The sequence below is a fragment of the Sapajus apella genome, unplaced genomic scaffold (genome assembly GCF_009761245.1).
Source record: "Sapajus apella isolate SASKATOON/1434 unplaced genomic scaffold, GSC_monkey_1.0 scaffold21, whole genome shotgun sequence".
In the NCBI taxonomy this organism is placed as follows: Eukaryota; Metazoa; Chordata; class Mammalia; order Primates; family Cebidae; genus Sapajus; species Sapajus apella.
This window is the reverse complement of record NW_022436961.1, coordinates 19,885,154-20,173,511: the sequence shown is the minus strand read 5'-3', so window position 1 is coordinate 20,173,511 and position 288,358 is coordinate 19,885,154. Positions and strand designations below refer to the sequence as shown.

The window sequence follows — 288,358 nt, the reverse complement described above, 5'->3', positions numbered from 1 at the left end:
TGTCAGTGGTCTCTGACATAGGCAATAACATTTCTACTGCCAGGACACTAAAAATTAATACATGGGATATTTCATTAAGGATTGAATTTCTTTTCTGAAATTGTAAAAATTCCCCATTCTGTCTCAGGTAGAGTCTGAACATTTTGCTCTTCTTTCTGATGTGGTTTGTGCCCCCTACTAAGCAAAATTAACAAATGTAAACACACACACACACAGGAATTAATTTTCTTGTGCAACCATAGTTTCGTTTTTTTCTAGGGGATGGGCCACTGTCAACACTTCCTCCTGTGCCCTTTTAACAGGCAGTAGAGTGGGGCCTACTTATAGTTGCAACGACAGTGATGTTTATTGTTGCAGATGCCTCTCACATTACATGTCTTAGGTGAACAAGTACTTTCCTCAAATGACAGAGGGACACACACTTCCTATGTATACACACATGTTTTGAACCACACTCTGTGCCATCTTTCACTTCACCATTATCAGGTATGGTCATTCCAAAATGGTAGTCAGTACTCCAACAATGGACACCATTGAAGTGAGTCCAGTGCACAGTAGAATGATCTCTCAAAATGGGAATTTCTGTCACGTTCTCACATTGAACTGTCCCACAGAGGCTATCTGAAATATAACATCTTACATATTTAGTGTTATTGAAACCACAGTGACGAAAACGGTCAACTTGGGTGTTCATTTTCCTGTAGCAACTCTGATTTACACTCTTGGCTACCTTGCCAAAAATTTGTCTACACTGTTCATCACGGTTCCCACATAGCTTTTGATAGCAGTAGCCACCATCCATGCAGCTGAGGCCATCCTGCACATACACATCTTCTGGACAACTGTGCAAAGTTCCATTGCACCACTCTGGAGGATCACATTCATTGTTCTCTTCTCTACACAAGTGGCCTGATGGAAGGAACTAGCAGTCTTTGCAACAAAGCCCAAAAGCACAAGCAGCCCCAAGCTTCAGAGTACAGTTTGCCAAACAACACGGATCTTTTGTACACAGGATAAGGACCCACAGTCACACTCCTCCCCTTCTTCAACCACACTATTTCCACAGTACTTGTGTGTGAAGATGTTCTCTGGATTTGGCGAATCACTCAAACAGGTCATTTTCACAGTGATTGTGAACAACACCTCATAGCTGCAGTTGCCGAATCTATATGTGATGTTTACTGTTGGAGACATTATGTATCTTTTCTCTCCACATGTACATGGGCTTCTATCATGTGGCATACCCAAAGTATGGCCAACCCCATGTGCCATAATGAATGTAAATCTAAGCATTTGGTCATGCAGGAAACTAATAACTCCACAATTACCACCAAGAGTACAAACTGTTCAAAGATAGGATAAGCCAGCAAATTTACCATATCCTTTCCTTACAATAAGATGTACAGCATCATGTTTTATGCAGGAATTTAAGCTGATCTTCCATTTGCAAAATTCTGGCAGGAGTGCATGTAGGTCATTTACTGCCATGAGGTTTCTTTCAGTCCAAATCTCAATTCCAAGTAAAACCACATCAACTACTGAAGAATAAAAGGCATCTCTACTTCATTGAAAATAAGGCTTACATCCTTCTGCACATTTGAAATATTCCTTTTCTGATAAAGGAATCTTGTGTGGTCTACCACCACTACCAGTTCAAGAAACCATCTGTGCATCCACCAGCCTTCATAGGTGCTTTGCATCAGAGTGGAGTTATCACTCTCTTGAATTGCCATGTTATTTCTTCTTCTGTTAATCCACATCTTACGGGTGGGAATTGCATCTCCTTGCTGACTCTCTTATATAACAGATGTTCAAATGTGGCAGAAAACCTTTTGGGCTTGCTTTCATAAACAACATCATTTACTTGTTGTATTCCTTAAAAGCCCCCAAAACAGGTACTAAGAGCAACCAGAGACTCTGAGTTCCCTTTCCTATAACCATGGTAGTAGCAATCACTTTGGACAAAAGGTTGGTCCTCGAGAAGAGCACCCCAATCCATGTAGGTGAACACAGAGAGATATCTGGATACCAGAATCTTCTTGGTCTTCATGTGGACAGTGCGTCTCTGTCCCCCAAAGCACAGGCTATACAAGAGCCAGCCTGGGGCCTTCATGATTCTACCAATTCCAGTTACCCTGACAGGTATCACCACTTCTGGGGGCTGTGGTATTGACAGTGCATAATCTGGGGCCATCTAGAAAGGAACAGAAACACTCCCAGCCACAGCAGCAAGAGACTGATCCTCACCTGCCCCAGAGGATTGCCCACAGCTATTATGGAGCCACCGTGATGGAGCTATGTGGATGAGATCAAAGGAGGGCAGGGCAGGAGGCCCTGTTCGTGTCTCTCTCTCTCTTTGAGTCCTTTGTATGCAGCACTGACCTTCGCAGTCTGTCTTCTGGCACACTCAACCCATCAGAGCAGTAGAAACAAATGAAAAAACAAGAAGGACAGGGACAAGGGCTGATGTTACGAGCAGGCTGTGGTGGAGGACAACAGCCGGGTATGGGTGAAAATGGATTAATGTTTAGCTTAAGTCATGACTCGATATACTGTCTTGGATTTGCTTTTACATTTTGGGGAGGAAGAGTCAGACATTGTGTACAAAAGAATAACAATTGGCCATAGTTTGATGATTTCTGAACCTAGATGAAGGGTTCATGGATTCATTAGGTTGTTCTCTAAATCTGTTTCTCTCTCTCTCTCTCTCTCTCTCTCTCTGTGTGTGTGTGTGTGTACATTTCCATGATAAATATTTAAAGTAAAAGGGTCTTAATGAGAAGAGAAACATATATCTTGTTTTGAATCTTGATTTATGGATTTATATATATTGAGTTGGAATAAATAGCAATAGTTCTTCCTTTTGATGACAAATCACGTAGTTACATTATGCAGAAGATATATATTATAAAAAATCTTTTAACCTCATGGTCCCTAATGTATACTCCCATGCAACAAATCGCTCATTACTTGTTCCATCTTCATCTAATCTTGTCAAACTGCAAAGTGTCAAAGTATCAGCTGTCCTTCAAAAATAGGATCACCGGGAGCAGGGGCTCATGCCTGGAATTCCAGCACTTTGGAGGCTGAGGTGCACAGATCACTTGAGCCAGGAGTTGGAGACTGGCCTGGGCAACATGGCAAAACCTGGTCTCTCCAAAAAATAAAAAACAAATTAGGCCAGGCATGGTGGCTCACGCCTGTAATCCCAGCACTTTGGGAGGCTGAGGCGGCCCGATTACGAGGTCAGGAGTTCAAGACCGGCCTGGTCAATATGGTAAAACCCTGTCTCTACTAAAAATACAAAAATTAGCTGGGTGTGGTGGCAGGTACCTCTAATCCCAGCCACTTGGGAGGCTGAGGCAGGAGAATTGTTTGAACCTGGGAGGTGGAGGTTGCAGTGAACTGAAATTGCAGCATTGCACTCCAGTGAGACTCCGTCTCAAAAACAAAACAAAACAAAAGAAAAAACAAAAATTTTCCAGACATGGTGGTGTGTGCCTGTGGTCCCAACCAATCAGGAGGCTGAGGTGGGAAGATCTCTTGAGCCTGGGAGGCAGAGATTGCAATAAGCTGAGATCATGCCACTGCACTCCAGTCTGGGTGACAAGTGAGACTCTGTCTCTAAAAAACAAAAAAGAAAAAAAAAGAAAAAGTAGTATCTACTATAATGGATACCCTCATTCAATTCGATAAAACAATAAACAATGGTGGAACTGGAGGGGAGAGTACCTTGGGTTAATTATACTCTTATGAAAAATAAGGAAAGGCCTCTGGCCATAGAAAATGGCAAGACTTTGTCTGCTAAAAAAAAAAAAAAAAAAAAAGGAAATGGCAACCAAGTCAAACTAGGTAGGAACTTAATAGTTGGAGGGGACAATATTGAAGGCAAAACAAAGTGTCTTCAGAAATGAAAAGGAGCTTATTTTACTCCCAATGGAGGGAAGAAAGCTTTGGGGAAGCTAATATTGTTGTACCTGGGCAAAGGCATCAAAATTTCTGGCACTTTTAGAATTATAAGGTAACCAGCTCCTGGGATCCACCCTGAAATATATTTATATCATAAATAAAATATATATATATATATATATATATATATATATATATATATACACATACAGCCAGGGCAACATGGTGGAACTCTGTCTCTACAAGAAATACAAAAATTAGCCAGGTGTGGTGGTACATGCCCATAGTCCGGCTACTCGGGAGGCTGAAGTGAGAGGATCACCTGAACCTGGGAGGTTGTGGCTGCAGTTAGTCATGATAGCACTACTGCACTCCAGCCTGGGTGACAGAGCAAGACCCTGTTTCAGAAAAAAAAAGGAAAATATATATACACATACGACATATAAAAAATTACCAAATTATCTCAATAATACAAAAGTATTGTTACATATTTGTGAAAATGAGAAACCTGGTTCTAGCATAGTGCCTGGCTAGCAATACTGTTTTGTTGCTTTGTTCTTGAATAAAATGTTAGTAAAACCACATAATATGCAGATACCGTGCTGCATATTTGGCAGACATAAATGAATGCTACAGACCTCAATAAGTTAATGGTCTGGAACATAGGTTTAGGCAGAGTGTTAGGGTGGAGATACACTTAGGAATCTGTAAAGTTGCCTTCAATATTTAAAATATAAAATGCCTATTTTCATTTATCTAGTGAGAGTATTTACAGTCTTCATCAGATCACTAAAGTAATAAAATTATTAAAGTAATGAGATTTAAAACTCTAGCCTAGTTGGGGGAAATAAAAAACAGAGGAAAGTGAAATCTGCTATTAAATAAAAATCTGCTATGAAATAAAGTACACTGATCAATCAAATATTCCCCGTAATTGGTTACACAAAAATGAAAAGTGCCAGATTTAGCACCTGTCATCTCCTGGACCAGGACCCATTTCTCCTTAAGTTTACTTTTATCTCCTTTGATCACTTCTGTTTAGAATCATTTTCCTGTCACTTTATGGAATCTTCCTTTCATGAAAAGCAACTACGATCTCTCTTGTATTCCTGCTTCTTTACAGAGAGCTCATGATTCCTACTTAATTTTACAGGAACTTATAGCTCAACAATGTGAAACGCAGCAGAATGGAATTTTTCCGTTCACAGTATCCCCCTATGCCCTATAGGCCAGATGTTTGGTTGTAATTTGCTTTGATTATGAAAGCTACTTCCAAATCACCAAACTGGCAACTATCTCATTATACCATTATTTACCTTTCTTCCTTATTATACTAACCTCCCAGATCAATCATGCACCAACCTCAAATAAATTCATGCCTCATTCACTATTTCCTTCTCCACTGGTAATCTCGTTCACACCTCACTGTGTTGAACAAGAATGTGGACATCCCATATAGCTTCCTGTTTTGTTTTTTTTTTGCCTTTACAACTCATCTTCAGTGATCTTTAGCCATCAACCTATAGCCATGACCTGTATTGTATTATCACCCGCAATTATCCTGACTCTTATATATTAAACAGGGAACCACAATTTTTATTATGCATCAAGTTTATAAAGAACTCAAATAATTTTTTCTTTTCATTTTTCAATTTTTCAAATACCCATTCTTATTTCTTCTTTTCTATAGCCTGGTTTTGGACTCCATCAGTTTAACCACTGTTGACCAAAATCCTCAACCCAATCTAGATTAATCCTTTGTATCAGCCTTTCCCAATCCTATAACGCAGTGACAATAGTGTCGAGAAAAAAAATCACAGGTTTTATATTTAGAGGGATGCTTAAAAGGTAGAAGTACACAAAATTAGAATAAGATAGCCTGACACTTCAGCTTAAAAGATGAAGTCATGAACAGATATTTATTTCAAACTCTCCTGTACTTCTAATAATCTGCACTTTGTTGTCCACATTATTTCACTATTTTTTTTCACTATTATTTCACTATTTCACAGATTCTCCAAATTTCCTCATCAACACATAGGACTCTCAGCTGAAATTGATATTGTCTCGGTTTTTACAAGTTGCTACTATTATCAAATTTCAATAATGGTAGTTTGAATTGGAAAGCCAAGAATTCTTCTTTTAATGCTTAATACAGTGTGAGATTTTTTTCTTAGTCTTTACTCCAGGACTGATTGTGTTCCATCACAAAAGAAGTCATAAATATTTTAAGAAGATTGAAATTATATCAGGTATCTTTTCTGACCAAAATGGAAAGAAATAACAAAAGGAAAACTGGAAAAATTCACAAATGTGTGGAAATTATACAATATACTCTTAAACAAACACTGGGTCAAAGAAGAGATCAAAGGAAAATTAGAAAATATATTGAGCTAAACAAAAATGGAAATAGAACGTTTTCTAACTTAGGGGATGCAGCAAAACAGTATTAGGAGGAAAGTTTATAGTAATAAACATAGACAATTAAAATGAGGGAAGGTCTCAGAGAAGCAACTTAAATTTATACCTCAAGGAACAAGAAAAATGGGAAGAAACTCAATCCAAAATTAGCAGAAGGAAGGAAATAAACATTAGAACAAGAAAAAATAGAAAATAGGAAAATAATAGGAGAAAAAAATCAACGAAACTAAGAGTTCGATTTTTAAAAAGATAAACAAAATTAACAAACCCTTAGCTAACCTAGGAAAAAGAAGTGAGAAGACTCAGATAAATAAAATCAGAAATGAAAGAGAAGGCATTACAACAGATGCTTCGGAAATAAAACGTTACAAGGGACTATTTAAACAGTTAAACACTAATGATTTAGATAACCTAGAAAAAATGAATAAATTGCAAGATACAAACAACCAATTAAATGTGAATGAAGAATAACTGGAAATTTGGAACATATCAATAACAAATAAGGAGATTAAATGAGTAATCAAAAACCTTATGTAACAAAGAAATGCCTAGGACTAGATGACTTCACTCATAAATTCCATGAACATTTAAAAAACTAACACCAGTTATTCTCAAACTCTTCCAAACATGGAAAAAGAGGGAACATTTTCAAACTCAGTTTCTGAGGCCAGCATCACCCTGATACTAAAGACACACAAAGCCACCACATGAAAAGAAAACACTACAAGCTAGTATCCCTAAGAAACTTATGTGTAAAAATCCTCAATAAAATACCACCAATTCTAATTCATCACCATAAAAGGATCATACACCGTGACCAAGTGCAATTGGTTCCTGAGATGCAAGAATAGCTCAGCATATGCAAATCAATCAATGTGATACATCACATTAACAGAGTAAATAAAAATCACATGATCATCTCAATAGATACAGAAAAAACATTTGACAAAATTCAATGCCCTTTCATGATAAAAGCGCCCAACACATTATATGTAGAAGGAATTTACCTCAACAATTTAATGTTAGTTCTGAGCTTTACATATATGGCCTTTATTATTTTGAGGCCATATATGTAACATTACACTTAATGATGAAAGACAGTAGCTTGTTTTCTAAAATCAGAAACAAGAAAAGGATGTTCACACTCTTCATTGTTATTCAATACAGTACTAGAAGTTCCAGCCAATGCAATTAGGCAAGAAAAAGAAATAAAAGCCTTCTGAATTGGAAAAGAATTAAAATGATCTCTCTTTGCAGGTAACATGATCATGTGGTCATATATGTAGAAAACCCTAAAGACCCCACAAAAAACCTACTAGAACTAAAAAATTCAGTAAGTTGCAGGATACAATATCAACATACAAAATTCAGTTATATTTCTATACACTAACAAGTAAATTCTTAAAATGAAATTAAAACAAACCCAATTACAATAGCAACAAAAAGAATAGAATTCACAGAATTAAACTTAACCAAAAGGGTGAAAGAATTTTAAATAGAAAATTATAAAGCACTCAAGAAGGACATTAAAGAAGACTCAGATAAGTGGAGAGACATATCGTGTTAATGGATTAAAAGATTTAATACTGTTAAAATGTCCATGCTTCCCAAAGTAGTCTACAGATTCAATATGAACTCCATTAACAATCTCAATGTCACTTCTTATGCAAATTGAAAAAAAGCCTAAAATTTGTAGGTAGCCACAAAAGACTCGAAACAGTCAAAGTATTCTTGAACAAGAAGAGCAAACCTGGAGGCATCACACTTCCTAATTTTAAAATATATTACAAAGTTGCAGTAATCAAAAGGTACTATATAAGCACACAAACAGATATATAGAGCAATGGAACAGAATAGAGAGCCCAGAAATAAATCCATGCATTTATGATCAACTGATCTTAGATAGAGGTACCAAGAATATACTATAGGAAAACATAATCTCTTCAATAAATGGTTTTGGGGAAATCTGGATATTCACATGCTAAATATTGAAACTGGATCCTTATCTCACACCACATACAGAAAAGTCAATTCAAAGTTGACTAAAGACTTAAATGTAAAACCAGAAACTGTGAAATTACTAGAAGAAAACATAGAGAAAAACTTCTTGACATTGGTCTTGGCAATGATTTTTGGTTATGACACCAAATACACAGGCACAAAAGCAAAAATAGAGAAGTGACATTGCATCAAACTTAAAAGCTTCTGCACAGCAAAGGAAACAATCAATAGATGAAAATGAAACGTAGATTTCTTAGTCACTTTGAGCTGCTATTACAAAGTACCACAGCCTGGATGGTTAAAAGCTGCAGAGATTTATTTCTCACTGTCTGGTTACTGGAAGTCAGAGATCAGGATGTCAGCATGCTTGGGTTCTAGTGAGAATCCTCTTCCAGATTGCAGACTTCTGTTTTTTCCTTTATCCTCACATAGTAGAAAGAGGGCTACAGAGCTCTCTGGGGTCTCTTTTGTGTGGTTCTAATCCCATTGGGTGGGCTTCACCATCACAACCTAAATTATCCTTCAAAGGCGGTACCTCCTAATAACATCACATCAAGGATTAGGATTTCAAAACATAAATTCTGAGAAGACACAAATATTAGTACATTGCAGTAGGAAATGGGTGAAAATATTTGCAAACAATTTACCTGGTAAGAGGTTAATATCCAAAAGATAGAAAGAACTCACACAACTCAATAGCAGAAAACCAAATAACTCAATTAAAAAATGGGCAAAATCCCTGAATAGATATTTCTCCAAAGAAGATATATAAATGGCCCATGGGTATATGAAAAAGTGCTCAACATCACTAATCATCAGGGAATTTTAAATCAAAACCACAATAAGATATCACCTCATATCTGTTAGGATGGCTGTTACCAAAAAATTGGAGTTAAGTGTTGGCAGAGGATGTAGAGAAAAGGGACACTTGTACACTGTTGACGGGAGTATAAATTGGTGCAGCCATTATGGAAAAACAGGATGGATTTTTCTAAAAAAAAATTAAAAGTAGAAATACCATATGATCCAGCAACCTCTTGTCTGCGTATATATATCCAAAGGAAAGAAATCACTGTTCCAAGGATCTGTCTGCACTCCCTTGTTCACTGCACCATTATTCACAAAAGCCAAGACATAGAAACAACCTAAATGTCTGTCAACAAATGAATAAAAGAAAATGTGAACACACACACACACACACACACACACACATAAACACACACTATTATTCAGCCCTAAGAAGGAAATTCTAACACAAGCAATAAAGATGAACCCAGAGGACATTATACTAAGTGAAGTATACCAGACAAAGACAGACATACTGTATCACCTCCGTTTTTTTTTTTTTTTTTTTTTTTTTGCAAGAGAGAATCTTGCTTCATCGCCCAGGCTGGAGTACAGTGGTGTGATATTGGCTGACTGCAACCCCCACTTCCTGGGTTCAAGTGATTCTCAAGCCTCATCCTCCGATAGCGTGCACCACCACACCAGGCTAATTTTTGTATTTTTTTAGTAGAGATGGGGTTTCACCATGTTGGCCAGGCTGGTCTTGAACTCCTGACCTCAGATGATTCACTCGCCTTGGCCTGCCAAACTGCTGGGATTACAGGCATGAGTCACTGTGCCCAGCCTCATCTCACTTTTATGTGAAGTCTGTAACAATTAAACTCATAGAAGAAGGAATAAAATGCAAGTAGCCAAGAGCTGAGGTGATGATGATCAAAGGTTACAAAGTGTCAGTGATACAAGAGGAATAAGTTCTGGAGATCTAAGATACAGCAATATGATTATAGTAAACTCTATTGTATTGTATACTTGGAATTTGCTAAGAGGGTAGGACTTAGGCAATCATTTTAAAAATAAAGAAAGTCATAACTCTATGGGGTGATGCATATGTTAATTTGCCTAATTGTGGTGATCATTTCACAGTATGTATGTATATCAAAACATCAAGATGTACACCTTAAATGTATATACTTTTTTGTTAATTATATCTCAATTAAGCTATTAGAAATACAAACGACAAAGCTCATTTTAGAAGAAATAACCGTAACTTCCTTCTATCAATTACAGCAACTGATTCATAGTTTAAAACTTTGACACAAAACAAACTTCAGAACCAGACCCAAGTGGCTTTACTTGTAAATTCTATCAAACATTTAAGATGTCAGTGATTCTAATTCTACACAAATTCTTCCAGAAACTCATGAGAAAGAGGAGAAAACACGGCCCAGTTCTCTTTATCAGGTCTACACTAACTCGTACAGAAAAGAAAAGGAAAGCATAAAAACAAACCAACAAATAACCTCCTGACCAATGTCTTTCCTGGACACTGACCTAAAGCTCTTTAACAAAACATTAGCTAATCAAATCCAGCAATGTATAAAAAGAAAAATACGTTGTGACCAAGTATAATTAATCCCAGGAATAAAAGGAGCTGTAAGTTTGAAAATCAATCATTGTAATTCACCATGTGGATAGACTAAGAAAGGAAAGCCATATGATAGAAAGCAATTGAGAAAATGTAAGTTCTTTCAATGATCAGGAAACGAGAAACAGGAAAAGTCTTCAAACAAATGTGACATCTACAAAAACAAACAATGTCATGCTTAAAGTTGAAAGACTAAATACTTTAGTCCTATTATCAAATACAAAACAAAGATGTCCACTCTTGTCACTTCTACCAAACACTAGACGAAGTCAAGAAAAACAAAAGGAACACAAATTGAAAAAAAGTAAAATTATCCAAATATTAATATTGCAATGATAAGAAATGCATGATTAATATACTTTTACTATCTTAACTTCATTATATGATTTCTCATGAAAATTTACCTCCAATTTTATTCAACTCAAACAACTAATCTGAACATGATGAGGGATACAGTGAATAACCTAACTCTGCATTCCCACTCAGGCTTCTTTCATAATAGTTCAAAGGTAAGTAGGGCTGGGCGTGGTGACTCATACCTGCAATCTCAGCACTTTTGTAGGCCGAGGCGGGTAAATCACTTGAGGTCAGGAGTTTGAGACCAGCCTGGACAACATGGCAAAACTCCATCTGTCCTAAAAATACAAAAACTGAAAAATTAGCCAAGCGTGGTGGCAGGTGCCTGTAGTCCCAGCTACTTGGGAAGCTGAGGCAGGAGAATCACTTGAACCCAGGGGGCAGAGGTTGCAATGAGCCAAGATCATGCCACTTAACTCTAGCCTGAGCAAAAGGGCAAAACTCCATCTCAAAACACAAAAGTAAAGTAAGTCCATCACCCTAAACTAGGACTACCTAAAACCAGTTAATCGTGACTAGCAGCCCTATCTAGTGCTTTAATGATTGGTACTTTCTCGTGTGTGGTTGTGTTTTATGACTAGCCAAGAAGCAAGTCAATATTGAATTACTTTCCAAATGTATTATCTGTGGGGAAAATGTTCCTTGAGGAATATTCAAAGTACAAAATAATCATGTCAATAAGCAAAATATACTGATATTTGTGATACTCCTTTCATTTTGTAGTAACACAATGTACCAATGAACTGTAACTCCTATTTTTTTGCAGCCTAAATTTAATTTTCACTTAATCTTTTTCCTAAATACTGTATTTTAGCTATAAGCACCTCCAAAATGACTATCTGTAGAACACTGGGGTTTTATATACTATTGTTTTAAGCAGACTAATTGTGAAAGTTAAGTTTCCTAGTACCTTTAACAAACAGAATATTAAAATAAAAAGTATACAGTCTGACCTCGTAGCAGATGCTGAAGTGTGAGTATAAGATACTGACTTTGGGTAACACCTCAAGAGCCAAAGAGAGCATGGAAGAAACAGTCAACCCTGCTCTGTTCTTAAGCAGCTTGCCAAATCTTGTAATGTGTAGTTCTTAATGGACTTCTAGGCACCTTCTCCTCCCATCTTTCTCAGAATCCTTTTATAGGGTTGATGACTAACATTTTAGAAGTTTTACAGGAAAACTACAGTTCCAAAATGAGGTCACACACAATTAGCTGGCAAAGTACTTTTTTTTTCTTTTTCCCAATCCAGAGTTCTGATTTGTGATCATGTGACCTCAATGGCAGGTTAGTGTGAACATGTAGGCATTCTCTAAGGCACTACATTTAAAACTCTCTTGCTCTTTTCTCTAGTTTTGAAGGCTGCATTCTCTTTGGACTCTGCAATGCATAAAATCATGTTTTCCTCTTAGTTGATTTGCAGAACACAGATTTGCTCATGTTCTTAAGTCTGTGGCTTAATAAATTTTTCCTAGCTACATATCAGCCTTCCTCACTTGCTCAGTGATAGACACATCCCTAGTTAAGTCAAAGGGAACAATATCCAGGAAATTTTATAATGCCTGAATGTCTTAAACATATAAAGAAATCATACATGGTTCTTTCCAAAGAAAGAGGACAGATGACATTGCAATGTCACTCAGTCTGTTCTCACACTTTGCGTTTTCTTCCCTTTAGTAAGAGATTACATAGGTAAAACTCTTAATATTATTTTGTACATAGTCTTCATTTGTTATAAAGTGCATGCAAATAATACTAGCACTAACTCTGGAGTTAGGAGATTAAGATTGTATATCCAGCAAAGATGGCAGAATAAGAATCCTTCAGCTTCACTCCCTCTGTAGAAATCCAGCTAGTAACTCTCTACAGACAAGAATGCCCCCATGAGTATTGCAGAATGCAGAAATGAGGCTGAGACACCCCCTTGAACGAGAGAACTGAGAACAGCGGCCCACAAAGGGTAAGAGGAGTAGCTTCACTTTGACTTCATTCCCCCACCCTACCCTAAGCTGGCACAGTGCCACACACAGTGGATTTCCCAGGACCCACAGTTTTTACTGAGGGAGCAGAGTTGGAAGTGAATGTTCAGCTCCCTGACCATTCTGGGATGCCTCACAGAAGGCATTCTCTTGTCTTTCCCTACAGGAAATATTGGGGGTATCAACAGATCTAGACCACCTGGGGTCAGATAGAAAGAAAGAACAGGGTTCTTTATTTCACAGCTGCCAGTTCAAGGATCTTGGCAATTGCTCTGCATTCTAGCCAGTGTAGATGCACCTCCAGAAAACCTAGCCAACAGCAGTACTCTACAGTAAGCATGGTGGACAGGTCACCCAGGCTTGAATCCTTGGCCAGCTTCCATACCCAGCCCCTGTGCTCTCCTTGAAACTTTCCCAGACTGTGAGATAGGAGCAGGTTGGCAATTACCTGCAAAGGGAATATCTGGCCCTGCCTAGTGGCCCTGCCTGGTCCCAGCTGCTGAGGTTTGACCCTGCCAAGCCGTTGATATGCTCATTAACCTTTCCCCAAACTGAAAATCAGGGGCAGGGTGGTGATTAACTGCAGAGGGTGCATTTGGCCCGCCCAGGCCCAGTGGCCAAGTGGCTGTTGCTCCAAGTCTTGGTGATCTGCTTAAGGCTACCCTAGGAAGGCAGGCAAGTCCATGTCTATGCATATCTGTGGAACTTAGCCTCTGGCCCTACCTACTCTGAGCTGTTCAGTAGCAATCCTGGAGACCTTGCCCAACCTCAGAGACCAGCATGTGGCCCTGTCCAACTACAGATACCAAACTGCATTCTGGCCACTCAGGAAAGACAACATACAACACTGCCCAATCAGAGGCAAGCACAGAGCCCAGTCAGCATATCTGCCTTACTGCTGAGTTCAGCCAGTGGTCTCACCAGACCACAGAGCTCAGCTGATCATATCTCAGTGTACCCCAGAACAGTTCCACTGAACCCCAGAGCATAATTAACATCCTAGCCCAACTTGAGCACATAGTAGTAAAGTCTACCTGTCTGAGGTTGCCACCAACTGGCCCAGCCAGAATCTCAGGCTGGATTAAATAGTGAAGGTCTTGCACCACCAGAGAACACCAGCAAAAGCTGTAAGGGATGACCATTTCCACAAATGCACAGGCACCAATGCAAGACATAAAAACTATGAAAAATCAGAGTGAAATGACTGCACCAAAAGAAACTAATACAGTTCCAATAGTAGACCCTGAGAAAGCAGAAATCTATGAAGTGACAGATAAAGAATTCACAACAATCCTCTTAAGTTCAGGGAACTATAAGAAAGTAGATAGAAAATTAAATAAAATTTGGAAAATAACTTATTGACAAAATGAGAAGTATGATAAAGGAGAAAAAAAGAATAAATCCTAGAGACAAATAATAAAGTAACTAAAATTTTTCAATAACAAGCTTCAACAGCAGGCTAAATCAAGAAGAAGAAAGAATCAGTGAACTCAAAGACAGGACATTTGAAATTTTCTAGTTTGAGGGATGAAAAGAAAAAAGAGTGAACAAAAAAATGGAGAAGGCCTATGGGATTATGGGACACTATCAAGAAAACTAACCTATGCACAATCGGAATACCTGAAGGAGAGGAGAGAGGGAAAAGCCCAGAATGCATATTTAAGAGAATAATGGCTTAAAAGTTTCCAAATATGGGGAAAGATGACAACATTCAGGTACAGGAAACTCAGAGGTCACCCTTTAAATTCAACCCAAACAGGAATTCACCAAGAAATATCATAATCAAATTATCAAAAATCAAAGATGAGGAAAGAATAATGAGAACAGCAAGACAAAAGAAACATAATACATTCAAGGGAGTCCCTTGACTACATCACTACTCTCATAATGAAGGTGGCAGATGTCCTGTGGGTCAAGACTGAAGCAGTTGGCAGGAGATTAGTACCTGCCTTAAATATGCTTCCCTCTGGATAAATACACTATTTCAGTACTTAGGACAACGTGTCCTTAACTTTGTGTTAGTGGAAACGTAGGTGGAAATACAGCAAGATAATGATTAGGCATTTGTCAAAACCATCTGTCAATGAGATGAAATGTGTTACAAGCCTGTTAAAGTACAGAAGGTAAAAATACTTGGGGTACTTAATTTAAAATACAAATTTTCATTTAATTTTTAAAATAAAGTAGATATTTTAAAAGACAAATTTTCTAACTTTGCTCTGTTTCTAACATGCTGCCCAATTTTTCTCCTAAGGGATTACAAAAACCTCCTTATGGTTAGTTTAAAAGAGAATATTATACAAAGGGGGCAAAGATTCAAACAAAATTTAAGAAAAAATAAAGTAAATCTGAACTGTGTGTCCCATCTGGCAGCCCTGTGATTAGTGATACCAAGGGGCGTGTGGAGGGGTGTGTGGAGGGGTGTGACTGGTGAATTGCAATCATTGCTTTCTATCTGGTGTTGACGCAGGTGTCAAAAACCAGTTGACAAGTGATGTGTGTTGGGCAATTCTTATGATAACTTAGTTCAAATTTCTGCTCTTAGGCAAACACCTCAGTGAAAAAACAGACTGTAAATGTCCACTAGCTGGAATGCCCGAAGGCGAATCAGTTTTTCCTCCATGTCCTATATACACTGCATCCCAGCAGATGGCCGGGATGAAGTAGTGCAGCATGGTATATACTCTCCTATTCAGAGACCCACCAGTGACAAATTCTCTGCTTTAGACAGTTAAGAGTAGTTTGATGCCATCCTGCAAATAAATGTCGGGCTAATAATAAATCATGTCTCTAGGAAAATCTTTAAAACTTAAACAACTTTCCTTAAAATAAATCTTAATGGCAGTAACTTGATTTTGTGAGAGTGAAATAAATGATATGAGATTCTGAAAGAAGCTGACACATGGCTAGTGCTTAAAAATTAAACTTTGTAATGAAGCAATGATGAATACTTGGGGTTTTGAGGTTTTAAAAAAAATAAATGTGAGACTTAAAATGCTTAGCAAATTCTCTTAATGTGAACTGCATTGGTCATTACCCAATTCATACAGAATGTTGGGCTTTCTAAACACCATACCAACAGATAAAACTTACACAGTCTCTGCTCTCCAAAAGCTTTCAGTTGAAAATTTTGATCAATTAAATCAACATGCAGGAAAAAGTTTGGATATGAAACTCTAGAGCAAACAGAAAAATATGGTAAGATCCACACTCTTGAACCTCCTTGTTTCAAACACAGTAGTTGATTTTATATAAATAAAATGTTTTATTCCCACCATCCACTTACCCCTAATAAAAGCAAGTGTATTCAACCTCATTTCTGTTTAAATTAATAAATCTGAACACAGAATTTTTAAGTCTCAGGTATTCAATAGAAATTAATAAGCAATGCAATAGTCACCCATAAAGTGCCCATTTTAAAGTAAGGGATATTCTCAACTGAAGCTTTAAAATAGGGCAAAGTAAAATTCAATACTGTGCCAAGTTATTACTGGAATCCACTAGGAAACAAATGAAAATAATTTCACTGGATTTGGTTGAGAGAAACACCGTATCAGGCTTTTCCCAGAATATGTTTTGACAATCACAGTTCCATTTGATTTTTAAGCTCATATGTATTGCAAAGAAAATGAAATCCATATGTTTCTGATTCACTTACACTCAACTCATCACACGTGTGCTGTAGGAGCACTGGAAGTTAAGCAGCTTCTAAACCATATTTCATCCTTGCTAAATAGAGCTCAAAGATGGAATTGGCTTATGTTTAACTCTATAATTTTTATGCTATCAGAGGAATGTCACTGAACTCATGTGTTTTTATATGTATTATTATGCTATCTCTTGGAAATAGGCAAACAGTAGAAAATGTTTGGTTAAATAAATGCTCACTGTCCTTTCTGCCTTTTTGTTTCCATTGCTTTTCAAGAGAAACAAAAGGAATTAGACTTGCAAAGAAAAATTTGTTCTGTCCTCAGGGAACATAAGGTATGTGATTACTTTCCTCTCTTAGTCTTTATATAAGCAATAATGCTAGTCAGCAATGGAGTGAAGTTATCCCTGTTTCCAGTTCTTGGCCAGACTTTTTTTTTTTTTTTTTTTGAGACGGAGTTTCGCTCTTGTTACCCAGGCTGGAATGCAATGACGCGATCTCGGCTCACCGCAACCTCCGCCTCCTGGGTTCAGGCAATTCTCCTGCCTCAACCTCCTGAGTAGCTGGGATTACAGGCACGCGCCACCATGCCCAGCTAATGTTTTTTGTATTTTTAGTAGAGACGGGGTTTCACCATGTTGTCCAAGATGGTCTCGATCTCTTGACCTCGTGATCCACCTGCCTCGGCCTCCCAAAGTGCTGGGATTACAGGCTTGAGCCACCGTGCCCGGCCTGGTCAGACTTTTATTCGAGAGATTTGGTCAGAGTTGTTTACTGTCAGTAATTACTTAGCTGCAATGTTAGCTGCATGAAGACAGTGACTACGTTCTTCGGTTTTGCATTCTCACATCTGGCACGACACCTGGCTGGTCCTTTCAAGGTGACAGGCACTCTGCCCATTGTTCCTTGTTCTTTGGTGGAATGCAAGTGGGCTTTGCCATCAATTTGTTTTAAGCAAGCATGTTTGGGGATAAAATAGAGATGTAACACTAAATCAGACACTGGGTTTTGTAGAAGATTGAAAACATTTTAACTACTCCAGTCATTATAGCATAAAAGCTCTTCAGTTTTTCAAAGCTTCTTTATTATAACCCAAATGGGATTCAGGGGAGTTAGCAAATGAAAAATCCACTGGACATCTTTATTGTGGCATTAGTAACATTCTACACTGTCCCCTGAAATAAGTTTCTTTCTCAAAGACAGTGTTTCCGAGAACAGGGTTTTCTCTGTTCTTTCTTCAATCACTCAGTGGTAGTTGGACTTCAGCCCCAATACAGTCAACTTTCTCCTAGTATGTGAATCTTTGAAGTATGGTTAATATATATTTACCACATTGGGCTCTTTTCTCCATTATACTTATTCCACAAATGACCACACAATTATTCTCTAGTCCCTTCTAAAGAATATTTTGTTATTAATTTTCTTCTAGCAGGGCTTAAGTTGGCAGTAAGATATAAGTACTTGTGCGGTTTTTTTGTTTTTTAAATATCTTTTAAAAATATTTTGTATTTTATATCTCAGTTTGCTGAGAATGATGGTTTCCAGGTTCATCCAAGTCCCTGCAAAGGACATGAACTCATCCTTTTTTTATGACTGCATAGTATTCCATGGTATATATGTACACATTTTCTTTATCCAATCTATCATTGATGGCCATTTGGGTTGGTTCCAGGTCTCTGCTATTGTGAACAGTGCTGCAATAAACATACATGTGCATGTGTCTTTATAATAGAATGACTTAAAATCCTTTGGGTATAAATCCAGTAATGGGATTGCTGGATCAAATGGTATTTCTAGTTCTAGATCCTTGAGGAATCGCCACACCGTCTTCCACAATGGTTGAAATAATCTATACTCCCACCAACAGTATAAAAGCATTCCTATTTCTCCACATCCTCTCCAGCATCCATTGTCTCCTGATTTTTTAATGACTACCATTCTAACTGGCATGAGATGGTATCTCAATATGGTTTTGATTTGCATTTCTCTAATGACCAGACGCTGTTAAATTATTAATAGGTTCACATCTAGAAAGCTGTATGATGCATCTGTTTGCACTAGGGATATCCTGTGCACAAGATTTTTATTGTCAATAGAAAGCAGATAGTAGCCATCATATTTTGCTGCCCAGGAAAGATAGTGGTCTTGTCAATTTTGTGGACAATTATGTAGAATTCAGAAACAATGTCGTGAGTGGTGATCAGGGACCCAAACCAGCTCACATGACATAGAGTTTCCATCACATAGCGGAATCATGAGTGTAAATAATGTGCTAAGCTGGGTTCTGGGTCTTGTGAAATAGAAAGTAGAAGGCAGAGAATACCTACCCTTTCTCCAATATAGGGTTGATAACAGAACAGATTAAAAAACAGGTAAGAATGATCTGTGTATTTTTCAGCTTTCCCTCTGTGTCTTATCCCCAAGTACCCAGAGCCATGGTATTATCTAAAACTATACATCTGAGCCTGCTCAAAGTGATAAATGTTCTAAGGCAGGAGAAAGAGGATTTTATTTTATTTATGCTTATAAAAATGAAATTATATTTTAAAAATATAGAAAATGCAGAAGAGAAAAAAGTCCAAGATTTTCATTATACCAACATACGAATGACATCATTCTTATATATTTCCTTTTCCCTCTTCCCATATTACATAAAGGTAATACATACTGTTTGGTCTCCTGATTTTGTCCCATTTTACTAACTCAGGCATTTATCCTCTTGCTATTTTGTATTTTTCAACATCACATTTAATGACAGCTGGCATTTCACTGGCTACATGTGCATCTTGATGCCATTAATCCTTCCACTTGTGCTGGGAAATTAGATTGCATCCAGTTATTTTTTGTTACTACAAATAACACCATAAAAATTCTTCTTGCATGTAGCTTTTTTTTTCTTATTTAGGATAATATCCTTAGAGGTCCCAAAAGGGAGACTTCCAGGGGAAAAGTTTGGGAAAAAAAATTATGCCACATTGTTTTCCAAAAATTATGACTCTTTCAACTGACTTCAGAAAGATTTGAGAGCACCAGCTATGCTTCTTTCTTTCTCGTCTTGCTATAACCTTGTTATTTTATTGTATTAGCTTTCTACTTTGAAATAGTCATAGATTCACAAGAAGTTGCAAAGAAATGGACAGGAAGATCTCTCTCAACCTTCATCTAGCCTCCCCAGATGTTGACATTGCATAACTATAGCAAATTTTGGTATAAGTATAGTAATAAAACCGGGAAACTGACATTGGTACAATCCACAGAGCTTTAGATTTCACCAAACATGTAACCCTGCATGTGTGCACATGTGTGTGCTTGTGTGTGTACCCGCATCTCTATGCAAATTTATAACATGTGTAGCTTCATGTAGCCAACACCGCTATCAAGATGCTTTACTGTCACCACGGCTCCTTCCTATTACCTCTTAGTAGCCACATCACACCTCCGTTCTCATCCCTAGTCCCTGGCAACTGTTAATCTGTTTTCCATCTCCATAATTATGTCATTTCAGAAATGTTGAGAATGGCAGGAGGCAGCCAAATGCCAAGGCAGATAGTGTAGGTTCCCAGTGAAACACCCCTTCCAAACTGAAGACAGTTTAAAGCCTGAAAGCCAAGCTACAAGCTAAATCCTGGGACCAGATTGAGAACTTGTCTCCCTATTTGGCACCCTTTCCTGATTGATCCCTACCCTTCATCTATTTTACATATACCTACCCTTTCCTAATTGGTTTTCTACTCTGTTGAGCCCACCTTTGAATGGTGTCTTCGCTTTAACCTTTTTTCTATACTCACAAACCAATCAGCACACACTCCCCATTCAGATTCAACAAAGGGCCCTGGACCCAGCCACACAGGGAACTTTCCCGCCATTAGACAAGGGAATCCCCCTCACTCCCTGTGTCCTCTATTTGCTGAGAGTTTTCCTTTTACTTAATAAATTCTACTCTACTCACACTCCTCTGGTGTCTGCACATCTAATTCTTTCTGGTCACGAGACAAGAACTTGGACCTAGCTGAGCTAAAAAGCAGAAAGAACACAACAATGCTACATAATTGAATATAACAACATATTATTCTTTGAGTTGGCCTTTTTTTTCACTCAACATAATCTCCTGGAAGTTCACCCAAATGGTTGTATGAAACAATAGTTTGTACCTTTTATTGATGCAAAGTGTTCCATGGCATGCATTTACCACAGTTTGTTTAGTCATTCACCCTGTAAAGGACATTTGGTTAATTTTCAGTTTCAGGCTATAATGAATAAATCCTCTGTAAACATTTATTTACAAGTTTCTTCATGAAAATAAATTTTCATTTCTGTGGGATAAATGCTGAAGGATGCAATTGCTGGGTAATAGGGTATATTGTGTGCTTTGTTTTACAAAGCGCTGCTGAACTGATTTCCAAAGTGGTTGTGGCATTAAAATTTCTACCACCAACCTATGAGTGATCCAGTTTTTCTGCAGCCTTGCCAGCAGTTTGTGTTATCATTATTTTTTATTTTAGCCATGCTAATAATTATATAGTAATATCTCATTATGATTCCAATTTCCATTTCTCTAATGACTAACGATGTTGAACATCTTTTCATGTGCTTATTTGCCATCTATCTATCCTCCCTATGAAATATCTATTCATGCCTTTTCTCCATTTAAAAATGGATATTTTTGATTTCAGGTCAAGATCCAAGATGGCCAAATAGGAACAGCTCTGGAGTGCAGTTCCCAGAGAGAACGCAGAGGGTGAGTGATCACCGCATTTCCAAACGAGTTTTTGCTGCCCATAGACCAGGAGATTCCCTGGGCAGAAAAGCACCATGAGTCTCCAGCACAACTGTTTCAGCTGGCACAGTGTGTCTTCGCACAAAAACTCACACAAATCAGGGTGCTGTTTCAACTGGCGCCTGGAATGTCTGAGAGACAGAGTCACAGATTCAACTGAAAAAAAAAAAAAGGAGCTGAAACAGGGAGCCAGTTGATCTGGCTCAGTGCGTCCCACCTCCACAGAGACCAGCAATCTGAAATGCTCTGGATTGAGAGTTTCACAGCAAGCACAGCTGGACCCAGGATGGTTCAGCTCTGTGGGGGGAAGGGCATTTGCCATTACCGAGGCAGTCTACCATTATAGAGACAGTCCACCATTACTGAGGCAGACCATCATTACCGAGGCAGTTCTAACTATACTTCAATAAACAAAACCACAAGGAAGTTCAGCAGCTGGGCAGAGCCCATGGCAGCTCAGCAATGCCTCTGCTGGCAAACTGTGATGAGGCTACCTCCTTGCTGGGCAGGGCATCTCTGAAAAAAGGCAGCAGCACATCAGGAACTTATAAATAAAGCCCCACCTTCCCAGGACAGAGCGCGGGGAGAAAAGGGTGGTTATGAGTTCTGCTGCAGCAGACTTAAACGTACCTGCCCAGCAGCTCTGAACGGAACAATGGAGATCACAGCTCAGCACTTGAGCTCTTATAAGGGACAGGCTGTCTCCTCAAGCAGCTCCCCGACCCCTATCTATCCAAAGAGACACCTTATAAAGGAGCGCACAAGCTGACATTTGATGGGTATCCTTCTGTGACAAAGATAACAGAAGAAGAAACTGGCAGCAACCCTTACTATCCTGCAGCTGCCGCAGGTGGTCCCCAGACAAGCAGGGTCTGGAATTGACCTCCAACAGTCCTATAGCAGAGGAGCCTGACTGTTAGAAGTAAAACTAAAAAACACAAAGAAATAACTTCATCATCAACAAAAAGGATGTCCACTCAGAGATCCCATCCAAAAGTCACCAACTACAAAGACCACAGGTAGATAAATCCACAACTATGGGAAGAAACCAGTGCAAAAAGGATGAAAACACCCAAAACCAGAATGCCTCTCCTCCTCCAAGGGATCACAACTCCTAACCAGCAAGGAAACAAGGCTGGATGGAGAATGAGTCTGATGAATTGACTAAAACAGGCTTCAGAAAGTGTTTAATAACAAACTTCTCTGAGCCAAAAGAACATGTTCTAATCCAATGCAAAGAAACTGAGAACCTTGAAAAAAGGTTTGATGAAATGCTAATGAGAATAAACAGCTTAGAGAAGAATATAAATGAATTGATGGAGCTGAAAAACACAACACAAGAACTTCGCAAAGCATACACAAGTTTAGATACCTGAATTGACCAAGCAGAAGAAAGGATATTAGAGATTGAAGGTCAACTCAATGAAATAAAAGGAGAAGGCAGGATTATAGAAAAAAAGAGTCAAAAGAAATGAACAAAGCCTCCAAGAAATATGGGATTATGTGAAAAGACTTAATCTACGTTTGATAGGTGTACTGAACGTGATGGAGGGAATGAATCCAAGACGGAAAACACTCTTCAGGATATTATCCAGGAAAACTTCCCCAACTTAGCAAGGCAGGCCAATATTCAAGCCCAGGAAATACGGAGAACACCACAAAGATATTCCTCAAAAAGAGCAACCCCAAGGCACACAATTGTCAGATTTACCAGGGTTGAAATGAAGGAAAAAATGCTAAGGGCAGCCAGGGAGAAAGGTCATGTTATCCACAAAGGGAAGCCCATCAGACTCACAGTTCATCAGAAATTACTACAAACAACTCTATGCACACAAACCAGTAAACCTGGAAGAAATGGATAAATTCCTGGACACTTCCACCCTCTCAAGCCTAAACCAGGAAGAAGATGAAACTCTGAATAGACTAATAACAAGGGCTGAAGTTGAGGCAGCAATTAATAGCCTACCAACCAAAAAAAGCCCAGGTCCAGACGGGTTCACAGCTGAATTCTACCAGACATACAAAGAGGAGCTGGTACCACTCCTGAAATGATTCCAAACAATCCAAAAAGAGGGAATCCTTCCCAAATCATTTTATGAGAACAACATCATATTAAAACCCAGCAGAGACTCAACAAGAAAAGAAAACTTCAGGCCAATATCCATGATGAACATAGATGCCAAAATATTTAATAAAATACTGGCAAACCATTTGCAACAGCACATCAACAAGCTTCTCCATCATGATCAAATAGTCATACCAGAGATGCAAGGCTGGTTCAACATATGCAAGTCTATAACGTAATTCACCACATAAATAGAGTCAAAGACAAAAACCACATGATTATCTCAACATATGCAGAGAAGGCCTTCAACAGAATTCAACAGCCCTTTATACTAAAAACTCTCAATAAACTAGGTATCGACAGGATGTATCTCAAAATAATAAAAACTATTTATGACAAACCCACAGCCAATATTATACTGAATGGGAAAAAACTGGAAGCATTCCCTTTGAAATCTGACACTAGACAAGGTTCCCCTCTCTCACCATTCCTATTCAACATGGTATTGGAAGTTCTAGCCAGAGCAATCAGGCAAGAAAAAGAAATAAAGAGTATTCAATTAGGAAAGAAGGAAGTCAAAATGTATCTATTTGCAGATGACATGATTGAATATTTAGAAGACCCCATCGTCTCATCCCCAAATCTCCTTAAGATAATAAGCAACTTCAGCAAAGTCTCAGGATACAAAATCAATATGAAAAAATCACAAGCATTCCTATACACCAATAACAGACAAACAGAGAACCAAATCATGAGTGAACTCCCATTCACAATTGCTCCAAAGAGGATAAATCCCTAGAAATACAAATAACAAGGGATGTGAAGGAACTCTTCAAGGAAAACTACAAACCACTGCTCAAGGAAATAAGACAGGACACAAACAGATGGAAAAACATTCCATGCTTATGGTTAGGAAGAATCAATATTGTGAAAATGGCTATACTGCCCAAAGTAATTTATAGATTCAATGCTATCCCCAGCAAACTACCTATGACCCTCTTCAGAGAACTGGAGAAAACCACCTTAAGCTTCATATGGAACCAAAAGAGAGCCCACATAGCCAAGTCAATTCTAAGCAAAAACAACAAAGCTGGAGGCATCATGCTACCTGACTTTGAACTATACTACAAGGCTATAGTAATCAAAACAGCATGGTACTGGTACCAAAACAGAGATATAGACCAATGGAACAAAACAGAGCCGTCAGAGGCAATGCCACACATCTGCAACCATCTGATCTTTGACAAACCTCACAAAAACAAGCAATGGGGAAAGGATTCCCTGTAGGTAGGAAAACTGGCTAGCCATGTGCAGAAAGCAGAAACTGGACCCCTTCCTGACACCTTACACTAAAATTAACTCCAGATGGTTTAAATACTTAAACATAAGACCTCACCATAAAAACTCTAGAAGAAAACCTAGGCAAAACCGTTCAGGACATAGGCATAGGCAAGGACTTCATGACTAAAACACCAAAAGCATTGGCAACAAAATCCAAAATAGAAAAATTGGATCTAATTAAACTAGAGCTTCCACACAGCAAAAGAAACAATCATTAGAGTGAATTGGCAACCAACAGAATGGGAAAAATTTTTTGCAATCTACCCATCTGACAAAGGGCTAATATCCAGAATCTACAAAGAACTACAACAGATTTACAAGAAAGAAACCAAACACACCCATTCAAAAGGGGGCAAAGGATATGAACAGACACTTTTCAAAAGGAGACATAGATGAGGCCAACAAACATATGAAAAAAGTCTAATCATCACTGGTCATTAGAGAAATGCAAATCAAAACCATATTGAGATACCATCTTATGCCAGTTAGATTGTGATCATTAAAAAATCTGGAGACAACAGATACTGGAGAGGGTGTGGAGAAACGGAATACTTTTATACTGTTGGTGGGAGTGTAAATTATTTCAACTATTGGGGAAGACAGTGTGGCACTTCCTCAAGGACCTAGAAATAGAAATACCATTTGACCCAGCAATCCCATTACTGGGTATATACCCAAAGGATTATAAATTGTTCTATTATAAAGACATATGCACAAATGTGTTCATTGAGGCACTGTTTATAATAGCAAAGACCTGGAACCAACCCAAATGCCCATCAATGATAGTCTGGACAAGGAAAATGTGGCACATATACACCATGGAATACTATGCAGCAGCCACAGAAAACAATGAGTTTGTGTCCTTTGCAGGGACATAGATGAATCTGGAAACCATCATTCTCAGCAAACTGACACAAGAACAGAAAATCAAACACTGCATGTTCTCACTCATAGGCGGGTGTTGAACAATGAGAACATATGGACACAGGGAGGGGAGCATCGCACACTGGGGTCTGTTGCGGGGGACTAGGGGAGGGCCAGCAGGAGGTAGGGAGTTAGGGAGTTAGGGAGGGATAACATGGGGAGAAATGCCAGATATAGGTGACGGTAGCAAACCACATTGCCATGTATGTACCTATGCAACAATCCTACATGTTCTGCATATGTACCCCAGAACCTAAAGTGCAATAAAATATATTTAAAAATAAATAAATAAAAATAGATATTTTTAAATGTTTGGTTTTGAGAGTTCTTTATATATTATAGATACAAGTTGGACATGTAATTTGCAAATATTTTCTCCCAGTTTTTATAATTTTTTTTTCTTCTTTTTAACAGGGTCTTTCCCAGAAGAAAAGTTTTTAATTTTAGTAGACTTCAATTTCCATTTTTAAATTAATGAATTACATTTTTATTGTCAAGCCTAAAAATCTTGTGTAGTCCTAGGTCTTAAAGACTGTCTCCTATTTTTTCTAGAAGTTTTATACCTTTTTTTTCTTTCCCAAGATGGAGTCTTGCTCTGTTGCCCAGGGTTGAGTGCAGTGGTGCAATCTCAGTTCACTGCAACCTCCGCCTCCTGGGTTCAAGTGATTCTCCTGCCTCAGCCTCCCAAGTAGCTGGGACTAAAGGTACACACCACCACATCCAACTAATTTTTGTATTTTTAGTAGAGATGAGGTTTTCCCATCTTGTTCAGGCTGTTCGCAAACTCCTGACCCCACGTGATCCACCCACCTTGGCCTCCCAAAGTGCTGGGATTATAGACACGAGCCACCATGTGTGGCCGAGAGGTGTTTTTTCAAAATCATGAATTATTGTTGAATGTTTTCAAATGCTATTATTGTATTAATTGATATAATCACATCATTTTTCTTCTTTAGCCTGTTGATATGGTAGTTTACATTGATGAATTTTTGAATATTGAGCCAATTTGTGTGTCTGGTATAAATTCTCCTTGTTCATGGTATGGTATTCTTATTATACATTGCTGAATTGCTAAAATTTTGTTGATGAATTTTGCATTTAAGTTCGTGAGAGTTATTGGTCTATAGTTTTCTTTTCTGTGTTATCTTAGTCTGGTTTTGTTATCAGGGTAATGATGGTCTTGTAAAAGGATTTAGGAAACATTCCTTCCTCATTCTGGAAGAGATTGTGTAACATTTATGTTAATTATTTAAACGATAAAATTCTGGAGTGAAAATATTTTAAAATACAAATTCAATTTCTTTAATAGTTATGACTATTCATATTATCTATTTCATCTTTTTTGAGTATTGGTAGTTTTTGGAGTGTGGGAAAGTGGGGAAGGAAAAGTCCTTGGGTAAAGGTAATACTACTAGTGGTAGACAAGCTATACTTAGAAGTCAGCCCCAAGTTAAACACTCAAGACCAGATCTCACTTGTTACTTTTTTCACCAACAGAGTTTCCAAACTCACCGACTTTCTGAAGGATCTATTTTTATTCCTGTGTTTCTTTTTCAACAGTACACGTGACTACAGACCCAGTTGAGAGTGGGTAACTGTGGCAGTAACTATCTGTCTGTATGTGTAGTTTGGAAGTCAGTATCTGTTTTTATAATTTTAATGTGTGCTGACACAGGCGCTCCACCAATGGGAATCTGATGCACTGCCAAGCTCCCAGTTTTATTGCACTATCCCCTCCAAGGTACACATAAACTGAGTCACGTACAGATCCAGACAGTGACAGAGTACCAAGCATCTGCCACACAATGGACTAAGGAGGAAAAATTCAACATCCCTTAAAACCCAATAAGCGCTTTAAAAGACAACTCTAGGAAACTTGCTCTTCGTTTTAAGAATACTGATTACAGGCTGGATACGGCGTCTCACACCTCTAATCCCAGCACTTTAGGAGACCGAGGCAGGAAGATCACTTGAGCCCAGGAGTTTGAGACCAGTCTGGGAAACATAGTGAGATCCCGTTTCTATAAAAAATAAACAAAATTAACTGGGTGTGGTGGTACGCGCCTGTAATCTCAGCTACTCGGGAGGCTGAGGTGGGAGGATTGCTTGAACCTGGGAAGTCAAGGCTACAGTGAGCTGTCATCACACCACTACACTTCAGCCTGGGTGACAAAAGAAGACCCTGCTTCAAAAAAAGAAAAATTACTGATTACAAAAAGAAAAAAAAAAGCTGAAATTTATTTCTCTGGAAACTGATTTAAATGTTGAGAAAACTGTTGCTGGTTTTTGGGAGAAGCAGGTTCTTGTTCCATGTCCTTCTTTCAGCAGTATCAGAGCATTTTGGCCAAGAGTTTCTCAGTGCTACACCCTTGGAACCATAGTAAGAGGCTTTTCCAATGTTTCCAGCCTCTGTGGTACCCATATTCCAGAAACAGAGTTTAGTTGCTCAAACCTTTGGCTTTTTAATCAGACAGTTGGCAAGTTGCTATTTGCTTCTCACAAAGAAATCTGTCTTTGTGAAAAGCACACCTGTTGATTTAGAAAGGTCTTTTCCCTTTGGGGTTGCATGTTTCACGTTTCTTAGCAAATATTCACAGCATGGGTACCACCCTCCAGAAGTACATATGGCCATCTACATCCATGAGCAATCAATCATGTTAAGCCTGCTGGAAGAACACAGGTCCTAAGGATGTCAACCATGCTCAGGCCTGGTTGTGAGTGGTCATTAGACCATCAAGTAATCAAGGACCCTAGCTGGTCACAAATACCAGCCAGGAGTATCCAAAGTTATCCTGTCTCATATTATAAACACTTACACATTACTAAGCCAGTTCTTGGCCAGAATATCTTTAAAAATAGAATCCAGCTTTTATAGGTCACCATATTGGAGATTTTATTTTTAGTTTTAGAAGAATAAGACACTGGTGATTATTGTGATTGCAAACATCACACATTGTAGGGGTTTGATCCTATAATGTTACACATTATAGAAATTTGATTACCATAATGCCAGATAATTACCAGACTCCAAAGCTTGTATTTTATTCACGTTTTTGCTGTTGTGTTTAAGACAGTTACAAAATAAGAATATTTAAATCAGGGATCCACTTCTAACATTTTTTTTTTGAGGCAGGGTCTCATTCTGTCGCCCAGGCTGGAGTGCAGTGGCTTGATCTTGGCTCACTGCAACTTTCACTTCCTGGGTTCAAGCAATCCTCCCACCTAGCCTCCCAGCAGCTGGGACTACAAGCACACATCACCATGTCTGGCTAATTTTTGTATTTTTTGGTAGAGACGGAGTTTTACCATGTTGGCCAGGCTGGTCTCAAACTCCTGACCTCAGGTTATCTATCTACCTTGGCCTCCTAAAGTGTTGGGATTATAGGCGTGAGCCACTGTGCCAGGCCCTCTAACATTTTTATTCAGACTTACTTTTGCTCTTTCCTGGGCAGAATTTTTTGGTATTTTTTTATAAAATGAAAGGCAAACAGTGAGACACCTATTCTCTAATTTTATAAATAAGTTTATTAACACATAAGTTTACAGCAACTGACAGTGTTCAACATATGCAGGTATGATGACATGAAACAGTTTGAATTTACTCCATCTACCAGCTTGCACAGTATGGCAAGTGGAAAGACGCACTGTAGGTGCAAACCCAGCAATTACAGCTGCTTAAGCCTAAAACTAAAAGAAAATATTCCCAATTTCCTCTTCCATGAACACATGTAGCTTATTTTGGATTATATTTTTCCACTGCATTTTGACCTTCATAAATATTTTTCAAGTCTGGTCTTTCTGTCCTTATTATTATGTCGTTCTATTCCATTCTGGGAAGCAATGACATCTGAAGTAGAAAGATGCCTCTAATTTCCTTAGGCAGAGAGAACACACCAGGGAAAAAGACTGCAGGGCCTCTCAAACGACTCCGAGGGCAAGAATGACTGAGGCATTTGTTAGAAATACTAATTCCCAATTTGGGCCATTGAAGAGTCGGATTTGATAGGTTTAAGGTGGTACCCAGAATCTTCCTTTCTTCCTTCCTTCCTTCCTCCCTCCCTCCTTCCTTCCTTCCTTCCTTCCTTCCTTCCTTCCTTCCTTCCTTCCCTCCCTCCCTCCCTCCCTCCCTCCTTCCTTCCTTCCCTCCCTCCCTCTCTCTCTCTTTCTTTCTCTCTCTCTCCTCTCTCTTCTCTCTCTCTCTCTCCTCTCTCTCTCTCTCTTTCTCTCTCTCTCTCTCCTCTCTCTTCTCTCTCTCTCTCTCTCTCTCTCTCTCTGAGATGGAGTTGAGCTCTATCACCCAGGCTGGAGTGTGGTGGCACAATCATAATGCACTGCAGCCTTGGCCTCACTGGCTCAAGCAATCTTCCCGCCTCAGCTTTCTGAGTAGCTGGGACTGGAGGTGTTTGTCACTAAACCTGGCTAAATTTTTTATTTTTTATTTTTATTTTTAGAGATGTAGTCTTGCTATGTTGCCCAAGCTGGTCTTGAACGCCCGGCCTCAAGCAACCCTCCCACCTCGGCTCCCCAAAGTACTGAAATTGCATGTGTAAGCCACTGCGTCCAGCCAGATCTCTCATGTATTAGGCTACTGAGACATTGTTTATCATCAGGGCAGTTTAGGATGAATTAAAGTAGGTTCAAGGAACACCTTTACAGCATCAGGACCACCCAGGGAGGCTGTGCAGGTTGCACTCTGCCCAGCCAAGTAGGGACGAGAGGGGCTGAAATTTTACCAGCCCCGATGGTCAAAACATGCTCACTGGCAAGAGCGTGGGGGAACCTGAGAAATAAGGGCTTTTAAATTGGTGCACGCACTGGAGGTACCTTTTTCTTATTGGGACCACGCTGCATGTGTGTCAGCTGCTGGTACAATCAGAACGGCCTACAATTCTAGTTATGTGCACGGATTCCTGGGTTCTTACCCCAGATCTGTTGAAACAGCATCTCTAGATTGGTTCTATTTTAAACCACTCCTGCCACTCCCAGCACTGTGACTCTCATACATATAAAAGTTGGAGGACCACCAAGTGCTTAGATCCAAAGCCTTTATTTATTTATTTAGAGATGGAGTCTCACTCCATCACCCAGGCTGCAGCGCAACAGCAAATCTAGGCTCGCTGCAACATACACCTCCCGAATTCAAGCAACTGTTCTGCCTCAGCCTCCCGAGTAGCTGGGATTACAGGCACCCACCACCACACCCAGCTAATTTTTTTGTATTTTTGGTAGAGACAGGGTTTCACCATGTTGACCAGGCTGGTCTCAAACTTCTGACCTCAGGTGATCCGCCCACCTCTGCCTCCCAAAGTCCTGGGATTACAGGCGTGAGCCACCACAAGATCCAAAGTCTTTAAATAGCAATCTCTTTGACAGACATGACTTCACATTCTTTTCATCCCGAATCTTTGTGGATTTTTCAACCCTCATTAGAAGTTGCAGGCTTGAACCCGGAGGCAGAGGTTGCAGTGAGTTGAGATCATGCCATTGCACTCCAGCTTGGGCAACAAATGAGACTCCATCTCAAAAAAAAATTGCAGGTGGCACTGAACAGAAATTAGCAAGGACCTGGGACTCTAGTGATCTAATAGTGCAACCTAAAAAAGCAAAGTCCATAGGTCCTCAGTCCCTTGGGCCAAAAGGCATTCTACCAATTCCTAATACCTTTGGACCTGGAGTCTACTTATAATAAACACACAGACCCCAACTGTGGCTGTCACTACTGGAGGTCAATGACCACTGCTCCTACCTGCACTGCTATGTCAATACAGAACCTATGGCTCCCTCAGTTTCCTCTTAGTTTCCACACTTCCCTGGATTCTGTTCCTTATGCTCCAGTCCTACTGCAGCTCATTTCAAAGTATGACTCTATAGATTTTACAAGGTCCCTGAACCTAATCTCCTTTGATATTTTGTCTTATACCTGCTGCATTTCTTTCCAACCATTGATCTCTTTGCAGCTTTTCCTCCCCACCTCCCGGACTTCTCACCACCTGCTAAACATTTATCCACAGACAGTGTTCAGTTTTGTCCAACCTAAGTGCCAGGGACATGTCCTCAGGACACACGGGCTTCCTCCCTGTGGGACAGAACAAACACCTCTGGATACCTACAGTCAATGAGGCTCCATAGGGGCTACTCAGGTTCAGATCTCCAGGAACAGATTTTATTGAATTGTTTTCAATTTTAGTGACTTGGATGTTGTTGTGTCTGAGTCAAACACATTTCACAATTTTGAGACCCAAACACATTTGAGTCCAACACATTTCACAAAATTGAGACCCAAAGCAAAACTAAACGAGCATCACTTCAGGTTTGCCTGTAGGCCTTCCATTGGGATTTAAACACTGCTGCCCCATTTCTTAGAATATTTTGTTAGAATGTCCTTTTGAATCTACATGCATTTTCCCCCTCAATCCCTGCCTTCTGAAACAGGGAATGCCTAGAAGCGCTTGTAGTTTTACCCACTTTGAGATGCAGGGAGAGATTTCTTTCCTATTTTCCTATTTTCCAGACTCATTTTTCATATTATTTCAGATTGCTGCTGATTCTTCTACTGGTAACCAGGTTTCTCCCACTCCAGAGTTTAGATGGTTTTATTAGACGTGTCTAGAAAGTAAGATACTTCACTTATGGAATAAACTGGTATCTAATGTGTTTTTGCATGGCTTCATGTAACCAGAACCATAATATAGGAGGAGATCCAAAATAATTCCTTAATTTTTTTGTTTCTTTGTTTTTTGAGATGGAGTCTCACTCTGTTGCCATGCTGGAGTGCAGAGGTGCGATCTTGGCTCACTGCAAGCTCCACCTCCCGAGTTCAAGAGATTCTCCTGTCTCAGCCTCGGTCGTAGCTGGGATTACAGGTGTGCACCCCTATCCCTGGCTAATTTTTGTATTTTTAGTAGAGATGGGGTTTCACCATGTTGGCCAGGATGGTCTTGATCACTTGACCTTGTGATCCGCCCACCTTGGCCTCCCAAGGTGCTGGGATTACAGGCATGAGCCACCGCACCCAGCTCCTTAATGTTTTTAAATAGTTTTCTAGAGGAAAACAAACAAACAAACAAACAAACAAAAAAACAAAAAGCAAAAAAACTTCTAGATTTTGGGGAAATCACTGGATCATTGGTTAGGGGAAAAAAACACCACTGTAATCTACTGATTCTTCCTAGAAATAACTATCTCGTCACCAAGACTGACTGGATAGAGGACTTATTATTAGCACAGGATAATCAGAAAATGACCATTTCTGAACATGAAATGCTATATTTTATCTATTCAATGTTACTAATGAAGTGCAGTATTTTCTTCTATAATACAAGTTTTCATCTTATTAAGCAATTATTTTCCCTTAAGACATCCCCCAGAAAACTGAGTAATGGATAAATAACCGTACTGATTTTCTATGTAACTGGACTCAAGTAATCATTGCCGACTCTCCTTAACAGAGTTAAACATCCTGTGAACACAAATTTCCTGAAAAGCTCTGCTACGTGATGCACTTTCAGTGGCCCTGTGTACGGAGATCAGTGAATGAAAATAAACCCTTAGACTGAATGTGAAGCTCATCCTGTAACAGAACCACTGCCACCAGACTAGTTTCTATATGTGGTTAAGGGACCAACTCCAGTAATGGGGATGACACACTAGTGCAGGGGGTAACATTTCAAAGGAAGAGAAGGCTCAGGTCACATCCAGTCACCATGCGTCGCCAGCCTCTGAGGAAGGGGAATGGCGTATGCAAATTATCAAATGCGGTTCAATTTCCCAGCATTGTTTTCCTCACCTGCGACTGTTTGTCTTTCATTGTAGAACCACACACCACATGTTCTCACTTACAAGTAGGAGCTAAATGATGAGAATTCATGGACACATAGAAGGGAACAACAGACACTGGGGCCTTCTTGAGGATGAAGGGTGGGAGGAGGGAAAGGAACAAAAAAATGTAACTATTAGGGTCTATGCTTAGTACCTGGGTGCCAAAATAATCTGTACGGCAAACCCCCATGACATGAGTTACATATATAGAAACCTGCACATGTTGCCCTCAACCTAAAATAAAAGTTTAAAAAAATGCACCAGAGAATATGTCATGGAACGGGAATTTCTCTTTTATTTGCAATACAGAAGAAAAGAAAAGACTTTCTCTTACCTGGATAATGTGGAAAATATTTCATTGTTGTGCACACTGTGATAGGTTGGGTTGAGGGAGGGGAGAGGCTGGAGGCTGGGAAGCCAGGGGGACTCCACAGAGCATGGCTCCTTCTCCTGGGGTGTCCCCGTCTCGTGTTCTGTCCTGGGGAGAAAGTACATCAATGCGTGAATATTAACAACCATTCCCCAAAGAATGGGCTTCTGAGCAGAATAAGACTTGAAAACTAGAATTTATATTTCGAAAGCTTTGGAAAAGTGATCTCTTTTACCTCTCTTTGCTGGTTGAGGGAGAAACCTAGGAAACTGTTGGGAGTGTTTTGATTAAAAGTTTTGCCAGAGTAATGGATGGGCTTAGGTTTTTCTTTTCTTCTTTCAGTCTCTGGTATAAAGTCTCAGCAAGTCAAATCTGGGGGGATGTGAGGAATGAAGCAAAGGGGAAACAGTTCTTTAGTGTCAGGGTTCTGCTTCAGATAACAATTCAAAATGTATAACAAGCCTAGAAACATCTGGAATCCATTCAACTGGCCTGGCAGGGTTGCAAGAAAGATTCTCAAGAGATTTGTCCGTTATTTCCTGCCCTAATCAGGACATGCATGTGTGAATATCTTTTCCCAGTATGTCTCTCATTTCCAGGGGAAATGGCATATGTAGGTATGACTGGAATGTGGAATTAGACAATACATTTTGCACATTATTATTAGATGATTATTTCCATAGACCTACAGTGGTCAATAAAATCTGTCTGGTAATTTACATAAAATGTAATTTTAATAGAGCTCTATTTTTTCACGTTTGTACGTATATGTGTGTGTATATGTATATATATTAAACACATATGTAATATATATGTATGTTTATATGTGTGTTTAATATATATGTATTATATATTATTTATAATATATACATATGTATTTTAAAAAATAAGGAAGCCAGGCATGGTGGCTCATGCCTGTAATCTTAGCACTTCGGGAGGCTGAGGCGGGCGGATTACCCAAGGTCAGGAGTTTGAGACCAGCCTGGCTAACATGATGAAGCTCCATCTCTACTAAAAATACAAAAATTAGCTGGGCATGGTGGCACGCGCCTGTAATCCCAGATACTCAGGTGGCTGAGGGAGGAGAATTGCCTGAACCTGGGAGGTGGAGGTTGCAGTGAGCTGAGACTGTGCTACTGTACTCCAGCCTGGGCAACACAGTGAGACTCTATCTCCAAAAAAAAGAAAGAGAGCAAAACATTCTTGTGTGCAGAGATACAGATATAGAAATGTTAGAATCTTTTTGTGTTTCAGGAAAAAGAATATGGTAGCACCATATATGAAGAGACATGATTTTAACTCTAGACAAAGTCTTATAGGAAAGCATAATGTAAAATTTTAAGACTTCTTTTCTGTATATCTAAAAATCAGTTACAGCAACTGGCTTAATGAAAAAAAAGTAGATAAGAATAACAGTTAGAATTTCTGTACTTTTCTCCAGGGAGCAACTGCTTAGTACTATAAAGAATTGTAAATATTAATATTTTCTGTTTACAGGGAAAGATTGAACATTATATTAGAAGTTTCAAAGACTAACTTCTAAGCCCTGAGCCTTTGCCAATATACTACATTTATTTTTGGCTCTGTGCATGCTTACAGTTTGCTAATACCCAAATTCTATGCAGGCTTTGATTTTTTTTTTTTTCAAAAGATCTGTCCAACACTCATAAGGAATTCCCCTCTCTGACAGGTTAGTGACTTTTCCATAGGGGTTAAATGCACCAGTTTGGCTCATTTGAAAGAAACATACAAAACCAGCGATGGCAATGGAGAGAACACCCAGGAACCCAGTGCTGGGGCTTCATGTCACATCAGAAATGATTCGTCAGCAATATGGTCAGAGTTCCCAGGGCAAACAACTTCCATTTCACCACTGGACTGGAAAATAATAATAGAGATGATTTTTTTAAAGTTAAGTTTTAAATTTTTGACATCTTGTACTCAGTAGTACCTTTGATGTGTGTGTGTGCGTGTGTGTGTGTGTGTGTTTACAATCTTAGACTCTATCCTTCCTAGTTCCTGAAATACTTGATGGGAGATTTTACAAGTGAAGGAGTACTCCTCCAGGCCAAACATGTGGATAAGAGAATTACAAAAAGCAATTTAAAGAGACCCAAATCAAGAACGAACTGCCATTCACAATTGCTACAAACAGAATAAAATACCTAGGAATACAACTAACAAGGAACGTAAAGGACCTCTTCAAGGAGAACTACAAACCACTGCTCAAAGAAATGAGAGGACACAAACAGATGGAGAAACATTCCATGCTTATGGTTAGGAAGAATCAATATCGTGAAAATGGTCATACTGGCCAAAGTAATTTATAGATTCAATGCTATCCCCATCAAGCTACCAATGACCTTCTTCACAGAACTGGAAAAAATCACCTTAAACTTCATATGGAACCAAAAGAGAGCCTGCATAGCCAAGTCAATTCTAAGCAAAAAGAACAAAGCAGGACACATCACACTACCGGACTTCAAACTATACTACAAGGCTACAATAATCAAAACAGCATGGCACTGGTACCAAAACAGAGATATAGACCAATGGAACAGAACAGAGGCCTTGGAGGCAATACAACATATCTACAACCATCCGATCTTTGACAAACCTGACAAAAACCAGCAATGGGGAAAGGATTCCCTGTTTAATAAATGGTGTTGGGAAAACTGGCTAGCCATGTGCAGAAAGCAGAAACTGGACCCCTTCCTGTCACCTTACACCAAAATTAACTCCCGATGGATTAAAGACTTAAACATAAGACCTAACACCATAAAAACCCTAGAAGAAAATCTAGGCAAAACCATTCAGGGCATGGGCATAGGCAAGGACTTCGTGACTAAAACACCGAAAGCATTGGCAACAAAAGCCAAAATAGACAAATGGAACCTAATCAAACTTCACAGCTTCTGCACGGAAAAAGAAACAGTCATTAGGGTGAATCAGCAACCAACGGAATGGGAAAAAATTTTTGCAGTCTACCCATCTGACAAAGGACTGATATCCAGAATCTACAAAGAACTACAACAGATTTACAAGAAAAAAACCAACAAGCCCATTCAAAAGTGGGCAAAGGATATGAACAGACACTTTACAAAAGAAGACATACATGAGGCCAACAAACATATGAAAAAATGTTCATCATCACTGGTCATTCATTACAGAAATGCAAATCAAAACTACATTGAGATAACATCTCACGCCACTTAGAATGGTGATCATTAAAAAATCTGGAGACATGAGATGCTGCAGAGGATGTGGAGAAATAGGAACATGTTTACACTGTTGGTGGGAGTGTAAATTAGTTCAACCATTGTGGAAGACAGTGTGGTGATTCCTCAAGGACCTAAAAATAGAAATTCCATTTGACCCAGCAATCCCATTACTGGGTATATATCCAAAGGATTATAAATCGTTCTACTATAAGGACACATGTACACAAATGTTCACTGCAGCATTGTTTACAATAGCAAAGACCTGGAACCAACCCAAATGCCCATCAATAATAGACTGGATAGGGAAAATGTGGTACATATACACCATGGAATATTACACAGCCATCAAAAACGATGAGTTTGTGTCCTTTGTAGAGACATGGATGAACCTAGAAACCATCATTCTCAGCAAACTGACACAAGAATAGAAAATCAAACACCGCATGTTCTCACTCATAGGCGACTGTTGAACAATGAGAACACATGGACACAGGGAGGGGAGCATCACACACTAGGGTCTGTTGTGAGGAAATAGGGGAGGGACAGCAGGGGGTGGGGAGTTGGGGAGAGATATCATGGGGAGAAATGCCAGATACAGGTGAAGGGGAGGAAGGCAGCAAATCACACTGTCATGTGTGTATCTATGCAACAATCTTGCATGTTCTTCACATGTACCCCAAAACCTAAAATGCAATTAAAAGAAAACAAACAAAAAGCAATATCCCTATTATGAAGCCTAATTATATCTAGTTAATAAAGAACAAACAAACTTCTTACAAAAAGGTGAAAGTAATTAAACTCTAATTTTATTTTATTTTAAATGTGCTGAGTCTGAGACCAGTGATTAAATTTTTCAAAGGTGAAGTCTGAATGGCCCTATATGCCTTGATTTAATGAATAGTAGGTTGCAGTGAATAATTTATTCAACAAACATATTAAAGAAGCTTGGAAATGAGAAACCATGCTAATATTTAGTTTATTTTTCAGCAGATGTGAGGCTCGAATGATTTTTCAGGTAATGATTTTCATTTAGATAAGAAAAAAATTTGAGAATATGTAACCAATCTATTGGAGGCCAGGAGGAGCTACAGGCAAGTTCTGGCCAGTCATTCAATCATCAGTTATTAATTATCTATTTACGTGGCAAGTACTGTGCTAGGCAATGGCTATATACAAATAAAGAACTGAAACACTCATGAGCTAGTGAATAGCCATGGAACAGATTATTATAATGCACCATGCCAAGTGCCATGCTAGAAATGGCAACTACGTACTCTATGGGAATGCAGAGTCACAAGATACTAGCTAGGAAAGCTTTTTTTTTTTTTTTTTCTAGATAGAGTTTTGCTCCTGTCACCCAGGCTGGAGTGCAATGACTCAATCTCGGCTCACTGCAACCTCCACCTCCTGGGTTCAAGCGATTCTCCTGCCTCAGCCTCCTGAGTAGCTGGGATTACAGGCACCCACTACCATGCCCAGCTTATTTTGTATTTTTTTTTTTCAGTAGAGACAGAGTTTTGCCATGTTGGCCAGGCTGGTCTCAAACTCTTGACCTCAGGTGATCCACCCACCTCAGCCTCCCAAAGTGTTGGAATTACAGGCGTGAGCCACCATGCCTGGCTGCATTTTTTTTTTTTAATGGAATACTGCTCTGTTGCCCAGGTTGGAATGCAGTGGCCCCATCACTGCAGCTTCAAACTCCTAGGCTCAAGTGATCCTCCTATGTTTGCCTCCCCAAAACTCTGGGATTACAGGCGTGAACCATTGCACCTGGCCAGATGAGGTGATCTTTGGGGTCTTGAAGGAAGAGCAGGCATGTTCCTGATGACAGAAGAGCCAGTCCTTCTGGGCAAGAGGAACTGCTAGTGCCAAGACATGGAGTCCTAAAATCACCAGATCTTTTAGAGAAGCTTAATGCTGATGGAGTGTGGTTTGCTTGTAGGCAAGTACGGAGTAAGAGTCAAGAACTCTGGATAGATTTTCCCACTGTTTTCCCGCATTGTCCTTGTCTGCTTACTTAGCTTATAAAGTTAGACAAAAAGATCTGTAAGTTTCAAAATTTTACAAGCCTATGAAATTTGGGGAAAAATCTATGTGTAGTTGGATGAAAAGAACTCTTTGGGGTGAACAAGGGTGTGGGATTATTTCCACAAAAGTGAAGGTTTACAGCTGCCTCACACAGATATATTAAACGAAAAAGAACAACAAGACTTTAAAAAAAATTCTTAGCACATCTTCTTGACATGTGCTTCTAGCACTATTTAGAAGGAAAATCATTTTTCCTCCAATAATAGATAACTTTCTTTTTCATTTCTTTAATTAGGCTCCCTCAGCAATGGAAAGTTTTTGTCCTGGTGTTATCAGATGGAAACGTGTGTGTTTTAAAAATAGGCAACCTATTTCTAAGAACAAGATGAATACAATTTGTTGTCATTTAACTACAGATATGTACAAGTGTAGGAAAATGAGGGTCCAAGTTCTGGGTGGAAATGTCTGATCACAAGTTCTTTGATGACTTCAGAAACCAAAGTGGACCTCAAGTTACTGGGATGAAAGGAATGACCTGAAAAATTGATATGCTGCTAATTAATGAAAGAGAAATAAACAGAAAACAACTATCCCCCACATAACATAATCTGAATTAAAAACCTAAAAGTTGAAAAAATAAGGCGGGCTTATAAAAGACAGATATTTGGGACTTTCTTTCAATACACAATATTGAAAATTATTATGACTTGATATATTTAAGTAATTTCACTTTAACTCATAAATACAGAGACTGTAGCTAAACTTTAAATTTTAACTCATAAACTCCAGGAAAAGATAATTGCTAGTTTTATAAAGTCTTTTTCATTTGTTTTATTTTTGTTCTTTTATTTATTTTTTTTTTTTTGAGGCAGGGTCTTACTCTGTTACTCAAGCTGGAGTGCAGTGGTGCGATCTTGGCTTACTGCAACCTCTGCCTCCTTCAAGTGATCCTCGTGCCTCAGCCTCCCAAGTAGCTGAGACTACAGGCATGTACCACCATGCCTGGCCAATTTTTGTATTTTTAGTAGAGATGGAGTTTTGACATGTTGCCCAGGCTGGTCTCAAACTAATGGGTTCAAGTGATCTGCCTGCCTTGGCCTCCCAAAGTACTAGGATTACAGACATGAGCCACTGCACCTGGCCATGATTTGTTTTATTTTCATCTCCAAAGTTTTAAAGAGTATTTGAGACATTTTGCTTCTTTGAGATCTGTGATTGAAGACCACTGATTGCTCTGACATAAGCAATTCACCCCAAACACATTTTTACACTCTCTGTAATGGAAAAACAGTATGTCAGATAGGAAACCTTTGTGTTTCCCTGTTCTGATGCTCTCATAGCAACTGGCCCACCTGTCCAAAGCATATCCACCCTTTAACACCAGAGTCGAACTGTCTCCCCTATAAAACATCTATAACTGCTTTCTGCTCAGAAATTCTTCATTACCTTTTCTCTGTCATTTAACTTGTAATTAGCCCCATGTTGGCTTTTTAATAAATATCTTGAGCTCTTTCATTGGTGACTCTAAGCAGGTTCTGCTGTTAATGTTTCATCTACTCAATAAAGTCATTGCTGCTTGAGGACACAGACCTTTTCTTCTTGGCACCTTCACAGGGTTTAACTGAGTAAATATTTGTTGATTTTGAATAATTGGCTAATTCAACAAACATTTACCATGCAGCTACCATGTGAAACTAACATAGGCCCTGTATCTTTTTCCAGATTTGTCATTAAAGGCTGCCAGCAAACTCAAAGTAATTTAAATGTAAAAATCTTTATCCCTTATAGATTAGTTATTTATGGAAGTTAATTATTTGAAATTTTTTATTTGGCAAAAAAAGAGAAAGGAGGGGAAGAAGGAAGAAAATGAGGAGGAGGAGAAAAAGGAGAAGAGAAGGAGAAGAAAGGGAAATGTTTATGAGGCTTTTACAAATCTAAATGTTCATTTTTCATATGTTTATTTAACAGCATTACTATTTTTATCATAGGTTTATTGCTAATGATGTGATGACAAAAGGAATATATGCTGTCTCTCAGAACTCAGGACCTCCCATGGCTCTCTTGAAACAGATGTCAGAGATAAAAATGCTTGGTGCTGCAAAGTGGAACTAACATTCAGGCAAAAGTTTTCTCAGCAAGGCAATTTACTTGCATAGAAGCACGTCTCTTGCATGCAAGGCAGAGGCAAGGGAGAGCACACAGAACAAAGGAGAGCAACAGTTTCTATCTGTTAAGGCAGACTTTGTTCTTGTGTCTTCCCCTTGTGGGCTGGGATTGGACTGCACAATCTAGGCTAATTCTGATTGGCTACAGTTGACAGCATCAAGGGAGCAAGGGTGGGATTTTGACAGGAAGGGCAGTTGCATAGGTGATGGGAAATGCTTGGGCCTGTTTGGGCAAAACAGAGATAGAGGGGGCTGATAGACAAATGGGTAAGATTACTTTTTAGAACAGGACAAAGAACTAGAAACTGAAAGGCTTTGAAGAAGAACTATTTGTTCTTAACAATTTCCTCTTCTTGAATTCATACATCTTCTTCTTCAAACTTACCTAACATGCTCAGCTTTGTTGTTCTTCCAGGAGAAAGTACTTATTAGTATAGGACTGGGAGAAACTAGGGAAGGTTTTGGTAATAGCTGTTTCTATAAGTCTTTGAACTAGTTTACGAATGCAGTGTATGATGCAGCATCTGACAAGAATGAGTACACCTAGTACTACTGCAAAAGAAGTAAGAATTGAGGCTACGATTCCTTTCTATTTACTGAACTACTTTTCTAGCTATCCTGTAAAACGGTTATCAACTTCAGAATTTTTAGCTAGTTCATTGGATAAAGCGGTAAGTCCTTGCAAAGCCTTGGTTATGCTCTTATTGGGGGCAGTATTTTTTGGGACGAAGGTACGACATTGAGTTTTAAGCATAACACAAACTCTACCTTTTTCAGCTAATATCATGTCTAGGGCTATTCTGTTTTCTTAAGCCATTTGGCGAGTAGGCCTTAGTTGGTCGGCTATTTTTTTTTTATAGCATCTTGGGTGTAATTAATAAACTGCTGCTGATTATAACAGATGTAATTTATCTAGCCTATATTTTTATTAATAGTTATTTATGGAAATAATGACTTAAATTCTGCAGCTATTTAATCTCAGGCTTTGAATCTATCAGTTTCTCTCTGTGTGACTGTAACTGCATCTAAATAAACTTGGGAGTCAAAAGACTCATAAGGGGCTTCTCTTACATTATGGTGTTGTGGTTTTTCTTTCCTTGGTTGATGAAATGCCAGTGCGAAAGGGATAGCCAATTGGACAAGAGCACAAGTGCTGCTCCAGTTACTTGACAGAGTGTCTACTAAGGGTCTGTCACAATACCACCATACATCTGCTCAAGGATGGCTAAGAGTGGACTGATGGGTAATCTCTTGGAAGGGCTTAAGCTCACTGCCTCTCATGAAGCTTTTAAGGAATGCCTACTTAGAGTCACTAATAAAAGAGCTCAGGATAATTATTAAAAAGCCAGCATGTCTATAGTTTAAACAGTACTATTCCTTAGTTTTGTCAAATGTACTATGGTCATGTAAGATGTTAACATTAGGAGAAACTAGGTGAAGAGTATGGATATTATATTGTGTAATAACACAATAAAAAGTTTATCTAAAAATTGCTTTTGGCAATAAAAAATGAGGTACTGATACATGCTACAATTTGGGTGAACCTTGAAACATTATGTCAAGTGAAAAAAGCCAGTCACAAAACAACTCTATGTTACATTTGTCTGGAACAGGCAAATCTCCAGAGACAGAAAATAGATTAGTGGTTGCCTAGGGTTGGAGGGAGAAGAGGAAGAGGAGTCACCACTAATGGGTACAGGTTTTTCAGAGAGTGATGAAAATGTTCTAAAATTGATGGTCGTAATGGTTAACTATGAATATTCTAAAAATTCATAAGTGGGAGTTGAACAATGAGAACACATGGGCACAGGGAGGGGAACGTCACACACCGGGGACTGTGGCGGGGGGGGGTCTAGGGGAGGGTTAGCTTTAGGAGAAATATCTAATGTAGATGACAGAGTGATGGATGCAGCCAACCACCATGGCATGTGTATATTTATGTAACAAACCTGCATATTCTGCACATGTATCCCAGAGCTTAAAATACAATTAAAAAAATTTTCATACCGGTGGAAAGCAACAACAACAACAAAACAAGAATTGTAAAGTTTAAATAGGTGAATGATATGATGTGTGAAGTATATCTCAAGAAAGCTGTTTTTAGAACAAATTATCCAATAGAGGTTTTTTTCTGTGACTGGATGTTGGAGTTCAAACATCATCATGAGACTTAAACTTGGTTTTTCTGCATTATTTGGTTCTTATGTTGGTGACCCCTCAACTTCACATGGCCCCTCCAGGCTCAAATTGTATTCATTTCCCAGAAGTCTGGTGGCATGGCTACAGTCCCTACAAAAATCTCGTTTCACTTTATTTTTTATTTTTATTTTTTGAGATGGGGGGATCTTGCTATGTTGCTATGGCTGGTCTCAAACTCCTGGACTCAAGCAATCCTCCCACCTCAGCCTCCAGAGTTGCTGGACTACAGGTGCAAGTTCTGACTGGATGATGAGAAAGTTTCTAAACCAAACTCCCCCTACGTTTATGTGATAGGACAGGGAAGTAGGGGTGAATAGGTTTCTGTGGCATTGATAGTTACTCAGACCACAAACAAAGAAACAAGCAAAACCCATTGTTCTGTTAACAGGAAAAATGTGAGTGAATGCTGAGTAGCAAAATAACATATCTACCCTTTCTTGCTCGGTATGTAGAACTTGAAAGAAAGGAATCTTTAACTTAATGAAATCAATGGGTTTCCTTAAAAAAAAAAAAAAAAGCAAACCCATATTTATGCTGTATTTCTAAATTTTTCTCTTTGTATTCAGCAGAAAAAAAGAAAAACCAACAGGAATAGAAAAAAATAATTGTACCGGTTTTGAGATACTCTCAAATACAGTATACAAAAGTTTTGGTGCTTTTGTTTGCAGCAATTAATTGGTTTCTAACTTTCACTCAGTTGGGGAAACATTATATACCACCAACTAAAAGGCCGACTGTTTCACGGCAGGAAAAAACTGTTCGCTATTGTAGCCGTTGGCCACAAGTCACTATTCAAATATAAGTTGAAATTGGTTACAGTTAAATGCAATTTAAAATTCAGTAACTTAGTTGTGTTAATCACTTTTGTAAGTGTTCAGTGGTGATATGTAACTAGTGGCTAATGTGTTACAAAGAATATTTCCATCACGGAAAAGAAATCCATCATTGTACAGCAACAGTTTAAACTATTTTAATTTTTATTCATTCATTCATTCATTTTTTTTTAAGAGACAGGGGTGGAGTGCAGTGGCACAATAATAGTTCACTGCAGCCTCAAACTCCTGAGCTCAAGCCATCCTCCTTTCTCAGCCCCCCAAGTAGCTGGGACTATGAGTGCAAGCCACTAAACTCAGCTAATGTATTTTATTTTATTTTTTTTAGAGACAGGGTCTCACTTTGTTGTCCAGGCTGGTCTCAAACTCCTGGCTTCAAGCAATCCTCCCACCTCAGCCTGGTCTGGGATTACAGGTGTGAACTACCATGCCTGGCCTTGTTATATTTATTTCTAGAATTTTATCAGACATCAGTTTCTTCAAAGCATCTTACATAAGACAATTAAGCAGATTAAAAACAAATTCTGGGTGGATTACAAAAAAAGACTCACACTTAGTTACCTTTCTTTACTGAGTGTTAAGATGACTCACTCTTATGACGCTACCTGGATGCCCTGAATTCAGTGGTTATTGTTAACTGCCCATCCCAATGTGGCATTAGAGTCCTTGGCAGCTAGACCCCAGAGTGTCTCTGTCTAGCAAGCAGTGAGTATTGTTAGTTTCCTTTCCTACCTCATGGGATGTCTCCTGGCAAGTTCATTTGCAAGAACGTTGCTCACTCTAGGCAGAGCCCCAGTGTGCTCCCTAATGGGAAGCCAAAGACATTTGCTCCTGGTCACAGCTGCAGTTGCCACAGATGCATAGTGGCCCTTTCCATGCCAACATTGCCAGTACAACCATCTCATTGAATCTTTTATTGAAATGGGCAGGAACACAAAAATCAGTCCCAGAATACACATTTGGATCACGTTGATCCCTTTTGCTTTTCTCAGTTTCTCAGGGGGACAGAGGACACCAGGGGTCTCTGTGTTGTGGTCTTTTTATTCTCTAGCACAGGGCTTTGTGGCTGCCTTCCCACAAGTTAGAAGAACCAAACATGCACTTGGTAAGAGAGTGCCCTTTGCTCTGTGCAAGTGGGTAGGGTGAGGAGTGTCATCAACTCCAAAAAGACTTGGAGCAAATACTGCAGAGGCACTATTTTCATTCCCATATTCAAAGCTACCAGCACCATGTTCTCCTGTCTGAGCTTTTCCTTAAGATCCCATCCTCGCTGGAATGTATAAATCTCCGGAACCCCTAGAGACAAAGCCTTTGCACATTTCACCCACAGAACTCTACATAGCACAAGGTTATACTGAATGATAGCAGATATTTGTTGACACAGATTTGCCATTTAGAGACCTGACTGTACAGTTTTACTACTTTAGTTAGACCACTAAAATGCATAAATGTTCCTCACGCCTGTAATCCTAGCACTTTGGGAGGCCAAGGCAGGTGGATTGCCTGAGCTCAGGAGTTCGAGGCCAGCCTGGGCAACACAGTGAAACCCCGTCTCTATTAAAATACAAAAGAAATTAGCTGGATATGGCAGTGAGCACCTATAATCCCAGCTACTCAGGAGGCTGAGGCACGAGAATCACTTGAACCTGAAAGGGAGAGGTTGCAGTGAGCCGAGATAGCGTCACTGCACTCCAGCCTGGGTGACAGAGCGAGAATTCTGTCTCTACAAATATAAATAAACAAATAAATAATGTATAAACATTCTTATAAAATTGCTGCTTAAAGCACTTCAAAAAATAACTCAATTTTGGATTTTAAAATACAGGATATAGAAATAGGCTAGGTGTGGTGGCTCACGCCTATAATCCTAGCACTTTGGGAGGTCAAGGCTCTTGGATTACCTGAGGTCAGGAGTTCGAGACCAGCCTGACCAACACAGTGAAACCCCATCTTTATAAAAATACAAAATAATAATAATAATAATAATAATAATAATAAGCTGGGCGTGGTGTTGGGCGCCTGTAGTTTCAGCTACTCAGGAGGCTGAGGCATGAGAATTGCTTGAACCTGGGAGGCAGAGCTCACAGTGAGCCGAGATCGCAACACTGCACTCCAGCCTGGCAGACAGAGTGAGACTTAAAAAAAAAAAAAAAAAAAAGAAAAAAGAAAAATAAGAAGAAAAAAGAAAGAATCCAGATCTTTCTCAATTGAATAAATTAAAATCAAAAAAGATTTTTGCATAAGACCTTTACTGAAGTATAATTGACATACACTACTGCCATTTTCAAAGTATGAATTTGATATGTTTTGACATACAGGAAACCTTTGCCACAGTCAAGGTAATGAATCACCAGGCTGGAGTGCAGTGGTGCAGTCACAGCTCACTGCAGCCTCAAACTTCTGGGCTCAAGTGATCCTCCCACCTCAGCCTCCCATGTAAGTAGAATTACAGGCATGTGCCACCATGCCTAGCATTTTTTTTTTTCATTTTTAGTAGAGATGGGGACTCACTATGTTGCCCAGGCTGGTCTTGAAATCCTGGGCTATGGTGATCCTCCCACCTCAGCTTGCCAAAATGCTGCGATAACAGGCATGAGCCACTGCACTTGGCTTTTAAGTATTTTTTGGTGACGTTTCTGTTCAGATATTTTGCCATCTTTAAAACTGGGTGTTTGTTTTCATATTATTGAGTTTTGAGAGTACTTTATATACAAGTTCTGGACATGCATCTTTTAACAGGTGTGTGATTTGTAAATATTTTCTTCCAGTCAGTGGCTTGTCTTTTTAATCTCTTAAGATGTTTTTTAAAGCAGAATTTCTTGACTTTGATGAAGCCCAATGTATGATGTTTTACTGCATTGTGCTTTTGGTGTTACAGATAAGGAAATTTCATTTAGCCCAAGGTCACATAGATTTTCTCCTATGTTTACTTCTAGGAGCTTTATAGTTTTAGGTTTCACATTTATATCTATAATCTATTTTGAGTTAATTTTTCAATGGTGTGAGATACAGATTACAGCTTTTTTTCGCATTCAAAAATTAACTTTTCCAGCACTGTAGTTGAAATGACTCTTCTTTTATCACTTCTCTTGTATCTTTGTTGAAAACCAGTTGACCATATATGTGCAGGTCTGTTTCTGGATTCTGTTTTATTTAGTTACCCTCAAATAACTGGTCTCAAGTCAAAAATACATTGTCTAGATTACTGCACTTATTATAAAGTGGTTCTTATTTTTCAAAATTATTGTGGCTGTTCTAGGTTCTTTGTGTTTCCACGTTGTCAAATCAATTTGACAGTTCTAGAAAACAGCCTCCTAGAATTTTTACTAGGATTGCACTGTATCTCCTATATGTGGAGTACATCATAATGATATTGAATTCTTCAATCCACGAAGATAGTACAACTCTCTATTTATTTTGGTTTTCTTTAATTTCTCTCAGCAATGTTTATAGTTTGCAGTGTACAAGGGTTGTACTTTTTTGTTAGATTTATACCTATTTCATATTTGTGACGTTGTCATAAATGGTATTTTTTAAATGTTCAATTTCCAGCTATTGTTTGCTAGCACAAAGAAACATAACTTATTTTTTTATGTTGATCTTGTATCTTACACCCTTGCTAAAATTACTTGTTAGTTCTAATAGCTTTTGTAGAGTCCATCAGATTTTCTGGGTATAGAGTCATGTCTGCTGCAAATAAAGGTAGATTTACTCGTTTCTTTTCAATTTGGACATCTTTAAATTCTTATACTTGCTACTGAATTGGCTAGAGACTCCAGTACAATGTCAAATAGGAGTATTGGCATTGGACATCTTTGACTTGTTTCTGACCTTGGGAAAGCTTTCGGTCTTTTATCATTGAGTATGTTAACTAAATAAAACAGAATCCAGAAACAGACCTGCACCTGTTCTTTATCAGGTAGAGGAAATTCCCTTCTATTTCTAGTTAGCTCATAGTTCTTTTTTTTTTAAATCAGGAATGAATGCTGAATGTTGTCAAATAATTTTTCTGGATTTATTTAAATGACCATATGGAGGTTTCATCAGTCTGATAAGATGATGAATTACACTGATTTATTATTTTTAAACAAACCTGCATTTCTGTGTTAAACAAAATGTTTTTTAAAACACAGAAATTTATCAGGTTGAATTTAAGTTAAATGATTCTGAGTGCTTGGTTATTGCAGCACAATTTATTAAATCATGGAAGAGGAGATATTTTTCTAGGTATGACTGTTCTCAATAAATCTCAAAAATTTCTTACCTTTACAGTGAAACTATATTAAAATTTGTGAAATTTGTAGTGATCATTACTTTACCAAGGTAAAATGCAATATATTCTTCTCTTCAGTCTATTTAGAAATTAGAAAATATCTGGTGTTTACTTTTCCTGAGCTCTTAGGCATTTCCAAATACATAATTTTTTAGTCTAGGGCAAAGTATTTTGTGTGGTTCTATTTCTTTACACAACTCTCTCTTTTCCCTCTATTTTATGAGACTATTAGTTGACAGCTAGTCTAAACTTCCTCTTGGGGGCATTTTCTCAAAGGAGGTTGCAGGATCACTACCTTGGGTGATCCTGGTAGCCCATGGAGCAGGGTGAACATAAATGCTTAATCACTAATACTGCCAAATTAGCTACTGCTCCTAGAGTGATGTACAGGAAATATTCATGATCAAATTTCACTTTAAACTCAGGGCAGGAAGTGACTATCTTCATCAAAAGGGAATTAAAAGATTCCCTTGGGCCTCAGAAGACAGGGAGGCTGTTTGTACTACTGAGAAAGTTGCCAAAGTGAGAAGGCAGATAATGAGCCCTTCAGATGGGGAGACAGAGTCAAGCAGACATCAATCAGCCCTTTCATTAACCAGTAAATCAGGTGAAGCAGATTGGAAGGAATTCAAGCCTTTAGAAGAAGTAAGATGATCAAGACTTAATCCTCAAGGTTGTTAAGCAAGTCCATAAGCAAAGGCTAGGAAATTTTTGCCATACAGTGGCTGGTGGTGACGGACTTGGGGACAGAGAGACCAGGGCTGAGAAGGGACTGTGCAATTTCTTACCTATGTCTCCTTCAATTTTCTGTCTGGGCCACTACTAGTTTTCTTATTTGTGTTATTGTGAGATGAAGTAAGTAAACCATCTAGCATATTACTGGTACTTCACTGTAATAGAAGAAAGATGCCATTCATAACCCTGACTGGTTTCTGAAAAGGATTCTGTTCACTGGAAGGCCGCTTTATGCCACTGGAGGGTTTGTGTGTGCTGAGAGCAGGATCTGGGACACATTGACTTGTTCTGCACTTTAAAGAAGCAGAATGTGGAGTTCCCAAGGCAGTCTTGGTAGGAAAGGAGCAGAGAAGCGAACATGAGTAGAGAAAGCCAGTAAGGCAAGGCACAGTGGCTCACACCCATAATCCCAGCACTTTGGGAGGGCAAGGAGGATGGATCACCTGAGGTCAGGAGTTTGAGACCAGTTTGGCCAACATAGTGAAACCCCATCTCTACTTGAAATACAGAAAATTAGCCAGGTGTGGTAGTGTGTGCCTGTAATCCTAGCTACTTGGGAGGCTGAGGCAGGAGAATCGCATGAACCTGGGAGTCAGAGGTTGCAGTAAGCTGAGATTGCGCCATTGTACTCCAGCCTGGGTGGCAATGCAAGACTCCATTTCAAAAAAAGGAGGAAAGAGAAAGCCAGCGAGAGGGAAGGCCCAGTGAGGCAGTGAGGGCCAGTGAGACACCCCTGAGGGTGAGTGGAAGAGCACCTCCAATAGCTGAATGCCAGATGTCATAGACTTTCCCCATATGTTGCAGAGGCATGCAAATTGGAAACTCTTCATTTCTCTGTAATTGAACTAGATTTTGAGTGCCCCTTTTTGCTTGGTAGTGACAAAAGTAATCTGATTCAAGGTTGGCTCAGACACTTAGGATTTAAAACTCACAGCAAATAATTGCTATCTGCTCAATCAAGTCCACACTCTTCCTCAGCAATTTTCTCCCTTCTGCCAAGGAGGTGATATAAGTTCCAGAAGGAAGGGACACTTTTTTTTAAGATGGAGTCTTGCTCTGTCCCCCAGGCTGGGACTGGAGTGCAGTGACTCGATCTCAACTCACTACAACCTCCGCCTCCCAGGTTCAAGTGATTGTCCTGCCTCAGCCTCCCAAATAGCTGGGATTACAGGCACCCACCACCACGCCTGGCTAGTTTTTGTATTTTTAGTAGAGATGGGGTTTCACCATGTTGGCCAGGCTCGTCTCAAACTCCTGACCTCAGGCAATCCACCTGCCTTGGCCTCCCAAAGTGCTGTGATTGCAGGCACGAGCCACCATGCCTGGCCAGGAACGGATTTTAGCTGTCATTCAAGTCAGGGAAGAGGATGCTTTATCCCCAGTCATCCTTTATCTTTCTCTAGCTGCCACTGAGCTGAAACATCCCCTCCAGGCCTCTAGGTGCATGACCCACTGCTTATGCCAAAATTACCACAGTTCTCACAAGGACTCTGATTGCTTGTTCAATGCAAACCACCTGTGTCCTCCTCACTGAGGCACAGAGATCAGATTCCTTCACATCTGTATTAGTCTGTTTTGCATTGCTATAAAAGAATCCAGAGCCTGGGCAATTTATAAAGAAAAGAGGTTTATTTGGCTCATGGTTCTGCATGCTGTACAGGAAGCAGGGCACTGGCATTTGCTCACTTGGTGAGGCCTCAGGAAGCTTCTACTCAGGGTGCAAGGTGAAGGGGTAAGGAAGGAGACCCCCTTCCCTTGGCCTGTGCTTAGGGGAAAAAGAGGAAATGACAGTTAAAAGCCAGCCTGATAAGGTCAGTGGAAGAACCAGTTGGGCACAGCTGAGGTCTGGAGGTTCAAAATTAAACCCCCTACTCCTAATCACAATCCTATCTATAGATTATGGGCATGGTATGGAGGAACCTTATCCCAGAAGGCATCGTTCTTACTCAGCCACTCAAGACCCCTATCCAGTCACGTCCCCCATGCTTGCTAAATCAATCACAGCCCTCTGATATGTGTACCTCTTAGATGTCTTAGATTGTGAGCCTTTAAAAAGGCCAGGATTTTCTTTGTTAGGGAGCTCGAGTGTTGAGGCATCTATGCCTGCTGCAGCTTCCGACCAAATAAAATTACCACTTCCTTCCCTATTCGGTGTTTGAGAGGGTTGTTTGCAGCCGCTCCTGCTTCATTTTGGTCCCTGACCAGGAAACGAGTTTCCGTTGGTGGACAGCCAGGACAGCCTCCCAGGTGGTTTTGCCTTGCCCTGCAGAGCATCCCTGCAGGGGACTGCAGCCTGCTTGGGCGACGCAAGTCATGAGAGCACTCCTGGGTGGGCATTGGCCCTAATGGAAAGCCTCGCTGGAGCAAGGCAGGGTAAGCCCCCATACTGCGGATCCACTCAGTGGCTGAACACCGAGAAGGAACAGGTGCCTGAAGTGTTCAGATGTCAGAAACACTGTAGGACTTGTCTTGGGAAACTTGCCCACCCCACTGGGTGGAAGTGTGCCCTGATCACCCATGACGTGCCAATCTGTTTCGGCACTTTGAGCTTGATTTTTGTTTCTCTGTAACTGGCCTCAGTAATCTTGTGTTCTCAGAATTTGGGTGGTGGGAGGTGTGTGAGTGTCTGTGAGTGTGGAGGGGCCCTATTGGGCTCATCAGCCACAAAGTGTGGGGGATGCAGGTCTGTTAGAGTGGGCAGTTCATCCTGAGTGCATTGTGGGGCCAGCTGGGACCAGGGGTGATCAGCATAGGGCTAAAGGAGGTGCCCTCACAATGTAGGTATTGTGGGGGGAGTAACAATCTCTCCAATGCCAAGCAGCATCTGAAACACTCCCGCGAGGGGGACGGTCTACCTGTCTGAAGTGAAAGTGGAGAGAGAGAGAGTGTTGTGCTGAAATGGGCCAGAGACTGAGGCTGGAGTACAGAGTCCCAAGTAGTAACATTGGGCAAAGTCCATGAGAAACCCTCTTACCTTTTGGTAGTGCTGTTCTTAAGGAGATGGGTAAAACACAGAGCAACCTCCCCCAACAAAAAAGAAAATTTCAAATGCCATTTAATGGAGATTATGAAGCCACAAAGACACTGGGAAGACTTAGAACTTTGTGTGAAGTGGCCTGGCCAGCAATGGAGGTGGATTGGCCCTCAGAAGGGTGCCTAGATAAGTCTCTTGTCTCCAAAGGAGGGGCACAAGGTTACAGGCAAGCCAGGACACCCTGACCAATTCCCATATATAGACTGTTGGTTACAGTTGGTTTTGAAGCCCCCACAGTGGTTAAGGGACCAGGCAGCTGCAGTTCTAGTGGCCCAGGGACAGACAGGTAGGGAAAGATCTTGCTCCACCTGCCAGAGGACACAGGCTCTTAAGGTCTTGGCCAACTCAGCACCAGAAGACTCTTTGCCAGTAGCACCCCTGTGATGGTACCCCCTCCTTACTCTAAGGAGAGGTCCCCCACTCCAGAGCCAGAGACCTCTGCACCTCCACAAGATCCAAATACTCCTAAACCACCCAGAGTGAAAGGAAAAGGAAGCACAGCTTCAGGAGGCACTCCTCCCTAGTAGCCACCTTCCCAGAAAAACCACCCGCATTGGCAGCCTGGTTATGACTCAAGGTGGTAGTGCAAATGCCTCTAAGAGAACAGAGGTACACTGGAGTAGATGAGGATGACCACATGGTAGAAAGGGATGTCTTCACATATACGTATACCATTCACTTCGGCTGACTTTATAAACTGGAAAAATAGCAACCCATCTTACACTGACAAGCCACAACCTTTAATTGACCTGCTTCAGACTGTCATCCAAACTCATAATCCCACTTGGGCTGATTGTCACCAGCTGCTCATGTACCTTTTTAACACTGATGAGAGTGCTCCAGCCAGCATCTAAATGGCTGGAAGAGCATGTTCCAGCTGATCACCAGAACCCCCAGGAGTATGTAAGGACCCAGTTGCCAGGAACTGACCCTCAGTGGGACCCAAATACCTCAGAGGGCATGCTGAGGCTAACTCGATACGGAGAGGTTTTGCTGGAGGGAATAAGAAAAGGAGCACAAAAAGCCATAAATATACACAAAGTATCTCAACTTAAGCAAGGGCAAGATGAAAGTCCAGCACAGTTTTATGAAAGACCATGTGAGGCCTTCCACATATAGACTCGGTTTGATCCTTAGGACCCTGAGAATCAGCGCATGGTGAACTTTAGTCAGAGCATAGATGATATCAGGAAAAAGTTACAAAAACAGAATGGGTTTGCAGCCATGAGCACTGCACACTTGTTGGAAATAGCCCATCAGGTGTTTGTGAATAGAGATGCCGTAAGCCACAGAGAGAAGGAGTGACAAAACCGGCAAAACATCAACAGCTATCAGAGGAACTCCTTCAAGGGAGCAAGGCAAGGGGGGCCCTAGGAAAAACACCCAGTCAGGTCGACCACATCTACAGCATAACCAGTGTGCCTACTGTAAAGAAATGGGACACTGGAAAAATAAGTGTCCTCAGTTGGCAGGCGAATAAGCAAGGAAGCCTCAGAAAAAATGAGGTTACCCTGTTTAGCTTGGCAGGGAGGCCATTAGACTGAAGGAGACCAGGTTCGAATGCCCCCAAAGAGCCCATGGTCAGGATAAAAGTATGGGGAAAGGACATTAATTTATTGGTCAACACCAGGGCAGAACACTTGGTGGTAACGTAACCAGTGGCCCCTTTGCCCAGCAAGACAATAAACATAATTGGGGCAACTGGAGTATTGGAAAAGCAGGCTTTCTGCCTACCATGAACCTGTTAGGTGGGAGGCCATGAAATTATACATCAGTTCTTATACATGCCAGACTCCCCTCTACCCCTTTTAGGGAGAGACTTGCTAAGCAAGCTAAGAGCTGATAAGGGCTCCCTGCAGTTAAAACTGCCTCAGGTAGGGATTATCATGGCCCTCATAGTCCCTTGGGAGGAGGAGTGGAGACTCTTCCTAACTGAACCAGGATGAGAATTAACCCCTGCTCTAGCCAAGCGATGGCCATGAGTCGGGGCAGAGGACAACCCCCCAGGGTTGGCAGTAAACCAAGCCCTGGTGGTTATCAAGGTAAAGCCAGGAGTATTATCCGTCAGACAGAGACAGTACCCAGTCCCAAGGGAAGCTCTTGAAGGCATCCAAGTCCATCTCAGATGCTTGACAATTTAGGGTATTATATTCCTTGCCAGTCTCCTTGGAACATGCCTCTCCTGCCTTTCCCCAAGCTGGGAACTAAGGACTACCCACCAGTGCAGGACCTGCACTTGGTCAATCAAGCAACCATGACCCCGCACCCCGCAATGCCTAACCCGTACATGTTGTCGGGGTTATTGCCGGCTGAGGACAGCTGGTTTACTTGTTTGGTCTTAAAACACGCTTTTTTCAGTATCAGGCTAGCTCCTGAAAGCCAAAAGCTGTTTGCCTTTTGGTGGGAAAATCCAGAAACAGGCGTCACTATCCAGGACACCTGGACCCGGCTTCCCTACGGGTTAAAAAATTCCCCCACCATCTTCGGGGAGGCACTAGCTAGGAACCTCCAGAAGTTTTGTGCCAAGAGCCTAGGCTGTGTGCTGCCCCAGTATGTTGATGATCTTTTATTGGGACATCCCACAGCAATCAGGTGTGCTAAGGGAACAGATGCTTTACTTTGGCACCTGGAAGACTGTGGTATAAAGTGTCCAAGAAAAAGGCTCAGATCTGCAGGCAGCAAGTGCAGTATCTGGGATTCACTACTCAACAAGTTGAGTGTAACCTAGGGGCAGAAAGGAAACAGGGCATCTGCAAACTGCCAGAACCCAAAACCACAAGGCAGGTAAAAGAATTCTGGAAGCCATGGGCTTCTGAATACTGTGGATCCTGTACTTTGCAGTGCTGGCCAAACCCCTGTATGAAGTCACAAAGAGGGGAGACAAGGAACCCCTTGAATGGGGAACCCAGCAGCAGCAGGCTTTCCATACCCTGAAGGGAAAACTTATGTCTGCTTCAGCCCTGGGATTACCTGACCTGACAAAGCCCTTTACATTATATGTACCAGAAAAGGAAAAAATGGCTGTTGGGGTGCTAACCCAAAATGTGAAATCTTGGCCAAGGCTGGTAGCCTACCTCTTTAAACAGCTGGATGGAGTTTCAAAGGGCTGGCCTCCATGCCTAAGGGCCCTAGCATGAACTGCCTGTTAGCCCAAGAAGCAGATAAGCTAACTCTGGGGCAGAATCTAAACATAAAGGCCCCTCATGCAGTGGTGACTCTAATGAATACCAAGGGACATCACTGGCTGTCAAATGCCAGGCTAAGTACCAGAGCTTGCTTTGTGAAAACCCCCACATCACCATTGAGGTCTGTAACACCTTAAATCCTGCTACCTTGCTCCAAACGTCAGAGAGCCCAGTGAAACACGATTGCATTGAGGTGTTGGACTTAGTCAATTATAGCAGGCCTGAGATCCAATACCAGCCTTGGACAACTGCTAACTGGGAGCTGTACTTGGACGGAAGCAGTTTCATTAACACCCTTGGAGAGAGGTGTGAGGGGTATGCAGCAGTAACCTTGGATACAGTTGTTGAAGCTAAATCACTGCCACAGGAACCTCAGCCTAGAAAGCTGAACTCACTACCTTAACGCACGCCTTGGAGCTGAGTGAAGGTAAGACTGTGAATATCTATACCGACTCTTGGTATGCCTTTCTAACTCTCCAGATCCATGGGGCATTATACAAGGAAAAAGGACTCTTAAACTCAGGGGGAAAAGAAAGTATTAGCAGGAAATTCTACAGCTATTAGAGGCAGTTTGGAAGCCCCAACAGGTGACAGTCATGCACTGTTGGAGGCATCAATGGGCTTCCACCTCTGTTGACCTGGGAAACTGCTGACTCAGAAGCTCAAAAAGCAGCATCCACTCCCTACCGAGCAGCAGTAACAGCTCCCCTAACACCCCAGATGCCTGATTTGGTGCCTACCTATTCTAAGGAGGAAAGAGACTTTTTTCAAAATGAAGGGGGACAGACAATAAAGGAAGGGTGGATCCAGTTACCAGATGGAACAACAGCAGTGCTGCAGCTGTTGAATACTGCTGTTGTATAAGCTGTACCTGAGACTACCCATCTGGGCCAAGAACCTCTCGAAAAGTTGATGGGCTGGTATTTCTACATTTCACATTTTTCGGCTTTAGCAAAGGCAGTGCCACAATGATGCATCACCTGCCAACACCACAATGCAAATCAGGGTCCAACGATCCTGCCTAGCATACAGTCTTATGGAGCAGCTCCCTTTGAGGATCTCCACGTGGACTTCACTGAGATGACCAAGTGTGGAAGTCATAAGTATCTGCTAGTTCTGGCATGTACATACTCTGGGTGGGTAGAAGCATTCCCAGCTTGAACTGAGAAAGCTTGTGAAGTAACTTGTATGCTTCTCCAAGATCTCATTCCTAGGTTTGGACTACCCTTGTACATCAGCTCAGACAACAGGCCAACTTTCGTGGCTGACTTGGTTCATAAGACAGCAACAGTGTTGGGAATCACTTGGAAACTGCATGCTGCTTATCAACCACAGAGTTTTGGGAAGGTGGAGCAAATGAATCAGACAATCAAAAATAGTTTAGGGAAAGTGTGCCAGGAGACAGGGTTAAAGTGGGTACAGGCAATTTCCATGGTGTTGTTTAAAATTAGATGCACCCCTTCTAAAAAGACAGGGTACCCCCCTTATAAAATACTCTACCATATAAAAATGACCCCGTCTGTCACCTCCTATACTATGGGGGCTCTCAGGAACTCCTCAAGAGTTAGGTGAAATTGAATTGCAGAGACAGCTACAGGCCTTAGGAAAAGTTACCCGAACCATCTCAGCCTAGGTAAATAAAAGGTGCCCAGTGAGCTTATTCTCCACAGTTCACCCTTTTTCATCAGGTGATTGAGTGTGGATAAAGGATTGGAATATCACCCCTTTGAAGCCCTGGTGGAAAGGGCCCCTAACCATAATCCTGACCACTCTCACAGCTGTGAAGGTGGAAGGAATACCAGCTTGGATTCATCACAGCCGAGTAAAACCTGCAGCAGCTCAAACTTGGTGGGTACAACCAGACCCAGACAACAGCTGCAAACTCACCTTGAGAAAGATGACAAGCCTTGCCCCTGCCACATCCCAGAAGCTGGCCGGTCCACGCATGGCCAAAGCATGAGGAAACTCATCATGATGCTCATTCTCCTTGGAATTTGGAGTCGTGTGGTAAGAACTTTACCTGACTTTGGAGACTGTTCTCAGTGTATATATAAGGTCACTAAGGCAGGACAAGAAATCACTACCATCCTTTTTTTCCACACTATTATGAATGTACAGGAACTCAGAAGGAAACTTGGGTATAATGGCACCCAAAATAAAGTGTGCAGCCCAGTGGATGGGCAGCCAATTGTCTGCTATGACCCATCAGAGCCTCCCATGTGCACAATTTTTGAGGTAAAACACTTAACAACTGAGGCATGGAAAACCTCAAGTACATTAGTTGCTAGAACAGAGGAAAAAGGAATTCTCAAGCAAGTTGTCATAAAATTTGATGCTTGTGCAGTTATGGATAAAGGGCGTGGCTCTCTTGGTTGGGAGCAGGGTTATGCAGTAGAGCATAAGTATATGTGCCAGACAACATATTGGCATAGTGAATATACTTACTGGTCATGTGTTATCTGGGCCACTTGGTAAAATGATAAAAATGAACCCGTCCATCTGAAAAAGGGAAAAAGTAATATTCCCTGGAGTAATGTTCTCTGTACCCCTGGACATTGCAATCCATAAAGGTAATAATTACAAATCCACAGGATGCCCACTGGAGAAAAGGAGAATATGTAAAGCTAGGAAATGATGGGAAAGGACTGGACCCCATGACGAATATCTTAATTCAAGGGGAGGTCCAAAGACATACCTCCAATACGCTGGTATATCAGACTTCTTATCATGAGTTAAACGAACCAGCCCCAGAACTCCCAAAGAAGACCAAAAGCTTGTTCCTCCAGTTAGCTGAAAACGTAGCCCACTCTCTTAATGTTACTTCTTGTTATGTGTGCAGGGGGGCTACAATGGGAGATCGGTGGCCATGGGAAGCCCGAGAGTTAGTGCCCTCTGATCCTGTCCCAGACCTAACCTCAGTCCAAAGAATTCAAACCAACAGCTTCTGGGTCTTAAAAGTCTCAATTATTGAACAGTATTGCCTAGCAAAGAGGGAAAAGGCTTTACTGTCCTGGTAGGAAGACTGAGTTGCCTGGGATAGCAATTGTATAATGAAACAGCAAATACAGTCACTTGGTGGAGTTTAAACTACACAGAGAAAAACCCTCTCCTTAAATTCCCTAAATTGTAGGATGCCTGGAATCTTCCCAGACTTTGTCAAGACTGGACAGCCCCAGCTGGGTTGTATTGGATATGTGGGCACAGAGCGTATGTGCTGCTGGCTGAAAAATGGACCGGCAGCTATGTCATAGGCACTATCAAACACTCTTTCTTCTTATTGCCCGTCAAGACAGGTGAATTGTTAGGCCACCCCATTTATACATCTCCTCGAGAACCAAGAAGCCTGTCTATAGGAGATTGGAGAGATGATGAATGGCCTCCTAAAAGGATCATACAATATCATGGGCCTGCTACATGAGCACAGGATGGCTCATGGGGATACCAGACCCCAATTTATATGATCAACCACTTATCTGGTTACAAGCTGTCTTAGAAATAATCACCAATGAAACTGGTAAAGCTTTAACCCTTTTGGCCTGGCAAGAAACTCAAATGAGAAATGCTATTTACCAAAACAGATTGGCACTAGACTACTTGCTGGCGGCCAAAGGAGTCTGTGGAAAATTCAGTTTCCCAATTGTTGCCTGCATATAGATGATCAAGGCCAGGCAGTTGAAAATATTGTAAGAGATATGACAAAACTAGCCCAAGTGCCGGTGCATGTTTGGTACGGGTTTGACCTTGCATCTATGTTTAGGAGATGGTTCTCAGCTTTAGGAAGATTTAAAACCCTCATAATAGGTGTGGTGCTGGGTAATAGGTACATGCTTGTTGCTCCCCTGTTTATTTCCTATAATTCCTACAGATGATTAGATGTTTAGTCACTATTGTAGTTCACCAAAAGACTTCAGCTCAAGCATATGAGATGAATCATTATCAATCAGTATCATTAAATGACTGGGATAGTGAAGAAGAGACTGAGAACCCTCACTAATAAATAAGTGAAGTTCTCAAAGCGGGGAAATGAGGAAGGAGATCCCCTTCCCTCGGCCTGTGCTTAGGGGGGAAAGAGGAAATGAAAGTTAAAAACCAGCCAGATAAGGTCAGTGGAAGAACCAGTTCGGCACAGTTGACCAGGTCTGGAGGTTAAAAACTAAACCCCCTACTCCTAACCGCAATCCTATCTATAGAATTATGGGCATGGTATGGAGGAACCTTATCCTGGAAGGCATTGTTCTTACTCAGCCACTCAAGACCCCTATCCAGTCACGTCCCCCACGCTTGCTAAATCAATCACGATCCTCTGATACATACACCTCTTAGATCTCTTAGATTGTGAGCCTTTAAAAAGGCCGGGATTTTTTTTGTTAGGGAGCTCGGTTGTTGAGGCATCTATACCAGCTGCAGCTCCTGACTGAATAAAATTACTGCTTCCTTCCCTGTTCATTGTTCGTTGTTGGAGAGGTTTGTTTGTGACCGCTGCTACTTTGGGGAGCTGGCATGTCATACAGCAAGAGAGGGAGCAATAGAGAGAGCAGGAGGTTCCAGGCTCCTTTAAACAACCAGCTCTTAGATGAACTAACAAAGCAAGAGCTCATTCCTGACCATGGGGAGGGCACCAAGCCATTCTTGAGGGATCCACGTTGGAGATCACATTTCAACATGAGACTTGGAGGGAACACACATCTAAACACTATCAATGTCCACTTGTCTAAGTGTCATCCCCACCCTCCTCTCAGGGACCACAAGCAACTTTTTGCCACTGTCCCTTATCACCCTGGAGGTCCATGAGGCCAGCTGTCAGGGTGTTTTGCTCAGAATTTGCTGGCTGGGATGGATGCTGAGTTTCTCCATGAAACTCAGTCTTCCCAAGCTTATCCCCTGAGAAGCAAGGCCAAGTCCTTTCTTGTCTTGGCTCCCATAAACCCGTATTAGATTTGCAGTTTTCCTCCCTAGCTCGACATGGCCTGCGGGGAAGTGGAGCCAGGGGCCAGACACAGGCAAGCTCACTCTTTTGTTCTCCTCTCCTCTTTGAAGTTCTTTCCCCAATTCAAGCAAAATCTTTTATCTTCTTCTTGTGTGGCTGGAAATGGGCTCTTCATCTTTCTCCTCCACAGGGATTGTTTATGGGTAAACATTGTCTCTTCTGCCTTTAGGCATTGGCTCCTGATAATAAAAGCTATGTTTCTGGAATTCAGAAAACATTTTCCTCTTCCGGTGCTGTGGCTCTCAGCTCAAGTCTCTGCTACTCCAAGGCTTTTTGCCTGTAGCTTCTCTCTGACTTCTTCTGCAGTATAGATAAAAGAAGTTACAGGTGCTGAACCAGTGAGAAGAAATGGGAGGATCAAAGGAAATGTAAAGAAAGGAAACTTCAACTGCCATTTCAAACATTATCCACTATACTAATACATGTTTTAGGTTGGCAGTACTGTGTGGGATGAAGTGATTCTTCTATGGAACCTAAACATCTTCAGTATAGTTTATATTTTTGCAAATATTTGGTTTGGATTGTTTTTCATTGGAAATCTAGAAAAAAGCTTAGGTGTAAGTCTGAGATGACACAGTACAGAGGAGCAGCAATGGAAACCTGGAGCTTACATCGACTTTGAGCATATAGGCTCCCCTACACCCATCTAAAAATCTGTAGACATGTGGACTTTCATGTGATATGGACTGTGGACTCAAGCTCATTATGTCTCAGAGTGAAGATCTCCTCGTTGACATCTGGGTTAAATAAGAAATGGCCAAAAAATGTTAGGTAATTATAGTAGTCATAACAGAAGTAGGAATTGTGGTGGTAGGAATGCTCTTGAAGAATCAGATATTCCACTGTGGACTGGCTGGAGAAAGAACAACGTGAAACAAGACCAGCACAGGAGGCGTCTTTTCAGAGATGGTGGCGTAGGGTCCTAGGGGAGAGAAATGGAAACTGATATCCTAACTTACCTAATACTACCTATAACTCATTATCTACAACATAAATTAGTGCTCTCAAGGGCCTCAACTGGTCATCAATCAATGTCTGGTTTGCCGACCTTCCAAGCAGGCGATAACACTGGGCATCTGTTTAGATGCGTTCCTATGATTGAATACTTTGGGTTTGTCTGAAAGGGGATAGGATAAGTGTATTATACAGGGTTCTCCAGAGAAACAGAACCAATAGGATATATTAGTTTCATATATAGATATGTATGTATATACATCATATATATATACATGAAATTTATTTTAAGTAATTGGCACACACGATTGTAGGAGCTGGCAAGTGCGAAATCCATAAGGCAGGCTTGCTGCAATTTTGGCAAAAGTTAATGTTGCATTCTTGACTCCTAAGGCAGTTTTGAGGCAGAATTCTTTCCTCTTTGGGGGTCCTCAATCTTTTCTCTGAAGCCTTTCAACTGATTGAAAGAGGCCCACGCATTTTCTAGAGGGTAATCTGATTTTCTCAGTGATTTAAATGTTAAACACGTCTGTAAAAATACCTTCACAGCAACATCTAGACTGATGTTTGATCCAAAAACAGCACCACAGCCTACCAAGTTGACACGTAAAATTAACCACCACAATAAAGGTTTTTATTTTCCTTAGAGTAGAAACAGCTGAGTAGGGCACACTGGGAAGACAAGGTCAGGGCTAATGACCTAGTGTTTGCCTCTCTCTCCTTACTCAGGCTTCAGCGGCAATGGAAACATGGGTGGGCCCCAAACTAGAAGAGCTTTCTGAGAAATTTTGTGGACTCTGGGCTCAGGTAGAGTTGCACTGAGGCTGAGAAATTAAGATGTGACCCAAAGGTGGGAGGAGAGGCGTCCTCCCCACTTCTGTAGGAAACCCAGCATGGCACTGGCCCTTCAAAATGGTCAGTCTGAAAGTTCTAGAAAACAACACTCTTGGCATGGATGTTACTATTCTCACTGAAGGGCCCAGTGGCACTGGCAAGGATGAGGTATCCCCCAGTTGGAGTTTTCATAGGGCAGAATCTGGAGTGTGAGGATAACAGGTGTTCCCGGGCCTGTCTGAGCAAGCCTCTAGGAGTGCCTAGACATGCCTGAGAGGAGCTTTTCTGGAAACAAGAATTTGCGTGTCTTTGTTTTGTTTTTTTTTTTTTAGACAGGGTTTCGCTCTGTCACCTGGGCTGGAGTGCAGTGCCGCCATCTTGGCTCACTGCAATCTCCGTGTCCTGGGCTCAAGTGATCCTCCCACTTCAGCCTTCCTGAGTAGCTGGAACTACAGGCACGTGACACTGTGCCCAGCTAATTTTTTGTATTTTTGGTAGAGATGGGGTTTCACCATTTTTTCCCAGGCTGGTCTTGAACTCCTGAGCTCAAGCGATCTGCCCTCCTTTGCCTCCCAAAGTGCTGGGATTACAGGCTGAGACACTGCATCTGGCTGGAGACAGGAATTTTTGAATAAGCAAGTGGAAATAATGGGTCAGTGGAAGCCATATCCACAGGCTGGAAAGACCTGAAGACTTTTGGTTTATACTCTCTTTTACAGACTTTGAATTCAATTGGTCTCAATAAAATTTTTGTGGATTTCGTAAGAATTCTCACGAATATTGTTATCTGTATCCATAAGATATGGTTTGGTTCTGCCTTCGAACCCACATCTCATCTCCAATTGTAATACCCACCTGTTAAGGGAGGGACCTGTAATCCCCACATATCAAGGGAGGGAGGTGATTGGATCGTGGGGGTGGTTTCCCCCATGCTGTTCTTATGATAGTGAATGAGTTTTCATGAGATCTGATGGTTTTATAAGCATCTGGCATTTCCCTTGCTCGCACTTCTCTCTCCTGCTGCCATATGTGAAGAAGATCCTTGCTTCCCCTTCGTCCTTGGCCATGATTGTAAGTTTCCCCAACTATGTGGAACTGTGAGTCAATTAAACCTCTTTTCTTATAAATTGCCCAGTCTTGGGTAGTATCTTTATAGCTGTGTAAGAACAGACTAATACACCATCTACAGATTGAACTCCACCTAATAATTAAAGTCAATAGTTCAGGATACAGGGTGAACAAAAGCAGGTCTGTTCAGGTATACTGCATAATTGTATAGATGAGTATATTAACTTTATACTTGCACAAAATCTGGTCTTCTGTCAAACTGATAGAGCTGTCTTAGTTTAATTGACACAGTAAGTGATTTAGTTTTTATGAATAAGAGCATGTGATCTGGAGTAAGATAACCATGAATGTGAATTATTGTACCACCTTGACACCTTTGTGACCTCGATTAATTACTTTTTTCATCTCAGTTTCTTTCTCTCCTTATGAGTCTATTATGAACCGTGGACTATAGTGAGGACTCAATAAATAGCAGTTGTTAATGTTATTGCTTACTTCATCCACCACCATTTCCACTATTTTCCCTTAAACTTTATTTGACATCAATGAAAATGAGAGTTAAATATCTGCTGTGGCTCTTAACCTGGGTGGGCATTTGGAACCAAGGGACAGGGCAGGGGATAGGATGCTGTTTTTGGCTGTCAAAATGATTGGGCATTTCTGCTGGCAATAAAATAATAATAGTGCCCAGATATCAGGGATGAGAAACAGTCTGCAATTTGTGGGTCAGCCTTGCATGATAAATTAACTGTCTCATCCAAACTATCACGAGGGTCCATTAATGAGAAATGCTGTGTTTTCATTTCTGCCTATTTTGAGCTAGAAAAGAGAAATGAAATGGAAGAGGAGCTGAGCCCAGCAAGAAGGGTTTGTGAGAGCTTGAATGTGACAGGCACTCTTCTATCTGCTTAGATTCCATTACTCTTTGATTCCTCACAACTCAGTTATTAATTTCCATTTAACAAGTGAGAAAAGTGGGGCACAGAGGTTAAGCACATTCCAGGCCTGTAAGCTGAAATGGGAGAGCTAGTATTCAAGCCCAGGCAGTTTGGCTTGTGAGCCTCTATTGTATTACAATACCTCTCAAGAAGGTGAAATAAAGCAATACAAAAGCAAAAACAATTAAATGATATAAAATACCCACTGCCAGGTATAAATGGTTTTAGAATTTTGAATGATAAATGAAAATTCTTCATATTATTTAAGCCCAAAAAGATTAAAATAAAATGATTTGCCTTGGTAGTGCCTCCCATTTCTGGGTTTTTTTTTTTTTTTTTTTGGTATAAATTTAAGGGTTACAAGTGCAATTTTATTTCATGGATATTTTGTGTAGTGGTGAAGTCTGGACTTTTATGGTGTATACTGCACCCATTAATTTCTCATCATCCACTCACCTCCTGCCTTTCCCACCCTCCTGAGTCTCCAATGTCTATCATTTCACATGCTGTATTGTGTGCACACCTAATTTAGCTCCTACTTATAAGTGAGAACATATGATATTTGTCTTTCTGAGTTGTTTCATTTAAGATAATGGCCTCCATTCCATCCATTTTGTTGCAAAAGACATTATTTCCTTCTTTCTATGGCTGAATAGTATTCCACTGTGTATACATATCACATATTCTTTATTCATGCATGCATTAATGGACACTTAGGTTGATTCCGTATTTTTCCTATTGTGAATAGTTTTGTGATAAACATAGAAGTGATTATTTTTCAAATAGTTTTGTGATAAACATGCAGGTGTCTTTTTGTATTGTGGGTAACCCCCCATATAGGCACCGAGGAATGAGAGCTAAGCAGAACCCTGGCACAGTTAGGGCTTGAGGAATATCTCACTTTATAGTGTTACTACTCAGCTATTTCCTTTTATATAATCTTTTACATAATCATATATTAGTTTATAGAAATAGGGCTTGAAGTCTCCCTTTATATAATCTTCTATATATAATCATATAATAGTTGATAGTATGAGTGCCTAAAGAATATTTCCCTACATATATACCTATAATTATATCTTAGTTCATAATCAGAGGAATGCCTAGAGTGGACAGAGTACAGAGCATGAATTGAGGGATAAACAGCTTATAATCGGAGGAATGCCTAGAGCAGGCACAGTGCAGAGCATGATTTAAGGGAAAACAGTTATACCAGGACAAGAATCCATGGCCCAGGCGGCAGCGTTCAGTATCGTAAAGATACCCGCTGTATGGCAGGCTTGAGGTGAGAGCCACTCCTCCTGATAAAGGAGTTGTAGGGCCTTGCTCCAGTTCTTGTGGAAGGCTGCCCTCAGAACGGCAATCCACCTTGGTGACTGTGAACTTTATCAGCTCTTGCTACTGTGCTGCTTGAAAAGCATCTTCCCATAGAACCCATTGGAAGCTGCCAGAAGGTGGCGGTAACCTTGACAGCTCTGTCACTGCTATGTGACTTAAAGCATCCTCCTATAAATCTTCTTAGAAGTAGTTTGCCCATAGATAGAAGTATTGCACACTGCACCCTCTTCACTGCACACAGCCCACCTTCAAGCCTCAGTGACCTAATGGGGGTGGACTCCTTACTGCACACGGCCCTTGCCTTCCTGGGAACGGGTCCTTTGCTGTGCACTGTCCACTTCCTGGCCTAGGTGACCTAATGGGGGTGGACCCTATGTTTTATTGCTCACGACCCTATCACTATCCTTAAAGATGATTTCACTCACTGCCCTGCCCCCTAACCTATACACAATAAATACTCATGCTTCTGGACATTCGGGGCCTCGCCTGACTCTGCTTATAGGTGGTGTGGCCCCCTGAGCCCAGTTGCATTTTCTTTGCACTTCTGTGTCCTGTCTCTTTATTTCTCGGATCCTGCTCCTCAGCACAGCATAAGGGTCACCCCATGACCCTGTGGGGCACTCAGCCTTACATCTGGCTCCTAATGTGCCCTACATTGTAAAATGATTTTTTTTTTTTTGCTTTGAACTGTTACAGAGAAACCAGTTTGAGGAAGTTATTAGTAATCTCAGTGGTGCCATGTGCACTTTGCTACAATTTGCAAGAGATGTCTCCTCCATGCAGTGCAGTGAACATATACTCTCTCTCTCTGTGTATATGTGGGTGAACATGTATTTTTATATACTCTATTTATAAAGATAAATTTATATTGAAGGAATATTCATTCTGCATAGCATTCTAATGAAAGTTTGATATTACATTTTTTTAAGAACATAAAAGTATGTTGATTGAAGGGTAAGACAAAAGAGTAAAGGTAATAATGGACTTGAAGCAATCTGCACTTCTATTACATTCTATGATGACCTCAATTTACAGACTTTGAACTTTTACTTATCAACTGATGAACACACATTTAGAATTGTCCCATGGTGATCTTGCTGGCCAACTGACATATTACTTTAAACTATATTGCTTTCTTGGTTTGTTTAGAAGTGTTCATGCAGTTACGTGAATATTGAACATATTCTTGCATTTTGCAATTATTTTTAATAATTGGTAGTAGAAAAACGAGACGAGTTGTATTAGTCTATTTTCATGATGCTGATAGGGCAATTTACAAAAGAAAGAGGTTTAATGACTGATATGGTTTGGCTCTGTGTCCCCACCCAAATCTCATCTTGTAGCTCTCATAATTCCCACGTGTTGTGAGAGGGACCTGGTGAGAGATTATTGAATCATGGGGGTGGCTCTTTCCTGTGCTGTTCTCATGATAGTGAATGGGTCTTACAAGATCTGATGGTTTCAAAAACAAGAGTTTCCCTGCACAAGTTCTCTTTGCCTGCTGCCATCCATGTAAGACATCACTTGTTCCTCCTTACCTTCTGCCATGATTGTGAGGCCTCCCCAGTCATGTGGAACTGTAAGCCTCTTTCTTTCTTTTGTAAGACCCTCCTTCTTTTGTAAATTGCCCAGTCTTAGGTATGTCTTCATCAGCAGTGTGAAAATGGACTAATACAATGACTTATAGTTTCACATGGCTCGGGAGGCCTCACAATCATGGCAGAAGGCAAGAAGGAGCATGTCACGTCCTACATGGATGGCAGCAGGCAAAGAGAGAGATTGGTCAGGGAAACTCCCCCTTATGATATTGTCACATCTCATGAGACTTATTTGCTATCAGGAGAACATCATGGGAAAGACCTGCCTCCATGATTCAATTACCTCCCACTAGGTCCCTCCCATAACATGTGGGTATTCAAGATAAGATTTGGGTGGGGACACAGCCAAACCATTTCACTAGTGATATGACAATTGTAGCATATATAAATAGTTAAATATGATAAGGCATTTAGCTGTAGTTTCAATCATGTACTTTTTGAACTTTCATTTTTCAAATGTGTATTAAATTGTGAGGAAAAAGAAAATTAACAAAATGTGTACAATTCTAAACATAGATTGTTGAAATTTACAAATCATAGTTGAGGTGTGCTAATGATGGAAATGGAAAAATATTTAAAATTAAGGATTGGGAATTAGCACTGAAGACACTCCAGAAATCGAAAGCTATAACGAAGCTCACAGAGCCACTGCCAATGAGATGGCTAGCAGAAACTTCCGCCTTCAAAGCCCAAAGTAGTAAGATGTTTGATGTCATTGATAAATATCTCAATAGAGTCATCGAGCATTGTCACTGTCTTCTGTTCGAACCTAGGCATTTTCTTCCCTAGAAAGCTTCTCTTCCTAATATTAAAACAAATTTGCTTTTGTTTCATGTCCATGTCATCTCTAGTAACCCAAGTGAATGAGAATCAAGGCAGGAAATTACTTTAGAAAAATATTTTTCTTTATGCATTTAACCTACTTTCTTGGGATTTATAGGCATTACGCATCCTGCAAAGAGACAAATAGTATTCGTTCATACCATTAAGGATATTGTAATTTTAAAACTTTTCTAGTAATGGAAGTTCTATTGTCCAGTTTATTGTTCATTCTATTGTCCTACTTTAGTTTTCAGAGCTTCTTGACATACAAAGGTGAGTCACTAAATATAAGGTCATGGGGAATTCATTGTTGAGTGAGTCCCTTCTCATTTATCTTTTCTTTTATTCTTTAATTAAATTTTAACATTTAAAACAATGATTTCAAAAGTGGACAAGAATACTATCAGTTAAACTAGAGTAAGATCCATTTTTCTCAATATTCTAAAAAAGTTAATGTAATTATCTCTATTTAATGTTTTGCTCTTGTAAATTTTCTTAAAATCTTTTGTGTTCACTGTTTCCAAGATCAAAATGAATGAAAAAATGATAACAAACATGACTATGAAATTCACGAGGAGTAAGCTAAGAAAATGGATACTTCATTGACACATTGTTGTGTTGAGATGATTATATTCTATATATGACTATAAAAACAGTCAGAAATATATATATATATAGGGTTACATATATATGCATAGGAACTGGCTTGACCTTGTATTTTAGGAACAGACCTCCTCCTTCTACCTTAGAAATAAAAGGAAGCACTCCTTATATATACAAGAGGGTCTCAGGAGATCTGATCTATATATAAGAAGTGCCTCCTTTTCTTTCAAAGGTAGAAGGAGAAGGTCTGTTCCTAGGGTTACATATACATATGTAACTCTATATCCTGGTAGCATACTGTTTCACAGTCTTCACAGACCATGAAATCTAAAGAACTTTATGACTCTTTTAGCCTAACAATGTAAAGAAAAAGAGTTGTTATTGGTCTTCAAGAGAAGCATCTCTGATGGCACCCCTCCCGCTTGAGAGCTGCCCAGGTTACCACTGCTCTGGAGTTTGTAGAAGTGCCTCCTCTTGTTTTTAAGGTAGAGGGAGGAGGTCTGTTTCTAAAATGCAAAGTCAAGCCAGTTCCTACGCATTTCGCTGTAGACATACTATAAATGGGAGTTAGCTACAGTGTAAGTAGCAGCAGGATTAGTATCATTGTGGGATGGCCCAGAAACAGCCATCATTTGTGAAGTTGGAGCAGTGAACAAGCTTTTAACAACATGACTTTTGCAATAGAATTCATTTATAAGTTGATTCTTTCTCCTTCTTATTTTAAGTCCATTTTGTGCTGCTATAATAGAATGCCACAGACTGGGTAATTCATAAAGAACAGAAATTTATTCTCTCACAGTTCTAGAGGCTGGGAAGTCCAAGATCAAGGTGCCAGTAGGTTGAGACTTACTCTCTCTGTTTCTAAGATATTGCCTTGGATGCCGTGTCCTCCATAGGGGAGGAATGATGCATCCTCACATGGCAGAAGAGCAGGAGAGACAGAGTACCCACTCCCACAAGCCCTTTTTATAGCAGCATTGATTCATTCATAAGAGGGGAGCCCTCATGACCTAAACATCTTCATTAGGCCCAATCTCTCAACACCGTTGCACAGAAGATTATGTTTCTAACACCTCAATTTTAGGGACACATTCAATCCACAGTATTGATTATCCTTGCAAAATGGCTGAATGTTTAGGAACAAGGCACTGAAAATAAACTTGATCTGCTCCACCGGAAATTAATGGGCTTTGTGCCATATTAAGTGCTTTAAGAATGTCTTTGCAGTGGCAACACAGTCAATTGCAAACATAGGTGGTTCTCAGCAAGTTAGATCCAGATCAAATCCTTATGTTATTTCACCACTTTGAACAAATATTCTTCACTGCTTTTGTTTACAAAAATATTCTCTCTGCCAAAGAAGAGAAGAAAGAATTTTCTTGCAGAGCCAGCATTTGAAATTACTCATTATCTCCAAAAGAAAACCCTAATATAATCCAAGAATAACTTTTAACATCTGTTTATAAAGAATCTGAGATTGTCCTGGTGACAAGATCCATATTTATATACATTTTCCCAATATTTAGCATCTATATCAAAATTAAAAAGATGTGTGGGGTTAAGGTAAGGATTTATTAATTATGTAAATTCTATTTTCTCAAATATCAAAGATACATTTGTTACCCAAATACCAAAGATGCATTTCAGATTTATTACTAAAAATTAAAGCTAAATTGAGTAATTGTAACAGACCATTGTCTTTAAAGCACCATAGAACATTCCTTTAAAGCCAACTAGACTCCTAGAAAAATCTTTGGATTTTTTTTTGTTGTTGTTATAAAAACAGCCTTGCCAAGGACTTGACAGCTCAGGAGGAAACGCCCTCCTCTTTTCTCTTTCCAGCTATTGTTATACATTTGGGATATTTGCTTTTATTGTTTCCTCATGGCAAATATGCCTGATTTTGTTCTTGAAAAATAATAACTGGGCTCAGAAAGATTATTTTTGAATTGAAATTTTAGGGGGGTCTCTCAACTGTTTAGTGTCTAATTCATGATTTGCTAAAAAAAAGTATTCTCTACAAAAATTTTTGCTTTGATTCATGACACTATGATGTAATTATTGATTATGATTGGTTTTTATTTTAAATGCCTTTTTTTTTTTGAGATGTAGCCTCACCTCACTCTGACACCCAGGCCGGAATGCAGTGTAACCTCTGCCTCCTGTGTTCAAGTGATTCTCCTGCCTCAGCCTCCCTAGTAGCTGGGATTACAGGTGCCTGCCACCACACCCAGCTAATTTTTGTGTTTTTTAGTGGAGCCAGGATTTCATCATGTTGCCTGGGATCATCTTGAACTCCTGACCTCAAATGATCTGCCCAGTTCAGCCTCCCAAAATGCTGGGATTACAGTCCTGAGCCACTGTGCCCAGCTTAAAATGACTTTTTAAAAATACATGTTCTTTATTAAAATATGCAATATGAATATTTATAAAATATTTTTTAAGATAAAATTGAAATCAATCACAAACCCACCACCCAGATGTAATTGTTGTATCTGTTTAAGACTTTTTCTATTTTCTCTCTTTATACACACACACACACACACACACACACACACACACGTTTTGAAACAAAACTTAGGTCATACTGTATATACACTTTTGTATCCAGGTTTTTGCTTAAAATATTGCCATGAGCATTTTTCTACGTCATTAAGTATCCTTTGAAAAAATTTTAAAGGCCATATCATATTGTAAATGTGGCCACACCACACTTTATTTAATAATTCTATTTATTTTTGCTATTGTTTCTAATCTTTCACTATTCAGAATGTGAAGAGAAGTCCTAACTGGACTAGAGCTGGGACTCAGATGCTTCCAGATTGTTGGGTTAGCAAACATCCTGCCTCCCACACTGCCCCACCACTTGTCTATTGAAATACAATTATTTTCACAGGAGCCGAAGAACTTTCTGAATTTATAAAAACTTGAACCCAGAACAGATATTTGCAATTATCTGAAGAATTAGCTAGTCTGTAATGCAGGCTGCTTACCATCTGCTCCACAAAGGTCCTAACTCCACCCAATGAATGAAATCAATTCATCACAACTGCAAATGGGATAACCATGAAGAACAAATTCTAGCATCAGGATATGATGTCAGAGGGAGAATGGAAGAGGCGCTGGGTGCAATGGGCTCACTAATCTTAGAATGCATCCCATTCATGCACCTTGTGGGGAACGGCAACGTGCATGAATAGAAGCACTATGGACTCTGACACTTTGGTGACCCAGAAACTCTGCTGTGGGGCAAATCCTAAATTAAGAATGTCCTGACTTTCATTTCTCAAGACTATCTGCAGTGGGCAGGTCTCTGGCACTGGCATACAGAGGCAGCTTTCTGACTTCACAAGCATTGAAGAGAGCATGTTTTCAGCACTGTTGGTGACTATAACCACAGCGAAAGTCACAATATTGGCAATGGCAGTGACTAACCACAATGGAAGCTAAGTCCCAGTCAAGAGTTGGCACAGAAAAACTGTCATGGTGGGCCCAGCTTGGATCACCAGGATGGGAAAAGAAAAAAACTCTTATACTCTAGGAAGTGAACATCATTAGAGTAGGAATTCTCCAAAATGAGTGTGAGTTTGATTCCTGAGTCATGACCTGACATAGCCTTTTAGCTTCCCTGACATCACATGCTGCAAATTCCCCACAGCTACAGTGGCAGTAGAGAGGAGCAGCTTAGGTCCCCCTGCCAAGGAATCCTGAGCCAGGTGACTAGACAGCAGGGACCCACCAGGATTGGCTTGTATATACATGTTGGAAATATTTATTAGGAAATATTAGGAAGAAGATGACTCTATCATGAAGATGGAGGCTTCAGGCTGGTGAGATTTTAGGTATTAATATTCATGTGACTGTACTTATAAATTCATGAAACTTAAAGTATTTAGATTTCATAAAAGCCACATTATGATATGTATCTGCCAGGCCAGAATCAGTATGAGGAAGAAAAACTACTGTAAGTATTTGTATTAGTCAGCTAGAGCTGCCATAACAAAATGCCACAGACTGAGTGACTTAAACAACAGAAATTTCTTTCTCACACTTTTGGAAGCTAGGAAATCCAAGATCAAGGTCCAGCAGGGTTCAGTTTCTGGCAAGGGCTCTCTTCCTGGTTTGCAGAAAGCCACCTTCTTGCTATCTGCTCACCTGACTGAAAGAGAGAGAGCTGTGTTGTCTCTTCCTCATCTTATAAGGGCACCAATCCTATTGGATTAGGGCCTGACCCTTATGACCTTAACCTCTATCACCTCCTATCAGGCCCGATCTCCCAATACAGTCATACTGGAGGTTAGTTTCAAAAGACAAATTCTGTGGGAACACAAACATTCCATCCATAACAATATTTTAAACCAACAGAATTTAATGCAAGAGATTACAAAATTGAGAGAGGAAGAAGGAGGAGGAGGAGGAAAAGGAGGAGGAGGAGAAGAAAGCTTAATAATAAGAGGTACCATAAAAAGGACCATCCTGTTTGTATAGTTACTGAGAATGTTACTATGTCACTGAAGCGATGCCCTATGGTGAGTATTTACATGGGACACATGTATTTTAATACTCTGGGCTCTTTTGAAAGATCCATCCCTAAATATTTTCCTTATTTCTCATTGCTGATCTCAAATTTTGCTCCTTCCCAGTTCTGGGCATTAAACAAAATGCTGGTCACCCACCTCTACTTGGCATCAATCTGCATATGTGGCCACCTAACCTTCAAGGAATTGAAATTTCCAGAAAAACTGCACAGTTCTGCCCACGTGGAGAAGTGCCCTCCCTTCCATCTTTGTTGGTCACTCCTGAGCAGAGCTGTAATGCTGCAGCATTCAACTTCTGGCTGCTTTATTTTGCAGAAACATCTATAAATCAGGCTGGAACCTTTTCTTTTTTATAAACTAGGTACATTAAATGCCCTATAACACTGTATGTATGAATTGAGGGAGAGGTGGCATTGAGCGACACTGGGGGAAGACATGGGAATCTGAATCAGCTTCTCATGCAACTCAGTTGGATCTTTAGCATTCGCTTTAGAGGGAAGTCCCTTTTTTTCTCATTGTTTTTGAGACAGGGTTGCCTCGGTCACCCAGGCTGAAGTGCAGTGGTATGATCATGGCTCACTGAAGCCTCGACTTTCCAGGAGGATCTCTTATGCCCTACTTCCTCCTTTTGTTTGAGTGGTTCTAGGCTGTGCTAAGTTTGTGGCATGGTGGATTAGACACTATTCAATCCACCAGTTCACAGGTATCCTCTGCATCTTTTTATCATGAGCACAATGGACCACCTCACACCCACTAAGACGGCTGCTGTCAAAAAAAGCTAAAACCAAAACTTCTCCAGAAAATAACATGTATTGGTGATGACACAGGAAAATTGGAACCTTTCTGCACTGTTAGTGGGAATGTAAAATGCTGCAACTACCATGAAAAACAGTATGACATTTCCTCAAAAAATTAAAAATGGAATTACCATATGACCCAGCAATTCCATGTCAGGGTGCATATGTGAAAGAATTGAAAGCAGGTGTCAAGGAGATTTTTGCACACCCATGTTCATAGCTGCATTATTCACAACAGCCAAAATGTACAAGCAGCCTAACTGCCTACAATGAATGGATAAACAAAACGTGGTCTATACATACAATGGAATATTATTCACCCTTCAAGAGGCAAAAAATTCTGATATATGCTACAATATAGATGCACCTTAAGAATATTACGACACATGAAATAAGCCATTCGCAAAAGGACAAATACTATATGATCATATGGTATTTATGTGAGGTACCTAGAATTGTCACATTCATAGCAATAGAAAGTAGAATGGTGATCGCCAGAGGACAGTGGTAGGGAAAAATCAAGAGTTATTGTTTTGTGGGTACAGAGTTTCAGTTTTGCAAGATGAAAAGTGTTTTGGAGATGGATAGTGATGACGATTGCACAACAATGTAAATACGCTTAACACAACTACACACTTAAAATGAAAAATTGTATGTATATTTTACCATATTTTAAAATATCTTAAAAGTTAACACAAGGGCACTGTATGGCTGGTGGTGGGCCATGCAGTAACCAACTATGTGTCTTCAGTTGGAGCTTGTCAGAGGCTCCATACCAACCTCTATCTGCTGCAGTCACCTTGAGTATATCTGGATCTGCTGAGATCAAAAGGCCACTGGGGCAGATCTGTATCCACTATAAGCCAAACCAGCTGGAGAGCCTTTTCGTGCTCTGTGCCCTATACAGAGCTGGTAGCCTTTCTGGATAGCTCAGGAATAGGTTACATCATGTATTAGTAGGGGTGCAAAGTGAAGCAACTTGCCTTTCACATTGGAGAGGCTATTTTAACATGCCCCAGACTACTGCAGATCTCTAGAAATTCACTGAGATGTCAGGGCCATGAATTTTCCCAGAGTGCATTTCCCACCCTCTGATATGTGTGTGCCTTACTTGGACATCTGCCACTTTCTGTTCAACAGGTCTAATCAGCATGTTATTATCAATGTAGTGGACCGCGAGGTATCCTTAGCATAATGTACTGATCAAGGTCCTTGTAAATAAGTTGTGACAGATGAAAATAAACTGCTTATCATGATCTCTCCTCATTGAAATGAACAGACAAGAGTTACTTTGGAAGAAATGCATCTGGTGGGAATGTTCAAATAAATTTTTACATGAACCTCAAATCATTCGATAGAGGTAGAACAGCATGAGCAAAGACATACAAATAATTTGCAAGTGCAGGATATAGAAAGGGACTGGCTGACTAACTGACAACATTTAAAAATATGTATCAAGCACCTGCTAAATGCCAGTGACTTACTTGGCTGAGTTTGTAAAAGACAGCAGTCTAGGTCTCAAATGACAGAATAAGGATATAATTCAGAAGGCAATTTTAAACCACTTGAAGGTTTTTAAGCTGGGGAATGATATGATGAGGGTTGCTTTCCATGAAGATTAATCTGGCAGCAGAGGCTAATATTCTAGCCAGGAGGAAGCAATGAGGATCTGAACTAGAGTCATAACAGTGAAAAAGGAAGAGAAGGATGGGATGGAGAAATGTAGTAGAGGAAACTACACCTGTCCTGATATGGGAGCCAGTAGGAGAGATGAGCCAAAAATAACTCCAAGGTTTTCACCTGGAGTAATTGAGATCAATAAAAGAAATAATGAAGTCAAGAGGAGGAGTTCGTAGTAGGCAGGAGACAATAATAAGGCTGATATTATTAAACTGAAGCACCTTGAGGGCAGGAACTGTGATTGTTTTGTTCAATACTTTTGTCCCCAGTGCTTGGCATAAGTTGAACACTCAATAAATATTTGTCATGTAATATGTCATATGCTCAATTTCAGTAAATTGACACATCCATCCATAACAAGGAAGTATAATGATCCCTCATTTTTGCTATTAATTCTATTTTTATTTTTGCCTACCTAAGGCATGAATAAAAATATAGGAAATACTACGACAAATACCCATATATATGCCAACTACTCAATCTGAGGAATAGATTTTTTTTTAACAGATATTTTCTGTCTTAGTCCATTCAGTCTGCTATAACAAAATACCATGAACAGAATGGCTTATAAAAAATAGGAATATATTTCTCATGTTTCTTGAGGCTGGAAAGTCCAAAATCAAGGCACTGGCCAATTCAGTGTCTGGTGAGAGCTTGGTTCTGGATTCATAGATGGCTGTCTTTTCACTGCAGCTTCACGTGGTGGATGGTGTAAGAGGTTTTTCTCAGGTCACTTTTTAGAAGGGTACTAATCCCATTCATGAGGGTAGTTTAGTAAATCCCCAAGACCCCCACCTCCCAAAGGTCTCATCTCTTAACACCATTGCCTTGGCACTTAACATTTTCACATTTGCATTTTGGGGAAACATAAACATTCAGACCACAGCATTTTTTTGTCCCCGTTCCCACTTCTCAAAAGTCCCATCTCCTGATACCATCCTCTTGGTTGTTAGGATTTCAACATATGCATTTTGGGGAGACACAAACATAGCATTATCATTACTCCATCTTATAGGTAAGAAGCCTAAAACTGAGAGTGGTTAAATAACTTGGTTCAGGTCATACAGCTCATACATGCCGGAGTTGTGATTTGAATATAGCTCTTTCTGCTTTCAGAACCCATGTTCTTCACTATATCTGGTTTGTGACATGAGGGTTATTGATGGGACATCCAAGTAGAGGTACTCAGCAGGTAGATGGAAATATAATATGGCATGTAGGAAAAGAATCCAGGACTGGAAATACTAATATGGGAATTAACTGCATCCAAGTGATGGTTGAAAGGGTGGGGCTGGGTAGTGTGGCTCAGCCTGTAATCCCAGCACCTTGGGAGGCTGAGGTGGGCAGATCACGAGGTCAAGAGATGGAGACCAGCATGGAGAAACCTCACCTCTACTAAAAATGCAAAAATTAGCTGGGTGTGCTGGCGTACACCTGTAGTCCCAGACACTCGGGAGGCTGAGGCAGGAGAATCACTTGAACCTGGGAGGCGGAGATTGCAGTGAACTGAGATTGTGCCACTGCACTCCAGCCTGGATGACAGACCAGGACTCTATCCCCCCCACCAAAAAAAGAAAAGAAAGGATAGAAGTTGGAAGGGAATAAGAAAAATAAGTGTTTTGGCTGGGTGCAGTGGCTCATGCCTGTAATCCCAGCACTTGGGAGGCCAAGGCAGGTGGATCATTTGAGGTCAGCAGTTCAAGACCAGCCTGGCCAACATGGCAGAAACCTGTCTCTACTAAAAAATACAAAAATTAGCCAGGAATGGTGGCAGGTGCATGTAACCCAACTATGTGGGAGGCTGAGGCACAAGAATTGCTTGAAGCCAGGAGGCGGAGGTTGCAGTGAGCTGAGATGGTGCCACTGCACTCCAGCCTGGGTAACAGTGAGACTCCATCTCAAAAAAAAAAAAAAATCAGTGGCCTGATGACACAGACTTGAACTTGGGCGGTGTGCGCTCCTAGAGCGAGAACAAAATACAGTAGACTATTTTATTGTTACTTTAATTATTTTTAAATGTTAAAATATTTTATTTTAAAAGGTTTTAGTCTTATATTTAATCAACATATAATTGCAAATATTTATGGGATACGGTGTGATACTTTGATACATGTATACACTGTGCGATGATCAAATCAGGGTAATTAGCATATCCATCACTTCAAACATTGATCATTTCTTTGTTGTGAGAACATTCAAAGTCCTCTCTTTTGGTTATTTTAAGATATACAATGCAATATTGTTAACGACAGTCACTATACTATGGAATAAAAGACCAGAACTTATTCCATCCATCTAACTGTAATTTTGTACTCGCTGACCAATCCCTTCACATATCCACCTCTCCCCTATTTTCCCAGCTTCTGGTAGCCAGTATTCTACTCTGGATATCTATGAGATCAGCTTTTTAAGATTCCACAAATGAGTGAGATCACACAGTATATATCTTTCTGTGCCCTGCTTATTTCACTTATCATAATGTCCTAAAGGTTCATCCATATTGTCACAATGACAGGGTTTCATTCTTTATGGCTGGATAGTATTTCACTATGTATCTCTACAACATTTTCTTTATTCATCCATTGATGGACACTTAGGATGATTCCATATTTGGCTATTGTGACTAGTGCTGCAACAAACATGGGAGGGCAGATATCTCTTCAACAAAGTGATTTCATTTCCTTTGGATAAATACCCACTAGTGAGATTGCTGGAACATATGGTAGTTCTACTTTTAATTTTTGAGGAAGCTCTATACTGTTTTCTATAATAGCTGTACTAATTTATATTCTTGCCAGTGGTGCATAAGGGCTCGCATTTCTCTGCATCCTTGCCATCATTAGTTATTATGACTATTATCTTTTTGATAATAGTCATTCTGATTAGAGTGAAGTGATATTTCGCTGTGGTTTTGGTTTGCATTTTCCTCATGATTAACGATATTGAGTACTTTTTCAGAGACCTGTTGGTCATTTGTATGTCTCATTTTGAGAAATCTCTGTTCAGGATTTTTGCCCATTTTTAAATTAGACTATTTGGTTTTTCTGCTGTTGAGTTGTTTGAATTCCTTATATATTCTGGATATTAACCCCTTGGCAAATGCACATAGTTAGCAAATATTTTCTCACCTTCTGTAGGTTGTCTCTTCACTCTGTTATTTCCTTTATTGCATAAAAGCATTTAAATTTAATGTAATCCCATTTGTCTCTTTCTGCGTTTGTTGCCTGTGCTTTTGAGTTCTTACCCAAAAAATTCTCGCCCAGACCAATGTCCTGAAGAGTTTCCCCTATGTTTTACCCCAGCAGTTTCATAGCTTTGGGAGGAGGCTATTTTAAAGCCTTGACTGTTGAGTAAATACTCTTTTCTTGCTGCCCTAGAATTTCCTTTTGGCTCCTAGAAAAAGGGCAGAGCTGACTGCAATCCACTGAGGGCTTTTCCTCCCCATCTTTCTCACAGGGCAAGGCCAGCAAGACATTGATACATTGTATCATCAGTTTATACAAATCCTGAAGGAAGAGATGCTTTTATTTTTTTGCCAGGCAGAACCCCAAATGCAGCTCTGAGCCTATCATACTGAGTGACTCCAGATGAGGCTGAGCTTGTTCAGAGATATGTTCCCTCCTCCACTCATAATATGGCCACTTGGGTTTAATTACGCAGAATAGGATCATATTGAGTTTGTAATCATTAGCAATACCATCTCCAAAGAAACACGTTTTGGTTTCACTGCCAAATCAGAAGTTTGAGTTGCCTCAGGAGAAATCTAAGTATTCTGGAAAAAGTCTTGCAAGTGTTTTTGTTAAGTACTCAAATCTCCTCAGGCTATTGAAGATAATAGGATTCTGGGAAAGTGCCCAGTTAATATCAAGTTTTTATTTTAAAATTCTTTTAGCAATAGTATTTGCAACTGAATTATCTATGTGATAAAAGTTGCATAAGAAGATATTCTCTAGAAGATCTCTGGTAACTTACAATCAAGTAGTTTAGGTCTCTAACATGGGTAAGTGTCCCTAGAGATCTTTAAAGACATTATCAACTCCCTCTTTAAAAAAAATCATAAAGACAAAGGTAGAGACAGTGTATTATTTTCACTCTCTCTCAAATTCTCTTTCCACTTCAATATAGTATAGGCTATATTGGCAAATACTGGAAGGGAGTTCCAGATAAGAAGGATGCTAAATCTGGTAATTGTGATATAGCCAACACCAAGGAAATAAAAGGCAGACCAGCTAAGGTAGTGACAGAGCATGTGGAAATACTAAAGAAAGCCTCAAGAAGAATAGCCTACTTACTGCCTTTTTCCTATTACTTTGAGAAAAATCAATGGATAGACTTAGGATCATGTACTTCTTGAAGTTTGATATTTGGTGTGTCTGGAATGAACCATAGTCCAGAAGGTGGGCGAGGCTAAATTAAGCTTTAAAGCTCAGTGGCTTTATGTGACAACAAAAATAAAAAAGTGTTCTTTTCACTCACAAAAGAATCAGCTGTGGCTTTCCACAGTAGTTCTTGTAACAATGTAAGGTAATCTTGTCTCATTTCATTCTAATACTGAATAGTTTAGGGCCACAGTTACTTCAAACATGAATAAAAAATTCATTATCATTATTTTCTCTCTCTCTCTCTGTCTCTCTTTTTAACAGAGTTTCACTCTGTTGCCCAGGCCTGAGTGCAGTGGCATAATCACAGCTCACTACATCTGCTGTCTCCCGGGTTCAAGCAATTCTCCTGCCTCAGCCTCCTGAGTAGCTGGGATTACAGGTGCACTCCACCATGACCAGCTAATTTTCACATTTTTAGTAGAGATGGGGTTTTACCACTTTGGCTAGGCTGGTCTCAAACTCACGAGCTCAGGTGATCTGCCCTCCTTGGTCTCCCAAAGTGCTAGGATTACAGGCGTAGGCCACCACACCCAGCCTTTTCACTTTAATCTCAACATGTGACCTCCATATCATCAAGACAGGGGAAGAGAGAAGTGAAGGGCCATACAGGGGCTTTGTTGGGGTTTGGCCCAGAATTGACAAAAGCCACTTCCACAGTCCATTGGCCACAACCAGTCACATGGCCCCATTCAATAGCAAGGGGGTTGGGTAGTCCCTGTGTTCCCAGGTAGGATAGAAGGGTTAAATATTGATGTATACAGTAATACCTACCATTTCCCGAGGCAAAAATCCCAGACACTGATGATAAAATGAGGGCAACTACAATGTGTCCTGACAAGGGAAGAAGCAGTTTGGTGGACATGCAGGTAACTAGATCTTAATTCTATTGTCTGATATTTTGCTTGATGGAAAAAATAGCTTTGCTGAAATGCACTTATTTTCTATCCAAGAGTCACAAAGAGTAGAGAAAAAAAATAGCCATTTTCCAATTCTGTGTACATAGGCTGATTTGGTATAAATCTGAGCGTGGCTCCATCTGCAAATTACATAGAGTTGGAAGGATAAGCTTTTTTTTCTCTCCCCTTCTCATTTCTTGGTCTGGGGCCAGATGGAGATATTTCTGCTTTGTGAAGACTCAGAGATGCAATATTCATCCTTCTGGACTACGGTTCATTTTAGACACAACAAATATCAAACTTCAAGAAGTACATGATCCTAAGTCTATCCATTGATTTTTCTCGAAAGTAATAGGAGAAAGGCAGAAAGTAGACCATTCTTCTTGAGGCTTTCTTTAGCATTTCTCCACGCTCTGTCACCATCTTAATTGGTCTGCCTTTTACTTCCGTGGTGTTGGCCATATCACAATTGCAGGGCTTAATGTCCTTCTTATCTGGGACTCCCTTCAATCTTCCAGGATTTGCCATCATACCTTGAGTAGTATTTTCTAAGTAATTGAATGGTCAGTTTTCCTTTTCTCTCTACTTAGGATGAATATAGCCAACCATTTCAACAATATACTCTCCATTCTCTCACCTTACTGCCCTCCAACTCTTGCTACTTTTTCAATCTCTTCTGCCCTATTAGGCGGTGTTGGAACAGCAAGGAAGTTTAGGGGGCTATATAACACCATAAGTACCAGAAAGCTCTTTGTGGTTGTTAGGGATCAACACAGTTTGTGATGTAATATCTTAACATTAGGCTAAATTGTTCAGACTTACCTCTCTTCATCTACCAATTAGTGTTTTTTTAAAAAACCTATTATAATAACAGGCCAGAGACACTTTCATGCAAAAATTACTCACCAAGTAGACTTTTAATCAACTCACCAGTAGAAGAACAGAACCCTGAAAGCACAAAATTTCAATGTTATTTGCCTGTTTAGAATGTTCCCCTCCACAAAAGTACTTAAGATTCTTTGTATTGAAAGAATTTGGAGATGATAGGTAACTTTGAGATTATCTGGGCAGGCGATTTTAGTTTTATAAACGAGGAGACCGAGGCCGGTGTGTGAGTTGGCACCAGAGCACTCTTGACTCTATTCCTGCTGTTCCTCGGCAAAGGAGAAACTACGACCTGGGTCAATCACAACATATGCAAATGGTGGTTTATAGTGCTAGTCCTAATTGCCTCCCAAAGTAGTAGGAGGATTAAATGGCAGAAGATGTGTGAAAGAGGGCTCTGGAATTTTTAAAATAAATTCAATACCATATTATTTGTCGTAACACTGCAATGTGTCCAGGCATTAAACAAAAAGAGATAAGCAGAGTCTCTACGGGGAAAAAAAAAAAAATCACAATCTGGCCTGAAAGATAAGAGGAAGAAAAAATTGAACATATATTCCAAGAACTATGTAATGTTCTATAAAATTTTAGTTATGGTGGAACATTGTACTCTTAGGGGTGCAAGAAAAAAAAAGTAGAGGACGTTTCTCTGTTTGGCTCTTCCCAAGGGTCTTAACAGTAACTATGGCACTAACTGCTGTTAATATCATTAAGTAGGGAAATGGTACCGCATAATGGATGCTTTGTATCTCTATCTCCCAGTTGAGTTGGAGCTAAATAAAGAGAGCAAATTAACACCCAACTGCGTGCCAAGGGAAAAGTTCGCCTGCAACAGTGAAGTCGCAGGTGGATGTGAGATGCCTGACTTAGCGCACTTAGCAGGGCGCTAACACTGCTGCTATTATTTCCACCCGCACCCCCAGTGCTATGCCGGCCGCGCCTGGGCTGACAAACACCTCGAGTCCACGAGACCGTCCTGGTTCTAGAGTGTCTGTGGCAGCCTTCTTTTCCGCCCCACCCTGAAATCCCACCTTCTTGGGACGCCCTGGAAGGAAGCCCAGGGGCGGTGTGGAGCAGCGTGTACTTCCCCATCTCTCTTCCAAGAGACCACACCCAACACAAGGCCCTCTTTGTGTCTTGGGGAACAGTGGCCGTACAGTGCTGCGCCGGCTGCCCCTCTTAGGAGGGAGCGAGAGGCCCTGGCCCGTGCGACTCGGGCAGAGGAGCGGCGCGGCGGCGGCGCAGGTGGGCGCAGGCGCAGAGATGCTGTCTCTAGGGCCGCGCGGGAGCCCAGGGTCCGCAAGCCGCGCGAGGCGCACCTGGGGGCGGAGCCAAGCCCGCGCTCCGCCCACTCCCGGGCGCGAAGCCCCCTCCTCGCTCCCCTCCCGTTGCGTCGCAGACGCACGCAGGTGCGTGAGGCCGCGCCCGTCGCGGACCTTGCAGCCGTGGGCCAGCCATGGAGCACATCCGCACGCCCAAGGTTGGTGGCTCCAGGACGGGAGGAGGAGGGACGGGAGGAGATGGAAGAGGAGGAGGGATGCTGAGCGCGCGGAGGCCGACCGCTCTGCCAGGCGCCGGCAGAGCCTGGACCGCGGGCGAGGGAGGAGCTGGGAGCGCCTGAGCATCTCAGGGTCCCGCGAGCCTGACCGTTTTCTTGCTGCCTCCCAGGCCTATCCTTAGCTGCTGCTGGGTCCGACCTCTTGGTTTGGGGGCGCACAGTAGACACAGGGGTGGAAGGGAGGGAACCTCAGTTGTCTGCTAGCAACTGGCTGTTGATCAACGCTTCTTTCTCCTGGCGCGAGGCTTTTTCCTTTAGCTGTTGGCTGCTCAGAGCAGTTGAAAGGGAAACAAGCCTTTCGGTGACAGGTGGAAGGAAAACGAGCTGCAGGCAGATGGGCTCCTGCGCCTGGAAGCTTGTTAAATCTAGGGGATCAGGCCCACTCGACTCGGCCTTTTCAGTCACCATCCTTATCCTCACTGTAGCAGCTGCAAGGAGCCTTACACAGAAGGGATGATCAATATTCACTGTAGGTTGAATGATGGTTGTTGCCCTTTCCAGCGTTTTGTTCGTTAGAGAAAAAGATGCAGCTTATGGATTCGTCACGCACTGGTGTGTTTTAAACAACACCAGCTTTTGCTAATCAACAGAAGCGAATGGTCCCTGATCAGTCCAGTAAATTAACATTGGAAACGTTAACTGATGTATCAGTAGTTGTACTGATAATCTAATTTAGAATGAAAATGATGATCGACTTTGCTGCCTAATAAAAACCCTAAAGGACTGAAAATATATTTTGAAATCCTATTTGCTATCTGTTGTTACTACCACCACAGCTCCTTGCCTTTTCCTGGAAGAACTTCCATTTGAAATGTAGGTCCGTAACAGATCAAACTTAGGTCAGCCCACTCATTTGAGAGGGGTAGGGGCAGTTGCTTTATATCCAGCAAGAGTTCATTCCTAAATTTTGGAATAGTTCCTGAGTACTTTTTTGTAAAAGCAGTTTAAAATTATCTCATGTCATTGGAAGAAGAAGTCTTTTAGTTTGCTGGAGAATGTCAGTTCCAACAGTAAATTTAAATTGTATTGATTTTGCACTAGGGGATTAAATTGTCCTTTCACAATCAGGAAATTGTAAACTTAGAAGACAGTGCTATAAACCACAGGATAGGTGGCTCAAAGCTTTCAGAGTTTAAGTGGTACTAAATAATTTATTTCAGAAGGACAAATTTAACTCATGGACTCTGCCCTTGCCAAGGGCATTCTTTGTTCTTTTATGATGAGGCAGGTCCTTTGTAAAAGTGATATCTGATGTGGATGTCAATAGCAAGAATGATAGGGTGACATGGCAGTGGATGCCACTTTCGGAATATGAATTTGGGGAGACAAGGCCTTTTCTGTATACAAAGACGGTGGCACAAAGTCACATGTAAACCTGAGTCGCAAGAAATGTTTTCACTTACTCTTAAAATTGGTGTTTATCGATACTCTCTAAGCAGTGCAGTACTTCAAGTCAGAAATCCCCATTTATCTGGAAATGGGAAGAAATTGGGGGGAAATAGAAAATTGTCTGAAGTGTTATTGAATTGGATGGGTCGTTAACATTTGGGATAATGCCAGTGAAAAAAATTAGAAATTACAGAGGTTGGATGGATCTGATTCATTTATTCATTTATTTTATTCCACAAGCATTTAGAATCTTTCATGTGCCAGGCTCTGTGTTGAGTGCTGGGAACATCCAGAAATTCACAGTCTGAAGGGGAGGCAGTTGTAAATATGTCAGTGTATGATAGAGACATGTGCAAGGTGCGATGGGTAGAGGGGGAGACTGGCTAGAGGATCAGCTCTGCCCTCAAGGGCAAGGGAAGCCGTCTTAACATGGAAGGACTTAAGAAGGACTAGGAGCATTTTCGAAGGTGGTCATGTAGTTGTATAAATATATATTGTAATAAATAATTACAACTCTAAAGAAGCTGAAAAGAATAACAAAGATAAATGATTCCTGGATGTTAAATAACTTCCTCCTTTTGTTTTACATTTTTAAGAGCAAAGTTAATTTTAACAGTCTAAATGAAAAAGAGAACAAGATTACTTAAGGAGCATGCAGAGTTAAATATGTAGTTGTTACTAGTCATATTCATCTTATTATTTGCTTCCATTATACTCTGGGGAAACTATAGGTAAATTTCCCTCGATTTCATGGTTTCATGTCTTGGGTTTGCAAGGAGTATATACAAAGTGTGTTTATTTGGCCCATTGTGTGTTTAAAGCAATATTTACCATGTGGGTAGTAAGAGTTTTATTTTAAGAGGAAAATAATTGTATGCATGTATAACGTACAGTTGCTTTTCTGTAACAATGGAAGTCATTCATTCACTGACTGTAGACTGTGTAATATCCATGGCAGCCTCTGTGTTCTGCTTTAGTCTCTGGAGTGCAATTTAAGGAGACAGATGCACATGCATAATCTGGAATGCTTTGCACATATTTCTTTCTGAGGGTGTGTGTGTGTTTAACTGAAGCCGTTAACAGAGCATATGCTAAGCAGAGTGTTTCTCTTCCAGAGTGGTTCCTCTAGAGAGGAAAAAAGTTCTAAGGACAAGCTGGCTTGCCGTTGAGTTAAAGCAGGGACACCAAGTATTACCTGTACTCATCCCAGTTAACTTCTAGGTTTCTACTTCACTGTCTGGCTTCCTTTACCACTCTGAAAACTCTGGCTTCCTTTACCACTCTGAAAACTTCCTTTACCACTCTGAAAAAAAACTCTGGCTTCCTTTACCACTCTAAGCTGGAAGCTTAGGCATAATTTGGGTTCAAGTACTGCTTAATTAAAAGACTTCAGGACTCCTGGAAGTAGTGTGAAGTGTTTGTAGGATTTAGTTTGGTACTGGATTCAGGTGAATGTGTCCAGGATCCTGGTAAGTGATCTCTACTTTGTATACTTTGGTCTTTCTGGAAGGCATTTTTCCCACATGTGTAAATTTGAGTTATGAAATAGAATACGTGATAACCTCCAAGACAGATGTTGTAAATGTCTTCTCTTCCTTTCTACACCTACGCTCTAGTCTGACCCTGACTGGTCTCCTCATTTACTTTTTTGCTTTTCTTGAATCCCTTTTTCACAGAGGAGCCTGGGTGGTGCTTTTATGTCTCAAATGTATCATGCTACTTCCCTGCTAAAATTCCTAGGTAGCTTTCCTTTGTACTCAGGATATGAAGTGAGAATCCCCAGAATGGCTTGTAAGGCCCTGTGTAGACTGAGCCCTTCCTATTTCTCCAGCCTTGTTTTGTGACAGTCTTCTTATTCACTACCCTCTGATACAACTTGCCTTCACAGAGTTCTCCCACAGGACCAGTTGTTTTCTGCCTCAGGACTTTTGCACTGTTGTTCAATCTCAGGGAACATTAATTCCCACTCTTCACCTGGCTAAATACTTCATCCTACTAGTTTGAAATTGTGATTTCACAGGCTGTTGTTCAACTCCTCCATCTAAATCAGATCTGCCTGTTGTGTTTCATCATAAGACCTTGTGTTTTCCTCTTAGGTTCCTCATTACAGTTGTTATATTTATTCGAGTTATGTTCATTTAATGTCAAGCTCCCCTGCTTGATGGAAGTCCTATGATGGTAGAGATTATATCTTGTTCACCCTTTGCATCTATTGCACCTAACACAGTGCTTGGGGCCAACTAAGCATGCAGTAAATTAGTGAGGAATGAATGATTAATCCATTGCTTTTTGTTTGTTTTTGTCACGGAGTTTCACTCTGTCACCCACGCTGAAGTGTAATGCGTGATCTCGGCTTACTGAAACCTCCACCTCCTGGGTTCAAGTGATTGTCTTGCCTCAGCCTCCTGAGTAGCTGGAAGTACAGGCATGTGCCACCACACCCAGCTAATTTTTATATTTTTAGTAGAGATGGGGTTTCACCATGTTGGCCAGGCTGGTCTTGAACTCTTGACCTCAGGTGATCTACTCACCTTCGCCTCCCAAAGTGCTGGGATTACAGGAGTGAGCTACTGTGCCCAGCCTCGTTACTTTATTTTTAACAATTTGCTTTATTAATCCAGGCCTCTGGTGTATTGTACAATTGTACACGATACTACTTGACAGTATTGCCAATCTTCTTATAGTATTAGTGTTAAATATTTGTGGATGTTAATGTGTCTGACATAATATATGATATATAAAACATTTTGAAATTATATTTTAATTAGATAAAATTCAAATAATGTAAAAGTCACCATTTTTATTAAAAGGTACCGTTCAGTGGTTTTAGTGTATTTACTTATTGTGCAACCATCACCACTGTCTACTTCCAGAACACTTTCATGACCCCAAAAAGAAATCCATTAGTAGTTGGCCCATTAGTAGCTAAACTTGATGATACCCATCGAATTACCCATTAATGGTTAGACTTGATGATAATATCTTATACTTATCTGTGTTGAATATTATCTCATTGAATTTAGACTTTTGCGTATTTCTTACTCTGTTTTGGATAAGAAATACACATCTGCCATTTCTGTCAGTTTGGTACCATTTAATCACCTTGCTTTCTATTACCTCATTCATTATCTTATCCAAGAAGCAGAAGTGACTTCTTAAGCCACTTGCCCCCATCTCTCAGGATCTTGATCCTGTTACTAGATTCACTAGTTCTCTCAGTTTGATGTCATCTAGCAGTTGACAAGTTAGTTCTCCATCGCCTTGCCAAAGAGCTCATCCAAAAAGGAAGTTGTCTGAAATGATGACAGTGACTCCATGGTGTTCTTGCTGATTGGTGATTTCCCTTTTTAGGTTCATACAAAGTTCCATTAAATAACTCATTTTAGAACGCCGCCAGAATTAATGTTGAACTCACCAACTTATAATTACAAAATTCTATATTCAGCATCAGAAAATAGTGATCTCTGCAGCCGGGTGTGATGACTCACCCCTGTAATCCCAGCACTTTGGGAGGTGAGGTGGGTGGATCAGCTCAGGTCAGGAGTTCGAAACCAGCCTAGCTAATATGGTGAAACCCTGTTTCTACTAAAAATACAAAAAAATAGCTGGGCATGGTGGTGCATGCTGTAATCCCAGCTACTCTGGAGGCTGAGGCAGGAGAATTGCTTGAACGCAGGAGTCAGAGGTTGCAGTGAGCCGAGATCGCTCCATTGCACTCCGGCTTGGGCAACAAGAGCGAAACTTGTGTCTCAAAAAATAAAAATAAAAAAAAAATAAATAAAATAGTGATCTCATTTTCTGTCTGTGATGGAGGGACATCAGTAGATCCATGAGATTTGCTCTCTCTTGATCATTTACTGTCAGTATACCATCAACTCCAAGGGTTGTCTCTTCTTTCATCTTCCTTTAGCAAATAATAATTTTCTGGTTATAAAAGTAATATGGACTGCATGTAGAAATTAACCACTGATAATATTTGGGTACATTTTCTTCTGCTGTTTTTTTCTTTGCATATACTAAACATTGTTTGCTTAGAAATTTAGGATCATCCAATTCAATTTTGTAGTTTGCTTCTTTAAATTGGAGTGTTCAAAACATACTTTTAGAAGATTATGTGGGGCTTTAAAAAAAATCCTAAGGAAATATCATTATATTTACCATTTCCCCATTTTAGGGCTATTATAATAATGATGAACACCTCATTATTATCTGCATGTGATTTCTTCCCTATAATAGAATCCTAGATGGAATTACTGTGTCAAAGAAGATGAATAGTTTTATAGTTGATATATATTATCAAATGACTTTCCAAAAATGTCATTTCATTTAACACTTTCAGTAATAGGATATAGACTATTGTTTTTACTGTACCATTGTTTTATTATTTAAGGTTTTTTTTTTTTTTTTTTGCTAATTTAAAGGGGGAATAGCACTTCATCCTTTTAGTGTATTTTTTTTTTATTAGTGAGGTTGTTTCTAAAAATATGTATAGTGGGCCGGGCGCGGTGGCTCAAGCCTGTAATCCCAGCACTTTGGGAGGCCGAGGCGGGTGGATCACAAGGTCAAGAGATCGAGACCATCCTGGTCAACATGGTGAAACCCCGTCTCTACTAAAAATACAAAAAATTAGCTGGGCATGGTGGTGCGTGCCTGTAATCCCAGCTACTCAGGAGGCTGAGGCAGGAGAATTGCCTGAACCCAGGAGGCGGAGGTTGCAGTGAGCCGAGATCGCGCCATTGCACTCCAGCCTGGGTAACATGAGTGAAACTCCATCTCAAAAAAAAAAAAAAAATATATATATATATATGTATAGTGACCAATTTGTTACTTTTTGAATCGTTTATATTTTCCCCATTTTATAATGGGTGATTTAGTGTGTGTGGCTAGTGTATGTATTTATGATAGCTTTATTAAAGTATGATATAATTTACATAGCATAACGTTTATCTTTATAAAGTATGCAATTCTGTGATTTTGTTGTATAGTCACAAAGTTGTACCACCATCATCATTATCTAATTTCAGAACATTTTCATTACTCCAAAAAGAAACCCTATACTCATTATCGATCAATCTCCATGTCTCCCTCTCCCCACCCAAGGTAACCGTAAATATACTTTCTGTCTCTATATATGTTTGTTTTTCTGGGCATTTAATATAAATTTAATCACAAAATGTGTGGCCTTTTGTGACCTTTTCTTTTAATGTTTTTAAGATTTGTCTAAGTTGTAGCATATATCAGTACTTCATTTTGTTTTATGTGTTCTGTGGCTAATATTGCATTTTGTTTATACATTTATCAGTTGAGGGACGTTTGTGTAGCCATTTTGGCAATTATTATGAACTTTGTTGATAAGTTTTTGTGTGGACGTATGTTTTTATTTCTCTTGGATAGAATTTCATTTCTCTAAGAATGGAATTGCTGAATCATATAGCAACTTTGTGCTTATCATTTTAAGGCACTGCCGAAGTATTTTCTGAAGTGGCTGCACTATTTCAAAACCCCTACAGCAATGTGTAAGGGTTCCAATTTTTCCACATCATCACTGACACTTGTTATTTTAGCCATTCAAGTGAGTGTGAAGTGGTATCTCATTGTGGTTTTGATTTGTGTTTTTCTAATGACTAATGATGCTGAGCATGTTTTCATGTGCTTATCAACCATTTTCCTGTTTTTTTGGAGAAATACTTATTCAGTTCCTTTGTTCCTTTCCTAATTCAGTTATTTGTCTTAAATTATTGGATTGCAAAATTAAGTAACCTGGATGTAAATCCCTAATCACTTATATGACTTGTAAATGTTTCCTCCCCTTCTGTAGGTTTTCTTTTCACTGTTTTGATGATGTCCTTTGAAGCACAAAAAGTTTTTAATTTTGATGACATCCAACTTTTTTTTTTGTCACTTGTGCTTTTGGTGTCATATCTATATATATTTTGTAGAAAGCCTTTTACTTATTATAAAAGCCATACATTACAGAAAATTTAGTACAAAGGAGCAGAAAGAAAGTAGCAATTCTGGTCTTTAAAAAAAAAAAAAAAAGAAAAAGAAAGGGGGCTGGGCACGGTGGCTCACGCCTGTAATCCAGGCACTTTGGAGGCCAAGGCAGGTGGATCACCTGAGGTTGGGAGTTCAAGACCAGCCTGACCAATATGGTGAAACCCTGTCTTTAAAAAAATAAAAGAAAATAGCAATTCTGCATAATCTCAAAATCCAGAAAAACTACTGCTGCGTGTATATTAGCCTTTTTCTTTACATATATAAAGCAATACAATTTAAAAGAAAATCGTGTCCATTTTCTCTCTCATTCTCTCTGTGGGGCGTGTGTGTGCGTGTGTGTGTGTGTGTGTGTGTGTGTGTGTGTGTGTGTGTAGTTTTGGGGAGTCAGAACCTGTTTTTTAATATGTCAAAATATTTTTTTCATTAAAAATCTTTCTGAAAAGTAATTTTTTTATAGCCACATAATCCACATTGTGACCATACGTTATGTAGTATCTGGAGGCAATTCCTCATGGCCTTTTGCAGTTTTGCATTTTTGTTCTGAACCACCATTTCAAGGATGATTTTATAGTGAAGAGCCTTGAAAGAGAGGAATGGCTTCTTCGTTAGTAGCAAAGGGCAGATTTATTTGCTGTCCGGGGTAATAAAGATGAGGTTATCCTCAGGGACAAAGGATTATTGGCATCGGTTTATGTGATAGGCATTTCTTTTTTTTTTTTGGAGACGGAGTTTCACTCATGTTACCCAGGCTGGAATGCAATGGTGCGATCTCGGCTCACCGCAACCTCCGCCTCCTGGGTTCAGGCAATTCTCCTGCCTCAACCTCCTGAGTAGCTGGGATTACAGGCACGCGCCACCATGCCCAGCTAATATTTTTGTATTTTTAGTAGAGACGGGGCATTTCTTAAATCCTGAGTCTCCAAGGTTCCTGATTGAGGATGCAGAACCCTGCTGTGTGCAGCATCCATAAGGACTCTTCCATATTGCCCCTTATACTTGGGAGGGGGAGCATGGAGAGTTAATATGAAGATAAAGCTTATACCTCCTGGTGTGCAGAGAATACTAATGTCCTTTGTCTCTGACCCAGAAATCTTGTGTCTTCTGCCAGCAGATGAAACTGTGGGAAGATACTTGTTAGTTGTAAGCAGGTTAAAATTTCAAACACTTCCTAGTTCTTGATAATTAACTTCCTAGTGGTTAATATTTAATTTATCCCTGTATTGTTGCTATAATAAATAACTGATAGGCTGGGTGCAGTGGCCCACGCCTGTAATCCCAATGCTTTGGGAGGCCGAGGCGGGCGGATTATTTGAGGTCAGAAGTTTGAGACCAGTCTGGCCAACATGGTGAAACCCTGTCTCTACTAAAAATACAAAAATTATCTGGGCATAGTGACGGGTGCCTTTAATCCCAGCTACTCGGAGGCTGAGGCAGGAGAATCACTTGAACCTGGGAGATGGAGGTTGCAGTGAGCCAGGATTGCACCACTACACTCCAGCCTGGCTGCAGAGTGACACTCTGGCTGAAAAAAACAAACAAACAAAAAACCTGATAAACCTCAATGTATTTAAATTGTTGTGTAAATCTGTTACCTCAGATTAAATTTGTACAGTATATTTTCTGGTTCCATTTCTGTATATATTTTAAAGATTTTTGATGCTGACTGCTATGTTTTTCACTAGGATTGTGTCTGCTAGTATAGCAGAGGAATCCCCTTTGAAACAATTCTTGAGAATTAGATATGAAGTATGGTTTCCATCAGTTTATGTTTATTTGTTTACTGGTGAGATTGAATTTATTTTTTGCAATTATTGATAACAAAAGCAATACAACAATAGTAGTGATAGAACTGATAAAAGAAAATTCTTAACACTATAGCTATTGTGATAGGCACCATTCTATAGATTTACATTTAATAAGACACTTAGACCTCACAACCACCCTAAGAGGTGAGTGCTGTTGTTATCCCCATTTCACAGAAGAGGAAACTGAAGTTAAATAAGTTAGTGAGCTGTAAGAGGCACAGTGAGGACTCAGAACCAGGCAGTGTGGCCCCAGAGTGTGTGTTCTTAACAACTCTACCATTTTGCGTTTTGAAGTTGAGAACAGGAAAGAAAATGCAGTTTGGGTTCTCAGCAGCTTTATAATGCTGGTTCCAGGCCTTCTGGAGTCCTGCTTGCATCCTTGCCTCTAGGGTAATGGGCTGCTTTTATATTATCAAGTGTTCCTCTTGCTTTTTCTTGTCATTGCAATTTGAGTTTATCAAAAGAACCAACCTCAGTATTGTGCTTTGATTTCAACCTGTTTGTATATGTATTGCTATCCAATTGTCAGACTTTTATTGCCCAGTATTTAACAGCTGTTGAGAAGGAAGTCTGTTTAATCAAATATGCTTACTCCAAAGACAAGGCTGGTAAGTTTGTTGGAAAGAAGCAATCGACTTAAAAGTGTAGCCGTGGTAGTATTTTTTTTAAATGGCAAGCAGGTATATGAAAAGGTGCTCAACATCAGGAATCATCAGCGAAGTGCAAATCAAAACTACAATGAGATACTATTTCACCCCAGTGAAAATGGCTTTTATCCAAAAGACAGGCAATAATAAATGCTGGCAAGGATAAGAAGAAGAGGGAACTCTGATACACTGTTGGTGGGAATGTAAATGAGTACAATCACTATGGAGAACAGTTTGGAGGTTCCTCAAAAAACTAAAAATAGAGCTAGTATACAATCCAGCAAGCCTACTGCTTATATACTCAAAGGAAAGGAAGTTAGTATGTCCAAGAGATAACTGCACTCCCATGGTTATGGGAGCATTATTCACAGTAGTTGAGATTTGGAAGCAAACTCAGTAGCTGTCAACAGATCAATGTACAAAGAAAATGTGCTATGTATATACAATGGAGTACTATTCAGCTATAAAAAAGAATGAGATCCTGTCATTTGCAACAACATGGATGAGACTGAAGGTCATTATGCTAAGTGAAATAAGCCAGCTAAGAAAGACAAACTTTTCATATTCTTACTTCTTTGTGGGAGCTGAGAAAACAATTGCACTCATGGAGACAGGGTAGAAGGATGGTTACCAGAGGCTGGGGAAGGTAGTGGGATCTGGTAGGAGGTGGGGAGTGGCAATTGTTAATGGGTTCAAAAAGTAGTTAGAAAGAATGAGTAAGACCTAGTATGTGTTAGCACAACAGGGTGAATAATAATTTAATAAATAATAATAATTTAAACATTTTAAAGTAACTAAAAGAGTATAACTGGATTGTTTGTAACACAAAGGATAAATGTTTGAGAAGCTAAATACTCCATTTTCCATGATTTGATTATTATACAATGCATGCCTGTATCAAAGCATCTCATGTACTCCATAAATATATAGACCTATGTGTTCACAAAAGTTTAAAAAATTTTTTAAAAGAAGAATTTCCAGAGTTTTATTGACTGAATTTATTTACATCAGACTACTTTCAATAGAATTTGAGACCTTTGTAAAGTATACGTGATTTAAAAAAATAAATCTTTAAAAATATGTCACTTTTATATTGTTAGTCCGTAGTTCCTTAAGATAAGGAACTTATCCGTAAGATCCATAATATCCATAAGAGTCATAGTACCTGGATCTTATTAAGAAAATAATCCATGTATTTAATAAGTACCTCAATTTCACTGTGTCCAAAACTGAGCTGATTCCCTCTCGCCTCACACCCAATTTTCTCCTCTTGTACTCTTTCCAATCTCGGCAATCCACCCTTCCAGTGCTGGAGCCAGTAACTTTGGAGTTACCTTTGAGTCCTCTTTTTCTCTCCTCCCATATGTATACCAACAGTAAATCCTTACCACTCTACTTTTAAAATATATCCAGGTTATCCCACCTCCATTCTTACCACCCTGTTCTGAAATACTATCACCTCTTGCCTGATCCCCTTTCCATCTTTGCCATTCCCCCACCAGTTTAATTTTGCCAGAGTTACTGTTAAATATAATTTGGAGCTTGGACTTCTTTTGTGGGCCTCCTCAAACCTAGAGGGAAATTCTATATATTATCTGCCCCTTCTCCCTCTCAAATCTCATTTCCCACAACTACCTCACTCCCTGCTCTTGGAAAGGGGTGTGCTTGGAATATCCAGGGAGTAGTGGTCACGCAGTGACCAAGCACACCCCTTTTTCAAGACCTTTGCACTAGATGTTTCATGTGCCTGGAACTTGCATTCCTTAGATATGGAGATGATTTGCTCCCACACCTTTTTATGTCTTTGCTCAAATGTTATTTTATCAAGAAAGCCAAGTTATCACATATAAAATAACAATTCTAACTCACCCCAACCAACATACTTTACTTCTTTATATTTTTCTCTGTAGCATTTTCCCTGTAACATACACACACACCTACACACATGCACATACCACGCACATGCATATGGTCTGTATACCCTGAGTTAGAAAGGTACCTGGCAGCTAACTGCATTTATATATAACACTGAATGAATGAATATGGATTATTAAGTGGATTAAGTTCTGTAGCAGACTGTGTGTTCTGTATACCCAGGCCTCCATGCAAGACAACCAGTCTTCAACTTTTGCTAGACCTATTAGAAGTGAGGATTTCATGAAGTGTGGGTGACTTTTGAGGAGCATTTAATCACAACTTCTGTGATTGCTTGGCTTAGACAATCATGTCTTCCTTTGAGAAATGTCTGTTCAGAAATTTTGTCCATTTTAAAATTGGATTATTAGATTTTTTCCTATAGAGTTGTTTGAGTTTCTTACACATTCTGGTTATCACTCCCTTGTGAGATGGATAATTTATAAATATTTTCTCCCATTCTGTTGATTGTCTCTTTGCTTTGTTGGTTGTTTCCTTTGCTGTGAAGAAGCGTTTTAACTTGATATGATTCCATGTGTCCATTTTTGCTTTGGTTGCCTGTGCTTGTGGGGTATTACTGAAGAAATCTTTGCCCACACCAGTGTCCTGGAGACTGTCCCCGATGTTTTCCGTAATAGTTTCATAGTTTGAGGTCTTAGATTTAAGTCTTTAATCCACTTTGATTTGATTTTTGTGTAGGGCAAGAGATATGGGTCTAGTTTCATTTTTCTGCATATGGATATCCAGTTTTCCCAGCAACATTTATTGAAGAGAATGTCTTTTTCCCAATATATGTCCTTGGCACCTTTTTCAAAAATGAGTTCTCTGTAGATGTATGGATTTGTTTCTTGGTTTTCATTCTGTTCTAGTGATCTGTTTGTCTGTTTATTCCAATACGATACTGTTTTGGTGACTATAGCTCTGTAGTATAATTTGAAGAATTAATTAATGTGATTCCTCCAGTTTTGTTCTTTTTGCTCAAATACATTTGGCTATTCTGGGTCTTTTGTGATTCTCTATAACCATTTTTTTTCTATTTTTGTCAAGAATGGCATTGATGTTTTGATAGAGATTGTGTTGGATCTATAGATTGCTTTGGGTGGTATGGGCATTTTAACAATATTATTGCAATCCATGAACATGGAATATCTTTCCATTTTTTTGTGTGTCCTCTTCAATTTCTTTCATCAGTGTTTTATAGTTTTCCTCGTATAGATCTTTCACTCCATAGGCTAAATTGTTTCCTAGGTATTGTATATTCTTTGTAGCTATTATAAATGGGATTGCTTTCTTGATGTCCTTTTACACTGTTCACTGTTGGCATACATAAATGCTACTCTTTTTTGTATTTTGATTTTGTATCTTGCAACTTTGCTGAATTGTTAGTTCTGATAGTTTTTTGGGGGAGTCTTTAGGTTTTTCCAAATATAAGATCATATCATTTGCAAACAAGGATAATTTGACTTTTTCCTTTCCAGTTTGGATGCTCTTTATTTTTTTCTCTTGTCTGATTGCTCTAGCTATGACTTCTAGTACTGTGTTGAATGACAGTAGTGACAGTGGGCATGCTTGCCATGTTCTAGATCTTAGAAAAAGATTTTCACTTTTTCTTTATTCAGTAGGATGCTAGCTGTGGGTTTGTTGTATATGCCTTCTATTATGTTGAGGTACATTTCTTCTGTCCTCAACCCTTGAAAATTACCATGAAGCTTGCAAATACTATAATTCATTATTTTAAACTTATGACACCTTAGCACTGATTGCATGTATAAACAAATGTGCGTAAAGAAAACTAATAAAAATTCTACAATTTAACTTCATACTCTCCCCTTTTAACTTTTTGTTGTATCTCTTTATGTCTTATTGTACTATGTCTTGAAAAGTTATAGTTATTATTTTTGATTGGTTCATCATTTAGTCTTTCTGCTTAAGAGTAGCCCATACACCACAGTTCTCTAGGTTGGGACGTTCTCTGTTGTTATCCCTTTGAATAAACTTTATATTCCTATTTCTTTCTCCACCTTCTCTTTGAGGCCAATAACTCTGAGATTTACCCTTCTGAGGCTTTCTAGATCTTGTAGGCATGCTTCATCGTTTTTTACTCCTTTTTCTTTTGTCCCCTCTGATTGTTTATTTTGAAGCAGCCTGTCTTCAGGCTTACTATTTTTTTCTTCTGCTTGATCAATTATGCTATTAAGAGATTCTGATACATTCTTCAATACAGCAATTACGTTTTTCAACTCCAGAATTTCTGCTTGATGCTTTTTAATTATTTCAATCTGTTTGTTAAATTTATCTGGTAGAATTTTGAATTCCTTCCCTGTGTTAACTTGAATTTCTTTGAGTTTCCTCAACACTGCAATTTCGATTTCTCTATCTGAAAGGTCACATACCTCTGTTTCTCCATGATTGGTTCCTGGTGCCCCAGTTTATTTGGTGAGGTCATGTTTTCTTGGATGGTCTTGATGCTTGTGGATGTTTGTTGGTATCTGGGCATTGAAGAGTTAGGTATTTATTGTAGTCTTCACAGTCTGGACTAGTTTGTGGTCATATTTCTTGGAACTTTCTAGGTATTCAGAGGGACTTGGTACCAAAGCCAAATAATGCTGTGGTTTTTGCACACTGATAGAGGTACTGCCTTGGTGGTTTTAGATAAGATCCTGAAGAATTATCCAGATTACCAGAGAGAGACTCTTTTCTTCTTCCTTTATTTTCTCCCAAACAAGTAGAGTCTCTCTGTGCTGAACTCTCTGGAGCTGTGAATGGGGTAACACACATGCCCCTGTGGCCACCACCAGTGGGACTGCACTGGGTCAGACCTGAAGCCAGCTCAGCACTGGGTCTTGCACAGGGCCCACTGTAACCACTATGTGGCTACTTTCAATGTTCATTCAAGGCCCTAGGGCTTCACCATCAGCAGGTGGGGAAGCCACCTAGGCTTGTGTCCTTCCCTTCGGGGTAGTGAGTTCCCCCATGCCCTGGGCAGGTCCAGAGATGTTGTCTGGGAGCCAGAGATTGGAGTCAGAAACCTTAAAAACCTACCTCATGTTATAATCTACTGCAGGAAAGCTGGCCCTCAAAACACAAGACAAAGTCTTTCTTGCTCTTCCCTCTCCTTTCTGTAGGCAGAGGAGCCTCTTCCAGTAGCCACCACTAACCACTGGTCCAAGAGATTTGTTTCTGCAGGCCACCACTGATGTTCACTTAAAACCCAAGGGCTCTTGAGTCAGCTTGTGGTGAATGCTGTCAGGCTTCAAACCCACTATTCAGTGCAATGGGCACCCCTCTGGCCCAGGGCAGGTCCAGAAGTGATGTGAAGAGCCTTGGCCTGGAATGAGGGACCTGAAGGGCCTACATGGTGCTCTATTCTGCTATGGCTGAGCTGGTACCTAAGGTGCAATACAAAGTCCCCTTTACTTTTCCCTCTGTTTTTTTTTTTTTTTTTTCCAAGCGCAAGGAGTCTCTCACCATAGCCCCCACAGCTACAAATGTGCTGGGTCTCACCTGAAGCCACAGTGTCTCAGTCTCACCCAAGGCCCACTGTGTACTACCTGAGTATCGCTGCTCATTAATCGGGGCCCAAGATCTCTTTTGTCAGCAGATGGTGAATCCTGGGACTGGGTCCTTCTCTTCCAGTCAGCAGGTTTCCTTCTGTCCCAGGTGTGTCTAGAAATGTCATCTGGGAGCTAAGGCCTGGAATGGGGGCCCTGCAACAAACTCTGCCTAGTGTCTGATCCTACTGTAGCTGAGTTGGTTATCCAAAATGGAAGACAAAGCCCTTTTTACTCTTTGCTTTCCTCTCCTGAAGCAGAAGGAAGGAGTCACTTCCAGGAGGCACTGCCTGTGATTGTGAGAGGGGTGGCCCAAGCACTCACTTAGCCACCCTGGCTGTGTCTCCCTAGGTCATATGCTACCCTAGTCCCCTGGCTCTAAAGCTAGCCCAGCACTAGCGCTTGCCTAGGAGTTACAGTCCTTGTGTCCTAGATTGCCTTTCAAGTTTACCTAGGACCTGGGAGCACTTTAGACTGCAGTAGTGAGGCTTGCCAGAACTTGAGTTCTGACCACTGGGATAGGTGACTTCCGTCTAGCTAAGGCTGGTCCACATACTCCCTGAGCCATACCTTTGCTCTGCTGTGATAGGGAAGCACTGAGTTGAATAATGCCAAGTCTCCAAGAAGGTGTGCTCTCCCTCCCGCAAGTGCACAGATTCTTTTTGTGCATAGGAGAAAGAATCTGTGCACTTGGTCACTGCCAGGGGATGGGGGACAGGTTGCATCAGCAGTTCAAGACTGTCTTTCTTACTCTTGTCAGTGCCTGTTTCAGCAATGCAAAGTTAAAACCAGGTACTTAAATAGCTCACCTGATTTTTGGTTCTTATAATCGTGCTTTTTTGTGCGTATTTGTTTAAACTTGATGTTCTTGCGGGCAGGATGATCTGAGGAGGCTTCTATTTGGCCATTTCTCCCTTCATCCCCACAGTTTCTCTGGAAATTTTTTAAATAAACCGTATGTTGGTATGATCAGCCATATCTCCCAATGGATATTATTTTTTTTTATAACTGTTTAACGTTGACTATTTTATTCTATATTATGTACGTAAATACACTTATTTCCAGTAGTTTAATCTTTGTTCTTTGTCACCTTCCCCTATCACCTATTAAAATTGAAGTTCATAGACTGTAAATATATTTCCCAGTATGAGAAGAATGTTGTATTTTAAAGCATACTGGATAGCTCCTTTGTAATGTGAAAGATTCTGCTTTGCTTTTTCTGGTTTCTATGTTTAGGTGTTTGCGTCTGTTTTAAAAAAGCAAACAAATATATATTTGTATACTTATATATAACACTATAACCAACCCAGTTTAAATGATGGGCAAAGACTTGAGTAGACATTTCTCCAAAGGAGATATACAAATGGCCATAAGTACATGAAAAGATACCCAACATCACTGGTTGTTAGGTAAATACAGGTCAGAACCACAATAAGATACCACTTCATATCCATCAGGATGACTGTTATTAAAAAAAAAAAAAAAAAGGAAAACAAAACAAGTGTTGGCAAATGATGTGGAGAAATTGGAACCCTTGTGCACTGTTGGTGGTAATGTAAAATGGTACTGCTGCTGTGGAAAACCCTTTGGTAGTTTCTCAAAAAGTTAAGTGTAGAATTACTGTATGACTCAGCAGTTCCACTCCTGGGTATATACCCCAAAGAATTAAAAACAGGAACAAACAGATACTGGTATGCACAGGTTCATAGCCGCATTTTTCACAGTAGACAAATGGTGGAAACAATCTAAGAGTCCATCAGCAGATGAATAGGTAAAGATAATGTGATATGTACATGCAATAGAATATTATTCAGCCTTGAAAAGGAATGACGTTCTGATACATGCCACAATATGGATGAACCTTGAAGACATTATGCTAAATGAAATAAGCCAGATAAAAGAGGACAGATAATGTATAATTCCACTTATATGAGGTATCTAGAATTGTTAGAAATGAAAAGTAAAAGGCTATGAGTAACTGAGGATAGGGGAAAATAAGGGTTTTTGCTTAATAGTTACAGAGTTTTTGTTTTAGGTGATGAAGTTTTGGAAATTGAAAGTGGTGATGGTTACACAACAGTGAATGTACTTAATACCACTGAATTATACATTTAAAAATGGTTTAAAGGATACATTTTATGTGTATTTTGTGACATTTAAAGAGATAAAGAAGTATATTTCCTGGCACATAATCAGTGCTCAGTACATGCTTATTGAGTAAATGAATTTGTTGAATGAACTAATACTTAGTTTGGCAAATGTATATTAACTGTTAGCATGATAGTGGGTAGCAGGGTGGATCTGAAGTCAGATGCTCAGTTAAAATACTTACTCTGCCACTTATATATATTTTTTATTTTGGCATAATTAAAAAACTAAGATATTGGCCAGGTGTGGTGGCACATGACTTTAATCCCAGTGCTTAGGGAGGCCAAGGTGGGTCGATCACAAGGTCAAGAGATCGAAACCATCCTCGCCAACGTGATGAAACCCTGTCTCTGCTAAAAATACAAAAATTAGCCAGGTGTGATGGCACACGCCTGTAGTCATAGCTACTTGGGAGGCTGAGGCAGGAGAATCACTTGAACCCAGGAGGTGGAGGTTGCAATGAGCCAAGATTGTGCCACTACGCACTCCAGCCTGGCAACAGAACTAGACCCTGTCTCAAAAACAACACAAAAGACAAAGACATTTACATACTATAAAATTTATCCTTTAAAAGTATATAGTTCAGTAGTTTTTGATATATTCACAACATTGTGTAACCATCACTACTATCTACGTAATTTCTGAATATTTTCACCACCTCATAAGGAAACCTGGTATTTACTAGCAGTCATCCCTCCTTTCTCTCTCCCTACACCCTGGAAAATCTAGAGAGTCATCTATCTGGGACATTTTATTTTATTATTATCATTGTTATTTTCGAGACAGAGTTTTGTTTTTGTTGCCCAGGCTGGAGTGCAATGGCGCGATCTCAGCTCACTGCAACGTGCGCCTCCCAGTTCAAGCAATTCTCCTGCCTCAGCCTCCCGAGTAGCTGGGATTATAGGCATGTGCCACTACAACAGCTAATTTTGTATTTTTAGCAGAGACAGCGTTCTCCATGTTAGTCAGGCTGGCCTCAAACTCCTGACCTGCTCGCCTCGGCCTCCCAAAGGGCTGGGATTACAGATGTCAGCCACTGTACCTGGCCCCAGGACATTTTATATAAATGGAATCATACAATTTATGGTCCATTATGATTGGCTTCTTTCAGTTAGGCATAACTTAACTGAAAGTTTTCAAGTTTCATCCATGTTGTAGCGTATATCAGTACTTCATTACTTTTTATTGCTGGATAATCCATTGCATGGATACACCCCACATTTGTTTATGCATTCATCAGTTGATGGATATTTGAGTTGTTTATGCTTTTTATTAGGAATAGTGTGGCTATGAACATTTATGTATATAAAGTTTTTTTATGTGTGAAAATGTGTTTTCAGTTCTCTTGAATATATACTCAGGAGTGGAATTGTTACATCATATATTAATCCATGCTTAACCTTTCGAGAGGCTAACAGTTTTCCAAAGAGGCTGCACCATTTTATATTCCCAACAGTGATATTTGAGGGTTCCAGTATCTCCATATCCTCACCAACACTTGTTATTATCTGTCTTTTTTAATTATAGCTATCCTAATGGGTGTGAAGTGGTATCTCATGATGGTTTGATTTGTGTGTCCCTGGTGGCTAATTATGTTGAGCATATTTTATGTGCTTATTAGCTATTTGTATATCTTCTTTGGGAAATATCTATTAAGATCCTTTGTTCATTTTTTATTTTTTATTTTGTTATCTTCAACTTTTAAGTTCCAGTTTACATGTGCAAAATGTGCAGTTTGTTACATTGGTAAACATGTGCCAGAGTGGTTTGTTGTACAGATCATCTCATCACCTAGGTATTAAGCCCGGCATCTATTAGCTTTTATTCCTGATGCTCTCTCTCTCCTCGCCACCCCCTTGACTGGTCCCAGTGTGTTTTGCTCCCCGTGAAGTGTCCATGTGTTCTCGTTGCTCAGCTCCCACTTAAAAGTGAGAACATGCAATGTTTGGCTTTCTGTTCCTGCGTTAGTTTGCTGAGGATGATGACTTCCAACTCTTGTTCGTTTTTAAAAGTGGGTTGTCTTTCTTCTTAATGTTTAGTTGTAAATGTTCTTTGTAGATTGTGGCTGCTAGATAATTAGATATGTGACTTGCAAATATTTTCTTTCATTCTGTAGGGTGTCTTTCTCCTTGTTATCTTTGAAATACAGTCTTTTAATCCTAATGAAGTACAATTTATTTTTCTTTGGTTGCTCATACTTTAGGTGCCATATTTAAGAAATTACCTAATCGAACGTCACAAAGATTTGTACTGTTTAGGTCTTTGATCTATTTTGAGTTAATTTTTATATATGGTGTGAGATAGAGGTCCAAGTGCATTCGTTTGCACGTAGAATTCGAGTTGTTGTAACAGTATTTATTGAAAATACTTTTCCTACTCCATTTAATTGTCTTAGTCCCCTTGCTGAAAATTGATTCTCTATAGATGTATGGATTTATTTCTGGACTCCCAGTTCTATTCCTTTAATCTCTATGTCCATCCTTAGCCAATACCATACAATCTTGATTATTATAGATAGGTATATGGTCTTGAAAGCTTTGGCTTTCTCATGTATACCTTGTTAGAGACTAAACAAAATGCATTTAAATAGCACTAAAGGATATGGCACATAGTACATTTTAGCTGTTTTTAAATTATTTTTATTATCACCGTCATTGTAAAAGGATGTGGCCTCAAGTTTGTATGCTGAAAGAACTTCGATGAAATTTGAGATTAAAAAGAATTTTCTAAATGCAAACATTTCATTTGACTTACTCAATTTATCTCCCTGCTGCACGATGAGTTTCAATATTTTTTCCTCTGGAGGCACTCTGCAAAGAATGCCTCCCTGTAACCCAACTCCAGTTTACACCTAGACTTTGGAGTATATTGTTCTTTAATAAAAACATTGATCTCATCAAACACATGGATTTTAGCAAAGGTGTCAACTTTCGCTTAGGAACCCTCTGCAGTGGCCTATGAGGCAAAGCCTTAATGACCTTCCCCCTGTATTCCTAAAGGAGACTGAGACACACACTTTGACTTTTTAGTGGCAGAAAGTATGAGGGTAACATTTGTGCTGCCATGAAAGCTTTCAAACGGGATGCTATTAAGGCACTATGCACCTTGAAACATCTATATGCTTGTAAGGAATGATAAAGACATGAAACTGTAACCTATGTAAGTCTACTTGAGCCATTATTTATTAGTAAGTTTCAATATTTCCCTATTGAACTCACATTATTAACTGATTAGGTTTGGTTATCACTTCTGTCTTATCTCTGCAGGCAAAATAGCATCTGGAATGCTTATTTTCACAGATGTACATATATTTTCTCATCCTTATTTAAAGCTTATTTTTATTGCTTTTTTTTTTTCCATTCTGAACAGGACAAGCTGTGAAGTATGCTTGAAATTAAACCTCTTGACCAGACACCCAAGATTCCGTGACTTTGTCCGTGCGATGGTTCAGTTTTATATTCTTATATTGCACTCAGAGGGAGTCCAAGAAGCTCATTTTGTACCATATTTCTTAGGCCAGGAAAAGTCTAAACTATTTTTCCAAGTGCCCTTTCCCCTGGTGGACAGCTAGTTGAAGCCTCTGGGAGTAAAAGTACTTCCCAGGACATAAACCCAACCCTTCCTCCCACAACCATTTAAAATGGTTTAAAAATAACCCCCACTTAATGTTTCATGGCAGGCTATGACAACTTTATAAAAATTGTATGTTTACTTTTCTCCTCTTTTTCATTTATTAAAACACTGCTTATCATAGATTCCCGGAGAAATAAATTTATTGCCAAGCTGTGAAAGAAAGTTTTATTCCTTAGGGCATGTAGCAAAGCACACATTGTTTAGAACATTCAAGGTACAGTTGAACTGTGCAAGTTGCAGTGAACTGTTCAGCCAGTTTGAGTAGTGGTAGTTTAAGGAAGGGATTCTGCCTTTTAAGCTAAACAGATAAATTTAAAGGCACTATTAATGCATATATTCATTCAGTTGTACATTCAACAAATATTCCTTGAGTTCTTTCTGTCTGCCAGAGAGAAATGGTAATCTGAATTGTAATCCCCATGTGTTGGGGGAGGGACCTCATGGGAGGTGATTGGATCATAGAGGTGGTTTTAGGCCCTGGAGATCCAGTGGTGAACAAGATAGACAGGGACCCTAGTTTCATGGAACTTACAATATTGCAGCTCTTCGAAACAATATATATATCATCACTGTAAGCCAAGATCTTGGAAAATCTCCCATTTTTAGAAGATTTTCCCCAGATTCTGCCACTCTCCCTCTATAAACTTTCCAGTTGCTTCCCACCCTACTGGGAGTGAAAGTCAAAGTTGTAACATTGTCCCAGGAGACCCTACAAGATTTGCCCATCTACTGGGGCACCTCATCTCCTACTCTTCTTCCCTCACAGATGCTGATTCAGAAGTCCTCACCTCCTCATAGACCCTTGACCATATCTACCTGTTTTCTGCCCCGGGTCTTGTCATTTTTTGTTCCCTCTGCCTGGAATGCTCTCCCCAGATACCCCCATGGCTGGCTCTCTCACTCACTCTGATTCTGTACTGAAATATCTAATCATGTTATTAGAGAAGACTTCCCTGGGCACCTGATGTGGTCTGGCTCTGTGTTCCCACCCAAATCCCATCTTGAATGGTAATCTGAATTGTAATCCCCATGTGTTTGGGGAGGGACCTCTTGGGAGGTGATTGGATCATAGAGGTGGTTTCCGCTTGGTATTCTCATGAGAGTGAGTGAGTTTTCATGAGAGTTGATGGTTTTATAAGGGGCTCTTCTCCTTTCATTGGGTACTTCTCTGTCCTGCTGCCTTGTAAAGAAGGATGTGTTTGCGTCTCCTTCTTGTCATGATTGTAAGTTTCCTGAGGCCTTCCGAGCCATGCGGAACTGTGAGTCAATTAAACCTCTTTCCTTTATAACTTACTGTGAGTCAATTAAATCTCTTTCCTTTATAAATTACCCATTCTTTATATCAGTGTGAGAGGGGACTAATACAGCATCCTACTGGCCCTCCTCACCCAACTGTTTATCCTGCTTCTTTAATTTCCTTCCTAGGAATCTTGTGGCACACATACATGGTGATATGATTCCTCCATATCTCATGCCAAATTGTAGTCCCCAGTGTTAGAAGTCGGGCCTGGTGGGAGATGGTTGCATTATGGGGATAGATTTCATATGAATGGTTTAACACCATCCCTTTGGTGCTATTCTTGTGGTAGTGAGTTCTTTTGAGATCTCATTGTTTAAAAGAGTGTGGCACCTCCCACCTGACACTTTCTTGTTCCTGCTTCCACAATGTGAGAAGCTGTACTCCCGCTTTGCTTTCTACCATGATTAGAAGCTTCCCAAGGCCTCCCCAGAAGCAAAAGCCACTATGCTTCCTTTATGGCTTGCAAAACCATGAGTCAATTAAACCTCTTCTCTTTATAAATTACCCAGTCTCAGGAATTTCTTTATAGCAACATAAGAATGGAATGATACATGTTTTTTTTTAAACATATTTATTCCCTGTTTTCCTGCCTTCTCACCTCTAAGCAGAATACAAACTCCATGTGAGCAGTGACTTTATCTTCCCAACTCATGTGCCCCAGCACTCAGAACAGTCTATGGTACGGAGTAAAGGTGCACAATAAATGTTTGTTGTATGAATGAATAAAGGAAATGGTTCAGTGTGACTTAGTGTCTTAAACTTCAGTATCTTTCAACAGCTATGTTTCTTCTTCTCCAGTATTCTCTGTTATAGTTATATGGCACTACCTTTTCACATTTGCAGATGATGTTCTGTTTTATTTTTCCTTGTCCCTGCTCTTTGTTTCCTGTATGTGCAATATCTTCCACAACTGAATCTTTCTTACCTTCCTGTATGAAAATTCAAATTCAATAATAAAGCATTCCAGATTAATTATACTTAATTCTACCTACAAGCCATTACATAATTAAAATTTTTTTTTTACCATAATACTGTTAATTTCCATTCATTGGACAAATATTTAGCACCTGTGCTTGGCATCACGCTACAAAGATAGAAAAAAACTGTAGTGTCAGTCTTTAAGGATCATCGAAGGTTGCCATCGAAGGTTGCCATCGAAGGTTGCCATCGAAGGTTGCTGTGATGTCCTGAAATCTGTTGTTTCTGGAAGCCAGTGAGCTGAGGACCGTGTGGCCCTTTCCTTTCTTCCCAGCATTCTAGTGTGAGTGTGTGCCTAGAATTGTACATTGTGCTATGGGGAATATTAGTAATAAAATAACCTGGCTTCCTATGGGAATATAATTTTGGTAATGAAAGCCTGTAAAACAAAGATAGAATGTAATGAGTTAGTGTAGGATAAGTAGAAACCAAGTAGACATGCTCAGAGAGGTCACAGCAATTCAGAGGACAGTGAATGATTGCAGTAGTTGGGGTAGTTGAGGAAAAGTGTTATTAAGGAGGTGGCTCGTGGGCATCAGGCTGGAGGGGAGCATGTTGTGGTGGGTGAGTGGTGGTATCCTTTTCTTACTGTTTTTGGTGACCTGTGAGCACACTGTGACAGGCAGTCATGCAGCTTAACTTATTGGGCCTCAGAAGAGGCCTCCACATCATTGTGTCTGCAAAGACATTCTGCCTTATACTCATTTCCCAGAGTGGGAATGATGGACACTTTAGGGCCAGACTGTAAGAGAAGAAAGAAAAATGTGGTGCCATTTATGCAGTCTGCTCTTGGGGGCTTCGGAGCCCAGGAGTGAGGGATGGGAATGTGTAAATGAGCTGGAATCTGGCCTTGGCCTGGGTGGACAGAGTGTACCCCTTTGTCCTCTGGCACTGGCACTTGCCAGGGGTTGCTGGGAGGGAGAGCATAAGACTTGGGTGTCTCTGTGCCCGAGCTGTCTCCTCCCTTTGGACCAGTAGTTAGTAAGTTCTATTTGGCACAACTTGCCCTTGGAAACATGTTTCCCCTTAGTTCCCAAAGAGCTATATAAGTAGATGGTTTCATCCTTTGCTATTAGTGCCTTTGTCAAAAATATATCAAATTCAGAATCATTTTAGAATTTTAGAAACATTTTTAAAGGAAAATCATAATCAAATAAGCCCTTGGCTTCCTGTATTGCTTCAAAGCAAGGTCTTATTCTTCCAATACTACTATATTTTAAAAAATGACTTTATTGTTTTGAACCCAACTGTCTTTAGTAGGTCATTCCATGCATCTTTCCTTTGAGATACAAAGCATCATTTATTCATTGAGTTACAAAGACCTAGCATCTGTTCTGAATTCATTTTCCTTTTAACCTCTTTTTCTTCTTTTTCTCTTCTTTGTGCTTGTTGAAAATGGTATTTTTGGTTGGGGTTATTTTAAGGTGGTGTTGAAATAAATCCTGGGACTGTCCTCTTGTTCAACAGTGCATGTTCTTTTAAGCCTACATATCCAGGGTCATCCTACCAAAATAAATTACATGGGCCCTTTGCAAAATTCTCAAGTGTCTAACTTTTTATTTGTGAGTGTTGGCTGCTGACATAACATTTATAGTTTCCCCTGAGCAAAAATGGACTCTTTTTTCCTTCGTTCTGCCTTTTCTAAGAATTTCTGTCACTCTTATTTCTTAAGTAGTTATGGCTGTGTCACTATTTTAGCTTAATTATTCCCCTAGGAGAATTTTAAACATTTCCTTAAATGTTAGTCAAGACTATCTACTGTTTTAACAATTATATAGATAGATGGAACTCAACAACCTGCCCATTCATAGCCACTCAGGGTTATCCAAAATCATCAATCTATGTTCTTTACCTTGACCTAAACTAGATGAAATAATCCTTATTTGTAAAGGATGTTTGGGTGATTTATTCTTCTCCTTTTAAATGCAAATTTCTCAAAGCCCATATTTTTCACCAGTGAGTATAATTTTACATATAGGAATTATTTAGAGATTTGTAGGTGGCTCAAAAATCTATGGAAATGTGTGTATCAAGTATGCTATTTCCCATGTGGAGGAAGTACTTAAATTTTTTGGGAAATTAGAAACATGTAGATTTCTCACTTTGGACACTGATATACTAACGATCCTTCTAACATGCATACAATTACAATATTTTTATTCATTTTTAATGTCTTTTTGTACAACCAGCATAACAAAACAGTCTGGATATATTTATTTATCCTTTCTTCCTTACTTTTGAAAGTTGTATCAAGATTACTGGGGTGAGCTTTTCTACCAGTGGCTACCCCTGGGTCTGTCTAAACTTCTTGGATTGTGAGCCTTTTTCAAACTGGGTCTTAGTCTTCAAATCTGTACCTTTGTACTTCACTTAACCTGGCTGAAACTGGCTCTGTCCAGAGATTGAAGTATGAAGATATGGGCTCTCCAGGCTAATTAGATGTTGGTAGAGGAGGAAACAGAGTGCTTATCTTCATATGCACGGATGCTGGTATATCAGAATACCTGGGAAGAATGATCAGTGACATCTATCATGTGAGACTGGTGATTGCTTTGGGAATGAAAGGAAGAACTTTCTCAGCAGGTAAGGTGGGGTCAGATTGTGGAAGGCCCCGTCAGCAGCAGGGGGGAGACACTGTAGCTCTGAATAGAGAGTGACATGATCAGGGTGTGTGTAGGGTGACTGTTTGAGTGGCATCCTGGGGACTAGACTGTTTGTTTGCTTGTGCTGGGCTTTGGCTGCCCATCATCCACTGTCCCTGGCTCCCTCTGAGAGGCTGTGCCTGCCCTGTGCTCAGTCTGTATGTTTTTGGTGTGTGGTGTACCACAGTCCAGCTACCCAAATCGTGTCATTTCATGACTACACTGAATGGTTTAGGGATAAGTGTGTGACCTAGTGAGACACAGTGAGACTTGGCTTGGGCTTCTAGAAGGGCAGCTTGTGCTTTTCTTCATGGCCATGGTTGTGACAGGAGTTGGGGCAGGGGTTGCTGGAGCCATCATGAGCCGAGCCCTCTGAGAGCCAGCATTGAAGGTCTAGCCAGGAGTTCGAGTTGAGGAGCTGGGTGTTTTCAGCCCCCCTGTCCTTCTGAAGCCAGCCCTATCACTGACCTTTATAGACATATGATCCAATGAAATCCTTTTTGGCTCAAGCCATATGAGGTTGAGATTTCTGTCTCTTGCTCCTAGAAGAGTCCTTGGAGATAGAGGTGGAGTCAGATCATCTGTGGGCAGTATTATCAGTTAGGAGCTTTTTTTTTTTTTTTTTTTTTTTTGTCTTCTTTTGTGAGACAAGGTCTCGTTCTCCTATCCAGGCTGCAATGCAGTGGCACAGTCATGGCCTGCTGCAGCCTTGACCTCCCAGCTCAAGTGATCTGTCCACCTTACCCCTCTGAGTAGCTGGGACTGCCGGCATGTGCCACCATGCTTGGCTAATTTTTAAATATTTTTGGTAGAGACAGAGTTTCACTGTGTGGTCTGGGCTGGCCTTTACCTCCTGGGCTCAAGTAATCCTCCTGCCTCAGGCTTCCAAAGTGCTGGGATTACAGGTGTGAGCCACTGCTCCTGGCTAGGAGAGTTTGATAAATAGTCTGGGTGCCTGGCACAGAGCAGACACTCAACAATTTAGCAGATTTAATTAATTAAATTAAAAGGGCTTAAACTGATAGGCAACAGCTATCTAGTTTTCACAAGATTCTTTTACAAGTAGCTTGCTTTGTATTGTATTTGATTATTAGGCTGTTCTTGCATTGGTATTAGGAAATATCTGACACTGCGCAATTTATAAAGAAAAGAGGTTTAATTGGCTCATAGTTCCACAGTTTGTACAGAAGGCATGGTGGCATCTGCTGCTGGGAGGCCCCAGGAAACAAAATCATGGCGGAAGGCTAAAGGGAAGTAGATACTTCTTACATGGCAAGAGTAGGAGCAAGACAGAGGAATGGAGGTCCTGTACACTTTTAAACGACCAGATCTCATGAGAACGAACTTGCTATCATGAGGACAGAACTATATTAGTGTGTTCTCATGCTCCTAATTAAGACATACCTGAGACTGGGTAATTTATAAAGGGAAGAGGCTTAATGGACTCATAGTTCTTCATGGCTAGGAAGGCCTCACAATCATGTCGGAAGATGAAGGAAGAGCAAAGAGACTTCTTACATGGTAGTGGGCAAGAGAGAGGTCTTGTACAGGGAAACTCCCCTTTATAAAACTATCAGCATCTTGTGAAACGTATTGACTATCACGAGTACAGCACGGGAAAGACCTGCCCCCATGATTCAGTTACCTCCTGCAGGGTCCCTTCCATGACATGTGGGAATTGTGAGAGCTACAGTTCAAGATGAGACTTGGGGTAGGGACACAGCCAAACTATATCAAATACCAAGAGGGGTGGTGCTGAGCCATTCAGGAGAAACTGCCACCATAATCCAGTCACCTCCCAGCAGGCCCCACCTCCAACATTGGGAATTACAATTTGACATGAGATTTGAATGGGGGACACAGATCCCCCAATCTATATCAACTATATTAACTGTGTTTTTGACATAACTTCATTTCACAGCAGAATGCATTTTTTAAAGAGCGAATTGTTTTAGGCAGCTTGAAAATAGGATTCTTTGCATGCATCCCAGATACATCCCTGTGTGCATCCCACCAGCGTTTTTCTTCATTATATGAGAGGTATCTAAGGGATTTCGTGAAGGGCAGAGTCTCTGTTTCTTCTGTTTATGTGTCATATATTTTCTTGGATTATGCTCAATTCTTCTCTAATCTCTGACCTCTCAATAAATTAGTCCTGGGAAAAGACTTTCATTGGTTTTATAGTTTTAGACAGATTAAATCCTCCTTTTGGAAAAACAATTGATGTTCTTTATTTCTCTACCACAAGGCTTAATTTAAAAACTCCTGAAGCTTCATGGTTACCTCATTTTATTTAAGTAACTTTATGTAAATAGGAAAAAAAGCACTTTCTTTTTAAATTGGAAAAACAAAATGCTTTTTTTTTTCTGTAATTGTAAGAGATTGTGGCAATTCTACATTGTTTGAAAAATTTGCTATAGCCTCAGTTTTCTACTTGTGTGTGAGAGTACTTTGCCAGCTATCATTGGGCAGTTTATCTCTTTTGCATGCCCTAGTGTTACTATGACTTTAACATAGGGTAAATGAAGTCATGGACGCGAGGTGGGAGCAAGAAGTAAAACTTTGAAGTCTGTGTTATGAATATGTTTGTCAATAATTAGTTTTTTTTTTAATTTTTAAATTTTTATTTTTTAGAGGTAGCATCTCTGTCATCCAGGCTGGAGTGCAGTAGCACAATCATGTCTGACTATAACCCCAAACCCCTGGGCTCAAGACGTCTGCCCACTTCAGCCTCCTAAGTAGCTGAGACTACAGGTGCATGCCACTGTGGCTAGGTAATTTTTTATTTTTTTGTAGAGATGAGGATCTCATTATGTTCCCCAGGCTGGTCTCGAACTGCCGGCCTCAAGTGATCTTCCTGCCTCAACCTCCTAAAGTCTGGGATTATGGGTATGAGCCACTGCACCCAGCCAATAATTATTATGTTTTAATTAATAGATGTATGCTTTTTTTCCCCCTCTCTCACATGTACAGTTACTTATAGATGGGATGATTTGTCCAGGAGCTCCGAAGTCAAATTCGAAACATCTTTTTTAGCAACCGCTATACAGACAGTGACACTTGCCATAAATAAAAATCACTTGAGAATTTCTGTATGGTAGATGTTTCTATAATTAATGCATGGCTGGTTAGAAATGGGACTTGGTTCCTGAATGGTTACTTCAAAACTGTAGGAGGCCATTGCACCTTATAATGTGAAACATCCTGGTACACACCTCAGGGCTTTGCCCAGAGAATCCCTGGACCGCCGGGAGAACCATGCCCTTCAGGCTGAACATGGGGGTTTGCCCCTCCAGACAAGAGAAATGAACAGGTAGGGAGCTTCAATGGCCAGACAAACTGCTTTATACAAAATGACCAAATCGTTGAGCTGTAGCCAGAGCATTTAACTTGTTAAACATATTACTCTGTAAATAAATCTCAGAGACGATGGAGGAGAGACTTTTGAGCCAGGATACCTTTCCTTAATTTGCAATATTAGACCCAGACTGAAGAGGTCAGGTATGGGAGAGATCCAGGGAAATGGACACTTCTGGTTTGAAATCTGGCTCTGCCGCTTTCTAGCTGCGAGGCTTGGGCAACTGATTGACTTTTCATGCACTTACATTTTAGCATCTGTGAAATGGAGTAATCATGCCTTTGCCTCAGCTAAGGCTAGAAATAGCTTATGAGCAGTACCTAGCACAATATCTGATGCCCAGTTGTGTGGTCAATGGTAAAAGTATTGTCATTGTTGTTATTACCCTTCATCCTCTTGCTCCCTCTGCTTGAGGGAAAGGTTAAAAGGAACATAATACAGTTCTGCTGCCTCCTTTGCCATCAGCTTTTCTGAAAAAGTAGTCCTGGATTGCCCAGATTTGGAACCAGCACTTTGTTAAGTAGGGACTGAGGGGATGGGCACAGTTTAAAGATAAAACAACCTCCATGCCCAGAACCATCCTCCCAACCAGATCCTTGGTATCTAAGAGTGCCTCCCCTCCCTGGGAGCTTTCACACCCCCAGGCTGTGATGTCTCTCACCTGAGCTGCCACCAGGCCCTGGATCCCAGTCTCTATACCTCGGAGCAACACCAGCCATTCTCATGTTGTTCTGTCCTGACAGTTTGCCCTGTGAGTGTTCCTTACAGCCACTGCCCTGCGCCCTCACCACATTCTACTAATCACTGTGCTAATTACTGTATAGTGTAACAGAACTACATTAACTGCTGTGTATTTTAAAGTGCAATATTAATGTACGTTTTTTGTGCTTTACACCTGCACATTTTGTGGCTCATATAACATGTTCTGCTCACAATGGAAGAACATTGAGAAAAAAAGGAGTCTGCCTGCATTTTTAGCTTCTCATTACTATAGTGGTCTCAAATTTTGTTTCTGCACAAGCTGTCCTTATCACTCAGGCACTTTCTGACCAGAGGGTGGGCATTTGATGTGAGGCACTAAGATTGTTCTGTGTGCCACGTAACTTGAATGTCAACATTAAAGATTGGGGGAAAAAGAAGATGGATGGATGGATGGATGGCTAAATAGATAGATTTTAGAATAAAGTCAACTGTGAGCCTTTATTTTTAAGGGTACTTCATCAATTCCGTCTTAAATCCAAGTGATACTTAATTATGAGAGATTAAGTATTAACTCAGAGAGATAGAAATGACTCAGGAAATCTTACCAAGTGCTCTAGGGTTTCTAGCCAGTGACTTCCTGACTATCCAAGAAAAGCAAAAAGAAAAAAAAAAAGAAGAACTCAAGATGAGGAAGGAATTTGGGAATTGAAAAAGAGTCACTGTGACCGGGCAGCTTGTTCCTCCAGGCTGGTGGGCTGGGTGTCCTTGGGCTTGGGATGCTCATCGTGGTCCCTTGGGACGAGAACACTGGATATCAGTGCAGCCTCTAGACCAGCTTCAGAAGCTGTTACAGCATCATTGCTGCTGTGGCTGATACTTCCTTTCCGCAGTAAATCACAAAAGCCGTGTTGGGCCAACCAGGTTTTTAAGTGGCTTAGTTTCCAGAGAATTTAATATTGAGTCATTACTGTATACATTTTCACCATTGCCATTTTGTGTCCTTGTAGGTGGTCTGTAAAGGACCGTTGCCATTTTGTGTCCTTGTAGGGGTCAGAACTGCAGTCTGCTAGAATGCAGAGAGTCATTAAAGGCCCTTTAGATCCCTTATAGAAGTAAAAATGCAGAGATAATATCTAAACTGCCTACTCCCAGCAGTTCAATTTCAGAACCAGAACCAGAGCCCAGGCCTCTTGACTCACATACTTTTCTTGTTGGTAGAGTTAGAAAATGTCACGATACCAAATTTAGCACAACAAACTATTTATCTAGCTGCTTTTCTTAGATTAGAACATAAACTTGTCTTCAGTTTTGGCTGCTGCAGAGATTTTGATTTCTCTCCATTAAACAGTTGCTGGATCTCTTCCCCCAGATGATTGACAGTGATCTGGAGCCCGGTTTATATGGCTTTGAGGACTCGGTCTTTGGCCTGAGAAAAGCCAGTAGCCAGTGCCACTGCTTTCTGTCCTTTTCGATCACTGGCACTCCTGCCCTGCACTTTGGATTCCTTGTCCTACAGAGCAACTGTATCTATCTACCCAAATAGTTTGAGATGATTCTGGAACCCTGAATGTTCAGCAGTTCAATATTTGATCTGCAGGGTAGAAAGACCCACCTTCTATTAAGATTGAAATTAGAAGGTGGCACAATAGAGGATCACCGAAGAAAGGCTCTGTCTCTTAGTGATTTTTGAGGTCTTTCTGATGCCCAGGAAGCAAAGGGAAGACCAAGAAGGACCTATGTTGGGCCACCCGGGGGACCTCTTCAGACCTGGCAGTGCGGTGGTGGGGCCCAGGGTTTTGACTGAAGCTTTTCAGCCTTGGCCTAGAAAAAAATGATGAAACCCTTTTTTCCCCACAATCTAACCGCAAGAGAGGAGGGACGGGAATTCAAAAAAGCCATTAAACTGGGGCACAGTCTTTTCCATTGAATCTGTAAGATTTTTGAAGATGGACAAAGACTCTATCTTATTCACCGTTTTGCTTCTGTTTGTGGAACCTGACACAGTGCTACACATAGGCATCTTGTTGAATGGAATTAGATGTTTAGTGTTCTCTCTCTTTTATTAGTTCTGAGAATCCCCAAAGTCTGCTAGTGCCAGTGTTTGGGTTCTTGTGTCTATTGCCAAGCTTTTTGTCTTTGGATTTATCTCAAAGAACAATATTGTGATAGTAGTTTGTGAGTACAGTATAATTTTGTCATAAAGCATTCTATTTTCAAATACTAATTTCATATATAAGACTTCTTACAATAATTGTTAACTGACTATGCTAAACATATTAATTTTGAATAGCAATTCTAGAATGACCTCAAAGGCATTTACAAGTGCCCACAGCCCTGGTGAAGGATGAATGTGGCTTTGAATTTAGACCTTAGCTCTAGCATGGATGTCCTGCCCTTTGAATGTGAGAATATTTTTGCCTATCTGTTGTGGTGGATATCATGAAAATTATACATGGACCTCTTTTTTTTTTTTTTTTCCTCTTCAGCTGTTAGTATATTTTATGTGTGGCCCAAGACAATTTGTCGTCTTCCAGTGTGGCCCAGGGAAGCCAAAAGATTGGACACCCATGTGGGCTGTGCCATGCCACTTCTTCCCTGCAGGACCTGGGGAAGTTTGTCAAGTCTCAAGTTCAATGGAACTATGAAATGGGGATTATGCAAGAACCTATAAGTCGGGGGATACTGTGGGAATTAACTTGAGCTCAGGTATATGAAGTGATAGCACACTGCATGGCATAGAGTAAGTACTCTAAAAATATTTGTTACTGTTTTTGTTATTTGGTGATTTTTCATAAACAAACTGACATCTGGGGTTGGCCTGATTCATGATATTGATAGAGTTCTTTGGAATGCCCCAATTCTCTTTTCTTCAGAAGTCCAAAGCTTTCCCCAGAATTTCTGCCTGTTCCCATGGAGGTTTGCATTTTCACAGTGCCCTCTGGCGTAATCATTAGTTCAGGTTGCATATCGACTCACCATCCATTTGTGTATCTCTGGCCTGTAGCACAGGTCTTCCTTAATTACCTACCTCTTCCTTAATTAACTCTCCCCTCCTCCAGACCCTCAGTGCATTATGGTATATAGGCAACTGTTCTGAAGATTTGGCAAAGGAAGGGTTGATACTGCAGTGAAACAGTGACTTCAGATAATTTAGATTAGATTCGTTCACTCCATCCCTGGGGATTATTTCCTTTGGTGCTTCACTATCAAATTTAAAAAACAAAAACACTTAAAATGAAATACAGACATTTACCCAAAAGACTAACAGTGCTTGTGTTGAATTATGGTCTTAGGGGTGATTTTCTCTTCTTCCTGTTATATTTCCAAATCTTTAAACATTAAATAAATAAATAAATAAATACATGTTTCTTAATTTTTAAAGAAGGCAAGTTCTAAAAACTGGGGGTGAAAGTTTCTTAGGATTGGAGAGAAAACATAAGCAGGATAAACAAATCTCTGCTCAACGATCCCCATCTCCTTCTAACACTTTAACATGTATTTCTCAATCCTGCCTAATGCCGTCCTTTTATTTCCCGTGTGTATCACAAGTGCAGATGCGCTGGTTGGTAGCACTAATAGGCATCTTTCCTTAAAATGTCTTAACATACCAATTGCTTCTGAAAAGCTGACATGCTGTGGCTCTTGCTGCTCCAGGGTGGAGTTCGAGTGGTCAGACTACCTGCTTCTGACTCTGCCCACTCAAACCCCGCTTTGGCAAACAGTGGTATCTACTTTCTCAGAGCCTGGGAGTTCACACCTCAAGCTGCTTTTTCATGGCTTCTGATCCTCGTGCTTCCAGGACCAATCCAATGGGCAACTTACAGTTCTTGCCTTACTCCATCTCTCAGCAGAGTTTGACATAGACACTCCCTCTCTCTTAAAACATTCCCTCTGCTATCCTCTTGACAACAAAATCTCCTGGTTTTCCTCCTATCTGTCCGTTTCTTTGTTTCTGTCCTTTTCTGATTCCTCCTGTTTGTTTAGACCTTTAAACATTGGGTTTTCCTCAGATCTCTTTTCACTCTGCCTGGTCGCCCTAGGTAAACTCTTTTAGTCCCATGGCCTCAATTATTATCTTTTATGTGCTAAAGACTAAATTTATCATATTTCAACAAATCTAAGACAGCAGTGATGCTGAGAGGCAGCAAGATTTTACGTACCACAAAAGAACAAAGCACTGCCAATGAAATGACACAATAGCTTCTTACACATCAGTCATCAGATGTGTCACCTTTTTAGAAATACTAGAATATAAAAAATTTACATCCAAGAATTAATAATACATTGTAATAACTTTTGCATAGATTAGCATAGCCTTTTTCAGAGTATGAATAGCTCGTATGTCTTAAGCATAGTGCTTCTGGGAGCAGGCAAATGAGTTGCAACAATTTTGAGAAGCTGGTTGTTTCCTTAGTCTTATCTCTTCCTAAGTATAAAACTGGCCTTATTACTTTGTACTATACAGTGTATTATATATATAGATGAGATAGAAATAAGTTAGCGCAACAGTAAGGCTGAGTAATTGAGTCAGTGGGTCTTCAAAATGGTGCCCAAACCCTGAAATTTATTTCATTTTAGATTGCTTTCAATATCTTAGTATAAACTGTGAGGTAGTCCCTTAACAGTGCCTTCTGACTTCATAGCATTTCTAAGACAACTGATTTTAATTTTTATAACTCATTTTTAAAATCATTAGTATCTCTGGGAAATCATACTGTTGGTTTTTCCCTCATTTTTTTTTCCATTTCTTTTTCCCCCTCTGTATCTTTAAAATTGCTTTTGACAGCTCTGGGACCTGTAGGAGCTATTGCCAAATTTTGGAATGTAACTTTCCTGCAGCAGCATCCAAAGTTAACAAAAAGACATGGAAAAATCCCATCTCAATGGTAGTATTCTAATCTACCAACATCTGCATACCTTATTCTGTTCCACTGAGGTTTTCTAAAAATAATTTAAGTGATATAGCTTCCTTACTTCTGTAGGGAGAATAATCCATATCAAATATTTTTGCCTCAAAGCATTATCTTACGCTCAATATGATTATCTCAATAAAGGTTCGTTATTCTTAAGTTCAAGGAAAATTATTTTCATTCTATTTGTAGACATTTGTAGCTATTGTTAGAGGGTATATTACCGAACTTCTGTTTAATTTAGCTAGGCACATTTAAGCCTGAAAATGAGTTTTTTCCCAAAGAAATATTCCAAAATAAATATATCCCCTTATTTTTCTCTTTGTCTCCTCTAACTCTATCTAAAGAGTCAGAGTTTTTCTAACTCTTTCATAATATCTTTGTTGTAGTTAGTTCAAAATAGAATGTTTAATGATAAAAGTTTAAGTAAAATATCCCAACCATATGGGATTTGGAAAATGCTCCCTTAAAAACTTTTGGGTCAAAGGAGAAATAAAACTGCAATTAAAGAATATCTACAAAGTAAGAAGAATGAGAACACTATGAATAAAATTCACAGGATGCAACCAGAGATATATTTGGAGGAAAATGACTGAATTTAAAAACTTTTGTTATTAAACAATAAAAGTGACATTTAACAAACTGACTGTGAAATCTGAAAATCTGGAAAAAAAGAAATAAACAAAAACTATATGGCATGCCCAAGCAAAGCAAATTAAAACATTTATTAAGGAACCAGAAATTAACAAAGTAGAGAAGAGAAATATTATAAAGTTGGTATGTCCAACACCTGTTAAAGAAAAACCTTTGCCTGTCTAATCACAAACAAGTAAAAAGAAAATAATTCACAGTATTAGGAATGAAGGAAGGGATAAGAAGAGAGGGATAAGAATGAAAAGATTGTAAAAATTTGAAAATACAGTAAGATAATTTGTAAAGGTATAATGATATTAAAATGAGATTTGGTAAAAATTGGAAACATTAAACAGATCTGTAAACACATAAGAAATTGAAAGCATTACTAAATAACTATTCCTGTATAAAGAAGTACAATACTTGTTTCAACTAATAAATAGTTTATATGTTGAAAGCTTCTTGATTAATTGATGTAATCATAATTAATTCACTTGATAAATGTACCATGAGTAGGCTAGGGCATGCAGGTTCTCTCTTAAAAGTATAGATGTAAAACAAAAAACAAAAGAAATAACTATGGCAAGGAAAACGCAAGGAATATTAAAATATCAATACACAGTGACTATATATGAATTACATAGTTGTCATTCCAAGTTGGCCATATACCAGGAACACAGGACTCCTTTAAAGATTGAGAAAACTATTATCGTTATTGGTAATTTAGGACTAGAGCATATCAGAAAGACGTTCATTTCTGATTTTTAAAAATCAAAACTCTTAGTAAACTAGGATTAGGTCACTTTCACAATGTGATAATAAATATCAGCATCAAACTCAATGGTGAAAGATTATAAGTGTTCCTATTAAAAATGGGTACACATAAAGAAATGCTCAGTGTTGTTAGCTATCAGGGAAATGCAAATCAAAACCACAATGAGATACCATCTTGCATACTAGGATGACTATAATCAAAAAGAAAGATTATAACAGGTGTTAGCAAGGATGCAGAGAAATTGGAACCCATGTATATTGGTGGTGGAAATATTAAATGGTACAGCTGCTTTGGAAAATAGTCTAGAAGCTCTTCTAAAGCCGCACCATAAGAGTTACCAAATGACCCAGCAATTCCATTCCTAAGTATATAGCCAAGATAAATTGAAAACGTACTTATACACAAAAACTTATGCTCAGAAGTACAAAGCAGCATTATTATTGGTAGTCAAAAGGTAGATACAACCAAAATGTCTATCAGCTGATGAATGGATAAATGAAATATGATATATACTCATAATGATAGATCATTGGGCAACAAAAAATAAAGCAGTGATACATTCTACAAATAGATGAACTTGGATGGAAACCATAGATTCAGAACATGATTGCTAAGTGAAAGAGACCAGTATCAAAGTGTGACATGTTGAGTGATTTCATTTATATGACATGTTCAGAATAGGCACATCCATAGAGACAGAGGGTAAATTGATTTTTTAGGGCCAGAGTGGTTGGAGGAATTACTGGGATGTGACTGGTAATGGGTGTAGGGTTTCTTTTTGCGGTGATGAAAATGTTTTAAAATTGGTGTGCTAGTGGTTGCATAATGATGGTGTATACAGTGCTGTGAATATGCTAAAAAACATTGAATAGTACATTTAAATGGGTGAATTATATGATATATGAGTTATATCTCAATAAAGCTGTTATTAAACAAATGAAAAACAATGCAAGAGTGACCATGGTCTCCATGCTATTTCTAGTTACTCTGAAGTTTCTAATTAATGCCATTCATTATACAAGGAAAAAAGAGATAAATAATGGAAAGGAAGCAACAAATTATTACAGAAAATAGTTGTCTACTCAGACCATTCAAGAGATTTATACTAAAATGAATAAAAAAGTTTGCTAAGGAGGCAGGTATAAAAACTCGTTGGACCTTGGGCTGTTATCCTTACTATATATAAAGAGTTCTTATAAATATGTAAGAAATGATCACCTAGAAGGAAAGTAAACCAGTGATATGAAGACCATTTGCAAACAATACATCATGATAGATAACCATGCAAAAGAATGTGCAGCATATCAGTAACAAAAGAAATACTTCTTAAAAAAAAATCATAAGCTGGTAGGTGAGGGCCACTGTTGTTGAATGAATGTCTTTAACATACGTAGACATTCACAAGTCCTCAGGAATTTAGCAATGCCTCAGAGTAAATTACGTGACTACAAATATTTATAATACCTAATTCTTTATTGACCTCAGTAGATATCTGAAAATTGAGAGGAAGTAATCTCTGAAAATTGGGATCCGCTAGAGCTATTCCTAGAGGGCTGGCTTGGCTATAAGCACTTAGAGGAGACTGAGGCAATAGGAGGTCTTGAGGCTTGTTTGCTCTTGGTGTCCTGAGGAATGTTCATGAGGTCTGCCACTCCCCTGGCTCTCCCCTGGAGCGGAAGGGAGGTCTGAGGCTCCTAAACTAGATCAGGACCACAGTTTCTATTATTATTTATTATTATTTTTTTAGATGGAGTCTGAGTCTGTCATCCAGGCTGGAGTGCAGTGGCATGATCTTGGTTCACTGCAACCTCTGCCTTCTGGGTTCAAGTGAATTTCCTGTCTCAGCTTTCTGAGTAGCTAGAATTGTAGGTGCCCGCCACCACACCAGGCTAATTTTTATATTTTTAGTAGAGATGGGGTTTTACCATGTTGGCCAGACTGGTCTCAAACTCCTGACTTTAGGTGATCAGCCTGCTTCAGCCTCCCAAGGTGCTGGGATTACAGGTGTGAGCCACCTTGCTGGCCCACAGCTTTTATTTAAACTGAAGAATGGAGTGATTACAATGCATTAGTTCCTAAGCTGCCTCATGGAAGCAACTACCATTTTGACTGGAGGGATGAGTCAGTGTTTATCTGCAGGTGGTTGATTGTTGACAGTAGTAGGATTCCTGTGCCCTGTGGTCATTATAGGAGTGTCCCTCTGGTGGTTATAGTGGCTGTGTCTTACTAGAGTCATCATTGCTTCAATTTTCTCTTGCCCTGTAGAGACTATCTTGTCATTTCAGTTACATATTACGTTAAGATGATCTCAGTGTACATATCCTTGAAATTGCCCTGCATATAAGAGATGTACACTTGATAAAAATTATTTCTAGAAATCTTTTGTAGCTGAGTTGTGATAATACCATTCATTAGAAAGATTTTTTTTTTACAAATCAGTGTAAGGATCTTGAAATGGTATGTTTTCCTTATACACATTTATCTGATACTTTTTTCTCCCATGTGTATGTTTATACTTCCCTACTTGTTTATATGGAAGCAAACAGCCTTAAGCCCATTTCTACAAGTTAGAAACACGTAGAAAAATGTGTTATTTTCTTTTTCATAGAATGTAATTCATGTATAGTCAGTGTAAACTCAGAACTTTAACATATACACTTTCTGCTTTAAATTAGAAATGTTATATAATTCCAATGAAACAAAAGTGTAGGCCAGTGTAAAACTCAGAGAGGGTATTCTTAATAGGGTCTACAAATCTTTTGTGGTACATTTAAAGTCGTATTTTCATAATCGGTCAGTTTTCATCCTTGGATATACAGAATCATATTCAGAGATCCGATTAACTTAAGGAGATGTGTTTTGGTTTTTATTATTGTGGGAATTCTCAAAAAATTGCATTTTGGAGTAAGTATGAGTTTACTCCCTTATCATTTATTTTGTGAATCACTCTTCTAGTTTATGGTAACTCTTTTCATCATGCTGATTTCTCCAGGTTGAAAATGTCCGCTTGGTAGATCGAGTGTCTCCTAAAAAAGCAGCTCTAGGTACTTTGTATTTGACGGCTACTCACGTCATATTCGTCGAAAATTCACCTGACACAAGAAAAGAAACATGGGTATGCTTTCTTTATTTTTAGCTTTCCTTATTTTGCGTTGTTTGAAATGAAAAGGTTTTGCCCTCCATTTTTCCTTAGGGTGAGATGGGTGGGCTTTTGGTGCTTGGGTGTTAGGGAACTGTTTCTGGAATGTGTGTTTGGCCTTTTTCTGTGCAGTCATATCTACTTAATCATTTTAAATACGAATTATTTGAACATCGTTAAAGAAGGACATAGAAATAGCCAGATGATACAAGTGCTTCCTGTCACAGCTGTCAAGGAGAGATTAAATAATGTCAGTTGTCCAGATTCAGCATTTTCATCCTCCAGTGCTCCATTTGCAGTACTCTTTATTTATAGGGTCCTATAATGCAGCCATTTGGTCATTTTACTATGTCGCCTCTACTTTTCCAATAATTGGAAAAAGAAAAGCTAGAGGAGTTTCACCATCAGATATTTCTGCTACTTATTAATGAAACTATTAGATATTTATTCTTCTTACTATTTTTGAGATGGAGTCTCACTCTGTTGCCCAAGCTGGAGTTCAGTGGTGTGATCTTGGCTCACTGCAACCTTTGCCTCCTGGGTTCAAGTGATTCTCCTGCCTCAGCCTCCTGAGTAGCTGGGACTACAGGCATGCACCACCACGCCTGGCTTACTTGTTTGTATTTTTAGTAGAGACGGGGTTTCACCATGTTGGCCTGGCTGGTCTTGAACTCCCGACCTCAGGTGATCTTCCCACCTTGGCCTCCCAAAGTGCTGGGATTACAGGCATGAGCCACTGCGCCTGCCCATGTTATTTTTTCTGCAACCCAATCATGACATCCCTGAATTGTAGATTTCCCTTTTCTATATTCCATGCACCGTGATACATACACTTTTAGCAGAAGGTGGCAGGCACTTCTTAGCGTAGAGGAAACTTAATAAAATGCTACCATTGAAGACTGAGCAGAGACCCTCCAGTAACACCAGAGATGCACTTCAGCATGATTTCCTTTAAAGTTAATCTCCTGTTTAGAGAGTAGAATTATGGTTTTACCAGAGGCTGGGAGTGCACAGGATAGGGGGGAATGAGGAGATACTGATCAAAGGACATCAAGTTTCCAATAGACAGGAGGAAACATCTTGAAATCTATTGCACAGCAAGGTGACCATACTCAATAGTAATGTATGTTTCAAAATCATTAAAAGGGTAAATTTCAAGGGTCTTACTGTAAAAAACAAAACAAAACAAAACAACAACAACAAAAACTATAGGTAACCGATGGCTATGTTAATTAGCTCAATTTAATCCATTCCACATGATGTATATCTATCACAGCATCACTTTGTACCCTGTAAATGTGTACAAATATGATTTGCAGTAAAAAAAAATATTTAAAAAATAAAACAAGTCCCTTCTTTTGTAGCCTGCCCGACCACCAACAGCTTGGAAAACAACAATCCCATGTTGATACAGAAGTTGAACATTCCATGTGGAATTAAGGAGCATGGTGGCACCTCCCAGTGGAGCCATCTCTAACTTTCCTTGATTGCAGAAGTTTATTTTACTAACTTCTCATGACCTTATTTAATTTTAGCTATTAAGTGCATTCAACATTTGACTACCAAAATGTTTCCTTACCTGGCCTTATGCAAATTTATATGCTGTGTGGTTTGCTTTGAAATAACTATCCTGGCTATCAGGAAGCTTAGTATTGAAAAATAAAATTAAAAATTTAGGAAGTTGGTTCTTACCTGGAACGTCTCAGTGCTTGTCATCTGGATACGAGGATTGAGCTAGCTGGAGGTTGGGCACTGTTTCTTGTCTTTCTTTGAGCCACAAAGAAATGTTAGTCCTTGTCATATTCATTAGTTACTTGTGCTTAGCTTATGCAAATTAACGTTTGGTTTTAGATTCTTCACAGCCAGATTTCCACCATTGAGAAACAGGCAACAACTGCTACTGGATGCCCTCTGCTGATTCGCTGCAAGAACTTTCAGATAATACAGCTCATCATACCTCAGGAAAGAGATTGCCATGATGTGTACATCTCCCTGATACGCCTTGCAAGGCCAGGTAGGAGAGAGGAACTTGGCATTTAATATAGAACCTCTCTTAAAAATTCGCAAATCACGTTCAATAATTTGTATGATGCTTAGAAATGATAGTATTTGAGGGATTAGGTGTCAGTCTGGTCCTCAGATGAGGACAAGCCTGAATGATTGCCTGATATATAGTTTCTTGTTTTTTAGGGTCTCTTCCAAGTTATTTACTATGTGAGTCTCTTTCATGAATCTTAGTATTAACTTAATCTTTGTGGGGGTTATAGGATGTTTTCCTTTGGGGGTGAAACTGCCTTTAAGTTAAGCCCTTCTTATATTATGGTAATCGAGCTGCCTTGAATGGGGCCAGCGACAGAACTGACCAATTGGTTTGTGTGGGAAATGTTATCAGACAGTTTTAGTGCAGTTTTCTCCCTCTTGAGGCTTTTAACGTTTGATCTCCATTGCTTTTTTGTTTCTTTGGGTTTTTTTTTTTTTTTTTTTTGAGACAGTCTTGCTCCATTGCCCAGGCTGGACTGTGGTGGTGCCTTCTTAGCTCACTACAACCTCTACCTCCCGGATTCAAGTGATTCTCGTGCCTCAGCCTCCTGAGTAGATGGGACTACAGGTGCCTACCACCACACTCTCTAATTTTTGTGTTTTTACTAGAGATGGGGTTTCATCATGTTGGCCAGGCTGGTCTTGAACTCATGGCCTCAAGTGATCCACCTGCCTCAGCCTCCCGAAGTGCTGGGATTACAGGCATGAACTACCATGCCTGGCCCTGTGTTGCTTTTTGATAATAATTTATTTTTTCCAAGGTTGGTGCAACTAGACTTTGTTAGCATCAGTGACTATTCAGAGTGTGGATCTGCTGATTCTCCTGGAAAAAAAAAAAAGAAGAAAATTTGATATGGTGGGAAGAACATTTGGGTTTGAAAAATATGTTCTCTCCATTGCTATCTTGTTCTAGCTGTCATCTTGGGCACTTCAGATTTATAGCTTACTCTTCACTTGTACAGAAGTGTTTCTTGCCTCTCTATGTGGCTTGTGTGAGTTGTGGTGGTGTTTTCCTTAAAAGAAATATACTCTATGTTTCTTGGAAGAATACAGTGAAAGGAGATCATTTATATAAAAGTTACGTTACACAGAAGTAGTTAGTAAAGAAAATAAGATATGTGCTGATAGTTACTTTGCCAAGTGCTTTTTGCATCAGGACAAGAAGTTCAATTATAAACTTGTGAAGGCATTTGGTTGGATCCTAAGTTTCTTATGATTTGTCCGTATCCTTTGTAGGTAGCTAAGAGATAAAGTTACTGAATGGAAATGATGCCAGGGAGCTGTCAAAATCTGGTAATTTTTACTTTACACTGTTTCCCTTTAAAGACAGTTGGTTGAGGCTTTTTCATCCAAGTGTGTTAAAAGAATGGCAGAGTAAGCCAGAAAAGCAGTTGAACTCTTTGGAGGGTGCACTAAAATTGGAACAGAAGTTCTGGGAAGATGTACATTAGGTTGCACGCAGCAGAGAATGTGAGGAGAATTCTGTGCTAACAGTTTCTGTGTCACTGATTAATGGAAGTACTGGGCGATAAATGTGCTCTGAGTGGATTAATAGGATTTAGGAATAGCCCAAAGAACTGGGAAAGGGCTGGGCAGCTGGAAGAATGAATCACAGGGACCAGGAGGGTCACGGCCCTCAGGCAGCAAGTGCTAGGACTCTCACTGGGAGGATCCCCGAGGGGGAAATTTATATGTTCCCCCACTTTCAAAAATAGATACTTTTTCTTAAAATATGAAGTTTTGGAAGTTAGATATTAGATGCAGTCAGAGACCTGACTGGCTACCTTTTCTAAAAAAAGGAAATCATAGTAATTCATTGAATCAAAGCCATCATGTAAGAGGAGTTAAAAAGAATCACTAGCATTTTGAAACATGGGGATTAGAAACGCCAGTTTGCATAAAATGTAGTGCTTTAATAAATGTGGGAAGGTGAACTAGAACACAAGCAGTTTCACAGTGTAATGTTAAAGGCAATGCTAAACTTGGGGCATACTATAGGCTGTCACTTTGGAAGCAGGACTTTGTAGAGGGAGATGGGGAAGTGTGGAAGGGGTTAGACATGAAACAGGAGGCTTCAGTTGGGGCATGTGTGGCTTTTTAGAACCATCTGAAGATATTTTATAAAATACACACTCCCCCTCCTCTAAGTAATAAGGGGGTGTGTGTGGTTGGTGAGGGAGGTGTACTTTGAATTCTAGTAGTATAATATAGCTCTCTCTTGTTATTCTGGTTAGTCATCAACAAAATTTACATATTTTCAGTTTCTTTTATGGACACCCAGCTAACTGCAAGATTCTATACAGCCGGGGTCCCTAACCCCTGGGCCACAGACAGGTACCAGTCTATGGCCGGTTAGGAACCAGGCCACACAGCAGGAGGTGAGTTGTGGGCGAGCAAGCATGAGGTCCACCTCCTATCAGATCAGCAGTGGAATTAATTCTCTTAGGAGCATGAACCCTATTGTGAACCACACATTCAAGGGATGTAGGTTGTGTGCTGTTTACGAGAATCTAATGCCTGATGATCTGAGGTGGAACAGTTTTATCCTAAAACCATCCCCCAACCACACCCTCATCCATGGAAAAATTGTCTTCCACAAAACTAGCCCCTGGTACCAAGAAGTTTGGGAACCACTGCTATAAAGGACAAAATAGTTGTTTTTACATAGAAAGAAATGTTTGGGTGTTCATTTAAGTCAAGGCCTCTGAAGGAGATATTTTTATAGTTGTCATAATTTAATATTAAAATCAAAAGTATTTTAAAACCTTAGCATCAGCAGAATGCTAAGGGTGGGAAAGGGAAGAGAAAAGTTCCCAACTGTCAGCAGAGAGACACAGAGGCATGAAGTGTTTTAAAACCAGTGTAACTATTGAAAGCTAAATTGCTTTAGACATTCTGCTGAATTCAGGCAAGTTAAAATAAATGTCGAGATGCTCTCTTTACTGAGTTAGGATTTGTGGTATAAGGGTAAATCAAATTACTGAAAAATTAGGAGAGATTTTTATTGGTTCGCTTTTTGTATGAATAAAGATTGATAAGAATTTGGTCACAGACTATAGAAGATCTCAGGCAAAACATAACATGGCCAAATGCAAGAAGCTCTTGAATTCTTGGTAAAGAACTAACATAGGTTAAAATAAGAGTTGTGGCTCAAATGAGATCAGTCAACCTTGTAGATCTAATGTATTCATAAGGATATGAACTTTTATAATGAAAATACCCCTGTTTCTCACAGGGCCTCAGCTTTCCCATGTCCTCTCTCCTCTCTTCCCTCCAATTTGCCTCCTGCTGTTTATTTTTGAATCAATTATCTTTCCCTCTTTAGTGTTGGTGGGTGGTTCAATGCTTAAATAATTTCTTTTGTTTATTTTCCTCCTTTTCCTAGTTTCTTTTTAGTATCTTACTCCCCAATTTTTTTGGATATTTTTGATTTTAAAAAATCTCATCATTAAAGTAGTCTCACTTGCTTAATTTATAACTTTTTATTTTCCTTATCTAAGTTATTGATGTTTAAGCAATTTTTGCAGTGGTAATTTCTTTTTTATCAGAGTCTTGCAGCCCTTTTCCACTGTGTTAGCTTCAACAGTCCTAGTGTTTAATTCCAACACAATTTAAACACAGTGTTTAAAATAGACAGCAGGCCGGGCATGATGGCTTAGGCCTATAATTCCAGCACTTTGGAGGGCCAGGTGGGCGGATCACAAGGTCAACAGATCGAGAGACCATCCTGGCCATAATGGTAAAACCCGGTCTCTACCAAAAACACAAAAATTAGCCGGGCATGGTGGTGCATGCCTGTAGTCCCAGCTACTTGGGAGGCTGAGGCAGGAGAATCATTTGAACTTGGGAGGTGGAGATTGCATTGAGCCAAGATTGCACCACTGCACTCCAGCCTGGTGACAGAGGGAGACTCTGTCTCAAAAAAAAGAAACAGCAAGGGTGAGGCCCTGTCATTTTTGTTTTAAATATGCAAAATCCAGTAATAGCTGTATTTATCTTCTCACCCCACTCTAAATGGTTTTTCAGATACAGTTATTTTAAATTGCCTGAATTCAGCATGATGTTTGATGCAATTTAGCTTTCAATAATTACTGTGGTTATTAAAAAAATGTTCACATCTCTGTGACCTGATGACTATTGGTAACTTTTCCCTTCCCTTTCCCACCATTCACATTCTGCTGATGCTGATTCATGTTTGTTTTTTTCTTTAGATTTTTAAAATACTTTTGATTTTAATATTGCATTATTTGTTGCTTCTCCCAGTTAGTCTATAGTGAGAGGCAATTCCTCCGTATATTTACGCTAAATAATTCTGTTTTTATAACCTTTAACCTGATGCCTAGGGAACAAGCTAGGTTTTTTTCCTTCCTTCCCTAATGTTTTGTTGTACCCACATCTCTCCCTTATTTTGGCAGAAGGAGCACCCTTTCCTTTATGTGGGAGAGAAGGAGCAAAGGTTGGGTACGGATGCAGCCCTGTTTATTCGCCTGGTGGTTTCAAGTTGAGAGTTCCACCTGATGGCTTGCATTTTCTATGGGAAGTAGGAAATAGGGTTATCTGAGAGTGAAGGAGCCAGGGAGGGCAATAGAGACTGAGTGGTACTGTAGTGCCACAAGCTTCCCTAGGTTAAGGGGAGCACAATGAATATCCGTGCTAGAAAAAAGTCAGTCAAAACATGCATCTCTATGCTTGGGTTGAGCTCTTGCTTTCAACTGAAACACTGATTTGGTCTTCCTAGAAACAGCCAAAATGTAACTCATTCTTAATTTCATGTAGTATTTTAGAAATTATCATTTTGCTTTCTGAGCAGGAAAACATTAAAGCTTGACTCCTGTTTCATTAGTTATATGATTTATGTAGATAATATATGATACTGTGAATACCAAGATTTCCACATTAACTTTTTCTGAATTTTTTTAAAAATTAAAGGTGCACATTCAGTTTACTCCCACAGTCCAAAGTCACTTTGAGTATTTACTTCTTATTGGAGGAGCTCTTGTGTAATGGGGCCCCTTAGGGTGAGGCCTTCGGTACACTTCCTGCTGAAAGCTGCTGGTCACTAACAGCAAAATATGTTTTATATTGGATATGCTGGCTTAGACTGATGGGAAAAGCCAGTGGAGCTTTTAACATTCCTGTTTTAAAAGTGGGCAAAAAATCAGCTGAGGGATATGACCTTCCTAGAGTAGGCAAATATTTTCTCTCTGTTCAGATTCTGTAAAGATTACAGATTTGTCTAAAATATAAAAAGTTTCTGCATAACCAAGGAAACAATAAAGAGACACTCTAAGGAATGGGAGAAAATATTTGCAAGCCATACATATGATAAGAGATTAATATCCAAAATATGTAAGGAACTCAAACAACTCTATAGGATAAGAACAAGCACTCTGATTAAGAAAGGGACCTGAAGAGACATTACTCAAAAGAAGGCATAGATGACTAACAGATACATGAACAAATGCTGGACCTCAGTAATCATTAGGGAGATGCAAATTAAAACCACAGTGAGATATTGCCTCACAACTGTTAGAATGGCCTTTACCAAAAAGATGAAAGATAGCAAGCTTTGGCAAGAGTGCGGAGGAAAGAGAATGTTTATGCATTGTTGGTGGGAATGTAAATTACTACAGCCATTATGGAAAATAGATGGAGGTTCCACAGAAAACAAAAATAAAATGAGACGATTCAACACTCCTGCTTCTGAGTACTTCCTGAAAAGATTGAAATCTATATGTCAAAGAAATGTCTGCTCTCACATTTTCATTGCAGCACTATTCACAGTAGCCAAGTTGTGGAATCAGCGTAAGTATTCTTCATTGGATGAAGAGCTAAAGAAAACATGGTATATATAAGTAATGGAATGCTATTCAACCTTCAAAAGGAAGACATTTTGTTATTTGTGACTACATGGATGGAATTGGAGAGGATTATGCTGAGTGAAGAAAGCCAAAGACATAAAAACCAAATACCACGTGTTCTCACTTATATGTGGGATCTGTAACAGTTAAACTCATAGAAGCGGAGAGTAGAATGGCAGAGGCTGGGAGCAGGGGAGATGGAGAGATGATGGTCAAAGGGTGCAAAGCTTTAGACAGGAGAAATAAGTATCATTATTTTGAGATCTATGGCACAGTGTGCTGAGTGTAGGTAATAACTGAGTAGTGAACATTTCAAAACACTGAGAGTAAATTTCAGATATTCTTGTTACAAAATATGTGAAATATTTGAGGCAATGTATATGTTAATTTTCTTGAATTAATCATTCATTCTACATTGTAGTCAAAAATCATAACATCATTATTTACCCCAGAAATATATACAACTATAATTTGCCATATATTATTAAAAAGTCTATAAACCAAAAAAAAAGATGATCAAGACCTAGTTTGTTTTTTTTTTTAATCTACCTTCCAGCTAATTGCTAAAAATTCTGCTATGTATTTGGCAAAAGCCGAGAGTGAAAGGAAAATAAAATTATGAGATGGGAACAATTCAGTAACATTTTCTTCTGTGCTAGTGGCACTTTTTTGATTTCTCAGAGTAGGCAGAGTCTGGAGGCCACTTCTGGGCTTGCCTGTGGTTAAGAGGCTTGCCCGTGTTAACATGACTGAGTTTTGGCTGACAAAAATGGGGTTTTTCCTTGCTGTCAGGTAGAATTTTGCTTAAATTGGGCATGAAGATTGATTGATCACCATTTTCCTTAAAAATATCTGAAAGGAAAAATTCATAATTTCAGTGTCAACCCATCCTAATGTCTCCTAGTTCAAGATTGATCTGCTTAATGTCTGTTAAAATTATTCTTGCTGTAATTTATGGATACTTTCATTTTCTCTACCCAGTGGTAGCAGGTATCAGCCCACACACAGAAAACTGTCAGTAGTCATAGGATGTTTTTCTTCTTCTACCTTTACAGCTATTTGTAAATATTTAACAAAGGGAGCTTAAATTCCATTATTACCCCATCTTCAGTAGGTCTTCTTTTACTGAGGGAACTGAGGCTTTCTCAAGAGAGTCTTTTTGACATCTTAAACAACTTGGATTTGTGGTTAACATTATGGTAGCAGAAGCCTGAGTCATGAAAATGGTACTTAGAGATGGAAAAGATGTGTCAGTGTCCAGCCAACTATTCCCAGAACGGGATTTCAAGTTACACATGCTGTCTGCAACATTAGCTAAGATGATAAAAAATTGTTTCTATGGAAAGTGTCTGCTCTGGTTTGTGTGTGAGTGTACCTGGATGTGCATATTTTGTTATTTGTCCAAATAGTATTCTAAGTTTTGAGGTTTAGAAATATGACATAGAGAAAGACTGAAATAGAACATAATTTATCTCACTGACATACCACAGTTGCTTCTTACTCACAAGAAAAATGAAGAAATCTGGCTCCTAAAATATGACCCTTATCTTTCCTCTTTCATGTGAATGAGTCATCTCAGTAGCCGTCAAAACAAATTTGAAACCTGAGTTTTTGTGTCAGGCTGCCTGTGTGTTGCTGCAGCCTCTTGCTGGTGGTGAGATCCTATAAAGGGCGTCAAATACATGTGTTTAGGAACCTTAAATTGTCTACATTGAATGCTATCAGTATGCTAAGGACATAGGAGGACCTAGGGAAGCTATGAGAAGGAAATGTATTGGAGAGAAACAGGAAGATTAGGGGATTGGAACAAGGAAGGAAGAAGGGAGAGGGATCTGCCTTTGGGGAGTGGTATGTTATGATTAGGAGCAGGCCTTCTGCAGCCAGATGTCTCATTTCAACCTGGACTCCCCAGTTACTAGCCATATGACTTTGAGTGAGGGAATGTGCCTCAAACTCCCTTTGCCTCAGATTTCTCATCAGTAGAGTGAGGACCATCAATGTTGCCTGCTAACCGGATTAATGCACTTAATTGCAACAGAATCTGGAACAAAACAAGGTCTGAGTATCAGCTATCCTTTGTTATCATCAGAAATGCTTAGATCTGCACTGTCCAAAATGGTAGCCACTGGCCACAGATAGCTGTTCAGTATTACTCCAAACTGAGATGTACCATTTAGTGAAAAATACACGTGAAATTTTAAAGACAGTACAAAATGAAATGGATCAAATATTAATACATTTTATATCACACATATTGAAATCATAATTATTTTGGATATATTGGGTTAAATAAAATAGATTATTCAATTAACTCTTTTGAAATATGGCTACAAGGACATTTAAAATGACCTACATAGGTCACATTATATTTCTGTTGGATAGCGCTGGTCTCTACACTTCCCCTTAAATGGCAAGACCAGAGCAAGAAAATAAAATCCTAGCTTTTACTGGAGGGAGGGAAACAGTGGGGCTTTTGAGCTTCACAAGCATCAGAGATAACACGATAGGATTGAAAGAAGCCGCATCATGATGCAGCCTTTACCAGTTCTCATCCCATGAGCACAGCGCTGTGCACTATGAATTGAGTTTTTTTTAATGAATCCTATGCAAATGGACAGCAGAATTATGACATTTATGTAGTTGCTTAAAGTTCAGATGTTCCCAGTGCACACTTGTAATCCACAGTTTTTTCAGTTTTGTTATTTCTTCTTTTTTAATACTGTGAGCATCAAAATGCGCATTTGGCCTGGGCCTGTGTCTGCTACTGAGAGACCACTCTAAATCCAAGCTCCCTGTGCATTAAAAAAATGGAATCTTGATGTCTAATGAATGCATATGTTCTTAATTTTTATGTTCTATATTTTATGCGGTCTGGAAAATATATCTGCTTTTAAAGCAACCAAAAAAAAAAAAAAAGGCACAAAATGGAGACGTCCCTGTGTTCTAAAAGGAAAGAAGGTACTGCAGAGTTGAGTTTTGATACCCCAAGGTGTTCTTGTCATTGCTGGGAGGAGGTGGGGGACCCTATCCACTGCACACAGGTTGCTCCCAGGAGCGTGCTAGGGGTGGGGATTGTGATAGCCTCTTAGGATACTCCAGCTGGGACAGAATGTTTTGGGGGAGGTTTGGCTCTGGTTTTGACTAAGCTTGATTTAACTTTATCCTCACTTTTCTTGCAGTGAAATACGAGGAGTTATACTGCTTTTCATTTAACCCGATGCTGGATAAAGAAGAAAGAGAGCAAGGCTGGGTGCTGATCAATCTCAGTGAAGAATACAAGCGGATGGGCCTCCCTAATAATTACTGGCAGCTCAGTGATGTGAATAGAGAGTACAGAGTGAGTGAAGGCATTGTGTAAAACCCAGGCACTGAAGCCACATGAAACTATGATTTCAGCTAGCTTTGCATACCTTTAGTTTTATCTCCTTTAGGTTTTATGGCTCTTTGTACATATCCATGTGTGGATTTCCAGGTCTCTCTTGGTTATTGTCAGCTGTATTTCCAACTTGCACCTAGAATCAAAGTATTCGAACCAGGGAAACATAGAGATCACCCCTTCTACGCCCTTCCAAATCCTTCCTCTCATGGTTGAAGAACTTAAAACCCAGAGAGGTCGGGTGGCAGGCCTCATGGATAGGCAGTTGGTGGGAGAGCTGGCCAGGATCTCATTCTCCCATCAGGTCTTTTTATAGTGTAGTGAGTGATTAGTGGGTAAGTCATGGAGACTCTGATGGCAGTTTGGCACCAGCTCCTCTGTGTGCTCACTGAACTCTTGTTTGGTACACAAGGTCACCAAGAGGCTTCCCTAGAGAAATACGTCTATACTCACAAGAAGGAATACAGAGAGGCAGGGAAGCTAGAGTGGCAGAATTAATCTCGTTTTCTCCTTAATGATCCTGGGTGGTTTCACTATTAATTTTTTAAATATTAAGTAACCAGCATAATGTGAGACCATCCTAGAGAGATTGCAAAAAGAAAAAAAAAAATTCCCACCATCCCATATTTAAATCATTCTTAGGTTTTAAAATTTTCCTTCAGTCGTTTTCTCATTTGTATAGTTTGATAACATTTTTCTTATGTAAGTAATGCATATTCCTTATTGAAAATTAGAAAATTTAGAGCAAAAGGATATTAAATCACCTAAAAGTGCCATCATTCAGAGATGGCCACTGTTATTATATCTGGCCAATAGTCTTCTGGGATTTTAATGTATATGTTAATTTTTTTACGTGTGCACACACAAACATAGACAAATATATGTAACAAAAATGGAATCGTTACATGTGCCTTATGCTTTGCTTTTCTTCACATACATATTGAGACATTGTCAACAATTATGTTTTATAATATAATTTAAACACTGCATAGTATTACATAAGTATGGCTATATCAAGTAATATCTACCTGTTCTCTAATTTTTAGACATTTAGATTGTCATTGCTTTTCACTATTTTAAATAATGGAGAGCATCCTAGTAACTACCTTTGCCCATATTTTAATTTTTTTTAAAATTATACTTTAGGTTCTGGGATACATGTACAGAACATGCAGGTTCGTTACATAGGTATACACGTGCCATGGTGGTTTGCTGCATCCATACCCCCATCATCTACAATAGGTATTTCTCCTAATGTTAGCCCTCCCCAATCCCCCCCTACTATCCCTCCCCTAGCTCCCGCCCACATCACAACAGGCCCCCATGTGTGATGTTCCCTTCCCTGTGTCCATGTGTTCTCATTGTTCAACACCTACTTGTAAGTGAGAACATGGTACTGTTTGGTTTTCTGTTCTTGTGTCAGTTTGCTAAGAATGATGGTTTCTAGTTTCATCTGTGTCCCTGCAAAGGACATGAACTTTTTTATGGCTGCATAGTATTCCATGGTGTATATGTGCTACATTTTCTTTATCCAGCTGTCTTTGTTGGGCATTTGGGTTGGTTCCAAGTCTTTGCTATTGTACACAGTGCTTCAGTAAACATACATGTGCATGTGTCTTTATAATTGAATCTTTTATAATCCTTTGAGTATATACCCCGTAATGGGATTGCTGGGTCAAATAGTATTTCTATTTCTAGATCGTTGAGGAAGTGCCACACTGTGTTCCACAATGGTTGAACTAATTTACACTCCCACCAACAGTGTAAAATGTTCCTATTTCTTCACATCCTCTCCAGCATCTCTTGTCTCCTGATTTTTTAATGATCGCCATTCTAACTGGCATGAGATAGTATCACAATGTTTTGATTCGCATTTCTCTAATGACCAGTGATGATGAGCTTTTTTCATGTTTGTTGGCTGCATAAATGTCTTCTTTGAGAATTGTCTGTTCATATCCTTCACCCATTTTTTGATGGGGTTGTTTTTCTCTTGTAAATTTGTTTAGGTTCTTTGTAGATTCTGGTTATTAGCCCTTTGTCAGATGGGTAGACTGCACAAATTTTTTTCTCATTCTCTTGGTTGCCAGTTCACTCTAATGATAGTTTCTTTTGCTGTACAGAAACTCTTAAGTTTAATTAGATCCCAGTTGTCTATTTTGGCATTTGTTGCCATTGCTTTTGGTATTTTAGTCATGAGGTTCTTGCCTATGCCTATGTCCTGAATGGTGCTGCCTATGTTTTCTTCTAGGGTTTATATGGTGTTAGGGCTCATGTTTAAATCTTTAATCCATCTGGAGTTAATTTTTTATAAGGTGTAAGGAAAGGATCCACTTTCAGCTTTCTGCATATGGCTAGCCAATTTTCCCAACACCATTTATTAAATAGGAAATCCTTTTCTCATTGCTTGTTTTTGTGGGGTTTGTCAAAGAATAGATGGTTGTAGATGTGTGGCATTACTTCTGAGGCCTCTGTTCCATTGGTCAGTATCTCTGTTTTGGTACCAGTATCATGCTGTTTTTATTACTGTAGCTTTGTAGTATAGTTTGATGTCAGGTAGCATGATGCCTCCAGCTTTGGCTTTTTTTTTTCTGTTTGTTTTTTTTTTTTTTTTTTTTTTTTCTGTTTTTTTTTTTTTGCTTAGGATTGTCTTGGCCATGCAGGCTCTCTTTTGGCTCCATATGAAGTTTAAGGTGGTTTTTTCCAATTTTGTGAAGAAATCAATGGTGGCTTGATGGGGATAGCATTGAATTTATAAATTACTTTGGGCAGTATGGGCATTTTCATGATATTGAAAGATAGAATTTTAAAGATAGAATATCTTAAAATTATTTTGTACATGTTGTCAAAAATAATTGTGGAAAGGTTGTACCAATTTCTATAAATTCTCAGCGGTTGTGAATGCTTGGTTCCTTATACCCTCATCAGTAAACCATTAAAGTTTTTAAAAACAGTTGGACACCTTGATGGTGGGATGAGTGATTTCTTATTTTCATTAATCATCATATGTTGATTTCTTGAGTGATAGCTTTTTATATATTCATTGACCATTTTTATCTTATCTCCTGATAAATGACCATTTATCAGGAGATAAGATAAATTTACCTTTTTGTATATTTATTTATCATTTTATATATTCATTGACCATTTATGTCTCATCTCCTGATAAATGACCATTTCCAGTTACATATTTTCACTTCTGATTATTTTCTTGATCTTGTCACAAGGATTTTCTTTCTTTTGGGTTTTTTTTTTGAAACAGAGTTTGACTCTGTTACCCAGGGTAGAGTATAGTACAGTACAGCTGACTCTAGTCTAAAACTCTGGAGCCCAAGCGATCTTCCTGAGTAGCTAAGACTACAGGCATATGCTACCATGACTGCTTAATTTTTCAATTTTTTTGTAGAAACGAGTTCTCCCTGTGTTGCCCAGGCTGGTCTCAAATTTTTGGGCTCAAGCAATCCTCCTGCCTTGGCCTCCCAAAGTGCTAGAATTACAAGTGTGAGTCATTATGCCCAGTCTCACAAGGATTTGCTACATTGCTATATGGTGCTTATATCAGTCAATGAGATGATTTTACAATAGTCCATCAAATGAATGTACTGTGAAGTACTAAGGTATTTCTTTATTAATACACATTTAGGCCAGACATGGTGGCTTATGCCTGTAATCCCAACAATTTGTGAAGCCAAGGCAAGAGGATTGCTTGAGTCCAGGAGCTTGAGACCAGCCTGGGCAACATAGGGAGACCTCATTTCTACAAAAAAAAAAAAATGTTTTTAAATTAGCTGGGCATGGAGGTGTGCACCTGTAGTCCCAGCTACTCGTGAGGCCAAGGCCAGAGGATTGCTTGAGCCTCGGAAGTTGAGGCAGCAGTGAGCTGTGACTGTGCCACTATACTCTGGGTTGTTGGGCAACAAAATGAGACCTTACCTCAAATTTTTAAAAAAGGGCATTTAGATTACTTAGACTTTTTTCTTGCCATATGAGTAATTCTTGGTGTATTAGCTTTGTGCATGTAATTTCCCCCAGTTTTAAGTTATTTTCAAAGAAAAATCCTTCCAGAATCTACCAAAAGGCATAAAGGGCCTAAATTGTTTTTAAAATTTCAGTCAGGTAGGACATTGATGTTTTCGTTTTTGATCAGTATTTGTTAATTTCTAGTCTCTTATATTGCAATCAGTGCACATGGCCTATAGAATTCAAATTTGGGGAATTTTTTGAAGACTTAGATGTTCATAAAACACAATGTCTTATTTTTAATAAGTATTTTGAGTCTGGAGAAAATGTGTATTCTCTATTATTTAGATATAAAATTCCATGTTTATCTAAATTGAGTTGAGTTTCTTATTATTTTGGTCCTTTTGCTCAATTGATTTTTGACAGAGGTGTGTGAAAAATTTCCTGTTATGATTGTGGTTGGACATTTTCTCCTTGCAGTTCTAACGTGTTTGCGTTATATATTTAAAAGCTATGCTGCTTAGCACATAATGATTTAGGACATCTGCTTGGTGTGTTCTTTTTGTCGATTTCAAATATCCTCTTTTCCTATTATTTAAATTTTGAATTCTATTTCATATAATTATATTTCCACTGTTGCTTTTTCTCTTTGTCAGAATTGGCTTGGTGTAGCTCTTATTTTTAACCTTCCTATCTGATGTTTTGTCATTGTAAGCAGAGTATGGTTAGATTTTGTTTTTTACTGAATCTGAAAATTGTTTTGTGGTAAAATAATATCTGTGGTATTGTTTTAGATATCATGTATTGTGTGTTCTGTCAATCATGCTTTTTCCTTTTTCATGCCTGTCACTGGATATTTTTTCACCGTATTTGCTTGTAATTATAAGTATTTACTCTGTTGCTTTTCCTCCACTGAATATCCTTCATTTAGAAAAAAAGTTACTTGAATAATCCCACAGAGTAGAGGAGGAAAAAAAGAAAAAAGCTATTTGTTTATTATGGGACACTTATGGTATACATAGAACTTTGAAGAATAACGGAATGAGCACCAGGTATAAGAATGAGCATTGCCAGTGCAAATTTCCCAGAATTCCTTCCAAATTGTCTCCTGCTCTGGCATCAGTGTCTACAATTTGGCATTGCCATTCCCTTGCCTTTATTATAGCATTTTTACATTTCTAAATACAGGAGGTCCTCACTTAACATCTGTAGGCTCTTGGAAACTGCGACTTCAGGTGAAATGGTGTACAGCAGATCCTCAACGTCATTTTGTTCGACATCATTTTGTGATAACTACGAGGGGAAAAAAAAGGTGCCGTTATATGTTCTTTTGCTTAAAAGTTGCTATTGCCAACAACCTGTGGGCATTGTTCAGCAAGCATTTACCGTAGTAGTATGTGGTATTGCTTCGTGTGTTTTTATACTGCCTGCACTTGGTCTCCATATGCTGTATATAGTTTTCTGAAACTTGACTTTTCATTCAACATGGTAACATTTGTATTTGTGATCCATTTCATTTAACAAACATGTATATAGTTACTACATGCCAGGTACTGTTCTAAAAACTTGATAAATATTAGCAAATATTAGTTCTGTGAATATTATTATTTCTACTTTATGAATGGAGAAACTATGACAGAGATTAATTGTCTAAGGCATAGAGAGATTAATAACTGTTGATACCTATAGCTCTAATTTCTTCATTCTTCACTACTGTGTAGTATTCCATTTCGCAAATATACCATAGTTTAAAAATTATTCATCCTTCCCTCTTTCTTTCTTCTTCTTCTTTTTTTTTTTTGGTGTGATTTTTTGTCATGAGTAAAGCTGTTAAGTGGCTGTGTATGTCTTGTAGTATATTGTGTTTCTACTTATGAGTAGAGTTTAAGAGCTAGAGAATATATAGATCTGAGCTTTACTAGATTCTGGAAAATTCTAAAGTGTTTGCATGGACATATTGACCTGCTTGCAGGATACGAGTTCTCATTACTCCACAGACTCCCCAAAAGTTGGTATTGATGTGATATTCGCTGGTGTCCTTATTTGTTGACTCCACAGTGTCACTTCTGAGAATTTTTTCTACGGATTTAATAGCATATGCACACACTGATACCCAAGGTTATTATTTCATTTTATTTTTTTGAGGCAGGGCCTCACTGTGTTGTCCAAGCTGGAGTACAGTGGGACAGTCTTAGCTCTCTATAATTTCTGCTTCATGGGTTTAAGCAATTTTCCTGCCTCAGCCTCCCAAGTAGCTGGGATTACAGGCACCCACCACCGTGCCCAGTTAATTTTTGTATTATTGGCATTATTATTATTATTATTATTTTTTGTAGAGATGGGGTTTCACCATGTTGGCCAGACTGGTCTTGAATTCCTGACCTCAAGTGATCTGCCTATCTCGGCCTCCCAAAATGCTGGGATTACAGGAGAGCCACCACGCCTCGCCCCAGGGTTACTTTTTGAATTATTGTTTGTAATAGCGGATATTAGAAGAAACCCAAATATCTTTAATGGGGCCAGCTAAATAATTTTTGCTCTATCCATGTGATTAACTTAGTGTATAACCATTAAAGGAAATATGGAAGATTCCTATGAACTGATGAAGATTGCTAAACTATATTGTTAGGTTTTGAAAAAGCAAGGCACAATATGGTGAATATAGTATGATACCTTTTGGCTTAACAAAGGAGGGAGAATAATAACATGTTTGTCCAAAAGTGATGACCTAGAGTGGTGTTGGTAATGGGATGGGTAGGACATAAGGATGAAAGTGGGATTTACTCTCCTGCTTCAGCGTCACTGGACGCAATTTAGCATTGTTGTTCCTTTGCTTTTATTTATAGCATTTTATGCACCTTTTGTATTGTTTGACTTATATAACCATGTGGATTTATTAACTAATCTTAACTTTGAGCCAAACTGATTTGTATGAATTGGATCTTAATTACAGGTGAGCCACCACTCCTGGCCCCTAAGGTTTTTGCATTTACCTAATCAACTAGTGAGGTTGAGCTTGTGTTTCTTGGCCATTCATGTCGATTCTTCTGTGAATTATCTACTCACGTTTTTGCTCTTTTCCCCGTAAGATTATTTGTCTTTTTCTTGTTGTAGTTCTTTATATAATGTAGCCAATAATCTGTTATAATTTATAGCTGATAAACTGTTGCAAGGGTCTTCAGAAGTTTTGAGTTGTCAATCTTTCTTACCATGTTTTGTCTTTTAGCATACTGTTTTTTTTAAATACTGATCTGTTTGCTAAACTGTGTCCCAATTTGACACTGTATAAATTGTACAATTACGTTTTTACCAATTATTATTAGCGCCTTATAATAATTGATATCTTAAAAGTCAGGTTCTTTGACATAATTCCTCAGGATATCTTGAGTTTATAGATTATTTGGGCTAGAATGGACATTTCCATGATGCTGAATCTTCTTCATCATTATACTTAAATTTAACAACCATGGCTTTAATCATTACAAACTGTCTGGCTCATATAATCAGACTAGTTTGTTCTTATTCTAAAACTCACCTTTGCAGTGAATTTTTAGTCTTGAAAGAAAGGAAAATCCAAGTTTAGTAAAGAAAATTGGATACCCTTTTTTAAAAAATATGACACATGCTTGGGCAAGGAAGAAAATGAGGCAATACCACATCTTGTGGAATAATGTCTCCTTGGAAATACAGGTTCTTCCTATTTTTGATGATATTTCCTTCTAGAATTAGTGTACAAACATGACTCATATTCAGTCACTGAAGTCCTACGTTGCACAGACTGCAAAACATGAGTTACTCAGTGTTTCTTTTCAGCAGCAACACGCAGCAAAACAAAATTAACAGCAAAACAAAACTAACAATGAGCAAACTGTTTTGAAACAGAAAAGGTAAAAACCTAGGGGATTTTCTGATTTTGCAAATATCACTGAAATGGGGGAAAGATGATGTACTCTGATTTATTGCTAACTTAGCCCTAAAATAAAAGTTGCCTTCCTTCAGAAAATTTTTGACTAGTAACGCATGGAGAGAGGGATATCCAAACCATTCCTTCTGCATTTGACCTCATGGTTGAGAAAATGTTTACTTTTTCCTCCCTTCTCTTACAAGTTATCTTATTTCTTCCGACAAATCCTTTGAGGTAGGTGGGTCAAGAAGTGTCATTTGATGGAAAAGAAACGATTTCCCAAGGTGGAAATAACAGCAGACATAGAATACAAAACTTAGATTCTAGAACCATTTCTGCTATATTTTTTTTAAGTGTGGCCTTGGAGAGGCTAACTCTTATTATCATCTGTATCATCTTACTATCATCACTATTTATAAGACACTTGCTTGTGGTGGTCTAAGTCTCCAAACTCAGATTTCTTTTTATACCTAACCCTTGAAATTGTCTTTATTTAAATAAATTAATTGGTATTCATTGCTAGGTTAAAGTTTTAATCTAACTCTCTTGGAATAAAATGTAAAATACAGTCCAAACCAGTGATTTTATTAATGCTCATTTATTTCAGTTCTCTACAGGTATATTTTATGTATCATGGATTATTTTGTTTTATTCACATATATGTCATTTTATGCTGTTCATAACCTCCGTCTTCTCCCTGTTCATCATAAATTCCTTAAAATAAATTTTAGCACTGAAATGTTTAAGAAGGTTGTCTATAATCTCTCAGTTTCTGACAACTCTTATCCCAAAGTGCTCAGCTGAATGATTGGTCCTCAGAGTCTGAGTGAAACTTTCGGATTGCATCTTAGATGGCTAGTGCCCTGAAATGATCAATATTTTTACTGGAAGATTCTAACCAGGTTAACAAAGATCAGCTGTCCTGGGTGAAATCTTCAAGGCCAAAAACTCTTATTCATTTCTGCCCTTGAGTAATGCCTGGCGTATATTAAGTACTCAGTAAAACCTTGTTGAATGAGTGAAAGAATTACCAAAAGATTCCTCTTGCCAGGACAGTACCAAGGCATGTGGGCACTCCAGGAAGGCCAGTTAATTTAGTGGAGAACAAAGAAAATCAGTTTCCTTATTCATTAAAAAAAAGTGCTAAAATGATTAACTTACTAATCCACTTTCATTAACTAAAGCAGAATGCGTGTAAAGAAAATTCAGAAGAACATTTTCCATTCCTTTGAACTTCTTATATTCTCTCTGAATTTTGTCAGGTGGTTTTCCAGACCAGACAAAATCTTGAGTGACATACCGAGGTGTTTTAAAATTAGGGGCATACGTTGCATCATTGTGTGCATTATTTATTGTCAGAATTTTGACTACAGCTCTGTGAGTTTGTTGCAAAAATGACGGCAGACAATGCTAAGATTGTTTTTCCTTTTCTTTATTCATTGTGATTAAAAAGTGCATAACAAAATTTGCCATCTTAGTCATTTTTAAGGGTATAGTTTAGGAGTGTTAAGTATATTGACATTGTTGTACTCTAGATCTCTGGAACTCTTCATCTCTAGAACTGAAACTCTGTACCCATTAAACACCTCTCCATTCCCACCTACCACAGCCCCTGGAAACCATCATTCTACTTCTTGTTTCTATGAATTTGACTACTTTACCTACCTCATGTAAGTGGAATCATACAGCATTTTCTTTTTGTGACAGGCTTATATCACTTAATGTTCTCAAGGTTAATCTGTGATTATAGCATGTAATGGGATTTCCTTCCTTTTTAGGACTGAGTACTATTTCATTGTATTGATATACCACATTTTGCTTATCCATTCATCACTTGATGGACATTTGGGTTGCTTCCACCTCTTGACTGTTGTGAATAATGCTCTGTGAACATGTGTGCAAATATCTCTTTGAGATTCTGCTTTCAAGTCTTTTGGGCATATATCCAGACGTGGGATTGCTGGATTGTATAGGAATTCTATTTTTAAATTTCTGAGGAGGCTCCATGCTTTTTTCCATAGTGGTTGCATAAGTTTACATCCCTATTCACAGTGCACTAGGGTTTTATTTTCTCTGCATGCTCACCAATACTTGTTTTATTATGTTTTCTTTCTTTTATTTTCTAATAGTGGCCATCCTAACAATTGTGAAACAGTATCTCATTGTGGTTTTGATTTTCATTTCCCTAAGATATGCAGTTTACTAATATATTGTTTCTCCCATTCTGTAGGTTGCCGTTTCACTCTTTTGATTGTGTCCTTTGATGCATAAAAGTTTTTAAGTTTGATATAGTTCCATTTGTCTAATACTTGCTTTTGTTACCTTTGCTTTTGCTGTCATGCATAAGAAGTCACTGCCAACTCCAACATCGTAAAGCTTGTCCCTTATGTTCTTTGCTAGGATTTTAATACTTTTGGGTCTTGCGTTTAGGTTTTAGTCCATTTTGAGTTATTTTTTCTATATAGTACAAGATAAGGGCCCGTCTTTATTTTATTTTTGCATATGGATATCCAGTTTTCCCAGTACCATTTGTTGAAGAGACATTGAGTGGTCTTGGCACCCGTGTTGAGGATCATTTGACCACATACGTGAGGGTGTACTTCTGGGTTCTATCTTTTTTTTTTTTTTTTTTTAAGATGGGGTTTCACCATATTGGTCAGGCTGGTCTTGAACTCCCAACCTCAGGTGATCCACCCACCTTGGCCTCCAACTTCTGGGTTCTCTATTCCATTGGTCTATTTGTCTGTCTTTATTCCAGTACCACACTGTTTGATGGCTGGAAAATAGATATGGCTTTGTACTATATTTTGAAATTATGAAGTGAAAGTCCTCTAACTTTGTTCTTTTTCAAAGTTGTTTTTTGCTCTTTGGAGTCCCTGGAGAATCCATGTCAATTTTAGGATGAATTTTTCTACTTCTGCAAAAAAATCCCCTTGAGATTTTGATAGGGATTGCCTTGTTTCCATAGGTTGCTTTGGGTAGCATGGACATCTTCACAATATTAAGTCTTCCAATCCGTGAACACAGGATATCTTACCATTTATTTGTATCTTTAATTCCTTTCAGTGGTGCTTTATATTTTCAAGGTAGGATTGTTATTTTACTTTCCATTTGAGAGTGCTGTCTACTTTAATGAAAGCAGGACAAATATCTATGCTTCCAGCTTGGTAAGAGGTTGCATCTTCCCATGTTAACTGACACCCTGAATCTGATTTTCCCAAAGTCATTTTATCTTCTTAGAGTTCCTCAAGCAAATATGCATTAGAATGCTTTGTAACTTAAGCTCTGACCCATGGAACTTTTTCCCCTAGACCCAGGGCCCTGGAGAATGTAGAAATCCTCATACCTGGTATTGTGTTCCTGGAGGAGAGGCCTCCACATCTGATAAGCCTGGCCACTGGTGACTAGGCACAGGTTGTTGAGCTCTTAGTCCTGGCACATGCCAAGCCATGAAAGTCTACATGTCTCTATTTTGTAGAGTGAGAGCTCTGGTACTCTTAGAGGGCAGGAGGTAGTCTTCCTTTCCTCCCTGTGTGAATAAAGAGGGCCATGAGTTGGGGCCAAGGAGAGTGGGCTCTAGGTGTTGATTTTCTCTCTTTGGTCTCATTCCAGCTATGGTGCACACAGGGCCATGATGCTGGCAAATCTGGATGTTTATTTATTTATTTATTTTGCCCTAGAAGATCATAAAAAGGCCTGGCAGGAGTTCCTAAGTTCACAAGTTACCTCCTGCTCTTCAGAGGGGCTGTGCAAAATAAGCTTGTTGACAAATCTTGCATGTTACTTACTCTTATTTAATCATGAAACTTTGCAATTCCTTAGTGTTGTTACAAGGAGGAATGTAGGTAATTCCCAACTTACTGAAAATCTACTTATTTCCTTTTAAAAACTGTTATTTTAGGAAACTGTTGTTGGTCTGATGCAATGATTACATGTCTCTTGAACCTCAGACAAACAGGTGTGGTCCATGTTGTAGTATTCTAGCTGGCTGACTTCATGGAGGTTCAGACAGCAGATTGGCATGGGGAAGGGAGTGTAGTGGTTTATGGCAGTCCTCCCAGCTAAAGCTCTCTGAGTTCAAGTTAGTTGAGCCTTCTGTTCTTGGCAGATTTTCCTTCAGAGTGTCAGTGCCAGAGCTCATGTTAAACTCGTTGGTGGTGTTCACAGGCCCAAAGTGTAATTTGACCTAAAATGTCTGGCAGAATCCTGAAATTAGACTTTGGGCCTGTGAAAATCTCTTCCGTGGCCCTTTTATTCCCTGCTCTATGTTCCTCATTCTGGTAACAAAGACAATGTAGGCCAGCAAGGGAAGCATCATCACAGAATACTTTGTAAGAGGCTTAGACTTCAGTTGTGGGTTTTCAGTCCCTTCAACCCCATCTTCCAGAGTGATAAGGGTGGTTGGAGATGGACACAGGACCTGCACATAAAGTATTTCCCCTTGATATGGGTGGCTGTGTCCTCACCCAAATCTCATCTTGAATCATAGCTCCCATAATCCCCACATGTCATGGGAGGGACCCAGTGGGAGGTAATTGGATCATGGGGGTGGGGTTTTCCCATGCTGTTCTTACAAAAGTGAATATGTCTTACAAGATATGATGGCTTTACAAAGGGCAGTTCCCCTGCACATGCTCTCTTGCCTGCTGCTGTGTAAGACGTGCCTCTGCTCCTCCTTTGCCTTCTGCCATGCTTGTGAGGTCTCCCAGCCATGTGGAACTGTGAGCCCATTCAACCTTTTTCTTTATGAATTACCCAGTCTCAGGTATTTCTTCATAACAATATGAAAATGGACTAATCCATTCATATTGTTGCACCTACTTGAGGACTCCCTTGATATGCCTAGGAAGATGTTTGACATCCAGGAGGTAAACAGGTGCTTGACAAATCTCAGGAAACTGCCATGTGGGCGATCTTCACATTGCGAAAAGATTGATGGGCTGATGTGAAAGCAAAATGTGTTGAGCAACAGCAATCATCACTGTTGCTACCACTAACATTTGTTTTGGATTTAGTGGTTTATGCAGTGCTTTGCCGTGGCTGTTACCAGATTTGATCCATCTGTCAACCCCATGAGATATTGTTGCTGCAGTATCACTTCTAGAGATTAGCAAACCACTGTGCACAATGTAGTCTGACTTCCCCAGGGTCATGAAGTTGCTCAGTTAGAGCCAGGTTCTAAACTGCTGATTTCTGTTTCTGAATTGCAAGATCCTTCCAAGGCACCATTCCACTGTGGTAATCACTGTGAGGGATGCATATGAAGAGTACATAGATTCTTACCAGTTACAAAATCAACACATAAGAAACAAAAATCAAGCTGCTATATTGTGCGGTAACGTGTGGCACATTAGGAAATCAGATATGGAAATATGCATGGGCTGGAAGGTCAAGGAAGAGGCTTACAGAAGGAGGTGGAACTTGGATTGGCCCTTGAAGAATAGATGGGATTTGGAAGGTGGAGGGCAGGAGTGTCTGGGGAGGCATCAGCTTGTGCAGTGGCTCGGGATAAGGAATGCACACAGGGCATGTTGGAGCCACAGAGGTAACCTGCTGGCTTAACCAGCCTGCATATGTTTTAGGAAAACTGTCTCTCAGGGTCATTCTGTCTTTCCACCAAACCCTGGCAGCTCAAGTTTTCTCAGCCAGGATGCAAAACTGCAGTGTGTTTCTGTTTGATGAAGGAAGGCTTCATTGTTACTGGCCTGGCACAAAGAGCCCTTGGAGAGAGGGGACAGTGCACAAGGACAGGACACTAAGGGTATCTTGTGTTCCTTCAGAATGATTACATAGAATCAGCGGCACTTTGTTCCTCTGAAGTGGCTTATGATTTCCTTGAAATAACCTCCTTTGTAACATGGTTAAGGGAACTTAAGGATACAGCCTATAAGTGTGGTCAAGTGGAATTTCTGGCAGCAGTTTGCAGGGCATTACTAGGTTGCCTAAAAAAAAAATCCCTTTGTATTTTCTGGTGACAGGTTTGTGACTCTTATCCTACTGAACTGTACGTTCCCAAGTCGGCCACGGCACACATCATAGTGGGGAGTTCCAAATTCCGGAGTAGACGGCGATTTCCTGTCCTTTCTTACTACTATAAAGATAACCACGTAAGTCTCAAGGCATGCTTTTGTTTGACACTTTGCTTTTCTTGTTTTATCGTAACCAGGCATTTTCTAGCTGCCTTCTACTCTGTGTTTGTGTGTGTTTGAATTCTTCAGAAGGTATGTGGATATTCCTGTGCATGGTATGCACGATATAACTATGCGAAGTCCTTATCTCATTAGACCTCCCGTGTTTATTTGACAGTAAAGTAATGATTCAGAAAATGACTCAATAAATTCAGAAAATTCCTAAGCTTAATCATCCAAGTGAATACTGTTAGTGTCCTCTTCTAAGTGGGCACCTTGGGAGGCTCAGCGCTTATACAGTGCTGGAGATCTGTGGCATGCCTATTTTAGAAAAGTTGCCGAGGTCCATGGCCCATTCTTTATATTTTCTGGTTTTTTTTTTTTTTTTTTTTTCTTCTTTTTGATACAGAGTCTCACTCTGTAACCCAGGCTGGAGTACAGTGGTACAATCTGGGCTCACTGCAACCTCTGCCTCCCAGGTTCAAGCAATTCTCCTGCCTCAGCCTCCCCAGTAGCTGGGATTACAGGCACCTGCCACCACACCCAGCTATTTTTTTTTTTTTTTTGTATTTTTAGTAGAGACGAGGTTTCACCGTATTGACCAGGCTGGTCTGGAACTCCTGACCTCAGGTGATCCACCTGTCTTGGCCTCCCAAAGTGCTGGGATTATAGGCGTGAGCGACCTGACCTTATTATCTGTTTTTAAATGACATGTTCTTTTGAGTGACCTCAGTATAAGAAATCTTTGATTATAGAGAGCATGGGTTTTATTTTTTAAATATTACTTATAAAAGTCATAATTGGCTTTGTCTATAATAAGGACTCTAAGTAATAATGGCTCTAATAGGATGTGATTTTTTTTCTCTTGCATAAAATTCCCAGGGTGGGCAGTCCTGGCCTAGTAGCCTGGCTTCATCCCACTTAGCCCTCAGGTACTGAAGTTCCTTCCACCTTTCTGCTCTGCCACCACCTGGGTTTAGCTGTCACCTGCCTGGGGCAAGAGATCGATTCAGTACAGTCACCACCCACACACTCCAGGTGGCAGGTGACTGAGGGCTAATAGTGTGTGCCCAGCCTTTTGAGAAAGGCTTCCAGAAACTGCCGCATGACACCTCCCATTCATCAGAACCTCGCAGGGCAGATATGAAAACAGTCTCATGAGTGGCCATTAAAACAGCTAAAACTTGAGTTTCATTTCTGTGGAGTATAGGAACACAAAGTTGGATGAGCAAGAATGGTCTTTGCCACTCACTTTTAAAAGATAGCAAAAAAAAAAAAAAAAAAAAAACACGCATTTTTTTTCTTTCTTGAGTCAGAGTCTTGCTCTATCACCCAGGCTGGAGTGCAGTGGTGCGATCTCAGCTCACTGCAGTCTCTGCCTCCTAGGTTCAAGCAATTTTCCTGCCTCAGCCTCCCAAGTAGCTGGGACTACAGGTGTGCGCCACCATGCCCAGCTAATTTTTTGTATTTTTAGTAGAGACAGGTTTCATCATGTTGGCCAGGATGGTCTCGATCTCCTGACCTTGTGATCTGCCCGCCTCAGCCTCCCAAAGTGCTAGATTACAGGTGTGAGCCACTGCCCCTGGCCAAAAACCATCTTTAAAAAAAACAAAAGGTTATTTGGCTTTATCCAGGTGAGAAAGACACTTTAGTTTTTAAGCTAGATAATATAGTTTTGGATTCAAAGCTGAGTGGGGCTATAAACGGGAGTGTATGAGTGTAAGTGTATGCACATGCCTGCACCTATTAGCAGGGGGGTAGAGCAGGGTCTGAGTCCGATTCTGTAGGCTTCCAAAAATACCTTGAGCAATGCCAGCTTCATCAGAATGAGCACGTAGCCTTCCTTGTTGCTACTTTGAAGGAAAATATTCATTTAGTGGTGAAAGTTCTGTAAATTGGAAGGATATAAATTATTTTATTTTTAGTTACATTTATTTATCTTCTTCTTTCCCTAGTCCTGAATTAGGGTCTAAAGTATTTTATTAACGCCAAATATATTTCAGCCTACACACAGAACTGGAGCACTGGTTAGAGGCAAAAGCAGATGTGTGTGGGGGTGTGTGTGTGTGTGTGTGTGTGTGTGTGTGTGTTTGTTTTGAGACAAGGTCTCGCTTTGTCACCCAGGCTGGAGTGCAGCATCATAATCATAGCTTCATAGCTCATTGTAACTTCAAACTCTTGAGCTCAATGGATCCTCGTGTCTTAGCTGCCCAAGGAGTTAGTACTATAGGTACACACTACCACATCTGCTAAGTCTAAAAACATTTTTTGTAGAGAAGATAATTTTTTTGTAGAGACATGGTCTTGATAAGTTGCCTGGGCTGGCTTTTTTATATTTTATTTTGTTTCATTATTTTATTTTATTATTATTAAGGTCTCACTCTGTCCCCCAGGCTGGAGTGCAGTGGCACAGTGTTGGCTTACTGCAGCCTTGACCTCCCAGGTTCAAGTGATCGTCCCACCTTAGCCTCCTGAGTCACTGGGACCACGTGAGTGCCGCCCCGCCCAGCTAAATGTTTTGCATTTTTTGTAGAGATGAGGAAAGCCATGTTTCCCAGGCTGGTCTCGAGCTCCTGTGCTCAAGTGATCCACCTTCCTCGTCCTCCCAAAGTGCTGGGATTACAAACATGAGCCACCATGTCTGGCCTCTTTGTTGTTGCTGTTAAAGATAGAATAAATAGGGATATGAAATTTTATGGTGTTGTATTTGAATTTAGGGTGCTGGTAACATGCACATTATTGTAGCATCCATTGATTAAAGAGGTAAGAGAGAAGACGAATCCAGGAGAGGGAGAAAGGATCTTTTATTGATGATTCAGAGGTGTTTTATTGTTGTCTGTAGCATATTTAAAAAGTATGCACAGTGTGCCTAGCAGCCCTTTTTTTATATTCTTGAGACAAAGGACCTTTTACTTTTGTCAGTGTGAGTAATATAAGGATTAAATGTGTATTGTCTCAGAAAGGAGAGAATTTTTAGCATTTACACCTCAGAGACAGCTTCTTCCCTGGCTGACCTCAGACCCACGTGGCTCCACTCCTGCTTCCCCAAGTGCCATTCTTTACTTGACTTCTAGGCCCGAAAATGGACTCACGTAGCATAGTTAGAGTTTAAGATAATTGATTTCCCATATTTAAAATTTTAAAGCAGAAATGACTTGAAGTTCTAGCTCTTCCAAGGTACAGAGCAGAGATGTGTTTCAAAGCATTGCCCTGCGATCGGGCTACCCCAGGGAAGTCCTGAAGGAACACACACTTGCCCGCCCACTCTCCCAACCTCATGAACTAAAATCTATTTTACAGGAAGAATAATGATCAAATTTTTGTTTTATTACAATGTTTACATTTTAATATCAAGGTTAATTATAGAAATGCTTCTGATTTGACTAGGGCTTTTCCTAAAGGAAAGTATTATTACCAAAGGTGGATTTCTGTGGTTAAATGGAAGACACTGAAATAGAGAGTAGTTATCTGTGCTGTCATTGCTCATCAATGGCTGCATAGAAAACAGGCAGTCTTCCAGAAAAAGTAAACAGGTATACATTCCATCCATTTGCTGATCTTTCTTTCTTCTCTTTGGTTATTTGAGACATTTTAGGCTTAAGAGTATGTATTCCTACCCAAAAATAACATGCTTATGAGTAAGGATATTGCATTTTATAGTTAAAATATTTGTTTCCCACTTATGTTACCACAGAAACACTTCTGATTTTTGTGGTGACATGACTTGGCTAATGTTGGGTGCTGGGAATTGGTGATTAGATTAGGAGAAGCTTGAAATGCGTCTGATTTTTATGAATCTGAAGTTCTGTTTGATATAAAGGCCCCTGCTGAGAGTACATCTTTCCCTTTGGATCAGCTGTTACCACGCATGTGTTATGTTGGTGCAAAAGTCATTGCGGTTTTTGCCGTTACTTTTAATGGATATAATCACATCCTTTCACCCCTGTGGCGAAGGAAGGATTCCTGCTGTAGGTTACAGGGACAGCCAGGCACACAACACTTGACGCTGGACATGTGAGATCAACAGCCATTTTACTGGTCACATACACTCACTGCTAGGGGGAGGAGGATACCACAGCCCACGAAGGTCAACCTGAGGTTGCCCTGAGGAGCAGAGTGCCAGCCAGGGGATGCGGAAGGCAGGCTGTTTAGTATCAGGAGCATGGGGTCAGCCTTGGCTCCTGCAGGAGGATGTGATTAGCTTGCTAGCATCATTCCATGGGCTTGCAGGGAACTGAAACCTGCTACCGAGGAATGGTCAGGAGCTGCACCTGCTCTGCTGGATAAGGAGAATTGTTTCACTCGGGAACCTCATCCATAGGAGCAGAGTGTGGCAGGGAACTTGAGGCCATTTGAGGCCCTCTCAGTTTTACCAGATGTCGAGGCAACACATAATATTAACTTTACGCCTTATGCACACGGGATATGTAGAGCCACGTGGGCTCCCTTTGAATATCCAGCGATTAACAGCTTTACAGATCATGGTCGGAGAGGCTGAGTGTCATGTATGTTCAGAATTCTGTGTATCTTTCTATGAGAGGTCTTAGAATTGCTACACCCTTTATTATTTATTATGTTAGGATCTTTTTTTTTTTTAGTTTTGCTTTACATGGTGCACAGCATGGTCTCCGAAATTAACAGTACACATCTCTAGAAAACAAAACTCTGGAAGATTTCCAGTGAGGCAAATTTCCTTAAAAAATACCTTCAAGCTCTGTTTTTATAATTTAATACTTGTTATATTAATTCCTGTGTGTTAGACACAGTGCCAGAAGTGTTACAGTGTTATGCCCCTTATTACACCCTGTAGTTTTAATATTTTACCCATTTTATACATGAAAAAACTGGGGATCAGAGAAGATACATAAAGTACCCAAGATCATACACTGACCGAGAGCACAGCTGGAACTGACAGCCAGGTCTTTTATTATGCTGCATCTCTTTTTTTTTTTTGTTTTTGAGATGGAGTCTTGCTCTGTCACCCAGGCTGTAGTGAAGTGGCATGATCGCAGCTCACTGCAGCCTCAACCTCCCAGGTTCAAGGGATTCTCCTGCCTCAGCCTGCCAAGAAGCTGGGATTACAGGTGTACATCACCATGCTGGCTAATTTTTGTATTTTTAGTAGAGACAAGTTTCACCATGTTGGCCAGGCTGGTCTCGAACTGCGACTGCTGACCGCAGGTGATTCACCTGCCTCGGCCTCCCAAAGTGCTGGAAGTATAGGCGTGAGCCGCCGCACCCGGCCTTATGCTGCATCTTAATGCTGTTTTGTGTTGCCTGACCTATTTCCTCCCATCAGGGCTTACATCACTTTGTAAGATTTCAGGATCAGGAAATACTCTGTCTGAATTCAAATCTAGGCCTCCCCATTTACTGTGTGATCTTGAGTATGTTCCTTAACCTCTCTGTGCCTTGGTCATTTCATGTATAAAGTGGAGCAAAGAATACATCTATTGTATATGAAAATTAGGCTAATTAAATAAAAATATGCAAAGTTCTTATAATAGTGTCTGTCATATAAACACTCAAAAACATGGTAGTAAGATGACAGTAGTAAGCTATCAAAAATGTTGAATTTTTAATCATTAGTAGCATTGTAAATGAGCGCTATCCTTTACTGTTTACAACTGAAGAGCTTTTAATCTATGCTCTGACATCAGTAAGAAATGCTGCCAAGTAATAGTAATACTCTTTGGATAATCTACCTAGGGTGTGCATAAGGTACACAAAAGCACTGAGACAACTTACCCTTCTGCACAAAATTGAAAGCCATGTTAGCAATTGCTGAGTCCATGATAAATTCCATTTAGAGCACATCTTTAGATTATTAAGAAAATCTAACTACAGAATACCAAAAATGTAGTCTGTTTAATATGTGTGTTTTATCGACCACATTCCATAGTATAACAGTTCTGACTAGCTGTCCTAAACCAGAAGGTAATTTGAAATAGTTGTTGTCCCTAAATTGCTTCATTTTGTAATTGGTTTCTCACTACTTTAGTGAATTTTGATGTGTATATTCTCAAATTCTCACCATTTAAATACATTCCCATCCCCATCTAACCCTTATGATGGAATCTAAGATTGCCTGGTGGCAGCTGTTCTTAACTAATGTTTCTTTTTCTTTTTTTTTTTTGAGACAGAGTTTTATTGTTACCCAGGCTGGAGCGCAGAGGTGCCATCTTGGCTCACTGCAAACTCTGCCTCTCAGGTTTAAGCAATTCTTCTGCCTCAGCTTCCCAAGTAGCTGGGATTACAGGTATGCACCACCATGCCTGACTAATTTTAGTATTTTTAGTAGAGACGGGTTTCACCATGTTGGCCAGACTGGTCTCAAATTGCTGACCTCAGGTGATCTACCTGCCCCGGCTTCTCAAAGTGCTAGGATTACAGGCATGAGCCACTACACCCGGCCAACTAATATTTCTTTATCGCAGATAAAGTATCATCTAAAGCCAGCTCAGAGTTATTCTCTCTCCAGGCAGAATTCCCTCTCCGCAGGTGGCAGGCCCTTACCCCTTAAAGATCAAAGGAAACAGGACCGCTGCAAAATCCATCTGTGTCATTTGCTTTCTGGGCGCTGGATGTGGCTTGCCTTTGCTCTCCTCTGGATCTCGGCCATCACTTCCTCTTGCTGGTGGCCTTGCCATTGCTTGCCATCCTCTCTTCCATATTTATACCCTTGTGATCTTTTTCTCCTCCCCATCAGTGAGGAAGGAGCCACCCTGGAGTGACTCTGCTGCCCCTTTGCTTCCCACTCCCACACCTTGCCCCCCCTGAATTCTGAGCCTGGCTGTTGGTCTCAGGCTTCCTTTAACCCCCTCAGTGATTGTCTCTCTGCAGAATGGTACGGGTGCCCTCAGACAATGGCCCTATCATATGTCCAGCCATTCTCTGGTTCTCCAGCTTCAGCGCTAGTGAGAAGTGTCCCCAACTTCTTCAACAAAGAGCACCCAAGCCCTTTTGAGTAATCCAAACCCATGTTAAGTTTTCCTGGGTTGGGCTTTAAAGACAATTAAGCTGTGATTGGACTAAGATTTGGGGTGTCCCTTAATGGATAGAACCCTGCAATGCCAGCATCCTGAACAGGCTGTGGTATGACAGGACTATTTTCAGTGAAAGTTTCCCCTCCATATTATCCTGCATGGAGGGTTTCTATCCCTGCCTTCATTCTTTCACACTGTGGACTTACAGTCTCAGTGTAGATGCTTTGAGTCATTCATGCATTTTAGTGGGTGTTTTATGTTTAATTTAAATGTTAAAACCTAAATCCATAAAAGTACTTTGCCACAAAAGCCTAAGTTTATAGCTGCAAGGTTAGGTCTGTAACTCGTATTCATAACTCAGGGAAATGTTTATGTTCTTCTAGATGGTAACTTGATAGTGCAGTATACTCCGCCAGAGTTGCAGGGTAGGGGGTTTGCAGCAGAGAATGCAGATTGATTCCAAAAAAATCCTCCTCATTCTAAACAGACTTAAGTCAGCATGGGTACGTGCCTGCTGTCCTTAGGTATCAAACCTAGCAGCAGCCTGGCCTTTTGTCACCATGGAAGTTTCCCATTTAGAATCAGAATGGGATTTTGGTATTTGTGAAGTTTCTAGATAGGCTAGTAAAGGAAAAAAAGGTTGGAAAGTATTTAAAAAAATAATTTTTATTTCACTAATCTTGCCATTAATAGTATCCTGTACATTTGAGGAGAACAGTTAATTATTTTGTATTTCTTCTTTCAGCAGGAAAATGAAACAATACCAGTGAAAAGGAAAGTAGGTTATTTAAATGGTTTTAAATTTCATAACTTAGATCCTATATATACATCTCTATACATTCCTAATATTTTGCACTGAGAGACTTTTTGTGTCATTTGCCCATTAGTGGTTTCTTTGACTTGAATTAAAAATAAACAAGTCTTGATTTCCAGAAAGCTGTATCATGTTTTCGTAAGCGGAGGTGGACTATCAATGAGCCAAGGGCTCTTTGTTCTGGAGACACAAGGAGAGTGTCTCTCATGGGTACAGTTACCTGACAGTCCTGTGTTGCTGTGACCTCTCCCTGCAGGCCTCCATCTGCCGGAGCAGCCAGCCCCTGTCTGGCTTCAGTGCCCGGTGCCTAGAGGACGAGCAGATGCTCCAGGCCATTAGGAAAGCCAATCCAGGAAGTGACTTCGTTTATGTTGTTGACACCCGGCCTAAAGTAAGTGTCACCATTGCGATGCATGTCTTTGCACTTGAGTTGTAAAACTGAAAGCAAGGCAAAGGCTAGCCGACTATCATGTCTTGTGCAGGTTGCTTCATCTGCAAAGGGGTGGTTCCTCTTGGCATAGTCAGTATCTGGGCACCCTGCTGGCTGCTTCCTGGAGGTCCAGTGCTCCTGAAGCCTCTGACTATGCAAGTACATTTTCTATTTCCCCTGCCCCTAGCATTGTGCTGGTCACACAGGGGCACCCAAATGAATGTGGCTTCCTTTTGGAAATTGTGCTCCTAAGTATAACCAAATTAGTACTGGGTTTATTTCTAAAACAATTCTTTCTGCTCTGACAAGAAAATTAAGTCTGGAGCTCCAGCAGTTCAATTGTTGCAAGTTACCCATATTATTTTTCAAATTCAACTTGCAGTAATCTATACCTGTGACTTGGAAAGATTTATAAAATATGTAAATTTAAAAAAAACTGTATTTTTTAAAAAAGCTGTAGGTATGTAAAAATGTATAGAAAAAGATCGGAAAGGATAAACATGGAACTGTTAAAATTCCCTGGAGAAGGTAGTAAGATTTGGGGAGGTAGAGGGCTTTCTACTTGTTTATTGTTAGAAAATCCTTATTTTACAATTACATATGTATTAATGCATTAATTTTCTAATTTAAGCAAACCAATAAGACATAATAAATCTAGACCTCAAGGGATGAGTCATGTTGATCTTATACTTACCTTCTACTCAGCCTTACTTTTTTTTTTTTTTTTAAGGAGAATCATTGTTAAGTTCAATACAATTTCCAGTTTTTCTCCTTAGACCCAATTCTTTTAAAACTCATCAACAAGTGGAGTCCCCAGAGGGATGGACACAGAATCACCTACAAGTGCTTTGACTATAGTGGACAGAATAAGATGACAGAATGGAACATCCCTTAGTCAGCGTATTTGGCATCGCACTTTTCATGCCAATAATGAAAATGTGCCTGGACCTGTGACTGGGGAGAAAGATGAACATGCAGTTCTGTCTCCTTGTATGGTAAGCCAAGGAGTCCAGGATGTCCTGTTAAGCAACAAGAGTAGGATAGAGAAATTATGTTGAATGCAATCTCATTGCATTAAAAAAAAAAATTGGGGGAATGTATACCACACTGTTTACAGTGGCTTTTCCTGTGGGGCGAGAAGTTCATTTTAAGAAACTTTTCACTTCCTAAGTTAGAGTTTGAAATTTTTTTTTCAATATGGAAAAGGTATAAAACCATGAGGACCTTAAATTTAGTTAAACATCGGGTTACCATATGACTCAGCATTTCCTTCCTAGGTATGTAACCAAGAGAAATGAAAACTTATGTCCACATAAAAAGTTGTATGTGAATATTTGTTCATTATCGGTAATAGCCAAAAATATAAGTAACCAAATGGATTTATAATATATGGCAAGTCCATTCAATGGAATATTATTCAGCTATGAAAAGGAATGGACTATGGATACATACTGCAGCATGGACAAACCTTGAAAGTGTTATACTAAGAGGAAGAAGTCTGTCACAAAGGAATCAAATAGGCAAATGTTCCAAATAGGCAAATTCATAACCATTGAAAGTAGACTGATGGTTGCCTAGGGCTGGGGGAAGGGAGGGAAATGATAAGTGACTGCTAATGGGTAGCGGATTCTCCTTGGGGTGATGGAAATGTTCTAAAATAAGATCATGGTGATGGTTGCACAACTCTGTGGCCATACCAAACACCCTTGAGTCATTTGCTTTAAATGGGTAAATGGTGTCACATGTGAATTATATGTCAGTGAAGGTATTAACAAAAAGAACATAGGAAATAAACATTACAACAAAATAAAAAAAAAAAATACAAGGAAGGATAAAATAAAACCAACAGTTCAAGTCATTTAAAAGTGTACTCTGTTGGTAAGAGGTAATTATAAACACAGTCTCTACTCATTGGTAATATGAGAAATCATGAGAACTGAATCCTTTGTGTGGATACCCAGGCCTTGGTGATTTTCACAGATTCTCTGAACCTCATGTCACCAAATATTATGATTTGTGTCCAGGATAATGTAATGTGATGTTTTCCTAGAGTAAGATCAGTGCCCTACTCCTACCCTCACCTCAGAACCATCCTGTCCTCTTTGGAGCAAAGCACACAGTGGGAGAGGTATGTGTGGAGTAGTGAGGGTGGAGTCAGTACCCACAGATGCCAGATGAGCAAAGCAGTCATGGAGATCGGTGACGAAACCGATATTACAGCTAGATCACATTCGCATCCTACTAGATTATAGGTCAAGGGTCCCTTCCTTTTAAATTCTCAGAGCACAACGCACAGATAAAAGTTTCAAACTGGAGAAAAATCGCTTCTTTGCTGGAAGATTTTCATTGAAACATGTCAGGAAATCTCTGGCTTTTACTATTCTCTTTCACTTTGTGCCTTTCTCTCTGGGCCATTGCATTTAAACCTTTCCTTCTAATGTGACTGCCATGCCACCTCTTCTTTGTACCCTTTGTTTGCAAGGTGGGGCTGTTTTGAATTTCCTAATAGTTGCAGATGATTTAATGATTAGCTGCTTAGATACACTGAAGACAAGATAAGATAAGAAAAGGAAGAAAAAAGACAGGGGCTTTACTGAGTAGAGATTGGGAAGCCTTTTTCCTATCCAGTTTTTTTTTTCAGATTTAAATAAAGCCAGACAGATTCACCTACTAATTTTAGGACCAGTGATCCAGATATGTACTGTGTTGTGTAAACCTTCTAGGAAATGTGGCAGCTGGAGAGCCAGGAATATTCGATTTAAAATAAATTAATCCAAAGGATTTGATTTGAAGTGTATATTTAGCACTAAGTGTGTTTACTCTCGGCAGTGAGTTTGACGCTGATCCATTAAAGAAAACAAGGGTCTTGTACAAGCCGTGCCTGCTTCTCATTTATCCATGCATGCACACTTCACGTGAGGTTTAAACTGTTTGCTTAGAGCTTTCATTCTTCTAAAGGTTGTGTTTGTTGATTTTTGTTCCGGAGTGTGTTGGGCCTCCTTAGTAGCCAGGAGACTGAGTTTGCTCTGGGAAGTGTAGACCGTGGCAGTCAGGCACTTCTTAGGTTTGCTCATAGGTTTCATTAAAAAGAAAATGGATTGGGAGCTGACCTGGATCGTTCCTGCCCTTTGGGCAAGGCTAGCCCCACATAAGAACTTCCAGAGCCACCTATTCAGGTGAAAGCCTCTGAATTGCTTGTTGACGTTAAGATTTTGGGAGACACCAGCCTGAGCAACATACTGAGACCTCCATAAAGATAGAAAAAATTAGCTGGGTGTGGTGGCACGAGCCTGTAGTCCCAGATGCTTGGGAGTCTGACATGGGAGGATGGTTAAGCCCAGGCGCTGGAGGCTGTACTGAGCCTCGATTGAGCGACTGCACTCCAGCTTGGGCAACAGAGGGAGACCCTCTTTCGAAAGAAAAAGAAAAAATTGGGAGACAAAGTCAGTGAAGTCTTCTAGCATGTATTGAATGTCGCTTAAAAACAAAATTATGCTCGTCAGGGCACATATTAGTGCTAGGGGCTGGTGCATTAAGAAAATATGAAAGTGTTGATGCAGTATTTGTTGAATTTTCAAATGAGAGATAACTCATTTTACTGCAACCTTGTTCATGACTTTATCATTCATTTGTTCTGGGACTTTGCTGAGCTTGTAAAAATGCCAGGCACTTTCTCATTTAGTTCTTTTAAGAATCCTGCAAGTTAAGAGGGTTTTTTTCTTTTTTTTCTTTTCATGGATAAGGGCTAGAACTTAAAAGAGGTTAAGTAATTTGCCCAAGGTCACACAGTTGAGGGCAGAACCCGGATTCACACCCAGGCTTATGTAACCCTAGAGCCACTCTGGGGTTTGACCATGGTATTTTTTTTTTTCTGTTGACAAAAATTACCCAGCAGAGCCACATTTCCATGTGGAGGCTCTGCAGGGTTACCACCTGAGCACACAGCTGGCGAGGATGGAGAACCCTTCACCAGCTCCTGTGAGGCAGCCAGGGCTAGCGGAAGGGGGCTGAGGCATGAAGAGAAGGGCGGAGGGCGAGGCAACACTTGCCTCTATGACGCCCGGCCTTTTGTCCTTGCTCCTTCTCGAGAGACTGCACTGTGGTTATGCCCTCTGATTTCACCAGGTCAGCGAGTTTTCAGTTGCGTAACAGGATGTCACGTGGGATGTTTTTCTGTTTCTCTGGAATTAGCGAGTAGGTGGTTTCTACTCGCTGAGTCCTGGAAGGGGTCACCTAGGAAAATTAGTGGTAGAGATGAGGAGTGCCTGAGAGAGGGGAATCTGGGGTCTCACACTTGCTGATGGCCATGATAGCAGCAACCAGGGGGAAGATGGTTGGGAAGAGGTCAGTGCCCAGTGGCCATGGAGCAATCTGCACCCCTTCCCTTTGGGAGGGCAAAGATGGAGAAATTTCCTATGGGTCACGTGAACCCTGAGGAAGGAAGCTGAGCAGAAGCCATCTTGCTTTACCCTTCCTGAAAGGGCTTAGCCACCAGGTGTCTTCAGTTGCAGATGACTGTGGTGGGTATGCTGGTGAGGGAAGCTGAGTGAACTGGAATAGGCTTAAGCCAAGGTGGCTCTCCCATGTCAGTGAGCTGTGTACTCCCAACCTCCCAAAACCGGCATCTATACCTTGGGAGATTCAGCACTTGGCAGACACTATGCCAGAGAAGGAAGTGGTGACCAACTAATTCAACTGTTGAAGAGAGAACTGCAACCTCACCTAGCTTTGCAAAGAGAAATGTACCTCTTTTCTTATCCCTCCTCTGCACGCATCCTCCCAGTACACAGATAGGACCTAAAAGAAAGAGAAGAGACAGGGAGGGCCGGAGCAACCTCTCACCAGTCCAAATAGCCTGTAATGGGGAGGGGAGAAGAGCTAAATTTGCATACTATACGGGACTGGAATTCTAAGTTAGGCTAGATGGGAGATTTTCTATCCGAATGTAAACCTGATGCTATCAAATCTGCCCAAGATGCCCTTAGCAGGTAGAAGGGAGGATTTTGACTAGCACAGATGTAGAGAATAGTTGCAAGGAATCAAATCAACTCACAATTTTGTGTTTGTACCACAAGTTATGTTTCTTCCTTTAACCAGTTATATAGGAGGGAGAGAGAAGGACCATCATTTGACAACCTGTGTTAGGGCAAGACCCAGTCCTCCTCCTGCCAAGATCAACTTTTATGGTCATTTCTGACCCATGTCAGCTCAGGCACTGTCATTATTCAGGCGTAAAATGCAGCTGTGAAAATGGCAGACTCCAAGACTAAGGCAGTGACCAGGCTGACCTTTAACCTGATATCCAGATGAACACGGACTGAGTTTTCCTATGTTTGATTCAGGGTTAGGGCGAGAATCTGATGCCGCTTCTTCACAGTCTTGGCCTGCCCTTCCCTGGCTTCATTCTGTTATCCAGTCATTTATGCAGTTGCTCAGCCGGTCAGTAAATCTTCCTTGAGTGCCTGTTCTGTCCTGGTTTGAAGGGCAGGGATATGGCCATAAATGAGAGGGACAGAGTCCCTCGTGGAGCCTGCATTCTCCATCCCTCCTCTCATTCAGCACTGAGGTTTGCAGTGCCCAGCCCTCTCTGCTCACATCTTATTCCTGTCTTCTCTGTTGTGGACACTAAATCAGTCTCCAGTTTCTCACTTAGACTTGCTGAAAATCCACTGCCACAGATGAAGTCTCTCAGTTCCTTGGCTGGGCCTGTTGTAGTGGACCCTGAGTGCTTTCTTGCCTTCCCTGTTACTATAGCTGCCACACAGGACCCTTCTTCTTCACCTGGAGTGGTTAGCTCATTGGTCATCTAGAATGCCCTCCCCCTTCTCTCCATCCTTCCAGGTTATGTTCACGTCCAGCTCCAGCTTTCTCTCTTTCACAGAACGTTATCCCTGATCCCCGGGCCAGATGGAGTTGCCTTAGATTCCAACTCCTGTCGCTGTCACTGTCTCTACTGTTAACCCAGCTCCTGCCCAGTCCCGGTGGATGTCGTCTGTGACTATTGGGACATGTGCTTTCCCTTCCATTCTCAGTTCTAAGCTGAAGGCAGCAGGAAAAGCTTCATTTTACTGCATGTAACTCCTGGCCACAGTAGGTGTCCATGAAGTGTTGCCTTTGCTTCATTTATGACTTCTCTGCACCCAAAGACACTGATATTATCAAATAGCAAAAGAACCTTGTGTTAGGAAACAGGGTACTATTTCCAGTTCTACTTTTCACCTATCCGTTGTGTTTCTTAAACATAAATTGAAACTGAAGTGGCTGCCTTTATTGCTTTATCTCCTTGAGAATTTTTATGACCTGAAATGAATAGCTTTTCTTTAGCTGTGAAATGGTGTTCTCAGTCAGAAGGACAGAGGACCATATTTGATGCAGTAATAGCGATTTGTTTGATACTTTATCTTGTTCCACACACATACATATAAAATGTCCAGGATAACTTACTGAATTTTTATTAATTGTAAAACTGTATCTCCTGCTCTGAGGGTTCATCTTTTGCTACCTTATCCTGATAGGTCCTGTAAAATAAGTGGAAATCCTAAGCAATTATACTTTAGATGGTAGATTAAATATTGCCACCTTCTGTTCATATTGAAAAGTGCACATTGATGTTCAGGAGATTGTGTTGCTCCCTTGCTTTTAAAGACTACCAATAAGTTCTCCTGGATCAAAGATAATCAGCTATTTAATAAGGTGTACATGGCGTCTTAATTATAGATTAAAATAATATTTTAATTTCTGTTTATTTTTAAAAAAAGATTCCACACTCTATAACTTTTGTAGACTTTGTAGTCTCTCTTTTTTTTTGTATCTCTGCCTGGGATAGCTCTCCTGTCCTTTGTGAGTAGAGAAGGAGAATGGTCAGTAACATGACATCTTGCTTTGTCACCTACACTGGAGTACAGTGGCATGAGCACAGTTCACTGTAGCCTTGACCTCCCAGGCTCAAGCAATCCTCCCACCTCAGTCTCTCAAGTAGCTGGGACTAGTCACGTGCTACCACGTCTGGCTAATTTTTGCATTTTTGGTAGAAATGGGGTTTTGCCATGTTGCCAAGGCTGATCTTGAACTCCTGGGCTTGAGAGATGTGCCCACCTCTGCCTCCCAAAATGCTGGAATTACAGGCATGAGCCACTGTGCCTCACTGGTTTTTTTTTGTTGTTGTTGTTATGTTTTTTAAAAAAGAGTATCTCTGTGGTATGTGGTGAATAGGCTTAACTTGAATTATTCAAGGTACAGCATAAACGTAAGGTTCATGTACATAAGGATACTCGCAAGTATCCTATTCTATTTATGAAGCTTGTTTTAAAGGATAAACCAACATCTTTGAAAAATAATTATGCAAAGGAGTGATATTTCATAATAGTTTTGGAAGAACAATGTCTATAGGTAATTTTAGAAAAATTTTCCCTATAAAATATTTATAATTTTAAAAGTGTGAACATAAGTTGTATTAAAATGCATTATTTTAATATTTTTTCTTCATTAAGGCCAAACTCTTTATTCTGATAGCATGCCTGGGAGAAAGACCCTTTTATAGACTGGGAACAGTGTCCTGAGGGGCAGATGTGTCCCAGCTGATGTCATATGAGCTAAGTCATGGAGCAGGGCTGCTATTGAGACGTGAGGTGTCTGCCAGCCTGGGCCCCTATGGCAACGGCTTGTCCTGTGCTGTTTTTTCACTTCTAATACACTTCATTTCTGTTATTTAAATTACAAACTTCATATATGCTCTGCATATCAATGAAAGATTACAGGGGCATCTAAAATAGTACTGATAGCATTCCCCTGTCGCCTGCCACACTGTCCTTCTGATGTAATTGCTGCCAAATTGGTATCGTTTCCTATACATTTTTATTCTGCTTGATAAACATACATAAACTTCAATACATGTGTATAGGTTGGTTTTGTAAGAAGTGGATGATTTTATGAGTATTATTCTGTAGCTTACTCTTTTCACTTGTCATGGGCCAATGCCAAGTCTGACTTAATGGTTCGACTTAGGTGATTTTCTGACTTTTTACAATGGTGCAAAAGCAATAGACTTTAAGAAACTATACTTCCCTCGTGATGCTGGGCAGCAGCAGCAGGCACAGCTGCATTTGCCATGCCTTTTTGACTTAGGGTATTTTCAACTTATGATGGGCTCATCAGGATGTAACCCCGTGGTAAGCCTCGGAGCATCTGTCTGTCTGCTGTGTGATCTGTGGCCTCCTCCTTGGTCGCTGCTCACAGTCCAGGGCATGATAAACCATCATGTATCCTATCTTTGCCCTATTGAGATAGCCATGGGTTTTCAGCTTTATTGCAATAAACATTCTTGGGCATCTATTTTTATGTGCTGGTACTTTCAATTTCATCAGGTTTTTAGGAGAACTGTGTCAAAGAAGATATGTGTCTTTAAACTTAGCCCTTTTAACTTTGCTTTTTGAAAAGTACTGCGTGGCATTGTGCTCTTAAAAGCAGACATTTTTTTCTGGCGGTGAGTTCCTGGCATAGGGATAGCCCTCCTGTCCTTGGTGGGTAGAGGAGGAGAGTGGTCAGTCAATACTGTTTTCCAGGATGTGATGACCTGTTTCATTAAATAGCAATAATGTTTTCCTGTTCTAGAAACCTATGTATTTCCCAGCTAAAGTTGGACTTGTCCCCTTTTTGATTTTAGCCATGCAGGGCTAGGACAGTGTTTGGATTTAATAAATTTTTCAAAGACCACTATGACTTAACCTCGTTTGCCCTTGAAGACTCCAACTTCTCATATGTAAAAGTATAATAATGAAAGTGATCAAAAAGTCCAATAGAGCTCTAGATTTAAATAAGGTGGCTGGAGGAAATGCCTCTGGAGACTTGGTTGCATTCCTTGTCTTCATTTTATTTAGTAATTCCTGCTCAAGGTTTAACTTGGTATCTGAGGGATCTTGTGGGCAAATCAGAATGATGCAACCATTCCTATTTGATAACATGTTTATTGACCAATATAATACTAGAAGACATAATAATATAATGTTTAGAGCCTTATATCGACAGCTGTTTCTGCTGTTATTCTTCTGCCAACCTACGGGTTATATGTAGTATTAAATTGGACTACTTGGTCCCATCACAGAATTCGACAGTTTGGCATCTTTGACGGGGACTGCAAGAGACATCTCCAGAAGCGTTTATCTATAGACTGCTTTCCAGCTAAGAAAATGTGCTCCACACGACAAATTCATGCTGTTGAATATAAGCTCAGCAGGAGTGCTTGAAGCTATGTAGTTCAGTACAATGTATTCAGTGATTCAAATAAGCATACTGTGTTTTCGAACATCATTTTGAATGCTTTGATTGGGTATCCATGAAATGTTTTGGTTGTTTCATCATTGTTTCATCAGTGTAATTGATGACTGTTCTGTTTTGCTGACCACTGCAGCTTAATGCAATGGCAAATCGTGCTGCAGGGAAAGGCTATGAGAATGAAGACAATTATTCCAATATCAAGTTTCAGTTTATCGGGATAGAGAACATCCATGTCATGAGGAACAGTCTGCAGAAAATGCTGGAAGGTAAACCATTTCCTTATGCACAGCATTAAAAAATGCAGTTCAATATTTTGATGCCAAAAGGGAATAAGATAGTCTTGATTTAAAAATGTGTTTTTTTTCCCCCCAATGATGCTATTTACATAGGTGTGATAGTCTGGGAAGAATATAATGTTATGGTGGCTCTTTAAATATTTAAGAACCTTTCTGTTATTTTTTAAGCATCACTGTGATGTGGTTTTAACACTTGGTGATTAGCAGTCAGGGACTCTACAGTGGTACTTAACAGCTCAGGTAAAAGTGCACAGGGATATTTTTCTTTCTTCCTCATAATGTTAGTTTGATCGACATTTAAGGCCATTTAGGAATAAAGCAGTAACCAGCCATTCTTTTATGGAGATCAGGTTCAAAAACCGTATCCTTGCTGAAGGCCCTTAGAAGGGAGAATTTTGGAGGTTCCTACTCGAATTTCTAAATAGCAGCCACTGCAATCCACATGCATGTAACCTCCTGCCACCTCCACACACACTTCAGCATATAGCAGCGAACACTACAAGACCCGTACCCACAGACTTACATACTTGTATGGATAGGAAATTAAAGAGATGGATTATGTAATATAGAAGAGTTATTCCTGTGGCCAAACCAGCCACATGCTGATGAGCAGAAATGCTGCATTTCAAGCAAAACCAGCTTAGTCTGCCACATCTGCTCCTTGTGATCATAGAGACCCTGAGAGGAATCTGTTGCCGTAGTCTAACCACTTCCAGCTCTGGGAATTGGGAAAAGACAGAGGATGCTGAAACCATGGCCTTATGCCTTGGCAGTCCATGCTGTGTCTGCGCTTCTGGGGAAAGCCCTGGAGAGCTGGAGCTGGGAGCCAGGGAGGTTGGCTGTCTTGATTGGAAATGAGGGCTCTGGAATGAAGAGGGACAAAGAATGTGCTGAATTATTTTTTCCAGGAATCCATGTTTGCTCTCAGTTACTTAGGCAGTTCCTCGTTTAATCAGAACAACTTAATGTTGCAGTTGGAGAAATCTGAGTGTCACAAACAGGCCTAATTTCCATTCCCTTTTCTGGACTTACCGGTTCATATCAGCCATTATGAAACTTGGAACACATAGTTAACTTTTTTGGGGATCCATTACCTGCTGCAAAATGACAGGATTAGGCCAATACTTTTTTTTTTTTTTTTTTTTTTTGAGACAAAGTCTCACTTTGTCACTGAGGCTGGAGTACAATGGCGTGATCTCTGCTCACTGCAACCTCAGCCTCCCAGGTTCAAGCAATTCTCCCGCCTCAGCCTCCCAGATAGTTGGGAGTTACAGGTACGTGCCACTAACACTGGCTAATTTTTTGAATTTTTTTTTTTTAGTAGAGATGGGATTTCATCATAGCCAGGATGGTCTTGATCTCCTGACCTCATGATCTGCCCACCTCGGCCTCCCAAAGTGCTGGGATTACAGGTGTGAGCCACTGCACCCAGCCTGGACCAGTACTTCCTATAGTTCTTCTAGCTGTGACAATTTGATGTCCCTCTTTAGAAAGCAATCCCTGCCTACAACTGAAAACATCTCAGCCCTAGAGCCATTCCCATCTTTTCTACATAGTTGGCAGTCAGTCTCTCAGGTCACAGTGACATCACCTGGGCATTGTCTCAGGTCACAGTGATCATACGTGATTATTTGAGCAGCTTAAAGTTTTGGAGATTGTCATGCACAGTTGGGCTGTCCCTGCTACAAACTGTGTTTTTTATGCATTGAAAAATTGAACTAGCTTGGTACTGTTATTGGAAAGGTAGTATGACTTTAATATGAAGACTGTTCATTTATCAGCTTCATTAAGTTATGCTTTAAATTTTTCATTTGGTCATTTCATAAGATGACTTGGAGAACATATATTCTTTTCTGCAGAAAGTTGCTCCCATGAGTACTTATAGCATATAAATTTGACTTGTTTTTAAATTGGTTATTTTTTGGTTTCTTGTTAGGAACCATTTCTCCTGCTCTTATGCCTGTGATCTGACTCATTGCTGTTTTCTAAAGAAATGTAAACTGATCAAGTTAGGGGGAAAGCTGTCTGTTTCATAAGGGGCCATGGTGCTTCCACATAACTTTTCCAGCTATGTGCAGTGCAGTAGGCAAGGACATCTTCCTGGATGCTTGTCTGTGGTCTTGACCAATGTTTGACTATCTGTTTTTACCGAGTAAATTATAAACCATTGCGGAGGCTGAGCTGATGATGAAGTGTTGCAATCAGACCCGCCTTCTAAGGCTTTTCCTCCTCCAAACAGCTGTCCTTGGCATCAAAGAGATAGGAAGGTTCATACTGCCGGTCACTTGGTAGGCAGAGGAATGAATTATGCATTTCATTCATGATAATTTTATTCATTTTTTAACCATTGTTATGGATGTAAGAATAGATTCCAAATAATAGAAAAGTAAAATTGTTTGCATTCTGGCTTCAAACAGCTCTCTGTGAGCAAGAGCTGCAAGATATTTCATCAGAAGCTGAAATCTAGGACCAAGTTCACATCCTGTGTAGGTCCTCTATAGAGCTGATTTAATTTTAACTTGGATTTGTACGTTTCAACCAAACTATTTTTGTGGGATCTATACTTTCTAAGGAGAGAAAATGATGCATTTCAGTTACATAGCAAGCAATTTTGTAATTTAATGAAGCGATTTTCACAATAGTTTCCCTTTTGATCATATAGATAATGGTTTTTCCCTCAAATAGTAAGAGGATACCCAGTATTTTCTTTTTTTATTTAAAAATTTTAAGTTCTGGGGTACATGTGCAGGACGTCCAGGTTTGTTACATAGGTAAACTTGAGCCGTGGTGGTTTGCTGCACCTGTCAACCCATCACCTAAGTTTAAGCCCAGCATGCATTAGCTATTTTTCCTAATGTTTTCCCTCCCCCCACCCCACCTACCAACAGGCCTCGTGTGTGTTGTTCCCCTCTGTATGTCCATGTGCTGTCATTATTCAGCTCCCACTTATAAGTGAGAACATGCGGTGCTTGGTTTTCTGTTCCTGAGTTAGTTTGCCGAAGATCATGGCTTCCAGCTCCATCCATTAAAACAGTCAGTAGAAGAGCCCAGAATAGTCGCTTTCCAAGGTCGAGAGTATTGTTATTAGCAGAAGTGGAGCTTTTACATTTTAGCTATCCTGGGTGTTGGGGAGAGCAGTGAAGAGGAAGGTAGAGAGGCGCATGGAATGACTCGCACGTCTCCACTTGTTGAGGTTGTGCCCCATTGGGACACCTCTTCATATCTGCTCTGAAGGTCAGCAGGCACTGATAGGAAAGACACAGGAGGCACATCTTCCTCCTCTTTCAATCAACTTGCCATCTTTTGGAGGTCACCTAGAAAATTTCACTTTCTCCCCATGAGTAGCTTTGTGCCTGCCTTCCACATGACTATTAGATTAATACTGTTGGCCATTGTTTGATTCTATTGAACTGACCACTTATTCATCAGTGTAGTCATTAAACTAAAAATTGAGCAACTGCTCTTTGCCACACGTCATAAGTATTTTCACTTAAATGATTGTATCTGATTTTCACAACAGTTACGAGCAGTGCGTGGTATTATCTGCTTTCTATAGATGAAGAAACATAATTTTTTAAAGACTAAACAGTAAGTTGAAACAAACATGTAGATAAACATGTAAACTACCAAACTAGAGAAATGTGAGGTAAAACTTCAAAGTACCATTTGTCACCCAATGTTTTACAAATTAAGACACTACTGAAAAGAATGTGGTAAAACTAGTATTCTAAATATTTATAGTATTATTTAAATTGGCTTAGAGAGACATATTTTGTTTAGAGATAGTTTTTACCAGGTTGCTTCCTCTTAGGGACAAAATCAAAATAATATTAAAAAATAAATAAAGATATAGGAAGGGCATGGAGGCTCACACCTATAATCCCAGCTCTTTGGGAGGCTGAGACATTGAGGATCATTTGAGACCAGCCTGGGCAACACAGTGAGACCCTGTCTCTACAGAACATTTAAAAAAAAAAAAATCAGCCAGGCATGGTGGTGTGCACCTGTAGTTCCAGCTGCTCAGGAAGCTGATGTGGGAAGATCATCTGGCCTGGGAGGTTGAGGCTGCAGTTAACCATGATTGTGACTGCACTCCAGCCTGGGTGACAAAGAGTGAGGCCCTGTCTCAAATAAAATAAAATAAAATGAAGATATAGATGTGCCTGTGTTGATAGTAGTGTTTAGAATATTGGAAGTCCACATGACTAAATAGTAGTAGACTGATTAATTTTACTTCATCTTATTGATAGAAAAGTTTGCATCCATGAAAAATACCAAATGTGAAGACTATATGTACTAACATGGGAGAATATGTATAATGTAAGTGAAAAATTCAGGTTGTAAAATTGTTTCCACATTCTTATGCCCTATATAGTAAATCATTTGTATGAAGAAAGACTAGGAGAGCATGTCCGGAATGATCATTGGGTTAGCATGGAAGGATGAGAGTGACGTTTTTCCCTTTTTCCTTCTTTATTTACAAAATATTTGCTATGGTTAGTATATTCCTTTTATAAAAAACGATACTTATTATCTCATGGTTTCTGTAGGGTAGGAGTCTGGATGTGTCTCAAGCATAAATGGGAACCCAGGGACCCTCTTCTCAGGGTCTTTCAAGACTGCAAAGTTACAGCTGGGCTGCATTCTCATCAGGAAGTTTGAATGGGGAAAGGAGATTCTTCCCCATTCAAACTTCCTGACGTGGAAGTTTGGCTGTTCACAACATGGCAGCCTGTTTCTTCAAGGCCAACAGGAGTGCCTCTCTCCAGTTAGAGTCTGGTGTATTACACTTTTTAATTAAATTGTTTTTTAAAAATATCCTTTCCATTGTCACATTTACAAAGCAATGTTTTAACCTAACACTTGTTATCATATTATAGTGATCCTTGTTGAGTGGTAGCTCTGATATAAGACAAGCTTACAGCTTGTGACCACAAGGATCATTATATGAACCGCAAGCATCATTATAACCATCTCACGTAGTAATGAAGATACATTTTTGGAGGGCTTACTATGTATTGGACATGTTTCCAGTTTTTAAAGATGTATTTGCTCAAGTAATCCTCACTGCACTTGTTGCTACTGTTACCTTCATTTTACAGATGAGGAAATTGAGGCACAGAGCCTGAGAAACTTGTGTCAGCTCAAAATAGTAAGTGGTAGAACCAACATGTTTACCTACTTAGTGTGAATTCAGATGCCCCACTCTTAATCACTAGGCTTTTCTGCCACTAGAGGTAGTGGGTTGGTGTGGAAGGTCCCGTGGCCTCAGTGTGTGAAGTCCTAGGTTTGGGTTTTTGCTTTAGTCTCTGAGTAAACTTGAACAAATCTCATTTTCTGTATTTGTAAAGCATTGTAAGTAACATAGCTTCCCTCTTTAACTCACAACTCATTAAAAGAATTTCTTGCCAACTATAAAGTGCTTTCCAAAGTAAGGTGGGTATGTTTTCTCTTGGGAAGCAATAATGTATTTTAAAATAAGCACTCAATGAAATGGATATGTTGATGGGCTGTAGATGAATTCAGTCAGCCAGGCAAGTATTTGGTAGACCCCCGTGCCTTCCTATGGGTAAATTTTCTGAATTTCTTTATTCCAAATACACGGAGTTATAAGCACAATTTTCAGAGGCACAGAAGCACTTGTCTCATAATAGGGTCTGTATGCAGTCAGCGCATGTTCATCAAAAATGGTTTAATAAACAACACACCAGACCTTCGAGTATTTTCCGAGCAAGTTGTTCTATGGACTTGCAAACCTTAGCCTGACAGCGGAGCCGGGGAAGTGACCCCAGAGCATGTGGGACGCAGGCCCCGCATCAGCTCAGTGATGTGGGTGATTGTGCAGTCAGGGGCTGTGTGAAAGGGGGGCCAAGCAGATCCATTCTGAAAGATTGGAATCTTTTTAGCAGGCCTTAAAATATAACCACTTAAAAAAATACTCCCTGGCATGATGGTCATTGACTGTGGACAATGTTTTGTGGCAAAATCAGGTGGCTCTAGAGATGATATCTGATCCGTTCTTCCATGCAAAGGTTTTGAGGCCCGATTAACTGGAGTCTTCATTCAGTGTGGAAAGGATGGTTGGAGGCAAGGAACTTGGAGTTGTCATGGGAGGCACCATCGTGGTGGGTATTACGGTCGCATGTTTGCTTCCTGCTCCAGTCTCCCTGTCAAGTCGCCTTGGAGGAACCAAGGTCTAAAGGGAACAGCCCCTGACACACCCCGCTCCAAAGTGTCCATGAAGTAGTTCTTTCTGCTCAGAGAGGGGAGAGCTTCTGGCTGTCGGTTCAGATGTCCTTTTTGCTTGACATGTTCTTCCTTACCTCATGTCTTTATGGGTGCTGGCTAATTCAGCCTTGAGGAAATGGAAGACGGATTCCATTTTTTTTTGTAGATATTGCAAATTTAAGCTTTTCATTTTAAAGTGAGTATTTCCTGTCACATTCCCTGCAAATTTATGCTGTGAAATTCTACCAGATGTGAGCTAATGAAAGGCTGTAAATGTGGTCCTTCTTCAGTTTTCTGTAGTCTGAGTTTTTAACCATTACTAATATCCTCAGATTACTTAGCTATTGGAGGAGACAACCCATAATAACTGGAAATTTCTCGTCATTTTTTTTCTCAAAATTTGGCACCATGGCCTAGGTTTCCATATAGAAAACCCGCTTTCCCATTACAGTGAAAATAGGTAGCTCTACATGGAAATAGCAGCTTGTACAGCTTTTTGACAAGTGATCTGCTAGACCAGTGAGCCTGTCAGGCTTCACAGGCTAACAGAGCAGTCATTTAGAGGAAAGAAATGGACGAATTGTGTGCGCTTTGCCTCTCTGGTATTGAATGGGGATGGATTCTGAATGCATCTGCTCAAGTGCTGGATGGGATCTGCCCATCTGGACAATCATATACTAAGCACAGAGGCATAGGCTAGAGGAAGAGCATGGATGCATGTGCTGTGGGTGGATTCCAGCTCAACTTACTGGCTGTGTAACCGCGGATGGCCTGGTCAACTTCTTTAATTCAGTCTTTCCATTTTGAAAATCCAGAGTGAATCTGCCCTGAAGGGTAGATGATTTCTACAGAGCCTCAGGCACAATACCTGCTTGTAGTAAGTACTGTCCTAAACATGCAGGAGCCTTGACAGTTATTTCAGACGTGCATCTGTTTATCAAACAGTGACTGAGGGTGTTCTGGATGCCAGGCATTGGATAGACTAATGCTTCATTCATTCACTCTGAAAGAAGTAACCAGTTTTGACATAGGGCAGAAATCTGGCCGGAAGGAAAGATCATGCTTGTTTATTAGTGATCTCAGTGAGGGCCTTCCCTGGTTAAGTCATGGTTGAATGTTTTAACTGGATGTCAAAACCAGAAAGTTTATTTGACGTTATCAAAAGGAGAACAGAAAAGGTGATTTAAGGAGAGAATGGTAGCTATATTTCTCCCAGTGATGCTGTATTTTACAGTTCACTGAGACAATTTAAAGATTAATTTTAAAATGTTCACCCTCAGAATTATTGTATTGTTTTGTTAATCAGAGAACTAGGACAATTACAAAGTAAGTGCTTGTAGAAGAAAGTGTATCCCATCAAACTCAAGACAGATGTGGCTAAATTTAGTGATAAGAGAAGCTGTTTTCCCTAAGGCTCTAGTTGACATTTGCCAGTTCAGTATTTGCTTGCCAGTGACAGTACAGTCTCAAAGTGTATGAGAGTGTTGGTCCTAGAAACTTTCTCTGCCGGCATGAAGCGTTGGAATGATCGCCACCCTGCGTCCTCTCCTGCATGTACCACTCATTTACTGCGTTAGTAATTGGTAGCTACCACGTCAGTCTTCCGGGATTCCCGGCCCTCTCTCCAGTGCCTGCCACTGTACATCCATGCCAGTGTTTCCAGACTCTCAATGTCCCTACCTTTTCCCAGTCTCAGCTTCTCTTGTGCCATTTGCTTTGAGTTCCCTATTTCGATGTTAACATCCCTTCAATCCTGGCTTCAGTTCAATTTCTGTTCATCCTGGCTCAGTTTGTATATTGATTTTTAATTATTCTCTATTTTTTTTAGTGAAAATAATATGGAAAGTGGAGTCAAGGGATTAGATTTCTATCCCAGTGTATTTGCTGTGTTGCTAGCATCTGAGGCCATTCCTCCTTAATATATCAAGATAATTCTATCGCTGGGTATGGTGGCTCCTGCCTGTAATCCCAGCACTTTGGGAGACTGAGGCAGGTGGATCACCAGAGATCAGGAGTTCAAGAACAGCCTGGCCAACATGGTAAAACCCTGTCTCTACTAAAAATGCAAAAATTAGCCAGGTGTGGTGGTGTTTCCTGTGGTCCCACCTACTCTGGAAGCTGAGGCAGGAGAATTGCTTGAACCCGGGAGGCAGAGGATACAGTGAGCTGAGATCGCGCCACTGCACTACAGTCTGGGTGATAGTGCAAGACTCAGTTTCAAAAATAAAAAAAAAAGATAATTCTATCCACTCTAGATGGGAGTTTATGAGGGTTCATTGAGAGAAAAGCACAAAGCCTCATCATTTACATATGGCAGATGTAACAAAAATGGGCGCACACATACATATTTTTAAAATAAGAGAGAGGGTCTCCCTCTGTTGCCCAGGCTGAAGTGCAGTGGTGCAGTTGTAGTTCACAGCAGCCTCTGACTCCTGGGCTCAAGTGATCCTCCTGCCTCAGCCTCCTGAGTTATTTGGAACTACAGGCGTGCACCTCTACACCCAGCTAATTAAAAAAAATCTTTTTGTAGAGACCGGGTCTTGTTACATTGCCCAGGTTGGTCTTGAACTCCTAGGCTCAGTCTTCCTGCCTTGGCCTCCCAGAGCTCTGGGATTACAGGCACAACTCACTGCACCCAGCCACATGTTTTTTATTTGCTGCAAAGTTTCACATACCTCAGCCATTAATATTTACATCTTACTATCCTTACTACATGTTAAACCTAAGATAGAACAGGTTACCACCATATACTGAGAATTTGTCTTTAGACACAAAATTCACATTCATAAATACTATTAGCACATTATTCTATGGACTTGCTGCTCCATTTCCTTTAGGCCAGTGGTAATGAGTATTCTGGAGTATATGGTGAGGGGCTCCTGTAGGCTAAACTGAAGACTTTCATTGTATGGGCCATAATTAAGTCCTCTTTGAATGGCTTCACCTGTGGGATGTTCAGTACAGGGACATTATCATCATTTTGCCAGTTCTTTGAAGACTATTTTGTGGATCTTGGCTTCACGACTCCAAAATGGAAAAGGGATAGATCAAACATTGGCAGAACTTAGATGTGTGTTGGGCTGGCAACTAACGGAGGGCCATGTACGTTTCCACTTCAGATCTCAGGGTACAAGAAAGACCAACCTCACAGGGTTCAAATGGAGACTTTTTTTGCACCCTTGCTGACCCCACCCAGCAACTGTATAGGAGAAAATAAGAGTGATAGAGGAAATATCTCAGGCAGATTATCTGAGGCTTATTTTCTTCTAAGTAAATTCCACATTTGCAGAGGTCTGAAAATTATATATATTTTCTTTGCTTTTTAATTTTTTAACTGTAGTTTATATATGTTTATGACATATAGTTATCCTGTTATATAAAACAAATATATATATTTTTTTCTTTTTTCTTTTTTTTTTTTTGAGACGGAGTTTCGCTCTTGTTGCCCAGGCTGGAGTGCAATGGCGCTATCTCAGCTCACCGCAACCTCCGCCTCCTGGGTTCAGGCAATTCTCCTGCCTCAGCCTCCTGAGCAGCTGGCATTACAGGCACGTGCCACCATGCCCAGCTAATTTTTTGTAGTTTTAGTAGAGACGGGGTTTCACCATGTTGACCAGGATGGTCTTGATCTCTTGACCTTGTGATCCACCTGCCTCGGCCTCCCAAAGTGCTGGGATTACAGGCGTGAGCCACCGTGCCCGGCCATAAAACAAATATTATAAGACCCGGGCATGAAACTCCCGATTAGTAAGCCCCGTTGTCTGCAGTTTGTGGCATATGCCTCTGATGTCAGCTGAAATGAACTTTGTTCAGCAAAATGGTTTGTAAATATTGGTTTGGGTTTGGCAACAAGAGTGAACAAATCAGTATTTCTGCCTCATCCTGAGTTTATCCAAACCAACCCAACAGTTTTCTATTTAAAAATCCAGGTGCTAATCGTTTCAGTCTTGAGGGTACCCCCATCTGGCCACGTCTATTAATCATCTGCAGACCTCTTTGCTTTTCAAGCTGCCACTCAGCACACAGGGAGAGAAAGCACTCTCATTGGTTCACTTTGCTTGAGAACCTGGTGGGGTTATTTTACTTAGCGCATGCAGTTTTAATGTTCCTGAAAACAGAAATGTTAAACAAGGAGTCTTCTTAGTGCTGACGTGGTGAGCGTTGCAGCAGCCTGTCCCGTTGCTGAGAGCTAAACGGACAGAGAAGCATGAGGACATTCTCTCTGGCAGAACATTCTAGGGCCTGGTCCTGTGGCCATCCATTCCTCTCTTGCTTTTGTCGCAGGCCATCTCTAGGTTAGCTGGCAAGCCTGGTGTCTTTATTTTTAAGCTTGTAGTCATTAACATGCCTTGTGGGAAGGGAAGGATCTTTTGTTGCAGGGCTGAGCCTCAGAGCTTGGAGGCCAAGATACTCTACAAGCCTGCTAACTAGCCTAAGCCCTACAATGACTACTTCAAAGTTTGCCCTTTTTAGCAAAAAAAAAAAAGACTGCAAGAGAATGTTATCTGCATCCTGAGACTTCACACAGTGGAATGTGTGTATTTTAGGATTAAGTTGAACACTTTGTGTCACGGCCTGGGGTTGGACAGAAAGCCCAAACAGCAGGCATCCAGGGAGTGGTGAGTGCTCATGGAAGGTGCTGGAATTTGCCATGCTTCCCACTGGGCTGTGTCTCAGGGCCGTGTGCACAGGCAGAAGTGAGTCTGATGCTTGGAGGGCCTCTCCAGTGTTGCTGGGCATTGTCACGAGGCGACAGATCTCTAGAAGGACAGGGCTTGCTCAGTTTTACCTTGTGGCTGGCATTTGGCCTTTTATCCTTTGCATCAGATTCTGCTGTCTGTCTTCCAGCTGGGCCATGCACCCCTGAGTTCATAGGAAGACTTTTTGAGGTTCACCCTGGGTATATTACCTTATGGAATTCAGCTTTTAGATCATCAACTTCTGTATGTCCTTTTTACTACCATTACATTCCCGGCCTCAGAATGCTCCGGGGGCCAAAGCTGGGTCTCCCTTCCCAGCTCCCTTCCTAATTGCCTTGTTGCCACCTTACAAAAAAACAAACATATCCTTCATCACACCCTCAGTCGTGCTGTGATGCATCATCTCAGGATGTATAAGGGAATATGTTTTAGAGGTACATGTGCAAAAACGTTTGAAGACTTCTGATTAAACTTCCTTGAGCAATCTAAGTCAACAGTGTGCATAGAAGTATAATGCAAGACACAAGTACAGAAAACATTTGAAATTTTAAACTTTCTGGTAGCCACATTAAAGTAAAAAGAAATTTTCATATTATTTATGTCATATATATAATATTTATATCATTTAATAACATTTATTTAACCCAGTATATCCCAAATGTTATCATTTTAACGTTATCAGAATAAAAAGCTAATAAAGAGGTGTTTTTGCATGTTTTTTTGTGTACTATGCCTTTAAAATTTGACTTATATTACACTTAACAGCATATCTGTCTCAATTCAGACTGGACATATTTCAAGTGTTTCAGAGCCACATGTGACTAGTTATTACTACATCAGGGCGGCACTATTATAAGTAATAGAAAGCACAGCCTTTAAGCTGTTGGTATTTGGGAACCAAGATTGGTTCATGTTGAATTATGAAAAAATAACAAGCTGAGGTTGAGAGGCATTGATTAAGAGCATGAACCCCGGAGCCAGGCTGGATCCTAGCCTCACCACTTATCCATCAGCTGGGAGACTTTGGACAAGCCCTGAGCCTCTGTTTGCGCTGGTTTCCACGCATCAAAAATGAGAATAATAAGTGCCTTCCTCATAATGATTGTTTGAGGATTGAAAAGCTAAGGCTAATCTATATAAAGCATTTAGAAGAGTGTCTGGTATCTGGTATGTAGCCCACCAAGGTAGCTACGGTGTGGTGGCAAAAACTCTAGGTTCGTCTTTTGAAAGGCCTGCATTTGAGATGTCTTTCTGCCATTGATCACTTCATGCCTTAACTTTTCATACTTCAGCGTTCACATGTTCGAGGGTGTCTAACACTTCCTTCCTCCCGGGACACTCTGCTGGAGGGACAGATAATAAAATATGTATCATAGCCGCCATTTTTGGGAATATTCTTTATGGCAGTGTAACGCTTATTTGTATTATCTTATATCATCTTCACAACAACTGTTTGAGGAAGGTATTTTTATCCCCATTTTCTGTTTGAAGACAGCAAGGCTCAGTAACGAGCCCAAGTGACCATCTTGGGCATGGGCAGAGCTGAAGTTTGAGTGCAGCTGTGTCTGCCTCTGAAGCCCTGAAACATTGCTACATGCTATTGCCCATGCGTATGTCATGATTATTACTCAGATGTACAGTTTAGTTCACATAATACTAAAATCTAAGTTAAACAAGGAGGTCTTCCTATTTCCCCAAGATGGCAGACTAAGCTAATGTGAAATCCCTGCTGATAAAATATCTGGAAGTGTCAGCGAGTTTGATCAGGGAAGCAGGACAGTGAGCAGTGGTTTGGAAAGGGCCTTGTTTTCAGGAGACGTCGGGGATGTAGGGTGCAGAGCTGGGTGCCTGGAAGAGCAGAGGACAAGTCACTGGCGAAGGCCTGCAGTGGGGGCTGGAGGGAACGCCTGTGGAGGCTGCTTCTCCTGTGTCAGGTGTCCCTGGGGGGCACAGGACTGGCCATCGGAGGCAGGGGAGTGACGACAGATTGGAGTGGGTGGGGACGGCTGCTTCAGCTGCCGCTTCATGTCTTTCCAAACATGCAAAATACCTGTATCAAACCCTCACCTGGAACCATCCAGACTAGAGACTCTCAGGAAGCCTGGCTGTGAATTAGCTGACATGATAGGGTGGGACCCCACTGCAGTGGCCAACAGCGATTCCTCCCAGAACCACTGGAAGAGTGAGTCCAGACACGTCGGGAACACCACCTGTTATGTGTGTGGGAGCCTTCCATCCTCCTGCTCCAGTTCCAGTAACCTTTAGGTTAAATACTGTTCCAGATGACTGCTCTATCATATCGGGTTCTCGGGGTGCTCATCCTGTATCTTTTTCATTTGCCTGCTGCCATCATCATGAATGCTGTTTTGTGGTATGTTGTAAACTTGCCTTCAGTGCAGCTTTTTCTGTGGGATTCTACAGAATAGTGGAAGCATTGCTCCTAAGCAGCTTTTGGTTTGCATCTGTTGGGCGTCTGAGATTTTTGGCCCAACATGAGAATTCCTCCTCTTGGGGGCTTCTGTGCATAAGGAAGGTGTGTTTGGATCTCACACGTGTGAGACCAGGCCCAGGGTTTCAGATTTTTCTTTTCCTCATGCCGGGTCCGGGCAGAGATTGGTTTCCTGGTCATTGCCTGGAGTGCATGAGTGGTTTTTTTTTTTAACAGCTCAGTTTGATGTAGGGGATCTCAGTTCCAGCAGATGGCTTGCACAGGCCCAAATTTCTTGTTTCTGTTCCAGTTAAACACAACATACAGTAATTTACCCACTTCCTTCTGATTCCCCACTAAAGTGATAATGAAATGGAAAAAAAGGCAAAAATACAAAAGGATAAGAGATTGGAAGAGGAGGTAATGGAAACAGAAATATAAAAGCTGCAACATAAATGGATGAGTGATAAATAGACTAGAAAAAAAGACTAGAAAAAAAAGCTGCAGTTTATGGCAGAAGTATGAGAACCCCCAAAGAAAGCCAAATAGAAGTGCAGATCCTTAGACAATCTCTGGAATTCGAGCTATCAGGTGTCTCTGAAACAAGAGGACTAGCTGAACGTTTGCACAAGAAGCAGTTCATTGGATCCAAGCCTCCTTCCTCCCCTGTACAGCCTAGTGAAGGCTCTTCCCACACTTCCACAAGAGAAGATGGTGATGCACTTTCTGGAAAGTCAGCCTTTCTGGAAATGTTGACTATGGGGACTTGGATCAGGAGCACCAGGCAAAGCTGCAAGAGGGGCAGGGAATGCCAGGGAAAAACAGGTTAAGTGAAAGTCTAAGTATGGAAGAATGAGACCCATGGTTACTGCCCAGTTCTCCTCTTAGGAAGTTGGCATCCAATACGATGCACTCAGGTGTTTGGAAGATTCCATGCTGGGGCCTGCAAACATCCAAGACAAAGGACTTGCAGATTGTTCCATCAGCCAAATCCCCCATCGCAAAGCCTAGCAGCTAAGAAAGCCTGCACATGGCACATGGCACTGCCAGCCAGCTTCCTGTGTCTTACTCTTATATGTGAACGGACAGGCAGAAATTACCAGAAAATTGAGGAAAGCTCAACATGCATGACAGAGACCACACCCCCCAACACACATATGTAAGCAAACAAATTTTCAAAAGTCTAGAAAACAAAATAAAATCCAGAGAAGAAAACAAAAACTGGCATTAATATTCTTAGAGAAATATTGTAAGATGGGCACAACTTAAAGCATCAGCGTTACCCAGCGTTAGTTGGGATATGGGGAAACGAATGTTACCACCTGCTGGTGAGATCAAAAACCACTGCAGCCCTTTTCAAGAGCAATTTGGCAGTAGAGTCATCCCTCAGTATCCAAGGAGAATTGTTTCCAGTCCCCAGATTCCCAAATCCACATGCCCAAGTCCCTTACCTAATAACATGGTGAATTTGCATAGAACCTATGCACCTCCTCCCACAGATCTAAGATTATCTCTAGCTTACAATACTTACTGCAGTGTGGATGCTGTGTAAACAGTTGTTACACTGTATTGTTTTCTGTTAGCATTATTTTTTGTTGTTATTGTTCCTTTTTTTTCCCCAAATATTTCTGCTCTGTGGTTGGTTGGCTCCAAGGATGTGGAGTACGAGAGTACACAGGGCCAACTGTATGTGATAGAGCTGAAGACTCAGGAACCCTCTGACCCAGCCCATTTCATTTATAGAAATCCAGGTACAGGGAGACTTTCCACAAGGAGATTGTGAAAAGATTTTTTTTAACTGTACTGTTTGTAAATATTGAAAAAGAGGAAACAATTGTCACCAGTAGGGGAATGGATAATTTGAGATATAGAGTGGAATATTATATAGCTGTTAAAATTAATGAAATTTACTTATATAATATGGATATCTAAAAAAGTTGGATGAAGACAAATTACAAAGACTGATATATATGTAAATTTGAATACATATAAAATATTATTTGAGGATAATAGTAGTAATATGGGCTAACATAAATAACAGTAACCCTTTGATACGGAGGCTATTACCACTTTACATCTGAGGAAAGTGAGGCACAGAGAGACTAAGTAACTTCCCCAAGCCCACACAGCTAGTATGTAGGTAGTGAAAGGACAAAAAATTCTTGGGAATATTAACAAACTTCAAAGAAAAGAAGCAGGAGAATACGAGACTTTATTTGTAGCTTTCTTTTTTTAAGAGACAGAATCTGGCTCTGTCATCACCCAGGCTGGAGTGGGATGGCATGATCATGGCTCACTGCAGCCTCAAACTCCTGGGTTCAAGTGATCGTCTTGCCTCAGCCTCCCAAGTAGCTAGGACTCCAGGCATTTAAAAAATCTTTTTTGTAGAGACTGAGTCTCACTACTTTATCCAGGCTGGTCTGAACTCCTGGGCTCAAATGATCCTCTGCCTTGGCCTCTCAAAGTGCTGGGATTACAGGTTTGAGCCACTGTGCCCAGCCTGTGTGTGTGTGTGTGTGTGTGTGTGTGTGTGTGTGTGTGTGTGTGTGTGTTGTTTATTTCTTAAGCGAGATGTGAAGCAGTTGTGGCCAAGCTGAGTGTCTGTTACATGATTATGTTTTTAAGTACTTTTTTTTTTTCCTCATTTCAAGTTTTAATCAAAACTTGTATATAAGGTTACTTTATTCCTGCATCTTCTCAATTGTTTCTTCCTTGTATTTGCCCTTTTCCTTTCCTACTTGGCGAGATTTGGCTTTCCGTTCAAGGATCTTTTTGCGGTCTTTGTCCAGTTTTAGCCTAGTGATAACCACCTTGCTGGGGTGAATGCCTACATGGACAGTTGTGCCACTAGCTTTTTCCCGCTGCACCCGTTCAATGTAGATTACGTATTTCTTCCTGTAAACCTGGACCACTTTGTCAGTCTGCTGACCTTTATAGTGTCCTCGTACAACCTGAACTTCATCATCCTTTCGGATGGGCATGGATCGAACGTTGTACTTTTGTCTCAGCTCTTTGGAAAGAGGGGAGGACATAATCTTCCTGTGAATGTGGGAAGGTGCATTGAAATGCCTTTTGCGATTCTTGCTTCGGTCGGAAGTCACAAGGGATTGGACTTCATTTTGGCAGCTCCCGCTTAGGTGATGGCCGCGAAAGGGAAGAGAATTACACGCTGCTTCGGTTCTTTAAGTTTACCTAAGTACTTTTTTTTAAAGAGCAGTTTTAGATTCACAGCAAAATTGAACAGAAGGTACAGAGAGTCCCATCTTGCCCTGCCCGCACACATGCACAGCCTCCCCCATCATTAACGTCCTTCGTAGAGTGGTGCATTGTTGTGAGCAGTGCACCTGCACTGGCACATCAGTATCCAAGTCCACTGTAGGGTTCACTCTTGCCGTTGGACATTCTGTGGGTTTTGACAGATGTTTGATAATGAATGTATGCACTGTCATAGTGGACAGAATTGTTTTCCTGCCCTGAACATTCTTGTGCTCCACCTATTTATTCCTCTCACCACCCTAAACCCTGGCAGCCAGTGATTTTTGGGCTGTCTCCATAGTTTTGCCTTTTCCAGGAGATTATACAATTGACTTCATATAATATGTAGTCTTTTCAATGAAAAGTTGGCTTCCTTCCTTTCGCACTGTGCATTTAACTTCCCTCTATGTCTTTTGGTAGCTCATCACCTTTTATCACTGAATAGTATTTCATTGTCTGGGTGTGTTACATTACTTTTTAGTCTTTACATGTTAAAATATGTCATACCTTTTAATGATTAAAACTGTAAGCTTGGAAATTCTCAGCCCACGGCTGACTGTTCAGGGATACAGGGCTAATAGAGCCATAGGGTCTTTGAATCAGTCTGTGTATTTTTCACTGGCCTCCCACTAAGCATCATTTTCTTTACCATTCTGCATGTAATTAACAGACACATAGTGTCTTCCTGCCTGTGATGCTGGGCCTGAGGTGCTGAGCGGACAACACTGTGGCCTTGGAAAGGCAGTGCTCTGAATCAGAGCAAATTCAGAGGGCCCCCACTTCACCAACTGCTTATTAGGTCTTCAGCGCTGTGCTTCCAGGTCAGGGGTAGGCTTTTGGAAGGAAGATTTTGGAATCTTGCCTGAACATACTCAAAATATGGTTTTCTTAAGTTGGGTTTTGCTGGGAATTTCAGTGTTATTTTCTTCAATGTTGTTGTCATCTGTGTCTCAGAATGTAACTACTTAGGCTTGTGTGTGGCTTTTATATTTCAGGAAATCAGAGCGAATCCTCTGATCTGCATACTTGGAGGCAGGGCATCTGATAAAATATTTTTGTTAATGGTTGCCATGTGTTCCATATGCACAGTGCTTTCAAAGCATTCACAAAGTTGAACCTGGGGGTGTAGAGTTGGAAGGATATAATTTAGTACACCTTCCCCATTTTAAAAATGGAGAAATTGCTGCTCAGAGTGTGGAATAGCAGGTACAAGATTACACAGCTCATTGCTCATGGAGTCGGGGTACGACAGAGGGCTCCCTGTTCCCCACATGTGTTTACTGTATCACAGAGTACAATCAAATAAACTAAAAGATCTGTAGATCATTTAATTTTCAGTGGTTGATTGATAAGACTTGATAGGGCTTTATAGGTCTAAACCTTGTCTTTGGAATGCACTATTTGTAATATGTGCTTGGGACACTAGCTCTGAAGCTTTTTAATGCTTTATGTTAGATAAAAGAAGTTCTTGAGGGGAAAGTTGGTGGTTTGTAATAATAGAGAAGTGTTTATACACCTGCCTTAGTTGGGTAAATATAGGTATCATTGGGATCCTAGGTTTTCTTCCTTTTCACCCAAAGGGAAAGCCCCTACCCTGATGCTGTAGAATTGGATCAGAGGTATATATCTTATTTTGAAGCTTAAAGGCCTTACTCCCATTGGGTGGGAGTTATTGGCAAGAGGAGTTTGATCATGTGCATTTAAGAATTTTAGGATCGCTCTGTCTTGTTTTTACAACACTCCTAATCTTAAGTGGCTGGGTGATGGAAACTTCTAAGTGGGTAGGTGCTACAATGAGTTATATGATTTTTTCCCATAGCACTCTGAATTCAAGTATTCCTTAGTGCCCCATTTTTAATATCTTTGCTGGAAAGGCAAATAGATGTTTTCTGCCAGAACTCTTAATGATTTTCATTAATATTAGGATTTAAACTTTACATATATACTTGTAAACAAGTGTAGTATTCCCTGTGAGCAAAGAAGCCTTCCTTGAAATGGTTCAATAGAATCAAGTTTAGTAAACATGGGTATTTATTTTGACTTAAGTCTTCCAGAAAATATCTATTATAAGAAAGGAATCATTAACAAACTACCTATAAAACATGAGCATATGTAAAATGAGAGCATACCTTGATTTTGCTTTTATAACATGATTTATCTTGCAGTGTGTGAACTTAAATCTCCCTCCATGAGTGACTTCCTGTGGGGTCTGGAGAACTCTGGCTGGCTAAGGCACATTAAGGCCATAATGGATGCAGGAATCTTCATTGCAAAGGTATGCAATTGTGGAGAAATTAAGGGACAGATCAGCAAGACACTCTGACTTCAAAATGGGGATACCCCGCCATGGGCTTCCCTGCCCTAAGCTGCACTGCACTGACAGGATAGCTGGCTTTGTAGAACTCCATATAGTTTGTGCAGTGAAGATGTGATTTTGCCAAATAATACAGTGCTTAGGTGACAGTGTGTCAGCGCTGTGAGCAAATATTTCCAGAGTATTTTCTTCCATTAGGTTTAATCCTGGATGGAGGAAAGAACTTTTTTGTAGAATACAACCAAATGTGAGTTACTTCAGTGAGAAGGGCTTGGGGCTTACATCCAATAGATCCTTCTTTTAGCCAAAGTCATGTTTCTGTAGCTGGAAGGTAGATTCCATTCTGCCATAGCAAATGTTGCTGTAACTTTCATATAAGCTGTTTTAGAATGCAGTGTCTTTGTGTTGTTTAGTTTTTTTAAAAAAAATAAATTCCTCAGATTTATACCTAAAGAGAACCTTGCATTCCCCAATGCCATGGTGTGGGTAACTACCCATATAGGCACCGAGGAATGAGAGCTAAGCAGAACCCTGGCACAGTTAGGGCTTGAGGAATATCTCACTTTATAGTGTTACTACTCAGCTATTTCCTTTTATATAATCCTTTACATAATCATATATTAGTTTATAGAAATAGGGCTTGAAGTCTCCCTTTATATAATCCTCTATATATAATCATATAATAGTTGATAGTATGAGTGCCTAAAGAATATTTCCCTACATATATACCTATAATTATATCTTAGTTCATAATCAGAGGAATGCCTAGAGTGGATACAGTACAGAGCATGAATTAAAGGATAAGTAGCTTATAATTGGAGGAATGCCTAGAGCAGACACAGTGTAGAGCATGATTTAAGGGAAAACAGTTATACCAGGACAAGAATCCATGGCCCAGGCAACAGCGTTCAGTATCGTAAAGATACCCGCTGTATGGCAGGCTTGGGGCAAGAGCCACTCCTGGTAAAGGAGTTGTAGGACCTTGCTCCAGTTCTTGTGGAAGGCTGCCCTCAGAACGGCAATCCACCTTGGTGACTGTGAACTTTATCAGCTCTTGCTACTGTGCTGCTTGAAAAGCATCTTCCCATAGAATCCATTGGAAGCTGCCAGAAGGTGGCGGTAACCATGACAGCTCTGTCACTGCTATGTGACTTAAAGCATCCTCCCATAAATCTTCTTAGTAGTAGTTTCCCATAGATAGAAGTATTGCACACTGTACCCTCTTCACTGTGCATGGCCCACCTTTAAGCCTCGGTGTCCTAATGGGGGTGGACCCCTTACTGCACACGGCCCTTGCCTTCGTGGGAACGGGTCCCTTGCTGTGCACTGTCCACCTCCTGGCCTAGGTGATCTAATGGGGGGTGAACCCTATGTTTTATTGCTCACGACCCTATCACTATCCTTAAAGATGATTTCACTCACTGCCCTGCCCCCTAACCTATACACAATAAATACTCATGCTTCTGGAGATTCGGGGCTCGCTCGCTTCACCTTGCCACCCTCACCTGACTCTGCTTATAGGTAGCGTGGCCCCACGAGCCCAGCTGCATTTTCTTTGTATTTCTGTGTCCTGTCTCTTTATTTCTTGGATCCTGTGCCTCAGCACAGCATAAGGCTCACTCCACGACCCTATGGGGCACTCCGTCCTATGTATGGTATATTCCCCCTTATTAGGTAATCATTTATTCAACAAATCTTTATTTAGTGCCAGGTACTATTCTATATTCTATAGATGCGACGCAAGTAAGCCAGATCCAGTCTCTTCCCTCACAGAGCTTATGTTCTGCTGTGGGAGACAGTATGTTTGTTTATTTGTTTTGAGACAGAGTCTCGCTCTGTTTCCCAGGCTGGAGGGCAATGGTGTGATCTTGGCTCACTGCAACCTCTGCCCCCCGGGTTCAAGTGATTCTCCTGCGTCAGCCTCCTGAATAGTTGGGATTACAGGTGCCTGCCACCACGCCAATCTAATTTTTGTACTTTTAGTAGAGATGGGTTTTCACCATGTTAGTCAGGCTGGTCACAAACTCCTGACCTCAAGTGATCCACCCGCCTTGGCTTCCCAAAGTGCTGGGATTACAGGCATGAGCCACTGCGCTCAGCTGAGACAGAGTATTAATAAACTAATAAAACTGGAATTTTAGGTAGTGATAAATACTGTGATGAAATCTCTCCCATGTTTCTCAGTGTATGTTTCCTGCCAAGATACTCAGGTAAAAATGATGTGTATTTGCAATAGCAAATAGAAATTCTTAGCGGAGATTTTCTGGTATCATTTTTACCTTTGTTTTTTCCTCTTTTCCCCAAACTTGGATCCATTACTTGACTCTTATCTTTTTATCTATAAGTTCACAGTTTTGTAATTTATATTTATGCCTTTTCCTTTTTGGAAATGGGTGGGGCCGGTAGCAACTCCAGAATTTCAGTAAGTCTTAATGTGGAAACCCAGAGGGAAGAGGGTGAGGTGGACTAGATGACAAGCCATGAAGGTACGTTTGCATAGGACGAATGCTTGTATTTATTAAGTGCATGCACAGAATGGGAAGAGAAAGCTTTAGCTGCCAGCAACAGGCCACTCTGGCTCTGTCCTAAATACATGAACAGGTGTTTTGTTTTGGCCATTTCTTTCTGTAATATACAAACCTGGCTCTGATCCAAGGTTCTGCCTTTTTACAGCCATTCCTTGTGACTCTTTGCGGATCGTGTGTTTTCTAGGCAGTTTCAGAGGAAGGGGCAAGTGTGCTTGTTCACTGTTCCGACGGCTGGGACAGGACTGCTCAGGTGTGCTCGGTGGCGAGCCTGCTGCTGGACCCGCACTACCGGACTCTGAAGGGCTTCATGGTGAGTGTGGCCACTGGGCCATTCCCACAGGCGATGCCTTGACCGGGAATGGACCTCTGTTTTTCAACTACTGTTTTCTTGCCAGCATTATTTTTCTTTTAGTAGTTGAGCAGGATTAAAGGGGAGGAGATCAGATAGGCTTGGAATAAAGAGGTGAATTTCTGGAATATTGAAACCATTTCAAGTCAATGCTACTGAAGTTTTGGGGCAAATATATTTGGTAGTTTGTAAGACAATTTGATACATCATTTACTCATAAGTATTTCAGGTTTGAGGTAATGTGAATATATAACAGAAAACACATTTTAGAAAAAATATTTGGGGAAAAAATTTTCTATATTGTGCATGCCAAACGTCCTTGGTAGGAAAAACTGTTTTCACTTCTGGGATTTAAGCAGTCCTTCATATCTCCGGAAGAGAATACTGAACATTTCACAGCCTTTTCTTGTTGTTGTTTGCTGAAGTTACGAGTATATCCTCCTACAGAGTTTGAACCTTGTAGGTGGGCATCAAAAGATAACATGTTGCTTTCAACTACAGAGTATTGTATAGTAGCCTGGGATGGTGAAGTTTTGGCTAATCTGGTGTAAGTTCCTTAAAATGAATTAACCTCTTAATCATAATTTGGTAGAAAGTGCTTTAGTCAATCATGATCCATGCTACAGGATGCTTAGAAAGGAGCCCTAATGGAATCTCTTTACTGCTGGGTCTCCGTTATTAGTATCAGCAGCATCCTCAGACAAGAGAGGAGAGGCAGGCTTCCTCTCTGGGACCTTTTTCCTTTTTTGGAAGTGTCAGAGACCTTCCAGTTACCTGTGATAGCATTGACACCTCAAAATGTTATTCCTGCTTCAGACCCCTGATGGACTGAGGTGAGGAGGGCTGGATTCCTTCATTTGCATTTGGAGATGAAGAGGTTGCCAGTATGCACTGCCCTTAGGCTGTTCTCCTGCACACATCCTTTTCTACCTTCAGCTCATTCTCATTGTGCCCCATTAAATGTACAACCTAAAGAAAATGTCTTCAGAGTTGTCAAGAACAGACTTCCACCAGTTCATATTTCTTTGTAGGGGAAATCTCTGGCCCCTTTGAGCATTGGCGATATTGATCAGACTATCTATATTACTTGACTAAATCCAGGCTGGGTGCGGTGGCTCACACCTGTAATCCCAGCATTTTGGGAGGCTGAGGAAGGAGGATTGCTGGAGCCCCAGAACTCAAGACCAGGCTGGGCAACATAGTGAGACCTTGTCTCTACAAAAAATAATAAAAAATAAGCCAGGTGTGGTAGAGCCCACTTGTGGCCCCAGCTACTTGGGTGGCTGAGGTTGGCTGATTGCTCATGCTCAGGAGGTCGGGGTGCAGTGAGCTGTGATCGTGTCACTGCACTCCAGCCTATGTGACTGAGCGAGATCCTGTCTAAAAAATAAATTTTAAAATATAAAACAATATAAAATACAAAACCAAAATAACATAAAAATTTAAAAATAATAATCTGGACTGCTTCATACTTATAAATTCATGTTAACCCTAATTCCAAAGTAGGACTAAGACTTCAAATATACCCCAAAGCCATCATGTTAGAATTCTTCTAATGTGCAGAAAAGATCACTGAAAAACATTCCCATGTGTTTTTTGTCAAGAGGTTGGTAATTGACATACTGAGAGGCAGCATCACACATTGGTTGAGATGGGGTTTGGAGTGGAGAGCTGGGCTGTGAAATGATATCTGCTTGCTAGTAGCATGATCTTGGGTGAATATGACAACTCTTTCCTTCAGTTTCCCCTCTAAAAGAGTGAGAATACCTATCCCACAGTTAAATGAGATCATATGTAAAGGAATGTGAACGGCGCCTGGCACACAGGAAGCATTCAGTGGGTGGGGTTCCTACATTTTTATCCATCCGTTTCCATTCACTGTTCTTATGGATGACCTTCAACTTTGCCCTTGCCACCTGCATCTCTATATGGGTGGATAATGCCTGTACACGCATTTGCAGGTTACTTGAAGATGGTGACTTCTGCTGCAAGTGCCTGTGAATTCCTCAACATTATTGGGGGTGTGATCTCTTATTTTTCTGTTTGCTTCTCTCCATGATAGTTATATTCTTTCTTATGTAGGTATTAATTGAAAAGGACTGGATTTCCTTTGGTCATAAGTTTAATCACAGGTAAGTAATCTTTAACACTCTCTTGCTTTGAATGTTTAAAATAAAAGCACTGTTTCTGAAATTTTCAATTGAATGTCTGTGGGAAAATAGTCTTGTTTTTGAAGTTTGTGTCTTATTCAGAAAGTTTAAGTTTTGTTGTATATGTCATATCATAGATAAATGAAGTTACGACTCTGATTCCTCTTGGTAATAGTTGGGTAGAACAAACTAATGTTAAATTGTTCTAGAATAGACAGAAAATGCTTGTTCGTTAATTGTCCTAGTCAGGATCAGCTGTCCCTTTCTCCTGCCATACACATTTGACTTACTAAATTACTCAATTTTAGATGCGTAGACATTCACTTTAGGCTGCAAGTTGTGAAATGCCTGTGGAACAGTTTCTCTTTGCTCTTCTGTAATTCTAAGGCATTTGTATCAGAATGCAGTTTGTCCCAGATGTCTCTGGAGGCGTGATGAAGGATAGTGGCCCAGGCTTCAGAGCCAAACACAGATCCTGGATCCAACGCCAGATCCAGGCCATGGTATTCACTGTCTGCCCTGGGCATCTGTCCTCTCTGACCTTTGGTCTCTTATTTGTGGAATGGGGATAGCATCCTTCTACAGGGTTGTAGCATGGATGTTCAAAAAGTATAACTAGGCCACTCTACTACACCCTGTGCTATTGTTTTTGGAGCCACCAGCCTCCTTTTGTCAGTGTTGTTGATGGCTGTATTGCGTTCTGGAGCTCTTTACTCTTTGAATGTTAAATGGTATGGCTGTACTTAGTTTAGTCTTTGGTGATTAAAGTTAGGCAGCATGTTAAGTTTCATTAGTGTGATATATATTTTTTCAAATGTTTTCTTAAAATTCTAAGTGCATGCAACTGCCCAAGAATATTTTTGTAGTTTTTTGCTTTCAGCACTGTGATTTTCAGGAATTCTATTTTTATAATTATTTTTTCCAGGAAAGCATAGGAATTCCATTTTACAAATGAGAAAATTAAAGTCCTCAATTAGATAAACTTCTTAACATCATATTTTCAGTTTTGGGGTTCTGTTAACACTATCTGCTAGGCAATTAGGATCTCCAAGATAGGAGACAGATGACAGAACGAATATGGAAATGACTGAAGATCAGCTAGGTAATATTTGTCTGATGAGGAAAAAATATATTAATACTAGGCAACCCTTTTTAAAGCTACCAAAGGTGAGAAACTGTAACATCTGAGAAGTTTCTAGACAATTTCCAATGTTCCCACTCTTGGGAAAACTCTGAAACTGACCATTGCTCGTTTCTCTTCCTCAAGGTGATGCTCCGTTACTAACATGAGGTTCTATATGATTTTGTCTTTGATGACACCAATACATCCTTTGGGATTCTCTGTAAAACTCATAGTGTAAAGGGCTAAGGAGTCTTCATTTTAAAATCAATACAAATTTGAGGGAGAAGAGTCTGATGTGCTCTTGAAAAGCAAAGCACTGAGAGATGTAATAAAAATACATGTGGAATCTGTGGTCACATGGAAATAAATCATGTGACAAGCTTTAACTGCTTTAGAAATGGGAATGCTCCTGGCAGTATGGGAAACCAAGTTGTCTTTCTTCCTCGTTCCTTCCCAGCAAGACAGTGCAAAAAATGAAGAGCCCTAAAGCGGTTCGGACGTTTCTTCTTACCCGCTCATAAAGTGCAACATTTATTTTTAAAGTTCTAATGTACTTTTAAGGAATTAATTTTAAAATGCCCCTTTTCTGTGGAAAGTGTCTTTGAATTTTATGTTTTGCACTAATGCTTCCTTTTGTAACTATAACATGAACACATCCCTTCTATCCATACCTTCACTACAAAGTTGCTCTGGAAATCTGAATTTAAAAAGTTGTTTTTCCACTTTTTTGTCATTGCAAGTTTGTAAGGTAAGACTTATTTAGGAACTGGGGTTGCTTTTATGATGGTTTTTGCATTTATGGCTTTCTAATTTAAAAATAATTCTTACCTTTAAAAGTCTGTAATGCTTTGTTTTATAGATACGGCAATCTAGATGGTGATCCAAAAGAAATCTCTCCCGTTATTGACCAGTTCATTGAGTGTGTTTGGCAGTTAATGGAACAATTTCCCTGTGCCTTTGAGTTCAATGAGAGGTTTTTGATTCACATTCAACATCACATTTATTCCTGCCAGTTTGGAAACTTCCTATGTAACAGCCAAAAGGAGAGACGAGAACTCAAGTAAGTATTTTGGTGTTTAACTTTAGTTATCTAAAGATTTTGATGATTGAGAACTTTAGGTGGCCTTTCATAATTTTGAAGACTGTTTTATTTAGTCACATACCTGTACTGACAGAATAAAGTTATTTTTTTCCTGACATCATTTCAGAAATGGTTTAAATGTCATCAACTGACAAAGATACATACAATTTCATTTTTTCCCTCAGTTTCTTCCTGATACACACAGATTGATAGACTTGATGCACGAATACTGAAAGGTAATTTTCTGGAGTCAGAAAAAGTGGTTTTTACATTTAAAAGGAAAAGGTTAGGTATCTTTGGTGGCTATGCTACCATAATAAAAATGGGAAATTTAATTGGGAAAGCAAATATAAAACTAAAGCCATAATTTATTCAGATTAAAAATGTATCGATTTATCCCAGGGTAAAAGTAGACAAAATGTGTACTTTAAAATAAGTGATAGTAAAAAACTTAACAAAGTGATTTAGGCAGTATAAATAAGAGAACATTTTTAAAATTTTCATGGAATAAAATGATTTTAACTATGGTGTATACATTATCAGATTTAACTTTGGGAATGATCAGTTCAAATAAAATGGACTCCAGTAGTTTTACACTATCTGAGTTGAGCATAAAGAAAATCAGTTTTTCTAGTGGATACTACTTTTTTTTCTCTAAGGAAGCTCAAGTGTGATTCCCGATAAATGGAGATGATTTGAAAGCAGCAGAGTGTATCCTTTAGGGTCACCTGTTTTCCTATACAGTTTTGTGGTTTCTTGTACCTGACTAGCCAATTTTAATGGTATCTGCTTGGGTCTGAATATTGCTTTTCCACTTACTAGCTATAAGACTTCGGGAAACTACTTACTCTCTCTATTCCTCAATTTCCTCATCGGTGAACTGGACTTACAGCAATTCAGTGAGGATTAAATTAGAGAAAACGTGAAACATTTAGAATAGTGTCTGACAGATTTTATAAATGTCCAATGACTATTTGGGGGAAAAACTCCCCCCAAAAGAACAGCTATTAAAAAAAAATAAAGGAATTGAACACCTTGTTAAGGCCAGTACAGATGGTGGTGAAGTTGAGATTATTACAGTGTTCTCCCCTATACCATGAAGCCACCAAGATTATAAATTTACCTGCTGTAGAACAGAGACACACAGTTTTCAGATAACAATTATTAGTTCCTTTCAGCTTTAATATAACTATATACCATGCGTTAAGAACCAAAATAGGTCATTTAGAGGCTTATTTTCTTTGTAACAGGATTCAAGAAAGAACATACTCATTATGGGCTCACCTGTGGAAGAATCGGACCGACTACCTGAATCCTCTGTTTAGAGCTGATCACAGCCAGACCCAGGGAACCCTTCATCTCCCTACAACACCATGCAACTTCATGTACAAGTATGTAAACTCTTGGGAACTTTGTAGCTATGGTATGAACTTGGATTCTGGTATCGTTTAACATTCAGAGGTCAAAGTCTATGAAACACTGATCTGTGAGACGTTTGTTGGACACAAAAGACACCAGAGAAAGAAGCTTGAATATCTGATTTGGTATTTTTGCCAATGTCTCCTTTACCTCTTTATTCCTCCTGAAAGTGGAATTCTCTTCAGGAGTTGATGTTTTATAATAATAATATCATAAAAGGTAAGTTCCAGTTTATTTTTTAAAAGCCAATGAAAGAGAATAATGCAAATGCCTTAAGTCAAATGTGGAATCACAAGTTTCAACAGTGATCATGACAAATTAAGGTTAGCACAGAAGTAATTGTGGTTTTTGCCATAGTTTAAACAACAAAAAGGCAAAAACTGAAATTATTTTTACATCAACATAATAGGTTGCCTTTTGTCTCCACTGAATCAAGTCCTAGTGGAAGTACTTCCCTTGTGGAAATTATGTGAAGATTGTATGTATCAGGATGGAGAAAGCAGGGTGGCATCCTGTAGGTTCTACTAGGTATGTGCTAGATATGTATGTTTTTTCCTTTGGCTTCCTTGCTAAGGTTGTATAGTATGAAAAAGTAACTCAGTGGTCAAAAAAAAAAGGTAGACTATTCAGAATAGACAGAAATCCCATCTCTTTTTTCCTACTCACTCCCAACACACACTTGATGGCTTTTCTTCCTCTACAGAGTTCGTTTCTCAAGGTTTTTTTCTTTATTATTTCAATCTAATTATTTTCTCAGAATTTATAGCAGAATATTAATTCAATCATAATAAAGGAAAAAGCCTCTACAGCGTGTGTAAAACAAGTTTTAAGGGCTGTTGAGGTATGACCAATTGGATTACAGCTAATTTGTTATTAATAGCCAGTCAACAAATATTTTCTTGAGGATCAAACACTGTTCTGGGCACTGTGGATAAAACAATGACAACAAGTCCTTGCCCTCAAAGTACTTTACTTTTCTGCATAAATAAAACAGTGGGTCTAAGGATAACCCTATGATAACATCATTTTTCTCATTTGCACTCCAGCATCCTTTTGTGTGTAGGATAAAAAGAGATTTATTGGTTGGGCGCAATAGCCCACACCTGTAATCCCAGCACTTTGGGAGGCTAGGCGGGTGGATAACCTGAGACCAGGAGTTCAAGACCAGCCTGACCAACATGGTGAAACCCCGTCTCTACTAAAAAAATTACAAAATTAGCCAGGCATGGTGGCACATGCCTGTAATCTGAGCTACTCCAGCGGCTGAGGCAGGAGAATCGCTTGAACCTGGGATGTGGAGGTTGCAGTGAGCTGAGATCACACCATTGCACTCCAGCCTTGGCAACAAGAGCAAAACTGTCTTTAAAATAATTTATTGCAAATGCAAATGTCAACTTTTAGTGTTTAGTGGTAGTGATACACAAAAGAGAAAAGTTGCAACTTTAAGATTCCCTTTGTAACTGAAAGATTCTAAATATAAAATCACTAATTTTGAAAGTTCAAAACTAAGCCATTTTCTTAAAAGAAAATGGTTACATGTGCTATTTCAATTTTAGAAAAATGTATTGTGTTTTCTAATTCATATATACAAGTAGACTTTTCATAAACTTATTCTCCACAAAAGGCATTTATTGACCCAAGGAAAAAAACCATGAACACAAAATTATTACCTTAGGTAGTGGCTTTTTTGAGGCTGAAATTTGCCTTTGGTTATTAATAAGACTGTGGTATCACAGATACCTTAGAAGACTTGAGGGTGTGAATTTTCATATTGTGATAAGGTGGTATCATGACACTCTGCTGTCCTTTCCAGGTTTTGGAGTGGAATGTATAACCGCTTTGAAAAGGGGATGCAGCCCCGACAATCAGTTACAGATTACCTGATGGCAGTGAAGGAGGAAACTCAGCAGCTAGAGGAAGAACTAGAGGACTTGGAAGAGGTAAGACATACTTGCTTTGTTAATCTGTTGTCTGTGCTTATTTCTTAAAGAGCATGACTTCATGAAAGCCTCTTAAGATTCAGTGCAACACAACCATTTTGCATTTTTAGCCAGTAGAGAACCTGAAACACAAGCCCATCCAGGTGAGTCTCAGATAACCAAAGCCTAAACCTAGGCATTTAATGCATTTCGGACATTGGGCTTGTGGTTCAGTTCCACAATTTGCTAAACTAGTTGGTTGTTCCTTATTTTTAGGTCAGCTTTTTGGTTACTATTATTTGAGAGTACTAAAATTAATTCTTTGTGGAAATGTGTGAAAATGAATAAAATTAAATATATGTACTTGTAAAAATCTTTCTTCACTTTAAAAATTATGTAACTATCATATTGATCTATAATAGGTGAGATTGATTATGAAGTCTATCCTTTGGCTTCTATAACTTCCCTGTACTTGGATAGGGAGGTTATAATAAAATGTTTTTCCTAATTGGATAACTTTGTTTCCACTGGTACCATACTGTAGTTTATGAAATCTTAGGATTCTATTAGTCTATTCCAGCAGTCTTTTTGTTGAAATAATTTTTAAAATTACTTAGAATATCTAAAAGTACCTTAATTTTAAAAGTGACTCTTTCTTATTACAAAGTTAGAATTTCGTGGGCTAGCATTTGAGATTTTGTCTTTTCAACTTTATTTTCCATGCAAACATTTAACTGTTTCTGCTGCTTATACACAATTTTTAGACCTTCCTACCTTTGTGTTTTTCCTCTCACTGTCCATCCTGACAGGAATACTTACTAGCCATCACCAGAATGTTCACATTTAAATCTTTTACAGTCCTGTTAAAATGTTCCTTGCTCCCTGAAATTTACTATGCTCTCTTCCTTCTAACCTTACCTCTCCATTCCTCTTCAAGAACTTTTGCCATTTTAAGATTCCTACATTGCATGAACTCTGCCTCTCTCTGCTCCACTACTCCACGTTCCTTAGAGGGCTGGGTCTGTATTTCTCTCTTTTCCTCACACTGCCCAGCACAGTGCTTTTGCACATAATCTAAATGAATGCTTTTTGAATGAATACATAATACCTGACCTTAAAACACCTCTTCTGCTAATATCAAAACATGCAATCTGGCCGGGTGCGGTGGCTCACGCCTGTAATCCCAGCACTTTGGGAGGCCGAGGCGGGTGGATCACAAGGTCAAGAGATCGAGACCATCCTGGTCAACATGGTGAAACCCCGTCTCTATTAAAAATACAAAAAATTAGCTGGGCATGGTGGCGCGTGCCTGTAATCCCAGCTACTCAGGAGGCTGAGGCAGGAGAATTGCCTGAACCCAGGAGGCGGAGGTTGCGGTGAGCAGAGATCGCGCCATTGCACTCCAGCCTGGGTAACAAGAGCGAAACTCTGTCTCAAAAAAAAAAACCATGCAATCTGGTGAAATGCATTCTGAACAACCCAAGTGTCTATGACATGATGAATGGAGAAACAAAATGTGGTATATCCATGTAATGGAATACTATTTAGCCAGAAAAAGGAATGAAGTACTGATACATGCTACACCATGAAAGAACTTTGAGAATATAAGCTAAGTGAAAGAAGCCAGACACAAAAAGCCACATGTTGTATTATTCCATATATATAAAACATCTGGACTAGGCAAATTCATAGAGATAGAAAGTCGATGAGTAGTAGCCAGGGGCTGTGGGGAGATAGGAATGGGGAATGACTGTTAATGAGTATGGGGCTTTCTTTTGGCGGTGGCGGGGGGCAGGGAGGGGTGATGACAGTATTTTAGAATTAGTAGTGATCGTTGCACAACCTTGTGAATATAACTAAAAACCACTGCATTGTATACTTTAAGAGGGTGAACTTCATGGTAAGAGAATTGTATCTAAATTTAAAAGTTAGATGATAGACACTTCATTCCTGATTTTTAAAAAATATTTTTTGAATTCATGGTATGAGAATCATATGAAACCATGTAGGTATAGAAAGGAGGGAAACTAGTGATCACAGGGTGCTTCGCCTGTGCTATATTGTTTATAATTATAGAAAACCTATGTCAAGGCAGGTAGTATCATCCTTACATTAGAGATAAAGAAAGGAGGCCTCACAGATTTTGCCCAAGGTCATCAAGTCCAGGTCTGAGCTCACATCTATGAGTCCCATGTTCTTAACATTATACCCACCTGGGAGGTAACATGCTGAAAGCATGCATATAGAGGAAAATAAATAAAATAAAAAAATTATTTATTGTATTTCTGCTGAAATTGTTATTTCTTTCTTAGAGGCTGGAAAAAATTCAAAAGGTCCAGTTAAATTGCACTAAGGTGAAGAGTAAGCAAAGTGAACCCAGCAAGCACTCAGGGTTTTCTGCCTCAGACAACAGCATAGCCAACACTCCCCAGGATTACAGTGGGAATATGAAATCATTTCCATCCCGGAGCCCTTCGCAAGGTGATGAAGATTCTGCTCTGATTCTAACCCAAGACAATTTGAAAAGCTCAGATCCAGATCTGTCAGCCAACAGTGACCAAGAGTCTGGGGTGGAGGATCTGAGCTGTCGGTCTCCAAGTGGTGGTGAGCATGCACCGAGTGAAGATAGTGGCAAGGACCGAGATTCTGATGAAGCTGTGTTTCTCACTGCCTGAAGTTTCCCTTTGGAGTTCCAAAGTAAAGGACACACAAGCAACACTTAAAAAAATAAGGGAACACAGGCAGTTTATCATAAAAACAAGAATTGGTACATGTCATTGAGAACTAATTTAATGCAGCTATGAAAAGGGAAACAAGTGCCCAGCTCTTGATTTCTTAGACACTGAAGAGGACGTAGTCATTTCGTTTATCAAATATAAGGAAAATTATTCACCATTTTGAAGCTCATCCTAGACTATGAAAATTATATTCACTATAGAGCAATTACTTCTGTTATTACCTAAAGTTATCAATATATATCTTCCTTGTCATAGCATGCATCTCTTAAAAAGCCTCAACTCCTTTCCCTCGTATCTGTGATTATCATTAATCTTTTAGTTCACTTCCAGATGCATATTTTGTGTTTTCGAAAGCATCTGACATTATCTTCCTTTCTGACTCTCTTAATCCGTATTTCTAAAAACAGGCACATTGTTGAGATGCATCCTTTTTGGTTAATAGATATACTCCTAAGGAGCTTTTAAGTGTTTAAGTTTATCAGGAATAATCATCACTTTAACTTTTCCTTAGATAATATATTTTGAATTGTTAGAATAATTTTGTTGCCTTTCTCTGAGATCTATAGTCTGTTTCTCCTCATTATTTAAAAATGCTAAAATTTATATCACACTTTTTCTCTAACAATGATTTAATATATTCCTAACAAGGTAGAAGCAACATTCATTCTCCTGGTCTTATATATGAATTTTAGTTTTTTTGGTAATAACAACCTTTTACTACTATTCTAGAGACGAAAGTGTGAGCCAACCACCAGCCTGATCTCAAAGTATAACATTATAAAGTTAGTAGGGTAAAACATCTGTGAGGGAAAATCCTGTTAAGAACCAGAGAATTTGGCTGTCAAGTCTGTTTAATGAAGGGAATAGGTTTTGTAATCTATCATTTTAGAAATTATATAACTGGCTAATATGGTTTACTTAACAGTAGTAACATCTCATGACCACTGACTGTTGAAAGTTTGAGTTTTTGTTTTGTTAAAAGGCACATTTGAGGGAGAGTCACTCCTGTCTTAGGAGTAAAAAAAAAGACTTCACTAGGTAACCTAAATGAAACTTAATGGAGAAAAGTTGCCATATAAGTGATACTCACACTGTATGGTTTTAATATATTAGTACATTCTAGAATGTAAAAGGATTAATTTAAACTTTATAATTTACATCATTTTGAATATGTAATTTTTTATGGGAGAATGTATTACATTTTGCTAAAATTAAAGTCAAGAGAAAGGGCAAGAAAGCAACATTGCTGATCTCTCTAGTATGAAAGATTGGAGGAAGTGTGGCAATATATATAAATGAAAAAATGTAATTGTGCTCATCATATTTAAAAATAGAATATATTAGAGAACTGTGATATAAAAGTACTGTTAATGTAAAAAATAAAGCAAGTGTAATTCTTTTACAATATAAAATTTGAGCATTCTCTGCTGAGCAGTTCCCAAATTAAGTCCAAGGAATGTTTATTCATTTTCTGCAATATACTGTATGTAATAGGGAATACCTTGCTAAAATGATAAATACTTAGGATATAGTGGTGATGGCTTTCACCTTTTTATAATAGAACTCACTTCACACCATTCTTGTAGCTGTCCACTCTTAGAAACTTTGTTGCCTAATATTGAGGATGTGGCTTTAATTTCTTCCATTTGGCAATGTATGTCTATAAAAACAATAAAAATTTTTTTAAAAATGACAAAAGTATGCCAAAAAGCACTATGCATTTATTTGAAAAGCAAATAGTATAAATATTTGATGTTTTAAAATGTAGTTTTTTAATGTGACATCTTCCACATCGGAGTCATAAACTTTTAGTTCCCTCAACTTTACAAGACATAATTTATGTAGCACATTCATCTACTTATTAGAAGTTAACCTAGCACTGAGATTTATATAAAAGGTTACATTTATTGCTTATTAAAACTTTACTTTCACAGATTCTTCAAAGAGCATGGCTAATCCAACAAGACTAAAATATCTAATACTGCATTTTCATTTAAAATCAAACATTAATCAGGAAGTGTTTTATTGAGAACAGTGGTTTAAAGCACAGGGAATAAACCAATATAAAGTTGATTTGAGGCATATTACTTCCCAATTAGTAATACTCAGAGCTCAGGTGATACATTCTTTCAGTTTGATATGAAATAGGTAAGAATTTTAACCATGACCCAGCAAATCAGTAACTGAACTTTTTATAGAATAATGGAAGGTGAAGATCTGAGAGGGAAAGCCTAGAATAAATTTTTATTCTTTAAGAGCACATGATTACTTTCTCCTAAAAATGAATCTGAGCCATCCTTCAATTTAAGCACATATAAATCTATCCGTGTCAAGCACCCTCTATTCTGATATAAATTTCCTAGTCTTATGCCTAGAAATTTCTTTCAACTTTGAAGTGGTTGTCTTTAGTTTGTATCTCATTGATTTAGAATTTTCTTCTATTTTGAAATAAATATTAACCTTTTAATCTCTACTTATGACAAACTCCTAACTGATTAATAACTCTTAAGTATTCCTCTATAATTCTGATTTCTATCTTGTCTTATAAAGTAAAACCAGAATAGCAACTTTGACATGCATTTCATTTTTCTGCTGGCACTGCTTCTCCAATATGGCCAATTTTTATGAAGAAAATATATAGCCATAAAATCAGAAAAAAATGGTCACTTAATTTCTGTTGCAAAAACAGAACCCACATCCATACAGGTATATTCAAATGCAGATTCTTTTCATCCTGGGTGACATATATAACCTTTATCCGAACTGTGTATTAGATGCAAATAACTGTTAATTTAATGACTGGGTTGTAAGAAGGTTATCTAAGGAATGAATTTTGAAGGAGAACCTAACCCATGTTAACTGGTATACAATGAAACTGGGATAGTTCAAGATTAAAGAATAAAAAACACTGAGGTGAACTGCGCATGTAATTATGTAGAAGAGATTTACTCTATAAGAAAATGTTTTGATTTTGTTTCTCTGGTGGAAAGGAAAGTAGATAAGCACCTAAACAATTTTTATCTTTGCATGGTATTTCCACAATGCCTTATTCTTAGTAGGTGCTTAATAAAATAGGTAGATCTAATGAATTAATCAAATGAAGGGCTGTGGTATGCTCCTCTCTTCTTATGGGATGCACCTGGTTCTTGTGAACCTGATTGTTTGCAAAATATTGAGACTATTGTATCTTCTATTGCAGTAATTGCTGACAAAATTAAGCTCTAGTTGCCAGTACAGTAAGGAAAGGATTTTGAATATCCAAGACTATCATAAATTTGAAACACTCTTACCTCAGTTCCATAAATCAGGAGTAGTAATTATTCCCTCCTCATCTGGTTATTTTGAAGATTTAATAGCATGCCCTTAGCACAGTGCTAGGGAGACAATCCAAGTTATGTTCTGTGTCCAACATTGTATCTCTATAGTCCAAGTGACTACTTGCTTTCCACAGACTATTAAGCATGTTTCAATTCTAACAAAATAATTTTGTTTCTCCTATAACTTTGTTGCCAAAAACATGGACAGGAAGAACAAAAAATTTTAAAAAGACAATATCTATATTGTATGCTGGTGTTGGAAAGACAATCATACTGGGATGAAATTTAAAGGAAATTATGCATTAGTTTGTTTTTTAATTTAGATGGTACCTTACCAAGCCTGCATGCCTTTTTCCTTCATAAGCTTTTAGGGGTACCCAAGAAATATGTTAATTTTGTGACATGGTATAGAAGCAAATTACTGAAAATAATACAAGAGAACGCTTAAATTCATTAAAAATCAGGATTACCTAAAAGTTCAATTTTAATTATTACTATAGCTTTTCTCTTAGGAAAAGTAACTCACAGTAAAGGTCAGAAAAGTTCACTGACTTTTTTTGTGTATAGATTAGCTGTATATTAACATAAAGACTGTTTTAAACATTAGGAATTTAGAAAACCTATCCGAACAGAAACCTACTAAATACTTATTTTTTAAAAAATTAGCATGAGAGTTTGTGTTGGACTGCTTTAAATGAAAGGCAATTTTTTTTTTCTATTAGGTATTTACTTGTATTGCTTCTTAAATGCATCTTTAGTTTAAAAAAATTAATATATAAGAATAGCTGGTTTATTCTTTTGATTTATTGTAGGTATTAAAAGTTACTTTTTTAAGATGGCACATAGGCAGGTTTGGTGTTTCCTAATAATATGAATATTTTAAAAACAAATTGCTTTTGAAAGTTTTATCCAGAAAGAAAGAAAAATAAGAGTTTTCTTACAGTTGAAAATAGTTTTTCAAAAAAGGTTAAGAGAAAAAAAATCTAAATACCATTCTTGATAAAGAAATGCAGCTTCAAGTTAAAAATACCAATTTAAATGAAGTTTTATAAAATATTAAAAACTAGCTAAAATTACATGCATAGGCATTTAATCAATAGAAGAGGAACAGCAGTGGAACTTAAATATGATGGGATTTATCAACAATAAATAAACATTTCAGTGCAAATAGTGCAGAAAAATTTCTCAAAGTAAAGATCATAGCAATGATTCCAATCTATACAAAATCAGTCTCAGTCCTCTACACAATCTATACAGAATATCTGTGAATTTAGCCGCTGATGAAATACCAGTTTGCAAACCATAAATACAAAACAGTGTTTAGTTTTGTGTCCCATTCCTCTCTCAGCAGTTCATGTTTCCAGAAAATCTAGAAAGAAAACAATGAAAAAAAACCCTAAGATTTAAGATGACAGATTTGTATCCCTTTACATTATCTTCCAATTAAGATTTGCCTGTATGGGCTCCCAGGCAAGATGGTCAAAGAGAAACAGTTCTGGTCTGCAGCTTCCAGCGAGATCAATGTAGAAGGCGGGTGATTTCTGCATTTCTAACTGAGGTTCACCTCACTGGTACTGGTTAGACAGTGGGTGCAGCCCACGGAGGGCGAGCAGAAGCTAGGTGGGGTGTCACTTCACCCAAGAGGCACAAGGGGTTGGGGAACTCCCTCCTCTAGCCAAGGGAAGCCAAAAGGGACCCTGCTGTGAGGGACAGAACTATCCAGCCCAGATACTATGCTTTTCTCATGGTCTTTACAACCCACAGACCAGGAGATCCCTTTGGGTGCCTATTCCTCCAGGACCCTGGGTTTCAAGCACAAACTGGGCAGCTGTTCAGGCAGACAATGAGTTAGCTGCAGTTTTTTTTTCCCATACCCCATTGGTTCCTGAAACGCCAGTGAGACAGAACCCTTCACTCCCCTGGAAAGGGGGTTGATGTCAGGGAGCCAAGTGTTCTAGCTCAGCGAATCCCATTCCCACGGAACCCACACAGCTACGATCCATTAGCTTGAAATTCTCGCTGCCAGCACAGCAGTCTGAAGTCGACCTGGGACACTCAGGCTTGGTGCAGGGAGGGACATATGCCATTACTGAGGCTTCAGTAGGCAGTTTTCCCCTCAAAGTGTAAACAAAGCCGCTAGGAAGTTCCAACTGGGCAGAACCCATCCCAGTGCCACAAAGCCACTATAGCCAGACTGCCTCTCTAGATTCTTCCTCTCTAGGCAGGGCATCTCTAAAAGAAAGGCAGCAGCCCCAGTCAGGGTCTTATAGATGAAATTCCCATATTCCTGGGACAGAGAACCTGGGGGAAGGGGTGGCTGTAGACACAGTTTCTGCAGACTTAAATGTTCCTGCCTGCCAGCTCTGAAGAGAGCAGTGGATCTCCCAGCACAGTGCTTGGGACAGACTGCCTCCTCAAGTAGGTCCCTGACGCCTGTGATCCTGACAGGGAAACACCTCCCAGCAGGGATTGACAGACACCTTATACAGGAGAGTTCCAGCTGGCAACTGGCAGGTGCCTCTCTGGGACCAGCTTCTAGAGGAAGGAGCAGGCAGCAATCTTTGCTGTTCTGCAGCCTCCGCTGGTGATACCCAGGCAAATAAAGTCTGGAGGGGATCCCCAGGAAACACCAGCAGACCTGCAGAAGAGTTTTCCTTCCTGTTAGAAGGAAAACAAACAGAAAAAATAGTATCAACATTAACAAAAAGGATGACCAGGCAAAAACTCCATCTGAAGGTCACCAACAGCAAAGACCAAAGGTAGATAAATCCATGAAGATGAGGAAAAACCTGCACAAAAAGGCTGAAAATGCCAAAAACCAGAATGCCTCTTCTCCTCCAAAGGATCAAAACTCCTCGCCAGCAAGGGAACAAAACTGGATGGAGAATTAGTTTGATGAATTGACATAAGTAGGCTTCAGAGGGTGGGTAATAACAAATTTCTCCAAGCTAAAGGAGCATGTTCTGAAAGCAAGGAAGCTAAGAACCTTGATAAAAGGTTAGAGGAATTGCTAACTAGAATAACCAGTTTAGAAAAGAACATAAATGACCTGATGGAGTGGAAAACACAGCATGAGAACTTCATGAAGCATACAAAACTATCAATAGACAAATTGATCAAGTGGAAGAAAGGATATGAGAGATTGAAGATCAACTTTATGAAATAAAGTGTGAATACAAGATTAGAGAAAAAAGAATGAACAAAGCCTCCAGGAAATATGGGACTATGTGAAAAGGCCAAACCTACGTTTGACTTGTGTACCTCAGAGTGATAGGGAGAATGGAACCAAGTTGGAATACACACTTCAGGATATTATCCAGGAGAACTTCCCCAGCCTAGCAAGACAGGCCAACATTCAAATTCAGAAAATACAGAGAATACAACAAAGATACTCCTCAAGAAGAGTAACTTCAAGACACAAAATCGTCAGATTTACCAAGGTTGAAATGAAGGGAAAAATGTTTGGGGCAGCCAGAGAGAACAGTCAGGTTACCCACAAAGGGAGGCTCATCAGACTAACAGTGTCACCTCTCTGCAGAAACCCTACAAGCTGGAAGAGAGTGGAGCCAATATGCAACATTCTTAAAAAAAAGAATTTTCAACCCAGAATTTCATATCCAGCCAAACTGAGCTTTATAAGTGAAGGAGAAATAAACCTTTATAGACAAGCAAATGCTGAGGGATTTTGTCCCACCAGGCCTGCCTTATAAGAACTCCTGAAGGAAACACTAAATATGGAAAGGAACAACTGGTACCAGCCACTGCAAAAACAATCCAAAATGTAAAGATCATCAACACTATGAAGAAACTGCATCAACTAATGGGCAAAATAACCAGCTAGCATCATGACAGCATCAAAGTCACACATAACAAACAATACTAACCTTAAATGTAATGGGCTAAATGCCCTAATTAAAAGACACAGACTGGCAAATTGGATAAAAATTCAAGACCCATCGATGTACTGTATTCAGAAGACCTAGTTCACATGCAAAATCACACACAGGCTCAAAATAAAGGGACACAGGAAGATTTACCAAGCAAATGCAGAGCAAAAAACAGCAGGGGTTGCACTCCTAGTCTGTGATAAAACAGACTTTAAACCAACAAAGATCAAAAAAGAGAAGGGCATTACATAATTGTAAAGGGGTCAATGCAACAGGAAGAGCTAACTATCCTAAATATGCACCAAATATAGGAGCACCCAGATTCATAAAGCAAGTGCTTAGAGACCTACAAGAGACTTAGATTCTCACACAATAATAGTGGGAGATTTTAACAACCCACTGTCAATAATAGATCAATGAGACAGAAAATTAACAAGGATATTGAAAAAATGAACTCAGCTCTCTACCAAGCAGACCTTAAAAGACATCTGCAAAACTCTCCACACCAAATCAACATTCTTCTCAGCACCACACAGCACCACTTATTCTAAAATCAACCACATAATTGGAAGTAAAACACTCCTCAGCAAATGCAAAATAACAGAAATCATAACAAACAGTCTCAGACCACAGTGCAATCAAATTAAAACTCAGGATTAAGAAACTCACTCAAAACTACACAACTACATGGAAACTGAACAACCTGCTCCTGAATGACTACTGGGTAAATAACAAAATTAAGGCAGAAATAATAAGTTATTTGAAACTAATGAGAACAAAGACACAATGTACTAGAATCTCTGGGACACAGCTAAAGCAGTGTCTAGAGGGACATTTATAGCATTAAATGCCACAGGAGACAGTGGGAAATATCTAAAATTGACTCCTGAACATCACATTTAAAAGAAGTAGAGAAACAAGGGCAAACAAAATCAAAAGCTAGCAGAAGACAAGAAATAACCAAGATAAGAGCAGAACTGAAGGAGATAGAGACACAAGCCCCCCCCCCCCAAAAAAAATCAATGAACTCAGGAGCTCGTTTTCTGAAAAGATTAACAAAACAGACCACTAACCAGACTAATAAAGAAGAAAACAGAGAAGAAGAAAAAAAGACACATTAAAAAATAATAAAGGGGAGATCAGCCAGGTGTAGTGGCTCAGGCCTGTAATCCTAGCACTTTGGGAGGCTAAGGCAGGTGGATCATGAGGTCAGGTGTTCAAGACCAGCCTGGCCAACATAGTGAAACCCCATGTCTACGAAAAATACAAAAATTAGCTGGGTATGCTGGCAGGCACCTGTAATCCCAGCTAATCAGGAGGCTGAGACACAGAATTGCTTCAATCTGGGAGGTGGAGGTTGCAGTGAGCTGAGATCACGCCACTGCACTCCAGCCTGGGCAATGGAGTGAGACTACATCTCAAAAAAAAAAAAAAAAATGATCAACACTTATCCTACAGAAATACAAACTACCATCAGAGAATGGTAGAGGTACCATAAACACCTCTACAGAAATAAACTAGAAAATCTAGAAGAAATAGATAAATTTCTGGACACATACACACTTCCAAGGCTAATCAAAAGAGAAGTCAAATCCCTCATTAGACCAACAACGAGTTGCAGAATTGAGGCAGTAATCAATAGCTTGCCATCCAAGAAAAGCCCAGGACCAGAGGATTCACAGCCGAATTCTAGCAGAGGTACAAAGAGGGGCTGGTACCATTCCACCTGAAACTATTCCAAATGATAGAAAAAGAGGGACTCCTCCCTAACTCATTTTGAGGCCAGCATCATCCTGATACCAAAACCTGGCAGAGACACAACAAAAAAACAAAATTTCAGGCCATTATCCATGATTAACATCAATGCAAAAATCCTCAATAAAATACTTTCAAAGCAAATTCAGTAGCACATTAAAAAGCTTATCCATCACGATCAAGTCTGCTTCATCCTTGGGATGCAAGGCTAGTTCAACGTATGCAAATCAATAAATGTAATCCATCACATAAGAAGAACCAGTGACAAAACCACATGATTATCTCGACAGATGCAGAAAAAGCCTTTAATAAAATTCAACAACCCTCATGCTAAAAACGATAAACTAGATACTGATGGAACGTATAAATAATAAAAGCTATTTGTGACAAACCCACAGCCAATATCATACTGAATGGGCAAAAGCTGGAAGCATTCCCTTTGAAAACTAACACAAGACAAGGATGCCCTCTCTCACCACTCCTATTCAACATGGTATTGGAAGTTCCGGCCAGGGCAATCAGGCAAGAGAAAGAGATAAAGAGTATTCAAATAGGAAAAGAGTAAGTCAAATTATCTCTATTTGCAGATGCCATAATTGTATACTCTGAAAACCCCATAATCTCAGCCCAAGATCTCCTTAAGTTGATCAGCAACTTATGCAAAGTCTCAGGATACAAAATCAATGTGCAAAAATCACAAGTATTCCTATAACCAATAATAGACAAAGAGCCAAATCATGAGCAAACTCCCATTCACAACTGCTACAAAGAGAATAAGATACTTAGGAATACAACTTACAAGGGATGTTCTGAAGGACTTCTTCAAAGAGAACTGGAAACCACTGCTCAAGGAAATAAGAGAGGACACAAACAAATGGAAAAACATTACATGCTCATGGATAGGAAGAATCAGTATTGTGAAAATTGCCATACTGCCCAAAGTAATTTATAGATTCAATGCTATTCCCATCTAGCTACCAGACTTTCTTCGCAAAATTAGAAAAAACTACTTTAAGGTTCATGTGGAACCAAAAAAGAGCCCATATAGCCAAGGCAATCCTAAGCAAAAAGAACAAAGCTGGAGGCATCAAGATACCTGACTTCAAACTATACTACAAGACTATAGTAATCAAAACAGCATGGTACTGGTACCCAAATAGATATATAGATCAACTGAACAGAACAGAGGCCTCAGAAATAACACCACATATCTACAACCATGTGATCTTTGACAAACCTGACAAAAACAAGCAATGGGTAAAGAATTCCCTATTTACTAAATGGTGTTGGGAAAACTGGCTAGCCATATGCAGAAAACTGAAACTGGACCACTTCCTTACACCTTATACAAAATTTAACTCAAGATGGATTAAAGATTTAAATGTAAGACCTAAAACCATAAAAACCCTAGAAAAAAACCTAGGCAATACCATTCAAGACATAGAAGCAACTGCTCTTGACAAATTGACAAATGGGATCTAATTAAATTAAAGAGCTTCTGCACAACAAAAGAAACTATCATCAGAGTGAACAGGCAACCTACAGAATGGGAGAAAATTTTTGCAATCTATCCATCTGACAAAGGGCTGATGTCAAGAATCTACAAGGAATTTAAACAAATTTACAAGAATAAAACAAATGACCCCATCAAAAAGTGGGCAAAGGAATGAACAGACACTTTCCAAACATTTATGCGGCCAACAAAACATGGAAAAAAAAGCTCATCATCATTCATCACTAGAAATGCAAATCAAAACTACAATAAGATACCATGTCACACCTGTTAGAATAGCGATCATTAAAAAGTCAGAAAACAGATGCTGGAGAGGATGCGGAGAAATAGGAACACTTTTACACTGTTGGCAGGAGTATAAATTAGTTCAACCATTGTGGAAGACAGTGTAGCGATTCCTCAAGGATCTAGAACTAGAAATACCATTTGAACCAGCAATCCCATTAGTGGGTATATACCCAAAGGATTATAAATCATCCTGCTATAAAGACACATGCATACACATGTTTACTGTGGCATTATTCACAATAGCAAAGACTTGGAACCAACCCAAATGCACATCAATGAGAGACTGGATAAAGAAAATGTTGCACATATACACCATGGAATACTATACAGCCATAAAAAGAATGAGTTCTTGTCCTTTGTAGGGACATGGACGAAGCTGGAAACCATCATTCTCAGCAAACCAACACAGGAACAGAAAATCAAACACCATGTGTTCTCACTCATAAGTGGGAGTTGAACAATGAGAACATATGGGCACAGGGAGGGGACCATCACATACCAGGGACTGTTGGGGGTTGGGGGACGAGGGGAGGAATAGCATGAAGAGAAATACCTGATGTAGATGACGGGTTGATGGGTGCAGCAAACCACCATGGCACATGTATATGTATGTAACAAACCTGTACGTTCTGCACATATATCCCAAAACTTAAAGTATAATAATAATAAATAGACTTGCCTATAAAATTATACCTTAACTATGAGGGAATAGAGGTAAGGAACGAATTCTAGTATGTTCATATAAATGAGCAATTGCTCTGTGTCTACTTCTTCTTAAGCTGGCAGAAATGCAAAGTTGTTATCAAAAATCAAACCCTACCTTTAAGGAATTTATAGTTTGATTTGGAAAATAACATATAAAACAATGTACTGTGAGCACTAATGCTATAAGGAGCAGATAATAGTTTAACTTGATATGAGAAGTGCCTGTCATTTCCTTTCCTATACACCAGTCCTCATTTTATTAAGGGAACCTCTCATGTTCCCTTCTCATCCACTCCCTCAGCCCAGTCGACTAAGGGAGTAGAAACCAATCTCCAGGCCAAACTAACTACACCAGGATGGATAGCTTGCCTAAACCAGGTCAGCTACTTTCCCAGGGAATGTACTGGAACTCCAGGGACTCTTGTTTATCTCCGCTGGCTGCCTGAACTGTCAGATAATATAATCAAGCTATGGGTAGGAATGGGTGAAGGGCAAGTAAGAGAAAAAAATTTTGAAAAATAAAAGAGATGCAGAAATAAGAAATAAGCAAACAAGCAGCCTCAGAAAAGGTGTGAGAAGAGCTGCTTTGGTCATTCAGTGGCTGTTTTCACTCTCAGGTGACTGTACTTTCCTTCAGTTTTACTCTATAATAAATCTCTGCCCTATCCAATAACTAAGTTTCTACTTAAGTTTGTTGGGGTGGGAACTATTCTTGCAAACAAATCATTCCTAAACATAGATGCAGAAGAAAAGGAAAGGCATCTTGACATCAGGTAAGAGCACAACTTAAGATACAGTGGTAGAAGGAAGAACATGCCATGTAAGACAATGCAATGTAAGGAGAAATGCAAAGTTAAAATGGATAATCTGAAATATATGCCTAATTATGGAAATCTTAACCAGAGGAATTTGACATGGATACTGTCATTGCTAGGGGTTCATTACAGGTTCTGGAGTAGAGCAAATTTTATCATAAAAGTGGTATTTTAGGAATTTCTGTAAGTGCTACATAGAAAGGAGAACCCTTAAGTCATGGAGGTGGGCAAATTATTAGAGTAGTTGTGGTGTGGGATGGAAAAGAGACCAATGCAAGTTCATTTTAAGGAAAGAAATGACAAAGGAGCCTTCTGAGAAACGTTAGCCACGTAATGAGGCATATTCTACACATCAGGTAAGAGAAAGGAACTGACTATAACTTACAATTCTTTATAAGGAGCTAATGTTAAAAAAATTTCATTCATGCCAGTATCATAGAAAATATCCAAAAGATTTCTACCAGTTATATTGATATTATGCCTATTATATAATACAAAGCATTCTACATTACAGAGCACAATAGCTATTATGATAGAATTATGCTTAAGGCTGATGAACAGGCACCATTTTAATAGACATAGACAACATGTCTTTAAATAGACACAGACAACATGTCTATTTAAAGAAACTGTTGCAATAACTTTGAGACTCAAACCTGAAAAACAATTTACCTATAGTGGAGCGTGGAATTGACTGTGCATTGCAATTGCCTGCTGAAGTTTCTCTTCCTTGGCTCTTCTACAGTGGCAAATCTGGAAAATAAATTTTTAAAAATACCGGTCACTTTTCCAAAGATATGCCCACTACTTTACTTCCTAAAGTATGACAGGAATCTTCTAACTTGTTGGCATTATTTTAAGTTTTGAATGTTGAAGATCGCTAATAATCTAATAGCTAAAATTATTAGATTATGAGCTAATTCATTTCATTAACACTAATGTTACAAGGAGCAAGCAACAGTTTGAACGGGTCATGAGAAATGCCTATCATTTCCTTTCCTGTACTCCAGTCCCTGTTTTAGGGAACCTCTCATGCTCCCTTCCCATAATCCACTCCCTCAGCCCAGCTGACTGGGCAGAGGACCACATGACACCAATTCATTTTGATTTAGCTAATAATCTAAGAATTCAGTGTTGAAGATAGCTAATGAATATTAGCTATTCAAACTGAATGTTGAAGACAGCTCAGAATTTAATAATCAAAAAAACAAAACAAAACAAAAAAACCACTTGCTTGGAAGTCAGCCTTTGCCTGCTGGCCTCTAGAATGTAAAACAAACACTGATCCTTCATATCAATTATCTGACTATATAACTTTAAATATCTGTGTTTAAAAAGTATGGACATAAGTTCTGCTACTGTTAACCAAGAATATTAACAGATACAAGCTTCAAGGCACAATTATGTAACATTAAAGAATAACAGACCAGAAATCAATGCCTTACTAATACTATAACCATAGGTAAGTCACTAAAATCTCTGAACTTCAATTTCCTCTCATGAAAAATGGGAATGATAAAAACCATCCCCCATCTGCCTTAACAGGAGTGAGTGTGTGAGTGTGTGTGTGTGTGTGTCACAGTTGTTTCATACAGTTTACTAACATAAGATTATTTTAAAAATGTGATTATTTCAGACAAATTAGGTGAACAGTTTGGACTGTATTAAAAGGCAAGAAACTATTAAGCAGACTTTTTTGGATTTTTCTTTAAACACAACAGAAATATTAGAACAGAACAGAAACTGTTTCTCATACAAATGCCTTTTATAATCCCTATAGATAAATGTCTAAATGAGTGGTAAAACAAATCACTGAAGAGTAGATTTCAACTATTAAGACTAGACTTAGATTTGCCAGCTGTATTACAGAATGTAAAAGATACTACCATTTCTGAAACAGAACTATTTGATTTACCTGCTTGTATACTCAGAAAAAGCAAGTCTGAAGTGATAGGAGGATGTTGTTATTCTCGAGAGGCTTTTCAGACTCCTTTCATAGCACTCAAAACTCCAGCTCAGTAATGTGCTAATGTTTTTCACTCATGAGTATGCTAAAGTAATTTGATATTATGCTGTCAAAAAAAAATTATTTTCTTCTAGATCAGCACAAAGTTTATTAGTCATTTCTGCTCAGAAGAGCCCCTTTCTGACCAGGACTATTCCTCTGACAGACAGGAAAACGGCCGCATGTGCAGGCCCTTACTCTCATTTATACCAACTCACATCAAAAGGACATCTTAGAGCAATGGCAGTTGCCTGTTCCCCTGGGTCCCCTGGGTTCCCTGGGAATAGCTAAGGCGTGCGGCTGTCTAGAGTCCCATGACAGACCTTCAAAGTTTTAAGTTCCAGGAACTTGGTTTTTGCCCATGTCCACACACAAGGAATGGAAACCTTCCTTTTAGGTAAATAATCTATTGTACAAAAAACGGGGATGATATAATAGAGAAATAGCTAAGACCCAGTGCTTCTCCTCCTCTATAAAAATAGCAGACTTTATCCAATATTTGTCCTCAACTGAAGAGTATTACATACTGTTCTCTTTTCCATGAAGCTACTGAGAAAATCATCTATTTCCATTTTTCCCTCCAAGAAGTCTTCTGCAATATTATCAGATTCTTCCTCAGCTTCATGTGCAGCTACTTTCAATCTTGCCTGTAGGGCACTTGCACTACAGCTCTGAAAAAGAAAACCAAACACTACTTTAATTTATGATAAACACAAGAATTACTCACAGGGAAAGGAAGTGAGATAGTGGAATGGAGAAACTATTATATGTCTTATATAACCTCTTTTTGAGAAAATCTGCTATGTTATAATGCTGTACCCAGGTCCTTAGCTTTTGGATAGCAGTAGATACCAAACTCAAGAGAAACCAATATATTGGCTGCAAACTACTAAAGGAGAGAAACTGGGCAGATCATTGTTCTCTCCTAAGGATTCAGGAATTAAACAATTGTGGTAGATACCTGCTAAGGAGACCACTAATGACCTCACCTCCTGGTATTCCTGCCCTTGCATAATCCCATCCTTGAGTGTGGGCTGGACCTGATGACTCATTTTTAATGAATAGAACAAGGATAAAATGATGGGATTAAATTTCACTAAAGTAGTGAAAGACTGGTACACAGAAAACTGTAAGATACTGCTATAAGAAATTGAAGACATAAATTACTGGAAAGACATCCCATGTTTGTGGGTTGAAAGATTTAACATTCTTGAAAAGACATTACTAACCAAAGCAATCTACAGATTCAATGCATCAAATCTTGATGGCATTTTTTGCAAAAACAGAAAAACCCATCCTAGAATTCATATGGAATCTCAAGAGACCCCAAATAGCCAAAACCATCTTGAACAAAGATGATTAATATTTCCTGATTTCAAGTTACTACAAAGTTACAGTAATCAAAACTGTGGTACTGGCATAAAAACCTAAAGAACAATGGAACAAAATAGAGAGCCCAGAAATAAACTCTCACATATACGGCCAAATTATTTTCAACAAGAGGACTGAGTCCAGTTAATGGGGAAAGGCCGGTCTTCAACAAATGGTGCTGGAAAAAACTGGGTATCGACAAGCAAAGGAGCGAAGATGTATCCTTATCTTACTTAAATACAAGATTGATTCAAAATGGATCAAAGACCTGAATGTAGGCACTAAAACTATTTTTAATAATAGCCATCCTGCTGGGTATCGCGGCCCATGCCTGTAATTCCAGCACTGTGGGAGGCCGAGGCAGGCAGATTACTTGAGCCCAGGAGTTCAAGACCAGCCTGGGCAACATAGCAAGACCTTGTCTCTACAAAAAATACAAAAATTAACCAGGTGTGATGGCACGCACCTGTAGTTTTGGCTACTTGGGAGGCTGAGGTGGGAGGATCGCTTGAGCCTGGGAGGTCAAGACTGCAGTGAGCTGTGATCCTGGCACTGAACTCCAGCCTGGGCGACAGAGTAAGAAAAGAGTAATCATAGCCATCCTAATGCATTTGGGGTAGTATCTCTTTGTGACACATCATACACAGATATGAACAGTAATGCACCATTTTCTTATTGCCCTTGCCAAAATTGGTTTTCTCTCTTTACAAGTAAGGCTCACATGGATATTTTATTTGGCTTTTTAAAAAATTATAGTAAAGCCGAACATATTTTCAAAAATTTCCTGTTACTTATTCATTAAATATTTATTGAGTACCTACTATGTACCAACCACTGGAGCAGGTATTAGGTATACAGTGGAAAAGAAACAAAACAGGTTCCTCCATCACGGAACCAATGGTCTACTGAAGTGTCTTCCATATGTTACAGTGTAGAAGATTCATCATCCCAGAAAATCTTGAGTGAACACCTAGAAAGGAGCCTAGGAATCAACGTCTTGTGTGTCTTTTTAAAAGTATTTCAAGAATCACTTCTAGCAATTCTTACATAAATGTAAGGATCAGAATAACTTAAAGCAAAATATTTACTGGACATTTATGTTTCTCCTTTTGTCAGTTCCTGTTTTTGCCTTTTGCAATAGAGCATTGGCATTAGTATTTGTTGTACATGCTAAAAATATTTGTTCCCTTTTTTAACTTCACTTTTGATTTCATGACTTCTAATATATCCAAGTTTTCAATCTGTATAAGTATGTCAAGTTTTTCCTTTATGCTTGTATCTGTTTTATTATGCTTAGAAAGGAAAACCACCAAAATCTTAAAAAAATCCTAGGAGGCAGTTGACTTTTTATGGTTTCCACTGAAGTAGTTTATCTGTAATACCTTTGTGTATTGTATGGTCCAGTGATGAAACCTTTTTCTAAATGGATACTAAACAGCCAAGTTTATAGTTTATTGAATCCTAAATTTTTTCCAACTGATATGCACATACACAAGTCTATTTCTGAACTGTATAGTCTGTTCCATAGAAATAATTTTTTCTTCCTATAAAACTACTATACTATTTTAAATAATGAAGTTTAACAGTGTATTCTGATGCTAGGAAAGGGTATATTTTTCATTTTTTCTTTTTGTTCAAGCTTTTCCTGACTACTTTTACCAATCTGATACCTAAAGTTTCGGACGAACTTTAGAATATATCTGTTAAGATTTAAGAAAATACTCTTGGCATTTTGATTAGAACTGTATTAAATTTGTAAGTTATTTTGAGGAGAATGAAATCTTTATAATACTGTATCTTTCATTCAATAAATATTCTATGCTGCTCTAAATAGTCTTAGAAAATAGAAAACTCAACTCTTCTTTAATGACATTCAATAAAGTTTCCTAACTTACTTCATTGGGTTCACTTCTAAGTACTTTACAGTTTGTTCCTATTGTAAATGAGTTGTTTTCACTACTTCATTTTGCAGTAGTAATTGCTGAAGCATAGGGGAAAAATTTCTTAGTTCTCTAGAATTTTGGATTATTTATTTTTGGTAAACAACTGTTTCATTTCTCCTTTTATATTATACCACTTTTTTTCATCTTGTCTTCTGCAATACTCAGAACCTCCCAAGCAACGTTAAACAGCAGTGATCATGAGGCATTACTCTCTTATTCCTAACATTAATGGGATCCTGGAAATGTTTAGTGATTTAAAATATGATGTTTATTGCTGGTTTCTAATATTCTTTTTCAAATAAACAATTTCTATTTTTAGTTTGCTGTGAGTTTGTATAAAGAATGATGTTGAGTATTGTGAAAGCTTCTTCAACATTTACTAAGGTCCATGTATATGTAACAGTACTTCAGTTGATTCTCACATATTTTCTGTTAAAGAGGACTGTTTAAGTTAGACTCCTAATATGTCTACTTATATGACCTCAAGGAAGTTATTTAATTGCCCCATGCCTCAGTTTCCCAACCTGTAAAATGTAAAATGGGAAAAAGTAACAATACCTATTTCATAGGATTTGGTATAATAATGGGCCAATATATGTAAATCGCCTCATGCAGTGTAAGACATATTAATTGCTCAATGTTAGCTATTCTTATTTCTTTATTCTGACAAATGACCATATTATCTGAAATTCATTATAAATTTATATTCTCCTTTACCATCTTTTTGGCTGTTGTTGGTTTATATCTATTTTATGTTTTACTTCATTGGCTTTATCCAAAGTTTCTGATTTTATAGGAAACAGAATATTGTTAACTATGATGTCACTGATATGAATAAAGATTATGTCCTCCATTTCCTTTTCATTTTTAAAGATTCATTTTTTCCAGAAATATAGGTTGAATTTTATAAAATTCTTTTGATTTTCATATAACTGGATTTCTAGCATAAAACCTATTTGTAGCAGATAATACTATATATTTTTAAAATACTATACGTTTAAATTTGCTAACTTTTCATTTAAGCTTATTTGTACATAAGCTTACAAGTGAGTCAAAAGTTTTTGATGATGTTGTTGCTAGGTTTCACTACAAGGGTTACAACGGTTTCACAACTTTCCCAGTAAAGTTATTTGTCAGGGCCTGTCATAATTTTCTGTTTTGGAAACAAATACACTCTTGTATGACCATAAACAATGTATGATACCTTATCACTGAGAACTATTCATCTATGTTTAAAGGCATCTTGTCTCATAAGGTCAGATACCTCAAAGTTTCTGATGATAATGAAAGTAAGAACATGACTCATGCATATTAAGATTAAAAATTCTGGCCAGGCACAGTGGCTCGCGCCTGTAATCCTAGCACTTGGGAGGCGGAGGCGGGTGGATCACCTGAGGTCAGGAGTTCATGACCAGCCTTGCCAACATGGAGAAAACCCTTCTCTACTAAAAATACAAAATTAGGTGGGTGTGGTGGCATATGCCTGTAATCCCAGCCACTCTGGAGGCTGAGGCAGGATAATCGCTTGAACCCAGGAGGTAGAAGTTGTGGTTAGTGGAGATCACACCACTGCACTCCAGCTTTGGCAAAAGAGCAAAACTCCATCTCAAAAAAAAAAAAAAAAAGAAAAGAAAAAAAAAAAAAAAAGAAAAGAAAAAAAAAATTCTATGGCAAAGAGAAAAAGCTAAACAGTCTTACCTCACTAAGTTCATGCTGCCTTTGCATCTTCTTTTCAAAAGTAGACTTCATTTGTGTAAGTAATTCATACTAAAAGAGAAAATGAAGAGGATGTTTTATTCTATTTTTAAATTATACAAATCTCTTCTAAATGATCACTAACTCACCTTATCTAAAACAGTTTGCCTTTTGGCTTCCAAGCTGGGCTCCAAAAGGAGATTTTTTCCTGTAAGGTAAATCTCCAGTTTACTTCTAGGTAAAAACCAGATTTTTTTCAGAAAATTTGAGCTGAGAACAGGGAAGACATACTTGCTAGTTCCTCAATACTTTTTACTAAGTCATCTTTGTCAGTAATAATTTGTTTTAGTTGAGGCAAAGTCAGAAACTGTTCTAGTAATACCTCCTCTTGTTCATTCATATCTGTGAGTTGTGACACACTAGAAACACAAAAGAAAAAAAGTTAATAAATATCAGATATCAACTTTTTCTCCAAGACAACTATTTATAATTTTTTAGCTTTATTTAGTTGATAGGGTTTACATAATTTTTACATATACACATAAGGCAGCCAATTTTAACCTTAAAATCATGTAAAACATCAACCACAATGGGACATAAAGCAGTCTGTAATACATTCTCAACAGAATCCGTAAAAGTAAATTCTGGTCCAATGGATTTATCAATATATCTACTTTCTTTAAAAATCACAACTGTGGAGAACTATTCAGAGTTATACAGTGACCTGAAATTAAAGACAAAGTAACTTAACTCAAGTAAAGAAAAATGCATGAAACTAGGGTTCTCCCTTATTCAGCTTAGGTTTCTTAAAATAGGAAAGCAGTATGTAGTTAAGTATTTTTTCTTGTTCTAAAATCTGTTTAACTTAATTGCTTTACAATACTACTTATTTCTTAAATTTCTCTGATAGGAACCAGACTGATATGTAAAATTTAAGCTATTTATTTTTTTCAAGCATAATGTTGAACATACTAGTACTACACTAAATTTAGAGGAGTAAAAGTCCACAGATAAGCAAGCATTAGAAGAATTTCTTCTTAATCATTTCTTTGTATGTACGGACAGGAGGGAAACAGAACTGAAAAGAGGCCAGAGTAGTTACTGTAACCTTTTGGCTTGTGAAAAACTTTTATGCGAAAATTGTTCTATCTAGTCAGCTTTAGACCAGTTCAGGGCCTTATTCCAAGGATGTGTTGGCCAAAATGTAGCTAGTAACATCTCCCAAGACTCTAACAGATAAATACTCTTTGCTTGTATATACTGCCAGTTATTGTAGGACCAGTAAGAAAAGGTGCATAAGCAGTCACAACAACTCTGCTTTAACCTCTGGGCCTATTTAGCTTACAGATGTGTGGCTGTCACAGAAAGAGCTATAGATATATTTCTGTGTGTAGATGTTTATGTATGTACATATATTCATAAAATATTTAAAGAAAAGAAATAATGGAGGGCTAAACCAAAAACAAAAATGGGTATTTGTATGGCGAGAAAACTACGTAGAGGGAATATGGATAGAAGCAAATCTTATTTTTGACTATGGAGCCATAGAAAAATATTGGATAATTTGAAGATAATTAAAGAAAAGGGAAAAAAAGCAGTCTTTAAAATTCAAAGAAAATTGACTGCTGTAAAAATAAATAAACCCATTTTTTCTAAGTTATATAAACATCCAGGGAAAAATTATTTGAAGAGATTAAAAAAACAATAACAACAGTATATTCTGGCATGTCACATACCAAAGACAACAGAACTGTAAAAAAACAAGAACAGGCCAGGCGCAATGGCTCACACCTATAATCCCAGCATTATGGGAAGCCAAGGCAGGCGGATCACAAGGTCAGGAGATCAAGACCATCCCGGCCGACGTGGTGAAATCCTGTCCCTAGTAAAAATACAAAATTTAGCCGGGCATTGCGGTGTGCACCTGTAGTCCCAGCTACCCGGGAGGCTGAGGCAAAAGAATTGCTTGAACCAGGGAGGCAGAGGCTGCAGTGAGCCAAGATTGTGCCACTGCACTACAGCCTGGGCGACAGAGCGAGACTCCATCTAAAAAAAAAGAAACCCACAAAATCAAAAATTTAACCTGCATTCAATAACCTTAGTAACAATAGTGGTATTGTTATTTTGGAAAAGAACAAGTGTCCTTGAGAGAAATGGCCCACTGTAGGTCTAGAAGAAGAAATGTTCATGATGAGCCCATAGCATCTTTACTTTGTCAGAAATTATATAGAAGGCAAGTTGAGTTTCTCACCCATCAGAATAACTTCTGGAGATAGATACTGCATCAACTCATTATTGAGAAAGTTGATACTATAAGGGGAAATATTAAGCATTTTTCTTGCTCCTGTATGAGGTGTATTTCAGTGTAACTAAATATGTACTTAAGACAAGTTCTTCATATAGTAATTCTGGTTAATAAATTCTGGTGGTAATGATAAATCAGAAAATCATATTTACAACCACTACTGAGTTAATGGTCAATGATTTCAGGTGCTTTAATCTGATATAATCTTAGTATCACTAAAAAAAAGGGCAACCAAACCTCACTGCTGCTTTATGCGATGTAATAGGAAGCATACACTAATTATGACATAAGTATTGTAAGTATTGGCAAAAGAATTGAAGCATACACTAATTATGACATAAGTATTGGCAAAAGAATTGAACCCTGTCTACTTCTAGCCACCAGCAGCATAAACTATGGGAAAGAGGGAAACACCTTCAATGGTACCACAAGGAGGCACTAAGGAAAAAATAGGACCTGGAAGATTTTATAGGACAAATAACCAATTTAATAAATATACACTAAGTATAATATATATGTATGCATGTATGTACATCTACATGTATTTATTCCCATATTAATGTTTATGTATATGTCTAAGTGTGTCTCTCTCTCTGTGTGTGTGTGTGTGTATGTGTGTGTAAAAGAGAAAGGTTGTAGAGAAATGGTTCAATGATTAAAAGGAACTTAAGAGATCCACTATACAAATGCAATAGGTGGAACTTGTTTTGAATCCTGACTCAAACAAACTACCAACAAAAAGATTAATTATTAAGACACTGAAGAAATAAGGTAATATTAAAGAATTATCATTAATTTTGTTAGGTATGATGATGATGGTGATTGGGGTTATGGTTAAAAAAAGGAAAGAAAATCCTTACCTGGTAGAGAAATTTACTGAAGAACTGATCGGTAAAAAGGACGTATTATCTGATATTTGCTTTAAAATAACCGTGACTCATACCTACAGCCCTCCAAGAAGGCTGGATGGAAGGAGGCATGAAGTACAGTGAGCAAAAGGGTTCACAGCTGTTCATGCCACATGATGGACACAGGGAGGCTCATCATACTAGTTTCTTCACCTTTTTTGTATTTTTGATGTTTTCACAACAATTATTTTAAAAAATTTAAAAGCAAAAAGGATAACCTGATTAAATGAAAACTTCTTTATGGGGTTATTGTAAGCATTACAACGCATATTAACCTTTAACATGCATGCAGTATACTGTAAATATTAATTTATCATTACAGAAGATAACAAATCACTATTTCCTCAAAATGACTATAAAACATTGATGCAAATAAAGTTAAACTCTTTTTATTAACTATAGGATTTCTCATGGGTTCCTGGCTGTACATCTTTGATGAGATATACCCTAAAGACAAAAAGAACTGCAAAAAAAAAAAAAAAAAAGGTTTAACTTCATTCAGTAGTCTTAGCAATAAGAGCCTTATCAGTATCACGAACTCTCAAAGGGAGCGTAAAGGACACAATGCTTCCCAAAACTGAATGGCCAAAAGCCATTTTCTGCATGAAGCATCTTAGAGAAGCAAAGTTCCATGAAAAACTTGCACCTTAAATTTGATTATAAACTTTTCTGCTATAAATTTGAATAAAAGTTTGGCTCTGTAAAAACACCCAATACTTTATGATAACTTTAATCTATTTCTCTATATGTAAAGTTTATCTCCTAAAGGAACTTTATCTCCTAAAGTTTATCTCCTAATGGACGATCTAAAATAGGCCAAGATATATTTTGAAATTGTCAGGAATAATGTATTTAAAAATACTTTTCAAAGAATGCAGGCCACATGAAAGAAAGGACCTTGTTATCTTAATAACTATTGTATCATTATAAAAATCCTATAAAAATCCCTGAGTATGTACTAGTCACTCAACAAATACAACCTATATAGGACCTGATTTTTAAAACCTTCCCACTAAGACACCCATAATACTGTATAGGAAGTGAAGATTTAAAAAATCAGTTATTTTAATATGGATATGAAATAATGGTTTGGTTTATGCTTACAAATAAAGTAGACAGTGTCACCAACTTTACTCTCCAGGTTTTTTACCTTAGTTCTGAGAGCTCTGGAAATGCATCAGGGACATCTGGCATCTTGTAACCAAAACCATTTTGGCTTGCCTAAAGAAAAGTTTTAAATGATATTATTAAATGTCAGCCATTTTTTTTTTTTACTGTTTTCAATTACTAATAAATGTCATCTTTAATGTACTGTATCCCATAACTGTTTTCATTATCATATTTTCATCTTCACATCTCACATGGCCTTAATCTCCTCTTCTTCCTTCAGTCTATCTTTTTTTCAGCATAGTATTCATAGGATTACTTTTTTTTTTTTTTTGGTGAGGGCCATGTGAGTACCTGTGTTAGGTGGAGAACTAGTAGTTCTCTTTCTTGTCTAAGTGTATGGCTATAGATTTCATACATGAATATGTTTCTCTGAAGTGAAAGGCATTTCATATAGAAAAGCAATAGTTTAACAACAGTCTGAATACTTACATGTGTCAGTTAGATGACACAGTAGGGGTAGATGGGGAATCGAGTAGCCACTGTTTATCCTTGAGGACCCTTGAAAAATCCTCTTGTAATTGTGTTTATACTGCTAATTGTAATTTGTTCCTAACATTCATTAACACAATAAAATGAAAAGTTTTGGAAAAACAAAGTCCACTTGAGTTTATATATTCTAAATGATTATAAACTCTGAAACCAGTAATGTTGGATATAGTATGGTTTTATAATTGAGTACTACACTATGGGTGATAAGTCACTGAGGGTTATAATTGGAAAGGTTTTTTTGCCCCTTTAAATGTTTTATGCCCAAAGTATTAATCTCTCCCTTAGTAACATTCCACATAGCAACAGTTAACCAGCTTAAGAACATACAAGTTTTTAAGCCAATGGAACACTTGAAGTCCTCAGCATACTTTGGCAGACCCATCAAAATGTGACATGTGCTGCTCCCACATGATCATTTTTCTGCCTTTGCCCACACCCTATATGGCAGCCTGAGAGATCTACAGGCAGCTTCACAAAAATGCCATCTGGTTTATACCTCAATGCCTCTGACAGTGTTGCTGGCTTTCACATATCCCCTTGTTATTCTGGCAAATTAATAACAATCTTTCAAACTCTGGGCTCAAGCATAAGTGCTTATATTTGCTTAGCTGCCTCATTTTTACTCAGCACCTGCTATCTTTATTATGCACCACTTGAATCACCACAAAAGTGGTGAAAAAAAAAAACAGAATCACATTTTTGTAAAGGCAATCTACTAGTTCTACCTTGGTCCCTAGGAGCACTGACCATTCCCTTAACTGTGTCTACCAAAACTCTAGCTGTCTATTCTACTCCACCAGAACTAGAAACTTGATATTTTAAGTTATTATTTGTTGGTTATCTTTCTGAGTTCGTTACTTGAAATTAAAAATGTGATTTAATCTTTTTATATTTTGTGTCTAACTTAGTGGCTGGTACACGGAGGCATGTAATAAACGTGTGTTGACTGAAAAAATGTTTCAGTGGCACAAAATGTAGATAACTGACAATACCAACCGGTATTGAGGCATCCATTGCGGGAACAGGTAATGGCAGGTTTGAAAGGACGCCAAATGAAGGAGCAGCTGGCTTGGCTGTGGTATGACTTGTTGTTGAAGAAGAAACCGTGTCAGCAACAGATAAAGAAGTGATACTTCTGTTTGCTTCTTGTGGGGAATATGGAGAAAGAAATGGAAAGCCCTGAGAAGCATAAGGAGGCATCCCACTTGGGTTACTGTATAGACTGAAGAGAAAAATAGAAGATCATTAGATCAGATTTTGTGAATAAAACATGTCAAATTATTTCAGAATTATTCTAAACAACAATGGTCAAGCACAATATTGGTGAAATATTTTATGGCAGGTGTTTATTAAATTATATAACAGAATTAAATATTATATAAAGTGATAAAATATGACACCCCTCCAAAAAAAAAAAAAAAAAAAAAAAAGAACTGTAGAATTGTGGTTTCTACAAAAAGGATGATGAATACTTTAGAAAGCATGCAATTCAACTGATCAGAGTAGAAGTGAATAGACAGGCCATTCTTGAGTTTTCAGCATTCCATTGCTATCAATCAGTATCTCCATAGAGGGAATGGAGAACAATATTTAATCCAGAACATTTATTCAAGTAGAGGCTAATAGCTGTCTCTATATTTGTCAAAATCTGACTAAAAGTCAAGACTGCTTTTCTAGAAAATTTTAAAGAAAAATTAAGTATACAGATGAGATTCTAAAATGTTAAAATGTTAAAACCATGCATATATAAACATGCACGTATATTAGAGTCTCACAGCATTATGTACTTGGGATTCAATCACTGAACAATATACTCAATATTTATTTTTGCAAGCTAACAAATATTTTACACTTAACATTTTTCCTCCTTAGCAAAGTTTAAAGAGAACTGGAGCATAAAAGCATTAGAGTAATTCAGACCTAGATCCAGACTGAGAATCATCTAAAAACCAATATATGAATAATACAGTGAGTTTATATGCAGCAGGCATTCTCATGTAAAGGATAAGGTACTTACAGTTATGTTTTAAATATTAATGTAATACTAACAACTAAAATGTTTCCCTTTATATTGAAACATGTTTCAATTTATAATTTTTTATGGGAGTACTATTACTTCATTTAATGATATAAATTAACCTGAGTTAGAAATGTTGTGGGGAGAAAACATTTGTTTTTCTTTTGAAATGTAAATGAATGACACTAAAATGTATATGGAAAAATAAGCCAGAGTAGAAAGAAAAAAGCCTGAAAAAAGGTATAGAAATATTAGCCCTGTCATAAAGTGAAACAAATTATAAAACCCTAATAATAAAACAAAATTTAAAGCATAAGACTACTGAATGAAGAGGTCGATCAATAGAACCAGATATAAAATCCAGAAAAAGCCCAAACATATACAGGAATTGAGATATAATAAAGATAGAATCTCAAGTAAATAAAGATAGAACAATCAAAAAATAGTATTGAGACATCTGGAAAAAAAAGTTGGAGCCAGATCCTCATTTTAACACATTATAACAATTTAATGAATTGAAGTTTCAGTTTTTTAAAACAGGCTTGAACAAGAAGACGTCATTGAGAAATTGTAACATTGGGGCAGGAAAGGACTTTCTATGATCCCAAATTCAGAAGCCATTACAGAAAATAATGACAAATCTGACATTTAAAAAAATCTACATGACAAAGCCCTTTATAAGACAGGTAACAAATTTGGGGGGAAACTTCTATCACAGGCAGAGGGATAATTTCTCTAACTACATAAAGAATTCCTACAAACTGATTAAAGACAAAAAATCAAGAGCAAAATAGAGACTAGGATAGTATATACATGTTACAGAAAAGGAAAACAAAAAATATCTCAAGTACAGGAAAAGATGTTCAATTTAACTATTAATAGTAAGATAAATAAAACTAAAATTATACTAACGCATTCTTTCCTGCCTATAAACTGGCAAAGATCCACTTCATAACATACTATTTTGGCAAAGGGCATGGGGAAATACGCATTATATAGAAACAGAAACTGGTACAAACTACTCTGGACAGTAATTCTGCAGTATTTGTCAAAACTACAAATGTGCATTACATGTCTAGAATTTATCCAACAAATAAGCTCACATTTGGGTAAAATATTATTTTAAAGATTATTTAGTTGAGCAGCCCTGAGGGCAATGAAGAAGGATGGGCTTTTCAGGGAAGATTAGAGAAAATGAAAGTATCTGTCAGTCTTGTTAAAGGAATTATAATACATCCATAAAACAAATACTTTGTGGTCATAAGGAATAATGAGGAAGTGCCTTAGTATTAACATGAAAAACTTTCCAAAACCTTATCCTTATCATTTAGTTGGGGGGGGGGGAAGCAAGGACATAATATGCTACCATTTATATAAAAAAGGGGGAGAATATAATACTACAAATATTTTCTTATAGATTAATAAAATAGCTCAGGAATTATATATACACAAACCCAAATAAATAACTTTTAGATGCAAATGAAAAACACTAAGCTGCAAGGGAAAAAGAAGTGGCACGGAGATTTTCACTCTATACTCCTTTATACTCTTTGAATTTTGAGCCAGGTGAATATATGACCCATACAAAAATTAAGTTTTCTAATCGGCTTGTTCATTTAAAAGGATGGCTCATCTTTATCTTAAAACTACTTTTATCTAAAGGAATTAGTGTTACGTATGTGAACTAACCTAGAAACAATATAACCAACATGAAAGAGTATTTGTAATATCCTTGAATTCAAGTCAATAACTCTGAACCAGTCTGCTTTATTTTGAACTCAATAGCAGGTACAACCCACAAAATAAGAAATCCATCAAACTTGATTTTTAATAACATGTCCTATATCCTGGAACTTATCTGAAATGAAAACAAGTAAACTTGTCAGTTTGTAATTTCAAATAAGGTAAATGAGTTTATATCCAACCCTATCACTACATAAGATAGGAAATATGGTTTTTAATACACTTTTTATCCAAAAATAAGAACTCAGGACTCTAGAACATAGATGACAGAAAGACAAAGATGAGTGGGAGAGGGCTGAGGTACCTGGAAGTGGAATGCCGCTATGATGACAATGACAACAACAACAACAACCTAAAATGTGGGAGCAGCTTTGCGGCCAAGCAGAGGTATAAGCTGGAGGTCCCCTAAGAAGAGTAGGAAGGACTAATGGGCTTCAAAGAGGCTGTTGGGAGGAGGCTGGTGGGCCTTTGAGCAGATGGTCATTGGAAGAACTTTGTATTAGTGGAAAGTTTACCAACACTGCTGCCTGTAATAATATGGAAAATAGAAAATGTACCTACTGAATTGCATAATCTAGTTAAGGAGATTTCCAGGCAGTGCTGAAGGTGTCACCTAATTTCCAACTGGCTGTAGTAAAATGTGAGAGGAGAGAGAGAAGTTAAAGAACTGCAAAACATAAAAGAGATGAGATTTCCTGGATTTGAAAACAAAAATATCTCTCATTCCTACCTTCCCTAAGATTCTCAAATTAAGAAACAAATTAAGTAAAATCCAGCATGGGCTAGAAGTTCCTTTGTTAACACCTCTGAAAGAACCAAGATGGAGCCTGAGAGAACTGTCTAATAAGAATAACAGCCATTTACGGCTTCAAATAATCTTAAGGTCATTGTCTCTCAGCAGCCTCAATGGAACCCTAATAGCTTATTTGGCAGAGCTTTGTAGGTGTTGCTTTTAATGAAATGAATGAAAATACTGATTTGGTCTCATTGGTTTCAAAGAACATCTTTATTTCTGCCTTCATTTCATTGTTTATCCAGTCAACATTCAAGAGCCAGTTGTTCAGTTTCCATGAAACTGTGCGGTTCTGAATTAGTTTCTGAATTCTGAGTTTTAACTTGATTGCATTGTAGTCTGACAGATTGTTTGTTATGCAATTGCTGAGGAGTGATTTACTTCCAATTAAGTGGTCAATTTTAGAGTAGGTGTGATGTGGTGCTGAGAAGAATGTATGTATATTCTGTGGATTGGGGGTGGAGAGTTCTGTAAATATCTACTAGGTTTGCTTCGTCCAAGTCTGAGTTCAAGTCCTGGATATCCTGGTTAGTTTTCCATCTCGTTGATCTGTCTAATATTGACAGTGGAGTGTTAAACTCTCCCACTATTATTGTGTGGGAGTCTAAGTCTCTTTGTAAGTCCTTAAGAACTTGCTTTATGTATCTGGGTGCTCCTGTATTGGGTGCGTATATATTTAGGATCGTTAGCTCTTCTTGTTGCATTCATCCTTTTACCATTATGTAATGTCCTTCTCTCTTTTGATCTTTGTTGGTTTAAGGAAGCAAGATCAAAAAAACTCAAAAGCTATCGGAAGACAAGAAATAACTAAGATAAGAGCAGAACTGAAGGAGATAGAAACATAAAAAACCCTTCAAAAAATCAATATATCCAGGAACTGGTTTTTTGAAAAGATCAACAAAATAGACAGACCACTAGCCAGATTAATAAAAAAGAAAAGAGAGAATAATCAAACAGGTACAATAAAAAATGATAAAGGTGATATCACCACAGATTCCATAGAAATACAAACCACCATCAGAGATTACTACAAACAACTCTATGCACATAAACTAGTAAACCTGGAAGAAATGGATAAATTCCTGGACACTTGCATCCTCCCAAGCCTAAACCAGGAAGAAGTTGAAACCCTGAATAGACCAATAACAAGGGCTGAAGTTGAGGCAGCAATTAATAGCCTACCAACTAAAAAACGCCCAGGTCCAGATGAGTTCACAGCCAAATTCTACCAGACATACAAAGAGGGGCTGGTACCACTCCTTCTGAAACTATTCCAAACAATCCAAAGAGAAGGAATCCTTCCCAAATCTTTTTATGAGACCAACATTATCCTGATACCAAAACCCGGCAGGGACTCAACAAGAAAAGAAAACTTGAGGCCAATATCCATGATGAACACAGATGTAAAAATCTTCAATAAAATACTGACAAACTGATTGCAACAGCGCATCAAAATGCTAATCCATCACAGTCAAGTAGGCTTCATCCTGGGGATGCAAGGCTGGTTCAGCATATGTAAGTCTATAAATGTAATTCACCACATAAACAGAACCAAAGACGAAAACCACATGATTATCTCAACAGACGCAGAGAAGGCCTTTGACAAAATTCAACAGCCGTTTATGCAAAAAACTCTCAATAAACTAGGTATTGATGGAACGTATCTCAAAATAATAAAACCTATCCACAGACAATATCATACTGAATGGGCAAAAACTGGAAGCATTCCCTTTGAAATCTGGCACTAGACAAGGATGCCCTCTCTCAACACTCCTATTCAATATAGCATTAGAAGTTCTAACCAGAGCAATCAGGCAAGAAAAAGAAATAAAGGGTATTCAATTAGGAAAGGAGGAAGTCAAATTGTCTCTATTAGAAAAGGAGGAAGTCAAATTGTGTTTATTTGCAGATGACATGATTGTATATTTAGAAGACCCCATTGTCTCAGCCAAAAATCTCCTGAAACTGATAAGCAACTGCAGCAGAGTCTCAGGATTCAAAATCAATCTGCAAATATCACAAGCATTCCTATACACCAATAACAGACTTAAAGAGAGCCAAATCAAGAACGAACTGCCATTCACAATTACTACAAAGAGAATAAAATACCTAGGAATACAACTAACAAAGAATGTAAAGGACCTCTTCAAGGAGAACTACAAGACACTGCTCAACGAAATAAAAGAGGACGCAAACAGATGGAGAAACGTTCCATGCTTATGGTTAGGAAGAATCAATATCGTGAAAATGGTCATACTGCCCAAAGTAATTTATAGATTCAATGCTATCTCCATCAAGTTACCAATGACCTTCTTCACAGAACTGGAAAAAACCATCTTAAACTTCATATGGAACCAAAAGAGAGCCCGCACAGCCAAGTCAATTCTCAGCAAAAAGAACTAAGCTGGAGGTATCACACTACCTGATTTCAAACTATACTACAAGGCTACAGTAATCAAAACAGCATGGTACTGGTACCAAAATAGAGACATAGACCAATGGAACAGAACAGAGACCTTGGAGGCAATGTCACGCATCTACAACCATCTGATCTTTGACAAACCTCACAAAAACAAGCAATGGGGAAAGGATTTCCTGTTTAATAAATGGTGTTGGGAAAACTGGCTAGCCATGTGCAGAAAGCAGAAACTGGACCCCTTCCTGACACCTTACACTAAAATTAACTCCAGATGGATTAAATACTTAAACATAAGACCTAACACCATAAAAACCCTAGAAGAAATTCTAGGCAAAACCATTCAGGACATAGGCATGGGCAAGGACTTCATGACTAAAACACCAAAAGCATTGGCAACAAAAGCAAAAACAGACAAATGGGACCTAATTAAACTCCAGAGCTTCTGCACAGCAAAAGAAACAATCATTAGAGTGAATCAGCAACCAACAGAATGGGAAAAAATTTTTGCAATCTACTCATCTAATAAAGGGCTAATATCCAGAATCTACAAAGAACTAAAACAGATTGACAAGAAAAAAAACCAGCCCATTCAAAAGTGGGCAAAGGATATGAACAGACACTTTAAAAAAGATGACATATATGAGGCCAACAAACATATGAAAAAATGCTCATCATCACTGGTCATTAGAGAAATACAAATCAAAACTATAATGAGATACCATCTCACGCCAGTTAGAACGGCGATCATTAAAAAATCTGGAGGCAACAGATGCTGCTGGAGAGGATGTGGAGAAATAGGCACATGTTTACACTGCTGGTGGGAGTGTAAATTAGTTCAACCATTGTGGAAGACAGTGTGGCAATTCCTCAAGGACCTAGAAATAGAAATTCCATTTGACCCAGTAATTCCATTACTGGGTATATATCCAAAGGATTATAAATTGTTATAGTACAAGGACACATACACACGAATGTTCATTGCAGCGCTGTTTATGATAGCAAAGACTTGGAACCAACCCAAATGCCCATCGATGATAGACTGGACAGGGAAAATGTGGCACACATACACCATGGAACACATGCAGCCATAAAAAACGATGAGTTTGTGTCCTTTGTAGGGACATGGATGAACCTGGAAACCATCATTCTCAGCAAACTGACACAAGAACAGAAAATCAAACACCACATGTTCTCACTCATAGGCGGGTGTTGAACAATGAGAACACATGGACACAGGGAGGGGAGCATCACACACTGAGGTCTGTCAGGGGAAGCTAGGGGAGGGACAGTGGGGGGTGGGGAGTTGGGGAGACAGGGCATGGGGAGAGATGCCAGATATAGGTGATGGGGAAGAAGGCAGCAAACCACATTGCCATGTATGTACCTATGCAACAATCTTGCATGTTCTTCACAGGTACCCCAAAACCTAAAACACAATAAAATACACACACACACACACACACACACACACACACACACACACACACACATTATATATATATAAAGAAAAAACTGATTCATAAGAAAATCATAAGCATTTTAAAGGAGTTTTGTCATCTTGGGTCTAAAAGGGACAGAGACAGTACCAAATGTAAAAGATGCTATTGGAACCTTAATTTCTACAGGCAGAAAGCAGGCTGAAAAAACTATGCACTTGGAAACAAGGACTATATTTTACAGAAATTAAGAATGATGCAGAAGGTAGAACCAAGAACCAAGAATTACTCTGTGAAGAATAGTTTCCATAAACTAAGTCTTCATCAAAAAAATGTGCCCAGTTGGATTTCCATACTGCTATGAACCAGTGGCTCCTGTGTGCTTCCTATTTTCTCTCTTTCGGAATCTATAGTGGTGACCCAAGGCTTGTTCTACCACTATATAATGGGTGTGAGAGGGGCAGCTACCTTATCTCTTTAATTCCCTTGTGTTCAGATCAAGAGGAATTGTTTTCCAGCAACACAACTGAGAAGCCTCATCTGTACCTGAACCTGATTTAAATGAAAGAACACAAACCTGAATCTGTAATATGATGAACTCTGCAAGTTCTTGGGGAAAGGGGCGAGTGACGATTCACATATAGGAAAGAGGTGAATTCTTATGGTTAGGAGGAAGAATGTGACAGATTATGTTTTCCAAAATGGTCATAGGCATATTTCCAGACCAATATGCACTTCTTGAACTTAGCCACCCCATCGAGAGTTGGAGTCTACTTTCTCTCCGCTTTCAATCTAGGTGGACTAGGTGACTAACTTTACAAAATGCAGCAGAAATGATGCTGAATAACATACAGGGCTAAACCAAAAAAGATGATGGAGATTCCACTTGGCCGGAGGGCTCTCTCTCGGAATCCTGACCCTCAGAACTTACCCCTGCCATGCAGTGAGGAAGCCCAGGTCACACGGAGAGGCCACATACAAATGTATCAGCACTAAAGTGTAAGCTTTAAGCCAACATTAACTGCCATGCAACACCAGCTAATGCAAAAAGTGGAACAAAAATGAGATATTGCCACTGGTCCCTAACCAAATTGTAGATTCTTAAAAAACATAAATGTTTTTATTTTAACCACAAGTTTTAGGGTAATCTGTTATGGATCTGATATAGTTTGGACGTTGCTGTCCCCTCTAAATTTCATGCCGAATTATAATCCCCATGTTGGAGGTGGAGCCTGCTGGGAGGTGATTAGATGATGGGGGTGGCTTTCTCATGAATGCTTTAATGCCATCCTCTTGGTGCTGTCCTTGTGATAGTGAGTGAGTTCTCGTGAGATGTGACTATTTAAAAGTGTGTGGTACCTCCTCCCTCCTTGCTCCTGTTCTCATCATGGGATGTGCCTGCACCCACTTTACCTTCTATTAGGAGTAAAAGCTCCCTGAGGCTCCCCAGATGCCGAGCAGATGCCAATGCCATGCTTTCCGTACAGTCTGCAGAACCCTAAGCCAATTAAACCTCTTTTCTTTATATATTACCCAGTTTCAGGTATTTCTTTATAGTAATGCAAGAACAAGACTAAAACAGAATCCTTAGTACAAGGACATGACTTTATTCAGGAAGCTACGGGAAGGCAATAAACCAAGAAACTAGGAAATAGCCTGAGAATGGGAAAAACAAAATCTAAGAAATGGAGAATCCAATACTAGAAAGTGGCAAAGGGAAATCCCAGAATGACAACAAAAAGAATTCCTGGCTTAGAATTACACAAATGTCATAGAGAGAAATTCAGAATGGAGGGAAGAAGTGGAACACTGAATGTGAGGGAAAAAATAAAACCTAGATATTATCCTGCTGGTTTGATAACGTGAAAAAAATGCTTTAAGGGATATTTTTCAGAGTTGTTAAAAGCTCTGTGGAAATTTAGTAATATCTTAAATTTAAGAAGACATGGAAAATGAAGATGATCTAAAACAAAACAAAACCAAACGCAAAATGTAGGTAGTTATTAATTCCAGAAAAAAAGGAAAAAATTACACCATAAGGAAAATGTGAACACGGTAACAAACTTGGCTCAGGAATGGACAATATTTATAGTCACAGTAATAAATACACCAAATATTAAAACATTAAAAATCATGATATAATTTCACTGGGAGAATGAGGAGAAAGGAAGTTTGGTGAAAGACAGCTGAAATTCTCATCTATTATAATAGGAGGACAACAGATAACATCTAAAATGAAAGAATCAAGACATAGAAGTATGCACACATTATTCAAAAATACGTAGGTAAACATTAGAAGAAACAGCAAGTCTGGGCGCGGTAGCTCCACGCCTGTAATCCCAGCACTCTGGGAGGCCAAGGCAGGAAGATTATCTGAGGTCAGGAGTTTGAGGCCGGCCTGGCCAACATGGTGAAACCCAGACTCTCCTAAAAAAAAAATAAAAAATTAGCCAGGAGTGGTGGCACATGCCTGTAATCCCAGCTACCCAGGACGTTGAGGCAAAAAAATCACTTGAACTCTAGAGGTGGAGGTTGCAGTGAGCTGAGATTGCACCACTGCACTCCAACCTGGGCAACAAGAGTGAAACTCCGTCTCAAAAAAAAAAAAAAAAAAAAAAAAAGAGACAGCTAAAAGAGTAAAACAGGTGCTTCTGAAAGTGTGGATGTATTTGTGTGAAGGTGAAGTAGAAATCAGAGGACTAATTTTTAACATCATTTGAATTTTTTAATATGTTTTGCTTTCTTTAATCAATTAAAATATTGCTGGCTGTGGTGGCTCATGCCTGTAATCCCAGCACTTTGGGAGGCCGAGGCGGGCGGATCACCTGAGGGTCGGGAGTTCAAGACCAGCCTGACCAACATGAAGAAACCCTGTCTCTATTAAAAACACAAAATTAGCCAGGCATGGTGGTGCATGCCTATAATCCCAGCTACTCTGGGTGTCTGAGGCAAGAGAATTGCTTGAACCTGAAAGGCAGAGGTTGAGGTGAGCCAAGGTCACACTATTGTACTCCAGCCTGGGCAACAAAAATAAAACTTCGTCTCAAAAAAAGAAATAAATAAAAAATTAATTAATTAAAATACATGCAGACTTTTTTTATTAGAAATATACTTACTAAGGAAATGCTGTTGAACTAGGGGCTAAAACTGGAGGATTCTTCCAAAACTCATCCAACAAACTCTGAATAATTTTCCCAAGATCTGAGTGCATTGTAAACTGAAAGTAACAATAATACATGATGATTAAAATCACTTTCAGAAAAAGATTATACAGTCTCATTAGGATAATGTCATTCTAAATATTAACTTACTTTTACAGGTCAAGAATTAAATAAAAAAGGATATTAGGAATTCACAAGCTGTAACCTTTTTTATACAATCGATATTATAAATATCTGGTAGTTAGTAAACAGGTTAAAAGTCCATTTAATCAATAATGGTGTGAAATATTTCCATATTTGATGATTTACAGTAATTTGAGGGTTCAAAGGTAAATAGTAGAGTATATGTAAGTTACAATCTTTCACAATCAGCCATATCACATTCTAAGAATGTTAAGGCATAGTCTTAAATATTCAATTTTTAAAAAATTCCCCACGACAAAATGAAACTTTAAATGCACTTCAGATTTCTAAAATATTTAGTAGAAAAGTAATACACCTATTGTATTACCCCTAAATAAATTATCCCATATACATACATTGTTTACTAATGGAGAGGTAACATACACTCCTTGTTTATCCATTAAGTGATGTCGTATTGGTGGATAAACACTGATCACTGGTTTTTCCTGAGGAAATTGTGGAGGAAGCAATCTGATACAGGTAGAACAGATGAAAGACAAAAACGAAGATAACAAAGGTACATTATACAGTCAAACTCTTAAAATAAAGTTATTTAAAAGTAAATTAAATTTTCACACTTTGATATGGATTATTTAGCAATAAGTGCTCTATTACGGTGTTGTCTGAAAATACATATAAAAAGAAAATTTGGTAATAAGACTAGTTATTCAACACAGTAAACTCTTATGTGAAATATGGACATGAATTATAGAATACTCTTCACATCATGCCCATTAGTTGCTTTCAAACACAATACACCAAGCTATACAAAATCTTAGGTAAAAATTAGATCAGCCATTTGTATCAGGTGAACCATACTAGTCCAGTCTGGTTATTTATTGGACCACAGGTTCTAGTCATATAAATTTCCTGTGGTTTTTCTACTTTGAAAATGTTGTCAAGGCTGGGCGTGGTGGCACATACCTGTAGTCCCAGCTACTTGGGAGGCTGAGGCAGGAGAGCCACTTGAGCCCAGGAGTTCAAGACCAGCCTGGACAACACAGTGAGACCCCCATCTTTAAAAAAATAAAGTAAGATAAAAACAAATAAAATGCTGTGAAGCATTATTTCACTATTTATTGTACTTCTAAAGAGTAAGAGGATAAAATGGAAAGTAGTAGGATTGAAATGTAGCTATCATCAAGACTTGGTTCTACATGGCTCCCTTCTAAATGCCATAAATGATACATCTCTCCCAACTTAGAGGTCAATCACATGGTTTCAAGTAAAGAACAGTAAGTTTTTAACACCAAAAAAAAGTGCAAATTTAAACCTTTTTGAAATACTACAAAACCAAGATTAGTGAGTGAAATCTTTAAAACTTAAAAATGAGAGTTTACTGGATATAAAACCATGTTTTCCAAATCTCTAAAACTCAAGAATATTTTACTTTGAATTGCCTCTTTGTTCCCCTGTTGGCTCAGAAAACTATTTGTTAGTAGCACTATTGAAAAGAAAACTGGGTCCTTTTTGGCCTCCTCTGCTCAGCTCTACCTGGGCATTTGATAAGAGATAAAACTACTTCATTTACATAGTTGAAGATTTTAAAACTACTTTGGCAAAAAAGGCACTAAATGGCCTTTGGAGCCCAGACAATCTAGGTTGGTTATCTTGACTATGCTCTTAATCACGTTTCTGTAGTTGCCCTAACTTGCAGGGCTGCTGTGAGGATTCAAAAAGCTCATATATAACAAGTTAACATAGCAGTTATATATTCATGCTTTAATTCACTCATTCAACTAGTATTTAATAAGGCCTCCTAGGTACGGGCACTATGCTAGGCAATGAGAATGTGAAAGTGAATAATTTCAAGTTAGGTGCCTTCTTCTCTGGCCTAAACACTTGTTCTAGCAAAAGCCACTTAATGCAACTTGAGGTAATCACAATCTCTTCACACTACATCCTCATTGCTGCATTTAAGGCTAAATAGCTACTTCAGCAATCACTTTGTCCAAATTTTTGTAACTTAAGTAAAAACCTGATGATTATATTCTTAACTTTTTTCATAAAAATGATCAGCAAATCATATCTAGACTTGAACTTTCCAGTTGATGTAGTATTATCTGTTGCTGAAATTTGGAATATTTTAACTTGTTTCTGATTTAAAGGTGAATCTATCTCTAATGACCATACATATATATATATATAAATATATATCCCCTTTGTCTTTTATCACTGTTCAGCCTACCTCCAGCGAAGATTTTAGTGCTAATCAATAAAAACAATTATAGTACTAAGAAACAGTATTGCACATTTTTATTGCATTCCTCTTCTCTAGTTTCTTAGTGACAGTTTTCAAAAATTTTTATCTCATTGAATTGTGCACTATTTTATAAATTATTTGAAATAAGTTCACTTTTAAAAGCTTACTTCTAATAACTAAGAAATAAAACAATAAAAAAACTGTAAGTCCTTTTAAATGAGTAAGTAGGATAGAATTCTACTCACATATTAATGTTAATTGTCAAGTTGTTTATGGTAAATGGCAATCTGTATTCCACATCTTTCTGTATTTCAGCTATACTGTAAGAGAAAATTTAAAAAAAGCTTACCCAAAGTCATGAAACCATTATGGTTAAAAACAAATGTTAAGTGCTGCCTTTATTTTTAATCACAGAATCAGGATTGCTGGCATAACTTGTATCTTGAGGGGAAGGAAAATAATCACAGTTGGAAAGGATCATCAACTAAGTAAGCAGTAATAGTCTGAACCATCCAGGGGAAGGGGATGTTGAGGTAAAGAGGCAAGAAAAAAACCTCTTCATTAATGCTAGATTGATTTACCATCACTCTATCCCATTTATCATTTGCAGAAGCAATTGTGTGCTCTCTGGTTAATAAAGGTCGGCAAGCCATCTGGGTTCTGATTCTAAGTGCCACTATCCAGCTATATAGACAGCTGGGGAAGTCTGGGTCTTAACAGCTTGAACTTAAAAGTCTAGGTGAGATGTATCCTACAGTCTTATGACAGAGGCTGCTGGCTGCTTTCCAAAAACAGTTACCCCCTTCTTTCTAAGTAAAGAAGCCTGATTTTATTCTGGGTAGCAATGTTCTAGTTCTTATAGGTAGTTGTTGCTATAGATTTAACTCTCAGCCAATAGAATGTACAGGGAAGCTGTAGGGAGAAATTCCAGGAAAACAGCTTAAACAAAACAAAATAATAGACAATTGATATCAGCCCATTTTGCCCTTCCTGCCTTCCTTCTACTTCCGCCTTCCATCTAGGAATTAGACTTCCAATAGCCATTTTGTACCATGAGTGACCCTTAGAATCGAAGGCATGCACTAAGGAAAGCTAGGCAGAAAGAAGTAGCCTGGGTCCTTGATGACAATGACATTGTCAAACTCTGAATTTTTTTTTTTATATGAGAGAAAAATAAACTTTTATCTTGTTTTAGCCACCATTCTTGGGTCTTTGGTACTGACAGCTGAATATAATTCTTGCCTTATAAGTCCCTGATACTAACACTCTACATTCATAATTTTGTTTTATTGTTATTTGCAGGCATACATTATTATAACTATAGTATACCAAACAAGTCTTTTAGGGGCTTTACTTGAAATTCTACCAATATTCATGATATTTCCAAGAGGGAAAATGCTAAGTAGTATTAATGAGGTGAAGTTGTAGAGAAAGCTTGATATTCAAATGGACATGAAACTTCTTCAAGCATGAATACCCTTCAAATGCCTGGCATATGAATAACAATTTGCTTTTTGTTCTTTCGGATGCTTCATCTAATAGCTTTATAAAACCTCTTATTTCTGTCCATTTCTGGTCCTTTGATAAGAATCCAGCGTCTAGGATATGTAAATCTCAGATAGCTTAAAAGATTCAAAAGTGTTGGGATGGCGTTACAGAGAAACTATAGACGTAGATAAACTTTCCTCTCTGACATTCTAAGGAATGGGGTTATCATTTAGAAGAAACAATTAAAAAACGACTCAAACGGATACTCACTAGGACTTGAACAATTTTTATGGAAGTTTCTCTTTGGGAATTAGTTTTGGACTGAAAACCTCCTCCACTGCATGAACAACACATAATCAACAGAATGGCCTAAGTTTTTTATTCCTCTACATTGTTTTAGAACCTTAAGAGGTTATTGCTCAAGGAAATAAATACTAGTCACAAAAGCAACCACCAGTTCAAAGTCAAGTACAGCATCTTAGTGATTAACAGCATTGCCTCTCAAGTCAGTCTTCCTGGGTTCAAATCCTGTCTCTACCATTTATTCACTTTCATGGGTACATTAAGCCTTTTCTCTCAAAATGGGGAAGGCGGATGTTAAAAACATCTAACTACCTAAAAGACTTGTTAAATTAAGGAAAATAACGCATGTAAAGCCCCAACATAGTATCAGGCAAATAATTGTTCCATAAATATTAGCTATTATTAAATAGGCAGTTAGAACATGCAAGTTGGTCCCTCTCTAGATTTATGGTATTAAGGTTTTTGTTTTTTGACAGGGAGTCTTGCTGTGTTGCCCAGGCTGGAGTGCAGTAGCAGGATTTCAGCTCACTGCAATCTCTACCTCCTGGGTTCAAGCAATTCTCCTGCCTCAGCCTCACAAGTACGGGGACTACAGGTACATGCCACCATGCCCTGTTATTTTTGTATTTTTTTTTTTTTTTTTTTGTAGACATGGGGTCTTGCCATGCTAGCTAGGTTGATCTGGAACTCCTGACTTCAAGTGTTCCACCTGCCTTGGCCTTCCAAGTTTTGACTCATCAGTTTTTCAAACATTGTTTAGATTTTTACAAAAAGTTTTCATTTAAAACATACTAAAATAAATTTGATTTAAATAATTTTTATTTAAATAGTTAGAAATGTCCAATTCATTTTCTCCAGTTATATGGCTGACAGTTACTAAAATTTTTTATGAGTTTTCTTCACAAACTAGGTATCACAAATAACAGAAGGTGATACTTATAATATTAATGACAGTTGAGCCATCAACAAATTCCAAAACAAGTTAATCATGGCAATCTAGAAATGAATTTGATTAGCTGCATTAGATAAAACAATAGGTATGTAATTGTTTTAATTAAAACAGGAATCATTTCCTGAATATTCATCACCAATGTGATTTTGAATATGTTGCTATTTTTAATAACTTAAAAAAAATGTATTCCAAAACGTTCATTCTCATTGAAAAAAGGTTATCATATCATCAAAAACTACTGTTAACATATTGCTGTATAATCTTCTAAACTTATTTGTACATTCATAGCCTTATTTAAAACAAAAATATAATTATACTGTACATCAATTTTGTAAGTTCGTCTTCCCACTTAATTGTGATTGTCTTTCCAAACCAGTAAATGTTATTTTACAATATCATTTTTAATGGTTGCATAATGTTCTAGTGCATGGTCATACTATTATTTAAGGTATTTTCTATTAATAGATATTGAAATTTTTCAGTTTTTACTCTTATAAGCCATGCTTTGATAAACATTCTTATAGCCATAGCTTTATAATGACAGTGGTAGTATTTTCAATGTAAATACACACATACATATTTTAAAGTAATAGTTTAATCACACCACAAGAGAAAATTTAAATGACCTATAAATTAATAATTATTTTTTCTAGATTCTCTGGAAGAAGAGAATTACTATGGTTTTACCTCAGTGACTGAATTTGTTGGGGCTAAATAAAGCTGTAATAACATATAACTTTGTTATTAGAATATATGATTAATTGGTATCCTCATTTCTTTGACAGTCCCCCAAACTGTAAACAAGTAGATCTTAATATGCAAGAGAGACTTTCAGTTCCAACAGGGTGGTGTAGAAGCAAGCTGGCTTCACTTAACGCCACAAAAAACCAAGAAGAAATATGTAACACTGAGATTTGCTGAGTGTAGGATGGACTGTATTTCTTGCTGAGAGCCACAGCAAGGAAAACCGAGCTGGATCCCCAAGTGGAAAACTGCTCAGGGTGTTCCAAAGTAGTGAACAGTATGTGTATATCATATACCAGTTAAACTAGTTTTTTAAGCACAGGATATGTGACCCTGCCCCTGTGGCTCCCTAGTGGAGAATGCTTTCTGGTTTGTCTTTCATCAGTGGTAAGCAGGCACCAGCTAACTGCCTAGTTTATTTTTGTTCTATGAGGAAACACAGAACACCTGTTTGTTAATAATAGTCACCTGTTTAGAGAGAATAAATACACAGGTCAGAGCCTGCAAGAGGCTCTCAGCCCAGAATACTGTTAGCCCCCTGAGGCTCTAAGCTCCGAGGGCTGCTAGCCCCAATAGTCCCACTATGTACTCTATTTGTGGCTGTTTCTTAATTCTTTCAGTGTCACCTGGGTTGGGGTCTCTACACCCAAGCTGGTCTTGGCAGAGATTTACACCAGCAACATCCCAGAACTCAAATATGAGGATCGGTCACTTCGCAGGGCCACAGAGAAGTGAAAAAACTCTGAGCAGATGGTAAGAGAATCAGACTTCCATATTTGTGATGCCTCTCCCCACAGTCTTCCCAGCACCAAACATGAGAAAAATTTCCCTTCAACCCACAGTTTCTACACTGGAAAAAGAGAGATTGAGGTGGACAATCAGCTTCCCCACCATTCTAAGTTTCCTGCCAGGAGACTCATCCCTGACTCAACCCACTGGAATCATCATGAAGACTGAAGGGAGAAATATCCCTGAGGACAGGCAGAGACAAAAGGGAGAAGGGGAGAAGCAAGACTACCAGCCTCAACCCAGGAAACTGTTACTGAACCGAAGAAAACACCAAATCAGAGTGCCTATTCAGCAGCTCCACGTTGCAGGAGACAGGTTCCACAGATCCCCTGGGCAGGAACCCTTTGCAAGCCTTCCTACACTGGTGAGATACCCTCTTTGGGAGCTCCCCCATTAGAGATGGGTAGTGCTCCAGTATTTACTAGACTAAGGCAAAACTGGGTTTAAAGTGCCACTGGGAAGCAAAAAGGAGATAGCAACCAAATAGTGGCCTTTAGGCAAATATATTCAATAAAACCAAAACAAGCCAGAGAGAGAAGACTAGAATAAATAACAAATTCTTCAAAGTAAAGGCATAAGTGCACATCTGCAAGAAACAAGAGCAAACAGGGTGTCTGACTTCCCTAAATGGACAAAGCAAAGAACAAATGACTGACCCTAATGAGATAATAATATGTGAGATCTCTGACTAAGAACTGAAAATAGCAGTTCTAAGGAAACTCATCGATCTCCCAGATAAAACAAAAAATTCAAAAATTTATCAGAGAAACTTAACAAAGAGATTTAAGTAATAATGAAAAACTAAACAAATGTTGGAACTGAGAAATATGTTTGCTGAACTGAAATTTATTAAAAGCTTTCCATGGCAGAATGGATCAGGTAGAAAATCGAATTAGTAAGCCTGAAGACAGGTTATTAGAAAATACAGAGTCAGAGAAAGAAGAAAAAAGACTGAAAAGAAACGAAGACCACCTGCAAAATACAGAAAATCACCTCTTAAGACCAAATCTAAGAATTACTGGTATTTAAAAAAAAGTTGAGCCAGAGCAATGTGTAGAAAGCTTATTCCAAGAAATAGTCACAGAAAAACTTCCAAAGCTTGAGAAAGATAAAAATATTCAGGTACTGTAAGGTCAGATATACCAAACAAATCTGACATAAATAAGGCTACTTATTTATAAGGGCATATAATAATCAGACTCTCAAAGGTGAAGCACAAAGAGAGGAAACTAAAAGCAACAAGAGAAAAGCAGCAAATAACATATAAAGGAGCTCTAATTTGTCTGTCTGGAAACAGACTTCTCAATGAAAACCATACATGCCAGGAGGGAGTGGAACAACATTTTCCAAATGCTGAAAGGAAAACAAACAAACAAACAAACAAACAAACTGTTCCATCCAAAAATACTGTATCCAGCAAAGTTATCTTTCAAATACAAAAGAGACCCAAAATATTTACCACACTAACAAAAGCATGGAGAATTCACCACAAGACCCGTCTTACAAGAAATACTAAAGGAAGTTCATCAGTCTAAAAGAAAAAAACATTAACGTGAAAAGACAAAATATTTGGAGGCATAAAATCCACTGGTAAAATTAAGTACACAGAGAAACCCAGAATCCTCTAATACTGTAATTATGGTGTGCAATACACTTATAACTCTAGTATGAAGCCCAAAATACAAATCTATCAAAAACAACAATGGCTATGGTGACCTGTTAAGTGATAGGTAATATAAATGTATAAACTGAGACAACTAAAAGTCAAAATGTTGGGGAGAAGGAGTCAAACCATAATATTTTTTGTTCCTATTACCTTCTTTGTGATCTAAGGTAAGTTACTGTCTCTTTAAAATAACTTGTTATACATGTTTTTTGTAAGCTGTATGAAAACCATAGTGCAAAACCCTATAGTTTTGATTCACTAAAAATAAAAAGCAAGAAATTAAAACACACTACCAAAGAAAGTCACTTAGTTACAAAGGAGGACAGTAAGAAAGGAAGAAAGAAAGCGGGAAGATTTAAAACAACCAGAAAACAAGCAACAAAATAGGAGAAGTCCTTACTTATCAATAATTAATATAATGGAATGAATTCTCTAATTAAAAGGCACAAAGTAGCTGAATGGATAAAGCAAAGCAACAAGACCCAAGAATATGTTGCCTAAAAGAAACTCACTTCACATATAAAGACACATGCAGACTGAAAGCGAAGGAGCAGAAAAAGGTATTTCATGCAACTGAAAATGAAAAGGAGGAGGAATAGCTATACTTACATCAAATAAAAGAGACTACAAATCAAAGACTATGAAAAGAAACAAGGTTCCTATATAAAATGATAAAGGGGTCAAGTCAGCAAGCAGATATAACAATTACAAATATCTACGCACCCAAAACCAGAGCTCCAAAGTACATAAAGCAAACATAAATGAACGTAAAGGGAAAGACAGATTGCAGTACAATAATAAGGGACTTTCACCCTACTATCACTAATGCAAAGATCATCCAGACAGAAAATCAATAAAGAAACATCAAAGTTAAACTTCACATTGGACTTAACAGGCCTAATTGAGATTCAATTGCTGCAGAATATATTTTTTCATCATCACATTGAACATTCTCCAGAACAGAACTTATCTTAGGCTATAAAACAAATCTGAACAAATTCAAAGAAATCAGAAATCATATCAAGTATGTTTTCTGACCACAATGGAATAAAACTAGAAACCAATTACAAGAGGAACTTCAGAAACTACACAACCATATGGAAATTAAACAAGCTGCTAAACAACCAATGAGTTGATGAAGCCATTTTAACAATTCTTCAAACAAATGAAAATGGAAATAGAACACACCAAAATCCATGGGATAAAGCAAAAGTGGTACAAAGAAGAAAGTTCACAGCAATAAATGACTACATCAAAAAAGCTGAAAGACTTCAAATAAACAACTTAACTATGCACCTCAATGAACTAGAGAAGCAAGAACCAAACCTAAAAGGAGAAACAAATAAATGTCAGAACAGAAATCAATGAAGTTAAGACTAAAAAATAATACAAACAATCAACAAAATGAAAAGTTGGTTACTTGAAAAGATAATCAAAATCATCCCAAGCCTTTAGCTAGATGGACTAAGAGAGAAGACCCAAATAAATGAAGTCAGAATGAAAAAGGAGATATAACAACTGATACCACAGAACTACAAAGAATCATTAATATGCTAAAAAATTAGAAAACCTAAAAGAAATTAATAAATTCCTGGACATATACAACCTACCAAGATTAAACCATGACAAAACTGAAAACCTCAATAAACCAATAATGAATAATGAGATTAAAGCTATAATAAAAAGTCTCCCATCATAGAAAAGCTGAGGGCCTGATAACTTCACTGATGAATTCTACCAAACATTTACAGAACTACTAACAATTCTGCTCATGCTTCAAAAAAATTGAAGAAGAGGGACTACTTCCAATCTCATTCTACAAGACCAGCATTATCCAAAGAAACAAGAAAAAGAAAAACTACAGGTCAATATTACAGATTAACACGGATGCAAAAATCCTGAACAAAATACTAGCAGACCAAATTTGACAAAACATTAAAAAGATCATTCACTATTATCAGGTGGGATTACCCCAGGAATCCAAGGACAGTGCAATATATATGCAAATCAATAAATATGATGTATCACATTAACAGAACCAAGAACAAAAACCATATGATTATTTCAATAGATGCTGAAAAATCACTCAATAAAATCCTTTATGATCACAACCCTCATCAAACTGGGTATAGAAAGAACATACATCAAAATAATAAAGGCCATATATGACAAACTATAGTTGACATCATAGTGAATGGGGAAAAACTGAAGGCATTTCCTCTAAGATCTAGAACAAGACAGGCATAGCTACTTTCAAACTTTTATCCAATATAATAGTGTAAGTCTTGGTCAGAGCAATTAGGCAAGAGAAAGAAATAAACGACATCTAAAATGGAAAAGAGAAATTAAATTAGCCTCGTTTGCAGATGGCATAATCTTATGCCTGGAAAAACCTAAAGACTGCACCAGAAAAACAAACAAAAATCCTGACAAGCAAATTCAATAAAGTTGCAGGATACAAAATTAACATACGAAAATCAGTGGCATTTATATATACTAATAGTGAACAATCTAAAAAAAAAGCAATCCTAGTTATAATAGTTACAAAGAATATATAACACCTAGAAAACAATTTTGCCTAAGAAGTGAAAGATCTAAACAAGGAAAACTATAGAACCCTGATGAAGGAAATTGAAGAAGACATGTACAAAAAAAAAAAAAAAATGGGAAGATATTCCATGCTTGTGGCTGGAAGAATAAATAGTGTTAAAATGATAACACTACCCAAACAAAATTACAGATTTGGTACAATCCCTATCAAAATGCCAATGACATGCATCACAGAAATAGATAAAAACAAAAACAAAAACCTAATATTTACATGGACCCACAAGACCCTGAATAGGTGAAGGAACCCAGAGCAAAAAGAACAAAGCTGGAGGCATCACACTGCCTGGCTTCAAAATTTACTGCACAGTTACAGTAACCAAATCACATGATACTGGCCTAAAAACAAACACATAGACCAATGGAAAAGAACAAGGAACCCAAATACAAATCCACACATTTACAGCCAACTCACCTTGACAAAAGCACCAAGAACATACAATGGAGAAAGCATGATGTTTTCAATAAATGGTGCTGGGAAAACTGGGTAATTGCATGCAGAAGAAAGAAACTAGACCCCTATCTCTTACCATACACAAAATTAAAAAGAATGGATTAAAGACTTAAATCTAAGACCTGAAACTAGGAAACTACTAAAAGAAAACATTGAGGAAATGCTTCAGGACATTGTTCTAGGCAAAGAATTTTTGTGTAAGACCTCAAAAGCACAGGCATCCAAAGCAAAACCAGATAAATGGGATTACATCAAGCTAAAAACCTACACAGCAAAGAAACAATCAACGAAGTGAAGAGATAACCCCCAAAAATGGGAGAAAACATTTGTAAGCTATCCGTTTGACAAAGAATTAATAACCAGAATACATGAGAAGCTCAAACAACTCAAAAGCAGAAAAACAAATAATGTGATTTTAAAATGGGCAAAAGATCTCAACAAACATTCCTCAAAAGAAGCATACAAGGTGTGGTGGCATGCACCTATAAACCCAGTTACTTGCAAGGCTGAAGTGGGACTGCTTGAGCCCAGGAGTTCCAGATCAGTCTAGGCAACAGAGTGAGGCCGTCTCTGGGGGGGGAAAAAAAAAAGAAAAAAAAGTATCATCTTACCCCAGTTAAAATGGCTTTTATTAAAAAGCCAGGCAATAATGGATGCTGGCAAGGATGTGAAGGATGTGGAGAAAGGGGAACCCTCATACACTGCTACTGGGAATGTAAATTAGTACAACTAATGTGGAGTCTGCTATGGAGGACAGTATGGAGGTTCCTCAAAAGACTAAAAATATCTCTGCACCTTTAGAACCTTGAAAAAAAAAAACAAAAAACAAAATGAAACTACCATATGATTCAGCAATTCTGCTACTGGGTATATTGCCAAAGCTGCACTCTCACGTTTATTGCAGTACTATTCACAACAGCCAAAACGTAATAAATTTAAGTACACATCAACAAATGAATGGATAAAGAAAACGTGGCATAATACACAACAGAATATCATCCCACCATAAAAAAGGATGAAATTCTGTCATTTGCAGCAACATGAGTGGAACTGGAGGTCATTATGTTAAGTGACATAAAACAAACACAAAAAGACAAACACTGCATATGTGAGAGTTAAAAAAGTGGATCTCACAAAGAAAGAAAGTAGCTTGGTGGTTTCAGAGGCTGGAAAGAGTAAATGGGAGGGGAAATAAAATTAATTGTTGGTTCAAATATACAGTTAATGAAAGAAATAAGATCTAGCATTCAATAGATAAGGGTGATTACAGCTTACAATAATCTATTATACATTTCAGTATAGCTAGAAGAGAAAAATTCAAACATTACTAACATAAAGACAAATATTTAAGGTAATAGCTAACCCAATTATACTCACTTGATCTTCACAAATTATATGAATGCATTAAATTATTACCTGTACCCCAAAACTATGTACATCTATTATGTATCAATTTTAAAAGATTTAAAATTGCAATAGAGGCATCAGTTATGGTTAAGATTCCTTTTGCAGAATAAATAATAATTTATCACTTAGTTTATATTTTGTGTAAACTCTGATTTCATAAGACTCACTTCAACTGAACAGCTACCATATACCAGCATCTTGCAAGGAAATGGAAATAGAGATGAATATGATGTGATGAGAAACTCAGGTGACTAAAAAGATCAATTCAAGACAATAATGTCACGCATTTCCCACAGTGTAGGGTAACTCAAGTAATGTTTATAGGCAAATCTTGCAAATAATGTATCTAAATAGACAGACAAATATCCTATCTAAATCTCCATGATTTAGATATTAAAAAATCAAGTTTTTTTATTTTTATTTATTATGAATACATAATATTTATACATATTTATTGGGTACTTGTGATGTTTTGACAGAAGCGCAAAACAGATTTTTAAAAAACAAATCTGTAACAGTGCTGAAAAACAAAAACTACAATGTACAGATAAATTCTGAGGAAACCGTGACAAACAAAAAGATAGGATTAAATGTAAGGAAATGGGTAACATTTTTTAAAAAAGAAGAAGAAAAAAGGAAATACAGAAAACAATCACAATCCAAAACATAAGTTTGAAGCAATTTGAAGGTCCTCTAAGCCCTTGAACCAAGTCAGTGCAAACCAAGAGTTTGGGCGGAAGAGGGTGGGTCAGGAGCATTTCTCAGGGTAATTAATCAACAGGGTGACATTAGTGGAGCAACAGGTAGGCTAGGGAACTAGCCTCTTTTCCCAGCTCGTTCTTACTGATAAACAGTGTAATATTTGCACTCAGATTAACAGAGATAGCCTCTCTAAGCTAGCAGAGAAACCTCAGGAAATAACTAACCTAATGGAAGCTAATGACTCCCAGGAAACCACCTTTTCCAGACGATAACTATCAGCTTGCCCTAACTAAGGACATGCCATTCTTATTCTTCATGACCAGAAGCAGAGTATGGTAAACAGAGTAAGTACTCACAAGTGAGTCAACAGGGAACCTCAAATACAGAAATGAGAACATCATAAAGGATTGAATAAAACAAAATCATTCAAACTATGCCCCAAATTCAAGAAACTAAAACACAAAAACTCAAGGAAACAGTTAACAGAGCAAAGACACTATAAATTTACATACTTACTATCCTCGGAACAAGAGAAAATAGCACTTGCACACACACAGCTGATATAAAAATGAAAAATTAAGAAACTGGAAATTTAAAACAAACAGCTCCAATAAATGGTTCAGTGTTGTTTGGAAAATCCTTCATACTATAGCTGTCTCTTGGACAATGCTGATGCACTTTAGTACATTAAAGACTTTGAGAAATTCCAAGTAAACTGCATGTTTTCCAAATCTGTGTGACATGGACCACTTATATTTTTTTGAATAGAACACATAATAATGACTGCGATGTGCAAAGAGCTATGAAAACACAGAAGAAAGCACCTAACCTAGTGGTGGTGAGATCTTCTGGAAAAAATAACATCTGGGTTACATTTAAAAGTGTTAACACCCAGAAAAGTGAATCAGGGAAATAAAGTATACATTTTAGATGGAGAAAACACTATCAGAAAAGCTTCAGATACAAAATAACACAAGTTCTAAAAAAGTCTCCATATCCCTTGCAATATATATGAAATGTTACTTTTTGTTTGGTATCTTTCCACCAGTCACATCACCATCTTCTGTGACAACCAGGAATCAAGCTAAGGTGGCTGGCCTTTTTTTGACAAGAGTTAGGAAGCTACTGAAAGGAGTAACATGGTCAAATTTGGATTTTAGAAAGATTACTCTGGCAGCAATGTGGAAGAAAAGGTAGAAGGAACAAGACTGGAGGCAGAGAGAATTGTTAGAACTTCATGATAGTAGAAATGGAAGACTGAATGGAAATGGAAGATGGTACAGGTTTTTGGCTTAGGTGAGCAACAGTAGAAAGTTTGGAAGGAGTTCAGGTTTGGGGGGAGGGGCAGATGTGGCTGATTTAACTAGCAATGGAGAAATAACTGACTTACCGTAACTTTTTTTTTTTTTTTTTTTGAGACAGAGTCTCGCTCTGTTGCCCATGCTGGAGTGCAGTGGCAAGATCTCTGCTCACTACAACCTCCGCCTCCCAGGTTCAAGCAATTCTCCTAGCCTCCCAAGTAGCTGGGATTACAGTGCCCGCCACCATACCCAACTAATTTTTTGTATTTTTAGTAGAGACGGGGTTTCATCATGTTGGTCAGCCTGGTCTCGAACTCCTGACCTCGTGATCCACCTGCCTTAGCCTCCCAAAGTGCTGGGATTACAGGCATGAGCCATCACACCTGGCCCATAACTTTTTTTAAAGCAGTTACAGACTAATACTGCTAATGAGAAAATTAACTGAAGATAGCACTTGAGCTGTTAAGATATTTCTTAAATGGTACCATGCTTTATTGTGTCATATACTCTGCAATTTTAAGTCTTAATCACCGGTTATAAATAAACTATATAACTTAATGTATCGAATTAGTTTTCACTTAATTACAGGATTGATATGCATAATTTTAAAGCTTACTATATAGAGCTCAAAGTGCATTCAGAGTCAAAAGTTGACATTCTGTAGATTTCAGTAGCTTCAATGGGCTTAAGGCAAACAGATGTTTGTAGAATTTTTTGTTGCAAATTAATGTTATTTCCTTCCATAAAGAAGTTTTAGTATCAAATAACTACAAGATCTAGGTAACACACATGAATGAAGGCAGCTGCTTCTAGTACAACAGGGAGTAAATTGCAAACTGGTAAATGGGTAGTGGGCAGCCCAGGAAAGGAGATAGTTACTCTTCTGCTTAAATATTGCTATGTGGAAACCAATCTTTCCAGATTTTCCATTTTAAAAGAAGAGTTGGAGAGGACAGGGGGTATAGGGGAAATCTTCATGCCTTTTTAAAAGTTTGCTGTGAACATAAAACTACACTAAAAAATAAAGTCTATTAAATAAAGAAAAATGAGGCTGGGTGTGGCAGCTCATGCCTGTAATCCCAGCACTTTGGGAGGCCAAGCCAGGCAGAGCGCGTGAGCCCAGGAGTTTGACAGACAAGTCTGGGCAACATAGCAAAACCTCATCTCTACCAAAAAAAAAAAAAAAAAAAAAAATTAAATTAATTAGCTGGGCATGATAGCATGTGCCTGCAGTACCAGCTACTTGGGAAGCTGAGGTGGGAGGACCGTTGCAGTGAGCTGCAATCATGCCACTGTGCTTTAGCCTGGGTGACAGACTGAGACCCTGTCTCAAAAAATAAATAGAAAGTAAACTTGGATCCTCTTCATAAAAATATATAACATGAGACAGGTTCAAATACACACAACACCTATATCTTCTTAATACAATCTCTTGTGCTACCAAGTTTGTTTGTGAGTCCTTATGAGCTGAGAGTCAATTCTGTAAAAAGAGCATGGAATTTAAGCTTCCTCAGAAACCCATGAGATGGGTGGAGAAAGTCTTACAGCTGTGAGCAAAAGCATAAAGCTTAGCAGCTGTGGGGGAGAACTACACAAGAGCTGACACTATAAGAAGTTTTAAGGCTAAACATTTAGGCAATCAGAAAGAACAATGGAATCCGGAGACTAGCAGCAAATGAAGGTAGTAAAACAATTTTTAAAGACTACAGAGAATGGCACTATTAACAAAATACATAACTACTGCTGTTTACATCTCCTGTGTGTAAGATAATATTTTAGGTTATTTACCTGCATCATGCCTAAAGCCTTTCAAAATGGGTTCATTCCACTTGTGAAGAAACTAACTCTCTGGAATGAACTTGCTTTCTAAACAGAAAGTCAGAAGTAGTCCTGCCAGAGACAAATGAGTTGTAGGTAGGCTTATGAGAGATCCATAAACAACAAGCTGGCTAGAAGCTTACAGGCTAAGAGGCAAAGGTTTCAGGCACACTGATTCCATCCAGTGGAAAAAAGAAAATGTAATTGTCATATGCCTACTATGTGCCAGATACATTTCCAAATGTCTTAAATATATTATTTAGTTATCAAAAATCCTGCATGACAGGAATCACAATTCCTGATTTTATCGATAGGAATTGGAGGATCAGAGTTGTCTAAGGTAACAATATCCAAAACATGAGACATTTCTTCTTCCCAGACATTTCTTACTATTATTGAGAAAACATTTTGAGCAGTTTGCCAGCAGAATTGCTCTCCAACACCCACTGACCAAGAGTCCTGCTTCCACAGTAACTTGGAGGAAGAGTGACGAGACCATCTCCATTGGTGTAAACAATTCTTACTCACCCCCAGTGGAGGCTGGGTTGAAAGATCCCAGCCTTCACAAAGTATATGGCCTCACAGAGGAAAAAACCAACAGTGTCCATAAAGTCAGCTTCCTCAGGAAGTATAAGAAACATTAGAATTTGTTCTACTCCTGACCATAAAGTCAGGAATTTTGGTGATAAACTGAATAGTGTGATAACTGTTACTCAGATGATAGAACATATTACTTGAGCCCAGTCTACATAATTTCTAGTTTCTATTTTCACAGCTGACTTAAACACTTTGGCTACAACACTTTTTTTTTTTTTTTAATTTTGTCATCTGACAGTTATCTCATTTGCCCTGCATATTGGTGAGACTCAGATGAAGAAATATACATAAAATTCACCTATTTTTTTGTAGAGGACAGAGAAAGATGAGGAGATAAGAATTTACGGCAACTAAAAAGAAGTCCATAATCATTAGAGAAAGAGACTTAAAGAGACTGTTAAAGTAGAATTTTCAGAATTATAAGGACATAAAAAGATACCTTCACTGCCAAAAAAAGATATTCACCTATTGACCTTACATTTGGAGAAAAGACATAATATGAAACATGAGGGAGGTAGGCAGCATTTAACAAGATACTGATGTTCCTCATGTAACAAGTTTTTGTACAGTTCATAAAAAAATTGGAAATTCTTTCAACTTTTACACACCATACCTTTAGAATAACCAATCGGTATATGTTTGCACAAAAATCTTTAAGTGAAAATTGTATCACTAATTTAGCTAATCAGGGAACATACTGCCAGTGTTGGGACTCAGAAACAATAACCCAAAATATTGCACTTTGGCAAACTGAGTACTTTGAATTAAAAAGTCTGGAAGCCTCAGAAGCAAAGTTCTCTCTGACCTTCTCCTGCCCTTCTTTCTCCCTTGAAGAAGTCACAGAAACCAGAATTCCTCTTCCCCAAGGTGGTATATTACAAACTAGAACCCTTCTTCCCTACAAAGGACATAAATACAGAAAGTTCACTTTCCCTTCTGCCCTGAAGACCCTCATTCCGCAGATGTCCCAGGCCGTACACTAGAAGAGGAGAATGCCATGCAGAGACACCAAGAAAAATCTGAACAGATAGGCCTTGTGGGCTTCCCCCACCTCTGTCTATTACCATTACTATATACTTTTGTCCAATCACATTTCTGCATGGCTGTCCATTCTTCACTGAAGCTAATCATGAATATAAACAGTTTTCCTTGGGTCTTTGGGCTTCAGCTCTGAAGGCTCCCATGCAGTGTAAAACGTTGATTAAATAAATCTGTTATACTTTTCTCTTGTTTACCTGTCTTTTGTTATAGGAGTTTCAGCTGTCCCCCTTATGACTGATGAGGAAAGATGTCACACCACTTCCATCTTTACATCAGATACCATACAGATAGATTATTTTTACATCCTAGCTTAAAAATAGATGTCATTAGAAGTATAATTTTTTAAAATTGCCAAAAAAAATATATCAGATGTCATTATTTAAAAGGATGGACTAAGAAGAATAGATGAATGGCATTTTTTCTGGGATTGTGCCATTTTTTGAAAAACTGGAAGCATATGACCTACTTAAACGTCTCCAGAATTATTCAACTATAATTTGTAAATGTAAAATATCTCAAATAAAACTTCAAGGATTTTTACAAACAAACTTAAAAGAATATTTAAAGTTATTTGTTCATAACACTACAAAATACATTACATTATCTACGGCAACCGTGTCCAATCAATCATATGTTCAAAATTTCTGGTTCAAAAAATAATATATGAAATGAATCCTTTCTGCAACCAATTCAGGGTATTTACTAATCCTCTTAAGCCAATTCCAGAACTCCTTACATTAACAATTCCTTCTATAAAATTTCACTTTATTTGGTAGTCCACAATTATAAATTTCAGATCAATTGCTTTCCTTACTTACCAGTCTTAGCAGTAAGAGACTTTGGAATATTTAAAAAATTAAACTCCAACCTCGAAGAAAAAAAATTAGTCAGCATTGAAAATATTTAACATAATAATATCTACTAAGGTTTAAAAGCAATTAATTCCAAAAGGGTGGTTCTCAAAAAGTGTTTCTGCAGTAGCAGGACTGGTACAGTACATAACTATTCTACCAAGGTATTAACTTCTAAGGGAACAAACATGTTAAAAATGAGTCACCTTATTTAATAAGCATATCTTGTGAGAGTAGCTCTTAAAGTTCAGTACTGAACATGATTTGGAATAAGACTGACTTGTAAGAACTTTGTGAACTTAACTTTCCAAAATGAAAGCCACCAATAATAGCCTGCCATTCCTTTCTGTTAAATAGAGTAAAATTTCACCTTTTGAACGTTCTAAACAAACAGAACAATTGAGACAAGGAACCAAGAAACACCTGAAGTTCAGCCAGCATCGGGCCTTATTTTAGCCAAACTGATTTTGCAGTGAATTTTTCTATTAACAAGACTATCTAATTTAAAATTATTCCATTTTGGACAGGAATTATTCAATTTTATTATCTCAGGGTATGTATTTTTTAACTGTACGAAAATAATATCTTTAAAAGAGTTAGGGACTGGGTGAGGTGGCACCTGCCTGTAATCCCAGCACTTCGGGAGGCGGACGCAGGTGGATAACATCAAGTCAGGAGTTTGAGAACAGCCTGACCAATACAGTGAAAGCCCATCTCCACTAAAAATACAAAAAAATAGCTAGCCATAGTGGTGTGCACCTGTAATCCCAGCTACTTGGGAGGCTGAGGCAGGAGAATTGCTTGAACCCGAGAGGTGGAGGTCGCAGTAAGCTGAGATCGCACCACTGCACTCTAGCCCAGGCAACAGAACGAGACTCTGTCTCAAAAAAAAAAAAAAAAAAAAAAAAAGGAAAAAAAAGAAAAAAAAAAGGGTCGGGGTTAGGGACTTAACAATGTCGACAACGTTGTCATCTTTATATAAAATAGTGTGAAGCTGTTAATGTACTTGCAAAATGCGTATAATATAAAGAAGCAGTTATAATTTTTGAAAACCGTTAGAAGCCACAGGCCTTTGCAATGTAAAAGGCTGCAGCAAGCCAATTTATAGTAAAAAGAGTTGAAATAATATGAATTATAAATATATTTCTAAACTGACCACGATAAAATGAAAAACTCATAGGAAGACAACAGAACAATCAAGATGAACATAAGGTAATTCTTGAGTGTGGAGCAAGACTATGAAAGACGTGAGAAATGTGCAGGCACTGGTAGCTGTGAGACGGGGAGAGGCTGCTGGAACAGGGTGCATCTTAGAGACTCAAAGAGGACAGACTACGTGACTCTCAAACGAGAAGCATTCACTGATGAAAACTCTGGCTTCCCTTTCCTTTGATGTTGCAACAGTTCTATTTTCCATTCTTTGTGAAACCTGGAGATTACTCTTCGCAATTGTATTTTAACAATTCTGCCGACGCGGCAATAAGGTGAGCAAAGGGAAAGATTAGTGGGGAAGCCGGGACAGCAAGGGATACTGGAAATAGACTGAGAGAGATTACAGTCAGCAGCGATGTGTCAGTAGGGATGAGCAAATCCGAGTTAGAAGCGCTGAGCAGTGGTGGGGCAGGAGGCAGGGAGGGTCCGGAGGAAAACAGTAAAAGGGGACAGGAGTGGGAGAGCAAGCGTGTGACCCAGAACCACGGGAGGTAAACCACAGGAGGAGCTGCTGGGGAGCAGACCTGAGGGACGGCGAAGGTAGTTAAGAGCAGCCCGCCCTCCCGCCCTACTTTTTCTTCCGGTGGAGAGGCAGCGACCAGTCACCTGGAGTGTGAGTTCCGGAGAGACTCGATCAGGCGCTGCTTCTGCTGCTGGAGGCTGGTGAGGCCACCGGGGGACCCAGCTGCGGAGGAGGAGGCGCTCTTGGTCAGGGGAAAGAGCCAGCTCATCCTCCTTGGGTCCCCGGGCCCGAGGCCCTGGAAGGCTCTGGCCTGCTTCTCTCAGCCGCTCGGCCCGGCGGTTCTCCAGAGACAGAGGAGGAGACTGGGACGTCCGTGGCCCAAGCGCTGGCGACCGCGTCTTCTCTAAGCCAGCCCTGCCTGCGCTCCCCGGGTTCTGGAGGACATGCTATGAAGGGCGGGCAGCTGGAGAGGGGAACTTGCCGGCAAGAACAGGCAGTCACACTTTCACGGCCCAGACGCCAAGCCAGTCAGTCAGGCAGTCCGACCGCCCAGCGATCCACCAGCCGCGCCGCCGTCACCTGCGTGCCCCGCCCCCTCTGCGTGCTACGTCATCATCTAGCGCCCCCGCCAGGACGTGCGAAAAGCGACGGCGCAGCACGGTTCGGCGCAGCTCCGGCTCGCCTTTCCCCCTTGCTGGGCGAGAGGTGTCTATGGGGCACCCGCTGCCGCCGCCGCTACCGCCACCGTCACCGCCGCCGGGTGCTGTCTCTATGGCGAGGAGGAGGAGGAGGAGCGCGAGCTCAGCGACACAAGTAGATCTTGCATCTGCCGCAATCCTGCGGGGGGAGGGGAGGGTTAGGGAAGTAGGAAGGGGGCGGGGACCATGAATCTGAGAGGGTGCGCCATGGCGCCAGCTGGAGTGCGGCTGGCTGAGGAAGGAGTCTGGCGGCGGGTGGGGGGCTGGGTAACTGGGGCTGGGGGTTTGTCAAAGGGTTGGCGCGTAGTGATGACGCAAAGGCTTTGTACCTGGGGCTTCGTAGCGATGGAGTGGAGGGCGATGGCCTAGGTCTCAGCTCTTCGTATTCCTTCACGCGGCGGTGCTCGCTAGTCAGTGTAGCTCCAGTCAGTGTTATCAGCGCCTTCGCACTGGCACTCTGCCAGGGAAGAGAGTTATCTATGATTTGAATGTCTCTGTGCCGTTCTCTCAATTTCTCTGAGAGCCTGCATGCAGTACGGAAATGCTGTCTCCAGTAATGAGAAGGCTTTCGGTGCCTCTTCGGGGCTCTTGGGACTGCAGTAGAGAGAGAGGTGGAGGAAAGCAGTGTAAAACTACAGGGTCTTTCCAAGTCTGTGTGTGTGTGTGTGCGTATGTGTGTGTTTATTGGGGTGGGAGATATATAGAGGAGGGATGTCCTGGATCTCCTTTGGTTTCTTTACTTGGAGAATTCAGTTATATTTCTGACTTTTCGGAGGTTAGAAGACAGTCGTAAGGCCCTCTTTTTACTCTTGTTATGCTTTTTTTTTTTTTTCCAATTTATATGAAAAATGCAGAAGAATTTGAAATTTCTCTGCCGAAGAATCAACCTAAACTCTATATAAAGTAGAAATCTGAGCTGTATCTTTGGTAATCAGGGACTATGCTCTGATTTTTAGGCAATTAAAAACAATTTAAAATGCAGACATTCTATTGTGTTCTTTTTCCCTTCTGTAACTGCGAACATTCAGTTTTCTTTTGCCATTATTTTTTTCTCAGAGTATTTACAAACATTTTTGACCTCTCTAGTCTAGTTTGAATAAATGCCAGTAAAATAGATCTGGTAATCAAGTCGGATTTTTGGATGTTTTGTTGATGAGGAATAAAAGCAAACACCACTTTTGGCATGGTAATATCTGATCTTGTCACATGTATTTAAGTGATTTTTCATTTTTGTCTAGAAATGGATGGCTTTATAAAGTTTTATGCAGGGGGTTAGTTGAACTCGAGAAATCTTTACTGGAAAGTTATAAAAATATGATTAGTATGTATGCATTAAAAAAAAAAAAACTTTTTAAAAATAACTAATATTAGGACCAGGAAATCTGTACTATAGTTCCTTTTTTTCTACAAACTAGCTGTGTGACCTTAAACAAGTTACTTGCTAAACGTTGGTTTTTTTTATGAGTCAAGAAATTTGAATAAATAACTCCTAAGGTTCCTGCCAGATTAATTATTCTGTGATTCAGATTTGAAATATCTGGTCTTTATATTGTTTTTTATTTTGACAGGTACATAAATAAAGAATACAATATTTTATGAAACAAATCTTCAATCAAGTATAACATTTTGATGCTTGGCATCTAGACTCCTTTGTGCCCTCACTATGCCAGCAGCAACTGTAGATCATAGCCAAAGAATTTGTGAAGTTTGGGCTTGCAACTTGGATGAAGAGATGAAGAAAATTCGTCAAGTTATCCGAAAATATAATTACGTTGCTATGGTATGCCCACAAGCAAATCTTAAAACACTTCATATAAAGGAGGGAAAGGAGATTTTAAAATCTTGAATTCAGCCCTTTTGGTTGATATTTTTAGAGATTAATTTCACCATGAAAAGAAAAATAAGTCGCTATCATCCAGCCAGAAGCCATCAGGAATACACCTGTGATTTGACAGGTTGGGTTTATCCCTCATTGCAGTGAGGGAAAACACATTGGAATTCATGGGAACCATAGGGCATTTGAGAAAGAGAGTATTAGAAAGGATTTGGGCTTGCATCAGGTGGTCTTAGGGAAGAGTTAAGGAAGCAGGGCTTTACTATGGATTGGATGTGGTCAGGAAGCAGAGGTAATTCTGTGATTGGATATCTTAATAAGTCTTAAATTAGAGACTGGAATGCTAGAATGAGGCTAAAGCTGCAGAGAAGGAATAGTCATTCATTTAGCCAGGATGGAGATACTTGGTCATTTTGTAGTTTGACATGTTTATTTTTTTTGTCCTTGTTCAGACAGGATTACAGAGGGCCTTATTTGAGGTTGAACTTCAGCGAAATTACGTTCAACAGGAGAACATTAGGGCCTAGCTGTGGCCACCCGGTCTGCTCCTATTAACACTGATGCCTAGCTGATAGTAACACATCAGCTCCCAGAAGCTAGAGAGCTCTTTCTCAAACAAAAAACTCCGATGTGCCAGTGAAATGTTGTTGGTCTGCAATTTGTTTTCATGATTAACACTGGAGTTCCATGAATATACTGTGTTATTAAGCAACTCTGCTTTTGCACATGCTGTTCAGTCTGCCTAGATGTCTACCCAGTTGATGATTTTTCTTCTTTACCATTATGCAGTGCTGTGTGTGTCTGTTAGCTACCCTGCTGTTTTCTGGATCCACTAGATTATTATTAACTCCATAAAGCAAGGGGTTAGTGCTTTAATCATCCCCCAACTCTTAGCATAATAGAGGAGTTTTATAGTATCCAATAAAGTGGCTGTTCAATTGCACTGAATTAGAGAAATATTAATTTCTTCACTGTTTTATAGTGACTTGATACGTACTCTTTATTCTTAGCCCTGGTTTGAATTCTAATAATAAACTGCTGTATCTTTGTCTCAGTATTTTTAATAAAAATAAACAAATACATTACTTTAGGGAGGAGCAGGTTGATTGGTTAAACTATGAATGTTTCTATGTAGATATACTATTTAATAAAGGTGTACTTACCCATGATTAGAACTAAAATTATTTTCTTATCCAATGGAAATTCATAGTGAGCATTGATTTCTCAGATGATAAAGAGTGGCAGCGTAGAGAAGTGATAACATCTTACAAGAGTGAGTGGGTGGCATGCAGTTCTTGACAGTATACTTTCTGTGGACTATAGAGAGAATATTGTTTTGGCCAGAGAAATTAGGAGGCTAATGATGTTTTTCTTAGGATTTTGGTGTTGAGAAAAACCTTGTCTCAGAGAAGCAATTGGAAAGTACAGGCATTTTCCACTCTTTTAAACCAGTTCTTCAAGAAATATTTTAGCATTGGAATACTTTGAGCTTCCTTTCACCTATCCTTTGGGAGTTAGAAATTTATGATTTTTCCCCCTTTCTTGGGTATAGAGTAAGTATTTGGTTACATTTATCACATGTATCTCATATTAGTAATTTGGATACATTTAAGAAAAGGCTATTATGTTTGTAGAGTTTTATGGTTCTAAAAAGTAATGTTCTTTCCAGTTAAAAGATACTTTGTAATTGAATATAAATGTGTAGAACATCACCTGTAGGATTCTTTGATTTGCATCAAAAATGAGTAAGAGTGTGTGGATTGTGGTTGTGACTGTTTCGTACATAATGAATCTTAAAACTTTTACAGGACACCGAATTTCCAGGTGTGGTTGCAAGACCCATTGGAGAATTCAGGAGCAATGCTGACTATCAATACCAACTACTGCGGTGTAATGTAGACTTGTTAAAGATAATTCAGCTAGGACTGACATTTATGAATGAGCAAGGAGAATACCCTCCAGGAACTTCAACATGGCAGTTTAATTTTAAATTTAATTTGACGTAAGTGTGAAATAACTGTATAACCCAGACTTTTTTTTTTCTTTAATCTTAGGAATTAATTTTTCTTAAAGTATGGTGATGTGCTTTTTGGTGAATTTGGTGTAGTTATCCTGGAAACATATAAAAGGTAATATTTCAAAAGCGTGGGTTTCTTTTTTACTGTAGGACCAAAAAAAAAAAAACTTTTGATATTACAGATTTTATATTTAAAATATGACTGCCACTTTTTTTGTATTTGGAAAACTTTGGATATTGAACATACTTCTGATAGAAAAAATAATCTTACCACATTAGTTTTACTTTCAGAAATTATGTGTTCAATTTGAAGTATAGACTTCATTTGTAATATTTATGCTTCTTGTAAAGATTTTTATTGCAGTCATTCCAGTTTATGAGTAGATTACATGTCAAATGCAGTAAGATGTGCCTTGGAACCTTGGGTACGGTTTCTTTTCAAGTCGGTTTTATAATCCCACTTCAGCCCACAAAGCCTCTCTTAATTCACATATAGGAGAAGTAGTAGTGTCCTTGAACCTGGTGTTTATCATGTCAGATTCTGCATTGTAACTCAAGCCCTAGGTCTCCACCCAGTTTCTTTAGTTATAATATTTCTATATCATTAGTAGAAGTAGTCTTGGTAACTAAGGGAAGTTTTAGAGTGTTTTTGGAAAAGGACAGATTATTTGCAAACTGTAAGTTGAGTAAATAAAATATTTAATATATCCTAAGTACGGTAGGACCTCAAATGTCATTTTCTTCAACATTGTTTCATGGTAACATTCATAAAAAATAAAATTTGATTCCTGACCTGGGCCACTACCTGTGTGGAGTTTGCACGTTCTCACGTATATGTGGATTTTCTCCCGGGTCCTCTGTTTTCCTCCCACATCCCAGTGCTGTGCATGTTACCTGAAATTGTGTGGCTAAGTTGTCCCAGTGTGAGTGGGTAGGTTATCCGTGTGAGTGCATCATGCCACGGAATGACATCCTGAACAGCGTTGCTTCCAACATTGTGTCCTGAGCTGGCAGAATAGGCTGTGGCGTTTTTCAGCCCTCAAGTGAATAATGGAGTAAATGATTATCTTACTTGTTTTTATTAATCTTCTTAAATGTACATAGAGCTCACATTTATTTCAGTGTTTAATATTAGAAGTATTTTGATCTTTATTTGGAAGTTTGGTGATTTTTTTTTGTGACCAGAAATATACCATAGGAACTTAACTCTTGTTTTTATCAATTAGACTGTGGTAAAACTGGTTTTGTTATCCATCTTTTGGCTTAAAGTTGCAGTTTGCAAGAACTTACTGATACTGTTGAGTGAGTACTTAACCATATGTTGCAGTATTGCAATGTTTTTCTTTTTTATATCCTACGTTTGTGTTATATATTCTCATATTGGTTAGGAAAAGTAGTAAAAGAAGCTGTAAGCAATTAATGGTAGTGCCAGTGTACGGATTCTTTCTTCCTGTTCTTTGTTGAATAATGTGATATTTAATATATGCAATTTTACAAAAGTATGGCTTAGGAAAAGCAGAGTAAGGATGTCTGTGGTACAGTTACGGCTTATAATTACACTGTGTTTAGCCTGACTCTCCATTTCCCTCTATTGGATTTTATATATATATATATATATATATATATATATATTTTTTTTTTTTTTTTTTCTATTGGATTTAACACTATACTCTCCATTTGGAAACCAAGGCAGGCAGACTGCTTGAGGCCAGGAGTTCAAGACCACCCTGGTCAACATACACTCTGTCTTTCCAAAAAAAAAAAAAATTTAAAACTTAGCTAGGCATGGTGGCTGTGTACTTGTAGTCGTAGCCACTAAGGAGGCCGATCCAAATAGATTGTTTGAACTTCGGGAAGTGCAAAGCTATAGTGAGCTAGATTGCACCACTGTATTCCAGCCTGGACAACAGAGTGATACTTTGTCTCTAAACATACCTGTATCTATTTACACACACACACACATTATATCTATACACACACACGCATACACACACACTATAGAACCTTATAAAGTAAACTTGACCAACCTGTGGCCCAGGATGGCTTTGAATGCAGCCCAACACAAATTTGTAAACTTTCTTAAAACATGAGTTTTTTTTTCTTAGTATGTTTTATGTGTGGCCCAAGATAGTTCTTCCAGTATGACCCAGGGAAACCAAAAGATTGGACACCTCTTTTATAAAGGGTGAAAAGTACTCATTTCCACTCAAACTGATAACCTTGTATAAGAACTACAGCTTTGAAACGCTGTGAAAATTGCCTCCTATCCTTTTCTCAAATGATAAACCTTTATTCAAGTTAGTTCTTTAGTTTGTTACTTTTTGTTCAGATGAATTAGAACATTGTTTTTAAATTAGATAATGTTGTTATCTCAGTACATGAGAAGTAGGTAATCCATCAGTGTCTCAGTTTGGGTAAAATTGGCAGTTTCCTTTTCTAGAAACACCTTTGTTCTAGTAAAAACTGCTTTATTAGTAGATCCTCTAAGTGAGGATCTTTTTTTTTCTTTCTTAGAAAGGCCTGCTAAAGTTTACTATGAAGTTTGGCTACCATTTACACCAGGGGTGTCTAATCTTTTGTTTTCCCTGGGCCACATTGGAGGAGGAATTGTCTTGGGCCACACATAAAATACACTAATGCTAATGATAGCTGATGAGCTTAAGAAAAACAAATTGCAAAAAAAGAAAAACTCAAAATGTTTAAGAAAGTTCATGAATTTGCTACATTCAAAGCCATGCTGGGCCACATGCGGCCCACGAGCTGCAGGTTGGACAAGCTTGATTTACGCTGATGTTAGGAGATGTTTAAGGAGAAGGATACAGTGAAAAACATTAGGTGGAAAGGTCATTTGGAAGATAAACCAGTAGTGCTTAATACAGAGAGAGCGCCATCAACAGAATCTTGGAAATTTTGAAGAAAGTCAAAATTGACTTCCCAATGGAGTGAGTAGAATGAGTGTCAGATACAGTGCTAGACACTAGAGATACAGTATTGAGGAAAGTTGGTCATGGTCTTTATAATTCAGTGTTTTGTAACTCTTCTGTTTCCTCTCTATTGCCAGCGTCTAACAATTAACAGTTGTTAATACCAATCAATGTATGAGAATTCTCTCCAAACTGGAGTTGATGTACCGATGAAAATTGAAGTGGAGTATTGAGGAGCTGTGAAGAGGAAAAGCAGTCTGTGGAAATATTGTCCCTGATAAGTCAAAGAGGATTAGAACACATTTTTAAAAAATCATCTATTTTGGTGATTGCAGTAATTCTTGATATTTGAGAGAATCATTTTAATAGGGCAGTAGAAATTATAGGGCATCTTCAGTTCAGTGGTAACAGAAAGGAAGCTGATGCTTCAGTTAAGGAAAGTAGCAGTGAAAAGGAGATAGTGAGTTCCATAAGAAGGGAGGCTGGCTGCAGTAGCTCACGCCTGTAGTCCCAGCACTTTGGGATGCAGGTTGGCAGCCAAGGCAGGCAGATTGCTTGGGCTCAGTAGACCAGCCTAGACAACATGGCAAAGCCCCGTCTCTACAAAAATACAAAAATTAGCCAGGCATGGTGGCGCGTATCTGTAGTCCCAGCTACTTGAGAGGCTGCAACAAGGAGGCTCGCTTAAGCCCAGGTGGTCAAGGCTGTAGTGAGTGGTGTTCAAGCCAGTGCTTCCTGGATGACAGCCACACCCTGTCTCAACAGGGAACGTGGAATCAACAGAAGGGTGGTTTTTATTTTGTTTTATAGATAATACACAGACATATTTGAGTGTTCAAGAGTTGAGTTGCAGGGTGTTAGGATAAAGATAGACACTTGACAAGTACTTTGAGGAATGGCAGCAATTAGCTTTGGCGATGAGGCAAGCTGTCTTCGGAGTCTAAAGGAAAAAAATCTTCAGATAGATGGGTTGATGTAAAAAAAAGACAGGAATGTTGATGATCTGATATTTCTTTGTAAAGCAAGTGTAGGGTGAAGCCATATGCTGCAAGTAAACAGGTGAAAAGTGTTACTGGAAACTTAAAAGGTCTGAAACTACTTGTTTACCTATACCTTCGCAAATGGCCAAAAGTGATGTGAGCCTGGGGAAGAATCTGTTTTTTTATGGCTTTGGTTGCTTATAGTTGCTAAAGCATACCTCATTGTGAGCATTGGGACCTGATGACTGAAATACTAATTTCTTGAGTACGTATTTTTAGCTTAGGAAAGCTGTGGTTTAACTGGGGAAAAAACAAAAAACTATTTTACTGGGTTTATTCTGTTACCTTTCCTAAAGGATTTTCCAGGGGAAACTTACTTTTAAGTGATTATTGTAGTTCTCCTCTATTTTAAAATATTTCCATTATTAGCTTTGTAATTTTTCAGACATTTAAAAATGATTTCCAAAGGACAAACCATAAGAATGCTTTTTGACCCAAGTGAAATATACCCTTGGTTTAGTTTTGTTTAAAGTGTTTAATAGGAATTCCTTTTGCCAAGAGGTAGAACCCATTATTCTTACAATTTAAGGAGTAAATAAAAAATGGCAGATTCACAAAATGCATTTTTATTTATTCTCAAAAATACATCTGTATTTTAATAACTTTAAATATTTCAGATATACATATACTGTGTTTGGTAACTTTTGGTTTAATATTTCAGATACACATAAATTTGTGGTTGAAAATTAGAGATGGCTTTCTTTTTAGCTTAAGTGATATCTTGAAGAATTGGCTTATATTTAGATTTCCTGGCTTGATTTTATAAGGCAATCTTTTAGGAATAGGATTGTTTACAGAAGAAATTATTGCTATTACAGCATAGTCCATAACTTTAAACAGTGTTGCTTATTGGAGCCATTTGCAAGGCTCATCATTTATGAAAGGCATCTCTTTCTTCTTAAAGATGAAGTGTAGTTTAACTCAACCACATGAGACGTTTTCCACTGAGTCTCCTTCCTTGTGCTGCTGAGACCATGGGAGGTGGGCATATCCTCCACAGCCGTGGCTGCGGCTCCACCTAGCAGCATTGCAATGACTGCTAAGACTAAGAGTCTCTGAAAAAAGTTGTCTGTCAGTCTGTGGTGGTAGCCCCTGGTGAGTAGAAGACCCTTTTTCCAAACCCAGTTAAATGTATTTAAATATGAAAGGCTAATGAAATTGAGTTAATAGTAAGGATTAAAATTGCACCATTGAACTCTTTGAATGATTTTTTTATTGTTTGAAACACTTTTCTGAAACAATGACTCTTGCATTTAAATTGCATTTTTCTTGCACATATGTAAAGCATTGAAACAGTTGGACTCAAGCCAATCCTCTTTCTCCTTATTGGCACTGTAGTTACAGATGTAAGCAGAAGAACAGCTTGTTTGAAGTAATGGCATATTTGAATCTTTCTCTTTCTTCTGCCAGGGAGGACATGTATGCCCAGGACTCTATAGAGCTACTAACAACATCTGGTATCCAGTTTAAAAAACATGAGGAAGAAGGAATTGAGACCCAGTACTTCGCAGAACTTCTTATGACTTCAGGAGTGGTCCTCTGTGAAGGGGTCAAATGGTTGTCATTTCACAGGTAAAACGACTGCATTGAAAATGCCATTTGTGTTTCCATCTCATACTTGCTCCACACTGACTTTGGTCACTACGTTAGCAATTTCAGGCTTAATTCTAGAAAGAGTTGACTGTCATATAGAGTTGTCACCTAATTCTTAGAAGGCTAATAATGTTGGTCTCCTTAAAGGTTAATTTAAAATATGGGATCCATTTTTGCCTGTGAGAAGCATATTGCATAGTAGAAAGAGTACAGGTTCCCTAGAAAGTGAAAGGCCCTAGTTTAAATCCAGCAATGCCGTTTGGAATTGGTGTTGCCCAGGGTTTTCTTTTTCTATTTCTACACCTTAGTTTTTAATGCTCTACAAGGGAAACCATTAATTTACATTCACAAAAATCTATTGAGTATTTACCATATGACAGGCACTGTGATGAAATTCTAGGAATTAAGCTGTGACTAAAACAGATGAAAATTCTTGTCCGCATGGAGTTTATATCCTGATGGGGGTGGACAGTTTTTTAAAAATGGAGTTCATATTGTGGTTTGTTAGATAGTGCTAAGTACTATCTAAAATGAAACAGCAAAGAAAATGCTAGGGGTGTGTGTGTAGATGGAATTTAATTTTTTTTTTAAATGTGATAAGGCATCCCTTAGAAGAAATATCTTGAAGACTTGTTTTAAAAGTCAATAAAATACTTTATAAACAGTAAATTATCAATAAGTGGTGGTTTTTAATTCTTTATTATTATAAAACTAGATTGTTTAAGAGTGTTTCTGGTAAGGAAACTAGTTCCTATTTTGTGAAAATAGACTTCCATGTATGAGAGTCTTCCTATCTAAGTAAACTAAACTGATGATCCAGGGACTTAAAGTAACCTTCAGAATGATTTTATTTGGCTTTTGTTAGGTTTTGAAAAAGCATTGTGTTACATAGGTGTTAATACTCTTTTACTTGGTTTGTTTCACACATTTATTTTAAATCTGAATCTCCTGCACGGTTTAGCTTCCAGCTGTGACCTGTGGGATGTTTATAGTGAGGGACGGTTCATGTGGGCAACTTTGATATGTACTAAGCAGAAATTGTTGAGCTGTAGGTACTGAACACACTCCACCTACCATCTTTTTGTCTCTTCTCCACTTGAACCCATACCTTAGGAGACACAACTTAAAGACTCTTAATACAAAACTTTTTTTTAGTCATTTTTACTTCCTAGACATGAAGATACAAAAGAACTAGAAAGTAGTGTCCTACCCTTTTACTATATATGACATACCCTTTCATTTAAAGAATACTGTGACAAAATACAGTGTACTAGGTACTGGGGTATTAAGATGAACAAAAGCGGGGTTCATTTATGTCTTCTTGGAGTTTAGAATCTAAGACTGATATATTTGAATATTTATCAAGATATGATCAGATTTTATTGCATTAAATATCATTAGCTGTTTTCCTCATATTCTAATCTATTTCTAATAATAAAGAATAGTTTAAGAAGTTTATAAATCCTAAATGCTAATGTAATTGTACTTTTAATGTTAGTAGGCAAATGCCATATAGACTTCCTGTCAGAAATCCTGGAAGGAAAGATAGATAAGGTATGGGAGTGTCTAACTGGTCTGGGGGTGTAGGGAGACAGAAAGCTGTGGAAAAGTCCAGATGAAGGGATAAGAGGTCTTGATTTGAGAGTGTAGGAGTTTGTATTTTTTTGTCTAGGAGAGTAGTTCTTATTTTTTACTACACTTCTTTCATGTGCAACATTTCCATTAATAATAACTCTAAGGGAGCCAGAATTGTGAAGGAAGAGAGGGAGAGCCTACTTATTCATAAAGTCACGTAAGAGAAGTGAAAATACCTTGTTAGAATCTTATTCTTTGGATAAAGTATATGACCACCTTCTGTAAAAGATGGAATGACTTGCATTACTTTGGCCTACCGAATGCCAGTTCTTCTGCTACATTTGCTAACTCTTCTGGCCAAGTTTCCATTCATCTTTATTTCTCTATTTTCATAGTTATTAGAAAAAATTTTTTTGAGACATCTTTGGGCAGTTTGATACTCTTTGGTGTTCTCTATTCAAGCATCAGCAAAATAGTATTTTAGTGACCACAGGCTTGGTTTGGTAGTGTAGATCTGTGTTGATGTCTCTGAATAATAAAGTGATAAAATTCTTAACACTGTTGTAAGATGACAGCATTTTCCCATTATAGTCCTAAATATGTTTGTTTTCTCTGTTTTTGTGTGCACTTCTCTTTAATTTTTTTGGAAGGGCTGTAATATGACTTGCTTAAATTTGAATCAGAAAAACTTTTTTTTTAAATCTTTATGGTATTTATGTTTCCCTCTTCTCTGTTTTAACCCTTTTATAGCGGTTACGACTTTGGCTATTTAATCAAAATTCTGACCAACTCTAACTTGCCTGAAGAAGAACTTGACTTCTTTGAGATCCTTAGATTGTTTTTTCCTGTCATTTATGATGTGAAGTACCTCATGAAGAGCTGCAAAAATCTCAAAGTAAGGCTTCACGTGGCTTTATCTGTAACAGCACACTGTTCAGACCAAGTGACTCATGAGATTCTAGGCTGGGGTGTTGTTTTAAACCATATTTTAAAGTATTACATTAAATGCAATTATGTTATCTGGTCATGTGATTCTTTTTCTTGCATAAATGATAATTTGTAGGAAATCCTTTTTTCAGAGCTTCAGTGTATCTTGGCAGAAGGCAGAATTAGTTTTCAACACAATTGAGGCTCAGGTCAGATTCTTGTCATTGCTTGCCAGATTGAAAATCAGAAACCAAACAAAAATTTGAGGACAGTGAGGCTCTCATATGTACACCAGTGTGAGTTCTTTCTTTCTCCCAACACGCACAGAATCTTGTCTTACAAGGTAGAATCTAAGGTGGCCAACGATGTGCAGATGTATTCAGTAGTGTGGCAAGAGTTTTTCTTTCCTTTTGCCTTATCTTAGCTAGAAATTATTTTGTCAGTTCTAATGATAGGATAATGTTTCTAGGATTAGACTACATAGCTAAAAGATTCTTTTTTTGGCCAAAAGATGTTGGCTTGTTACAGGTAAGTCCTACAGGAAATGTGTAGGTCCTGCCTAGACAGTAGTAATATCCTGACGCTTCATAACATGTATTTTTAAATTCTAAACATTCTTTCAAAAGGAGATTTTCTTTGATAAGGTGAAAATGCTCTTTCACCTTGAGAACAAAATTACCTCTGGTGGGATGGGCCCTGGGAATACAGTGGTTTTGTCTTTCTTAGGTGTACTCATTTAAGCTATAACTAAAAAAGGAAACAAAAATACATTGAGGCAATGTGGTTGATTTCTAGAACCTGCATCGTCTCTTCTTTCTTCAGTGAAACCAAGGTTGATCAGATTTTCACCTCATCAGGTTTTACAAGTGCAAGTAAAGTTATACTTTTAGATGGTGAAGACTTGAAGACTTTTGCTTTAAGCAGGAAGAACATGGGAATTAAATAAGGAAACTTCGCTTTTTTTTTTTTCTTTTGAGAGGGACTCTTTTTCCTAGGCTGGAGTGCAGTGGTGTGATCTCAGCTCATTGCTATCTCTGCCTCCTAGAATGTTACTACTATCTAGGCAGGACCTACATATTTCCTATAGTACTTACCCGTAACAAGCTAACATCTTTTGGCCAGAAAAGGAATGTTACAGCCATATAGTTTAGTCCTGGGTTCAAGTGATTCTCCTGCATCAGCCTCCCAAGTAGCTGGGATTATAGCACCCATCACCACGCCCAGCTAATTTTTGTATTTTTAGTAGAGACCGGTTTTCACTGTATTGGTCAGGCTGGTCTTAACAGACAACTGAAGATGAGAAACATTGTTTTGGCCAGTGTTTGCTTTTTAATACAGGACATGGTCAGCATGTGACTAGAGAATTTTTTAAGAAAGATTATTTTATGTTTGTAGCAGTAGATTTATACTTCCAGCAAGTGAACTTGCCACAGGGCATCCCTTACTTGAGATACTCAGTCCATTCTTTGGCACTGCATGCTGATAATCCAGGTCCTACATGTTTTCATCTGGCTCAGGAAACTTTTTTTTAATTGACATATCTGTATAATGACAGTTTTCAGGACCAGGGAACCAAAATATTGCTCACTATGTGTGTGTTACTGGGAAGTTTCTAAGTACAGATTCTCTGAATGTGTCCTGAGTGAGCTGCTGTGTTAAAATTCAGGTTAACGACAAAGGTGCCTTCTGACCTATAGTCAGCCATGCTGTTCTGTTGAGTTCTGTTGTTCTCCTAAGCAGCTGCTAATGATACCTAATCCTCGTGCTGTTTTTAGCACAGAAGCGACTGCACAGAAGGAACTGTTGTGCAAAGCATTGTTTTAAGCCGGGATGTGCAGAAGGGCTAGTTTACTGGTGGAGGCCTTAACAATATAGAGAAGAATTTCTGTTTTGTTGTTGGTGTTTCTTTCCTTCACTCATTCTTCTCTCCCTTTACTCTCCTTTCTTCTCCTCCCTCTCTTTTTCCTTCTCTCTGTTATAACAGTCTTTTCCTTTCTTTCTTTCCACTCTCATTTTTTTAATCTTAGCAGTATTAACATAGGTGGATTATAGCAGACCACTCTAAGGAGTTGTATTAACTAACTTGTTTTAACTAACAAAACCATAGTTAAGCATGTAGCATATTCTTAATGATTTGGTTATTCATAATGGCTTTGTTTTGTAAAAATTAAGTGTAAAACTACAAATGGACTGGTGGGAAGTTTAAGAAAATTTGAAAAAAATTGTGTCATACTAGCTATTCAGTTTTATAATTATTACTGGATTGATAGACTATGAGTATAGTTGATAAATATTACCCTATATATGGTCTGCTTCCCTCCTATCTCTAGTAATGTTATTTACCTGTCATATGCCCTGAAACATATGATGAAGATACATTTTCCCAATTAGGATCTTGTTTTCCATGAGTAATTCACATTCTCTGTTTCTTCCCCCTAATCTTTATAAGGTTCACCTTTACATACTAAAGTTTATTTTTATTTTGGTCACTGTCTAAGTTTATAATTTTTGAATTCAAAATTTATTTTGAATAATCATCTTATTATTCAAAATAAAATTTATTTTGAATAATAAAGGTGTTGGAATATTTTTCTCCTTGACAAGCAATTTTTATTTCTTCTAGGGTGGATTACAGGAGGTGGCAGAACAGTTAGAGCTGGAACGGATAGGACCACAACATCAGGCAGGATCTGATTCATTGCTCACAGGAATGGCCTTTTTCAAAATGAGAGAAGTATGAAGACATCACTGCCTTTTTCTCAGTTGGTTGTTAGGTTGAGAACATAAAAAATTGTAATGGCCAAAGATTTTGGGCAACACATACCTACTAAGTAAAGATATAATTAGAGATAGCATATGAGTCATATCCACCACACTTAAAGTATTCAAAAATAAGTCATCTTGAAGTGTAGTTCATAAGGAACTGGGAGAACATGTTCTTCCTAGAACCCCAAATTTTAAAACAATAAACTACCTGAGAAATCATGTAGGTCCAACTATATTATTTCTCAGGTGAGAAAACAGGCTAATAACTTCCATAATTAAACACATTACTAGTGGGAAAAATCCAAAGTTCTTTTTGTAGACTCCATCAGTGATCCTTCTGCAAGGCAAAGATTTTTAAGTTTCTTCTAGCATAACTTTCTTTTAGGCTTTAAACTGGTGATAAAAATATTATTTGCTCATGTCATTCTTCACTGCTTTGAAGATTTTGTAGAGTAGCACTCAGGATTTTTACTGGATTGAGTCTTAAAAGTGGGGGTTGAATTCTGAAGGGATTAAATAAATCCAATGTAGTAGTTGAATCAGAAACCATATTAGGAAAACCCTCCTTAAAAGGCAGAGATCAGTTCCTTGAGTATAAAATGTTAGGTATGGAAAAATGAAACCTAATGAACCCATATCTACTGTTAGTAATTGATATGCACAGATTCACTTAGGTATAGGTAAACAGAAAGGAAAATTGGATGTACAGAAACAAAGTAAGTGAGGTTCTTCTTGCCTATACCAAAGTTTTCCCTTAAGCAAAAATTCACTTCAGATTTCGAGTATATTCTCTTAGACATTAAATTATTGACTGAGGCTGAGAATTTAACTTTTTGTAGCAGTGTATTAATAGAAAGTATTAAAGCTGTTTTGCTGAGTAGTACTGATTCAGAAGTGACTTGGACCGTCCATTCATGACACGTAAATATTTTGTTTTGGACTCCTTCCCATTGTTTCATTAGATAATTGAAACAACCTTTTGGACTTTTTAGCTTTGCATTTTAAAAATGTCATAATGGTTTAACTGAAGGTAGATTTCTGGCACTAATTTATTTTTATTTTTCTTGGCTTCTTCAAGGATAGTAATATAGTGTGAATATTCAAATTTTACTGTCCATTAACTTTAGGGTTTATTTATCGGCAGCTCAGCCTTGCACATAGACTAAGGACAGCTTATGAACCTAAACTTCTTTCCTACCATCGTTGGCTTTCTTCATTCTTTCTGTTGAGTATTGTTAAATTAATGGAATAAAAAATTTATTTTTCCTTGATTACAAATTCTTATAACAATGGTCTAAATGTTAATGGAAAAGACATGCATTTATACATTTTTTTTGGTAGTCTCTTTCTTTGGTTTCTGAGCTCTGTACTTTTGAGGACATTAGTCTTATTGAACTTAAATGTGTAGCCTCAAAGGAACACCATAGAAAAGAGCTGTCATTATCATTAATGAACAGGCAGTACTTACATTGCTGAAATATAAATTAGAAGTGGTACCTTTTGGTTAAAATTATCTTTTTTTTTTCTTCAAAATTCCTTTTTAGATGTTCTTTGAAGATCATATTGATGATGCCAAATATTGTGGTCATTTGTATGGCCTTGGTTCTGGTTCATCCTATGTACAGAATGGCACAGGGAATGCATATGAAGAGGAAGCCAACAAGCAGTCATGACATGAAATAGTCCTTTTATTTTTATTTCGAGCTACACACATGCTTGTATATAGGTTTTATCTCTGGTTGAATCCTTTGAACAGGAGACAGTACCTTTCCCCTGCCCCTTTCATGGCCCATTTTATTGTCTACCTTTCAGTACTAAGTATGACCGTTCCTATCTCAGATCTTAATAAAAAAAAATGCATTCAGGTTAAATTTGGCCTTAATATACTTGTTAGAAAGCGTGTGTGACAGAGAGTGGGGAAAGCTACGTCACTGAATATTTTGATAAACTTTACCTACTTAAGCTGGGTTTATTTTTCCCTTTTCCTAAATTAACTAGCACTGACTGTAATTTATTTCCCTGTTTCATGTCTCTCCCTTCCATTCTGCAGGAGTTTTAGCTATTTGAGATTATGGACCATCAATTTTGCACTTTAGAGAGTGATTCTGACTCAAAACCTCTGTTTTATCAGAAATTTTGTTTTTTTCTTGATCTTAGCTGGAAAAATGACCATCTGCCAACTTTACACAGTATTTACTTGGTTTTGACCCACAGACTATAGCACATTCATTGTGCTGTCAGTTCAGCAAAATGAAAAAACAAAAGATAAGAAACTACTGAGGAGCTTAGTAACTGCTGTTTCTGTACGTAGTGTTTAATCTTCCAAGCACATCTAGTGTCTGTCAGTTTATAATTGGCATGTGTAGGCTGCTCTGTGACTGAAGAACTTTCAAACCAGCTTTACACCCTTCAGGAAAAATCCCTTGTGATTGGATGTTCAGTATCTGCCAGTAAACTGGTACTCAAGATGTTGAAGCTACAGTTATTTTATGATAGCACACTTCCCTTGATCTGCTTATTTTTATTCCATCACTGTTTACCCTTGTTTTTCTTTTTTTTATTTTGTAGCCATACTTATGATACTATTGATTTGTTGGTTACACAAATCAATTTTATTAAAATCCAAAGATAAGTCTTTAAGTATATTTTGTACCAAATTAAATTAGAAAACAAAAATTGTGCTTGCTACGAAAGTAAATAATGGAGAGATTTGGTACAAAACAACAAAACCCAATATATATATATATATATTCTCATATATATATATATACGTATATAGCTAATAAAATTACCTGAGGAGTGTAATGCTTGTTTATTTTTTTGTGTATATCTTTGCAATCTATTTTATATATATTGACAAAAGAGACTGTGAAATATTTAGTCATGCAGAATATGTGACCAGACCAGAGCATGTGTAGGAAGACTTTTCAATAATCATTAACTCTACCTTGAAATGATGGACTACAAGTTATAATGTGTGTTACCTACACTTACAATCAGTAATATTAGCAAATCTCCAAATGTTACATTGGTTTGTCTCCCTTGTACATTCTTTATTCATGATATTACAGTGCTGTAACTGGGTGGTCCTTTTTAAACAAAACATTATTTGCAAAACAGAGGGTATTATTTGTTTTTAAAGCTTTTGTAAATAAAGGCTTCAAAAATGTTTTCTTATAAATGTTGATGACTGGTGATTTTGTTTTGGAAATACTCATTTGGGGGATATTCTTTTTTATTTGGGCAACTCTTTCAGTAACTTTCTTCATTAACCCTAGATGATTATTAGTCCATTAATTGAAAAATCAGTCTAACCTTTCTGCATTTCAAGTGTGGGCTTATTCTTGTTCTTTATGAGTACCTCAACTAGCTAATTAAGGACTGACTTTTATTTCTCCTTTCCAGGAATGCATTTATTCTGAAGGATATACTTACAAAGTAAATACATTTGATATAACTGTGGCTTTTAAAAAAATCTAACACAAGGTAGCAAGTTTCTGGCTTTGTTTTGTCTTAGTTAAAAATGAAGATTCTTTTTGCTTATGATTTGTTAGTTTTTATTGAGAAAACTAACATTTACATTTTTTTTAGCTAATAGTTCAACTATTTGTTGAGAAATCAATGCTGGATTTGAAATAGGAATGATAAAGTTTGTCTTTTTAGTAGCCACATAATTGCTCATAACTTATGTCAGTTCTGGCTTCTGTCCCTAAAAAGTATAGAGAATCCCTAACTTACTATCTTTCAACTTAATGATTTTTCAACTTTACGGTGGGTGTATTGACGGTGGGTGTAACCCCATCAAAAGTTTAGGAACTCCTTAGGACCTACGATGGGTTACACATTCTACTGAATGTGTATTGCTTTTGCACCATTGCAAAGTTAAAATTTTTAAGTTGAACCATTGTAAATTGGACTGTATGCTGCTGCCTGTATTAAATGCATTTTGGTATTTTTTCAGATGTAACCTCATTTTAATTTGAGCACTTGTACAGTATTTTGTAACTTCTGTAGAGGACCATTATGACTTACTGGGTCTAGGCTTTACTTTTTTATTTTGTTCCAGACAGGCTGCATGTTTATAGAGTCTAGGTTTTAGACTTGAAATATTTGGCTGGTAATTTTTTTAGTGTTCCTGAGCCATTAATTACAGACTCATATCTTCTGTTAAATCTACTAAAGCAAGCCAGAATCAGCTTGTTGCTTGTTTTTATATGGCCCATGAACTGAGAATGGCTTTTTGTTTTAAATCGTTGGGAAAAATAATCAAAAGAATATTTCCTGGCGTCTGAAAATTACATGAAATTCAAATTTTAGTGTCTACAAGTTTTTATTGGAATGCAGCTACAATCATTTACATATTATCTATGGATACATTTTTGCTACAACGGAAAAGATGAGTAGCTGCTACAGAACCTGTTTATGTCTGTCTCGTTTCACATTGCTGCTTGGCAAGCTACAGAATCACAGTGATGCAGATATGACCTGAAAGCATTTGGAATGTCCTGTATATTGCTACATTTATTACTTTTCCTACTACCAGTTCATGCCCCGGATCTCAGAACAAGGAAAGTACACTTCTAATGTTATGCATTTAAGGCACACTGGAACGTGGACTATTTTATTATGTGGTCGTACATTTTGTTTATAATGCAGTGACACCATAACTGCTAAAAGAATAGACTGACAGTATCGGACTAACATCAAAATATTCTCAATTCATGGGAAAGCAACATAAGAATTAGAAAATTTGAATGAAACGTCACAGCATAATTTCACAAAAATAATAAGAAAAATGAGGCCGCAACTAAAATGTTTACAAGTGTGTTAAGTAGTTAGCCAAGCAAAGAAAACCATTTACTAATGCTGAATTCTATCATGCTTGAAGATAGTAACCAACCCAAAGAAATGTGTCCAGAGAAGATAAGACATCAGCCTTTTGATGAGAATAGTAGTTTGAAGAATGAAGACTTTGGACACAACATCAAATGACACCAAGTGTTATTATTTAACTTCAGTACTGTCTAGCTTCATTTTTTGAGAAACCATTGCTGGATTTGAAGTGACTGAAGAATTTGTATGGAACTACAAGTGGGAATATTTTCAAAAAAAGTTGAGAGACAGTACAACCTGAAGTGGAACCTACTAAGATGTGATGCAACTGATGGTGGTTATTAAAAAAAAAAAAAAAAAAAAAATGCATGGACCAGAAAAAAGTTTATTTGGTCAAATTTATAAAGCTTGTGAAAATGTAAGTTGTTTAAAACCTATAGCTATTCACTTTATTATTCATCAGCAAGTACTTTGCAGGAAATATTGGTGTTACTGAAGTGGTCAACACTGAACTTTACTTGTGTGACTGAACTTCATTTTTGTGAGAAACAGAAGCTGAATATTCTGATTAGATTTACCACACAGACGTTCAGTGGCTTAGCAGTGCTAAAGATTTATTTTGATTATTTTGGGCTCACATTGAAATTTTTCTGAATGAGAAGAACTGTCCTCAACCACTGTTTTTTAACTGAGTGGCTTTGGAAATTAACTTTTGCCACAGACTTACGAAATATTTCTTAATAAATTTCACCGAACAACATAATATACTATGGGAAACTCATTTCAATAAAAACTAAAATTTAAATCATAAGATTGTCAAGCTGCTTTATATACTTCCTGTGCTATCAAAAGTCAAAACAGTGAGCACTGTATTGCCACATCCATTTTTAGTGGTTATATTTTCCTATAGCAGTTTTTTGGACCTTGATGCAGTGCAAAGAAAATTCTTAAATTTTAAAAGCATTGAACTGCAGTTGAAGAGTTTCCTTTTAATCTTCTGTTGGAAATGAATCATCTTGAATGAATGACATGCTAAAGGGCAAATACCAAAAAGATGAATCCTACAATTGCCTTACAAGTGATGAATATGGTTAAGTAAAATCACAGGCTCATGGGTGTATGTGTTAGTATCTAACAGTACCTCAAAATATTTGTGTGAAAAGACACTTGTGAAGATGAAATGTGTGAAATCTCATTACAGATCAGCATTAACAGATTAACATTTTCAGTTGATTCTGATGAGGGAATACTAGCTTTCAGCCCAAATTGACCAAAATGTTACCTCCAAAAAACACCTTTTCCCCATTAGTGGACTTCTATTACTATAAAAAATTGTACTCGATGTTTTGAGTTTTCAATTTTTAGAATAAAAATTTTGTGAAAAATTTTGAGTAGCTAAGTAGTGTCCTTCATTTTGTCTTAGCTTGCAAAGCCTCTATTTGCTACCTGGCCCCTTTTTAAAAAAACAAAAAAACCCACTTGTCCATCTCTAGAAGAAACTCAAGGGTCTATATATCTGTCCTGTTTGCCATTTCATCTGCATTGCCATAGGCAGTGGGTCCTCTAGGTAAACAATCTGAGGTGGAATCAAATTATGAATGTATATGTTGTATCATGTCTGTAAAATAAATGCGTTAGAATTTATAATTTCTTAGGAAAAACACTGATTATTCTGTCTGTAGGTACTTTGTAGTGAGGACCAGTTCACATATGCCATTTGCTATGTTGGTGTGATTTGTATGAGAGTTTCATTCATACCAATGTTCCCTTTTATTTTTCTATTAAGACATTATAGAAATGTAGAACTGTACACATGTTAAGTCCTGCAGAATTTTCATTTCAGGTTTTAAAAGTTAAAAAAAACATACAGTGAAAATTCCAAGAAAACCAGATTCATGTACATTCTCACTAGACAATTTCCATTTGTTCCAACTTGTATTATATAGTTTTCTATTGCATTAGTCGGTTGCATTTAATGTTTAGTATAAAAGCAATTGAGCAATTTCTCTTTAGAAGTCCATTTCATTGCTTTGTAGCCATAGCCTGTAGTTGAATGAACCAAGCTACCTTTCTCCAAAATTACTCATTTTCTTTTTAAAGATAAACTGGTAAATACTCTTCTTTCTGTTAGGCAGGAATTTTTTGTACATGAGAAGTGTTCATGAATATAATCTGCCCTCTTGCTTTATCATCATAGGAGGGGAAATTAACTGCTTTCACACACTTCTGTTTGGGCTGTTTCTCTCAAAAGATAAGAATCTTTATTCAATACCATACCAAGAAATTGGAGTTCCTTTAGCTTCAGACTTAATATCATCATGACTTCCAAACTGTTACGAAGCGCAAGTTTGAAGACCCTCAAGGTACTTAATATTTTACATCGTATTAGCCGTACCATAGATTTTAAGTGTCTTTGATGGGGACCTGTTTCACTCATGCCATATACCTGTTTTGTTTTTCTAAAAAATTAATACTGTAAGTTGTTAGCAGGTGTCATATCGTTGCAAAGCCCATGTATAAAGAATAAAAACCAGTTATTGAGTTACATGTGTGTATACTGACTTTCCTTCCATATGTTGTAGCAATTCTGGGGCTATTCTCTACTTAAGAATATGTTTTTAAAATAACTAACACATTTGCATGTTACTCCAAGATTAGTTTATAATTAAGGCTGCTTTTTAAAATATTCAGCTTTCACACAGTATTTGATTAGTTCATTTAAGATGCTTTTAATAGTACACTTTAGGGAGCCATACATACTGACAGAAAAAGACACAAAATCTAAACTGACAAAATAGCTTTGCTTTCATAACTGAGTAAAATACAACAGGAGAACTGACACATTTTTTTAGTATCTGTTTAAATTCAGCATCAACAGAATTTTACGTTGAAGAATTGTGGTTTTTTAAAATTGATTAAGCACCTTTATTCATCAAACAGAAGCTATTAAGCGTTAATAATTTTAGGTAGGATTGAGCTCCTTGTACTGTTAAACCTTCCCTGGAAGAGGCAACATAAATGATAGGTTGTTTTCAAAAACCAAGAAATACTACTATCCTTCCTGAGCAACAGGGAACTAGCATAAACCAGGGCTTAAAATCGCTTTCCCCTTGTTATGGTACTCATAAACCACTCAGAAAATTAGCCTTAACAGACATTTTCCCCCAATTATAAACAATACAGAAATACCGAAAGCTGGCTATGAACAAGAACATCAAAAAGATCTACTTTTGAACATTTTTCACCAGTTTGTTTTTGCCCTCACTTTCCTGCAACAAGATCTGCAAATGATTGTCTTCTATTGGCACTGCCCAGATTTTTGTATTTGAACTAGAGGGTGTTGGTGATTGAACTATTAGTTACCTGGATTGCATTATCATAGTTCTTTGCTTACTTCAAGGGGACTATTTGAGGAAGGAAAAAAAAATGGGTGCCCTGTTTCAGAGTCTCCTGTAACACTGAACATTGTGCTGGGAGGTACTTCATATTCACAGTTTTTGATTCACAGGAGTTTCTTTGAAACAAGCCTACTTGATTTCATCCTTTCAGTGATGTCCACTGTTTACAAGCCAGGACACTACTATAATAAAAAATCTTACAGGAAAGAGAAAAGGAAAATGCATGGTTTTACCAAAAAGTATAACACAATTTCCTATGTTCTGTAACAAAATGAGATCCTATGGTAATAAATTCTAAACGAAATCTGGTGGAGAACAAATTGCTCAATTTTAAAATCTAGATTTCTCTAATGTTGGCTTCTACTTAATGCTTTTCATGGTGTTACAAGATCAAATTACTAAAACTTGCAATAAAAAGTAGAATTTAGAAATTTTTACCAAGACAAACTGAAAAAATTCTAGTAGTATCTTTGTAAAAGAGTAGAAAATACTTAAGGTGTGTAATATATTCTCCTTCCACATGTAAGAGGCAATCTGTGCTGAACTGGCTAAGTATGTGGAAAAGAAGTGTAAAACTTTCGGGATCAAGCCAGGTGGTTTTTTGCTTAGAAGAACCTGTTATTGCAGAAGGCTATTACTTAAAACACGTTATTTGTGAAAAAACCACTTGTTGAAATGTCACTTTGGTCAAAATATTAGCAGATCAGAATCTGGAGTCTGGGTGTGTGGATGGGATGGTTGTGCTGGGACAGACATTCATCATGATTTACAATGTAAACTGCTTTGCATTTACCATTTTCTGAGGTTTCTGTATTTGATCAAAGGTATCCAGAATCATCACTTTGACAAATAAGCATTTGACAATATAAGCATATACAAAAGGATACAGTACGACTTCAGAATCAGCCCAGCAAGTTTACATGTATTTCAAAATAGGAAAAATCTGCTAGTTTATAATATAATGGAGTAATATACCTTTTTCATGTTTTCTTGAAGCAAGATTAATCACGATTGCTATTTTTTGTAAACATGATTTGTATCTTTGCCCTAGTTTAAGTTATTTTTTGTCAACATATGCCGTATTTCCAATAGTTGTCTATTGATTACAGTGTACTTGAATTTCATAGTCTGTTTCCAATTGTCCTCAGAATCATTTAACTACTACAAAGTAAATACCTTATCTTCTCATCACCCCTTCCCCAAATACCTATGTTATGACCACACTAAAGACATAAATTTTGCCATTAGTAGCTCTAACAAATTATTAGGAAAGTTTATGCTTAAAATAATTTATATTGTCAGTGTCAGTGCAAAGGCAGTTTCTTAAAGACAGTTAATGAAGGTGATCAACCACTTGAGGATATAAGGAGTGAATTCATGGATATGAACTTCCTTGAATGCATCATCACTGTATTCAGATGCAACTGTTCTTTAATATATCTTTCAAATAACAATCCTCTTCCCTACATAATAGCAAATAACTAATGTATATGAAGCATTTGTACACTATCTTTTAATGAAAAATTTCTTAAATCTTGATTCCTATATAGTAAAATCTATAAAAACAAAAAACATCAAAATTATCAGCTTAATGGACAATAGGGACAATTAAAGTGTGTGTCTTCAAGTTTGAGTTAAGCCATTAAATTTTTTAAATACTTAAGGGTAAATTTTATATAAATATGTACAAAATGTAGATATATTTATTTAGCACTTTGTTCACTTAGATAAATTTATATGGCATATCTAATAAGATACACAATCATCTCCAAAAATTATAACCCCTTATAATTCAAAACAAAACAACTGTTTAAAGGTTACTCACTATATGAAAACAGAAAGGGAACAATTACAACAATGAAATTGTTTTAACTTTTTCAAATCTGATTCTAATGTGTATTGACAGATATGTAATTATATAAAAGACTGGCGGAAAGGAGCATTAACAGTACCCTAGCATAGCAAAGGATAAAAATCCCTCTTTTTTCCCCAGCTTCCAGTTTGACAAGAGGGAATACTTAATAGAATCCTGTCCACAAAAACAGCTAATAGTACTGTGCTTTGAAAAAAAAAATCTGACTTCATATAATTATTAATACATCCTGTGCTGCTGTTGCCTGTAAGACTTCTAGCAGTAGCTATAGGTTCCAATCTGGCACTTCAGGTATTTTAAAAAATGACCAAAACATGCTTTAAGATGAAAGTTAAAATGTTATATTTTTTGAGATTTCTTAAAGCAGATTGTCAGATGAAACTCTTTAGCTTAACACAAATCATAAAATAATGCAGATTTTTCTATTGTTCAAAGAATCATACTCAAATGAACTATAAAATGGACTTGGCTGACACTGTTTTTTCCATAAGTACATTTAAAATATTTTTAGCAAGGATAAGTAATTGCAATGATCCTTTATTCTATTATCCTCTGGCCTTCTAGTTTATTTTGTGTTGAATGTTTGGTTTAACAAAGATTTTGAAAAGTTTGTTACCATTTTGTCTTTGATTAAATGCCAGTTACTTAGTTGGTGCAGTTTTAAAAGGTAATCTGCTTTAACTTCTCAAAATCAGTACCAAAAAAGCATACAGCTTATTATTCTAATTAACATTTACAAAAATTATACTGCACTCAAAACAAAAAATAAAACTTTTTTCAAATAGTGCATACAAGGCACAAGAGCTTCTTAGTTCATTTACTGAAGCTGAACATTCTGGCATCAACACACACACTATTTTAGTTTATCTCAAACTAAATTTCCAAACAGCATGCCATTTAGTTCATGTTGAACTAACTTCCCAAAAGTTGTATGATTTTTAATGATTTGCATATTTAATCTTAATAGGTGTTTAAGGAAAAATAGAGTTTACCTGTCATAGTTTTGATGAGAGGACAAAGAAATAATATAGGTATCACTGGAGGGTAAATCTATTGACCTATTAGGAATTCTTAACAGAAATTCAGTATTTTTACTATGTTCAACAGGAGAAGTCATCTAAAAAGAGATTTTTAAAAAGCCAAACTGACAACAGAATGTCATAAAACAATCTTCAAAATTGCTATCATAAATTTCCCCCCAATTTAAGATGATTAGAAGAGATGAAAATGTGTTTCTGATGTAATAGAAATGTACTGTATTCTGACAAAAGTATTCCAGCCAACTGCTTTAAAAGGGAGCTCAAGCTTCAATGTCCACACTTATTTTCCAGCAGAGAACGAAGGCTGGAATTAAGTGAGGCAAAAATTGATGATCTTCAACTGTAGGCCACCTGGTCTCTGTAATAAATTCATAGTTATTACAGTTCATTCAGTCTGAGGCAGGATTCACATCAGAGGAAAAAAAAGAAATATGGTTTGCTACTTCCATCTTCTTAAAGGTAACAAGTTTTACGAATAACACTTATTAGAATGTGACTTGAAATCTTAATATCTTAATCTAAATTTTCATATTCAGAAAATCAGATGATTAGTGGAGTTTTTATGTGATAAACTGTGTTACCCATATATTTGGGTAAAAAACTGGTCCTTGAATATAGTCCAGGTTTTTCAGAGATGTTTTCCCTGTTGATTAATAAACCAGACTACTTTTAATATTTAATAGGAGTTTGTGTTAGTTGTAACAATGTGTATACTAGATCCAAAATATGTTATATTTTAATCAATGGCTTGGAGAGAACTAATCAATTCATATTCTGCATTTCCAGCCAAAGGGATATAGGCACAACTGACCAGTGGCACCTTCCTGTGGGAAGTCTCTTCCATCCATCTACAGTATTGATACCTTGAAATAAAACAGAAAACATGAAACTACTGTGTTAACCATAAACATGTAAAATGAACCAACTCATTTCATAATTTGTTTCAATAATATCCCTCATTCAAAACTGTTTACTATGCTGGAAGACTCGGTAGATGTGTTCTTGAATATAGACCTCTACATCAATACTACTCAAACTTTAATATGCATATACAAGAGAGGATCCTATTAAAATGCAAAAAAAAAAAAAAATGCAGACTCTGATTCAGTATGTCTAAGATAAGGCCTAAGATTCTGCATTTCTATCAATCTCCCAGGTCATGCCAATGTTGCTAGTTTGGGGCTACAGTGTGAATGGCAGGGTTCTATGTTGTTAGTTCTGCATTTATCTGAGGCTGAATGGAGTTTAGAAGTGGCAACTGAGTGGGGAAGGACATTTAGGGAAACGATTTTGAAACTTCCTGTGCTTAGAAGCACAACATTTCTTTTTTCTTTTTTTTTGAGACAGGACCTTACACTTTCACCAAGGCTAGAGTGCAGTGGTGCGATCTCAATCTTGGCTTATTGAAACTTTCACTCCCTGGCTCAAGCAATCCTCCCATCCTCCAACCTCCAACCTGTGGCTGGGACCACAGGCACATGCCACGACACGTGGTTGTATTTTTGGTTGAGACAGGGTTTCACCATGTTGCTTAGGCTGGTCCTGAACTCCTGAGCTCAAGCAATCTGCCTGTGTTGGCCTCCCGAAGTGCTGAAATTACAGGTGTGAGCCACCACGCCCAGCCAGTATTTTTTATTAATACCATTTGACAGGAAAGGTTGGTAAGCTAAATTTAATTTACTTTTTAGTACTAACTATGGGTTTAGGCACATTTTAACCATCTGGAAACTGCTGAACTAAGAAATATTTTATAAAAACGATATAATTTACTAATGTAGTTCAAAAAGAGGAGAAAAAAAATGAAGATATTTAATATAAATTAGGCACCTCAATATCAGACTATTATTTGCTATAAATACAATTTGAATGAATTGCAAATCTGTGACATAAAGCAGGAAAAAATTATTTTTAAAAGTCTAGGGTCTATTAGCTACTTTAGGAAAAATTTAACTAAAAAAAAAAAAAAACATGGCCGGGGACAGTGGTTCACATCTGTAATCCCAGCACTTTGGGAGGCTGAGGTAGGCGGATCACAAGGTCAGGAGTTCGAAACCAGCCTGGTCCATATGGTGAAACCCCATCTTTACTAAAAATACAGAAATTAGCCAGGCGTGGTGGCACAAACCTATAGTCTCAGCTACTCAGGAGGCTGAGGCAGAAGAATTGCTTGAGCCTGGGAGGTGGAAGCTGCAGTGAGCTGAGATCATACCACTGCACTCCAGTCTGGGTGACAGAGTGAGACTCTTGTCTCAAAAACAAAACAACAACAACAAAACATGTTACTGCAACTGGTTATATCAACAGAATTGAAAACATTACATCAGAAAATCAGGAGTATATTTTTAGGTCTGTAGTGCTGAGTCATGTTGCCATTTTGTGATTATTACTACTAATTAAATAAAATCAAGTTTCTGTCAAATTTTTAATTTCAGTGTTTTTACTTTGTCACTTATCCATCGAATGTTTGTTGAGAACCTACTATGTGTCTGGCATTATGTAAGGTGTTGGAGATAAACAAACACAAGAGTGGTATTATGTCAAAATACTGGGAAGTCTAGATGGCTTTTATGTAATACTGCCATGTAAATATGTAAAATACTTAACACATAGAAAAATTCCTAATAGCACTGAGCTTCAAAACAATGGTCATTGTAACTGATGATTTCAAAATACTGAAAAAAAAAAATCCTGTGAAATTCTGTTTTAACTATGTTCTTTACAATATTTTATTTGTGGTATTGGCTAGTGACTCATATTTGTTATAATTACATTCTAAAATTACACTCATAGTACATTGATTATTATTATTTTTTGAGATGGAGTTTTGCTCTTGTCACCTAGACTGGAGTGCAGTGGCACAATCTTGGCTCACTGCAACCTCTGCCTCCCCAGTTCAAGCAATTCTCCTGCCTCAGCCTCCCAGCGAGGTACATGCCAGTATGGCCGGCTAATTTTTGTATTTTTAGTAAAGATGGGGTTTCGCCATGTTGGCCAGCCTGGTCTGGAACCCCTGTCCTCAGGTGATCCACCCGCTTTGCCTCCCAAAGTGCTGAGATTACAGACATGAGCCACTGTGCCTAGCCTCATAATTATATTCTAAAATTATTTTCAGAAATTTAATAATGTCCCTTTGCTATTTAATCAAATTCATATTATATTTTCACTATTTTAACCAGTTATGTTCAGTGTAACCTAGTGTACCATAATGTATTCAGAGCTGATACTGGTCTTCCCAAAATGAAACACTAGTCAGTTGGCAAATTGCCAGATAAGCATCTTGCTGTTTTAATACATGGCTAATTCATCAAAACCAGAACAAATAAAAACAGAGATTATTTGATGCAAATAATCTTGTTTTACAAGCTAATCTCTTCTTTTAATAGACTTTAGGATTCTAGATTGCAGTTTTATAAATAGAGAGTTATACTGATATCTTTAATATTCAACTCTCTAAATTGTTAAAGTTGTGTGTTCCAAAGGGGTTCCTTATTGTAGCTTTTTATTGACTGTAGGCTTATAAACAGATCATATTTTAAAGACACTGATTTGAAACTGCAGGTTTTAAAAAAATCAAGTTTAAAGAAAATGATTTGGAACACCTATTATTTTAAGGTTAACACATGCTATGAGGCCCTACTATGACCCCAAAATGGGAATGACAGTGTGCCAACGAGTGCATTAATGAGATATAATTGCACTGCATTTAGACTCAGTAAGATTCTGCTAATGGATGGTCAAGGATATACCACTGTATATTCTGAAAGATGAAAAAAATTAAAAACAATTATTCTATTTTCCTATAAAACGACAAGATTATTTTTATGTATAGTTCAGTATTTTAGGATTGATCCCTGCCACTTAATGCATTACTATAAAATGACTTCTGTTCATCAACTTATTTCTATAATTCATCAAGTTAACCTAAATACCAGCTAATACTGAAGCTAGGTCTGTGCACAGAGGCCCCAGGATGGCTAATACAATCTCACAAGTTGGGTAAAAGATCTTCTATATGAGTCACTCACAAATAAGTAAAAATGTTTACAGAAACTATTTGCCCTAAGAAAATTAGAAGACTTAAAGATATAAAACAATAAAGAGAAAATTACCATACTTTTATAAAGCATGAATTTATCTTGATTGAAGAGTTAAGTCTCATTCTCCATGGTTAATGCAGGATTGCTCATACCTTAATGAAAGAGCATAAGTTAGCATTTTTGGTTGCTTTGAACAAATATGCAGAAACTAGTTATTCATCTATATATTATGGATCCCCTGGTAGACTTCCAAAGGTGTCCTGTACATAATAAGGGAAGTATAAGATGGTTATATAGAAACACACACACACCCCTTATACAGTGTCAGCTACAACCACTATCTCTCTCCCACACACAATACACTAAAAATAGAAATATACATCTAAGGAAGTAGGGGAACATAATAATGAAAGATATATTGACCCACACTGCTCACATCAGCATACATCATTTCCAAATTCTTCCTCTACCAACCTCATTTTAGTCAAACCAATCTTTGAGCCCTTTCTCACCTCATTTTTCTTGTTTCTTTTCCTTCCTATACATTATCTTTTAAACTTTAAGTAGTTCTTCATTTCATTCATTCAACTAACAAAAAAATTAATAGAACATGCTGAAGAATTATAAAAGCATGTGAAAATCAAGAAACCACTGCTATGTTAATTTAAACTATATAAGATGAAACATGAATCCTTTCTGAAAGAAGAGGAGTTTGTTGTTTTTCCATTTCTCAATAATTGACCCCCAACCATACATCACTTTTCTGCCTCTAAGGGAACTGATGGATTCAAAGAACAAATTGGTGTCATCAACTTTTGTTTAGACAATGCCTATTCCTTGCAATAGATTAGAAAGTGAAATGGCACGTCTGAAGGCTGAGAGAGTGACCAAATTATGAATAAATTATGTATGTTTGTTAAAAATAAGACTATTTAGGCTGGGTGCCATGGCTCACGCCTGTAATCCCAGCACTTTGGGAGACTGAGGCAGGTGGATCACGAGGTCAAGAGATTGAGACCATCCTGGCCAGTATGGTGAAACCCCATCTGTACGAAAAATACAAAAAGTAGCTGGGCATGGTGGAGTGCGCCTGTAGTCCCAAATACTCAAGAGGCTGAGGCAGGAGAATTGCTTGAACCCGGTGGGTGGAGGCTGAAGTGAGCTGAGATTGTGCCATTGCACTCCAGCCTGGCGATAGCATGAGACTCCGTCTCAGAAAAAGATAAAAAAGACTATTGAAAGAAAGCTTATATTTTAGGAGAAGACAGCTATACATTAAATAATGACTAGAATATTTACTCGGGATTATCCATTTGTTTTTTGCTACCACTAAACCCCAGAGGTTTCTTCAAACTCTCGTGCTGCCTGACTTTGGTTCATTACACTTTAAAACATTTACTGTTTTATCTGAAAAGACTAGAAATGAAGGATAAAAAGTCAGTAGTCAAGCTGAAGATTTCCTAGCTAATAACACCTCAAAAATAGATGTATGGCTTTAACTCCTTTATGTGGACACCACACATGTATACACACACATGCATGTATGATTTCCCTATTTTGTCTACTCCTTACCAACACTGAGAAATAGGTAGTCTTTTGAAAATATGAAAGCTAAGCATAAAAGATGTTAGGTAACTTAACAAATATCACACACTACTAGAAGCCCAAATTAGGATTTGAAATCAGGTCTGACTTTGAAGCCTTGCTTGTTCCTTGCTAATAAACTACACTGACTGAAGGAAACAAAAGATTAAAATTAACAACAGTAACAAGTGGTATGTGAGTGGGATATGAAGAAATCACAGGCAGCTGAAATTATGATAACTGCACAATCACTTTACTTAGACATTCTGAAACTGGACAGAAATCTTGGAGTAAAAGACAGAACTGCATAATTTAAGATCCTTTTCAGTGATACTTTTAAATCTTCTGATTTGATAGCAGTTTTTTCATTTTTATACTTTATATTTTGAATTTACTTATATCATTTTATTTGTGGAGTGCTGATAAAGATTTGGTTTTTTAAACAGAAGAAAGGCGACGGAGATCCATCTTTCACAAAATGATTTTCTACTGCTAACAGGTATTAAAGAACCTCATGAATAGAAGTTCTTTGAAAATAATTCTGAATTTGGAATGTGAGTCTGACTCCAAACTAAGAAAAAGTCTGTAAGTAATATAATGGATTTTTTTTTCACACATTTACCTTCTAAAAATAAAATATATCAAAAGACAGACAAACAAGCACACCCTTACCAGTTTTGCATTTTCCTGGGTTTGTGCTGCTTTCCGTCCAAGACTGAGAATCAGTAAGAAGGTGGCTCTGGGACTCTCTCAATGGTTTTGCAGGAAACTGGTGGTTTTCGGGGCTGAATAATAATTGAATAATCATCATCATAAGTTAATTTTTGATAGTAAAGTTGATTGTTTCTCAATGTATAGAACCCAAGACACTTGTGATTCAAGATGATTGCAGGAGGTACCCAAAATAATGTGGGGAATACAAGAAGAAGGCATTAAATAGCACCAACTCTCAGTGAGAAAAATGTTCTCTTTTCAGTCTCCTCCTTCTTCGGATTACAATAAGATGGCTATCTGTAACACTGGCAAATCTCCATTTTTAATACAGAGAATAGTCCTCAGCCCCAGGCTTTAGCAGGTAGCTGGAATTTAATAATAGTATTTTATTATCAATTTTATGTATTTACTTATTTTTGAGACAGAATCTCACTCTGTTGCCCAGGCTGGAGTGCAGAGTTAGAGTCATGGCCTCAACCTCTGTGGCTCAATCAATCCTCCCCCTTTGCCTCCCCAGTATCTGGTACCACACCACAGCCCTCAGCTAATTATTTTATTTTTTGTAGAGTGGTCTCCCTATG

General features: G+C 38.6%; 4 protein-coding genes, 1 long non-coding RNA gene and 1 pseudogene across 16 annotated transcripts in view; 3 read left to right on the top strand and 3 right to left on the bottom strand.

Moving 5' to 3' along the window:
* Positions 1-83,252: 83,252 nt before the first annotated feature.
* Positions 83,253-201,506, top strand: MTMR7 (myotubularin related protein 7). 2 transcript variants are annotated; one of them, XM_032288357.1, is made up of 14 exons: positions 83,253-83,512; positions 122,965-123,087; positions 124,963-125,125; positions 134,192-134,349; positions 148,228-148,356; positions 156,434-156,568; positions 166,014-166,146; positions 184,953-185,062; positions 187,814-187,939; positions 190,061-190,110; positions 192,111-192,311; positions 193,583-193,723; positions 195,565-195,691; positions 197,983-201,506. In XM_032288357.1, exons 1-14 carry the CDS (start codon positions 83,489-83,491, stop codon positions 198,343-198,345), a joined length of 1,983 nt encoding a protein of 660 aa, XP_032144248.1. In that variant the 5' UTR covers positions 83,253-83,488; the 3' UTR covers positions 198,346-201,506. The 2 variants fall into 2 exon arrangements, with proteins under 2 accessions (XP_032144248.1, XP_032144249.1); XM_032288358.1 differs by lacking the exons at positions 122,965-123,087; positions 124,963-125,125 and having other exon boundaries at positions 83,423-83,512.
* Positions 164,312-256,164, bottom strand: VPS37A (VPS37A subunit of ESCRT-I). Of its 6 annotated transcripts, XM_032288363.1 has the most exons (13): positions 256,160-256,164; positions 250,784-250,786; positions 236,775-236,849; positions 234,683-234,797; positions 234,099-234,199; positions 223,571-223,796; positions 222,066-222,136; positions 217,994-218,121; positions 217,852-217,910; positions 217,706-217,774; positions 213,221-213,364; positions 211,361-211,441; positions 200,110-203,094 (listed from the first exon to the last, which is right to left on the bottom strand). In XM_032288363.1, the coding sequence occupies exons 4-12, from the start codon at positions 234,725-234,727 to the stop codon at positions 211,361-211,363; spliced, it is 924 nt and encodes a 307-aa protein (XP_032144254.1). In that variant the 5' UTR covers positions 234,728-234,797; positions 236,775-236,849; positions 250,784-250,786; positions 256,160-256,164; the 3' UTR covers positions 200,110-203,094. The 6 variants fall into 6 exon arrangements, 5 of the variants coding, with proteins under 5 accessions (XP_032144251.1, XP_032144254.1, XP_032144250.1 ...); XM_032288360.1 differs by lacking the exons at positions 200,110-203,094; positions 250,784-250,786; positions 256,160-256,164 and adding exons at positions 164,312-167,039; positions 255,068-255,478; XM_032288359.1 differs by lacking the exons at positions 250,784-250,786; positions 256,160-256,164 and adding an exon at positions 255,068-255,464.
* On the bottom strand, positions 182,174-183,374 carry LOC116558185 (annotated as a pseudogene). The gene is made up of 2 exons (XR_004271898.1): positions 183,358-183,374; positions 182,174-182,712 (listed from the first exon to the last, which is right to left on the bottom strand). The product of XR_004271898.1 is annotated as a 60S ribosomal protein L26 pseudogene (transcript).
* Positions 255,539-273,479, top strand: CNOT7 (CCR4-NOT transcription complex subunit 7). 4 transcript variants are annotated; one of them, XM_032288368.1, is made up of 8 exons: positions 255,601-255,737; positions 257,191-257,402; positions 258,833-259,009; positions 259,265-259,458; positions 264,848-265,009; positions 267,356-267,500; positions 270,156-270,266; positions 271,843-273,479. In XM_032288368.1, the coding sequence occupies exons 4-8, from the start codon at positions 259,391-259,393 to the stop codon at positions 271,969-271,971; spliced, it is 615 nt and encodes a 204-aa protein (XP_032144259.1). In that variant the 5' UTR covers positions 255,601-255,737; positions 257,191-257,402; positions 258,833-259,009; positions 259,265-259,390; the 3' UTR covers positions 271,972-273,479. The 4 variants fall into 4 exon arrangements, with proteins under 4 accessions (XP_032144257.1, XP_032144259.1, XP_032144258.1 ...); XM_032288369.1 differs by lacking the exon at positions 255,601-255,737 and adding an exon at positions 255,822-255,889; XM_032288366.1 differs by lacking the exon at positions 258,833-259,009 and having other exon boundaries at positions 255,539-255,737.
* On the top strand, positions 262,644-263,680 carry LOC116558428. The gene is made up of 3 exons (XR_004272005.1): positions 262,644-262,656; positions 263,181-263,184; positions 263,291-263,680. It is a non-coding gene; the product is annotated as an uncharacterized LOC116558428 (long non-coding RNA).
* Positions 273,480-277,835: 4,356 nt separating the features above from the next.
* ZDHHC2 (zinc finger DHHC-type palmitoyltransferase 2) overlaps positions 277,836-288,358 on the bottom strand; it is a 73,746-nt gene continuing 63,223 nt past the window's right edge. The window contains exons 11-14 of one of the 2 annotated variants that reach the window (XR_004272004.1): positions 287,736-287,848; positions 285,557-285,631; positions 282,254-282,305; positions 277,836-281,800 (exon numbers count right to left, since the gene is read on the bottom strand). Coding sequence is in view for 1 of the 2 variants with exons in the window: in XM_032288365.1 (XP_032144256.1) it covers positions 285,591-285,631; positions 287,736-287,848 (154 nt within the window). In the remaining variant the exon portion in view is untranslated. Of the gene's footprint in view, positions 282,306-285,556; positions 285,632-287,735; positions 287,849-288,358 lie in introns of both variants that reach the window. The other variant, XM_032288365.1, reaches the window with a different exon arrangement.

Bases quoted from the DNA above. Each gene is read 5' to 3' on its own strand.
- MTMR7 (XM_032288357.1), top strand. From the start codon at position 83,489: ATGGAGCACATCCGCACGCCCAAG. The intron at 134,350-148,227 runs GTGAGTGAAGGC...TTCTGGTGACAG, and splicing joins ATGTGAATAGAGAGTACAGA to GTTTGTGACTCTTATCCTAC. The intron at 185,063-187,813 runs GTATGCAATTGT...TGTGTTTTCTAG, and splicing joins CAGGAATCTTCATTGCAAAG to GCAGTTTCAGAGGAAGGGGC.
- VPS37A (XM_032288360.1), bottom strand. From the start codon at position 255,192: ATGAGCTGGCTCTTTCCCCTGACCAAGAGCGCCTCCTCCTCCGCAGCT. The intron at 236,850-255,067 runs GTGACTGGTCGC...TTTCTCTTACAG, and splicing joins CTCCGGAACTCACACTCCAG to TATAGCTGAAATACAGAAAG. The intron at 217,911-217,993 runs GTATGTCTTCCC...TTTACCTTACAG, and splicing joins AAGTATTGAGGAACTAGCAA to GAAAAAATCTCCTTTTGGAG.
- CNOT7 (XM_032288366.1), top strand. From the start codon at position 257,286: ATGCCAGCAGCAACTGTAGATCATAGCCAAAGAATTTGTGAAGTTTGG. The intron at 259,459-264,847 runs GTAAGTGTGAAA...TTCTTCTGCCAG, and splicing joins AATTTTAAATTTAATTTGAC to GGAGGACATGTATGCCCAGG. The intron at 270,267-271,842 runs GTATGAAGACAT...ATTCCTTTTTAG, and splicing joins CCTTTTTCAAAATGAGAGAA to ATGTTCTTTGAAGATCATAT.